Below are 288,358 nucleotides of genomic sequence, written 5' to 3' on the forward strand. Positions count from 1 at the left end.
CGATAAATGCTGAAGGTATATGCTGTCGGCATTTATCATTGCACCAGCAGTTCTTGTTAACTGCTGGTGCAACACCGCCCCCCGCAGATTTGCGGCCAATCGGCCGCTAGCAGGGGGTGTCAATCAACCCGATCGTATTCGATTGGGCTGATTGTTGCCCGCCACCTCTGAGGTGGTGGACGCATTAAGGAGCAGCGGTCTTGGGACCGCAGCTTCTTAACTTCCACTTTAGGTGGAACTGAAGAGGAGTGGTACTCCATAAATTGACCCCTATATATGTATATATATACAGCTATATATATATATATATATATACACACACACACAAAACGCACTCACTAGCAAGCACACAGTAATATTTAAAAATAAAAATGGGTAAATCAGTTGCATTTGGCGCCAAATGGTTTAAGTCTTGGACCACGTCAAGGTTTCCCCCCACCTGGGTCCCTAACCAAACAGCTACACAATGCATGCTTTCAAACATACTGAAAACCAACACCAAAGGTGTCACAGGCCTTTGTAATTACCCTTAAGTAAAAACAAAACACAGAAACTGACAGCACCTTGCAGTCTGCTGGGCTGCTCACAAAACTGGCCTTAGAAGGAGCACTGCAACATGGAAAAGGTGCTTTTAATATCCCCAAATTCCTTCTGAGAAGGGGCTTTTGTACAGGTTTATCAAGTAAACAAAAATGATGAAGTACATTAAAACAAAAAACTAATTACATGAACTGTATTATATTTCCATAGAACAGAGACATTTCTTATAGCACAGCTAATAACCAGAACTGATTACGTTGTTAGTGAGCTACATTAGCTGGTCTTGGAGCTGTTCGGGTCATCAGGTAATCTGCCAGGAAAGTGGGGACATAGGAAATAGGAATAAAAAAAAGTTTGGCATCCCATCCCGCTGAGTAACGCGTGTAAGGATTAACTGCAGTCAGAGCGTGCACCATGCAGTTTGTCACAGGAGTGAGGTCCGTGTTGCTTAGAGACAAAAATGTTTTCTCCATATCAGCCACATCTGCAATACAAAATGTACAAAGTATTAATCAGGAATGCCATTCTGCTAGATTAAATGTTTTACTCTTAGCAATGTTATACAAAGTGTTCTTTCACTGTAAAGGAAGATCATATGCACAATCAGATGGTTCCAATGCATTATAAAAATACTAGCAAGCAGTATATAAACCAGAAAACAATAAAACTAGATTACAACATTAGCGCGGGTGTGATATTGCAATATTGCAATTGCACTAACTTGCACGCAAAATACAATTTGAAAGGAAATGCGTACCATCAAACGCAATCTAAATTTGCACTCTTCAGGCTATCGAGACTGAAGACCTCACGTAAAGGGTAAGGGCTAAAATAAAAGTTGCACTAAACACAACATAAATACATGAAAATAAAGTGTTAAACTCAAAAGTACACTATCTAATAAAATATTAATAAAATATATTATAAGGGTTAAAAGGTGTATGGTATATCACAAGGTGTTTTAAAGGAAAATGCCTATATTATTTATTAGACATGTGCGATTTGATTCGGTCCGAATCGAAATTCGGACAAATTTGTCGAATTCGGAGATTCGGTTCGATTCGAATTTCCGAATTGCGGTAGTGCCGAATCTACCGAATAAATCCGAATCAATTCGAATTTATTTGGTAGATTCGGATGGATTCGGATGGCCGTGTATTACACTAGTATTGTACAGTATACTAGTGTAATACACAGCACATCCCACTTAACACTTACCGAAATTCCGAATCGATTTGAACCGAATCAAACCGAATCTAACCAAATTTTTCACGAATCCGAAAGAATCCGAATGAATCCGAAATGAATTCATTTGATTTCTTCCGAATTCGAATCGGTCCGAACCGAAATTTGAATCGATCCGAACCGAATTTTTCGAAGCTGCACATGTCTATTATTTATATGTATACATAAGTATTTATGCATTTATATATGTATATACATTTTCATACATTTAGACACACACACATATACAGTATATATATATATATATATATATATATATATATATATATATATATATATATATATATATATATATATATATATGGCTCAAAATTTCAGGTTGTAAGCTACTAGCCAGGCCAAAATGTTACTTGCCACTTCTGATCCTACCCACTACCTGCCAACACCACACCCCACTACTCTGCCCCCTTTGCATATGTTTAACCATTGTGATGCACATTATTGTGCAGTCATTTTTAATATTTTTTATTTTATACCATAACAAGTTAAATAATGCTACATTCAGCAATAGCTTAACAAAAATAAGTGCATAGCAGTTAGCAACATCAACTTGGTGGTTCTGGGTAAGACAACAGCTGGATAGAAATAGGAAGTTGTGTAAGTGAGAGAGTGGAGAAAGAGAGCTGACAGTCATGGAAGGCCATAGAAGACCTGGAGATTTTCTTTTAATAATTATTATCTCTCCCTTCTGTCTCTTAACTATCACCTAGATTTAGAGTTTTGCGTTAGCCGTCAAAAGCAGCGTTAAGAGGTCCTAACGCTGCTTTTGGCCGCCCGCTGGAATTGATTTATTTGTAATTTATGTAATTGATTTAATTGTAGTGTAAGGTTAGGTGTTAATGTAACACAGGTTTGGTTTTATTTTACAGGTAAGTTTGTATTTATTTTAGCTAGGTAGTTAGTAAATAGTTAATAACCAGTAACTATTCTACCTAGTTAAAATAAATACAAACTTGCCTGTGAAATAAAAATAAAACCTAGGCTAGCTACAATGTAACTATTAGTTATATTGTAGCTAGCCTAGGGTTTATTTTACAGGTAAGTATTTAGTTTTAAATAGGTATTATTTAGTTATTAATAGTAGGTTTTATTTAGATTTATTTTAATTACATTAAAGTTAGTCGGTGTTAGAGTTAGGGTTAGACTTAGGGTTAGGTTTAGGGGTTAATAAATTTAGTATAGTGGCGGCGACGTTGGGGGCGGCAGACTAGGGGTTAAGAAGTGTAGGTAGGTTTCAGCGACATTGGGGGCGGGAGATTAGGGGTTAATAACATTATTTAGGTGTCGGCGATGTTGGGGGCAGCAGAATAGGGGTTAATAAGTATAATGTAGGTGTCAGCGATGTCAGGGGCGGCAGATTAGGGGTTAATAATTATAATGTAGGTGTTGCCGATGTCTGGGGTGGCAGATTAGGGGTTAATACGTATAATGTAGGTGTCGGCGATGTCGGGGGCAGCAGATTAGTGGTTAATAAGTGTAAGATTAGGGGTTTTTAGACTCGGGGTTCATGTTAGAGTGTTAGGTGTAAACATAAATTTTGTTTCCCCATAGGAATCAATGGGGCTGCGTTACGGAGCTTCACGCTGCTTTTTTGCAGGTGTTAGGCTTTTTTTCAGCCGAAGTAGTGTACAATAGAACTAGCGCCTAGAATTGTTTACTTGCTACACTATAAAGGACCCCCTAATCAGGTCCTAAAGATTAGATAAATATGAAAATTTATAGGAGTGCCTAAAAGGCTAAGGTAAACTCCAGGTTCCTTCTACAATGTCACCTAAATTCTAAGGTGTATGAATAAGTGAGCAATAGTCAAATACATACAATACCATTAAAAAACGTATAGAGACTTCTCTTTATTACCAAACATCAGAATCTTACAAAAATACACTTAAAAATCAACAAACTTAAAATCAATCTAAAACTGAGGTTTACTGAAATCTAGCAATATTCCAACAATATTCCAGATCTAAATCTAATTCTCATTAGAATAAACCAGATATTACCAATAATGGAGATTAATCCAAAATTATAAAATTCTGTAACTGAAATGTTGTTGGGTGTGTCCAAAAAAAAGAGAAAAGGATAACAAGGAGATTGGTGTAAGCTCCAATGGTGATATGTGTGCTTGTATTAATATTAAACTGACCAAGTTATTAGTCTCATTGAAAATACACACATGTGATCTAAAAAATATATATGTAAAAAACCACAGTAAGTGGGAAACACAAATTAGTGAATAAAATCACAATCACAAAACTTGTAGAAAAAACAAACAAACAAAAAATATATATATATATATATATCAGAAAATACTCAAAAATATATGCTGGCAGTGTACAGTGTCAATATGGTGAGTCAAAAAAACATATATAGGGGGGTAGTTATCAAGTCGTCTACTTTTCTTGCTTCGCCGGCCCAATACGCCCGCCTAAGCTCGCCTACCTTCGCCGCCGCGGACCTGAAAAAATACACCTAAGTTATCAAATAAAGCTGTCAAAAAGCCACGGGGCGATGAGCAGCGGACTGTGACAGTTATCACTCATCCGATCTCGCTGCCCTTCGGCTTTTTCCCAGCTTTATTGCTAGCCTGTCACTAAGCACTCACACTAAACTGCACTGTTCTACCCCCTATACCGGCGCCCCCGGAGCCTCCCGCAACTAAATAAAGTTACTAACCCCTAAACCGCCGCTCCTAGACCCTGCCGCAAGTCTTATAAATGTATTAACCCCTAAACCGCCGCTCCCGGACACCGCTACCACCTACAGTATACCTAGTAACCCCTATCCTGCCCCCCCTATACCGTCGCCCTCTATAATAAAATTATTAACCCCTATCATGCTGATCCCGCACCTCTCCGCAACTAAATAAATAGTTTAACCCCTAAACCGCCGCTCCATGAACCCGCCGCAACCTATATTAAACCTATTAACCCCTATCCTGTCCCCCCTACACCGTTGCCACCTATAATAAATTTATTAACCCCTAATCTGCCCCCCCTACACCGTCGCCACCTATAGTAAATTTATTAACCCCTATCCTGCCCCCCACTACGCCGCCGCCACTGTAATAAAATTATTAACCCCTAAACCTAAGTCTAACCCTAACCCTAACGCCCCCCTAACTTAAATATTAATTAAATAAATCTAAATAAATTAACTCTTATTAAGTAAATGAATCCTATTTAAAACTAAATACTTACCTTTAAAATAAACCCTAATATAGCTAAAATATAAATAATAATTATATTCTAGCTATCTTAGGATTTATATTTATTTTACAGGTACCTTTCAATTTATTTTAACCATGTACAATAACTATTAAATAGTTATTAACTATTTAATAGCTTACCTAGCTAAAATAAAGAGAAATGTACCTGTGAAATAAATCCTAACCTAAGTTACAATTACACCTAACACTACACTATACTTTAATAAATTATTCCTATTTAAAAATAAATACTTACCTGTAAAATAAACCCTAAGATAGCTACAATGTAATTAATAATTATATTATAGCTATCTTAGGATTTATATTTATTTTACAGGTAACTTTGTATTTATTTTAGCTAGTTAGAATAGTTATTAAATAGTTATTAACTATTTAATAACTACATAGCTAAAAGAAATACAAAATTACCTGTAAAATAAATCCTAACTTAAGTTACAATTAAACCTAATACTACACTATCATTAAATAATTAACTACAAATAACTACAATTAAATACAATTACATAAACTAACTAAAGTACAAAAAATAAAAAAAGCTAAGTTACAAAAAATAAAAAAATAAGTTACAAACATGTTACAAATATTACAACAATTTTAAGCTACTTACACCTAATCTAAGCCCCCTAATAAAATAACAAACCCCCCCAAAATAAAAAAATGCTCTACCCTATTCTAAATTAAATAAATTTCAAAGCTCTTTTACCTTACCAGCCCTTAAAAGGGCCATTTGTGGGGGCATGCCCCAAAGAAAACAGCTCTTTTGCTTGTAAAAGAAAAATACAACCCCCCCCAACATTAAAACCCACCACCCACATACCCCTAATCTAACCCAAACCCCCCTTACAAAAACCTAACACTAATCCCCTGAAGATCATCCTACCTTGAGTCGTCTTCACTCAGCCGAGCCACCGATGGAACTGAAGAGGACATCCGGAGCGGAAGAAGTTAATCCTCCAAGCGGCGCTGAAGAAATCTTCCATCCGATGAAGTCATCAGGCGGCGCTGAAGAAAAGTCTTCGATCCGTCCGATGTCATCTTCAAAGAGGCGCTGAAGAGGTCTTCTATCCGGGCGAAGTCATCTTCCAAGCCGGGTCTTGAATCTTCCTTCCGCCGACGCGGAACCACCTTCTTCACCGACGGACTACGACGAATGACGGCTCCTTTAAGGGACGTCATCCAAGATGGCGTCCCCTCAATTCCGATTGGCTGATAGGATTCTATCAGCCAATCGGAATTAAGGTAGGAAAATCTGATTGGCTGATGGAATCAGCCAATCAGATTCAAGTTCAATCCGATTGGCTGATCCAATCAGCCAATCAGATTGAGCTCGCATTCTATTGGCTGATCTTAACAGCCAATAGAATGCAAACTCAATCTGATTGGCTGATTCCATCAGCCAATCAGATTTTTCCTACCTTAATTCCGATTGGCTGATAGAATCCTATCAGCCAATCGGAATTGAGGGGATGCCATCTTGGATGACGTCCCTTAAAGGAGCCGTCATTCGTCGTAGTCCGTCGGTGAAGAAGGTGGTTCCGCGTCGGCGGAAGGAAGATTCAAGACCCGGCTTGGAAGATGACTTCGCCCGGATAGTCCAGTTTAAAAATAAATCCGGGTGTTGGCCAAATGGTAGTAGATTAAACCAGGTCTTTAATCCAATGATCTCCAAAACTCAGCTTTCTGCACTGAACTTTTAGCTTCCTTCTTTTCCAGGAAACAACTTCCTGGAAAAGAAGGAAGCTAAAAGTTCAGTGCAGAAAGCTGAGTTTTGGAGATCATTGGATTAAAGACCTGGTTTAATCTACTACCATTTGGCCAACACCCGGATTTATTTTTAAACTGGACTTTGGACATTGCTTTATATTTATTTCTCATTTTTACTTTGTCTGGTTTAGAATTTATTGTATTTGTTATAATAAGATTTGTGTTTCATTATTGAATATGTTGTAGTACACATACTACTGTTTTTATATGGGAGTAAAATCCTATGGTTATTAAACCTAATCAATAGATATTATAGCCAAAGAAATTTCATTAGCTTTGGTTATTTATCTTATCGTTTTTTGATATTTTTCCACAACCAATTGGTTTACCTTTACAGATCATACCGGTATTTGATCATGGTGATAATGCATTTTTATGGTTTTATGTTTTTCCACCTTGTTTAATTTTATATTTTTTTCTTCATTATATCACACCAATCCTATTGTGCACATTATATATGTTTTTTTGACTCACCATATTGACACTGTACAATGCCAGCATATATTTTTGAGTATTTTCTGATATATGTATATTTTTTTTGTTTGTTTGTTTTTTCTACAAGTTTTGTGATTGTGATTTTATTCACTAATTTGTGTTTCCCACTTACTGTGGTTTTTAACATATATATTTTTTAGATCACATGTGTGTATTTTCAATGAGACTAATAACTTGGTCAGTTTAATATTAATACAAGCACACATATCTCCATTGGAGCTTACACCAATCTCCTTGTTATCCTTTTCTCTTTTTTTGGACACACCCAACAACATTTCAGTTACAAAATTTTATAATTTTGGATTAATCTCCTTTATTGGTAATATCTGGTTTATTCTAGTGAGAATTAGATTTAGATCTGGAATATTGTTGGAATATTGCTAGATTTCAGTAAACCTCAGTTTTAGATTGATTTTAAGTTTGTTGGTTTTAAAGTGTATTTTTGTAAGATTCTGATGTTTGGTAATAAAGAGAAGTCTCTATACGTTTTTTAATGGTATTGTATGTATTTGACTATTGCTCACTTATTCATACACCTTAGAATTTAGGTGACATTGTAGAAGGAACCTGGAGTTTACCTTAGCCTTTTAGGCGCTCCTATAAATTTTCATATTTTTTTCAGCCGGCTCTCCCCATTGAAATGGGGAAAATCGTGCACGAGCACGTAAAACCAGCCTACCGCAGCTTTCAGCAGCGCTGGTATTGGAGTGCGGTATGGAACTCAATTTTGCTCTACGCTCACTTATTGCCTGATAACGCCGGGTTTTTGTAAACCTGTAATACCAGCGCTGTAGGTAAGTGAGCGGTGAGAATAACTTGCAAGTTAGTACCGCACCGCTCATAACGCAGAACTCGTAATCTAGCCGAAAAATATTTTTATTCAATTTTAATATATAATAATGTGTTTTACTGTGTATTTACTGTAAATGTTTTACATTCCACTGTTTTTCAGATAGGGGAAAAATGTTCTTAGTATTTTTACATATAAAAATATATCTGTATTTATCTATACCTATATACATTCATATATATATATATATATATATATAGGTATAGATATATATTTTATTAACTATTATCAGATATATAAATATCTATTTAAAAAAAAGAACATTTTCTTCTTTCTGAAAAACAATGGAATGTTAAGTATTTATAACTCAAGTCGGGTTGAGCACGCTTGGTCAAATGCAGTTAGGTTAGCGCAAGATCGATGGGTTAGGTTTTTATATCAGTGTGCTGCATTAAAGTCTATGGGGATAAAAAGTTAGCATGCATTGGATTTCGCTCACAGGTTTTGCTTGGCAGCTCGATGGGGCAGCTACATATGCTTTTGGACATGAAATAAACCTTTTTGTCCTATATTGAGCCAATCCTGTTTGAAAAAATACTATGAATGCACCATTTATTCACCAATAACTAAAATTATGTATCACAATTAGTGATGTCTCGAATTGTTCGCCGGTCAATAGTTCCCGGCAAACATAGCTTGTTCGCATTCGCAACTGCGATCCGCCCCCTATTCATCATCATTGAGTAAACTTTGACCCTGTATCTCACAGTCTGCAGACACATTCCAGCCAATTAGCAGCAGACCCTCCCAGCTCCTGGACAGAAGCCATTTTAGATTCATTCGGAAGCTACTTTCTTAGTGAGAGGAGGGACAGTGTAGCTGTTGCTGATTTAATAGGGACATTGATAGCTAGGCTAATGTATTCAGTGTCCACTACAGTCCTGAAGGACTCATCTGATCTTTGCTGTAAGGACAGCACCCCAAAAAGCCCTTTTTAGGGCTAAAATATCATTTTTTTCCCCTGTGTAATCTAATTGCAGTTGCCTGCCTGCCAGCTTGTGTGTCAGGCTCACAGTGTATACTGTGCCCACTTGCCCAGTGCCACCACTCATATCTGTTGTAAAAGTAGTGCAAATTTAAAAAAAAAAAACTTTTTTGACTGTGAAACATCAGTCTGCTAGTGTAATCTAATTGCAGTTGCCTGCCTGCCATCGTGTGTGCCAGGCCCACTTGCCCATTGCCCCCACTCATATCTGGTGTAAGAGTAGTGTAAATTTTAAAAAAAAAACACTTTTTTGACTGTGAAACATCAGTCTGCTAGTGTAATCTAATTGCAGTTGCCTGCCTGCCAGCGTGTGTGCCAGGCCCACTTGCCCAGTGCCACCACTCATATCTGTTGTAACAAACAGTAGTGTAAATTTAAAAAAACACACACTTTTTTGACTGTGAAACATCAGTCTGCTAGTGTAATCTAATTGCAGTTGCCTGCCTGCCAGCGTGTGTGCCAGGCCCACTTGCCCAGTGCCACCATTCATATCTGGTGTAACAGTACTGTAAATTTAAAAAAAAAACTTTTTTGACTGTGAAACATCAGTCTGCTAGTGTAATCTAATTGCAGTTGCCTGCCTGCCAGCATGTGTGCCAGGCCCACTTGCCCAGTGCGATCCGCCCCCTATTCGTCATCATTGAGTAAACTTTGACCCTGTATCTCACAGTCTGCAGACACATTCCAGCCAATCAGCAGCAGACCCTCCCAGCTCCTGGACAGAAGCCATTTTAGATTCATTCGGAAGCTACTTTCTTAGTGAGAGGAGGGACAGTGTAGCTGCTGCTGATTTAATAGGGACATTGATAGCTAGGCTAGTGTATTCAGTGTCCACTACAGTCCTGAAGGACTCATCTGATCTTTGCTGTAAGGACAGCACCCCAAAAAGCCCTTTTTAGGGCTAAAATATTTTTTCCCCTGTGTAATCTAATTGCAGTTGCCTGCCTGCCAGCTTGTGTGTCAGGCTCACAGTGTATACTGTGCCCACTTGCCCAGTGCCACCACTCATATCTGTTGTAACAGTAGTGTAAATTTAAAAAAAAAAAAACTTTTTTGACTGTGAAACATCAGTCTGCTAGTGTAATCTGAAGACAAAAGAGTGCAACAGCACTACACTAGTATGTGGGAGATGCTTTTATCAAAATTGGATTTATTTCCTTAGCTTGAGTGCTTATGCATGGATTAACTAGAAGAGCAGGATCAACAAGAGGTTGAAAAAGTATGCATTTCTTTAGCACTCCATTCTCCCCTTGAGAATTTATATACAGGGAGTGCAGAATTATTAGGCAAATGAGTATTTTGACCACATCATCCTCTTTATGCATGTTGTCTTACTCCAAGCTATATAGGCTCGAAAGCCTACTACCAACTAAGCATATTAGGTGATGTGCATCTCTGTAATGAGAAGGGGTGTGGTCTAATGACATCAACACCCTATATCAGGTGTGCATAATTATTAGGCAACTTCCTTTCCTTTGGCAAAATGGGTCAAAAGAAGGACTTGACAGGCTCAGAAAAGTCAAAAATAGTGAGATATCTTGCAGAGGGATGCAGCACTCTTAAAATTGCAAAGCTTCTGAAGTGTGATCATCGAACAATCAAGCGTTTCATTCAAAATAGTCAACAGGGTCGCAAGAAGCGTGTGGAAAAACCAAGGCGCAAAATAACTGCCCATGAACTGAGAAAAGTCAAGCGTGCAGCTGCCAAGATGCCACTTGCCACCAGTTTGGCCATATTTCAGAGCTGCAACATCACTGGAGTGCCAAAAGCACAAGGTGTGCAATACTCAGAGACATGGCCAAGGTAAGAAAGGCTGAAAGACGACCACCACTGAACAAGACACACAAGCTGAAACGTCAAGACTGGGCCAAGAAATATCTCAAGACTGATTTTTCTAAGGTTTTATGGACTGATGAAATGAGAGTGAGTCTTGATGGGCCAGATGGATGGGCCCGTGGCTGGATTGGTAAAGGGCAGAGAGCTCCAGTCCGACTCAGACGCCAACAAGGTGGAGGTGGAGTACTGGTTTGGGCTGGTATCATCAAAGATGAGCTTGTGGGGCCTTTTCGGGTTGAGGATGGAGTCAAGCTCAACTCCCAGTCCTACTGCCAGTTTCTGGAAGACACCTTCTTCAAGCAGTGGTACAGGAAGAAGTCTGCATCCTTAGAGAAAAACATGATTTTCATGCAGGACAATGCTCCATCACACGTGTCCAAGTACTCCACAGCGTGGCTGGCAAGAAAGGGTATAAAAGAAGAAAATCTAATGACATGGCCTCCTTGTTCACCTGATCTGAACCCCATTGAGAACCTGTGGTCCATCATCAAATGTGAGATTTACAAGGAGGAAAAACAGTACACCTCTCTGAACAGTGTCTGGGAGGCTGTGGTTGCTGCTGCACACAATGTTGATGGTGAACAGATCAAAACACTGACAGAATCCATGGATGGCAGGCTTTTGAGTGTCCTTGCAAAGAAAGGTGGCTATATTGGTCACTGATTTGTTTTTGTTTTGTTTTTGAATGTCAGAAATGTATATTTGTGAATGTTGAGATGTTATATTGGTTTCACTGGTAAAAATAAATAATTGAAATGGGTATATATTTGTTTTTTGTTAAGTTGCCTAATAATTATGCACAGTAATAGTCACCTGCACACACAGATATCCCCCTAAAATAGCTATAACTAAAAACAAACTAAAAACTACTTCCAAAACTATTCAGCTTTGATATTAATGAGTTTTTTGGGTTCATTGAGAACATGGTTGTTGTTCAATAATAAAATTAATCCTCAAAAATACAACTTGCCTAATAATTTTGTACTCCCTGTATAGAACACCTTTAGTAGGATGAAGTGGTGATTTGAATTAAAATTTAACCATTATTGGTTTTATTAAAAAAACAACAGAACACACAACATAAAGAGTTAAAAACACAAAAAGTAAGGGCCCATAGAACGAGTATATCAAATTACTCAGTGCAGTTAACTGTATTATAAATTCAAAAGTGTGATCACTTGGCAGTGTGCTTAATAAAGAGATGGAATATATTGAAATCTCCTAAGAGAAGATAAATAGATACAATTTGAGTAAGTTTTGTTGAGTATAAAAACTAACTCAGCAATCGGTTAGGTACTCAGATGTTTATAAGATAGGTTTTTCTTAAGACTATTAAATTTGTTCAACTTAAGAAAAATGTGCTCAGATGGATGAGCAATTATTTATAAAAATAAATGTCAATGAAGTAACCGATTTTTATATTTTTTAGATATCTTTTATCATTGGCTCATGTGCTTAAATTGCCTTGTGCCTACAATCAGTACTTGGTTTATAATTATTGTCTGTTAATACAAAATAATATACCAGTACTGGTTCTCAATCCGTTGGTTGACTTTATTAGCAGTCTGGTATCTCTTATCATTGACTCATGTGCTTAGATTGCCTTGTGTCTGCAATCTGTACTTAAATTATAAGTTGTTGTCTGATCATACAGGATAGTTGGCATGTACTTTATAAATCGATTAATTAGCTTTTTTAGCGGTCAGTCACTCTCAGAGAGTGATGTAACTAAATATCCATATGGTATGTACTAGGTTTATTATGCTTAGTTAAGATTATAACACCTTGTATAGGGGAATACTGACCAAATTGTTACAAATATATAATGTATTGTAACTAATATGGTTGTGTAGTTACAAAGTATCACTATTCAAAGTTCAATGTGATTGTTTTTACTCAGGCTTATTGTGATTGCAGCCTGAATATGCCCTGAGGGTGTTAGCCTAGGTTTTTTATGTTTATGGTAACCGATGCATGTAATGCCCAGTATTTTCTATGTTACTCGAATAGCAGCTAATATCAGTTGATCGCTACATTAGATTATCATCTGCATAATAAGTTGAACCTAGAATACTTGAAGAGTATTAAAATGTATTAAAGATATACTTTCTCTGGAAAGCACTCTTAAGTACTGGTTTTGTGATTAAGTAGATCCTGTGGTTTGTTAATACCTCACTTTGAAATTAAAGCGGAGGTTTTTTAGGCACTAGACACACACTTGCATCATTCAGATTCACATCTCATTTTAAGTTAAATTCTAGAAAAAGTTTTTTTCAAGCATAACACAGATTCACACAAGTTAAAGTTAAATAAAGCGTAGGTTTGACAAATTCAGTCAATCTCACAGAGTATCAATGCCTCGTTCTAATATATAGTGCATTTGAAGTAGCAATATTGCTAGTATTAGGCGACCCAAACTAGATGCGAGATTAAAAGATATTGGGGGTTGAAAGAGGTTCAACACCCTCCCCTGACATGTTTCGCCGACCTAATAGCGGCTTTTTCAAAGCACATGAGTCAATGATAAGATATACCAGACTGCTAATAAAGTCAACCAACGGATTGAGAACCAGTACTGGTATATTATTTTGTATTAACAGACAATAATTATAAACCAAGTACTGATTGTAGGCACAAGGCAATTTAAGCACATGAGCCAATGATAAAAGATATCTAAAAAATATAAAAATCGGTTACTTCACTGACATTTATTTTTATAAATAATTGCTCATCCATCTGAGCACATTTTTCTTAAGTTGAACAAATTTAATAGACTTAAGAAAAACCTATCTTATAAACATCTGAGTACCTAACCGATTGCTGAGTTAGGTTTTATACTCAGCAAAACTTACTCAAATTGTATCTATTTATCTTCTCTTAGGAGATTTCAATATATTCCATCTCTTTATCAAGCACACTGCCAAGTGATCACACTTTTGAATTTATAATACTGTTAACTGCACTGAGTAATTTAATATACTCGTTCTATGGGCCCTTACTTTTTGTGTTTTTAACTCTTTATGTTGTGTGTTCTGTTGTTTTTTTAATAAAACCAATAAAGGTTAAATTTTAATTCAAATCACCACTTCATCCTACTAAAGGTGTTCTATATATAAATTCTCAATGGGAGAATGAAGTGCTAAAGAAATGCATACTTTTTCAACCTCTTGTTGATCCTGCTCTTCTTGCTAGTGTAATCTAATTGCAGTTGCCTGCCTGCCAGCGTGTGTGCCAGGCCCACTTGCCCAGTGCCACCACTCATATCTGGTGTAACAGTAGTGTAAATTTAAAAAAAAAACCACTTTTTTGACTGTGAAACATCAGTCTGCTAGTGTAATCTAATTGCAGTTGCCTGCCTGCCAGCGTGTGTGCCAGGCCCAATTGCCCAGTGCCACCATTCATATCTGGTGTAACAGTAGTGTAAATTAAAAAAAAAAAAACTTTTTTGACTGTGAAACATCAGTCTGCTTGTGTAATCTAATTGCAGTTGCCTGCCTGCCAGTGTGTGTGCCAGGCTCACAGCATATACTGTGCCCACTTGCCCAGTGCCACCACTCATATCTGTTGTAACAGTAGTGTAAATTTAAAAAAATACACTTTTTTGACTGTGAAACATCAGTCTGCTAGTGTAATCTAATTGCAGTTGCCTTCCTGCCAGTATGTATGCCAGGCTCACTTGCCCAGTGCCACCACTAATATCTGTTGTAACAGTAGTGTAAATTTAAAAAAAAAAAAACTTTTTGGACTGTGAAACATCAGTCTGCTAGTGTAATCTAATTGCAGTTGCCAGCCTGCCAGCGTGTGTGCCAGGCTCACAGCGTATACTATGCCCACTTGCCCAGTGCCACCACTCATATCTGGTGTAATAGTAGTGTAAATTACAAAAAATAACTTTTTTGACTGTGAAACATCAGTCTGCTAGTGTAATCTAATTGCAGTTGCCTGCCTGCCAGCGTGTGTGCCCGGCTTACTCATATCTGTTGTAACAGTAGTGTAAATAAAAAAAAAAAACCTTTTTGACTGTGAAACATCAGTCTGCTTGTGTAATCTAATTGCAGTTGCCTGCCTGACAGCGTGTGTGACAGGCCCACTTGCCCAGTGCCACCACTTATATCTGTTGTAACAGTAGTGTAAATTTAAAAAAAAATAACTTTTTTGACTGTGAAACATCAGTCTGCTAGTGTAATCTAATTGCAGTTGCCTGCCTGCCAGCGTGTGTGCCAGGCTGACAGCGTATACTGTGACCACTTGCCCAGTGCCACCACTCATATCTGGTGTAACAGTAGTGTAAATTAACCCCTTAACGACCAACGACGTATGGGGTACGTCCTGCAAAAAAATGCAGTTAATGACCAAGGACGTACCCCGTATGTCGTTGGTCTTTGAAAGCCCTGGAAGCGATCCTGATCGCTTCCAGCCACTTTCATGTTATTGCAGTGATGCCTCGATATTGAGGCATCCTGCAATAACAGTTTTGAGCAGTCCGATGCAGAGAGAGCCACTCTGTGGCCCTCTCTGCATAGGCCATTGATCGCAGTATTCGTTGGTGGGTGGGAGCTTACCAAGGGAGGCGGGTGGGCGGCGATCAATGGAGGAGGGGGGCAGGATCGCGTGTGGGGTGCGTGCCAGAATGCGTGCGCGTGCACGGGAGCATGCGCGCGCACGTGCACGAGGGTGGGTGCGCGCGTGTGCGGGTGGGAACCCTACACTATGGAACAAATATAAGGACTCAGTGGGAGAGACTCAGTGGGATAAATAAATAAAATTAGTAATCTGGGAGAGGGTTGGGGGTTGGGGGTTGTGGGGGGGCAGCTACACTACAGAAAATAGTTTTTTTTTTTTAATAAAAATAAACCAAAACGTTTTTAATTTGAAACTGGGTACTGGCAGACAGCTGCCAGTACCCAATATGGCGCTCAATAAGGCGGGGGGGGGGGGTTAGAGAGCTGTTTGGGGGGGGGGGGATCAGGGAGGTTGGGGGCTAAGGGGGGATCCTACATAGCAGCATATGTAAATATGCTCAAAAAAAATAAAAATAAATAAAAGATAGCTTTTATTTTAGTACTGGCAGACTTTCTGCCAGTACTTAAGATGGCGGGGACAATTGTGGGTTTGGGGATGGAAGAGAGCTGTTTGGGAGGGATCAGGGGGTGTGATGTGTCAGGTGGGAGGCTGATCTCTACACTAAAGCTAAAATTAACCCTGCAAACTCCCTACAAGCTACCTAATTAACCCCTTCACTGCTAGCCATAATACTCGTGTGATGCGCAGATGCATTTAGCGGCCTTCTAATTACCAAAAAGCAACTCCAAAGCCATATATGTCTGCTATTTCTGAACAAAGGGGATCCCAGAGAAGCATTTACAACCATTTGTGCCATAATTGCACAAGCTGTTTGTAAATAATTTCAGTGAGAAACCTAAAATTGTGAAAAATGTAATTTTTTTTTTAATTTGATCGCATTTGGCGGTGAAATGGTGGCATGAAATATACCAAAATTGGCCTAGATCAATACTTGGGGTTGTCTACTACACTACACTAAAGCTAAAATTATCCCTAAAAGTTCCCTACATGCTCCATAATTAACCCCTTCACTGCTGGCCATAATACACGTGTAGTGCGCAGTGGCATTTAGCAGCCTTCTAATTACTAAAAAGCAACACCAAAGCCATATATGTCTGCTATTTCTGAACAAAGGGGATCCCAGAGAAGAATTTACAACCATTTGTGCCATAATTGCAGAAGCTGTTTGTAAATAATTTCAGTGAGAAACCAAAAGTTTGTGAAAAAATTAGTAAAAAAGTGAACAATTTTTTGTATTTAATCGCATTTGGCAGTGAAATGGTGGCATGAAATATACCAAAATGGGCCTAGATGAATACTTTGGGATGTCTACTAAAAAAAAATATATACATGTCAATGGATATTCAGAGATTCCTGAAAGATATTAGTGTTCTAATGTTACTAGCGCTAATTTTGAAAAATAATGGTTTGGAAATAGCAAAGTGCTACTTGTACTTATTACCCTATAACTTACAAAAAAAGCAAAGAACATGTAAACATTGGGTATTTCTAAACTCAGGACAAAATTTAGAAACTATTTAGCACGGGTGTTTTTTGGTGGTTGTAGATGTGTAACAGATTTTGGGGGTCAAAGTTAGAAAAAGTGTGTTTTTTTTCAATTTTTTCCTCATATTTTATAATTTTTTTTATAGTAAATTATAAGATATGATGAAAATAATGATATCTTTAGAAAGTCCATTTAATGGCGAGAAAAACGGTATATAATATGTGTGGGTACAGTAAATGAGTAAGAGGAAAATTACAGCTAAACACAAACACAGCAGAAATGTAAAAATAGCCTTGGTCCCAAACGGACAGAAAATGGAAAAGTGCTGTGGTCATTAAGGGGTTAAAAAAAAAAAAAAAAACTTTTTTGACTGTGAAACATCAGTCTGCTTGTGTAATCTAATTGCAGTTGCCTGCCTGCCAGCGTGTGTGCCAGGCTCACAGCGTATACTGTGCCCACTTGCCCGGTGCCACCACTCATATCTGGTGTAACAGTAGTGTAAATTTAAAAAAATAAAACGTTTTTGACTGTGAAACATCAGTCTGCTTGTGTAATCTAATTGCAGTTGCCAGCCTGACAGCGTGTGTGACAGGCCCACTTGCCCAGTGCCACCACTTATATCTGTTGTAACAGTAGTGTAAATTTAAAAAAAAATAACTTTTTTGACTGTGAAACATCAGTCTGCTAGTGTAATCTAATTGCAGTTGCCTGCCTGCCAGCGTGTGTGCCAGGCTGACAGCGTATACTGTGACCACTTGCCCAGTGCCACCACTCATATCTGGTGTAACAGTAGTGTAAATTAACCCCTTAACGACCAACGACGTATGGGGTACGTCCTGCAAAAAAATGCAGTTAATGACCAAGGACGTACCCCGTACGTCGTTGGTCTTTGAAAGCCCTGGAAGCGATCCTGATCGCTTCCAGCCACTTTCATGTTATTGCAGTGATGCCTCGATATTGAGGCATCCTGCAATAACAGTTTTGAGCAGTCCGATGCAGAGAGAGCCACTCTGTGGCCCTCTCTGCATAGGCCATTGATCGCAGTATTCGTTGGTGGGTGGGAGCTTACCAAGGGAGGCGGGTGGGCGGCGATCAATGGAGGAGGGGGGCAGGATCGCGTGTGGGGTGCGTGCCAGAATGCGCGCGCATGCACGGGAGCGTGCGCGCGCACGTGCACGAGGGTGGGTGCGCGCGTGTGCGGGTGGGAACCCTACACTATGGAACAAATATAAGGACTCAGTGGGAGAGACTCAGTGGGATAAATAAATAAAATTAGTAATCTGGGCGAGGGTTGGGGGTTGGGGGTTGTGGGGGGGCAGCTACACTACAGAAAATAGTTTTTTTTTTTTAATAAAAATAAACCAAAACGTTTTTAATTTGAAACTGGGTACTGGCAGACAGCTGCCAGTACCCAATATGGCGCTCAATAAGGCAGGGGGGGGGTTAGAGAGCTGTTTGGGGGGGGGGATCAGGGAGGTTGGGGGCTAAGGGGGGATCCTACATAGCAGCATATGTAAATATGCTCAAAAAAAATAAAAATAAATAAAAGATAGCTTTTATTTTAGTACTGGCAGACTTTCTGCCAGTACTTAAGATGGCGGGGACAATTGTGGGTTTGGGGATGGAAGAGAGCTGTTTGGGAGGGATCAGGGGGTGTGATGTGTCAGGTGGGAGGCTGATCTCTACACTAAAGCTAAAATTAACCCTGCAAACTCCCTACAAGCTACCTAATTAACCCCTTCACTGCTAGCCATAATACTCGTGTGATGCGCAGCGGCATTTAGCGGCCTTCTAATTACCAAAAAGCAACTCCAAAGCCATATATGTCTGCTATTTCTGAACAAAGGGGATCCCAGAGAAGCATTTACAACCATTTGTGCCATAATTGCACAAGCTGTTTGTAAATAATTTCAGTGAGAAACCTAAAATTGTGAAAAATGTAATTTTTTTTTTAATTTGATCGCATTTGGCGGTGAAATGGTGGCATGAAATATACCAAAATTGGCCTAGATCAATACTTGGGGTTGTCTACTACACTACACTAAAGCTAAAATTATCCCTAAAAGTTCCCTACATGCTCCATAATTAACCCCTTCACTGCTGGCCATAATACACGTGTAGTGCGCAGTGGCATTTAGCAGCCTTTTAATTACTAAAAAGCAACACCAAAGCCATATATGTCTGCTATTTCTGAACAAAGGGGATCCCAGAGAAGAATTTACAACCATTTGTGCCATAATTGCAGAAGCTGTTTGTAAATAATTTCAGTGAGAAACCAAAAGTTTGTGAAAAAATTAGTAAAAAAGTGAACAATTTTTTGTATTTAATCGCATTTGGCAGTGAAATGGTGGCATGAAATATACCAAAATGGGCCTAGATGAATACTTTGGGATGTCTACTAAAAAAAAATATATACATGTCAATGGATATTCAGAGATTCCTGAAAGATATTAGTGTTCTAATGTTACTAGCGCTAATTTTGAAAAATAATGGTTTGGAAATAGCAAAGTGCTACTTGTACTTATTGCCCTATAACTTACAAAAAAAGCAAAGAACATGTAAACATTGGGTATTTCTAAACTCAGGACAAAATTTAGAAACTATTTAGCACGGGTGTTTTTTGGTGGTTGTAGATGTGTAACAGATTTTGGGGGTCAAAGTTAGAAAAAGTGTGTTTTTTTCAATTTTTTCCTCATATTTTATAATTTTTTTTATAGTAAATTATAAGATATGATGAAAATAATGATATCTTTAGAAAGTCCATTTAATGGCGAGAAAAACGGTATATAATATGTGTGGGTACAGTAAATGAGTAAGAGGAAAATTACAGCTAAACACAAACACCGCAGAAATGTAAAAATAGCCTTGGTCCCAAACGGACAGAAAATGGAAAAGTGCTGTGGTCATTAAGGGGTTAAAAAAAAAAAAAAAAACTTTTTTGACTGTGAAACATCAGTCTGCTTGTGTAATCTAATTGCAGTTGCCTGCCTGCCAGCGTGTGTGCCAGGCTCACAGCGTATACTGTGCCCACTTGCCCGGTGCCACCACTCATATCTGGTGTAACAGTAGTGTAAATTTAAAAAAATAAAACGTTTTTGACTGTGAAACATCAGTCTGCTTGTGTAATCTAATTGCAGTTGCCAGCCTGCCAGCGTGTGTGCCCCGCTCACAGCGTATACTGTGCCCACTTGCCCAGTGCCACCACTCATATCTGTTGTAACAGCAGTGTAAATTTAAAAAAAATAAACTTTTTTGACTGTGAAACATCAGTCTGCTAGAGTAATCTAATTGCAGTTGCCTGCCTGCCAGCGTGTGTACCAGGCTCACAGCGTATACTGTGCCCACTTGCCAAGTGCCACCACTCATATCTGGTGTAACAGTAGGGTAAATTTAAAAAAAAACTTTTTTGACTGTGAAACATCAGTCTGCTTGTGTAATCTAATTGCAGTTGCCTGTCTGCCAGCGTGTGTGTCAGGCTCACAGCGTATACTGTGCCCACTTGCCCAGTGCCACCACTCATATCTTGTTTAATAGTAGTGTAAGTGTACATTTAAAACAAAAAAACTTTTTGGACTGTGAAACATCAGTCTGCTTTTTTGTGTCAGGCTTACAGCATATACTGTGCCCACTTGCCCAGTGGCACCACTCAGATCTTGTTTAATAGTATTGTAAGTGTACATTTAAAAAAAAATGACAGGCAGAGGCAGGCCACCCCACAGGTGCCGTCGTAATCGTGGTGCTGTGATTCCCTTTGGCCCTAGAATAATGCCCAATGTTCAGAGGCCACGTACCATGAACTTGAAAAGTTCTGAGGACATAGTTGACTTTTTAACACAGGACACCCAATCTTCTATAGCTTCCGCTCCGAACCTTGACGCACCATCCTCCTCCAGCTTATTTACGGGCACCTCTCAAGTTACCACTCGCCCGCCTGCTGCCACCACCAACACTAGCACCACAGCCACTTTACTTGATCTGATACAAGAAAAAAGGGTGCCTCCTAGTGTAGCCAATGCAGAACTGGATAAATATGAAAAGATCTAAATTTTATACTCACAAATTGTGAAGGCAGAGGTAGTGCAAAGGTAAACGGTCTGGGAACTCAGCAGTGTCCCAGTTGACTGTGCACCAAATGTCAGGGCAGCTCCTCCTGTTAAATTGTTATGGCAATCTGGAAAAAATGGAAGATGTACAGAGGGCGACTCCTAGTGCAGATCAGTTAGTATTGAATTCTCCCACTAACAACTCCCCTTAGAAGGATATTCACACAGTGGGAAGCACACTATAGTGCTAATGCAGCTTTCTGGGTATATTGCAGTGGCCCAGCGCACATATACACTCTGGCAATGAACTGTTCCAAGGTATTTTTTGAGATGTTCCAATGAAACAATAGGAGACTTCAGTGGATAAAAAGAACTTTATAAAAAACAATGTATCATATAAAAAATCAGTCCGTAAAACAGTGGAACAGTTCATTGCCAGAGTGTATATGTGCGCTGAGCCACTGCAATATACCCAGAAAGCTGCATTAGCACTATAGTGTGTTTCCCACTGTGTGAGTATCCTTCTAAGGGGAGTTGTTAGTTGGAGAATTCAATACTAACTGATCTGCACTGGGAGTCGCCCTCTGTACATCTTCCATTTTTCCAGATTGCTTTACTTGGAAGAAATGAGTGATGCGCAACCATCCTTGACAGAGGATGTAGATAACAGTAATATGTCTCAGTCAGGCAGCATTACAGACATGGACGTATGGTGTGATGATGATGATGTTGTACCCGCTGCTGCTTCCTTTGTTGATTTGTAAGATACAAGTGAAGCGGTTGATGATGACGATGCATCTGTGGATGTCCCGTGGGTGCCCGCTAGAAGAGAAGAAGAACAGGGGGAAAGTTCAGATGGAGAGACAGAGAGGAGGAGGAGGAGACGAGTTGGAAGCAGGGGGAGGTCGTCGCAAGGAGCTAGTGGCACAGTCAGACAGCATGCATCGGCACCCAGGGTCAGCCAGACAGCACGCCAATCAACGCATGCCGTTGCCATCACCAGAATGCCGTCATCGCAGAGCTCAGCAGTGTGGCATTTTTTTTTTGTGTGTCTGCCTCTGACAACAGTGATGCCATTTGCAACCTGTGCCAAAAGAAACTGAGTCGTGGGAAGTCCAACACCCACCTAAGTACAACTGCTTTGCAAAGGCACATGATCGCACATCACAAACACCTATGGGATCAACACATGAGTAAAAGCAGCACACAAACTCAAAGCCGCCATCCTCCTCCTGGTCCAGCATCTTCAGCCACGTTAACCACTGCTGTCCTTCTTGCCCCCTCTCAACCATCCGCCACTCTGTCTCTCTTCCGGAGCATTTCCTGCTCATCTGCTCACAGTCAGGTGTCTGTAAAGGACATGTTTGAACGTAAGAAGCTAATGTCACAAAGTCACCGCCTTGCCCGGCGTCTGACAGCTGGCTTGTCTGAACTCTTAGCCCGCCAGCTTTTACCATACAAGCTGGTGGAGTCTGAGGCATTCCAAAAATTTGTAGCTATTGGGACACCGCAATGGAAGGTACCCGGCCAAAATTTCTTTTCACAAAAGGCAATCTCCAACCTGTACTTGATTTTGCAACAGGAAGTAATGGCATGTCTGGCACACAGTGTTGGGGCAAGGGTCCATCTGACCACTGATAGCTGGTCTGTAAAGCATGGTCAGGGCAGGTATATCACCTACACTGCGCATTGGGTAAACCTGCTGATGGCTGACAACCATGGAATGCGTGGCTCTGCAGAGTTGGTGACAACGCCACGACTTGCAGGAAGGCCTGCTGCCACCTCCTCTACTCCTCCTACTCCATCCTCTTTCATAACCTCCTCGGCTGAGTCCTCTTCTGCTGCGTCTTGCTCCACATCAACGGCAAACCCCCAGCTCCCCAGGTACTATTCCACATCCCGGATACGGCAGTGTCACGCCGTCTTGGGGTTGACTTCCCTGAAAGCAGAGAGTCACACCGGACCAGCACTCCTGTCCGCCCTGAATGCACAGGTGGATCAGTGGCTGACTCTGCACCAACTGGAGATCAGCAAAGTGGTTTCTGACAATGGAAGTAATTTGGTGGCGGCATTGAAATTGGGCAAGTTGACACATGTGCCGTGCATGGCACATGTGTGTAATCTGATCGTACAACGCTTTGTGCATAAGTACCCAGGCTTAAAGGACGTCCTGAAGAAGGCCAGGAAGGTGTGTGGCCATTCCAGGTGTTCCTACATGGCCCTGATGCACTTTTCTGATATCCAGCGGCGAAACAACATGCCAGTGAGGCGCTTGATTTGCGACAGCCCGAAACGTTGGAATTCAACACTCCTAATGTTCGACCGCCTGCTCCAACTAGAAAAAGCCGTTAACGAGTATTTGTATGACCGGGGTGCTAGGACAGCCTCTGCAGAGCTAGGAATTTTTTTGCCATGTTACTGGACGCTCATGCGCAATGCCTGTAGGCTCAGGCGTCCTTTTGAGGAGGTGACAAACCTAGTCAGTCACACCGAAGGCACCATCAGCGACATCATACCATTTGTTTTCTTCCTGGAGCGTGCCCTGCGAAGAGTGCTGGATCAGGCCGTAGATGAGTGTGAAGAGGAAGAGGAAGAGTTGTGGTCACCATCACCACCAGAAACAGCCTTATCAGCATCGCTTGCTGGACCTGCGGCAATGCTGGAAGAGGATTGTGAGGACGAGGAGTGAGAGGAGGAATGTGGCTTTGAGGAGGAGGAGTAAGACCAACCACAACAGGCATCCCAGGGTGCTCGTTGTCACCTATCTGGTACCCGTGGTGTTGTACGTGGCTGGGGGGAAGAAGATACCTTCAGTGAGATCACTGAGGATGAGGAACGGTACATGAGTAGCTCGACATCCAACCTTGTGCAAATGGGATCTTTCATGCTGTCGTGCCTGTTGAGGGACCCTCGTATAAAAAAGCTGAAGAAGAACGACCTGTACTGGGTGTCCACGCTACTAGACCCCCAGTATAAGCATAAAGTGCCTGAAATATTACCAAATTACCACACGTCGGAAAGGATGCAGCAGTTCCAAAAGAAATTAAAAAGTATGCTTTACACAGCGTATAAGGGTGATGTCACAGCACAACGGGAATCTAACAGGGGAAGAGGTGAAAGTAATCCTCCGACTCCCATGACCACGCCGGTAAGGACAGGACGCTTTACAGATGTGTTGTTGATGGAGGACATGCGGAGCTTTTTAAGTCCTATGCATCACCACAGCCCTTCGTGGTCCACCCTCAGAGAACGACTCAACCGACAGGTAGCAGACTACCTCGCCTTAACTGCAGATCTCGACACTCTGAGGAGCGATGAACCCCTTGACTACTGGGTGTGCAGGCTTGACCTGTGGCTTGAGCTATTCCAATTTGCGATAGAACTTCTGGCCTGCCCCGCTTCAAGTGTCCTGTCAGAAAGGACCTTCAGTGCAGCAGGAGGTATTGTCACTGAGAAGAGAAGTCGCCTAGGTCAATAAAGTCTAGATTACCTCACCTTTATTAAGATGAATGAGGGATGGATCCTGAAGGGACTGACATTGGGCGATACATTCAACTAAAAAAGGCCTGATGAGATGATCTGCCTTGGGCTAAAAATGGTCCACACGCTGCTGTATTTTATCTTCGAATGCCGGATGACTTGCGTGACTTATCCGCCACCAACTATGGTTCAAGCCGCAATGTTTTAGGGCACTTTCTGCCTGGGAAACAAACATCAAATTTTCTGGCCGCTGCTACAGCAGCGGCTGCAACAGCAGCGGCTGCAACAATACCTAATTTTTCAGGCATGTGTACATGCCAAATTTTTCTGGCCTCTGGTGCTGCACTGTGGCTTCAAAAACCAAACCCAAAAAAAGGCACGTAACAGGGATTAAACTGATAGGAATAGTACTACTTAACACACCACTCCTATCTGGTGGCACATTAGATTGCACGAGCAGTGCCCCAAATTTGAAGTAGGAGGACCAACCAAGCATCTTTTTCCATCTCCCGGTTCCTAAAATCCATGCCATATACACGTCCCCTGGCGCCGCAACTGCATCTGGGAACCTTACCATGGGTCCCAGACTTGTAATTCTCTGTCTGGGAAATTATCTATCTATCAAATCTATCTGTTTATCTATCAAATCTATCTATCGTATCTATCAAATGTATATTGCATCTATTGATCTATCTATCTATCTATCTATCTATCTATCTATCAAATCAATCTATCTCGTGGCCGGACTGTTTTGTGACAGCCACTTGTGTTTCGGCCAAATGTCCGTTGGCTAAAAGTCCGGCCCCGATTGCACGCGCAGTGCCCCAAAATTGAAGTAGGAGGACCGGCCAAGCATCTTTTTCCATCTCCAGGTTCCTAAAATCCATGCCATATACACGTCCCCTGATAGGGGGCGTAACAGTTATTAAACTGATCAGAATAGTACTACTTAACACACCACTCATATCTGGTGGCACAGTAGATTGCACGCGCAGTGCCCCAAATTTGAAGTAGGAGGACCGAACAAGCATCTTTTTCCATCTCCCGGTTCATAAAATCCATGCCATATACACGTCCCCTGGCGCCGCAACTGCCTCTGGGAACCTTACCATGGGTCCCAGAACGCACGTCTTGTAATTCTCTGTCTGTGAAATTATCTATCTATCAAATCTATCTATTTATCTATCAAATCTATCTATCTATCGTATCTATCAAATGTATATTGCATCTATTGATCTATTGATCTATCTAATCTATTTATCTATCTATCATCTATCTATCTATCAAATCTATCTATCTATCTTGTGGTTGTGCAAATGGACTGTTTGCGGTTGTTTGCGGTGCGTTAAACAGGGAGTTTGGTCTGTCACTGGGAAGCGGGCGTAACCCTTACACTACCTGATCGATACAACATCATACCTGATGTTTTAAAGCATGTTATTCCAAACAATTTAGGAATGTTAGGTGATTTATGCCCTTTATGGATTAAAACCAGACTCTACATCAACTATGTAATTTTACGTGGGAGTTTTGCCATGGATCCCCCTCCGGCATGACCCAGTCCTGGTGTTAGTACCCTTGAAACAACTTTTCCATCACTATTGTGGCCAGAAAGAGTCCCTGTGGGTTTTAAAATTCGCCTGCCTATTGAAGTCAATGGCGGTTCTCCCGGTTCGCCCGTTCTCGAACAGTTACGGACGTTCCCGTTTGCGAACGGAAAATTTTCAGTTTGCGACATCACTAATCACAATATGCAACTTCACTAACAACCCTACAGTATGTTATTGTAAGGAACTTATTCACTAATCAATGAAGGAGGTATATGGGTACGTGTCCTGGAGTAAAAGCTTCAATCACTAAAGTAAGATCTAGAAAGATTTATGGCTAGAGTGGTGTGTTAACTGTTGCACTTGAGTGATAAGGGGTGTATAGCGTGTGTAGTACAAGTTTAAAGTAAACACATTCACTTAAACTGAATTTAACTTGTGTCAGGGTAGCGTGACTTTGGAGCTCTGGTTAACTGTTAAACGCAATGAAAAAGTTGCACAAAATACATCAAAAATATATTTAAAATATAGTTACACTCATAATAACATTGCCTAATAAAAAGAATTTAAAAAAAAAATATTAGTCTTAGTGATTTGGGAAAAAAAGGCTTTAACATAGATATATATATATATATATATATATATATATATATATATATATATATATATATATATATATATATATATATATATATATATATATATATATATATATATATATACAATTGTGCTCATAAGTTTACATACCCTGGCAAAATTTATGATTTCTTGTCCATTTTTTAGAGAATATGAATGATAACACAAGAACTTTTCTTTCACTTATGGTTAGTGTTTGGCTGAAGCCCTTTATTATGAATCAACTCTGTTTACTCTTTTTAAATCATGATGACAACAGAAACTACCCAAATGACCCTGATCAAAAGTTTACATACCCTGGTGATTTTGGCCTGATAACATGCACACAAGTTGATACAAAGGGGTTTGAATGGCTATTAAAGGTAACCATCCTCACCTGTGATCTGTTTGCTTGTTATTAGTGTGTGTGTATAAAAGGTCAATGAGTTTCTGGACTCCTGGCAGACCCTTGCATCTTTCATCCAGTGCTGCACTGATGATTCTGGATTCTGAGTCATGGGGAAAGCAAAAGAATTGTCAAAGGATATGCGGGAAAAGGTAGTTGAACTGTATAAAACAGGAAAGGGATATAAAAAGATATCCAAGGAATTGAGAATGCAAATCAGCATTGTTCAAACTCTAATAAAGAAGTGGAAAATGAGGGGTTCTGTTAAAACCAAACCACGGTCAGGTAGACCAACTAAAATTTCAGCCACAACTGCCAGAAAAATTGTTTGGGATGCAAAGACAAACCCAAAAATAACTTCAGGTGAAATACAGGACATGTGGTGTGGCTGTTTCAAGATGCACAATAAGTAGGCACTTGAATAAAAATGCGCTGCATGGTTTAGTCGCCAGAAGAAAGCCATTACTACACAAATGCCACAAAGTGTCCCACTTACAATACGCCAAACAGCACAGAGACAAGCCTCAAACCTTCTGGCACAAAGTCATTTGGAGTGATGAGACCAAAATTGAGCTTTTTGGCCACAACCATAAACGCTACATTTGGAGAGGAGTCAACAAGGCCTATGATAAAAGGTACACCATTCCTACTGTGAAACACGGAGGTGGATCGCTGATGTTTTGGGGATGTGTGAGCTACAAAGGCACAGGAAATTTGGTCAGAATTGATGGCAAGATGAATGCAGTATGTTATCAAACAGAACGCCTCATTTTCCACTTCTTGATTAGAGTTTGAACACTGCTGATTTGTATTCTCAATTCCTTGAATATATTTTTATATCCTTTTCCTGTTGTATACAGTTCAACTACCTTTTCCCACAGATCCTTTGACAATTATTATTCTTTCCCCATGACTCAGAATCCAGAAACGTCAGTGCAGCACTGGATGAAATTTGCAAGGGTCTGTCAGGAGTCCAGAAACTCATTGACCATTAATATACACACACTAATTACAAGCAAACAGATCACAGGTGAGGATGGTTACCTTTAATAGCCTATCAAACCCCTTTGTGTCAACTTGTGTGCATGTTATCAGGTCAAAATCACCAGGGTATGTAAACTTTTGATCAGGGTCATTTGGTTATTTTCTGTTGTCATTATGATTTAACTGTATATGAACTGTATATATATATATATATATATATATATATATATATATATATATATATGTGTGTGTGTGTGTGTGTGTGTGTATATATTTGTGTATACATATATAGACATATATATATATAAGTGCATCGGAGCCCTTTGCAGTCAAGCACCTTAAAACATGAAAAATCATATTTATGCAACATTCATATTTAATAGTGTTTACTATCACCTAGATTATAAGTTTTTTTCATTTGTGTTTTAACACAGAAAAAATGGTCATTTGAGCATTAAAACAGCAACGCAGCCATTAGGAGTCTTGTCGGTATAACTGTACTGCAAGCCTTTTAGACTGTAATGCAACGTTAGTCCCACACTTGAAAAAAATGACGTTTTTGTGTGGGATTTCCATAGCGCTGCCATTACAAGTTTTGCGGTGAGGCTAAAAAGCTTGCGTTACAGACTATACCGACATGATTTCGCAATCTGAGAGCAGTAGTTATGAGTTTTACGCAACAAAACTGTTTCACAAAACTCATAACTAAAGTGTTACAAAGTACACTAACACCAATAAACTACATATTAACCCCTAAACTAAGGTCCTCCCACATTGCAAATACTATATTAAACTTATTAACCCCTAATCTGCCGCTCCCGACATCGCCGCCACTAATAAAAAAATGGAACCCCTATTCCGCCGCTCCCCGACATTGTTGCCACTATACTAAAGTTAATAACCCCTATTCACCCGCACCCCAACATCGCCCACAATATAATAAAGTTATTAACCTCTAAACCTCTGCCCTCCCACATCACTGCCACTAAATAAACCAATTAACCCCTAAACCGAAAGCCCCCACATCGCAAGAAAACTAAATTAAACTATTAACCCCTAAACCTAACAACCCAATAACTTTAAATTAAAATTTAAAGATCCCTATCTTAAAATAAATAAAAACAACTGGGAAAATAAAAAACAAACGGCTAGATTTAGAGTTCTGCGGCCAAAGGGGTGCGTTAGCTACGCGTGCTTTTTCCCCCCCGCACCTTTTAAATACCGCTGGTATTTAGAGTTCACAGAATGGTTGCGTTAGGCTCCAAAAAAGGAGCGTAGAGCATAATTTAACGCCACTGCAACTCTCGATACCAGCGGTGCTTACGGACGCGGCCAGCTTCAAAAACGTGCTTGTGCACGATTCCCCCATAGAAAACAATGGGGCTGTTTGAGCTGAAAAAAAACCTAACACCTGCAAAAAAGCAGCGTTCAGCTCCTAACGCAGCCCCATTGTTTGCTATGCGGAAACACTTCCTAAGTCTGCACCTAACACCCTAACATGAACCCCGAGTCTAAACACCCCTAACCTTACACTTATTAACCCCTAATCTGCCGCCCCCCCGCTTTCGCTAACCCCTGCATATTATTATTAACCCCCAATCTGCCGCTCCGTACACCACGGCAAGCTACATTATAGCTATGTACCCCTAATCTGCTGCCCCTAATACCGCAGACCCCTATATTATATTTATTAACCCCTAATCTGCCCCCCTCAACGTCGCCTCCACCTGCCTACACTTATTAACCCCTAATCTGCCGAGCGGACCGCACCGCTACTATAATAAAGTTATTAACCCCTAATCCGCCTCACTCCCGCCTCAATAACCCTATAATAAATAGTATTAACCCCTAATCTGCCCTCCCTAACATCGCCGACACCTAACTTCAAGTATTAACCCCTAATCTGCCGATCGGAGCTCACCGCTACTCTAATACATTTTTTAACCCCTAAAGCTAATTCTAACCCTAACCCTAACACCCCCCTAAGTTAAATATAATTTTATTCTAACGAAATAAATTAACTCTTATTAAATAAATTATTCCTATTTAAATCTAAATACTTACCTGTAAAATAAACCCTAATATAGCTACAATATAAATTATAATTATATTGTAGCTATTTTAGGATTAATATTTATTTTACAGGCAACTTTGTATTTATTTTAACCAGGTACAATAGCTATTAATTAGTTAAGAACTATTTAATAGTTACCTAGTTAAAATAATTACAAAATTACCTGTAAAATAAATCCTAACCTAAGTTACAATTAAACCTAACACTACACTATCAATAAATAAATTATATAAACTACCTACAATTATCTACAATTAAACCTAACACTACACCATCAATACATTAATTAAATACAATACCTACAAATAAATACAATTAAATAAACTAACTAAAGTACAAAAAATAAAAAAGAACTAAGTTACAAAAAATAAAAAATATTTACAAACATTAGAAAAATATTACAACAATTTTAAACTAATTACACCTACTCTAAGCCCCCTAATAAAATAACAAAGCCCCCCAAAATAAAAAAATGCCCTACCCTATTCTAAAATTAAAATAGAAAAGCTCTTTTACCTTACCAGCCCTGAAAAGGGCCCTTTGCGGGGCATGCCCCAAAGAATTCAGCTCTTTTGCCTGTAAAAAAAAAACATACAATACCCCCCCCCAACATTACAACCCACCACCCACATACCCCTAATCTAACCCAAACCCCCCTTAAATAAACCTAACACTAAGCCCCTGAAGATCTCCCTACCTTGTCTTCACCACACCGGGTCCCGATCTGTCCAGAAGAGCCTCCGATGTTTTCATCCTAGCCCAAGCGGGGGGCTGAAGAGTGACGTCCATCCTCGGGCTGAAGTCTGGATCCAAGCGGCGGCTTAAGAAATCAATCATCGGGCTGAAGTCTTGATCCAAGCGGGCGCTGAAGAAGTCCATAATCGGGATGAAGTCTTCTATGAAGCAGCATCTTCAATCTTCTTTCTTCCGGAGCCATCATCTTCCAGCCGACGTGGAACATCCTCTTCTACCGACGCCTACTCGCCGAATGACGGTTCCTTTAAATGACGTCATCCAAGATGGTGTCCGTCGAATTCCGATATGCTGATAGGATTCTATCAGCCAATCGGAATTAAGGCAGGAAAATTCTGATTGGCTGATGGAATCAGCCAATCAGATTGAGCTCGCATTCTATTGGCTGATCGGAACAGCCAATAGAATGCGAGCTCAATCTGATTGGCTGATCGGATCAGCCAATCGGATTGAACTTGAATCTGATTGGCTGATTCCATCAGCCAATCAGAATATTCCTACCTTAATTCCGATTGGCTGATAGAATCCTATCAGCCAATCGGAATTCGAGGGACGCCATCTTGGATGACGTCATTTAAAAGAACCGTCATTCGGCGAGTAGGCGTCGCTTGAAGAGGTTGGATCTGCGTCGGCTGGGAAGAAGATGGCTCCGCTCCGCTACGGAAGAAAGAAGATTGAAGATGCGGCTTGATAGAAGACTTCATCCCGATGATGGACTTCCGACTTCAGCCCGATGATGGAGTTCTTCATCCGCCGCTTGGATCAAGACTTCTGACCCTCTTCTGGACCGATCGCTGAACCCGGTGAGGTGAAGACAAGGTAGGGAGATCTTCAGGGGCTTAGTGTTAGGTTTATTTAAGGGGGGTTTGGGTTAGATTAGGGGTATGTGGGTGGTGGGTTGTAATGTTGGGGGGGGTATTGTATGGGTTTTTTTTACAGGCAAAAGAGCTGAATTCTTTGGGGCATGCCCCGCAAAGGGCCCTTTTCAGGGCTGGTAAGGTAAAAGAGCTTTGAACTTTTTTAATTTAGAATAGGGTAGGGCATTTTTTTTATTTTGGGGGGCTTTGTTATTTTATTAGGGGGCTTAGAGTAGGTGTAATTAGTTTAAAATTGTTGTAATATTTTTCTGTTTGTAATTTTTTTTTATTTTTTGTAACTTAGTTCTTTTTTATTTTTGTACTTTAGTTAGTTTATTTAATTGTATTTATTTGTAGGTATTGTATTTAATTAATTTATTGATAGTGTAGTGTTAGGTTTAATTGTAGATAATTGTAGGTAGTTTATTTAATTTATTTATTGATAGTGTAGTGTTAGGTTTAATTGTAGATAATTGTAGGTATTTTATTTAATTTATTTATTGCTAGTGTAGTGTTAGGTTTAATTGTAACTTAGGCTAGGATTTATTTTACAGGTAATTTTGTAATTATTTTAACTAGGTAACTATTAAATAGTTATGAACTATTTAATAGCTATTGTACCTGGTTAAAATAAATACAAAATTACCTGTAAAATAAATATTAATCCTAAAATAGCTTCAATATAATTATAATTTATATTGTAGCTATATTAGGGTTTATTTTACAGGTACGTATTTAGTTTTAAATAGGATTAATTTATTTAATAATAGTTAATTTATTTCATTAGATAAAAATTATATTTAACTTAGGGGGGTGTTAGTGTTAGGGTTAGACTTAGCTTTATTGGTTAAAAAATATATTAGAATAGCGGTGAGCTCCGGTCGGCAGATTAGGGGTTAATGTTTGAAGTTAGGTGTCGGCGATGTTAGGGAGGGCAGATTAGGGGTTAATACTATTTATTATAGGGTTATTGAGGCGGGAGTGAGGCGGATTAGGGGTTAATACATTTATTATAGTAGCGGTGCGGTTCGGTCGGCAGATTAGGGGTTAATAAGTGTAGGTAAGGTAGCGGCGACGTTGGGGGGGGCAGATTAGGGGTTAATAAATATTATGTAGGTGTCGGCGATGTTAGGGGCAGCAGATTAGGGGTACATAGGGATAATGTAGCTGGCGGCGGTGTACGGAGCGACAGATTAGGGGTTAAAAAAATTTAATAGAGTGGCGGCGGTGTGGGGGGGCCTCGGTTTAGGGGTACATAGGTAGTTTATGGGTGTTAGTGTACTTTAGAGCACAGTAGTTAAGAGCTTTATGAACCGGCGTTAGCCCAGAAAGCTCTTAACTACTTGTTTTTTTTTATGCGGCTGGAGTTTTGTCGTTAGATTTCTAACGCTCACTTCAGCCACGACTCTAAATACCGGTGTTAGAAAGATCAGATTGAAAAGATAGGATACGCAAATGGCGTAGGGGGATCTGCGGTATGGAAAAGTCGCGGCTGCAAAGTGAGCGTTAGACCCTTTCCTGACTGACTCTAAATACCAGAGGGCAGTAAAAACCAGCGTTAGGAGCTCTCTAAATCTAGCCGAAACAAAATTAAAACTATGAATTAAACTAACATTACTATTATACTAAAATTAAAATAACTACAAATTAACGGCGAGATTATGAGTTTTGCGTTAGCCTTAAAAAGCAGCGTTGAGAGGTCCCAATGCTGCTTTTTAACGCCCGCTGGTATTACAAGTCTGGCAGGTACAGGTGTACCGCTCACTTTTCTTCCACGACTCGATGCTACCGCAAATCCCCTTACATCAATTGCGTATCCTATCTTTTTAATGGGATTTGCCTAACGCTGGTATTAGGCTTGGAGAAAGTGAACGGTAGAGCCTCTACCTCCAAGACCCCTACCGCATTTAAAAGTCAGTAGTTAAGAGTTTTATGGGCTAACGCCGGAACATAAAGCTCTGAACTACAGTGCTACAAAGTACACTAACACCCATAAACTACCTATTAACCCCTAAACCAAGCCCCCCCCCACATCGCAAACACTATAATAAAATTATTTAACCCCTAATCTGCCGACCGGACACTGCCGCCACCTACATTATAGCTATGAACCCCTAATCTGCTGTCGCTAACATCGCCGACACCTATATTAAATTTATTAACCCCTAATCTGTCCCCCCAATGTCGCCGACCTACCTACACTTATTAACCCCTAATCTGCCGACCGGACATCGCCGCCACTATAATAAATGTATTAAACCCTAAACCGCTGCACTCCCGCCTCGCAAACACTATAATAAATTTTATTAACCCCCTAATCTGCTCTCCCTAACATCGCCCCCCTTAAAAAAACCTAACACTACCCCATTGAAGATCACCCTACTTTGAGCCGTGTTCACCCAGCCAGGCACCGATGGGCCAGAAGAGGACATCCGGAGCGGCAGAAGTCTTCATCCGATCGGGGCAGAAGAGGTCCTCCATCCAGCAGAAGTCTTCATACAAGCGGCATCTTCTATCTTCATCCATCCGGCGCGGAGCGGGTCCATCTTCAAGACATCCAATGCAGAGCATCCTCTTCTTCCCGACGACTAACGACGAATGAAGGTTCCTTTAAATGACGTCATCCAAGATGGCATCCCTCGAATTCCGATTGGCTGATAGGATTCTATCAGCCAATCGGAATTAAGGTACGAAAAATCCGATTGGCTGATGTAATCAGCCAATCGGATTGAAGTTCAATCCGATTGGCTGATTGGATCAGCCAATAGAATGCGAGGTCCAGCAACGCTGGTATTGAGGGTTAAAGTGGAGCTAAATTTGGCTCAACGCTCACTTTTCTGAGGCTAACACAGCCATTCAGAAAACTCGTAATACCAGCGTTGGCTTAAGGGAGCGCTGGAAAAAAAAGGCTCGTTAGCCACGCAAGTCTTTACCGACAAAACTCGTAATCTAGGCATAAATTAATTAAACTACACATTAAAAAAAGATAACCCTATTAAAAAAATTACATCTACAATTACAAAAATTTACAAAATATAAAAAAAATAACACACACTAAATTACGAAAAATAACAAACGAAATTATCCAAAATAAAAACAATTACACCTTATCTAATAGCCCTATCAAAATAAAAAAGCTCCCCCAAAATGAAAAAAACCCTTGCCTACAATATACTACCAATAGCCCTTAAAAGGGCCTTTTGTAGGGCATTGCCCTAAAGAAATCAGCTCTTTTCCTTGTAAAAAAAATACAAAGACCCCCCAACAGCAAAACCCACCACCCAACCAACCCCCCAAAATAAAAAAAACCTAACTCTAAAAAAAACCTAAGCTACCCATTGCCCTGAAAAGTGCATTTGTATGGGCATTGCCCGTAAAAGGGCATTCAGCTCTTTTTCATTGCCCATAAAAGGGCATTTAGCTCTTTTAAGAATGCCCAAACCCTAATTTAAAAAAAAACCCCACCTAACACTAACCCCCGACGATCCACTTACAGTTTCTGAAGTCTGGACATCCAGGCTGTGAGAAGTCTTCATCCAGGCTGCGAGGTCTTCATCCATCCAGGCGGCATCTTCTATCTTTATCCAGATAGCATCTTCTATCTTCATCCCGGTGGCACAGAGCGGCTCCATCCTGAAGACATCCGGAGCGGCGTGGAGCATCCTCTTCATACGGTCGCCACCATATACTGATTCTTCAATGCAAGAGAGCCTTTTCAAAAATGTTGTCCCTTGCATTACTATTGGCTGATTTGATTTTGGAAATTCAAATCAGCCAATAGGGTGAGAGCTACTGAAATCCTATTGGCTGTTCAAATCAGCAAATAGGATGAGAGTTACTGAAATTCTATTGGCTATTCAAATCAGCAAATAGGATGAGAGTTACTGAAATTCTATTGGCTATTCAAATCAGCCAATAGAATTTTAGTAGCTCTCAACATATTGGCTGATTTGAACACCAAATTTAACACACCTGCTCCCCATTCACGTAAACAAAAAAGAAGTGGCGCTTACCGAACTTTTGGGCTCGTGCTTTCCGGTAGCGTAAATCTTCAGCGGGCACTGGTTCCTTCTTGCTCAAAGACCGACGTTCCTGGAGCCCAGACAAATGCGCCTCCGTTTTCCGGCGCACAGAGCAAGTACTGGATACACAAAGTATTTCCGGGCTACACAGGGCAGGAGGTCAATCAGGCACCAAAGTTGAAAAGGACGTGAAAAAAGAATCCTTTGAGGCTTCATATAAAAAGTAACAATATTTATTGGGACAACATTAAAAACAAGTATTCAGAGCAAAACGCTCCCTTTAGCATGAGGTCAGGGTCACAACAAAGCAAACCGCAGACATGTTTCGCGTGTAAAGACACGCTTGATCACTGCTGTATGTGTGCTGTGTCTTTGGCCTCTATTTAAAGGGACCTTACATAATTAAGAACAATAAGGTTAACCCTTTCCTGTCTATGCTACTTACTGCAAGGTACACAGAACTCATTTTTGTTAGAGTGGGAATAACAGAGACCTATAATTAAAGTGCTGCTTATGATTTAGAAAAAATATTATTGCAATAGTATTAGGCTTAAATCCTTATATATACTTAATTTAAACAACAATGTTGTGATAGTCTTTTAGGTTTTCAGAATTAAGTAATTATATCTTTATTTTGAAATATGTGTTTTAAACATATTTTAAAGAACGATTGATACTAGAAACCAAAAGGGGTAATATGCAATAATTACATGTATCAGAATGGGGGAGATGTTTAAATAAATAAGTTAACATCACTTTCCTTGTTAATACCCTTAGGATGTCTAGTATTTAATAGGAAGATCCATTTTGCTTCCTTATAGCTCAATTTGTACTCTCTGTCCCCCCCTCGTCTGAGTTTAGGGACGTGGTCAATAGCCTGAATAGACATTAATGTAGCATCACTTTGGTGCATGCTTTTAAAATGCCTTGAGACTGGGGTATTTGCATCTGGATCCTCAATGTCTCTTATGTGTTCTAGTGCTCTATCCTTCAGTAAACGTTTGGTTCTACCAACGTACTGAATCTGGCACCCCCTACAGGTCAAGAGGTAAATAACATGGGTTGATTTGCAATTTAGTTTGTATCTAATATTATATTCAAAACCAGTGACGGTAGATATGAATTTTTGTCCTTCCCTTACATGGTTGCAAGTTTTGCACCTTTGTGCTTTACATTTGTAAAACCCAAGTTTTGTTGGAAGCCAAGTTGGGTTGTGTATGATTGGAAGTTCAGAAGGAGCAATCATGTTTCCTATTGTTTTACCTTTCCTTGCTACAAATCTGCATCCTCCACTGGCCACTTTCTCTAAACCTGAGTCTACTGCCAAAATTGGCAGACTTTCTTTTATGATATTGCAGATTTTGTTAAATTCAAGGCTGTAGGGAGTGCTGAACACTATTTGGTTGTTATGCTTATCATTATTCCTTTGATTTCTTCCTTTATACTTTAAAAGATATTCCCTGGGTATTTGATATACAACTTGTTTTGTGTTTTGTAATATACTTTCTGGGTACCCCCTATCAAGTAATCTCTGTTCCAAAATTTTACATTGGTTTTCATAATTTGTTTTATCAGAACAGATACGCTTAGTTCTTATATATTGCCCTTTAGGTATAGCTTTTTTTACATGGTAGGGATGGCATGACCTAAAGTTAAGTATGGTATTTTCACCTGTGGGTTTTCTGTAAACTGATGTGTCTACCTTGTTAGTATTGAAATCTACCACCAATTCTAGATCCAGAAATTTAATGGTATTTTTATCAAATTCTGCTGTAAATTTCAGATTCATAGGATTTAAATTAATATGCCTAAGAAAACGTTCAATTGAAGTTTCATCTCCATTCCACACCACCAGCAGGTCGTCGATATAGCGGCCATAATAGACAAAATGCTGTTTGAAAGGGTTGTCATCTCCATAGACATGGCAGGCCTCCCACCAACCCATAAAAAGGTTGGCATAGGAGGGGGCAAATTTAGCCCCCATGGCCGTGCCACGCCTCTGGAGATAGCAGCTCCCGTCAAAAAGGAAAAAATTGTGTTCTAGTAAAAATTCTATAGCTGTTAACAAAAAATAAATAACATCCTTGCTATAGTTGGAAAATGTATTTAAAAAATAAGTAATGGCCGCCAGACCTAGGTGGTGTGGAATGGAGGTGTACAAAGAGGTGACATCAATTGTCAGGAAATAAAAAGACTCTTGCCACTTTAATTCACTTACACTGTTAAGTACTTGTGTGGAGTCCTTAATATAACTCATGAGATTAAGTACCAGTGGTTGAAGAAATGAGTCAACCAATTCTGATAGTGGTTCAAGGAGGGAGCCCACCCCAGATATAATGGGTCTACCTGGGGGACATTCACTATCTTTATGCAATTTTGGGACAAAATAGAAAATTGGGGTAAGGGGGGCTTGAGGAAGCAAAGTATCAAAGTATCTTTCCTTAAATGCTCCTGCCTGTTTACCTAGTTCTAGGATGTCTTTTAGTTTAGTTTTAAATTTCATAGTTGGATTGAATGTGAGTTTGGTATACACCTCCTCATCATTTAATTGGCGTAGTGCCTCTGTCACATAGTATTTATGGTCCATAATAACTACGTTACCGCCCTTATCAGATTCTTTAATTACAATGTTATTGTTAGATTTTAATGTATCTAGGGCTCTTCTCTGTTCTACTGTTAGGTTATGTGACAGGTGTTGTTTGTATCCTTTTTTTGTACCTAAGTTATCAGATAAGTTTTTTAGCTTTTGTTCTACTGTGCGTTGAAATATATCAATGCTTTTACTTCTGCTGTTAATTTGGTAAAAGATACTTTTTTGCATACTAGGCCTAAAACTAAGGACTGTATTTTGTGTTTCTATATCTGAATTCTCTTCAAGCATGGAAGTAAGGTCCAATACCAGGCACTGTTCACTAAAAGATAAATGATCTTTGTTAGGATTATGTTTGTGCACCACTGTTACACTCTCCTGGTCAGCACCATCCACCTGCCCTGCAAAATGTTGTTTGAGAGTTAATTTTCTTACAAATTTATTTACGTCGTGGATGGTGCTGAACAGGTCAAAATGTGCAGTTGGCGTGTATCCGAGTCCCAGACTAAGAACCTCTCTTTCTGCTGCTGTTAACTGATGTTTAGACAAATTGACTACATTTTTTATATATATTTCCTGGTCTGTGTTCGTGTCTGGTATCTGGTTCTTCCTCCTCTTGTTTTTGCCTCTCCCCCTACTGCCCCTTCTGGTTTTTTTCTTTTTTGCTTTGCATCCGTGCGCCGCTCTTTTTTTGGCACAGTTACCTCCTCTTGAATCGGTATATCTAAGGCTGACATTCCTGAGATATCCACTATTTCCTCATTTGAGTCATGATCTGAGGTATCCACATCATAATCAGTTTCTGCAAAATGCACTTTTTTCTCATTTTTCTTAGATAATGTATCCATTTTATTTTTATTCTTATTAGACTGATTCTGATGATGTGGATACCTCCCTGAACTCTGCCACCTATACACTTTATTAAATTCGTAATCCCTTTTATCTCTTGATAACTTCTGTTTTTTAAATTCCCATAATTCCTTGGTAAATTTAGCCATATTATCCTCAAATTTCTTATCATAGGATACAAATTCTCTATCAGTTTGAAATTTCTTGAATCCATTAAACACATTGAAAGTTTACAAGTAGATTTACAGAAATTTCAAACTGATAGAGAATTTGTATCCTATGATAAGAAATTTGAGGATAATATGGCTAAATTTACCAAGGAATTATGGGAATTTAAAAAACAGAAGTTATCAAGAGATAAAAGGGATTACGAATTTAATAAAGTGTATAGGTGGCAGAGTTCAGGGAGGTATCCACATCATCAGAATCAGTCTAATAAGAATAAAAATAAAATGGATACATTATCTAAGAAAAATGAGAAAAAAGTGCATTTTGCAGAAACTGATTATGATGTGGATACCTCAGATCATGACTCAAATGAGGAAATAGTGGATATCTCAGGAATGTCAGCCTTAGATATACCGATTCAAGAGGAGGTAACTGTGCCAAAAAACGAGCGGCACACGGATGCAAAGCAAAAAAGAAAAAAACCAGAAGGGGCAGTAGGGGGAGAGGCAAAAACAAGAGGAGGAAGAACCAGATACCAGACACGAACACAGACCAGGAAATATATATATAAAAAATGTAGTCAATTTGTCTAAACATCAGTTAACAGCAGCAGAAAGAGAGGTTCTTAGTCTGGGACTCGGATACACGCCAACTGCACATTTTGACCTGTTCAGCACCATCCACGACGTAAATAAATTTGTAAGAAAATTAACTCTCAAACAACATTTTGCAGGGCAGGTGGATGGTGCTGACCAGGAGAGTGTAACAGTGGTGCACAAACATAATCCTAACAAAGATCATTTATCTTTTAGTGAACAGTGCCTGGTATTGGACCTTACTTCCATGCTTGAAGAGAATTCAGATATAGAAACACAAAATACAGTCCTTAGTTTTAGGCCTAGTATGCAAAAAAGTATCTTTTACCCAATTAACAGCAGAAGTAAAAGCATTGATATATTTCAACGCACAGTAGAACAAAAGCTAAAAAACTTATCTGATAACTTAGGTACAAAAAAAGGATACAAACAACACCTGTCACATAACCTAACAGTAGAACAGAGAAGAGCCCTAGATACATTAAAATCTAACAATAACATTGTAATTAAAGAATCTGATAAGGGCGGTAACGTAGTTATTATGGACCATAAATACTATGTGACAGAGGCACTACGCCAATTAAATGATGAGGAGGTGTATACCAAACTCACATTCAATCCAACTATGAAATTTAAAACTAAACTAAAAGACATCCTAGAACTAGGTAAACAGGCAGGAGCATTTAAGGAAAGATACTTTGATACTTTGCTTCCTCAAGCCCCCCTTACCCCAATTTTCTATTTTGTCCCAAAATTGCATAAAGATAGTGAATGTCCCCCAGGTAGACCCATTATATCTGGGGTGGGCTCCCTCCTTGAACCACTATCAGAATTGGTTGACTCATTTCTTCAACCACTGGTACTTAATCTCATGAGTTATATTAAGGACTCCACACAAGTACTTAACAGTGTAAGTGAATTAAAGTGGCAAGAGTCTTTTTATTTCCTGACAATTGATGTCACCTATTTGTACACCTCCATTCCACACCACCTAGGTCTGGCGGCCATTACTTATTTTTTAAATACATTTTCCAACTATAGCAAGGATGTTATTTATTTTTTGTTAACAGCTATAGAATTTTTACTAGAACACAATTTTTTCCTTTTTGACGGGAGCTGCTATCTCCAGAGGCGTGGCACGGCCATGGGGGCTAAATTTGCCCCCTCCTATGCCAACCTTTTTATGGGTTGGTGGGAAGCCTGCCATGTCTATGGAGATGACAACTCTTTCAAACAGCATTTTGTCTATTATGGCCGCTATATCGACGACCTGCTGGTGGTGTGGAATGGAGATGAAACTTCAATTGAACGTTTTCTTAGGCATATTAATTTAAATCCTATGAATCTGAAATTTACAGCAGAATTTGATAAAAATACCATTAAATTTCTGGATCTAGAATTGGTGGTAGATTTCAATACTAACAAGGTAGACACATCAGTTTACAGAAAACCCACAGGTGGAAATACCATACTTAACTTTAGGTCATGCCATCCCTACCATGTAAAAAAAGCTATACCTAAAGGGCAATATATAAGAACTAAGCGTATCTGTTCTGATAAAACAAATTATGAAAACCAATGTAAAATTTTGGAACAGAGATTACTTGATAGGGGGTACCCAGAAAGTATATTACAAAACACAAAACAAGTTGTAGATCAAATACCCAGGGAAAATCTTTTAAAGTATAAAGGAAGAAATCAAAGGAATAATGATAAGCATAACAACCAAATAGTGTTCAGCACTCCCTACAGCCTTGAATTTAACAAAATCTGCAATATCATAAAAGAAAGTCTGCCAATTTTGGCAGTAGACTCAGGTTTAGAGAAAGTGGCCAGTGGAGGATGCAGATTTGTAGCAAGGAAAGATAAAACAATAGGAAACATGATTGCTCCTTCTGAACTTCCAAGCATACACAACCCAACTTGGCTTCCAACAAAACTTGGGTTTTACAAATGTAAAGCACAAAGGTGCAAAACTTGCAACCATGTAAGGGAAGGACAAAAATTCATATCTACCATCACTGGTTTTGAATATAATATTAGATACAAACTAAATTGCAAATCAACCCATGTTATTTACCTCTTGACCTGTAGGGGGTGCCAGATTCAGTACGTTGGTAGAACCAAACGTTTACTGAAGGATAGAGCACTAGAACACATAAGAGACATTGAGGATCCAGATGCAAATACCCCAGTCTCAAGGCATTTTAAAAGCATGCACCAAAGTGATGCTACATTAATGTCTATTCAGGCTATTGACCACGTCCCTAAACACAGACGAGGGGGGGACAGAGAGTACAAATTGAGCTATAAGGAAGCAAAATGGATCTTCCTATTAAATACTAGACATCCTAAGGGTATTAACAAGGAAAGTGATGTTAACTTATTTATTTAAACATCTCCCCCATTCTGATACATGTAATTATTGCATATTACCCCTTTTGGTTTCTAGTATCAATCGTTCTTTAAAATATGTTTAAAACACATATTTCAAAATAAAGATATAATTACTTAATTCTGAAAACCTAAAAGACTATCACAACATTGTTGTTTAAATTAAGTATATATAAGGATTTAAGCCTAATACTATTGCAATAATATTTTTTCTAAATCATAAGCAGCACTTTAATTATAGGTCTCTGTTATTCCCACTCTAACAAAAATGAGTTCTGTGTACCTTGCAGTAAGTAGCATAGACAGGAAAGGGTTAACCTTATTGTTCTTAATTATGTAAGGTCCCTTTAAATAGAGGCCAAAGACACAGCACACATACAGCAGTGATCAAGCGTGTCTTTACACGCGAAACATGTCTGCGGTTTGCTTTGTTGTGACCCTGACCTCATGCTAAAGGGAGCGTTTTGCTCTGAATACTTGTTTTTAATGTTGTCCCAATAAATATTGTTACTTTTTATATGAAGCCTCAAAGGATTCTTTTTTCACGTCCTTTTCAACTTTGGTGCCTGATTGACCTCCTGCCCTGTGTAGCCCGGAAATACTTTGTGTATCCAGTACTTGCTCCCCATTCACACCTGAAACCTTGTAACACTAACTAGTCACATGACAACAGGGAGGAAAAATGGCAAATTGGGCCCAATTTCAACATTTCCACTTAGGGGTGTACTCACCTTTTTTGCCCAACGGTTTAGACATTAATCTATTTTTAGGGGACAGCAAATTTACACTGTTATACAGGCTGTACACTCACTACTTTACATTGAAGCAAAGTGTCATTTCTTCAGTGTTGTCACATGAAAAGATAAAATAAAATATTTACAAAAATGTGAAGGGTGTACTCACTTTTGTGGGATACTGTATATAGAAATATTTAGTTAAGAATAAATTGAACATATTATGCTGTGTGAAGAACATTGGAATGTGAAATATTTATATTTTTCACTTTTTAACGCTCTATTGAAGTTTTTAAGTTAACACGTTTGTGAAAACGTTTTACTTTTTAACACGTCGGATTAGCACTCATGCGAAAACGTTTTACTTTTTAACTTTTAATACTCACGCAAAAAGCTTAGTTCTAGTGAAGTTAACGCACAAGCTGGAGCGCTAAACAGTGTGCCACTTGTAATCTAGCCCTTACTAGGATGTAAGCAAATCTATTTTAATAACCTAGATTCAATGAAAATAATCTCAAAACAGAAGCAGTGATATGAAAGAAATTTTTTTCCTGTGTATGTCCTTGAATAGAAGACAAGAATACTCCAGTAGTTTAAAAAATAAAAAATATCTTTATTTATTCCATAGGCTAAAATAGTATAACAGACTGTAACACAGAGTAAGCTAAAAGAGGTCAGAACGGTTTCAGCACAACATGGCCGTAGTCATAGACATACTGAATGTATTCCTGTGAACACTATTTATACATTTCAAACCCATCCCCCTGTGGGGGTGGTTTACATAAGGATCCATTAAAAACAAGCTTCACTCTATAAGTACAGTAAGCTTATTCTATTACTATCGGATACATGTTGAACAATAATATAGACAACATTTTATAACATAAACATAAAACAAATATATATATAAAGATACCAACTAAAATTGTGGAAGTATAGGAACTAACCACGAGACAGTATGCACCTACAGCACTCTACGCCCAGACTTGGGAGGGGTACTTAGTGTTAGAAAATAATTAAAATTTGACTTTTATTAGAATTGTTTAAAAACTGTAGACAAATTACACACAACACATGGGAAATTAAAATCCTCAAAGTAAGCTATGTCTAATCAATGTCTAGTGAACACAAATATTAAGGTAAATGCCTATAATGTACTGTACCAGCGTATCACATGGGTCATATCAGCTTCTTACAATAGTTGTCTCCTATGGAAGTTATACCTCTGTCTAAGGTAGATTGTGTAGAGATAGGTATATACTGTGGGTTTAATTAATCAGGATATTGATGCCAGATTTAACTGATCACATGTCAATCATGCTATCCCTTATATCCTTGTAATTGTGTAGTGGATGTGCATTATTAGCACTGGAATGTTACAGTGTATATTACTGGTATGGAGATATACGACATTTGAGGTTAGTGGCTAGGGCTAGTGTCTACTAATGTTATACTGGTTTAACAGCAGTGTACTCTCTCTATAGTTATTGCATCCAGAATATGCTGGATGAGAGCGTAAATATTGTATATAGACTATTCGATGTTGCCTCTTGTTAAATAGGGTCTATATTTGTACCCCAATGTTATCACTTTAGGAGATTATATCTTATAAATGGCGATTACTGAGTGGATGGTAATCCTAACCATCTGTTTGTTCGCCTTCAGAAGTAGTTGGCTGAAATTAGGCTAATATTTACATATGCCCAGGTGTCCCCGTAATGGCGATGATTATCTAGATGGTATTATCACCCATAAGTTATATCATCCTGGGATGTTATTAGCTCAGATTACACCCATATTAGCATCTGCCTGAAAGTTAACATAAGTTATGTATACAGTATAGATGGTATATTAACCGCCGAGATTGATGTGGTAATCTCTAATGTGATAGGAATACAGTGGTATTATTAATCACTGGGATTGCACTGTAACGCTTGAATAACAATATTATTTCCTTAGCTTTTATATGAGAATAAATTGCTCAGTGCTTAGATTATCTTTATTAGCATTCTCCCATATAGCTCGATATCTATCTGCAGATTGTATCGGTTTATGATTACTGATTTATATATCAGAAGATTTGACCGGTTAATGATTACCGATTCGTATACCACTTGTATGTGTTTCGGTATTTGTAAAGATAACTTAGGTCTTCTATATTATGAATACACAGCCTTTCGGTCTAACATTCACATCTAAGTAAATCGCATCCACTATTTGGCCAATCACTGAATAGCGGTGTGTCTTAATCTGAGCTAGGGTTTATTAGTGTTGATGACTTATATTTAATAAGCGCTAATGTGCATTATTAATATACTACAATAAATCTTGTCAAACACTGATATTCATTTACTATTGCGGTTCCTAATGATAAATGCTGTGTTTACTAACTCTAAAATATCTACGATCCAGATGCTAGGTTATGTATCGTTTCTCTCTATCGGTGTATTCCTTTATATGCTGATGATTTGAACACTCTGAGTTTATTGATTCTTAGCAAGCTTGTGTCCATCACAGAAAATTGTATCAACTGATTGTGCGACTGTGACTTCTGAATGCAACTTGTTACAACTTTTTTTTTTTTTTTTAAATCTTTTTTTATTGAGGTTTTAGTACAATACACAAAGAACATATATCGCCTTTGGACATCGAAAATAAATCAGATTATTATTAAACAACATATAACAACATTTGTAAGATTTAGAAAATATAGGCAGATGAAACCTTGGTTTTTTTAGTGTATTAGCATACGTGACTGACCTAGTGAAGACTCATTCTTAAGCCAAGGGGCCCATTCTTATAGCAGCTAACTCATGGTCAGATAAATAGCTCTAATGAGCTACAATTATAAAAGAGGTGAATATACACGTTATGGGGGGGGGCAAATTTCAGCGGGTAAGCACCGCTCTTAAAATGAGGTGGGGGAATCGTGGAATCGGGGATTGGGGGGGCGGAGCCATATAGATAAACTCTTATGTTCAATATAGTAAAGTAGGTTGTAGCAGACTTAACTCTGTAGTATCCTTGGGGACCGCGCAACCGGTCAAAATATACAATATAATTAATTAAACCTTAGCAGGCTGATGCCCGCTCATTATGTGTGCTAGAATGAAAATGTGAACTAGGGCACGCTAATACTTAGTTTGTAATTGCAGCAGTACAGTCTCTGATATAGCTCAGCGGATAAGAGAACAGTATTAAACAACCAATTTGTTTTTAAGAAATTAACACACCATGCCCATAAACTCAAATAGATGTAGCAATAAAAACAAAAAAACATTAACACTATACAGTTTCAGTAAACGTTATGTATGTAGACTAGGCACTTATAATGAAGGTATGTAACACTATACCCATAGTACAGTGAATAAAAGAAATTTAAGTTGATAAGTTGACATATCTGTTATAGCTCCATTGGTAAGAGATCTAACTTAGAGAAGCTTAAGTGTCTGGCTATTACTGGATAATGATAGATTCGGTAAGGTGCTCAAAGCCAATGTTAGCTATGTAGGAATATTGTGTCAGCATTAGGACAGGCATCTTTAATAAAAAAAATAAAAAAAAATAATGGCTTTGCAATATTATGCCTAAGATTACACGGGCCCGCGGCAGAGCATTATGCGCCTATCTCTATACTCAAAGGCATATGTCTATGCAACGTATTCACTACTTCATGACTTAAGACCATGAAAATATACTCAAAAAATAATGCAAAGCTAAACACGCCTATTTAAAGCCAAGTAGTAGAGTCCCATAGCATAATAATACAATAGTATAGTGTGGAGCTGTGCGATACTAATTGGAAATATTAAAACCTGTTCTATTTGGGATGGTCATTCCTAATTTTACTACATTATAAAGGGTACCAGTAAAGGGTAAGCTTCTTCCAGCCACAAGTCATACACTATTGATTACCTTACTAAACCTAGGCATAAGAATATTGCACGGTACCTGCTGCTAAATTGCTATAAGATACTATTATGGAGCTCTAATTCTACAGGTCTTTAGGGATTTAGAAGTAGCTATCAGGCATTTTTACTTGTATTCTGTACCCCATTTTTCAGATCTCAAAATCGCCATTTTGAGTAAAAGAAATATGAGCAAATGTATTTAACCACTCATACATTAAAAATGGTTCAGATGTTGGTGTTAATAGCATAGATGAGTTAGTCTTTAAGGGACTATATATATGAAAGCCTCTCATATTATCAAATACTATATCATCATTACAGGAGACCCCACATAACTCTATAAAAATATCATGGCTTACTGGCACATAGCTAAATGTGTTGTTTTAAACACAGCCTAGACAATTAAACCAAATATTTTGCTATGAGAGATCACACATGGCCAAATACCACCGGGCTTGTGTACAGGGATATGCCCCCATTAAGGATTAAGCTTTGGAGTAAAACGTTAATCACATATTTATAGCAAGAAACAACGACAGTGTATTTTACATATAACAGGGGGGGAAAACATTAGTGCCTGAGTGTCGCAGATAAGGCAAAGCAAGCTTGGGTTTAAGTCTGTAGATCACAAAATCTTCAAAGAAAGTTCCGGTTAGTGAGAAAATGTTGTAGGGAGTCTCATTGTTAAAAAAAAAAAACAACTAGCAAGTAGGATGAGTTCCCAAATACCCAGCCAATTTATTAAGCTCTACCCTATGCCAGAGCGAATAGGCATGTTTCCATCAGAGGGATTTACAAACTTTAGTTCCTGAGGCAGAGCGGTATCTGCAATGGGTAATCGCTGCGGCCTCAATGTGGCAGACTGAAATGATATGGTCGCTGCCTTAGATGGGAGTGATACCATGCAGACCGCAAGCAGGGCATCAATGTGCAGCCCCGTTTCAGCCCAAGCGTTGATAGTGAGTCAGATTCCAGCGGCGATGTTCTCACTGAGTCTGGCTTAAGTTTACAAGAATTTACTTGACCGGGCTGAGGTGGGCAATCCTTTTGCAAATATCGTGCTATGTTTACCCCGCTCATTGCAGCGCACGTCGCTTTAGTCATGTTTCCTTCATGTGTATGGCGTGGCTTAGACATCGCTCTGCAGTCAGTCTCTATATGCTGTGCGTTGCGAGTTGCTCTAGGCAATGGTAGCTGCACCGAAGGAGTCAAAGGAGCTGCAAGTGGTGAACCCTGTCCACGGATACCTGACTCCTCAGCGCGGGCATCACTTTCACGCTGTATCCCGTGGTTCAGTGTTTCGTCAAACTGAAGGTGAGCGCCTTGTGTAGAAGGGGCCTGTAGTAGCACTGCTCTGTTCTCCGCCATCTTGCTTGTAGCGCCGCCCGCTTGAGTGCCTGGGGTTCTAGATGTGATTGATTGCTGGGCAGCAGTCTTAGTCTCCTTTTTATGCGGTTGCGATATATATTCTAGTAGTGATGATATACCGTCAGCAAGGCTACGATAATGATTCTCCAAAAGTTGCTTAGTCTTCAGCTCCCATACTTGCAGCGCTTCCATGTTAGCGCGACAGCTCGCCTCTGTGGCTGTTATTAAGCACTGTTGCCGCTTCAGGATTCTTCTCAGATCAGGGATTCTGTAATTACCAGGTGGACTATAGTTTCTCACCCACACGTATAGTTTAGGATAATGCTTGAAAGAAGCAGTTTATTGATAGTTTTGGCCCAAGCTCAAATAGAGCTCAATAGATATGCTCAAATAGAGCTCAATAGATATGCTTCTGGTTGCCTCGGTTGTTGGCTCCGCCCCCTCAACTTGTTACAACTTTTATCAGTGGAATCTTAGTTGTACAGCTTTTATTATTATTATTATTATTATTATCGGTTATTTGTAGAGCGCCAACAGATTCCGCATCGCTTCAGTTTCGTGAGATATATACAAAGAAACCGTCAATCGTTCATTAATTACCCGGATGTTTATCCGTTTTTATGAGTCTAGCATGCAAGTCAATAGTAATCGTATCTTAGAGATTCTATGATTCCACAATTTCTATATGTCTGATATAATGGGTTATTACGTATTTATAGTTCTATGGGGGATTCCTAATATTTAGCTATATGTATAAGTTCAGCTGATTACATCGGTCTCAGAAATCCCATAGGCCGATTAAAGGTACCCGGAAGTAAGCCTGATGTAAACCAAATGATGACAACCTTAGTAGTCATAAATTATCTTTAAATCAACATCACTGTACTTTAACGTATATTAAATTATACTACCCACATATGTTGTATACTACTACTACACCACATTCAGTTAGACTAGAGGTAGAACCAGAACGGTCCTGAAATAACGAGTAATATTAGAATAACATAGGAGGTTTGTTAAATATTGACACAAAGCTATACTTTGACACGTTAAAAGGCGTCTGACACTACTGATGCGTTTCGCCCATAAAGGGCTTTTTCAAAGGCAGCGAGCCGCCAATTTTCCAAACATTTATGTGTTCCGTTCTCAGGTAGTACCTCCCCTTTCGCTTCCTGATTGGTTGAGGACTCGGTGGGTGTTGTTACCAAATTCGTAAAGGTGGTATATACCTGATGTGTTCGTCTGCATTTACAACTACTATCCTTGACTCAAATTGGGTATTTTTATTATTATTGTTAACCTCTTGATGCTCAGATTATTGATATAGTGTTGGGATGTCACGCATTATTGATTTCTATCCGTCTATTTATGTCGTATAAAACAAACTACTTATCAATATTCATGAAATTTCTCATGTTTCTATGAGATCTTACTGTAACAGTTTTTTAGGAAATCTTATTTTAATGTGACCTAGTCTGTTAATAGTCACTGAGTGGTTGTTGTCTCTTTTTCATTACTGTGATTATCTCTGTTTGGATTTCATGAATTTATTGTAAACCTTGTTACATGTTGATTACTTCTAGTAGGATTTTATTATCCTCACTTATGTATTATATAGTAGCTTAGGATTGGTGGTTACTTGTTTTATACTGGAATGATAATATGGTATTTATCCACATTGCGTGTTACTTTTCTAATTATGTATTCTTTACAATGGGGATATGGTACTAGTCGCGTTATTACAGTGGTCTTGTGTTATGATTTAGATTAAATTAATTCACATTTGATTTATTCTGTGTATTCTTATATTTGTATTGTTCACTTTTAAATTATGGTATCATTTACATGTTTCTCTCTTGCTATTATACTGTGAGTCTCTCATGGAACTATGTATAGTTCTTATATGGGTGTAAAAGTGTTGCTGTGTTTATTTAACCTTATATTACTTAAAATTCTCTTAAAAGTGGTGTTTATGTGAAATACACTGTGTGTTAAGTGGTTACCTCTGTATGGGCATATGTATACTGTGTGCTTCTTAATAGTGTCTCATATTTTATTGCAAGTGTCAGTCTCTTATATAAAATTATCTATTCTCCATGGTGAAATAAGTAAATCTGTGTGGTGGTAATTAAATTGTGTGATAGAGTGACCAGAAAAATTAAAAAAAAAAGAATTTTATTTTATTTTGTGTTATGAAAAAACAAACTAAAAAACTAATAATGTGATTCCTTAAATTGCATTATATAATGGTGAATCGGTCAATTTCTTTGACCAGTGTCCTTGTAATGTTGGAAGGTACATACATGGAGAGACTATCATTGGGTAAACTTAAAGTTTATAAAGGTTTTTTTTAGATTATATAAAAGTGTCAGATGATTGTTCAACTCTTTTTGGAGAGTTATTATGTCTTTATAAGAATATATAGTAGTTGTTCTACTCATTTATTCCCTTAGGAAACACTGTATTTAACCGATAGATCCATTTGGTTTCAGCCTTGAGGAGTGCCGTTTCCAGGTCACCTCCTCTAATTCCCAAACTTATTTTTTCTACACCCCAGCAACAAAGATCTTGTTTGTTAGATCGGTGATGGCTTAAAAAATGGGCTGCTACACTTGTGAGTGTTTTGCCTCTTTCTTTGTCTGTTGCCGCATTTTTTATATTCCTTAGATGTTCCATTAGTCGTGTATGGAGTTTACGTGTAGTCATACCTATGTACAATAGATTACAGCTGCATCGTAGAGCATAAATTACTCCCTATGTATTACAGCTGATATATCTTTTGTTCATATACTTTGTTCCAAATCTGTCTGTTATTTGTGTAGTTGGTATCATATATTTACAAGTGCTACAATTCTCACATTTGTAAGATCCTGGTCTGAATGCCGTTGTAGTCTTTTTTGTTTGAAAATGACTACTACTTACAAGATCTTTTAAGTTCTTCGTTCTTCTATATCCAATCATTAGTTTATCTCCTATTTGTTGTTTTAAATTTGCATCTGACATCAGTATGTTCCAATGTTTGTTAATGATTTTAACCACCTCTGATGTTTGATGGTTGTACGTGAGAATGAGTCTTGGATTTTGTGTGTCTTTTTTAGGTTTTTTTGTACAGTAATTCCTTCCTATTGGTGTGAAGGGCTCTGTATCTTGCTTTTTTAATACTGGTTTTACTATAGCCTCGTTTCATCTCTCTGTTAATTCTTTGGCTTTTATCTTAAAGATCTCATCATTCGAACAATTTCGTCTAATTCTTAGATATTCACCAACCGGAAGGCTCTTGATAGTTCCTGGTGCATGGGAGCTTGTACTGTAGAATAAACTATTTGTGGCAGTTTTCTTTCTATATAAATCTGTTTCAATATTGTCTTGTAGGTCTTTATAGATGGTGACATCCAGAAAGTCAATTTTCTTCTGGTTTGCTTCATGTGTTAGTCTGATGTTTAAGTTATTTGTGTTCAATATTTTTAGAAATTTAAGTAGATCTTCATGGCTACCTTCCCAGATGAAGAAGATGTCATCTATAAAGCGGAGCCATAGGGGGATCATATTAGTGTATTCTGTGTTCGTATCTGTGAATACATATTCTGCCTCCCACCACCCTAGGAAAAGGTTTGCATAATTGGGGGCGCATGCTGTCCCCATGGCGGTTCCCTTGGTTTGAAGGTAGAATTTTCCATCGAATATGAAAAAGTTATAATTTAATATGTAATTCAACAATTTGATTATAAGTATGAAAGAAAAAAATTTCCTGTGCACGTCCTTGAATAGAAGACAAGAATACTCCAGTAGTTTAAAAAATAAAAAATATCTTTATTTATTCCATAGGCTAAAATAGTATAACAGGCTCTAACACAGAGTAAGCTAAAAGAGGTCTGAACGGTTTCAGCACGACATTGCCATAGTCATAGACATACTGAATGTATTCCTGTGAACACTATTTATAAATATCAAACCCATCCCCCTGTGGGGGTGGTTTACATAAGGATCCATTAAAAACAAGCTTCACTCTATAAGTACAGTAAACTTATTCTATTACTATCGGATACATGTTGAACAATATTATAGGCAACATTTTATAACACAAACATAAATCAAATATATATAAAGATACATCTCACTAACAGACATGTGCTCAGCACTTATACATATCATAAATGAAGTATACAAATAATTTGTATAAAATACATTGTATATAAAGCTGTATCATTTAGGATATGAACCTATAGATATTAACATTAAAGGCCTGGTAACTATTATCTAAAGTATGACCAAACATGGTTGTTAGTAAGCTGGAATAATTAAAGTATATTGCTTATGCACTGAAAATCTAACTAGATTTGGTATCAGGAAATAGAAGCGACTCCGACCTAAAGAGGATGATACAATGTCAAATTTAAATAGTTGACTAATGGTAATATAGAGCCACCTTATATACTTCAATCATAATTGTGTGTTATCTCATATATATTACTTATATACAGGGAAAGGCACAAACCAAGGCTGTGGCAGACATTTTCTTAAGTAAAGACCTTAGTGAAGGACACCAAGGTACATTTCAAACTAAAAACATCATTATATAGTGCTTGGTGTTATTATACTGATGCAGATACCACTGATCCTATAACCAGCCCTCCTCTGGCTATACCCATGAGCCAGTGTCACTACTGTGTCATTATATAATGCTGTGTGTTATTATACTGATGCAGATACCACTGCTCCTATAACCAACCCTCCTCTGGCTATACCCATGTGTCAGTGTCACTACTGTGTCATTATATAGCGCTGAGTGTTATTATACTGATGCAGATACTACTGATTCTATAACCAGCCCTCCTCTGGCTATACCCATTTACCAGTGTCACTACTGTGTCATTATATAGTGCTGGGTGTTATTATACTGATGCAGATACCACTGATTCTATAACCAGCCCTCCTCTGGCTATACCCATGAGCCATTGTCACTAATGTGTCATTATATAATGCTGGGTGTTATTATACTGATGAGGATACCACTGCTCCTATAACCAGCCCTCCTCTGGCTATACCCATGTGCCAGTGTCACTACTGTGTCTTATATAGCGCTGGGTGTTATTATACTAATGCAGATACCACTGATTCTATAACCAGCCCTCCTCTGGCTATACCCATTTACCAGTGTCACTACTGTGTCATTATATAGTGCTGGGTGTTATTATACTGATGCAGATACCACTGCTCCTATAACCAGCCCTCCTCTGGCTATACCCATGAGCCAGTGTCACTACTGTGTCATTATATAGCGCTGGGTGTTATTATACTGATGCAGATACCACTGCTCCTATAACCAGCCCTCCTCTGGCTATACCCATGTGTCAGTGTCACTACTGTGTCATTATATAGCGCTGGGTGTTATTATACTGATGCAGATACCACTGATTCTATAACCAGCCCTCCTCTGGCTATACCCATGAGCCAGTGTCACTACTGTGTCATTATATAGTGCTGAATGTTATTATACTGATGCAGTAACCACTGATTTTATAACCAGTCCTCCTCTGGCTATACCCATGTGCCAGTGTCACTACTGTGTCATTATATAGTGCTGGGTGTTAATATACTGATGCAGATACTACTGATTCTATAACCAGCCCTCCTCTGGCTATACCCATGAGCCAGTGTCACTATTGTGTCATTATATAGTGCTGGGTGTTATTATACTGATGCAGATACCACTGATCCTATAACTAGCCCTCCTCTGGCTATACCCATGTACCAGTGTCACTACTGTGTCATTATATAGTGCTGGGTGTTATTATAGTGATGCAGATACCACTGCTCCTATAACCAGCCCTCCTCTGGCTATACCCATGTGTCAGTGTCACTACTGTGTCATTATATAGTGCTGGGTGTTATTATACTGATGTAGATACCACTGATTTTATAACCAGCCCTCCTCTGGCTATACCCATGTGTCAGTGTCACTACTGTGTCATTATATAGTGCTGGGTGTTATTATACTGATGCAGATACCACTGATTTTATAACAAGCCCTCCTCTGGCTATACCCATGAGCCAGTGTCACTACTGTGTCATTATATAGCGCTGGGTGTTATTATACTGATGCAGATACCACTGCTCCTATAACCAGCCCTCCTCTGGCTATACCCATGTGTCAGTGTCACTACTGTGTCATTATATAGCGCTGGGTGTTATTATACTGATGCAGATACCACTGATTCTATAACCAGCCCTCCTCTGGCTATACCCATTTACCAGTGTCACTACTGTGTCATTATATAGTGCTGAATGTTATTATACTGATGCAGATACCACTGATTTTATAACCAGCCCTCCTCTGGCTATACCCATGTGCCAGTGTCACTACTGTGTCATTATATAGTGCTGGGTGTTAATATACTGATGCAGATACGACTGATCCTATAACTAGCCCTCCTCTGGCTATACCCATATACCAGTGTCACTACTGTGTCCTTATATAGTGCTGGGTGTTATTATACTGATGCAGATACCACTGATTTTATAACCAGCCCTCCTCTGGCTATACCCATGAGCCAGTGTCACTACTGTGTCATTATATAGTGCTGGGTGTTATTATACTGATGCAGATACGACTGATCCTATAACTAGCCCTCCTCTGGCTATACCCATATACCAGTGTCACTACTGTGTCCTTATATAGTGCTGGGTGTTATTATACTGATGCAGATACCACTGATTCTATAACCAGCCCTCCTCTGGCTATACCCATGAGCCAGTGTCACTACTGTGTCTTTGTATAGTGCTTGGTGTTATTATACTGATGCAGATACCACTGCTCCTATAACCAGCCCTCCTCTGGCTATACTCATGAGCCAGTGACACTACTGTGTCATTATATAGTGCTGGGTGTTATTATACTGATGCAGATAACAATGATTCTATAAACAGCCCTCCTCTGGCTATACCCATGTGCCAGTGTCACTACTGTGTCATTATATAGTGCTGGGTGTTATTATACTGATGCAGATACCACTGATCCTATAACCAGCCCTCCTCTGGCTATACCCATGAGCCAGTGACACTACTGTGTCATTATATAGTGCTGGGTGTTATTATACTGATGCAGATAACAATGATTCTATAAACAGCCCTCCTCTGGCTATACCCATGTGCCAGCGTCACTACTGTGTCATTATATAGTGCTGGGTGTTATTATACTGATGCAGATAACAATGATTCTATAAACAGCCCTCCTCTGGCTATACCCATGAGCCAGTGTCACTACTATGTCATTATATAGTGCTGGGTGTTATTATACTGATGCAGATAACAATGATTCTATAAACAGCCCTCCTCTGGCTATACCCATGAGCCAGTGTCACTACTGTGTCATTATATAGTGCTGGGTGTTATTATACTGATGCAGATAACAATGATTCTATAAACAGCCCTCCTCTGGCTATACCCATGTGCCAGTGTCACTACTGTGTCTTTGTATAGAGCTGGGTGTTATTATACAGATGCAGATACACATCCAGTATTTCACTCAGGCTTTATTTATTCCATACATTACCCCCCAATATCGCTAGCAGTCTCTTGACAAGCCACTAACTTTATTCACACTACATATTCTTCCTTTCCTATTATTTAATTAGAAAGAAAAGATATACCAAGGCTGTGAATCACAACCTTAGTATATCTTTTCTTTCTAATTAAATAGTACTTATAATAAACCTCAGGTGCTGGTTAAAGTGCTTTACCTTTGCATATAAAGCTCCAGGGATACAGTGGCAGCTTGCTTCTTGAATCTTCCCTCTCTCTTAGTCTCACTCAGAGTCATTTTCCCGGTACTAAGCAGCATCACGTGGACATGGCCCCAACCCTGCGAAACGTGGCACCGCGTGTGTCTAGGAGTCAGTATCAGCATTCATCTGTCCTACTCCTCCCTCCCTGCAGCAAAATGGGTGGCGGACTCTGCAAGGGTTAGTCACGGACACCAGTGTCCGTGTACGGACACCTTGCCTATCCCTGCTTATATGTCAATTATGATCCTTATCTAGGTCAACTAGATCAATCAATATTCCAAAAATTAGGAACTACAACCTAGATTACGAGTTTTGCGTTAGCCTTAAAAAGCAGCGTTTTTAACGCCTGCTGGTATTACAAGTCTGGCAGGTATAGGTGTACTGCTCACTTTTTTTCCGCGACTCGAGCATACCGCAAATCCCCTTACGTCAATTGCGTATCCTATCTTTTCAATGGGATTTTCCTAACTCCGGTATTACGAGTCTTGGAAAAAGTGAGCGGTAGACCCTCTCCTGTCAAGACTGGTACCGCATTTAAAAGTCAGTAGTTAAGAGTTTTTATGGGCTAATGCTGTAACATAAAATTCTTAACTAAAGTGCCAAAAAGTACAGTAACACCCATAAGCTACCTATTAACCCCTAAACCGAGGCCCCCCCGCACATTGCAAACACTTAAATACATTTTTTAACCCCTAATCTGCCAACCGGACATCGCCGCCACTGTAATAAATATATTAATCCCTAAACCGCCGCACTCCCACATTGCAAACACTAGTTACATTTTATTAACCCCTAATCTGCCGTCCCTAACTTTGCCGACACCTACCTACATTTATTAACCCCTAATCTACCGCCCCCAATGTCGCCGCCACTATATTAAATGTATTAACCCCTAAACCTAAGTCTAACCCTAACCCCCCAACTTAAATATAATTTAAAATAATCGGAAAAAAATTGCTACAATTAAATAAATTATTCCTATTTAAAACTAAATACTTACCTATAAAATAAACCCTAAGCTAGCTACAATATAAATAATAATTACATTGTAGCTATCTCAGGGTTTATTTTTATTTTACAGGCAAGTTTTTATTTATTTTAACTAGGTACAATAGTTATTAAATAATTATTAACTATTTAATAACTTCCTAGGTAATATAAGTACAAATGTACCTGTAAAATAAACCCTAACCTAAGTTACAATTACACCTAACACTACACTATAATTAAATAAATTACCTAAATTAACTACAATTAATTACAATTAAATTAAATAAACTAAAGTAAGAAAAAAAACCCCACTAAATTACAGAAAATAATAAAATAATTACAAGAATTTTAAACTAATTACACCTAATCTAATCCCCCTAATAAAATAAAAAAAGCCCCCCAAAATAATAAAAAACCCTACCACTTTTGCGGGGCATTGCCCCAAAGTAATCAGCTCTTTTACCTGTAAAAAAAAAATACAATACCCCCCAACATTTAAACCCACCACCCACACACCCAACCCTACTCTAAAACCCACCCAATCCCCCTTAATAAAACCTAACACTAACCCCTTGAAGATCACCCTACCTTGAGACATCTTCACTTCCATCCGACGACTTCCATCCGACGACTAACACTAAATGACGGTACCTTTAAGTGACGTCATCCAAGATGGCGTCCCTTCAATGTCGATTGATTGCATCAGCCAATAGGATTTTTTCTACCTTAATTCTGATTGGCTGATAGAATTCTATCAGCCAATCGGAATTGAAGGGACGCCATCTTGGATGACGTCACTTAAAGGTACCGTCATTTAGTGTTAGTAGTTGGATGGAAGAGGATGCTCCGCGTCGGATGGCTTGAAGATGGACCCGCTCGGCACCGGGTGGATGAAGATAGAAGATGCTGCCTGGATGAAGACTTCTGCCCGTCTGGAGGTCCTCTTCTGCCCGGATCGGATGAAGACTTCTGGCCGTCTGGAGGACCACTTCTGCCCGGTTGGGTGAAGACATCTCAAGGTAGGGTGATCTTCAAGGGGGATAGTGTTAGGTTTTATTAAGGGGGGATTGGGTGGATTTTAGAGTAGGGTTGGGTGTGTGGGGGGTGGGTTTTAATGTTGGGGGGGTATTGTATTTTTTTTTTACAGGTAAAAGAGCTGATTACTTTGGGGCAATGCCCTGCAAAAGGCCCTTTTAAGGGCTATTTGTAATTTAGTATAGGGTAGGTCTTTTTATTATTTTGGGGGGCTTTTTTATTTTATTACGGGGATTAGATTAGGTGTAATTAGTTTAAAATTCTTGTAATTATTTTATTATTTTCTGTAATTTAGTGTTTGATTTTTTCGTACTTTAGTTTATTTAATTTAATTGAAATTAATTGTAGTTAGTTTAGGTAATTAATTTAACTATAGTGTAGTGTTAGGTGTAATTGTAACTTAGGTTAGGATTTATTTTACAGGTATATTTGTATTTATTTTAACTAGGAAGTTATTAAATAGTTAATAACTATTTAATAACTATTGTACCTAGTTAAAATAAATACAAACTTGCATGTAAAATAAAAATAAACCCTAAGCTAGATACAATATAACTATTAGTTATTTTGTAGCTAGCTTAGGGTTTATTTTATAGGTAAGTATTTCGTTTTAAATAGGAATAATTTAGTTACTGATAGTAATTTTATTTAGATGTATTTAAATTATATTTAAATTAGGGGGTGTTAGGGTTAGACTTAGATTTAGAGGTTAATAACTTTATTATAGTGGGGGCGACGTTGGCGGCGGCAGCGGCAGATTAGGGGTTAATAAGTGTAGTTAGGTGGCGGCGACATTGGGGGCGGCAGAGTAGGGGTTAATAAATAAAAAGTAGGTGTTGGCGATGTTGGGGGCAGCAGATTAGGGGTTCATAGGGATAATGTAGGTGGCGGCGGTGTCTGGAGCGGCAGATTAAAGGGACAGTATACACTCATTTTCATATAACGGCATGTAATAGACACTACTATAAATAATAAGATGCACAGATACTGATATAAAAATCCAGTATAAAACTGTTTAAAAACTTACTTAGAAGCTGTCAGTTTGGCTCTGTTGAAAAGGTAGTTGGAAAGCCCACTACAAGTGGCAAATAAGACACTCCCCCCCTCCCCCTTCTTTTGCATATGAAAAGACCCTTTACACAAACAGGAGCAAGCTGGAGAAGGTAGCTGACGGTATTCACATAAAGCTTTGGGGCTTGGTTAGGAGTCTGAAAATCAGAGCAATGTTATTTAAAAATAAGCAAAACTATACAGTTATTTTTTAAAAAACGTTTATGGGCTATATAAATAGATCATCTACAAAACATTTATGTAAAGAAAAAATGAGTGTATAATGTCCCTTTAAGGGTTGATAATAAAATGCAGATGTTGGCGATGTCAGGGGCGGCAGATTAGGGGTTAATAAGTGTAAGATTAGGGGTGTTTAGACTCGGGGGTTCATGTTAGGTGTAGACATAAAAAGTATTTTCCCATAGAAATCAATGGGGCTGTGTTAGAAGCTGAACGCTGCTTTTTTGCAGGTGTTAGGTTTTTTTCAGCAGATTCTCCCCCATTGATTCCTATGGGGAAATCGTGCACAAGCACGTTTTACCAGCTCACCGCTACCGTAAGCAGCGCTGGTATTGAGGTGAGATGTGGAGCTAAATTTTGCTCTCCGCTCACTTTTTTGCGGCTAATGCCGGGTTTAAAAAAAACCTGTAATACCAGCGTTGTCTTAAGTGAGCGGTGAGAAAAAAATGCTTGTTAACACCGCAAGCCTTACCGACAAAAACTCGCAATCTAGCCGTATGTATCTGCTATGAATTCATGAGATATGAACCATAAACCCAAAGGGTATTGGACTACACAAACATAATAATCAGTTATATGCTGCTGTGCCTCAATGCAAAGATATCTACATAGTTGAATCTGATAGACATCAGAGTCAACTATAACCATACTCTATCTGTGCCAATAGTTAATGATATCAAACTCTGGAAGCAGGCTACCAAGTCTATATATCCAGTATATTTCCTGTCTGGAAAGTATCTGTAATTTATCCCCCCCACCTTGGGGGTCTGGAGATAAATTCAACAGCCTGCCACCTGAAGGTTCCAACGTCACCACAATGTACTTCCAAAAAATGTTTAGAGAGGGCTGAGACCGCTCTTTCTTGTGATACATAAGATAGATGTTTCCTGATACGTTTACCCACTGGCCTTGTTGTTCTACCTACATATTGTTTGTGACACTGTATGCATTCAATCAAATATATAACATATTTGCTACCACACTTGATGCATCCCTTTGTATCAAAAACTTCAGATGTGTGAGCTGAGGTAAAAGTCTTAGAAACATTCATGTGATCACATCATTTACATGTCCTTTTGCCACACTTCTAAGTGCCTTTAACCTGCAGAAAAGAGCACCCACTGTCTTACTTGTGTAGGAGACTTGGAGAAAGTAAATTCCCTAAGGATAAATTAAGTTTGTACACAAAATTACAACCATCACTTATGAGTTCATGTAGGACCTTATCCCCACACAAAATGGGTAAGTTTCTATCTATCACCTGGCACACCTGGTGATATTGGTTTGAAAAGGCTGTTACCAAAGTGGGCTTAGTTTTAGTTAATGGCTGACTTTTTACCAATTTATTCGTCGTTTGATCTAGAAGATGGTTTCTGTCCATCAAATTGACTTCATTAAAAGCTTTATTTACAATATTCTTTGGGTAACCCCTGGCTTTCAGTCTATTCTTTAGATCTTTACTCTCCTCAAGGAAATCCATCTCTCGGGTGCAGTTCCGCTTAACCCGCATAAACTGGCCCTTTGCTATGCCTTTGAACACATGTTCAGGGTGGCTGCTACGGGCATGGGTTTGATATGTATAAATAGTGTTCACAGGAACACATTCAGTATGTCTATGACTACGGCCATGTCATGCCGAAACCGGTCAGACCTCTTTTAGCTTACTCTGTGTTAGAGTCTGTTATACTATTTTAGCCTATGGAATAAATAAACATATTTTTTATTTTTTAAACTACTGGAATAATATTGTCTTCTCTTCAAGTACGTGCACAGGAAAAAAAATAATTTCATGTCTTACTGTGGAATAAGGGGATTCCACTCCCACCAGCACGTCCAAACTTTCACGGGCTCCAGCTGATCCTGATGTCACTACATTCGGAGGAGGTGTGACTTGAGGTGAGAGGCTGAGTGGTGTGAGGAAGAGATGCTAAGGAGGACGCCTTCAGCTACGAAGCAAGACAGAAGACTGCATGGAAATATCCCCCCATACAGCACTGAAGAAACACGGTAACACTATTGTACTGCATTGAATTACTGCATTAGATGGGATGTTTAATTGTCTAACAGAATCATATGGCTATTAGGGAGAAGGGGATTTGAAAGGGAACATTTACCGCTGACTGACTATGTTATATTGATTACAAAGACAGCAGCTGTTTACGGAACTTTGTTTAATTACCTACCCATTTCCTACCCATGAACTGACAGAACATTACCTATATGCTGTTTGTTACCATGTGCTGTTGTGAGGGTAGGATTACTGTATGTGTGGATGCCGGAATTAGGCTATTTAACAGTACCTCTGTATCTTGATTAAACTGCTAACAAGTATCCCCTCACACCGCATGTTGCTAAGGTGACGACCTCCCAGGTTTCACACGTTTTCTGAGCTTTGAGACTTTGTACTCATTTTTTAAAGCAATGAAATGTTTATGAATCTACGATATTGGACATTTCTGTTCTAAGATGAGATCATGGGAATAAAAACCTTTAATTTGGCCTTTGATTGGAGGATGTAAGCTTTTCTTTTCTGGTGTCGGCACTGTAATGATGCAGGTGTGTAACTATAGATTGCGCCAAAATCGGGTTTATAAAATATATTATAAAGCTTTATTTGCAAAGTTAAGATATCACACTTTATGTGTATACATATAAAAACAAACAATTTAAACAGTTTGTCACAATAATAAATCTGCAAATAAATAGAAAAGCAGATAATTGTAGAGAGACGATTAAACTGCTTGCCTGGGCAGGTATGTTCAGTCCTCACTGAGGGTGAGAATTAAAGGGCAGTCTACTCCAGAATTTGTATTGTGTAAAAAGATAGATAATCCCTTTATTACCCATTCCATAGTTTTGCATAACCAACACAGTTATATTAATGTATTTTTTACCTCTGTGATTACCTTTATCTTAGCCTCTGCATATGGCCTTCTTATCTCAGTTCTTTTGACAGACTTGCATTTTAGCCAATCAGTGCTGACTCCAAAATAACTCCATGGGAGAGAGCACATTGTTATCTATTTGACATACATTAACTAACAGTGTCTAATTGTCAAAATGCCATGAGATAAGAGGCAGTTTGATGGCTTAGAAATTAGCATATGAGCCTACCTAGGCTTAGCTTTCAACAAAGAATACCAAGAGAGCAAAGTGAATTTGATGATAAAAGTAAATGGGATAATTGTTTAAAACAGCATGCCCTATCTGAATCATGCAAGTTTAATTTTGACTAGACTGTCCCTTTAAACATATCTGGCCAGGCAAGCAGTTTAACTGTCTTTGTAAAATTGTATGCTTTTGCAGATTAATTATGGTAAAAAATGTTGTAAATTGTTTTTATCTTTGTTTATATATGTATACACATAGGGCCGAATTATCAAGCTCCGAATGGAGCATGATGCCCCTGTTTCCACGCGAGCCTTTAGGCTAAAGACCGCTGCTCCATAACTTGTCCGCCTGCTCTGAGGCTGCGGACATCAATCCGCCCGATGCTATATGATCGGGCAGATTGACATCCCCTGCTAATGGCCTCAAATCTGCAGGGGCGGCATCACACAAGCAGTTCACAAGAAAGACGGTATTTATCGATGTGCGGCAGGCATGATACGCTACATCGTATCATGTCCGCTCGCACTTTAATAAATCGGTCCCGTAAAGTGTGATATCTTATCTTTGCAAAAAAAGCTTTATAATTTATTTTATAACCCTGATTTTAGTGAAATCTATATTTGTGATGCTTTCTAACAAATGTTTCTGTAGATAATATATCTGCCTTAAACAGGGATTACTATATATATTTTATAATATTATTACTTATTATTGTATACAAGGTGCTCTTATTTGTTCAAATTCATTTCAAGTGTGTAACTATGTCTATGTGCTTAAGGAAAATTTACCAATGATGCGAATACGTGCGAAAAAGTAATTTGCCACATATTGTCAGTATGGAAGTGCACAAATTCACAAATATCTATACAAAAACCTATAAAATCCACTGCGCCATAAATATGCAATAAAGGTCGGATTAAAGTAGTCGCTCAATTTTTGGAACAAATATATACACTGTAAGCATGTGTGGTGTGCAGGGACCTAAATTAAATGTTGTACAAGAAAGGAGTAATAAAACACAATATGTACTGCTTCCCTGTTAAAGCATTTTATCCATTTATAATCATAAAAATTCTAGGAACTCTCCTTCTTTCTTCCTGTACTTCTGTGACACGTAACTGATGCCTTCTATGCTCTCCAATGTGAGCAGCATAAACTACAGCCAAAAGGTAAAAAAAGTAACAGCTAGATTACAAATTTTGCGTTATGGTGTGGTACAGCTATTCCGCTGAACAATTGGCCATTGCGCGTGGAATGGCAAGTCTCCCGTATTACAAGTCAAGGCGGTATAGCTATACCGCAAGCATTTTTTTTTTTTTTATAATCTTTTTTTCTTTATTTAAATCCAGCAAAATTTAACAAAACCATATCAATAAATGAAAACATACTTCAAGACTTTTCCCAATCTTATCTTTTTGCACCACGCAGGGTCAAAGCATTTTACATCACATAATCTCGTAAAAAAGGAAAACCAAATTCTATAACAAAATTAGTAATTTTCTCAAAGATCGATTTAACTGCTGGATTTTAAATTCTTCCTTTTCCCCTGTAAGGGGAAGACAACACAGAGACAAACAAATAGATAAACAAAACAACAAAAAGGGGGGAAAGAAGAAAAGAAAGAGGAAAGGCAGAAAAGAAGAAGAAAAAAAAAAAAATTAAAAAATACCAACCCCCCCACCCATCTGCAGCCTACCCACCGTGCATTTTCAAATACCCTCAATCCATGACTGTGGGAAAACATTTAATAGTGTCAATTCAGCAAAACTAATTGATTGCAAAAATGGGTAAAGAATCCGTTTTTGGAGTGGTCTTGGGTAAGTTAGAATAGCTGGAGTCCACTTCCATAGGAAGTTCTTAATCCTCTTTTCTGACGCATTCTTAAGATGGTATGATTCATATACTATTTGTTCCTGGATATATTTGAAGATCAAAGCTAGCCCTGGTACATGCTTAGCCTTCCAATTTTTAAGCAAACAGCCTCTAACCACAAGTATAATATTATTAAGACTATTTCTAGTACTATTACTGATAGCATTTTGTGAAGGAACCAAGAGCAAGACTTCCTCCAAGGACAATCCTATCGACACTTTGTATAGTTTATTAAACCAGAAAATTATCTTTAACCAGAGCTGTCTAACTCTAGGACAAGACCAAAACATATGCCCTGTATCCGCTTTATTATAATAACAGCGTGGGCATCTGCTAACCATTGTTGTATAGAACTTAGATAATCTAAGAGGAGATAGATAGAAATTATTAATCAACTTCATGTGAGATTCCTTCATGCCCATTGGACTCTACATTTATAGAGAGAGTCAAAACTCTGTTTTATTTTTTTATGATCCATTGTAGGCATTAGTGAAGACCAAGAATTACAGATATTATCCAGATATAACAAGCTTTGTTTATTCAACATAATATCATATAACAATGAGATTGATGCATCTCCTGCCAAGAATTTTTTAATAGAAAGTCTAATATCTGACCAAGCAATTGATAAAGGAAACAGCCAATTTTGTGAAAAGAAAAAATTGCGGATTTGGAAATATGCAAACAAATTCGCCTGAGGTAGCTCATATTTATTAAACAAAGATCAACACGTATGTATTTGACAATTTTCATCTAATAACTGATTCACATAAACTAGCCCTTTTTGAGCCCATTCCTTAAATACTTCCTGATACATCCCAGGTAAAAAACTAGGATTACCTATAATAGGTAAAAATTCAGAAAATGTGGAATCTATATCCAGGTATTTACAAAACTTTTGCCAGGCAATAATTATATTTTTAATTGTAAAAAGTCCACATACATTCTGAGGTAACTTGCGTACCGGCAAACGCAAAATGGCCTTTAAAGAAAATGGCGTAATTAAAAAGGTTTCCAGATCTTCTGAAGAAACAATATTAGTTCCTGCAAGCCAGTCTACCGCTACTTTAACCATTGCCACTACATTATATAATTTAAGATTAGGGAGAGCCAGGCCAGCCGATTCAGATTTTTGCATTAATCTAAGAAGCGAGATTTTTTATTATTCCAGATAAATCTTGAAAACTGTGTATAAATCTTCTTTAGATCTTTATTTAAAATAAATAATGGAAGATTCTGAAGAGCATAAAGAAGACGAGGAAATATGATAGATTTTATTAGATTAATCTTGGCCATAATTGACAACGGAAATACCGCCCATATCTGAAGATCTCTTTCAATTTTTTGGAACAGAGATTCAAAGTTTGCCTTATACCATCGAGACGGATTTTTATGCAAAACTAAACCCAAATACTTAATAGTGTCAACCACCTTAAACGGTATATTAGATATAGAAGAGATAGTACCTAAACACATTAACTCACTTTTTTCTAAATTAATCCTATACCCTGAAAAGGAACTGAAATCGTCAAGAGCTTATTTGATCACCGGTATGGATTGCTGACAATTAGCTAAAAAAATCAGAACGTCGTCAGCATAAAGTAACGTTTTGAGTTTCTGAGGGACCATCTGTACTCCTATCAAGATATCCCTGAGGCGGATCGCTAATGGCTCAAGCGCAATGTTAAATAACAATGGCGATAGGGGACAGCCCTGTCTGGTACCTCTCTGTAACACTATCTTAGGAGACAAAAATCCATTAATAAGCAAGAAGGATATTGGTTTTGAATAGAGTTTAGATATAAATTGTACAAAGTTGCCTTTAAACCCGAAATTATCTAATGCCCTGAATAGATACTGCCATACAATTGAGTCAAATGCTTTGACTGCATCTAAAGACAAAATGGCAACATCTTGCAACAGGGTTTTTTTTGCTGTTTTGGTCTATATTCCAAGCATAGTCCAGAAAGTTTATAAGCTTACGGATATTTTTCGTGGAATTTCTGGCAACCATAAATCCTGTCTGATCAGGATGAATAATTTTATGGAGGCCCATTGAAAGCCTAGAAGAAATAATAGTCATTAAAATCTTGTAATCTGAATTGAGCACAGAGATTGGCCTATAAGATGCTGGATCTTCCGCATTTTTACCTTTCTTTAATATCAGAGATATGTTAGCTGCAGAAAAAAAACTCGAGATAGTATCATCAGTCGCAAAATAATAATTAAACAATTTTTCCAAAATTGGCAGAAGGTCTTCACCAATACATTTATAAAGCTCTGCTGGCAGCCCATCCGGCCCTGGCGCTTTGTTTAATTTAAGATTGTTTATAGCATTTCTTATTTCATCTATAGAGATGGGTGCATTAATTGAAGTTAAATCATCCACATGTATTTTAGGCATCTTTATCTTAGTCCAAAATATTTCTTGATTCAACTCATTTGATTCTATACTGGAGTAAAGTTGCTGATAATAGGAAAAAAAACCTCAGAGATTTCTCTAGATTCGGTAAAGCGATCATTACCCATCTGAATAGCGAGAATCGTGTTTTTTTTCTCCCTGATTTTAGTTAACCTAGCAAGATGTTTAGCTGAGCAACCATGGAAGCCTTTAAATTGCAAACTAATTTTAACTTCCTCCTCTAGTGATCTTTTCTTTAAAAATAGGTCTCTTTCTCTCCTATTATCTAGATACTTCCTCCAATTAATTTCTGTGCGATCTGAGCAAAATTTTCTGAAAGAATTCCTCACTTTATTAGTAATCTGAACTTCCCATGCTCTATTTTTTTTCTTAACTAGGCTTATATAAGCCTGGATTTCTCCTCTAATCACAGTTTTAAACGCCTCCCAAAATATTTCAGGTTTTTCGAAATAATTCATATTATGAGAACAATATTCCTGCCACACAAGCTTCAGTTTGTTAATGAATCTAGGGTTAGAACATAAATACCTGGGAAAAAAGAATCTAGGTATATGAGCCCTATTTTCAGTTATTGAGAGAGATAATGAAATGATCGCATGGTCAGATATTATAATTTCTCCAATCTCCGCCTCTAATTTGTGTACAGCAAGAGTTTCAGATGTTAAAAAAAAATCTATTCGAGAAAATGTTCTATGAAGTTTTGACTCACATGAAAAAGCCTGTATATCCGGATTCTTGATTCTCCACACATCAACCAATTTTAACATTTGGCAAAATTGTTTCAAACATTTTGCATTTCTATTATATTGTATTCTATTTTTCTTAGAAAGCCTGTCCAGCGTAGGACATAATGTTGCATTAAAATCTCCTCCTAAAATAATAGCTTCTGAGATAAAAGGAGTTAGCCTTACCCTTATTTCCTCCCAAAATGCTCTAGAAAATGTATTAGGTGCGTAAATATTACATAAGACGAAGTTTACATTTTTTATTTGAATTTGCAACAAAATAAATCTAGCGGCTGGGTCTATTTCTACATTAAGAATCTTATATTCTAGATCTCTATGTATAAGAATCACTACCCCACATTTTCTAGTACTCCCAGATGAGGAGATAACTTTTCCCACCCATTTAATTCTCAATTTAGCCGCTTCTTGTTCATTAATATGTGTCTCTTGAAGAAAGACAATATCAGGTTTATTTCTGGCTAATGTTTTGATAATCAAGCATTTTAGCCTGTAATGCAACAATCCATTCCACTTTTAAAAAATTACGTTTTTTAGTGCAGGATTTTCAATTGCATCGTATTGTGGGGTCCGGCTAAAATGCTTGCATTATAGCCTATACCGACACGATCCATTCCGCAATCTGAGACCAGTAGTTATGGATTTTGCGAAACAAAAATGTTTTACAACATTGATAACTAAAATGTTACAAAATACACTAACACCCATAAACTACCTATTAACCCCTAAACTGCCACCCTCCTGCATCGCAAATACTATAATAAACCTTTTAACCCCTAATCCACCGCCCACCCACCCACATAGCGACTATTAAATAAACCTATTAACCCCTAATCTGCCGCCCTCCTACATCGCAAGCACTATATAAACCTATTAACCCCTATACTGCCGGCCCCCCACATCGCCAACACTATAATAAGGTATTAATCCCTAAACCGCCACCACCCCACAACGCAACTAATAAACTAAACCTATTAACCCCTAAACTGCCAGCCCCCCACATCACAAAATACTAAATTAAACTATTAACCTCTAAACCCCTAAACACCCCCTAACTTTAAATTAAAAGTACAATATAACTATCTTAAAATAAATAAAAACTTACCTGTGAAATTAAAAAAACAAACTAAGATTAAACTATAAATTAACCTCACATAACTATTCTAATAAAATAAAATAAACTACAAATTAAAAATTCTAAATTACATGATTAAATAAACCTAACACTACGAAACACTTTTAAAAAATCTAACATTACAAAAAAAAAATTAACAAAAATTAAAATACACTAAGATTACAAAAATAAAAAACGAAATTATCCAAAATAATAAAAATAACACCTAATCTAATAGCCCTATAAAAAACAAAAAAGCCACCCAAAATAAAAACACAGACTAACAATAACTACCAATAGCCCTTAAAGGGACCTTTTTGTAGGGCATTGCCCTAAGTTAAACAGCTATTTTAACTAAAAAAGTACAAAGTCCCCAGTAAACCCCCCACCCAACCAACCCCCCAAAATAAAAAACCTAACTCTAAAAAAAACCTTAGCTACTCATTGCCCCTAAAGGGGCATTTGTATGGGTTTTGCCCTTAAAAGGCAATCAGCTCTTTTACAATCAGCTCTTTTACTGCCCAAAGCCCTAAATCTAAAAAAAAAACACTCAAAAAAATAAAAAAAAAACCTAACACTAACCCAAGAAAATCTACTCACAGTTCCGGAAGAAAGGAAATCCATCTTCATCCAGGCGACAAGAAGTCTTCATCCAGGCTGCGACATCTTCATCCATCGCGGGGGCATCTTCTGTTTTCATCCCAGTGGCGCAGAGCTGCGGAGCATTGTTGCTGGTGGTGCGGACATCCAGCGTGGAGGATCCTCTTCATGCGATCATTGCTGTACACTGAAGCTTGAATGCAAGGTACCCATTTAAAAATGGGGTACCTTGCATTCCTATTGGTTGACATTTTTAAATCAGCCAATAGGATGAGAGCTACTGAAATCCTATTGGCTAATAGGTTTAGTTTATTAGTTGCGATGTGAGGGGCTAACGGTTTAGGGGTTAATAGGTTTAGTTTATTAGTTTTAATGTGGGCGCTAGTGGTTTATGGGTTAATAGGTTTAGTTTATTAGTTGCGATGTGGGAGGCTGGCGGTTTAGCTGCGGAGCATTGTTGCCGGTGGTGCGGACATCCAACGTGGAGGATCCTCTTCATACGATCATTGCTGTACACTGAAGCTTGAATGCAAGGTACCCATTTAAAAATGGGGTACCTTGCATTCCTATTGGTTGACATTTTCAAATCAGCCAATAGGATGAGAGCTACTGAAATCCTATTGGCTAATAGGTTTAGTTTATTAGTTGCGATTTGAGGGGCTAACGGTTTAGGGGTTAATAGGTTTAGTTTATTAGTTTTGATGTGGGGGCTAGTGGTTTAGGGGTTAAAAGGTTTAGTTTATTAGTTGCGATGTGGGAGGCTGGCGGTTTAGGGGTTAATACTTTATTATAGTGTTGGCGATGTGGGGGGCGGCAGTTTAGGGGTGAATAGGTTTATTTAGTGTTGGCGATGTCGGGGGCAGCGGATTAGGGGATAATCATTTTATTTAGTGTCGGCGATGTTGGTGAGCGGGGGGTTAGGGGTTAATAATTTTATTTAGTGTCAGCGATGTTGGGGAGTGGCGGATTAGGGGTTAATAACTTTATTTAGTGTCGGCGATGTCGGGGAGCAGCGGACTAGGGTAATTTAGACTGGGGGTTTATGTTAGGGTGTTTTAACATAATTTTCTTTTCCCCATAGAAATGAATGGGGTTGCGTTACAGCGATCTCCATTCCGCAATCGCAGGTGTTAGTTTTTTTCTAACACTCTCTCCACATTGATGTCTATGGGGGAAAGCGTGCACTAGCACGTAAAGTCAGGCCTTGGGTTTTGTGCGGTATGAAGCTTAATGCACCATACCGCACAACAAGAGAAGGTTTTTTAGTAACTCGTAATGGCAGTGCTATTGAAAATGCGATAATGCTATTTTTTTTGCGTTATTTACGCGCCCGGTATAGCGCAAAACTTGTAATCTTGCTGTAACTGGGCTAAATCAGTATTGCCATCAAACAAGAGGGCACATGTCTAGTCACACTAATCAGATTTTATATTGAAGTCAGAAGTGGCACTAGTCATTTGCATACTACATATGTGACAATTGGGAAGCCATGCATGTGATCTTACTCACCAACCAATTCACGCTTTTTTTAGCAATCATTTTTTATAAATGTGAGATCTAATTTGTGGCCCTTTTTTGGTTCAGAAAAGGTGCAAGTTGTGGGAATTTTACTTGGATAAATTAATAGGTGTTGAACAAAATACCCCCCATTACAAACCTATTCGTTTTCACTATGAAAAAGCTTTATAATCAAATTGTATGTGTCATTCCACCTATTTAAATCAAACTAGTTTGAATATTTTTGTAATATATATATATATATATATATATATATATATATATATATATATATATATATATATATGAATACAGGGAGTGCAGAATTATTAGGCAAATGAGTAGTTTGACCACATTATCCTCTTTATGCATGTTGTCTTACTCCAAGCTGTATAGGCTCGAAAGCCTACTACCAATTAAGCATATTAGGTGATGTGCATCTCTGTAATGAGAAGGGGTGTGGTCTAATGACATTAACACCCTATATCAGGTGTGCATAATTATTAAGCAACTTCCTTTCCTTTGGCAATATGGGTCAAAAGAAGGACTTGACAGGCTCAGAAAAGTCAAAAATAGTGAGATATCTTGTAGAGGGATGCAGCACTCTTAAAATTGCAAAGCTTCTGAAGCGTGATCATCGAACAATCAAGCGTTTCATTTAAAATAGTCAACAGGGTCGCAAGAAGCGTGTGGAAAAACCAAGGCGCAAAATAACTGCCCATGAACTGAGAAAAGTCAAGCGTGCAGCTGCCAAGATGCCACTTGCCACCAGTTTGGCCATATTTCAGAGCTGCAACATCACTGGAGTGCCCAAAAGCCCAAGGTGTGCAATACTCAGAGACATGGCCAAGGTAAGAAAGGCTCAAGACGACCACCACTGAACAAGATACACAAGCTGAAACGTCAAGACTGGGCAAAGAAATATCTCAAGACTGATTTTTCTAAGGTTTTATGGACTGATGAAATGAGAGTGAGTCTTGATGGGCCAGATGGATGGGCCCGTGGCTGGATTGGTAAAGGGCCGAGAGCTCTAGTCCGACTCAGACGCCAGCAAGGTGGAGGTGGAGTACTGGTTTGGGCTGGTATCATCAAAGATGAGCTTGTGGGGCCTCTTCGGGTTGAGGATGGAGTCAAGCTCAACTCCCAGTCCTACTGCCAGTTTCTGGAAGACACCTTCTTCAAGCAGTGGTACAGGAAGAAGTCTGCATCCTTCAAGAAAAACATGATTTTCATGCAGGAACATGCTCCATCACACGCGTCCAAGTACTCCACAGCGTGGCTGGCAAGAAAGGGTATAAAAGAAGAAAATCTAATGACATGGCCTCCTTGTTCACCTGATCTGAACCCCATTGAGAACCTGTGGTCCATCATCAAATGTGAGATTTACAAGGAGGGAAAACAGTACACCTCTCTGAACAGTGTCTGGGAGGCTGTGGTTGCTGCTGCACGCAATGTTGATGGTGAACAGTTGCCTAATAATTATGCACAGTAATAGTCACCTGCACACATAGATATCCCCCTAAAATAGCTAAAACTAAAACTAAAAACAAACTAAAAACTACTTCCAAAAATATTCAGCTTTGATATTAATGAGTTTTTTGGGTTCATTGAGAACATGGTTGTTGTTCAATAATAAAATTAATCCTCAAAAATACAACTTGCCTAATAATTCTGCACTCCCTGTAGGTATATATATATATATATATATATATATATATATATATATATATATATATATAGATATATTTTTTAGGAATAACTATTCGCAAATACATAAAACATATTCATATATATCATATATATATATTACTTTTATTTATTTTTTTACACATATTTAGACATATATATATATATATATATATATATATATATATATATATATATATATATACTGTATATATGTTACGGATAAAATCAGATATTGGGTAATCCTAGGATTACCCGGGTAAAACGGACATTACCCGAGCAGCTGTGGGTAAAGCATGATGTATGATCATAAATCCCCTCAGAGTGCGGAGTCACTGCATCAAACATATATAGCATGCACTATAATTCCCCCATCTTTACCATATCATTTTGTCTCCGGTCTGGGGGGTTCAAGGGGTGCAAAGGCCCTTAGTAAACCTCACTCCCCAAGGTTCACTTGGGGTGGATGCCAGAGGATCAGATGGGTGCCTTCCTTGAACCCCCCAGCCAGAGGCATAAGAAATAGTGTAGAATTACAGTACATCAGGCTTTACCCACAGCCGCTTGGGTAATGTCCGTTTTACTCGGTTAATCCTAGGATTACCCGGATTTCTTACTTTACCCGTAACATATATATATTTATTAAAGTCCTTTCCATTAAAAAACCTTGTCATATACCATATACTTTTGAACCCTTATAACTTTTTTTTATTAATATTTATAGGTATAATATTTTTTAGATGGTGTATTTATTAGTGTAAAGTTTTTTTTTTTATGTATTTATGTTGTGTTTACTGCATCTTTTAATTTAGCCCTAACCCTTACTCGAGGAAGAGCGTAAATGTAGTATGTGCTTGTGCGGTCATGTTTACTTTTAACTTGTAATACGTGCACAAGTTATTGTGGGAGCGATATTTCAGTGTCTTGTAATATAGCCCTATATGTATGTTTGAGGGATTTTTGTTTAATTTTCCAAGTCATTACAATCTCTCTAATGGCCCAATGATCAATAACTTGCGGGCATGGCGAGAAATCACACAAATTCTTACAAAGTAATTTAATATAGGAGTCTCTCCTTCACATACATAAGCTTGCACAATGAGATAAACATCTGTCAAGAAATAATTTAAGTTTCTAAAATTATCTGAGAGACCTCACTGTACTGATGAGACTTCTAACTTATGCCATCTCTCCTGAGCAAAGAGCTTTAGATCATTAAAGGGACACTGAACCCAAATTTTTTCTTTCGTAATTCAGATAGAGCATGACATTTTAAGCAACTTTCTAATTTACTCCTATTATCAAATTGCTATCTTTATTTGAAATGCAAGAATTTAAGTTTAGATGCCGGCCCATTTTTGGTGAACAACCTGGGTTGTTCTTGCTGAATGGTGGATACATTCATCCACTAAATAAAAAAGTGCTGTCCAGAGCTCTGAACCAAACAAAAAGCTTAGATGCCTTCCTTTTCAAATAAAGATAGAAAGAGAACGATGAAAAATTGATAATAGGAGTAAATTAGAAAGTTGCTTAAAATTGCATGCTCTATCTGAATCCCGAAAGAAAAAATTTGGGTTCAGTGTCCCTTTAAGTCCTTGGTATCTCCTAATTCAATTTCCAAAGCCTTATGAATTACATATACAATATTTTTTCTCTTTTTTTTCATGTTTTTTGTGTAGTCACACACACATATATACACACACACACGTAATTACACACACATACATATATTTTCTTAATATATGTTTTTATTTATATAGTTAAATGTGTTGATATGTCAACCAGGATGTTTCTGTGAATGTTTTAACATTAGCCGAACATGAACAAATACATCATAAAAAAAAAACAGAAAATCATTGAAAAAAGAAAAAATAGTCTGAGTTTAGAAAGTACAACGTAAACCTTGCAAAAACATGTGTGAATAGTTCCATTCATAAGAGGCCAAAATTTATTTTTGAAAGATCAAATTGTTGAAACAAATATTCAAAAACCCTGGAGGGAAAAAAAACATATTCTGATTGATTAGAATAATGTTGTTGGATTTCCCTGTATAAAGTATATAAATAAAATATGTGAGTTTTTTTAAATACATGGTTTTAAGAGCCCACACAGCTACTTATGATGGATATATTTATCTCATATAATATCACTTTAAAACACAATTTATTCTTTCCTGATAAATTAATTTCTCTCATATTAGGCTAGATTACAAGATATTGGGCTAGATTACAAGTGGAGCTCACTAATTTGCCCATTTGTGGGTGTGTGATAAATAATCAGCCATTACAAGATATCTGGTTAATTATATAAATGTGCCCAAAATGCCCCCAAAATACAGTGTTGTGCATTTTTATTTTTTAATAACACAACTGCACTAGGCAGTTTTGGGGGGCTAAAGTTGGCGGGTGTGGGGTGTTAGAAAAAAAACAGCACTGAAAAGTGCCTTTACATTGCGGTCTATGGGAACTGTGTGTTCCCAGTAAATATATATTACATATTAACACATATATATATATATATATTACCGTGTGCGCTGGTATTACTTAGTGGAGCACAAATATTGCTTTCATGAAAGCGATAGTTAGTGCTCCACTTGTAATCTGGGCCATTGTGGGGTTTTGTGGATTTTCCCCACCATGAGAGAAATATGAGTCCATGGGGCCTATTTATCAAAGGTCTTGCAGACCTGATCCGACAGTGCGGATTAGGTCCACAAGACCTCGCTGAATGCGGAGAGCAATACACTCTCCGTATTCAGCATTGCACCAGCAGCTCACAAGAGCTGCTGGTGCAACGCAGCCCCCTGCAGACTCGCGGCCAATGGGCCGCTAGCAGGGAGGTGTCAATCAACCCGATTGTACTTGATCGGGTTGATTTCCGGCGATTCCTGTTGGCCTGCTCAGAGCAGGCGGACAGGGTTATGGAGCAGCGGTCTTTAGACCGCTGCTTCATAACTGCTGTTTCTGGTGAGTCTGAAGACTTGCCAGAAACACGGGCCCACAAGCTCCGTTCGGAGCTTGATAAATGGGCCCCTATGAGTAATAACATAAAGGAGGGATTTAAAAAACATCCTCTTTTTACTGAGAAATTAAATCCACAACCCCAATAAAAATCAAGCTGAGACAACTGCCTGAATTAACGTTTCAATCAGAGAAACTTCTATGTCTAAAGAATAACCATTCAATTTCCATGCCATCAAATTCAGAGACTTGAGATACGGATGGAAAAACAGACCATAAGACAGAAGCTCTGACTTTAGAGGAAGAGGCCAAGGAGGGCAGCTGGACATCGGAACCAGATCCACATGCCAAATCCTGCGAGGCCAAGCTGGAGCAATCAGGATTATTGATGATTTCTCTAGGCTTATCTTGGAGCTCCCTCTGGGTAGAAGTACCAGAGGAGGAAACAGATAAGCAAGATGAAACAGTCAAGGAGCTACTAGAGCATCCACAAACTCTGCTTGATGGTGCCTGGACCTCACAAAGTACCTGGGAAGTTTGTTGTTCAAATGGGAGGCCATCAGATCTACCTCTGGGAGACCCCAAAGATCCACAATCTGATTGAACACATCCTGATGAAGAAACCACTCCCTGGATCTAGAGACTGACGATTGAGAAAGTCTGCTTCCCAGTCAGTCACCCCTGGAATAGGAATCTCAGAGACTAGATAGGAATTGGTTTCTACCCATAAGAGAATTTGAGACAGTTCTTCCTAGCTAGAAAACTGCATGTTCCCCCCTGATGGTTAACATAAGCAGCTACTGTGACATTGTTTATCTGAAAACAGAGATGACTTCTCTTTTTCAACAGAAGCCAAACTTGAATCTTAAAATAGCATGGAGTTCTAGAACATTTATTGGAAACCTTTCCTACTGAGGATCCCAAACTCCCTGTGCTCTCAGAGACCCCCAAACAGCTCCCCAACCTGAGAGTCTTGAATCTGTAGAGATCACGGTCCAGGTAGCACAAGCAAAAGAAGCCCCCTAAATAATAAACTGATGATCCATCCTCCAAGTTAGAGGCTGGCTTGTACTGGGATCCAAAAATATCATTTAAGACAGCTTAGTATAATCTCTGCACCATTGAGGAAGCATACAAAGCTCTAAAAGGATTGACTGATTTAAAATCAGTCAATCGGGATGATGTGGTATCCTTATATAAAGGGGTTCCGTACTTCCGGAACTTTAGTGTGAGGCGGCTACTGCACAAAGAGCAGGACTTGTGGAAGAGAGCAGAAGTAAAGAAGATGCAAAGCGGAGGCAGAGGAAGAGGCCACCGAAGTCTGCTTCACAAAAATGGGCCCCCAGCGACAGAAGCCAGGTCGAAGAGGGCTCAACATTGGATCAAGAGGTACTGGAATGTCGAACAGTGAGTACAACTTTAGGGGTTAGTGAGGGATTTTTTGAGGTGGGGATTTCATTTTTAACAATAGGCTTTTTTATTTGAACTTTTTAGGATAGATTTTTTAAGTAGTTTTTGTTATTTTGGGTTCGGGGGGTTACTACTTATTTTGTATTTTTTTTTATTTGCGACTTAGGGTTAATAGTGTAGGGTACTTGTGGTGGGCTAGTGGCAGTATAGGGGTTAATAGGATAGGTAATTGCAGTGGGTATGTGGCTGTATAGGGGATAAGAGGATAGGTACTTCTGGTGGGGATGTGGTGGTATAGGGGTTAATAGGATAGGTACTTGCGATGGGTATGTGGCAGTATAGGGTTAATAGGATAGGTACTTGCAGTGTGTATGTGGTGGGGGCAGGGGTTAATAGGATTGTACTTGCAGTGGGTATGTGGCAGTATAGGGGTTAATATCTTAGGTTACGATCTTAGGGTACTTCAGTTCGTTTTTAGGCACACTGCAGCTATATTTCCAGGGATCTTTTACTATACATCACCAATATGGGCGGCAATGCTGGGTGTTATCTATAGCTGGCATCGGTGACCAATGGCATGTATAGTAATTGTCAATGCCGCTATGTTGGGAGTTTGGAATATTTCAACAGGCTTCCTCGACATAGAGGCAGATCCCTTGGAATATTTCGTAGCTGTTTCGATCATCTGAGCCTGGGCCAGAGGTGCCTTGCTTCACAGCAGAGGAGTCAACCTTATTCTGACGAACGGAACTAAAACGATTGGAAGCTTTAGATTTCCCTCTAGACTTCTTGTCTTTAAGAAGAAAAGACCCTTTACCTCTAATAACAATAGATAAAATATAATCTAAATGAGAAACACAATCGGCTAGATTACGAGTTTTGCGTTAGAGGCTGTGCGGTGCTAACGAGCAGTTTTGTCTCACCGCTCACTTACCTGCAGCGCTGGTATTACGGGTTTTCAGAAACCCGGCGTTAAAAGACAGGAAGTGAGCATTGAGCAAAATTTTGCTCATTACCGCACTCCAATACCAGCGCTGCTTAAGTCAGCGGTGAGCTGGTGTAACGTGCTCGTGCACGATTTCCCCATAGGAATCAACGGGGAGAGCCTGCTGAAAAAAAGTCTAACACCTGCAAAAAAGCAGCGTAAAACTCAGTAACGCAGCCCCATTGATTCCTATGGGGAAATAAAAGTTATGTCTACACCTAACACCCTAACATGAACCCCGAGTCTAAACACCCCTAATCTTACACTTATTAACCCCTAATCTGCCATCCCGACATCGCCAACACCTACATTATATTATTATATTATTAACCCCTAATCTGCTGCTCCGGACACCGCCGCCACCTACATTATACTTATGAACCCCTAATCTGCTGCCCCCAACATCGCCGCCACCTACATTATATTTATTAACCCCTAATCTGCCGCCCCAATGTCGCCACCACCTACCTACACTTATTAACCCCTAATCTGCCACCCCAATGTCGCAAACACTATAATAAACATATTAACCCCTTAACCGTCGCACTCCCGCCTCGCAAGCATTCGTTAAATAGTATTAACCCCTACTCTGCCATCCCTAACATCACCGCCACTTACCTACATTTATTAACCCCTAATCTGCCACCCCCAACGTCGCCACCACTATATTAAAGTTATTAGCCCCTAAGCCTAAATCTAACCCTAACCCTAACACCCCCTAACTTAAATATAATTTAAATAAATCTAAATAAATATTCCTATCATTAACTAAATTATTCCTATTTAAAACTAAATACTTACCTGTAAAAAAAAACCTAAAATAGCTACAATATAACTAATAGTTACATTGTAGCTATCTTAGGATTTATTTTTATTTTACAGGCAAGTTTGTATTTATTTAACTAGGTAGAATAGTTATTAAATCGTTATTTACTATTTAATAACTACCTAGCTAAAATAAATACAAATTTACCTGTAAAATAAAACCTAACCTAAGTTACACTAACACCTAACACTACACTATAATTAAATAAATTAACTAAATTAAATACAATTACCTACATTAAATTAAATTAGCTAAAGTACAAAAAAAAACATTAAATTACAGAAAATAGTAAACAAATTACAGAAATTTAAACTAATTACAACTAATCTAATAGCCCTATTAAAATAAAAAAGCCCCCCCAAAATAAAAAAAAACCCTAGCCTAAACTTAACTACCAATAGCCCTTAAAAGGGCCTTTTGCGGGGCATTGCCCCAAAGTAATCAGCTCTTTTACCTGTAAAAAAAAATACAAACAACCCCCACAACAGTAAAACCCACCACCCACACAACCAACCCCCCAAATAAAATACTAGCTAAAAAAAACTAAGCTCCCCATTGCCCTGAAAAGGGCATTTGGATGGGCATTGCCCTTTAAAGGGCAGTTAGCTCTTTTGCCGCCCAAACCCTAATCTAAAAAATGAAACCCACCCAATACACCCTTAAAAAACCTAACACTAACCCCCTGAAGATCAACTTACCGGGAGACGTCTTCATCCAAGCCGGGTGAAGTGGTCCTCCAGATGGGCAGAAGTCTTCATCCAAGCCGGGCAGAAGTGGTCCTTCAGACAGTCAGAAGTATTCATTCAGACGGCATCTTCTATCATTATCCTTCCGGCGCGGAGCGGGTCCATCTTCAAGACATCAGACGCGAAGCATCATCTTCATCCGACAACTAAAACAGAATGAAGGTACCTATAAGTGACGTCATCCAAGGGCTATTGGTAGTTTAGTTTAGGCTAGGGTTTTTCTTTATTTTGGGGGGCTTTTTTATTTTAATAGGCTATTAGATTAGGTGTAATTAGTTTAAATTTCTGTAATTTGTTTATTATTTTCTGTTATTTAGTATTTTTTTGTACTTTAGCTAATTTAATTTAATTTAGGTAATTGTATTTAATTTAGTTAATTATTTTATTATAGTGTAGTGTTAGGTGTTAGTGTAACTTAGGTTAGGTTTTATTTTACAGGTAAATTTGTATTTATTTTAGCTAGGTAGTTATTAAATAGTTAATAACTATTTAACAACTATTCAACCTAGTTAAAATAAATACAAACTTGCCTGTAAAATAAAAATAAATCCTAAGCGAGCTACAATGCAACTATTAGTTATATTGTAGCTAGCTTAGGGTTTATTTTATAGGTAAGTATTTATTTAGATGTATTTAAATTATATTTAAGTTAGGGGGTGTTAGGGTTAGGGTTAGACTTAGGTTTAGGGGTTAATAACTTTAATATAGTGGTTGGGGGCGGCAGATTAGGGGTTAATAAACTTAGGTAGGTGGCGGCGATGTTAGGGACGGCAGATTAGGGGTTAATACTATTTAACTAATGTTTGTGAGGCGGGAGTGCGGCGGTTTAGGGGTTAATATGTTTATTATAGTGTCGGCGGTGTTGGGGGCGGCAGATTAGGGGTTAATAAGTGTAGGTAGGTGGCGGTGACATTGGGGGCGGCAGATTAGGGATTAATAAATATAATGTAGGTGGCGGCGATGTTGGGGGCAGCAGATTAGGGGTTCATAAGTATAATGTAGGTGGCGGCGGTGTCCGGAGCGGCAGATTAGGGGTTAAAATTTTTATTTTAGTATTTGCGATGTGGGAGGGACTCGGTTTAGGGGTTAACAGCTAGTTTATGGGTGTTAGTGTACTTTTTAGCACTTTAGTTATGAGTTTTATGCTACAGCGTTGTACCATAAAACTCTTAACTACTGACTTTTAAATGTGTTAGGACTCTTGACGGGGTAGGGTGTACCGTTCATTTTTTAGCCTCCCAGGACAGACTCATAATACCGGCGCTATGGAAGTCCCATAGAAAAAAGACTTTACGAAGTTTACGTAAGTTGTTTTGCGGTAATGCCAAAGAAGTGTGCGGTACACCTAAATCTTCAAGACTCGTAATACCAGCCGGCGTAAAAAAGCAGCGTTAGGACCTCTTAACGCTGCTTTTTTACCCTAACGCACAACTCGTAATCTAGCCGAGTGTCTTTCACTTAAAGGAAATAAACTATAGTCTGGATTTTGACACCATGTCAGCAGACCAGGATTTAAGCCATAAGGCTCTCCTGGCAAGGATTGCCAAAGACATGGTTTTAATATTAATCTTCATAATATCAAACACAACATCACAAATAAAATAATTAGCATATTTAAGTAGATCCAAAAGAATTTCAATGACCGAGTCACCAGAACACTGTTCTGAAAGACAGGATAACCAGTGAGTAGAAGCAGCAGCCACGTCAGCTATATAAATAGCTGGCCCAAGCAAATATCCTGCATGTAAAAAATAAAAAGATGCACTATCTTCCAAATGGATAATAGTACGTTTAGAGTGGAAATGGCCCCATCAACCTTAGGAAGTTTCCCACAATTCAACATTAGCAGCAAGGATATAACTTTTTAAACCTTGCAGAAGGATTAAATAAATTACCTGGCTTTGATCATTCCCTAGAAAACATGTCAGAGACAGCATCAGGAATGGGAAAATCTCCAGGGAGATTAAAGACTGAATTTAAATAATTACAAGGCTAGGATATTTAAAGGGACTCTGAACCCATTTTTTTTTCATGATTCAGATAGAGCATGACATTTTAAGCAGCTTTCTAATTTACTCCTATTATCATTTTTTCTTCGTTCTCTTGCTATCTTTATTTTAAAAGCAGGAATGTAAATCTTAGCAGCCAGACCATTTTAGGTTCAGCACCATGGATAGTACTTGCTTATTGGAGGCTTATATTTACCCATCAATAAGCAAGCATAACCCAGGTTCTCAACCAAAAATGGTCCGGCTCCTTTGCATCACATTCCTGCTTTTTAAATAAAGTTAGCAAGAGAACGAAGAAAAATTGATAATAGGAGTAAATTAGAAAGTTGCTTAAAATTGCATGCTCTATCTGAATCATGAAAGAAAAAAATTGTGTTTAGTGTCCCTTTAACCCCTAAAGTAATTAAGATCTCCTTCAAAAGAGAACAAATGTTCAATTTTAAACAAAAAAGAGGATATATCAGGTTCAACATCAGAGGAAGACTCCTCATCACCAGAGGAAAATTCACCATCTGATGACAAACAGTAGTGGAAAAAATTGTGGACAATTTTTGAAATTTGAATGTTTTGCAACTTTGCAGGCTTATAGTAAATGTTATTTTGCACCAAATGCAAATGTTTATATGTCAATTTAAAGATATTTTCATGCTGAATTCAATAAAAAAAAACAGAACGCAAATGTATGCAGTAACGAAAAAAAAAGTTATGCTTACTTAAGTCTAAAAAAGACACACAAGTGTGATTCAGTTAAGAAGCAGATGTTAAGTGTAAACTATATTGGCCAATCACAGTCTGGGGACCAATCAAATGGCAGAAACTGTAATACATCTTGTGATAAGTTGAGGAAAGTCAGTTTAGCTGTTTGTTCTGTAGAAGAAAGACTGTTAGCGGTGTAAATGAATCATACTGGTAGATTGTGTAGATATTGTTAGTATTTTTTTAGATTTAAGCCCTGTACAACGCTGCGGCCCTGGACCTTTCTCTGCCACAATCTCTCTAAAAGTAGCAAGATCGCTCTATTTCTGCATGCCCCATGAATGTGACAATCCAGAAATAGAGGGCAAAGCTACCGATGCCGAGAGGGCGGGGGGGAGCGGGTGGGACCGCTACGCTACGGAAAAGTGAGGGGAAGGAGGGAGAGGGGGGAAGGAGGGAGAGGGGGCTCCTTTAGTGGAAAGGGGATAAGATGGTGAGATTGCGATCTGGGAGGGGGAGGGGGTAGGGTAATGAGGGAGGGCCACCAGTATAACAGAAAAAATGTTGTTGTTTTTTAAATAAATAAAAAAATAGAAAACTTGGTACTGGCAGACAGCTGACAGTACCTAAGATGGCAGCTAATAGGTAGAGGGGGGAGGTTTAAAAAGCTGTTTCGGAGGATCGGGGAAGTTGGGGGAAGGGGGATCCTACACTGCAGAAAATAAAAAAATATATAAATATATTTTATTAAAAAAAAAGGCTACTATTTTCATACTGGCAGACTTTCTGCCAGTACTTAAAGGGACAGTATACACCAATTTCCATATAACTGGATGTAATAGACACTACTTTAAAATAATATGCACAGATATTTATATAAAAAATCAGTATAAAACCATTTAAAACTTACTTAGAAGCTCCCAATTTAGCTCTGTTAAAAAGGTAGCTAGAACACCCACTGCAAGTGGGAAAAGCAGACACTCCCCCCTTCCCCTTCCACCGCATATGAAAAGACCCTTTACACAAACAGGAGCAAGCTGGAATATGTATATGTCGGTATTCTCCTAAAACTTTGTGGCTTAGTTAGGAGTCTGAAAATCAGAGCAATGTTATTTAAAAATAAGCAAAACTATACATTTAAAAAAACTAAAAAATGTATGGGCTTTATAAATAGATCATCTACAAAACATTTATGCAAAGAAAAATTGAGTGTATAATGTCTCTTTAAGATGAAGGTGACCATTGTGGGTGGGGGAGGGAAGATAGCTGTTTGAGAGGGGTCAGGTAGGGATGAGGGTGTGGGAAGTTTCAGGTGGGAGGGTAATGTCTACACTAAAGCTAAACTGCTGTGAATAATAAACGTGTGGTGCGCAGCTGCAATTAGTAGCCTTCTTATTACCAAAAAGCAATGGCATATGTCTGCTGTTTCTGAACAAAGGGGATCCCAGCAAAGCTTTTACAACCATTTGTGCCATGATTGCACAAGCTCTTTGTAAATTATTTCACAGAGAAACCTAAAGTTTGTTAAAAAGTTGATTTTTTTTTATTTGATCGCATTTGGCGGTGAAATGGTGGCATGAAATATACCAAAATATCAATAAGTTGATTTGTCTACTAAAAAAAAATATAAAGTTGTGATAGGTAAATATAAAAAAGGCTCTATTTCTGGTTAAATGTAGTGATGGCAAAAATGCTAAAAATGCTTTGGTCTTTTGGGGAAGTTTTTGTCTGAAATGCCCGGTCCTTAAGGGGTTAATGTGAAGATAATAAGTACAGCAATGACACCAAAGATAAGAGTTGAATGGTCAACCAGGAAAAGGACAAGGATTGTTTAATTACGTGAATCGGGTCTTTCTTATGCTGAAATCGCAAGGCAAGTAGGTGGGTCAGTGACAACATCTAGTGTACTAAAGTGCTGTTTACGTTATCTGGAAACAAAGTTATTGAAAAACAAACCAGGAAAAGGACAAAAAGGTTCACAAAAGCAACTGATGACAGAAAAGTGTGTGTCTGAAGGACAGAAAAATGTCTTCTGAGGCTATCAGAGCTGAACTGTGTTCAACTTGTGTTTGTGTCAGTTCAAGAACGGTAAGGACTAAGAGGTAGGATTCGAGAAAAAACCCATACATGAATCTACAGCAGCGCAAGAAAGACTACAGTGGGCAAAAGAACACATTGGATGGACAGACGGCCAGTGGAAGTAAGTTATTTGGAGTGACGAAAGTAAGATATCCTTATTTGGTAGTGATGGCCGAAAATATGTCAGACGTAGAGTAGGAGAAAAGCTACATCCTGACTGTATGGAGACCAATGTAAAGCAACCAACAAGTGTTATGTTCTGGGCATGTATGGCAGCAAATGGTGTGGCCGCCTTTATGTAATCGATGGCACACTGAACGCAAGAAAATACATTAACATCCTTGAAACAAAACTGCTACCTTCAATCAGGGATCTCTTTCCCAACAATGCACCATTTCTATTTCAGCAGGATTCAGCTCCTGCCACAAAGCAAAAATATGCAATCAGTGGTTTACAACAAAGTCCATTCCATTGTTGACCTGGCCAGGAAACAGCCCTGACTTGAACCCAATAGAAAATGTGTGGATCCGTTTGAAAAGCCTTGTACGAATGAGGCGCCTATCAAATAAAAGGCAATTAGTTGAAGCTATAATTGCTTCCTGGCACCACATAATAACGAAGGCAAAGCTTCAAACACTTGCTGGCTCAATGAGACGTTGCTGTGATGTGGTTTTAAAGAATAAAGACTACCCTACTAAATACTGATAGTTAATTGAAACCATAAGTGCATTACAGTATATTCAGCATGATTGCAGTATTCCCTGCATAACTTATTTTGTACTATATATTATTAGCATTTTTTTATTGAATTCATCATTACATTGTCTTTAAATTGACATATAAACACTTGCAAAACATTAACATTTCAAAAAGTGTCCACCATTTTTGCCACCACTGTAACAGTATTCCTGGCTACAGAGCACATAGTACTAGTAGAAGGTAAATTCTGAACTGACATTGTAAGCTTGATTAAAGGTTGGAGAGAGCAGCCAACGCCTCAGATACTTTAGCCTTGATTAAAAAAAAAGTTCACACTGGGCGAAACATCATTAACATTCTCCTGTAAAAAAAAAATACAAGCAGAGGTTTATGAAATAAGAGTATATTGTAGATCCATAGAGGGAGGCAAAAGACAAGCCCCTGAGACAAGTTATGGAAGGTATATGATAAACTTCCCATGAGGTGAAAAAAGAATCACAAACCATACCCCAAATAAATCCCTCTGACAAGCACTGTATCTGAGGGGAACCAACTTCAATATAGACTGAAAATCCTTCTCTCTAAAAAATCAAATGCACATCTTCATTCTTCGACCACCTCCAGTGGAGGCAAAGTAAAGACTGAGGTATGTGTGAAGTTGGAGGTTTTTTTTAGGGCTCTTGGGGTTTGGGAATCTTTACTTCCTCCTAGTGGTAGGTAAGAGTAATTCCCAGGAGTAATGAATCTTGGACTCTTACCACCTTTATGAAAGAAATTTAGTATAATATGAATAGCTTTATTCTCATTGGTTTTTGGAACCAATCTGCAAATAATGTAATGATGCTAGTATGCATATTAAAATTAAATGGCATTACATATTCTTCCAACATAACATATTTAGAATGTCTTAAATGTTATTTTAGAAAACTGAAGCAAAGCATGCAAAGTGTTTACTCACAGTCCTCAAAGTATTGTCGTCCATAGCTCTGATGCACTTCTTCAGACACATTAGTCCAGATGTTCTTCAGGTCATTCTTCATACGCTGCAAGTCATTAAGCTGGGTTTGGAAATACCCAGGCTCAATAATAGAGACTTTAACCCCAAATGGTTTCAGTTCACGTCTGTTGTAAGACAATTTAATGTTGTGAGTGACTTTTGATTGATGCTTTCATCCTTAAGCAATTGTTATACTTAAATGTGTGTGTGTATATATATATATATATATATATATATATATATATATATATATATATACAGAAATAAATATATCTCAAAACTGAAAATTACTGGTTACCACTATGCCCCTAAAAGGCTTAAAGGGACAATAAACCTAAAATATTTCTTTCATTGTTATTATTATTATTATTATTATTATTATTATATAAAAATACAATTTTAAAAACGTTTCTAATTTACTTCTATTAAATTTGCTTCCTTCTCATGATATTCTTTGTTGAAGAGATGCCATATAGTGCTGCAGACACATGCACACTTCTGAGCTTACATCCTTGCTTTTCAACAAAATTTGATAACAGAAGTAAATTGGAAAGTTGTTTAAAATTGTATGCTCTGTCTAAATCCTGAAAGAAAAAAAATCGGGTTTTATGTCCCTTTAAGGGGATAAACCAAAGAAATTTATATACATATACATATACATATACATATACTGTATATATAAGTAGAGTAAAACATTTATTCTATACATGTAGGGGCCGATTTATGAATGAGCGGGCGGACATGGAGGCCTACTTATCAAGCCGTCAACTGTGCTGCATTCAACAGCACCAATACGCTCGCCTGACATCACCTAACATTGCGGCCGTGGACCTGAATACGCTCTCCTTATTTATTAAAAAATCTGTCAAGAAGCAGCGCACCAAGTAAGGGGCGATGAGCAGCGAACTGTTGTTAACGAACAGTCATCGATCTCGCTGCTATTCGGCTTTTTCCCAGCTTTATTTGTATACTGTCACTAAACACCGCCACTATACCAAAATGTTTAACCCCAATCTCACTGCTCTCGGACCCCACTGCAACTAAATAAAGTTATTAACCCCTATCCCCGACACTGCCATAACTGTAATAAACTTATTAACCCCTATCATTCCGCTCCCGGACCCCGCCGCCACCTACATTATGTTATTAACCCCTAATCTGCCGCCCCCTACACCGCCGCCTCCTACATTATGTTATTAACCCCTATCCCGCCGCTCCCTGAGCCCACCACAACTAAATAAAGTTATTAACCCCTAAACCGCCAGCCCCCCACATCGCCATAAACTAAATTAACCTATTAACCCCTAAACCTAACAACTCGCTAACTGTACATTAAATATTAACTCATCCCTATCTTATAATAAATTTAAACTTACCTTTAAAATTAAATTAAACTATATTAAAATACTAATTAACCTACCCTAACTATTATACTAAAAGTACAATAAACTGTATAAAACTAAAAATTAATCTACCCTAACTGTTATACTAAAATTACATTAAACTACAAATTAAATTAACTATATTATATATTTAAACACCTAACCCTACTTAAATAATTTAAATCTACACTAAAAAATTACTAAGTTACAAAAAAACAACTAAGTTACATAAACTAACAAACACTAAGTTACAAAAAAAATAAACACTAAGTTACACAAAATAAAAAATTAATTATCAAAGATTTAAACTAATTACACCTAATCTAAGAACCCTATGAAAATAAAAAAGCCCCCCCAAAATAAAAAAAACACTAGCCTACAATAAACTACATTGCCCCAAAGAAATCAGCTCTTTTACCTGTAAATAAAAAATACAAATACCCCCCAACAGTAAAACCCACCACCCACACGACCAACCCCCCCCCCAAATAAAAACCTAACTAAAAAAACCTAAGCTCCCCATTGCCCTGAAAAGGTCATTTGGATGGGCATTGCCCTTAAAAGGGCATTTAGCTCTATTGCAGCCCAAACCCCTAATCTAAAAATAAAACCCACTCAACCCTTAAAAAATCTAACACTAACCCCTGAAGATCCACTTACAGTTTTGAAGATCCGACATCCATCCTCCAAGAAGCCGGCAGAAGTCTTTATCCAAGTGACCGAAGTCTTCATCCAAGCCCGCAGAAGTCTTCACCCAGACGGCATCTTCTATCTTCATCCATCCGGCGCGGAGCAGCTCCATCTTCAAGACATCCGACGCGGAGCATCCTCTTTGTTCGATGTCTTCTTCCCAAATTAATGTTCCTTTAAATGATGTCATCCAAGATGGCGTCCCTTAGATTCCGATTGGCCAATAGAATTCTATCAGCCAATCGGAATTAAGGTTGAAAAAAATCCTATTGGCTGTTGCAATCAGCCAGTAGAATTGAGCTTTCATCCTATTGGCTGATCCAATCAGCCAATAGGATTGAGCTTGCATTCTATTGGCTATTCCAATCCGGAAGGCTCATGCAGAAACTGCAGCATACACTGCATAGTAAATTGGCCCGTAGTATCTATATAGAATACACACAGATTACACACAAATAAAATCTAAAATGTATCGTTAAAATACATTGTATAGGTTAAAAAATACAACCAGCAGAGATACACAATAGAGATACACAATAGCAATAAGTCTAAAATAAGACAGTGATGACGTCCTTTCAAATTGAAGACATATCCCTGCTGATCTGTGGAAGGCAAAAATGAACTTCTCTGGTAAAGAGAACTAAACTAATAGAAATTATACTTAAAGGGATAGTAAACTCCAAAATGTTATTGTTTAAAAAGATAGATTATCCCTTTATTTACCATTCCCCCGTTTTGCATAACCAACACTGTTATAGAAATATACTTCTTATTTCTGTAATTATCTTGTATCTAAGCTTCTGCTGACTTATCTCAGATCTTTTCACAGACTTGCATTTTAGGCAATTAGTGCTGACTCTTAAATAACTCCATGCGCATGAGCTCAATGTTATTTATATGAAACACATGAACTAACGTCCTCTAGCTGTGAAAAACTGTCAAAGCATTCAGATAAGAGGCGGTCTTTAAGGGCTTCAAAATCAGAATATGAGCCTACCTAGGTTTAGCTTTCAACTAAAAATACCAAGAGAACAAAGCAAATTTGATGATAAAAGTAAATTAGAAAGTTTTTTAAAGTGACATGCCCTATCTGAATCATGAAAGTTTAAAGGGACACTATATTCAATTTTTTTCTTTAACCCCATAATGACCGAGGACGTGCCAGGCACGTCCTACAAATACTGGTCGTTAACTACCAAGGACGTGACTCAAGGGGTTTAAGCGCTGGATGCGATCGTGAATGCTTCCAGCCACTTGAGGCATCGTGCAATACCCTTTGCTAAGCATCTGATGCAGAGAGAGACACTCTGTGGCCCTCTTTGCATCGGCCAGCGATGGTGCTGATCATTGGTGGGTGGGAGCTATAGCAGGGAGGTGGGTGGAAGGCCCATCTCTGGTAGAGTTCCTGTTAGGCCGGATGATGGGGCAGGGAGCACGCGCGGGGCAGCGGAAGCGTGCAAGCGGGTGGGGGTGGGACTGTGACTGGGGCCACTACACTAGTGTAAGGGATGGAGGGAGAGGGGGGAATAAATGTTGGGAAAGAGATTTGGGAGGGGGAGGGAGGTAGGGTATTTAGGGGGCAGCTACACTACAGAAAATTTGGGTTTTTATTTAGCTGTTTGTGGGGGATCAGGGAGGTTGGGGGCTAAGAGAGGATCCAACACTGTAGAATAAATATAAATATAAAAAAAAAATGCATTTTATTTTTTAGTACTGGCAGACTTTCTGCCAGTACTTAAAGGGACACTGTAGTCAGAAATGATATGCAAATAAAATCGTAGTATAGTTTTAAAACTCTTATTTTCTAATGTACTTCATTTATTAAATATGTACCCATTTGGCCAATAATTTACTTTGAAATATTAATTGTTTCCCAACCTACTTGTATGTCAGCCGTTACGGTTACCAATCCGTGCTGACAACTGCAGTTGTAAGATGGCGTTTTTTCTGAACTAATGCGCATGCGCGAGTTACCGCAGTGTCACAGGAAACGTCACCATCTGCAGTAGAATAAGGCAAGTAGAATCTATCAGCAGCAGTCGAGTGAGCTGCACACATCACGTAAATACATAGCTTACGATCGCTTCCAGAATCGCCCTAGAGTAAACGAGCAAACTATACTTAAAATGAAAACTAGCAGGTACGCTCAGCACTTTTCCGGCCCAGCGTACCTGGTTTTCAATCCGCCGCCCTGGAGGCAGCGGATCCCATAGGAATCAATGGGAGTCTGACCATAGCGAAAGTTCAGGTTCCCTGCTGCCAGACATCCCATTGATTCCTATGGGAAATGTCTACACCTAACACCCTAACATGTACCCCGAATCTAAACACCCCTAATCTGCCCTCCCTACACCGCTGCAACTAAATAAATGTATTACCCCATAAACCGCCGCTCCCGGAGCCCACCGCCACTATAATAAATATGTTAACTTATCTCAGATCTTTTCACAGACTTGCATTTTAGGCAATTAGTGCTGACTCTTAAATAACTCCATGCGCATGAGCTCAATGTTATTTATATGAAACACATGAACTAACGTCCTCTAGCTGTGAAAAACTGTCAAAGCATTCAGATAAGAGGCGGTCTTTAAGGGCTTCAAAATCAGAATATGAGCCTACCTAGGTTTAGCTTTCAACTAAAAATACCAAGAGAACAAAGCAAATTTGATGATAAAAGTAAATTAGAAAGTTTTTTAAAGTGACATGCCCTATCTGAATCATGAAAGTTTAAAGGGACACTATATTCAATTTTTTTCTTTAACCCCATAATGACCGAGGACGTGCCAGGCACGTCCTACAAATACTGGTCGTTAACTACCAAGGACGTGACTCAAGGGGTTTAAGCGCTGGATGCGATCGTGAATGCTTCCAGCCACTTGAGGCATCGTGCAATACCCTTTGCTAAGCATCTGATGCAGAGAGAGACACTCTGTGGCCCTCTTTGCATCGGCCAGCGATGGTGCTGATCATTGGTGGGTGGGAGCTATAGCAGGGAGGTGGGTGGAAGGCCCATCTCTGGTAGAGTTCCTGTTAGGCCGGATGATGGGGCAGGGAGCACGCGCGGGGCAGCGGAAGCGTGCAAGCGGGTGGGGGTGGGACTGTGACTGGGGCCACTACACTAGTGTAAGGGATGGAGGGAGAGGGGGGAATAAATGTTGGGAAAGAGATTTGGGAGGGGGAGGGAGGTAGGGTATTTAGGGGGCAGCTACACTACAGAAAATTTGGGTTTTTATTTAGCTGTTTGTGGGGGATCAGGGAGGTTGGGGGCTAAGAGAGGATCCAACACTGTAGAATAAATATAAATATAAAAAAAAAATGCATTTTATTTTTTAGTACTGGCAGACTTTCTGCCAGTACTTAAAGGGACACTGTAGTCAGAAATGATATGCAAATAAAATCGTAGTATAGTTTTAAAACTCTTATTTTCTAATGTACTTCATTTATTAAATATGTACCCATTTGGCCAATAATTTACTTTGAAATATTAATTGTTTCCCAACCTACTTGTATGTCAGCCGTTACGGTTACCAATCCGTGCTGACAACTGCAGTTGTAAGATGGCGTTTTTTCTGAACTAATGCGCATGCGCGAGTTACCGCAGTGTCACAGGAAACGTCACCATCTGCAGTAGAATAAGGCAAGTAGAATCTATCAGCAGCAGTCGAGTGAGCTGCGCACATCACGTAAATACATAGCTTACGATCGCTTCCAGAATCGCCCTAGAGTAAACGAGCAAACTATACTTAAAATGAAAACTAGCAGGTACGCTCAGCACTTTTCCGGCCCAGCGTACCTGGTTTTCAATCCGCCGCCCTGGAGGCAGCGGATCCCATAGGAATCAATGGGAGTCTGACCATAGCGAAAGTTCAGGTTCCCTGCTGCCAGACATCCCATTGATTCCTATGGGAAATGTCTACACCTAACACCCTAACATGTACCCCGAATCTAAACACCCCTAATCTGCCCTCCCTACACCGCTGCAACTAAATAAATGTATTACCCCATAAACCGCCGCTCCCGGAGCCCACCGCCACTATAATAAATATGTTAACTTATCTCAGATCTTTTCACAGACTTGCATTTTAGGCAATTAGTGCTGACTCTTAAATAACTCCATGCGCATGAGCTCAATGTTATTTATATGAAACACATGAACTAACGTCCTCTAGCTGTGAAAAACTGTCAAAGCATTCAGATAAGAGGCGGTCTTTAAGGGCTTCAAAATCAGAATATGAGCCTACCTAGGTTTAGCTTTCAACTAAAAATACCAAGAGAACAAAGCAAATTTGATGATAAAAGTAAATTAGAAAGTTTTTTAAAGTGACATGCCCTATCTGAATCATGAAAGTTTAAAGGGACACTATATTCAATTTTTTTCTTTAACCCCATAATGACCGAGGACGTGCCAGGCACGTCCTACAAATACTGGTCGTTAACTACCAAGGACGTGACTCAAGGGGTTTAAGCGCTGGATGCGATCGTGAATGCTTCCAGCCACTTGAGGCATCGTGCAATACCCTTTGCTAAGCATCTGATGCAGAGAGAGACACTCTGTGGCCCTCTTTGCATCGGCCAGCGATGGTGCTGATCATTGGTGGGTGGGAGCTATAGCAGGGAGGTGGGTGGAAGGCCCATCTCTGGTAGAGTTCCTGTTAGGCCGGATGATGGGGCAGGGAGCACGCGCGGGGCAGCGGAAGCGTGCAAGCGGGTGGGGGTGGGACTGTGACTGGGGCCACTACACTAGTGTAAGGGATGGAGGGAGAGGGGGGAATAAATGTTGGGAAAGAGATTTGGGAGGGGGAGGGAGGTAGGGTATTTAGGGGGCAGCTACACTACAGAAAATTTGGGTTTTTATTTAGCTGTTTGTGGGGGATCAGGGAGGTTGGGGGCTAAGAGAGGATCCAACACTGTAGAATAAATATAAATATAAAAAAAAAATGCATTTTATTTTTTAGTACTGGCAGACTTTCTGCCAGTACTTAAAGGGACACTGTAGTCAGAAATGATATGCAAATAAAATCGTAGTATAGTTTTAAAACTCTTATTTTCTAATGTACTTCATTTATTAAATATGTACCCATTTGGCCAATAATTTACTTTGAAATATTAATTGTTTCCCAACCTACTTGTATGTCAGCCGTTACGGTTACCAATCCGTGCTGACAACTGCAGTTGTAAGATGGCGTTTTTTCTGAACTAATGCGCATGCGCGAGTTACCGCAGTGTCACAGGAAACGTCACCATCTGCAGTAGAATAAGGCAAGTAGAATCTATCAGCAGCAGTCGAGTGAGCTGCGCACATCACGTAAATACATAGCTTACGATCGCTTCCAGAATCGCCCTAGAGTAAACGAGCAAACTATACTTAAAATGAAAACTAGCAGGTACGCTCAGCACTTTTCCGGCCCAGCGTACCTGGTTTTCAATCCGCCGCCCTGGAGGCAGCGGATCCCATAGGAATCAATGGGAGTCTGACCATAGCGAAAGTTCAGGTTCCCTGCTGCCAGACATCCCATTGATTCCTATGGGAAATGTCTACACCTAACACCCTAACATGTACCCCGAATCTAAACACCCCTAATCTGCCCTCCCTACACCGCTGCAACTAAATAAATGTATTACCCCATAAACCGCCGCTCCCGGAGCCCACCGCCACTATAATAAATATGTTAACCCCTATACCGCCGCTCCCGGAGCCCACCGCAAGCTACATTATACATATTAACCCCTAATCTGTCCCCCCCTACACCGTCGCCACCTATAATAAATGTATTAACCCCTATCCTGCCCCCCCTACACCGCCGCCACTGTAATAAAATGATTAACCCCTAAACCTAAGTCTAACACTAACCCTAACACCCCCCTAACTTAAATATTAATTAAATACATCTAAATAAATGTAACTCTTATTAGCTAAATGAATCCTACTTAAAACTAAATACCTTTAAAATAAACCCTAATATAGCTACAATATAAATAATAATTATATTGTAGCTATCTTAGGATTTATTTTTATTTTACAGGCAACTTTCAATTTATTTTAACTAGGTACAATAGCTATTAAATAGTTATTAACTATTTAATAGCTACCTGGTTAAAATAAAGAGAAATTTACCTGTAAAATAAAAACTAACCTAAGTTAAAATTACACCTAACACTACACTATACTTTAATAAATGAATCCTATTTAAAACTAAATACTTACCTGTAAAATAAACCCTAAGATAGCTACAATATAATTAATAATTACATTGTAGCTATTTTAGGATTTATTTTTATTTTACAGGTAACTTGGTATTTATGCTAGCTAGTTAGAATAGTTATTAAATAGTTATTAACTATTTAATAACTACCTAGCTAAAAGAAATACAAAATTACCTGTAAAATAAATCCTAACCTAAGTTACAATTAAACCTAACACTACACTATCATTAAATTAATTAAATTAATTACCTACAAATAACTACAATTAAATTCAATTAAATAAACTAACTAAAGTACAAAAAATAAAAAAAGCTAAGTTACAAAAAATAAAAAAATAAGTTACAAACATTTAACAAATATTAAAACAATTTTAAGCTATTTACACCTAATCTAAGCCCCCTAATAAAATAGCAAAGCCCCCCAAAATAAAAAAATGCCCTACCCTATTCTACATTAAAAAAGTTCAAAGCTCTTTTACCTTACCAGCCCTTAAAAGGGCCTTTTGCGGGGCATGCCCCAAAGAAAACTGCTCTTTTGCCTGTAAAAGAAAAATACAGCCCCCCCCCAACATTAAAACCCACCACCCACATACCCCTAATCTAACCCAAACCCCCCTTAAATAAACCTAACACTACCCCCCTGAAGATCATCCTACCTTGAGTCGTGTTCAGCCAGCCGACCACCGATGGAACCGAAGAGGAGATCCGGAGCTGCAGAAGTCATCATCCAAGGGGCGCTGAAGAAATCTTCCATCCGATAGAAGTCTAAATCCAGGCGGCGTCTTCAATCTTCATCCATCCTGAGCGGAGCGGAGCCATCTTCAGAGGAGCCTACGCGGATCCATCCTCTTCTTCCCGACGACTAACGATGAATGACGGTACCTTTAAGTGACGTCATCCAAGATGGCGTCACTTGAATTCCGATTGGCTGATAGGATTCTATCAGCCAATCGGAATTAAGGTAGAAAAATCTGATTGGCTGACTGAATCAGCCAATCAGATTCAAGTTCAATCCGATTGGCTGAATGGTTCAGCCAATCGGATTGAACGATTGAACTTGAATCTGATTGGCTGATTCAGTCAGCCAATCAAATTTTTTTACCTTAATTCCGATTGGCTGATAGAATCCTATCAGCCAATCGGAATTCGAGTGACGCCATCTTGGATGACGTCACTTAAAGGTACCGTCATTCGTCGTTAGTCGTCGGGAAGAAGAGGATGGATCCGCGTAGGCTCCTCTGAAGATGGCTCCGCTCCGCTCAGGATGGATGAAGATTGAAGACGCCGCCTGGATTTAGACTTCTATCGGATGGAAGATTTCTTCAGCGCCGCCTGGATGATGACTTCATCGGATGGAAGATTTCTTCAGCGCCCCTTGGATGATGACTTCTGCCGCTCCGGATCTCCTCTTCGGTTCCATCGGTGGTCGGCTGGCTGAACACGACTAAAGGTAGGATGATCTTCAGGGGGGTAGTGTTAGTTTTTTTTAAGGGGGGTTTGGGTTAGATTAGGGGTATGTGGGTGGTGGGTTTTAATGTTGGGGGGGTTGTATTTTTCTTTTACAGGCAAAAGAGCTGAATTCTTTGGGGCATGCCCCGCAAAAGGCCCTTTTAAGGGCTGGTAAGGTAAAAGAGCTTTGAACTTTTTTTTTTTTTTTAAATATTATTTTTATTGGATGAAAAGAAGAACGATACATATTAACGTGTTTCAGATCACAAAGGGTACATATCAATAAAAGCTATACCAGTTTTTATACAATGCGAAAGCATAGCATCCAGCATTTTAGTTTACATTTAGTAAGTTATAAAACAATTTATACAACTTAGTAAGAAAACTGAACATTAGTTGGTCACTTTGTTTACTCAAAACTGAGGTCTCTTTGCCCACCTTCATAGAAACAGTTTGATTTAATTCATCTTCTACACAATTTATGTGGGGATCTCTCTCCTATTTAATACTATTGCACTGCATGTTATTGTATAGTAGTCAATGTGTATGCATTCGTGTTTCCCAGTAGAATTTTATATTATAGAACATTTCCATATCTTTCCTTACAAAGTATCCATACTCCTCTAGATGAATTGTTTGTTCCATTAGTGACTCCCATGCTTGGTATGTAGGGATTATTTGGGACTTCCAGTTAATAGCTATCAAGTATTTTGCAGTGTTTAGAGCTAGCTGTACTAATTTCCTACATATTTTACACTTGCATTGTGGGAGTAAGTTTAATAGTGCTGTGGTGGGTTGGAGTTGGTACTCATGGTTTTGGTTGCTAATGGATTTAATGTATTCCCCTATTTTTGACCAGAAAGGTTGTAGATTATTGCAAGACCACCATATGTGGATCATATTGCCTCTACTGCCGCAGCCTCTCCAACACATGTCAGAGGCATTTGGGTATATCATCTTAATCCTTACCAGTGTGAGATACCACCTTGCTAGGATCTTGAAATTTAATTCTAATGCTCTAGCAGATACTGAAGATGTTCTGGTATTATGTACAATGCGTTTCCACTCTTTTTCAGTTAACTCTAACCCCAGTTCCCTATGCCATCTATCTACATAGTTAGGACTTTCTTTTAGCTCTCTAAGTGATAATGCTTTTTTTGCCCATGCTAAAGTGTGGCATAATGGTTGATCACTAAGGCACTGTTGTTCGAACAGAGAAGGTTGTCTAGTTATCCCTTCTTTATCCGGTGAAGTGGCAAGAAAGTGTTTAAGTTGGTAATATTTCAACCATTTCGAAAAGGCTCCACCCAGTATATTATTTAACTCAGTTCTCGGCTTGAGCTTACCGCTATTCAAAAATTTGTATATGGGTGTCGTATATCCCATCTCCCAGTTATGCTGTGTGGTCAGTTTTTGTTCTAACCCCCCATGGAGTTCTGTGTTAGGAGATACCGGGGACATAGGGGATCTCAGAGAGGATATCTTCTCATTATTGACTAAAATATTATCCCAAATCTCAAACACGTGCTGGTATAGTGGGTATGTTTTGATCCATGGTGGGTGGCTCTTTTTATCTACCCAACACAATGCACCAGGGGACGGGGATTTCAAGATATGGGAATCCAATGCTACCCAGGCCTTACTTTCTGCATTGCGGTGCCAATCTAATAATTTTGTAAACATTTTGCCTTATAGTACACTTCTAAGTTGGGAAGTCCCAATCCTCCTTCTCGGGTAGACCGATACATTGTTGTTTTAATGATTCTAGGCTTAATTTTACCCCAAATGTATTTATTTATCAGTGTTTGTAGCGCATTGCGGAATGAGTTAGTCAATGCGATTGGCACCGTTTGGAATATATAAATAATTCTGGGCAATACAGTCATTTTTACCGCCTGAATGCGTCCCCACCATGAAATTGATTTATCACTCCATCTATTTAGCTCTTTATTTAGCTCTTTGTAAAGGGTCTGATAATTCCATTCAAACAGAGTAGTGGGCTTAGGAGATAGGTATATCCCCAGATATTTAATAGCTTTTTTTGGGGGACTAAATGGGCACTTCTTTAATATTTCTGAATATTCCGCAGCTGGCATAGTTATGTTTAAAATCTCCGACTTTTGATCATTTATTAAAAAATTAGAGAAAGATCCAAACTCTCTAAACTCCCTCAATACTTCCGATATTGATTCTGTAGGGTTAGTCAACGTAAGTAACACGTCGTCCGCGTAAAGTGATAATTTATCATTATCTTGCCCTATCTTAATGCCCGAAATCTGTTTATTTCGTCTGATTTTGTGGGCCAGTATTTCCATGCTCAACACAAATAGCAGGGGGGACAGGGGACATCCTTGCCGGGTACCATTTTGTATAGAAAACGTATCCGATAATATATTATTTGCTTTCACTTTAGCCGATGGATTTTGGTATAAGCTGAAAATTCTCTTTAAAATAGTTTCTCCGAATCCCATCTTGCACAAGACCGCCTGTAGGAATCTCCAATCCAGGCGGTCAAACGCTTTTTCAGCGTCAGCAGAGACAATCACCATACCTATTTTAGGAATTTTAGCATAATCAATTAATTGTAGTGTTCTGATGGTATTGTCTCTTGCTTCTCTGCCTGGAACAAATCCAGCTTGATCTAAATGCACTATTTGGGGTAAGATTTTGTTAATGCGTCCTGCCAAAATTTTCGCATATATTTTGAGATCTGTGTTGAGCAGTGAAATGGGTCTATAGCTGCCCGGTAGATTAACTGGTTTATTTGGTTTAGGTAGCACGGATATGTGGGCTTCTAAGCACTCTGTCGGGAAACGACCTAATTTATCTATGTGTTGGAATGCCTTTAGTAATTGTGGGGCTATTAGTGTTTTATACATCTTATAATATTCATTTGAGTATCCGTCTGGGCCGGGGCTTTTATTATTAGGTAATGTTTCAATAGCTGCTATGATCTCCTTCAGTGTAAAGGGAGAATCCAGAATATCTGCCTCTTGTGCTGAGATTTTAGGGGTATCCACAGTATCTAAGTATTGCTGAAGCGCCTTTGAATTTTTTGCGTCATATTGTTTTGCAATGTTGTATAACTTAGCGTAATAGTCTCCGAACACATTTGCTATTTTTTTTGGATCTGTTTCCGCCTGTCCTTTATCATTATCGATTTTAAAAACATGGGACTGGAATGTTTTTTTTTGCTAGGGCTTTTGCTAACCATGTACCTGCTTTATTACTATTGTGGAAGTACATTTTTTTAAGATAAAATGCTTTTTTAATTGTATTTTGTTGCAAAAGCTTTCTGAAGGCTTCCCTAGCACTAGTTACTGACTGAGTGAGATCAACACTCGCAGGGTTAAGTTTATGTTGTTGTTCCAATAATTTTAACTTAGTGAATAGATTTTCGTATTCAATATTATAATGCTTGCGTAGAGTTGCTTTTTGCTTAATGAGTTCTCCTCTAATGGTCGCCTTATGGGCCAACCAATTATTAACCCCACTCGTATCTGCTGAGGTGTTAAGTTGGAAGAATTCTTGTATAGTCTCACTAATATGGTTTTAATATTTGGGTTGTGTAGTATAGTAGAGTCTAGGCGCCACATAGGTTGGCGTTTTGGCATCGAAGGCCACATAAGTTCCAGTGTGATGGAGGCATGGTCTGACCATGAGATCGGCAGGATTTCAGCTTCCGTGGCTAAAGCTATGTTATTATGATCCACCAGCCAATAATCTATCCTAGAATAGGAGTGTCCTGGGTGTGAATAAAAGGTAAAGCTCCGTGTTCTAGGGTGTTTCAGCCTCCAAACATCTATTAATAACAGGGTATCAAATTGTTGAGTGATATGTGTTCTATTTTTATGGGTTATTTGGCTTTTACCTGAAGAACTGTCTATGTACTATGTACCTACTAGTACCATACCTTTCTGTACTTCCCCTAGTTTGGCTAGCGCTTTATTATAGAAGAGTTGTTGACCCATATTGGGCGCATAAATGTTCATTAACGTTAGCTGACTATTATATAGTGTCCCTATTAATATCAAGAACCTACTACCTTCCTCATCAGCATATTGTTCTGAAACCAGAAATGGTATTTCTCTACTAATTAGTATACCTACCCCTTTCTTTTTTTTTTTCATTTGAGTTAAAGAATTGTTGGGTGTATATTTTTGAATATAGGGTTGGCTCCTTATGTTTGGGAAAGTGGGTTTCTTGTAAAAATATTATCGAACCCTGTGATTTTTTAAACCAAGCCAAGGCCATGGACCTCTTATTTGTAGAGTTTAGACCCTTACAATTCTGTGATAACAATTTTATATTATGAAACATTGCATAGGTATGTGTTTGGCTTTCTCATTAGCTTAATCTTTACTATAATCAGGTGGGCAACACGGCATTCTATCTTATAAGTTAGTGACCAACAATAAAAATGAAACGTTAAGAACATTAAAACAAGAAAAAACAAAAACAACATTGTAATTGTAAAAACAATTAACATTTTCTCACTCTCAAATGAGAAACGCAAATGAAAGGATAGGGGAATCCAAAGACCTAATTAGGTCTAGACACACTTGGGGTTAAGTAGCTTACAAAATGCATTAGTTTATTAGAACTAATAATTTTTTTTATTTTATTTTTTATAATACTTATATTAGATAGCAAGTCTGTAATGTTCCAGTATCTCTAATGCTTAGGTATTAAAGTTGAGTCTTTCCAGATTGAATGGGCTTCAAAAAAGAACACAAGTCCTTATTTATGTCCCATGTCATTAGTCTTATTTATCCTCTCCTACAAGCGAAAAGACCTGTAATATTCAAACAAAAGCAATAGTAAATCTTATTACCTGTATGTAGAGAGTTCTCTTAGAGTCAGGAAAAGTTCTTGAACTAATTTCAAAGTTCCAGAGTATCTCTATGACATATGTTGATCTGAAGGGCTCCGTATCAGTCATCACCTGGTTCTTGAACCGGTGTTGAGTCACTTGTGGCAGGATCTCTTGTTCTCTTTCTCTGAACCGTTTGCCATCGTGGTCTCTGATGTAGTGGAATAAGTTCCTTTGAAGCTTTTGTCTCGTGAAGAGGCGGCAAGGAAGGTTGTGGTATTCCAATTTGGGTGCAGAAGGTTTCCAAATCTTCAAGGGATTTATATATAGACATTCGGTTGTTTTTCATCACTTTAATGCTGAAAGGAAAACCCCATCTATAAGGGATCCCATTGTCTTGGAGGTGCTGTGTCAGAAATCTTGTCTCCTTTCTATTTTGCAGCGTGAGTGGGCTTAGGTCGGAGTAGAGCTGCAATTGATGTCCTTTATAGGTCAATGAGTGTAGCTGTCTCGCTGCTTTCATTATCTTTTCTTTATCTAGCTTTTGTGGAACTTTATGATTACATCCCTCAGAGGGTCTGTGTCTTTGGGTTGTGGGCGCAGTGCCCTATGGGCTCTATCCAAGGGGATTTCTGTATATTCTGGTTCCTTTAGTATGGTCTTGAACAAATCCTGGAGGGAGGAGTGCAGATTTTCAGGAACAACTTTTTCTGATAGACCTCTAATCCTTATATTCTGCCTCCTTCCTCTATTGTCCAAGTCCTCCAATTTTTCTTGAAGGAAAGATATTTGTGATTCTTGGGCCAGAAGTTTTCTATTCATTAGATCCATATCTGTGGTTTGAGTCTCAGATTGTTCCTCTAGATATTCCACTCTATTCCCTAACTCATTGACCTCTTTCCTTACCTCCGCCAGCCCATCTTTGATCATACGGCCTACTTGCTGTATAAAAGATGTAAAGTCTCCCTTTGTAGGTAGGTCCTTCAGATCGGCCCTTGTGAGTGGCGTATCAACTGTCACCTCCTGTTGGTTTTCAGCCTCATCTGGAGTCTGGGACGAATCCTCTCCCTTCATTGTTAATGCATGCGATGTTTTAAAGAACATATTCATCTTGTTAGGAGTACTTTTCTGAATCTTATCATTTTTATGTGATCTTTTTGATGCCATATTTGATATTTCAGAAGGTGTCTAGTAAGCTATATTCCTCCCTGAAACCAGTGTTCTTTTAATTCTTGTGTACAGAATTTGTGTTTAATGGCAAACGGCAGAGACCTTTTATCTCTTTACTATATTGAAGACTTGGAGCTCTGTAAGCTGCAAACTACTTAGGAGTGTTTCTTGTTTCCCTAGCGAGCGTGTCAGACAACTTTGAAGAAATAATAGAATGGGCACAACACAGCACATCAACAACCTATCCACTCTAAATACAGTCTTAAACAGCAGGCTTTCCTTTTTATTCCTATTTGGGTTTGAATTTGGATTTAAGGAGAATTTTACTCTCTTAATAAATGTGTATTAAAGACAGTTCTCAATGTCTTATATCCTACTGTCGGAGCCTTAGCTTTATAATGGTTATAAGCATGTAGGCCTAGTAATAAGCCTTCAGCTGCGTCACAGATGCCGTCTCTATTCAACTATATAGAGCCTTTTAGTACTGTATGGTGGGGCTCGATGAAATTGCAGCAAAATTATATTTTATCTAAAAGTCCCAGTTGGAGCCGTGTGTTTAGTGTTCCGGTATGTTGTTATATAAGTCTGCTCAGTCCCTCGGTTTTATGCTGTGCTGTGCTGAGACGCTCACCTTTCAGTTTATGCTAGTTCTGCAATGGCCGCTTCTTACAGTTCCGTCTTCATGATCACTCCGCCTTAGAGCCTGCAAATTCTCCCGGTCAGGGCTGTCACTTCTAAGAGAGCGGTGTCGGAGCAGGGTGTCGGAGCTGAGTCCCCGCGTAAGGTCTTGGCTCTTTAAAAAGTTTTACTTCTGGGCAGCCATGGTCCCACGCTGTGTTTGGTGGTATTATGGCTTCTTTGTGTGCGGTGTGACAGTGACACTCACACTCTCTTTAGCTGCTTATTTTAATCACTGTAGTTCAGCTTGCTTTTCGGATATTCCTATGCAGATAAAACTTGAATATATAAGATTTTAGTCCCCATTTGTGTCTTTAGGATTACAGAGCTTCACATATCTGCGGCCATTTCAGTCCATGGTCAGCTCCGCCCCCCAGCTTTGAACTTTTTTAATGTAGAATTGGGTAGGGCAATTTTTTATTTTGGGGGGCTTTGTTATTTTATTAGGGGGCTTAGATTAGGAGTAAGTAGCTTAAAATTGTTGTAATATTTGTTAAATGTTTGTAACTTATTTTTTTATTTTTTGTAACTTAGATTTTTTTATTTTTTGTACTTTAGTTAGTTTAATTGAATTTAATTGTAGTTATTTGTAGGTAATTAATTTAATTAATGTAATGATAGTGTAGTGTTAGGTTTAATTGTAACTTAGGTTAGGATTTATTTTACAGGTAATTTTGTATTTCTTTTAGCTAGGTAGTTATTAAATAGTTAATAACTATTTAATAACTATTCTAACTAGCTAAAATAAATATAAAGTTACATGTAAAATAAATATAAATCCTAAGATAGCTACAATGTAATTATTAATTACATTGTAGCTATCTTAGGGTTTATTTTACAGGTAAGTATTTAGTTTTAAATAGGATTCATTTATTAAAGTATAGTGTAGTGTTAGGTGTAATTGTAACTTAGGTTAGGATTTATTTTACAGGTAAATTTCTCTTTATTTTAACTAGGTAGCTATTAAATAGTTAATAACTATTTAATAGCTATTTTACCTAGTTAAAATAAATTGAAAGTTGCCTGTAAAATAAATATAAATCCTAAGATAGCTACAATATAATTATTATTTATATTGTAGCTATATTAGAGTTTATTTTAAAGGTAAGTATTTAGTTTTAAATAGGATTCATTTAGTTAATAAGAGTTAAATTTATTTAGATGTATTTAATTAATATTTAAGTTAGGAGGGTGTTAGTGTTAGACTTAGGTTTAGGGGTTAATCATTTTATTACAGTGGCGGCGGTGTAGGGGGGGCAGGATAGGGGTTAATAAATTTATTATAGGTGGCGACAGGTGTAGGGGGGGCAGATTAGGGGGTTAATAAGTTTAATATAGGTTGCGGCAGGGTCCGGGAGCGGTGGTTTAGGGGTTAAACTATTTATTTAGTTGCGACGGGGTCCGGGATCGGCAGGATAGGGGTTAATAACTTTATTATAGGTGACGGCGGTATAGGGGGGGCAGGATAGGGGTTACTAGGTATAATGTAGGTGGCGGTGGGCTCCGGGAGCGGTGGTTTAGGGGTTAATACATTTATAAGAGTTGCGGCGGGGTCTAGGAGCAGCGGTTTAGGGGTTAGTAACTTTATTTAGTTGCGGGGGGCTCCGGGGGCGCCGGTATAGGGGGTAGAACAGTGTAGTATAGTGTGGGTGCTTAGTGACAGCTTGTTTACATATAAACTGAACAAAAAAGTTACTGCTTTAGTTCTTTTTAATTGTAAACAGCCATACAATATTTAGCTAGATATAAGACGTGTCAATGTTATCTAATACGTAGAAAGTCTGGATAACCGATTCAATAGATTTTCCCTCAAATGCGCAAGCGTAAAACTAACAGAGATGTGGGTAACTTCGGCTTCTACAATTACAAATGCGCATGCACGATTTAGCTGAATTGACGCGCAGGCTTATTAGGAAGGGTTATGCTGGTAATGATATGCATAGGAGCGAAATGTTATTGGTCAATCATTTCATATACACACTATGCCGAAAACGATGGGCTGGGAAAGGTGACGTCATGGCCGGGTAATATTTAGTTAAAATATAAGGTTTGTAAGCTTTGTTTTATACAAAATATAGGTTAGTAGCTTTTAATAGATGATAATTATACAAAATATGGGACTATTGAGTAACGAAAAAAGTAAAAAACAGTAATCCTTTAAGATCGCGGTGACCATTGTGAGGTGGGGGAAGGAAGAGAGCTGTTTGAGGGGGGTCAGGAAGGGATCAGGGGGTGGGATGTGTCAGGTGGGAGGCTGATCTCTACACTAAAGCTAAAATTAACCCTACAAGCTACCTAATTAACCCCTTAACTGCTGGGCATAATACAAGTGTGGTGCGCAGTGGCATTTAGCGGCCTTCTAATTACCAAAAAGTAATGCCAAAGCCATATATGTCTGCTATTTCTGAAGAAAGAGGATCCCAGAGAAGCATTTACAACCATTTGTGCCATAATTGCACAAGCTGTTTGTAAAGAATTTCAGTGAGAAACCTAAAGTTTGTGAAAAAGTTAACGATTTATTTGACGGTGATATGGTGTCAAGAAATATACCAAAATGGGCCTAGATCAATACTTTAAGTTGTCTACTAAAAAAAATATATAAATGTGAAGGGTTATTCAGGGATTCCTGACCAATATCAGTGTTACAATGTAAGTATCGCTAATTTTTTTTGGGGGGGGGAATGGTTTGGAAATAGCAAAGTACTACTTGTACTTATTGCCCTATAACTTGCAAAAAAAGCAAAGAACATGTAAACATTGGGTATTTCTAAACTCAGGACAAAATTTAGAAACTATTTAGCATGGGTGTTTTTTGGTGGTTGTAGATGTGTAACAGATTTTGGGGGTCAAAATTAGAAAAAGTGTGTTTTTTTCAATTTTTTTCATCATATTTTATAAAAAAAATTATAGTAAATTTTAAGATACTAGTCCTAAAGCCCGTTTACACAGGCCATATTTTGCAATACAGTGGTTCCACCCCTTGTTCTCTCTCCCCTCTCTTTTGCTCTCTCTCTCCTCTCTTTTGCTCTCTCTCCCCTCTCTTTTGCTCTCTCTCCCCTCTCTTTTGCTCTCTCTCCCCCTCTCTTTTGCTCTCTCTCTCCCCCTCTCTTTTGCTCTCTCTCTCCCCCCCTCTGTTGCTCTCTCTCTCCCCCTCTCTGTTGCTCTCTCTCCCCCCTCTCTTTCGCTCTCTCTCTCCCCCCTCTGTTGCTCTCTCTCTCTCCCCCTCCTGCTTTCTCTCCCCCTCTCTTTTGCCCTCTCTCTCTCTACACCCCTCTCTTTTGCGCTTTCTCTTCCCCATTTCTTTTGCTCTCCCTCTCCCCCCTCTCTTTTGCACTCTCCCCCCCTCTTTTGCTCTCTCTTTCTCCCCCTCTCTTTTGCTTTCTCTCCCCCTTTCTTTTTCTCTCTCTCTCTCTCTCCCCCCCTCCCTTGCTCTCTCTACCCCCTCTCTTTTGCAATCTCTCTCTCCCCCCTCTCTTTTGCGCTCCCTCCCCTCTCTTTTACGCTCTCTCTCTCCCCCCTCTCTTTTTTGCTCTCTCTCTCCTCCACTCTTTTGCTCTCTCTCTCCCCCTTTCTTTTACTCTCTCTATCCCACCTCTCTTTTGCTGTCTTTCTCCCCTCTCTTTTGCTCTCTCTCTCCCCCTCTCTTTTGCTCTCTCTCCCCCCTCTCTTTTGCTCTCTCTCCCCTCTCTTTTGCTCTCTCTCACCCCCGTCTCTTTTGCTCTTACTCCCCACTCTTTTGCTCTCTCTCTTCCATCTCTTTTTCTCTCTTCCCCCTCTCTTTTGCTCACTCTTCAATCTCTTTTGCTCTCTCTCCCTCTCTTTTGCGCTCTCTCATCTTTTGCTCTCTGTCTCCCCCCTCTTTTGTTCTCACCCCCTTTCTTTTGCGCTCACTCCCCTCTCTTTTGCTCTCTCTCCCCATACTTTTGCTCTCTCTCCCCTCTCTTTTGCTCTCTTGCTCCTCTCTTTTGCTCTGTCTCCCCCCTCTTTTGCTCTTTCTCCCCCTCTCTTTTGCTCTCTCTCCCCTCTCTTTTTTTCTTTCTCCCCACTCTTTTGCTCTTTCTCCCCCTCTCTTTTGCTCTCTCTCTCCTCTCTTTTGCTCTCTCTCCCCCCTCTCTTTTGCTCTCTCTCTCCCCCTCTCTTTGTCTCTCTCTCTCCCCCCTCTGTTGATCTCTCTCCCTCCTCTCTTTTGTTCTCTCTCTCCCCCTCTCTTTCACTCTCTCTCTCTCCCCCCTCTGTTGCTCTCTCCCCCTCTTGCTTTCTCTCCCCCTCTGTTTTGCACCCTCTCTCTTCCACTCTCTTTTGCACTTTCTCTTCCCCCTTTATTTTGCTCTCTCTCTCCCCCCTCTATTTTGCACTATCCCCTCCTCTTTTGCTCTCTCTTTCTCCCCCTCTCTTTTGCTCTCTCTCTCTCACTTTCTCTCTCTCCCCTCTTTTGCTCTCTCTCCCCCTCTCTTTTGCTTTCTCTCCCCCTCTCTGCTCTCTCTCTCCCCCTCCCTTGCTCTCTCTCCCCTTCTCTTTTGCTTTCTCTCTCTCCCCCCTCTCTTTTGCGCTCTCCCCCCTCTCTTTTGCACTCTCTCTCTCCCCCTCTCTTTTTTGCTCTCTCTCTAACCCTCTCTTTTGCGTGCTCTCTCTCTCCCCCCTTTCTTTTACTCTCTCTATCCCACCTCTCTACCCTTCTCTTTTTTGCTCTCTCTCCCCCTCTCTTTTGCGCTCTCTCTCCCCCCTTTCTTTTACTCTCTCTATCCCACCTCTCTTTTGCTGTCTTTCTCCCATCTCTCCCCCCTTTCTTTTTCTCTCTCTCTCTCTACCCCCTCTCTTTTGCTCTCTCTCCTTTCTCTTTTGCTCCCTCTCTCTCCCCTCTCTTTTGCTCTCTCTCCCCTCTCTTTTGTTCTCTCTCCCCCGTCTCTTTTGCTCTTACTCCCCACTCATTTGCTCTCTCTTCCCTCTCTTTTGCTCTCTTCCCCCTCTCTTTTGCTCTCTCTCCCCTCTCTTTTGCTCTCTCTCCCCTCTATTTTGTGCTCTCTCCTCTTTTGCTCTCTCTCTCCCCCTCTTTTGCTCTCACCACCCTCTTTTGCTCTTTCTCCCCCTCTCTTTTGCTCTCTCTCCTCCTCTCTTTTGCTCTCTCTCCCCTCTCTTTTGCTCTCTCTCCCCTCTCTTTTGCTCTCTCTTTTGCTCTCTTTCTCCCCCCTCTCTTTTGCTCTCTTTCTCTGCCTCTCTTTTGCTCTCTCTCCCCCCTCTCTTTTGCTCTCTCTCTCCACCCTCTCTTTTGCTCGCTCTCCCCACTCTTTTTTTCTTTCTCCCCCCTCTTTTGCTCTATCTCCCCTTCTTTTGCTCTCTCTCCCCCTCTTTTGCTTTCTGTGTCTCTTTTGCTCTCACTCCCCTCTCTTTTGCTCTCTCTTCCCTTTCTTTTGTTCTCTCCCCCCTCTCTTTTGCTCTCTCTCCCCTCTCTTTTGTTCTCGCCCCTCTCTTTTGCTCTCTCTCCCCCTCTTTTTCTCTCTCCCCCTCTATTTTGCTCTCACTCCCCTCTCTTTTGCTCTCTCTTCCTTTTCTTTTGCTCTCTCCCCCTTTCTTTTGATCTCTCTCCTCTCTTTTGCTCTCTCCCCCCCCTGTTTTGGTCTCTCTCCCCTCTCTTTTGCTCTCTCTCTCCTCTCTTTTGCTCTTTCTCTCTCCTCTCTTTTGCTCTCTCTCCCCCTCTTTTGCTCTCTCTCCCCCTCTTTTGTTCTCTCTCCCCCCTATTTTGCTCTTTCTCCCCTCTCTTTTGCTCTCTTTCCCCCTGTTTTGCTCTCTTTTCCCTCTCTTTTGCTCTCTCTCCCCTCTCCTTTATTCTCGCCCCTCTCTTTTGCTCTCTCTTCCCTCTCTTTTGCTCTCTCCCCCCTCTCTTTTGCTCTCTCTCCCCTCTCTTTTGTTCTCACCCCTCTCTTTTGCTCTATCTCCCCCCTCTTTTTCTCTCTCCCCCTCTATTTTGTTCTCACTCCCCCCCTCTTTTGCTCTCTCTTCCTTTTCTTTTGCTTTCTCCCCCTTTCTTTTGATCTCTCTCCCCTCTCTTTTGCTCTCTCTCTCCCCTGTTTTGCTCCCTCTCCCCTCTCTTTTGCTCTCTCTCCTTTCTTTTGCTCTTTCTCTCTCCTCTCTTTTGCTCTCTCCCCCCTTCTTTTGCTCTCTCTCCCCTCTTTTGCTATCTCTCCCCCTCTTTTACTCTCTCTCCCCCTCTTTTGCCCTCTCTCCCCCCTCTTTTGCTCTTTCTCCCCCTCTCTTTTGCTCTCTTTCCCCCTGTTTTGCTCTCTTTCCCCTCTCTTTTGCTCTCTCTCTCCTCTCTTTTGCTCTCTCTCTCCTCTCTTTTGTTCTCTCTTGCCCCTCTTTTGCTCTTTCTCCGAATCTCTTTTGCACTCTCTCACCTCTCTTTTGCTCTCTCTCCCTTGTCTTTTGCTCTCTCTCTCTCTCTCTCTCTCTCTCTCTCTCTCTCTCTCACAATAAAAGTGTTGGGTTTTTTTTGTAATTTAGTTCATTGTAGTGTAAGGTTAGGTGTTAGTGTAACTCAGGTTAGGTTTTATTTTACAGGTAAATTTGTATTAATAACTATTTACTAACTAGTCTACCTAGTTAAAATAAATACAAACTTGCCTGTGAAATAAAAATAAAACCTAAGCTAGCTACAATGTAATTATTAGTTATATTGTAGCTAGCTTAGGGTTTATTTTACAGGTAAGTATCTAGTTTTAAATAGGAATTATTTTGTTATTAATAGTATGTTTTATTTAGATTTATTTAAATTATATTAAAGTTAGGGGGTGTTAGGGTTAGATTTAGGGTTAGGTTTAGGGGTTAATATGTTTATTATAGTGGCGGCGATGTCCGGAGTGGCATATTAGGGGTTAATAAATGTAGGTAGGTGGTGGCAATGTTAGGGGCAGCAGATTAGGGGTTAATAATATTTAACTAGTGTTTGTGATGCGGGAGTGAGGCGGTTTAGGGGTTAATATGTTTATTATAGTGGCGGCGATGTCAGGAGTGGCAGATTAGGGGTTAATAATTTTTATTTTATTGTTTGTGATGCGGGAGGGCCTTGGTTTAGGGGTTAATAGGTAGTTTATGGGTGTTAGTGTACATTTTAGCACTTTAGTTATGAGTTTTATGCTACAGCTTTGTGGTATAGGCTGTACCGCTCACTTTTTGGCTTCCCAGAAAAAGATTGTAATATCGGCGCTATGGAAGTACCATTGAAAAAAGACTTTGCACAAATTGCGTAAGTTAATTTGCGTTGCGGCCAAAAAAGTGTGTGGTACAACTTTTTTGACAAGACTCGTAATAGCAGCGGTAGTAAAAAAGCAGCGTTATAACCCATAATGCTGCTTTTTCACTCATAACGAAAAACTCGTAATCTAGCCATTTATTTGAAAAAGAAGGCATCTAAGTTAAGTAGCCAGCCAAATTTGGTTCAGACCCTGGACAGCATTTATGCACCAATCAGCAAGGACAACACAGATGGTGCTTTTCAAATAAAGATAGCAAGAGAATGAAGAAAAAAATGATAATAGGAGTAAATTAGAAAGTTGCTTAAAATTGCATTCCCTATCTGAATCATGAAAGATAAAATTTGGGTGCAGTGTTCCTTTAATGGCGAGAAAAACTGTATATAATATGTGTGGGTACAGTAAATGAGTAATAGGAAAATTGCAGCTAAACACAACACTGCAGAATTGTAAAAATAGCCCTGGTCCTTAACGGTAAGAACATTGAAAAATGGTCTGGTCACTAAGGGGTTAATGATTCAGATAGAACATGTCATTTTAAGCCACTTTTTAATTTACTCCAATTATCAATTTTTCTTTGTTCTCTTGCTATCTTTATTTAAAAAGAAGGTATGTAAAGCTTAAAAGGCGTACCATTTTTGGCTGAGAACCTAGGTTGTGTGTGCTTATTGGTTTGCTAAATGCAGCCACCAATAAGCAAGCACTATCCAGGGTGCTGAACCTAAAATGGGCTGGCTCCTAAGCTTTAAACTCCTGCTTTTGAAATAAAGATAGCAAGAGAACAAAGAAACATTCGGCTAGATTTAGAGTTTTGTCGATAAAGACCCGCGTAGCTAACACTGCTTTTTTCCCAGTGCACCATTAAGACAACGCTGGTATTTAGAGTTGTCTGAGGGGCTGCGTTACGCTCAGAAAAGGTAGCGTTGAGCAGAATTTACCTTCCCTTCAACTCTCAATACCAGCGTTGCTTACGGTAGCGGTAAGCTGGAAAAACTTGCTTGTGCACGATATCCCCATAGGAAACAATGGGGCAGTTTGAGCTGAATAAAACCCTAACATCTGCAAAAAAGCAGCGTTCAGCTCCTAATGCAGCCCCATTGTTTCCTATGGGGAAACACTCTCTAAGTCTGCACCTAACACCCAAACATGAACCCCAAGTCTAAACACCCCTAACCTTACACTTATTAACCCCTAATCTGCCGCCTTCGCTATCGCTGACACCTGCTGTATATTATTAACCCCTAATCTGCCGCTCCGTACACCGCCGCAACCTACATTATCCCTATGAATCCCTAATCTGCTGTCCCTAAAATCGCCAACCCCTATATTATATTTATTAACCCCTAATCTGCCCCCCCAACGTCACCGCCACCTTACCTACACATATTAACCCCTAATCTGCCGACCGGACCTCGCCGCCACTATAATAAATGTATTAACCCCTAAACCGCCGCACTCCCGCCTCGAAAACACTAGAATAAATAGTATTAACCCCGAATCTGCCCTCCCTAACATCGCCGCCATCTACCTACAATTATTAACACTATCAATAAATTAATTAAATAAATTACCTACAATTACCTAAAATAAAATACAATAAAATAAACTATTCTATAATACAAAAAAAACACTAAATTACAAAAAATAAAAAAGAATTACAAGAAGTTTAAACTAATTACACCTAATCTAAGCCCCCTAATAAAATAAAAAAGCCCCCCAAAATAAAAAATTCCCTACCCTATTCTAAACTAACAAAGTAATCAGCTCTTTTACCAGCCCTTAAAAGGGCTTTTTGCGAGCCATTGCCCCAAAGTAATCAGCTCTTTTACCTGGAAATAAAAATACAATACCCCCCCCAACATTACAACCCACCACCCACATACCCCTACTCTAACCCACCCAAACCCCCCTTTAAAAAACTTATCGCTAACCCCCTGAAGATCTCCCTACCTTGAGTCGTCTTCACCCAGCCGAGATGAATTCTTCATCCAAGGTGCGCAGAGGAGGTCTTTGATCCGGTAGAAGTCTTCATCCAAGCGGCAAAGAAGAGGTCCTCCATCCGGTAGAAGTGTTCATCCAGGCAGGGTCTTCAATCTTCATCCATCCGGAGCGGAGAGGAGCCATCTTCAACGGAGCCAACGCGGAGCCATCCTCTTCAACCGACAACTTCCCGACGAATGAAGGTTCCTTTAAGGGACGTCATCCAAGATGGCGTCCCTTCAATTCCGATTGGCTGATAGAATTCTATTAGCCAATCGGAATTAAGGTAGAAAAAAATCTGATTGGCTGATGCAATCAGCCAATCAGATTGAAGTTCAATCTGATTGGCTGATCCAATCAGCCAATCGTATTGAACTCGCATTCTATTTGCTGTTCCGATCAGCCAATAGAATGCAATTTATTTTACAGGTAATTCAGAGCAATTCTTGCTATGCTTAGGCCAGATACTCCACTGTTCACACCTACCCCAGTATGCTCTGTTGGAGTAGCAGGTTCATTAGTCACTGCAGCTACATCTCCCTCCCCCTCTTCTTCACATCTGCCATTCCTGTAGGGGAGGTCCACAGCCACACCCAGGGTCCCATCCTGTTTTACCCTCTGTAACAGGACAGGATGTACTCTGACCCCTACACCAGCCATGCCATTCACTCCTCCTTGCATATGCAATGCTGGTTCTAGCACAGAAGGGTATACACACTTAGTCTGCCCTTCTGCCCAGCCCTGCTGCTCTCTCACATTCCCACACACTGCATCAGGCATCCCATTGTCCCAATCAATGGCAGTATAACCCTTTTCACTGGCACAATACAGTACTGGTACAGGTTCAGATAAATCATCATTAACCCTAGGCTCTCCCTCCCAGCACCCAAGTTCAATAGCAGCAACATTGTTACAAACATTTTCAATACATCCCTCCCTAGGCTCTCCCTCCCAGCTCCCAGGTTCAATAGAAGTTACATTGTCACAAACATTTTCAATACATCCCTCTTCATCAGAACAAGACATTACTGGTGTACACAAAGGCAGAGCTGCATTAACCCTCAGCCCCCCTCCCAGCAATCATGTTCAAGGGAATCATCCTTTATCCTTTGGTTGGAAACCTCCAGCTCTGATGCAGCTAGCGATGTGTCCATCCCCAGCCTCTCCTCTGGGTCTCTCAAAGTTTCACACAGTACCTTAGTTGGTGCAGGGCCCTCTACTGGCTCTTCCAGGTTGCAGGTGTTGTCTTCTAGGGCGTACTGACAAAGCATCCGGCCCACATCATCCCCCAGCAAAACAACAGGGATATCCGCAGAAATCCCCCCCTCCTGCAAACCTTTTCCCACACCCCAATCCATGGGTACACATGCCGCAGAGCACTCCCCGCAAATTTCTTCATTCTCCACAGTCTCTCCTGGGATAATATCCTCTGCCACTTCAGGATGCACCAAGCAATATCCAGCCCCAGTGTCCTGAAGTCTCATGGTCACACAGTCTCCCTCTGTGATGCTCTGCAGATTACCTGCTGACCCACCCACAAACAAAGCTGCTGCAGGTTTCCCTGCTGTATTCTCACTCCAGACTGCAGGTGGAGGTTTCTCCTTGGTGGGGCAGGCAAAACTCAGGTGCCCAAACTCATGGCACCAAATGCATGGGCGGGTATCCCCCTTGCCCAATGCAACTTCTGCCCCCTTAATGGGAGATGTTCCAGGGGAAAGTACTTCTGTAGAATCGGTTGTCAGTTGCAGGCACATTCCCTCCCTCCAGGGAGGTGATCTAGCTTGCACAGTGGAACACTTGGCTACTGGGGCTTCGTTGTTAGTGCTGTCTGTAGCCCCTGCTGCTGAATCAGGTTCCATTCCCAGGAGCACTCTTATGGCCAACGGGCTCACTGTCTGGCAAATATATTGCAAAAATTCTGGGTACAGGAGAGGTGCCTTGGTTATGGTAAAGTCAAAAACCTCTAGCGCATGTCTCCGCTGGGTATCCCTTATAGCTTTTTCGTGCTCTTTTTTTCTCTCAGCAGCTTCTCTCTCTCTTTTTCTCTCAGCTGCCTCTCTCTCTTTTTCTCTCAGCAGCCTCTCTCTCTCTCTTTTTCTCTCAGCAACCTATCTCTCTCTTTTTCTCTCTTGATACTGGAGGATCAGTTCCATTCTTAGTTTGGGTTCAACATCCCCCAAGTATTTGAGTGCTGTCTGTAGCTCAGACTCCATGACACTTACAGGGTTAACAGCACCAGGTAACAGTCCTTGGGCTACAGGAGGATCAACAGTGTTGGGTACCAGGTCTTGAGTTACAGCTTCCACAGTAACCCTTTCTGTGAATGTTTCAAACTCTGTTGTGAGGCCCTCTGCCTCCAGCAATCTCAGTATCAGCTGTTCTTTCCCTTTGCCAAGAATAGTAATTCCTCTCTTCTTGCAAAGAAACTCCAGAGACCATTCAGGCATTCTCCTATATTCTTCCATACTGAGCACAGCAACAAACAACAAGAGGGAGGAAAAATGAACTGCTTCTTTGCATGTATATCTCTCTAACTAGGCACTGAGTTCTGTCTTTGGGAAATTACACAAAAACATGTAATTTATTTTAGTACTATACAAATAGCACTAAAAAACTCTAAATATCCCGACCGCTGCCAGCCAGTTTGTGATGAATCAACCATTCTCAGCGTCACAATAGAGGGGTGTGGGCATGAAGGGGTTAATGGCACACAGCTCTGGTTCCCTTATCCTTGCAACTCTGCAAAAGGACCTCAAAAGAGACACCACATTAACCCCAAGATCTTGTCCACACTGCTCTAATTAACAATCCCACCGCTGCCGCCAGTTTGTGATGAATCAAACCTTCTCAACTTCACAATAGAGGGGTGTGGGCATGAAGGGGTTAATGGCACACAGGCCTGGTTCCCTTTCCCTTGCAACTCTGCAAAAGGACCTTAAAAGAGACACCACATTAGCCCCCAGATCTTGTCCACACTGCTCTAATTAACAATTTCCCTGCTGCCACCACCAAAACTTTTAAATTAAAGGGGAATTTTGGGGAACCCCTAAAACTCACACTATTTAACAATTAGGTACGTGCCTTTAACTTTGTCTCAACAGGAGTGTGAATTTGGATATTAGAGCCCAAAGACAGAATGAGATTTTCTATGCGTTTAATAACAAAAATATCAATACAGGTTACACAGTTCAAAATTATAAAGCCATTCAAAATAACATACAAATGCAAAGCTACAGTTCTTTAGAAACAAAATGGGACATGAAAAGAATTACTCACAATATCTAACTTATTGCCAAGTTCCTTTAGATATGTGGAGAGCTGCCATTCTAGATGTTAGTCGCTTGAGTCCTCAGGGCAGTTCTGCTTAAAAAGTCTGTCTCTTGCCTACTTGAATCAAATTCTCTTTGTCTTGTCAAAGACAATGCCCTGGTTATGATTTACACCAAGTTCAACCAATTACAAACAAGTCTTAGCCCCCACTCAGTCATCAAGGGGAGGAGTGTACTGCATTCCTACACATCAGTTACACAAACAGCATTAGGCTAAGGAGGGGAAAGGGGTCTCAGCCCACAGCTTCTCTGAATACAGATTCCACACAAAGAAATAACAGTTCACCTTAACCCCTTCCAGGCTGAGACAATACCACCTTTGCTGAGCAGCCAATCCAGGCCTCAACTACTCCACATGATTGTTTCATGACAGTAACTTTTTATTTTTGTGTGCAGAAAGAAACTAAAATAGTACACAATTACTGCAGAACCTATCTACTCCTCAGCTAAACATTGCTGAGGTGCCCATCTGCCCTTCTTATACCCAAACTTTATTTCAAGCCAACTCCTTGTTTTTGTGTGCAGAAGGAAAATTTAACATAAAAAATAGACATGTGCATGGCAAAAAAATTTGTTTCAGTTTGGTTCTGATCGATTCGGATTTTTTCAAATTTCGGTTTGGATCGATTCGAATTCAGAAAAATTTGAATCAATTCGGTTCGGATTCGTTTCGGATTTATTCGGATACGAGATAATTCGGTTCGATTCGGAAATTCGGAATTTCGGTAAGTGTTAGGTGGGATGTGCTGTGTATTAGACTAGTATATGTACTGTATATTAGGTGTAACCCATAGTAGAGTAATATAACCTAATATACTGTACAAAACTAGTGTAATTCATGGCTATCCGAATCTACCGAATAAATCCGAATAAATCCGAACTAATTCGGATTTATTCGGTAGATTCAGCACTATTTTAATTCGGAAATTCGAATCGATCCAAATGCCGAATTTTACGAATTCGGCCGAATTTCCGAATCGATCCGAAACGAATCGCAGATTTCTAATAAAAAACGGTACTGCATTTAAACTGATCAAAAAAGATCCGGAACGTAGCAATAGCGTTGTCCGGTCCCACTTATATGGAAACATAAAAAATTGTGTTCAGCAGAGACTCTTTCATACGCTCTCATAACTGTGTGCAATATGATTACAAATAAGGTCCGGAACGCAGCTGTATCGCTGTCCGGACCCACTTCTCTGTAAACACTAATTACTGTGCTAAGCAGTCCTTCCGTTTCCAAAATTGGAATTAGAGAGAAGAGTGCACAGTCCAAATTGGCGCCACCCGTAGCTCCGCCCATCGTGGGCGTTACAACATCAAGCTCCCGGTCGCCATTATTATTGTTTAAAAAACTACGCCACCGGGAGCTAACTGAACCTTAAGCAAACCTGGGGGCAAATGTGTCTACCGCATTGTAGATTGCAGCTGAGTCCAAATATATGTGACCAAAGAATCTTCCACTGAGTCCATTACCCTCAGCCCAATAAAAAGCCCCCAGAGATAAAGCCACCGATCTCCTCAGCCCCAGTGCCTGCTAATAACATGCTGTCAATTAATTCCCTCCTTTTATATATAGGAGTTATATCCCAATTAAATAAAGTGCTCCACTTCCTCTGAGATCTTATTTCCCCGACCCAGAATAAAAAGTCAGCACTTACCTTTAAAATCTGCCCTACAACAGGGCAGCTCAGCAGGTTTGAGAGGTCCTCTCCCTCACATAGCCCTGTGGAGAAAGATAAAGCCTGAATAATCTTACTTAGGCTATCAGGATTAGGGTAGCATCAATGTATGGGAGGCGCAGTGAGAATTATGTCCCACAAGTTCCCATTGCTTTAAAGCTACCACTGCTCTATTGAAGAGACTGATATGGACTACGGCTACACCCTAGGACAAAGCAGCACAATCTTGTACTACTTTAAAAATAATAAACTCTTGAATGAAGAATCTTTTTCTAACACCTAATTTACCACCTCCTTGCACTTAACATAGGCAAAGAGAATGACTGGAGTGGGAGGGAAGGGAAAAGCTATTTAACAGATGATCCGTGGACTCATTGTGTCATTAAAAAGAAAATTATTCCCTAGGCAGTGTGTTTGTAGAAACCCTGTGATCTACCCAGGCGAAAGAGTAAAGTACATTGGAAAAAGTAAAAATAAAAGTTAGGAAATTATGATTCCACTAGCAACACCCTCATGTTCTTGATATATAGCTCTGTGTCAACCTTCATTCACACCTGCAATTTATAAGGCCAATTCCCTCCCATGTTCCCTTCCTGTACTTGTGTACCTTAGAATAATTTCCATCTGTTACCTTAGACTGTCTGAAAACGCCTCAACTCCGTACTTAGAGATGCAGTATCCTCCCCCGCAGATTGTCACCCTTCCTACAATGCTGGATACGTTGACAATACGTCCTTGAGCTTTTCTGATTAGGGGCAGAATATTAAGGGTCACATCCACTGGTCCCAGCAGGTTAACATTCAACACTCTGGTAAAATCGTCTTTTTTCCACCACTCATTAGGTGCACCTGGCATCCCAGTTCCTGCATTGTTCAACAGACCCCAGAGCCCTTAAAAAGAGTAAACACACAATTTAATTAAAAGTTTCACATATATTTCATTAGAAATTCTTTACATACATATATATGTGGGTGAGTGAGTGTTTTGTGGGTATGCATGTTTGTATGTGTGCATTCATTTCTGTGTTTGTGTGTTTGCATGTTTTTGTGCGTGCATGGATGTGTGTGTTTGTGTGTGTGCATGCATTTGTTTGTGTGTGTGAATGTTTGTGTGCATGCAGGCATGTGTGTGTGTGCATGTTTGTGTGTGTTTCTGTATGCATGCATTTGTTTGTGTGTGAATGTTTGTGTGCATGCATGCATGTGTGTGTTTATTTGGGGGGTTGGTTGGTTGGGTGGTGGGTTTTACTGTTGGGGGTGTTTGTATTTTTTTTACAGGTAAAAGAGCTGATTTCTTTGGGGCAATGCCCCGCAAAAGGCCCTTTTAAGGGCCATTGGTAGTTTATTGTAGGCTAGTTTTTTTTTTATTTTGGTGGGGATTTTTTATTTTGATAGGGCTATTAGATTAGGTGTAATTCTTTTTTATTGTTGATAATTTGTTTCTTATTTTTTGTGATTTAGTGTTTTTTTTTAAAGTAATTTAGTTATTTTTATTTTTTAGTAATTTTAGTGTTTAGTTTTTTTTGTAATGTTAGGTGTTAGTGTAAGGCAGGTTAGGTTTTATTTCACAGGTAATTTTGTATTTATTTTAACTAGGTAGTTATTAAATAGTTAATAACTATTTACTTACTAGTCTACCTAGTTAAAATAAATACTAACTTACCTGTGAAATAAAAATAAAACCTAAGCTAGCTACAATATAACTATTAGTTATATTGTAGCTAGCTTAGGTTTTATTTTACAGGTAAGTAAGTATTTAGTTTTAAATAGGTATTATTTAATTAATAACTGTAACTTTAATTTAGCTTTATTTTAATTATGTTAAAGTTAGGTTGTTAGGGTTAGGGTTATGTTAGGGTTAGTGTTAGGTTTAGGGGTTAATGGATTTATTTAGTGGTAGTGATGTGGGAGGCCAGAGGTTTAGGGGTTAATAACTTTAGTATAGTGACAGCGACATCGGGAGTGGCAGATTAGGGGTTAATAACTGTATGTAGGTGGTGGCAATGTTGGGGGCGGCAGATTAGGGGTGTTTAGACATGGGGTTTATGTTAGGGTGTTAGGTTTAAACGTAACTTTTTATTTCCCTATAGACATCAATGGGGCTTTGTTACGGAGATTTTCATTCCGCGATCGCAGGTGTTAGGCTTTTTTTTGCCGGCTCTCCCCATTGATGTCTATGGGGAAATCATGCACAAGCACATCAAAGCAGCACTTGATTTCGGTGCGGTATGGAGCTCAACGCCACCATATCGCCCGCAAAAGCCTGCTTTTTTTAAACTTGTAATAGCAGCGCTATAGGGAGGTGAAATAATACTGCTTTTGTGGCGGTCGTTAAAATCCCTATAGCGCTCAAAACTTGTAATCTAGCTGAATGTTTGTTGAGTCAACTGAGCATGTGTAAAATTAGATGCCAAAAAAAAGATTAAAAAGCTAGAGTACCATGTAATGATCCCCATGAAAATGGATTTTCCACAGAGTAAAGATCATGAAAAATGTTATCGAAATCTTGTGCAAAAACTGATTGGAAAACGGTTTTGAGGGCTCACAATAATAATACAAAGTATCTGATTATTTAATACAGCAATTACACCACATTAATCCATAAGAAGGTATTTTTCAAACAAACACCTACTATGTTATATATTTTCTGATTTGAATAATTTTAGGATTTGTTTGTACCTTTATCTCCAACAATTTCAGCTACCCACTTAGCAACAGACTTTACTCTCTGACTGTCAGTAACATCCAGGATCACTGTCTGCAGTCTGCTGGACGTCTCCTTCTTCAGCTCCTCAGCACCTTTCTCAGTCAGACAAGCAGCCAGCACCTTTAGACCACGGCGATCCAGCTGTTTCGCTGCTAAGTTCCCAAAGCCAGAGTCACATCCTGTGATCAGCACATATTTATCTGAGAGATTCTCTAGTATCTGACTTTGTCTGTACCATCTGTACAGGAGCAGTGTCAAAACCACCAGCAAAAGAAGCCACATGGTGGTGCTGTCAGCGTCTAGTATCTGTAATGTAGAGAAGAAAGACATTTTTTAAACAGATGTTTACCATATCGCTGCATGCATAGCTTAATGGTATAAAATAATTTTATTGCTGCAGAAAACTTTGAAACCCTACTCTATAAAGTTGATTAGGCAGAAAACACTAATTAATAATCACATTTTATATATGTTTCATGTTAAAATGGATATAATGGAACTTACTTCATGACTACTCATGGGGGTAGATTTATCACAGTGCGAGCGGACATGATACGATGTAGAGTATCATGTCCCCCGCACATCGATAAATGCCGACAGCATGCGCTGTAGGCATTTATCATTGCACCAGCAGTTCTTCTGCCGCCTTCTGCAGATTGGCTGCTAGCAGGAGGTGTCAATCAACCCGATCGTATTCGATCTGGTTGATTTTTGTCTGCAGCCTCAGAGCAGGTGGACAAATTATGGAGCAGCGGTCTTTAGATGTAGCAGAATATGTTCTATTTATTCTTAAATACAAATATATATATATATATATATATATATATATATATATATATATATATATATATATATATATATATATTGACAGTAAATACACAGTATTACTCTTTATTAAGTTTGAATATTGCATAACTATGATTTTTCGTTTTTTCAGCTACTTAACTGCAAGGGCTCTAATGCACTTCTATATATGTCTATATATGTGTACATATGTATGTATGTATCTGTTTATATATGTATATATGTCTGTAAATACATATATACATAAACATACATAAATACATCTGTATACATACACACATACATACATGCATAGATATATATATATATATACAGTTGTATGCAAAAGTTTAAGCACCCCTGACAATTTCCATGATTTTCATTTATAAATAATTGGGTGTTTGGACCAGCAATTTAATTTTGATCTATCAAATAACTGAAGGACACAGTAATATTTCAGTAGTGAAATGAGGTTTATTGGATTAACAGAAAATGTGCAATATGCATCAAAACAAAATTAGACAGGTGCATACATTTGGGCAAACCAACAGAAATATTGCATCAATATTTAGTAGAGCCTCCTTTAGCAGAAATAACAGCATCTAGATGCTTCCTATAGCCTGTAATGAGTGTCTGGATTCTGGATGAAGGTATTTTGGACCATTCCTCCCTGAAAAACATTTCCAGTTCAGTTTGGTTTAATGGTTGCAGAGCATGGACAGCCCGGTTCAAATCACAGATTTTCAATGATATTCAGGTCTGGGGACTGGGATGGCCATTCCAGAACATTGTACTTGTTCCTCTGCATAAATGCCAGAGTAGATTTTGAGCAGTGTTTTGGGTTGTTGTCTTGTTGAAATATCCAGCCCCGGCGTAACTTCAACTTTGTGACTGATTCCTCAACATTATTCTCAAGTATCTGCTGATATTGATTGGAATCCATACAACCCTCAACTTTAACAAGATTCCCAGTGCTGGCACTGGCCACACAGCCCCACAGCATGATAGAACATCCACCAAATTTTACTGTGGGTAGCAAGTGTTTGTCTTGGAACGCTGTCTTCTTTTGCTGCCATGCATAACGCCCCTTGTTATGACCAAATAACTCAATCTTTGTTTCATCAGTCCACAGCACCTTCTTCCAAAATGAAGCTGGCTTGTCCAAATGTGCATTTGCATACCTCAAGAGACTCTGTTTGTGGTGTGTGTGCAGAAAAGGCTTCTTCCACATCACTTTTCCATACAGCTACTCATTGTGCAAAGTGTGCTAAATTGTTGAACGATGCACAGTGACACCATCTGCAGCAAGATGATGTTGTAGGTCTTTGGAGGTGGTCTGTGGGCTGTTTTTGACCGTTCTCACCATCCTTTGCCTTTGCCTCTCTAATATGTTACTTGGCCTGCCACTTCTGGCCTTAACAAGAACTGTGCCTGTGGTCTTCCATTTCCTCACTATGGCCTAGATTTGGAGTTTGGCAGTAGCCGTGAAAACCAGCGTTAGAGGCTCCTAACGCTGGTTTTAGGCTACCGCCAGTATTTGGAGTCAGTCAGGAAAGGGTCTAACGCTCACTTTTCAGCCGTGACTTTTCCATACTGCAGATCCCCTTACGTCAATTGCGTATCCTATCTTTTCAATGGGATCTTTCTAACTCCGGTATTTAGAGTCGTGTCTGAAGTGAGCGTTAGAAATCTAACGACAAAACTCCAACCGCAGAAAAAAGTCAGTAGTTAAGAGCTTTCTGGGCTAACGCCGGTTTATAAAGCTCTTAACTACTGTGCTCTAAAGTACACTAACACCCATAAACTACCTATGTACCCCTAAACTGAGATCCCCCCACCTCGCCGCCACTCGATTACATTTTTTTAACCCCTAATCTGTCGACCGTCACCTACGTTATACTTATGTACCCCTAATCTGCTGCCCCTAACACCGCCGACCCCTATATTATATTTATTAACCCCTAACCTGCCCCCCACAACGTCGCCGCCAGCTACCTACAATAATTAACACCTAATCTGCCGACCGCCACCTACGTTATACTTATGTACCCCTAATCTGCTGCCCCTAACACCGCCGACCCCTATATTATATTTATTAACCCCTAATCTGCCCCCCTCAACGTCGCCTTCACCTGCCTACACTTATTAACCCCTAATCTGCCGAGCGGACCGCACCGCTACTATAATAAAGTTATTAACCCCTAATCCGCCTCACTCCCGCCTCAATAACCCTATAATAAATAGTATTAACCCCTAATCTGCCCTCCCTAACATCGCCGACACCTAACTTCAAACATTAACCCCTAATCTGCCGACTGGAGCTCACCGCTATTCTAATAAATGTATTAACCCCTAAAGCTAAGTCTAACCCTAACACTAACACCCCCCTAAGTTAAATATAATTTAAATCTAACGAAATTAATTAACTCTTATTAAATAAATTATTCCTATTTAAAGCTAAATACTTACCTGTAAAATAAATCCTAATATAGCTACAATATAAATTATAATTATATTATAGCTATTTTAGGATTTATATTTATTTTACAGGTAACTTTGTATTTATTTTAACCAGGTACAATAGCTATTAAATAGTTAAGAACTATTTAATAGCTAAAATAGTTAAAATAATTACAAAATTACCTGTAAAATAAATCCTAACCTAAGTTACAATTAAACCAAACACTACACTATCAATAAATTAATTAAATAAAATACCTACAATTACCTACAATTAAACCTAACACTACACTATCAATACATTAATTAAATACAATATCTACAAATAAATACAATGAAATAAACTAACTAAAGTACAAAAAATAAAAAAGAACTAAGTTACAAAAAATAAAAAAATATTTACAAACATCAGAAAAATATTACAACAATTTTAAACTAATTACACCTACTCTAAGCCCCCTAATAAAATAACAAAGACCCCCAAAATAATAAAATGCCCTACCCTATTCTAAATTACTAAAGCTCAAAGCTCTTTTACCTTACCAGCCCTGAACAGGGCCCTTTGCGGGGCATGCCCCAAAGAATTCAGCTCTTTTGCCTGTAAAAAAAACACATACAATACCCCCCCCCAACATTACAACCCACCACCCACATACCCCTAATCTAACCCAAACCCCCCTTAAATAAACCTAACACTAAGCCCCTGAAGATCTTCCTACCTTATCTTCACCATACCAGGTTCACCGATCGATCCAGAAGAGCTCCTCCAATGTCCTGATCCAAGCCCAAGCAGGGGGCTGAAGATGTCCATGATCCGGCTGAAGTCATCATCCAAGCGGGAGCTGAAGAGGTCCATGATCCGGCTGAAGTCATCATCCAAGCGGGAGCTGAAGAGGTCCATGATCCGGCTGAAGTCATCATCCAAGCGGGAGCTGAAGAGGTCCATGATCCGGCTGAAGTCTTCTATCAATGGCATCTTCAATCTTCTTTCTTCTGGATCCATCTTGCAGACCTCCGACGCGGAACATCCTGCTGGCCCGACGGACTACTGATGAATGAAGGCTCCTTTAAGGGACGTCATCCAAGATGGCGTCCCTCGAATTCCGATTGGCTGATAGGATTCTATCAGCCAATCGGAATTAAGGTAGGAAAATTCTGATTGGCTGATGTAATCAGCCAATCAGAATCAAGTTCAATCCGATTGGCCGATACGATCAGCCAATCAGATTGAGCTCGCATTCTATTGGCTGATCGGAACAGCCAATAGAATGCGAGCTCAATCTGATTGGCTGATCGGATGAGCCAATCGGATTGAACTTGATTCTGATTGGCTGATTCCATCAGCCAATCAGAATTTTCCTACCTTAATTCCGATTGGCTGATAGAATCCTATCAGCGAATCGGAATTCGAGGGACACCATCTTGGATGACGTCCCTTAAAGGAGCCTTCATTCGTCGGTAGTCCGTCGGGCCAGCAGGATATTCCGTGTCGGAGGTCTGCAAGATGGATCCGGAAGAAAGAAGATTGAAGATGCCGTTGATAGAAGACTTCAGCCGGATCATGGACCTCTTCAGCTCCCACTTGGATGATGACTTCAGCTGGATCATGGACCTCTTCAGCTCCCGCTTGGATGATGACTTCAGCCGGATCATGGACATCTTCAGCCCCCTGCTTGGGCTTGGATCAGGACATCGGAGGAGCTTTTCTGGATCGATCGGTGAACCTGGTATGGTGAAGATAAGGTAGGAAGATCTTCAGGGGCTTAGTGTTAGGTTTATTTAAGGGGGGTTTGGGTTAGATTAGGGGTATGTGGGTGGTGGGTTGTAATGTTGGGGGGGGGGTATTGTATGTGTTTTTTTTACAGGCAAAAGAGCTGAATTCTTTGGGGCATGCCCCGCAAAGGGCCCTGTTCAGGGCTGGTAAGGTAAAAGAGCTTTGAACTTTAGTAATTTAGAATAGGGTAGGGCATTTTATTATTTTGGGGGTCTTTGTTATTTTATTAGGGGGCTTAGAGTAGGTGTAATTAGTTTAAAATTGTTGTAATATTTTTCTGATGTTTGTAAATATTTTTTTATTTTTTGTAACTTAGTTCTTTTTTATTTTTTGTACTTTAGTTAGTTTATTTCATTGTATTTATTTGTAGATATTGTATTTAATTAATGTATTGATAGTGTAGTGTTAGGTTAAATTGTAGGTAATTGTAGGTATTTTATTTAATTAATTTATTGATAGTGTAGTGTTAGGTTTAATTGTAACTTAGGTTAGGATTTATTTTACAGGTAATTTTGTAATTATTTTAACTATTTTAGCTATTAAATAGTTCTTAACTATTTAATAGCTATTGTACCTGGTTAAAATAAATACAAAGTTACCTGTAAAATAAATATAAATCCTAAAATAGCTATAATATAATTATAATTTATATTGTAGCTATATTAGGATTTATTTTACAGGTAAGTATTTAGTTTTAAATAGGATTAATTTATTTAATAAGAGTTAATTTATTTCGTTAGATTTAAATTATATTTAAGTTAGGGGGGTGTTAGTGTTAGGGTTAGACTTAGCTTTAGGGGTTAATACATTTATTAGAATAGCGGTGAGCTCCAGTCGGCAGATTAGGGGTTAATGTTTGAAGTTAGGTGTCGGCGATGTTAGGGAGGGCAGATTAGGGGTTAATACTATTTATTATAGGGTTAGTGAGGCGGATTAGGGGTTAATAACTTTATTATAATAGTGGTGCGGTCCGGTCGGCAGATTAGGGGTTAATAAGTGTAGGCAGGTGGAGGCGACGTTATGGGGGGCAGATTAGGGGTTAATAAATATAATATAGGGGTCGGCGGTGTTAGGGACAGTAGATTAGGGGTACATAGGGATAATGTAAGTAGCGGCGGTTTACGGAGCGGCAGATTAGGGGTTAATAATAATATGCAGGGGTCAGCGATAGCGGGGGCGGCACAATAGGGGTTAATAAGTGTAAGGTTAGGGGTCTTTAGACTCGGGGTACATGTTAGAGTGTTAGGTGCAGACGTAGGAAGTGTTTCCCCATAGCAAACAATGGGGCTGCGTTAGGAGCTGAACGCGGCTTTTTTGCAGGTGTTAGGTTTTTTTTCAGCTCAAACAGCCCCATTGTTTCCTATGGGGGAATCGTGCACAAGCACGTTTTTGAGGCTGGCCGCGTCCGTAAGCAACTCTGGTATCGAGAGTTGAAGTTGCGTTAAATATGCTCTACGCTCCTTTTTTGGAGCCTAACGCAGCCATTCTGTGGACTCTCAATACCAGAGTTATTTAAAAGGTGCGGCCAGAAAAAAGCCAGCGTTAGCTACGCGGGTCGTTACCGACAAAACTCTAAATCTAGCCGTTAGTTCCTCACAGTGGACACTGACAGCTTCAATATCTGTGATACCTTTTTGTAGCCTTCCCCTAAACCATAATGTTGAACTATCTTTGTTTTCAGGTCATTTGGGAGTTGTTTTGAGGCCCCCATGTTGCCATTCTTCAGAGGAGAGTCAAGGAGAACAACAACTTGCAATTGGCCACCTTAAATACCTTTTCTCATGAATGGATGCACCTGTCTATGAAGTTCAAGGCTTAATGGGCTCACCAAACCAAGTGTGTGTTCCAATTAATCAGTGCTAGGTAGTTACAGGTACTCAAATCAACAAAATGACAAGCGTGCCCAAATGTATGCACCTGTCTATTTTCGTTTTGATGCATATTGCACATTTTCTGTTAATCCAATAAACCTAATTTCACTACTGAATTATTACTGTGCCCTTCAGTTATTTGATAGATCAAAATGAAATTGCTGATCCAAACACCCAATTATTTATAAATGAAAATCATGGAAGTTGTTGGGGGTGCCTAAACTTTTGCATATGACTGTATATACACACACACATATATATATATATATATATATATATATATATATATATATATAGGATACAAAGAAAAGTCCGGATCCTCAAATGCAGATAAAACATAAATCCTTTATTTGATAATGCAGGTAAAAGCATAGAGTATCGGCAGATACAGTTATTTAAACCAAGACTGACATTTTAACATAGACAGCTGGGCAATCTGCAGCAGACATGTTTCGTGCCTACAGGCACTTGTTCACTGCTCACAGGTGTCCCAGCTCATTATCCTTAAATAGGTATTTCTTAAAGGTATAGAGACTCAAATGAGTAAATGGTAATCTAATTATTGTCTATGTTAATAACTATTATAATATATACAAATCACAGATACATATATACATATGAAAGTCACTAAGCTCAGATAAACACTTCAGTTCATACACTTAAAAATACTAATATGAACTATTGAAGATTAAATATGAATAAATACACATAAACTCTGTTCATAATCTTATAACCTAATGCATATAGTGAACAATCATAATATAGAGGGGCAATATACAAAGACATGTGTATTACATAGAGTATGGAAGTCTAAGGATTAGATTTATACTTTCCCCTGTTTGATGTATAAATATACAAAATTCCTCTCTTATTTATGTTAAATATACAAATCTATGTCCCTTCTAAAATTTAATCCTTGCGGAATGATAGTATTGAGGGAAAAAATCCAGAATACTTCCCTAGTATTTAGCTTTGTTTCTCTGTCACCTCCCCTCTTCCATAGGGGTACATGGTCTATTGCTTGGACCATTAATAGGCTGGCATCAGAGTTGTGATGCTCTCGAAAATGCCTAGCTATTGGGGTGTCAGACTCAATATCATCTATTGACCTGAGGTGTGCCAAGAATCTGTCCTTTAAGGATCTCTTAGTTTTTCCTACATACTGTTTATAGCACCCCCTACAGGTCAATAGATATATTACATGTGTGGTGTTACAGTTTAAATAAAAATTAATTTTGTACGTTTTTTGAAGATGGGTTGAAACAAATGTTTCCCCCTCTGATACATGATCACAGGTCTTACAAACATTCCTTCTGCATTTGAAAAAGCCTTTCCGCTTTTTCAACCAACACGTTGCAGAACCACTGCCAGAGCTGTCAGAAGGAGAAACATAGTTTCCTATAGTTTTCCCCTTCTTAGAGATAAAGTCACATCCTTTTTGAATTATTTTCTTTAATGCCAAATCTGTATATAAGATTGGAATACATTCTTTTATGATGTTACACACTTCCCCATATTCCAGACTGTAAGTTGTTATAAATTTGGGTCTCTTATCTTCCTGCTTATCCTTATTGTATCCCTGTCTTTTACGATATCTTAACAGTTCATTCCTTGGTATGACGTTTACATCATTCCTAGCTTTTTCTAACACTCTAGGGGAATAACCCCTATCCAATAATCTTTCAGTAATCAAATTAGCTTGAATTTCATAACTTTCATTAGTAGTACAATTTCTCTTGGCCCTTATGTATTGACCCTTGGGAATACCATTTAGGGTATGCCTTGGATGACATGAGTTATATTCTAGAATAGTATTACCTGCTGAGGCCTTTCTAAATAGATCTGTTTCTATCATCTCCTGTGTAGCACTACCCTTTAATGTTATATCCAGGAAGCAGATTGAGCTCTTATCCTGTTCCCCTATCAGCTTAATGCCACAGTTATTATGATTCAAATAATCACAAAATCCTTCTATTTCACTTTCCTCACCATCAATTATAAAAATCAGATCATCTATGAATCTTGCATAGAAAATGATCTTATTACGGAGGGGGTTGCCATCTCCAAAGACGTGGAACCGCTCCCACCATCCCATAAAGAGATTGGCGTAACAGGGGGCAAACTTGGCCCCCATAGCGGTTCCACGCCTCTGGAGATAGAAACCTCCCTCGAACATAAAATAATTGTGGGTCAATAGGTATTCAATTGATGTCAGAATAAATTGTTTGGTGGTCACATCATAATTGCTATGTGTATCTAAAAAATATCCAATAGCATCTAGCCCTTTATCATGTTTGATGGCTGTATATAGTGAGGTTACATCTACCACCAAAAACCTATAAGATGACTTCCATTTAATATTCTGCAATTTTACCAGTAAGGAGGTGGTGTCTTGTATAAAGCTTGGAAGTTCTTTCACCAATGGCTGCAAGTAACTATCTATGAGCTCCGAAAGAGATTCATTTAATGAATTTATACCAGCAATTATGGGACGCCCCGGGGGATTAAACATGTCTTTGTGCGTCTTAGGGAGGTATTATGATTGTTCACTATATGCATTAGGTTATAAGATTATGAACAGAGTTTATGTGTATTTATTCATATTTAATCTTCAATAGTTCATATTAGTATTTTTAAGTGTATGAACTGAAGTGTTTATCTGAGCTTAGTGACTTTCATATGTATATATGTATCTGTGATTTGTATATATTATAATAGTTATTAACATAGACAATAATTAGATTACCATTTACTCATTTGAGTCTCTATACCTTTAAGAAATACCTATTTAAGGATAATGAGCTGGGACACCTGTGAGCAGTGAACAAGTGCCTGTAGGCACGAAACATGTCTGCTGCAGATTGCCCAGCTGTCTATGTTAAAATGTCAGTCTTGGTTTAAATAACTGTATCTGCCGATACTCTATGCTTTTACCTGCATTATCAAATAAAGGATTTATGTTTTATCTGCATTTGAGGATCCGGACTTTTCTTTGTATCCTATACACTTTTTCAGCGCTCTTTGGATGAAGTGAGCGCTGCAGCTTGGATCCCCTGCGCAGAACGTCTATGAGTGACGTCTCCCACGCTCCAGTGTGCCGTAGCCAGGAAGGAGGAAGCATTAGACGGATAGTGTGAGCGCAAGGCGAGTGTTTGTTACACACACATGGTTTACTTCGTCTACTAGCCATTGCAGCCTACCGTATACCCGCTTGCCAATTATAAGCAACAAACGGCTGAAGAGGAGGTGGTGAGTACTCTGATATTTGACTGCTATCCCTGGTTGATTTGCAGTTTTGGGACTTATTAACTTACAGTGTATACACACGCGGCAGGTACAGACCGGTCTGACACTATCACAGACACATTACCTTGGGGCAGTATACTTATCATTATGGATACTGAGACATCTAGCTATGTTTTAATGGACTTTGGGGAAGACTCCACAGAACATGCAACTGAAGAAGATGTGGTTTTTACTATTGACAGTCTCTTCTTTGAAATAGATAACTTGAGAAAGAGAGACATTAAGCTAGAACTTGATGTAAAATCCTTCCTCTTATATAAACACAATAAGCGTATACCAAGAGGCTTGAGGATTAAAAAATTTCCCTCTTTTAGGGTACTAGATGCTGATTTTATATCAAAGTGGAATAACATATTAGATAACTGTTCCTTTGCCCTTATTGAACTTTTGATTGAATATAAACAACAACAAAGATCTGATTTACTAGAGGAGATGAAAAATGTCCAAGAACAGCTGAGGTCATTTCAGAGGGACCCACAATTTAAGACCTATGATAAACAATTTGAAAAAAATATGATATCTTTCCGACAGGAACTCTGGGAGTTTAAATCACATAAGATGACTAGAGACAAACATGACTATGACCATCAAACAGTTTATAGATGGGATAATAATGACAACTTTAACCGTGAACCCAGAAATTATAGGAGAAGGTTTAGGAATCAACAGAAAAAAGTTAAACAAGTTACTTTCTCTGACACGGAATATGAGGTGGAGTCCTCAGAGGGAGAAATGACCAATGACTGCACAGAATCTCTAGTTTTAAAACCACTTGAAACCTCTGCAAGCCATGTTTCAAAAAACGAACAGGCAGAGACTTTACCATCAGGAAGAAAAAAGCACACAGGGGGAAAAGGGGCAAAGGAACAAAAACAAACACACAGGGAAGGCCAGGAGGGTATATTACACCCCAAACAAAAAATTCAGCTGAAGACCTACCCTACCAGATTAGCAAAACAGATAAAGAAATATGCTTAAATACTAATGTAATCAATCTATCTGATACAATTTTAAATGATGATGAAATAAAGGTATTATCTAAGGGTCTGAATTATGTTCCTTCACAGCACTTCAACTTGTTTAACACTGTGTTAGATGTAAATAAATTCGTGAGGAAATTGTTATTGCGTAAACATTTTGCAGATGCTGAGAAAGAACATAGCAATGTTATTTCTACAAAAGTGGAATCTGATAAAGAATTTTTGTCCTTTTCTGAGCAATGTTCTGTATTTGACCTACAAGGCTTATTAAATGAGAATACACAGGAACTATCTAATACGTTAATTACGGAAAGAGATATAGATTTGTCTAAATTTAAGAAGAAAAGCAATTTCTATCCGGTGCACTCTAGAACTCACCCGGTGGAGACCTTCCAAAAAGTAGTTGAGGAAAAACTAAGGGAACTTGATAAGAAAGAGAAGAAACAAAGACATAATTTATCCTTTAAAGAAAAACAGGCACTTAAAAAGATTTCAGACAATACCAAAATTGTGGTGAGAGCCTCAGACAAGGGGGGAAATGTGGTAGTACTTAATAGGGATTCATATTTAAAAGAAGCCAGTAGACAATTAAGTGATAAGGAAGTATATGTAAAATTAAAAGAAAATCCAACTTTACAGTACAAAGAAATTTTGAAAGATATAGTAAAACACGCCAGATACAATAATGTCATTAATCAGGCTATTGAGGATATGTTAATCCCAGAGTATCCAGTGACACCTATATTTCACTACCTCCCTAAGACGCACAAAGACATGTTTAATCCCCCGGGGCGTCCCATAATTGCTGGTATAAATTCATTAAATGAATCTCTTTCGGAGCTCATAGATAGTTACTTGCAGCCATTGGTGAAAGAACTTCCAAGCTTTATACAAGACACCACCTCCTTACTGGTAAAATTGCAGAATATTAAATGGAAGTCATCTTATAGGTTTTTGGTGGTAGATGTAACCTCACTATATACAGCCATCAAACATGATAAAGGGCTAGATGCTATTGGATATTTTTTAGATACACATAGCAATTATGATGTGACCACCAAACAATTTATTCTGACATCAATTGAATACCTATTGACCCACAATTATTTTATGTTCGAGGGAGGTTTCTATCTCCAGAGGCGTGGAACCGCTATGGGGGCCAAGTTTGCCCCCTGTTACGCCAATCTCTTTATGGGATGGTGGGAGCGGTTCCACGTCTTTGGAGATGGCAACCCCCTCCGTAATAAGATCATTTTCTATGCAAGATTCATAGATGATCTGATTTTTATAATTGATGGTGAGGAAAGTGAAATAGAAGGATTTTGTGATTATTTGAATCATAATAACTGTGGCATTAAGCTGATAGGGGAACAGGATAAGAGCTCAATCTGCTTCCTGGATATAACATTAAAGGGTAGTGCTACACAGGAGATGATAGAAACAGATCTATTTAGAAAGGCCTCAGCAGGTAATACTATTCTAGAATATAACTCATGTCATCCAAGGCATACCCTAAATGGTATTCCCAAGGGTCAATACATAAGGGCCAAGAGAAATTGTACTACTAATGAAAGTTATGAAATTCAAGCTAATTTGATTACTGAAAGATTATTGGATAGGGGTTATTCCCCTAGAGTGTTAGAAAAAGCTAGGAATGATGTAAACGTCATACCAAGGAATGAACTGTTAAGATATCGTAAAAGACAGGGATACAATAAGGATAAGCAGGAAGATAAGAGACCCAAATTTATAACAACTTACAGTCTGGAATATGGGGAAGTGTGTAACATCATAAAAGAATGTATTCCAATCTTATATACAGATTTGGCATTAAAGAAAATAATTCAAAAAGGATGTGACTTTATCTCTAAGAAGGGGAAAACTATAGGAAACTATGTTTCTCCTTCTGACAGCTCTGGCAGTGGTTCTGCAACGTGTTGGTTGAAAAAGCGGAAAGGCTTTTTCAAATGCAGAAGGAATGTTTGTAAGACCTGTGATCATGTATCAGAGGGGGAAACATTTGTTTCAACCCATCTTCAAAAAACGTACAAAATTAATTTTTATTTAAACTGTAACACCACACATGTAATATATCTATTGACCTGTAGGGGGTGCTATAAACAGTATGTAGGAAAAACTAAGAGATCCTTAAAGGACAGATTCTTGGCACACCTCAGGTCAATAGATGATATTGAGTCTGACACCCCAATAGCTAGGCATTTTCGAGAGCATCACAACTCTGATGCCAGCCTATTAATGGTCCAAGCAATAGACCATGTACCCCTATGGAAGAGGGGAGGTGACAGAGAAACAAAGCTAAATACTAGGGAAGTATTCTGGATTTTTTCCCTCAATACTATCATTCCGCAAGGATTAAATTTTAGAAGGGACATAGATTTGTATATTTAACATAAATAAGAGAGGAATTTTGTATATTTATACATCAAACAGGGGAAAGTATAAATCTAATCCTTAGACTTCCATACTCTATGTAATACACATGTCTTTGTATATTGCCCCTCTATATTATGATTGTTCACTATATGCATTAGGTTATAAGATTATGAACAGAGTTTATGTGTATTTATTCATATTTAATCTTCAATAGTTCATATTAGTATTTTTAAGTGTATGAACTGAAGTGTTTATCTGAGCTTAGTGACTTTCATATGTATATATGTATCTGTGATTTGTATATATTATAATAGTTATTAACATAGACAATAATTAGATTACCATTTACTCATTTGAGTCTCTATACCTTTAAGAAATACCTATTTAAGGATAATGAGCTGGGACACCTGTGAGCAGTGAACAAGTGCCTGTAGGCACGAAACATGTCTGCTGCAGATTGCCCAGCTGTCTATGTTAAAATGTCAGTCTTGGTTTAAATAACTGTATCTGCCGATACTCTATGCTTTTACCTGCATTATCAAATAAAGGATTTATGTTTTATCTGCATTTGAGGATCCGGACTTTTCTTTGTATCCTATACACTTTTTCAGCGCTCTTTGGATGAAGTGAGCGCTGCAGCTTGGATCCCCTGCGCAGAACGTCTATGAGTGACGTCTCCCACGCTCCAGTGTGCCGTAGCCAGGAAGGAGGAAGCATTAGACGGATAGTGTGAGCGCAAGGCGAGTGTTTGTTACACATATATATATATATATATATACACACACACACAGAGAAATGCACTCACAGAAACGAACAACCATTTCTCTCTGTGTGTATTTAGTCTCCCTATGGGAAAAAGGGGAAACCAGACGTGGACTCCTTGCTCAGTGTGCTTAGAGGAATACTGCTACACCTCACTGACGAGGCCCAATGAAGGCTGAAACGATCGTCTGGGGTTGCTGTGTTCCTTGTTCAGAGAGGAATTGCCTGGTATTTCGGTGCTGGACTGACCGTGATAGGCGGGATCAGACTGATTAACTACAGGAAAGTTCTACTCTGTGAAAAGCATTGCTGGGCTAAAAGAAGTTGCACCCAGGTGGTAAATCGCCATAGAACAGGCTAACAATGGTATTGAGCTGGTTGTTCGTTCCTGTGAGTGCATTTCTCTCTGTGTGTATTTAGTCTCCCTATGGGAAAAAGGGGAAACCAGACGTGGACTCCTTGCTCAGTGTGCTTAGAGGAATACTGCTACACCTCACTGACGAGGCCCAATGAAGGCTGAAACGATCATCTGGGGTTGCTGTGTTCCTTGTTCAGAGAGGAATTGCCTGGTATTTCGGTGCTGGACTGACCGTGATAGGCGGGATCAGACTGATATACTACAGGAAAGTTCTACTCTGTGAAAAGCATTGCTTGACTAAAAGAAGTTGCACCCAGGTGGTAAATCGCCATAGAACAGGCTAACAATGGTATTGAGCTGGTTGTTCGTTCCTGTGAGTGCATTTCTCTCTGTGTTTATTTAGTCTCCTTATGGGAAAAAGGGGAAACCAGACGTGGACTCCTTGCTCAGTGTGCTTAGAGGAATACTGCTACACCTCACTGACGAGGCCCAATGAAGGCTGAAACGATCGTCTGGGGTTGCTGTGTTCCTTGTTCAGAGAGGAATTGCCTGGTATTTCGGTGCTGGACTGACCGTGATAGGCGGGATCAGACTGATATACTACAGGAAAGTTCTACTCTGTGAAAAGCATTGCTGGGCTAAAAGAAGTTGCACCCAGGTGGTAAATCGCCATAGAACAGGCTAACAATGGTATTGAGCTGGTTGTTCATTCCTGTGAGTGCATTTCTCTCTGTGTGTATTTAGTCTCCCTATGGGAAAAAGGGGAAACCAGATGTGGACTCCTTGCTCAGTGTGCTTAGAGGAATACTGCTACACCTCACTGACGAGGACCAATGAAGGCTGAAACGATCGTCTGGGGTTGCTGTGTTCCTTGTTCAGAGAGGAATTGCCTGGTATTTCGGTGCTGGACTGACCGTGATAGGCGGGATCAGACTGATATACTACAGGAAAGTTCTACTCTGTGAAAAGCATTGCTGGGCTAAAAGAAGTTGCACCCAGGTGGTAAATCGCCATAGAACAGGCTAACAATGGTATTGAGCTGGTTGTTCGTTCCTGTGAGTGCATTTCTCTCTGTGTGTATTTAGTCTCCCTATGGGAAAAAGGGGAAACCAGACGTGGACTCCTTGCTCAGTGTGCTTAGAGGAATACTGCTACACCTCACTGACGAGGCCCAATGAAGGCTGAAACGATCGTCTGGGGTTGCTGTGTTCCTTGTTCAGAGAGGAATTGCCTGGTATTTCGGTGCTGGACTGACCGTGATAGGCGGGATCAGACTGATATACTACAGGAAAGTTCTATTCTGTGAAAAGCATTGCTGGGCTAAAAGAAGTTGCACCCAGGTGTTAAATCGCCATAGAACAGGCTAACAATGGTATTGAGCTGGTTGTTCGTTCCTGTGAGTGCATTTCTCTCTGTGTGTATTTAGTCTCCCTACGGGAAAAAGGGGAAACCAGACGTGAACTCCTTGCTCAGTGTGCTTAGAGGAATACTGCTACACCTCACTGACGAGGCCCAATGAAGGCTGAAACGATCGTCTGGGGTTGCTGTGTTCCTTGTTCAGAGAGGAATTGCCTGGTATTTTGGTGCTGGACTGACCGTGATAGGCGGGATCAGACTGATATACTACAGGAAAGTTCTACTCTGTGAAAAGCATTGCTGGGCTAAAAGAAGTTGCACCCAGGTGGTAAATCGCCATAGAACAGGCTAACAATGGTATTGAGCTGGTTGTTCGTTCCTGTGAGTGCATTTCTCTCTGTGTGTATATATATATATATATATATATATATATAGTGAACATTGGAGTAGCTGTGTTAGTCCAGTAGATAAGATGCTCAAAAAACAAAGTATTGCAGTATGCAGTGATACCTTTTTTATTGGACTAACATAATATTTCAAAGACAAGCTATTTTCTCCTTCAGACACATTCTCTGCTTTTTGTGACACCCCTCTCACCCCCTCCCTCCCTTCCATTTGTTGTATGTGATGTGTATCTATATCAGAATGATCAGTATTGCTTTAGACCTGAGGAAGAGAGGAAAACTCTCAAAAGCTTGTCTTTGAAATGTTATGTTAGCCCAATAAAAAAGGTATCACTGCATACTGCAATACTTTGTTTTTTGAGCATCTTATATATATGTATATATATATATATATATATATATATATATATATATATATATATATATATATATATATATATATAGACTCCAAGTAAGTGCACTCTCACTATATATATATATATATATATATATATATATATATATATATATATATATATATATATATATATGTTTCCCTTATGATTAAGACAGAACATACAATTTAAAAAAGATTATATTTTTTGTTGAAGAGCATACCTAGGTAGGTAGGGTACACATGTCTCGAGTATTACATGGCAGCAACCACTGCTGCCATCTAGTGGTCTTGTAAAGGTGTAAGATTGTTAAAAGTATTCTTGCAAAATTTCTGCTATATAGTGTTTCACACATGTGCATGCTCCAGAGCCTGCTTACCTGCTTTTCAACCAAGAGAACTAAGTAAATTTGGTATTAGAAGTAAACTGGAAACTTATGTAACATAACCAAGTACATCATTGTGAATACATGAATAGGTTAACGTATTTAGTACAGGTATACCTCACTTTACAGCGCTTCACTTTACAGCGCTTCGCTAATACAGCGCTTTGTGGAGCTGACGTTCAGCCTCCAAGGGTTTTTAAACAGTGCTGTAATCATTGTGAGATTGCGAGAAAAGTGACTGGCACCATTTTGTTATGCACAGTTCACTCTGTATACAGCATTACAGTGCAATCTGTGTCTCAGTGCTATAGTATGGCAAATTGTACTACAATAATTGTCACTATTTTACACATACAGTTTTTATTGAATACTGTGCTGTGTGAGTGTTAAACTAAACGTCGCACTATTGCACTCCTAAAATATGTTAGCTCAAACATGTTTTCAAAAATTTAAACACACTGGCAAGTGAAAAGAAAGCTAAAACTGCCTTGTTTCCCTTTAAGGCGGTTTTCACTTTACAGCTGGGCTCCGGTCCCTAACCCGCTGTATGAGCGGGGTATACCTGTATGTGTATATTCCCATATACAATCTACCAGCATATAATATGTCATACTTTTTATTATTGTGATTTATATACTTAGAGAATAACATATCTATTGATCCAGGTTGTGTTCATGTGTTTAGAATATCAATTCAAATTTCAGAGGAGACAACAGAAAGTTTCCTTCCATAAACTAAACTTTCTTCTCTTTCTAGTACTGTATAAAAATTCCTCTGTATAGTAACCTGTTCTTACCTTTCTGCGTATTGTCCACCAATGCCGTCCTTTTTAATGTTCTAAATAAAGAGTAAAAGTTACTTTTAAATCTGCAAATCATTAACCACCAGAGGTCACATTGTGTCCTCAAATAAAAGAAACGTTTATAGTCAATTTTATGATAGATTGTGAAACTAGCCTTGTGAAACCTATGTGCTATGATTACTGTATTAGGCCCAACTTATGTGTTATTTGGAAAAAAATATCCTAAATGCAAAACTGGCTTCATTTAAACTTGCATACAGTATTCTTTTTTATTCATACATTATATATAACACTAATTAAAGGGACAAAAAACCCAAATATTTTTTTATCTTGATTCAGATAGAGACTACAATTTAAAAACATCATTCTAATTTATATATATGATTAACATTTGCTTTGTTCTCTTGTTAGTATTTGTTGAAGATATATCTAGATAGGTAGCTTGCACATGTCTGCCATCTAGTGCTCTTGCTAATGAATAACATTGTTGCAAAACTTCTGCTATCTAGTACTACAGAAAGTAGACTCCTGAATTTGCCTTCCTGCTTTTCAACAAAAGATCACATAAAAATTAAGAAAATGTGATAATAGCAGTAAATTAAAAAGTTGTTTAAAATTGTATGTTCGATCTGAATAATGTAATTTTTTTTTTGGGGGGGGGGGTTATGTCCCTTTAAGTCTTACATTGTAAAATGTAACTCTGTGATTTTGTTGATTTTGAAAATTAAAAGTAGTCCATTTCAGTTACCCCTTGAAAGCCTGATGTAATTTACAGTTCTAATTTTTGAGAGGGTGGAAGAAGCACAATTTTCAGAGGCAGTTTACAGAAAAAGCAGGCAAAATAAGTAATGAATGCATATTTTAAGGTTTTCTTGCTTGTAAAAGCGTGGGTCCCGCAGCAAGCAGCAAGACCCCTCATTTTGGTCACAGGAAATAGTGCTGTCTCACCACTGGCAGCAAGACCACGCTATTAATAACTCAAACCCCATTGAAAGAAGAGCGACATGCAGGGTGCATCGCTGGTCCTTAAGTGGTTAATTTTCTTAATTACACATAAAGGGGTTATCACAATCTTGGACTTTTCACATGTGATCTCACCTCCATCTGTAGCATAGCTATTTGTTTTGTTTTTTGGTGAACTTCCTGCCCTATTCCCTGCCTCTACTCTCTTTGTCCTTTCCCTTTGACCACCACTGCCACTTCCTGCACTACTTCCCTTTGGACTCTTCTGCCTTCCTTCACTGTCAATCATTTTTTTGTTTTTAAATTCATTCCAACTCTTGAGGTCTGCTCTGCCAGCCTGTTTCCTGTCTGCATTGGTACACTTCTAAAATTGATGCTTTGAATGGTGTTGTATTTTGGCAACTTAGATGAGGATTGTGATTGGCTGTGAAATTGATAGGGATATGATGTTATGTGAAAGGGCATGAATACACCAAGATGGGTTTAATCGTTTATTGCACCATTAAAATTATTTTTTGTGTATCAGTTCCAGTGTCTGTGCATCGTCGGCCATTAACGGCCATTCTGGAAGCTGTTCCGAAATGAAGATCAAACGTTATGTGAGTTATCAATGTTCTGGAAAAATAGAGAAAACTCGTGAGAGTTATTGATTTCAACTGTGTTGGACTTGTTAAGACTGTGATCACCTTGTTAAAGGGACATAATACTCCTATGCTAAATCACTCAAAAATAATGCAGGATAACTGTAAAAAGCTGACACGAAAATATCACCTGAGCATCTTTATGCAAAAAAAAGAAGATATTTTACCTCAAAATTTCTTCAGTTCATCAGAGTAAGTGCTGTGTAAAACGTTATACTTCAGATACTGTCCATCTGCAAGATGAAAAAAAAAACAATAGCCAATCAGCATCCGCAGTTCTGAGATAATGCTTTAACTTTGCTGTGATTTCACAGAACTTACTTAAACTGAATTGGAAAATAACATGACTGTGCCTGCAAATGCCAGGTGCACACTTATTTGCAAGTCCTGGGACAATCATCCTGACTGGCTGCTTAAAGTTTCTTTACAGTGGGGTGTTAAAAATACTTAGGACGGGGGGGGGGGGGGGCAGAGCCAACCGCCAAAGCTATAGGACGCACATTGCTGGAGCTCCTGAATTATAAATCTACAAAGTGACATTATTTTGAAAAGGAGACCTCCTTTTTTATGCTATTTTGGACTTTAACTTTTTTTTACGAAGGGGAAAGCTGGTCACGTATATTATTAATCAACAGTCCTTGGTGTAGGCATTAAGTGTTTCTCTAGAGGGATGCATGTCGCCATTTTCGATTAAGATGGAATACCTTAACAGTTGGGAGATCGCAACGACGCAGCTAATTCAAGATTATTATTGCGAGCTCAAGAAAGATCTGAGCGTTATAATGGAGAAATTGGCAGCTGTCACAGTTTACCAACCACAGGCTATGGAGACGTATGAACCTGCAACTCCCCCCGTTTTACAAAGCGCCGCCGAGGATAAACCAGAGTTCAAAGGAGGACCTACTTCTGGGCCTGTTTTCAGCTATCAGGAGGTTATATTGGCCGACCTGCAGATTGTTCCGTGCGACTTAAGGGACACAGGAAAAAGCAAAGAAGCCCCACTTTGGCCTGTAGGTGCTGTGCGCTATTACACAGAGACATTGGGGAGTCTCAGTCACACCATGAAACTACGGTGGATTCCACCTTATACCGGACGCTTTTATGGCCCTTATTGCTATACCGAAGAAGACAACATTTGTCTTAGTCACAGCTGGCTGACTAACTTCTGGGACCTTAAATATACAATCCTTGCATTCCCCCATGATTTACAGCTACAAAGCTTTCCCCTCACTGCCTACCGCTTCTTAAACAGCCCGGACAAGATATGGAGATCACTGTGGGACCCAGGAAAAGATACAATCTGGGTCGGTTCAGCCGACTCACTAGTAAGCAGAGGCATCGCAACCAAAGTTCTGTATGAAGGGGTGCGAATCTCGAAGGATGCAAGGAAATACCTGACCTCATATGGGAAACTAGGAGAAGCTTGCGATCAATTTGCAGAAGTGGGCTCATAATATGACTCTGACTTCCCGGGACATTCAGATGCGAGACGGCTGACTATGGGTATGGCTGAGGTGGTCTCATACCTCTTGTCACACTTGACTGCTCTTTCTACTGTACATTCTAGCTGAAGTAGAGCCCGTGTTGCACTACCTTTGTCAATAGCTATCTAAGCCCTTGCATTTCTAGACTTTGTCTTTCCATGATTTAATGTTTAATTTCTACTCACCCCTTCCATGTTATATGGGTTTAGAAAATGCTGTATACACATGTTCATATATGTAACATAGTAATGTCCTAAGCTTGGCATGATTAGCCCTAAAAACTTTAAGCATATTGTAATCTCCTAATACTGTTAAGTTTATACCCCTCTGTTTAGTTTGGATAGAGTGTTGTCTGTAGCCAGGATAATGCATCACTGTTTTGCTATTGAAAACATTGCTTCCCCTACTGAACATTTGGTAAACTTCTCATATGTGGGGTTTTATTACCAATACTGTCTTATGCTATGAGATATACAACTCCACCCCCACATACTCCTCCTGACCTACGTCACATAGGCTGTTGCTTTGTGGCATATGTCAGGCTTCTTTTGCTTTCTTATTTATAAGGTATATAGATTATGATATCTGTAGCTATTGTTCATTGCCAATAGGTTTATCCCTGTTCGTCACATGGATATCACAAGCAGCCTTTTATGTGCCCTGGCTTTCCACTAGGTCTACTTCAATATACCCTCCTAGGAGAAACTCCCAGCTTTTACTAATATGCATAGAGGATGTGAGATATATACAAATCTATGTTAAGTTCCACTTTGTTACTAACTCGTGCACTTCTCTCATCTTTTTTGTGCTATATACCTCTGTATCATATCCCAGTATGCTATTAGTTTCTAACAGTGGTACGGATACATACACCTATTTTTTCTTACTACATGTTGTGCACAAGTCTGTATACTTACATGTGTATATATAGACAGTAGTTTCATGTTAAAATTAGATGTGTATGTAAGCATTCTTACCTACTATATTATACGCTTGTGACAACTCAGATATAGGCTTAGTGTCACATTCTAACATACTTATAGTAATAGCCTATATAAGGATGCAGATGTCTTGAACAGTTAAATTGTTATTGTTGTTATATTCTATAGTACCTTAGTGCCGCATATAATATGTCCTTGTGGCTCTTATCACAAGAAAGGTCCTAAGTGTAGCACTTTAAATCCACTCTATTATTGTAATTCATGTTATTCATGTACGACTTCATATATGCTCTCTCCTCTGTGCATGCCACTAACTCCCTTCTCCATTTCTTTAGATATCTCACTGCTTTGTTATAAATGGCTCCGTCCCTCCCTCCCTCCCTTTTTCATTACCCTATATTTTAAAGCGGCTCTCTGCCCGCTGACTATCCCCCCTCCCCTATATACATTCATCATAAAGTCCTGAAGGGACCTCCCTAGAGACTACCTTGTTTGCATCATCTTCATGACCATATGACCCGTACAGGGTTCGCTCAGTAGTCCCGAAATAAGCTCTTATCATCATAAAAAGGAGGATTCAGAAGCTCATGTCACTTCTTATTTCAATCACTAATTTCAATATATCTTGTACATGTATTTTGTATGTTTTTGAGTTTACAATTGCATCGGCTGTGACCATTGCCAACTGTTGTATTGTTTGAAAATCCTCAATAAAAAAACTATTTAAAAAAAAAAAAATACTTAGGCCATTTAAGGTCAAATATCTTCCTTTTTTACATAGAGATGTTCAGGTGATATTTTCTAGTCAGCTTTTTACAGCTATGAGGCATCACTTTCATATGCTTCAACATTTGGGTAATATGTCCCTATAACAAAAAAAATGCTTGTTCCCATTTTTACAATATCAATATATAAAATCAGAAAGATTTGAATAGACCTCTGGATTAGATATGGGAAAAGTCACCAATTTTAAGCATTTACAACATCAACTTCAGTGATAACAATCCATCCAACCAGAAGTTATCATCTAAATATTAACAACAAAAGGCACTTGATGTTCAGCACCCACAGATCAACTGATACTATACATTCAGTTAACCTCAGGCTAAAGGAAATGTCAGATATTTCCAAAACAAAAAATAAATAAAATAAATAAATAACAAATTGTATTACACAAAGAAGCTCTTGGCATATTGCCCAACATAAACATACAAATAACATGATTATGTTTCAACAAATACAGATATATATGTGTATTTATTACAATGTGATACACTGCATATACATCATTATATACATTACACATTGACAAGCTTGAAAATTTAAAGTAATTATGATTATTCCCAAACACCGTCTTCCTGTGGATCTTCTTCAACCTATTGCTAATGATGAGCGTCCTTAGACACATCTTTCCATGGACTTCATTGTCAAGCTCCCTGTTTCCAATGGCAATACTGTTATCCTTATGGTAGTTGACCGTTTTTCTAAAATGTCACATTGCATTCCCTTGAAGAAGTTGCCTACCGCTCAGGAGCTTACTTCAATTTTTGCCCGGGAGATCTTCCATTTTCATGGGTTACCCAAGGAGATAGTGTCGGACCGGGGTAGCCAGATTGTCTCTAGATTTTGGCGTTCCTTTTGTGCTCAAATGGGGATCCAGCTTTCCTTCTCCTCGGCATATCACCCTCAATCCAATGGGGCTGTGGAACGGTCTAATCAAGCTCTGGAACAGTTCCTCCATTGCTATGTCTCAGATCACCACAATAATTGGTCTGAACTGTTACCTTGGGCAGAGTTTGCTCGTAATAGTGCTATTAATGCTTCCTCCAAATTATCCCTGTTGATGGCAAATTATGGGTTTCAACCATCCTTGTTACCCGATTTATTGATGTCTCAGGGTATTCTGGCTTTTGAGGAGCATCTTCGGCAACTCCGTTCCACGTGGGTGCAGATTCAGGATTCATCGTTCTATGCAGCGCCAAAAATTCCAGGCTGATCGTAGGCGTCAGCCCGCACCTTCCTACCAGGTTGGTGAGAGAGTTTGGCTGTCCTCCGCAACTTGAACCTTCGCGTGCCTTCCAAAAAACTGGCTACCCGTTATGTTGGTCCTTTTCGAAGACTCCGATGGGTCAATCCTGTGGCCTACACTCTTGACCTTCCTCCTGCAATGCGCATCTCCAATGTTTTTCATGTCTCCCTCTTGAAACTTTTGGTTTGTAATCGGTTTACCACTGTGTTGCCTCGTCCCCATCCTATCTTTGTTGACAATCATGAGGAGTATGAGGTCAGCAGCATTATTGACTCTTGTCTCTCGTATGTCCAGGGGCCGCATACAGTATTTGGTTCACTGGAGGGGCTACGGTCCGGAGGAGCGTTCATGGGTTTCCTCCTCTGATGTTCATGCTCCCGCCATCCTCCGTGCCTTCCATGCCCGTTTCCCAAATAAGCCTTTTGTCCTCCCGCGGGGGAGGGGTCATTGAGGGAAGGGTACTGTCAGGGTTTTTTTCCCTGCTTTGTTTGCCATGTGCTGCTGGCAGCCATTTTACTCACCTCTCTTACTGACTCTGGTGCATACTGTGTGATTCTGCTCATTTCCTGCACTTCCTTTTATGGCCAGACTGGTGTACATCATCCGTGTGAGACAGGATGCAGTCTCAGAATTGTGATGTCATCACTTATTATTTAAAGGGCCTCTGTTCAGTATGCTTTGCCCTTGCAATGTCTCAGACCTGTTTTTGAGAGCTCCTGTGTATTACCTGGCTGTCTGATGTCCCTCCTGGTTCCTGATCCCTGGTTTGTTCCTGACTCTGCTGTTCTCCTTGATCCTGATTCCGGATTGTCTGACTATTCGCTTTCGCTCCTGACTCGGCTCGTCTGACTACCAGCTCTGGTTTTGATTCCTGGCCTGTTTTTTGACTTGTGGACTTTTTATTATTTTTTGCTATTAATAAAGGTGTGATTATTTTTGCACTTCTCATCTCAGTCTGATTCCTGGCACCCTGACAGTCCCTCAATGCAAATTCTTAGCTGTGTGACGTTGGCACCCCGTATAATTAAATTGTGATTACAAATATACCATTATTTAGTGCTACATTTGTGCTAATTTGTGTCGTAAAAATCAACATTTATGTCAGTTTCATTTAAGAGATGTTGCACTTTATATTTTAGCCCATGTAACCTCATCTGTGCCCACTTTGCACCCCATGTAATAAAATCTTGAAAAAATATACCATTCGTTAGTGCTACGTTTGTGCTGATATGTGGTGCGAAAACGTATGTTTGTAGCAATTTTATTTCAGAGATATTGCACTTTATATTTTAGCCCATGTGACCTCAATCTCCACCCATTTTCCACTCCATGTAATTTAATTGTGAAAAACAATACATCACTTGTTTGTGCTGCGTTTGTGTTGATTTTTGCTTCTAAAATGAATATTTGTGCTGGTTTATTTTCAGTAATATTGCACTTTATATTTTAGCCCATGCGACCTTAATCTCCGCCCACTTTCCACCCCATGTAATTAAATAATGAAAAAGTATACTATTTGTTAGTGCTATGTTTGTGCTGATTTGTGCTGCAAAAATTTACTTTTATGCCAGTTTCATTTCTGAGATATTGCAACTTATAGTTTAACCTATATGACCTCATGTAATTAAACCATGAAATAATGTATACCATTTTTTTGGTCTACATTTCTGCTGATTTGTGCCGCAAAAATCAACATTTGTGCCAGTTTCATTTCAGAGATATTGCACATTATATTTTAGCCCATGTGACCTCAGTCTCCGCCCACTTTCCCCCCATGTAATTAAATTGTAAAAAAACTAATAAAAACACACCATTTGTTTGTGCTGTGTTTGTGCTGATTTGTACCGCACATTATATTTTAGCCACCTATGTAATTAAATTATGAAAAAATATACCATTAATTTATGCTACGTTTGTGCAGATTTGTGCCTGAAAAATGTTGGTTTTGTTTTAGAAATATTGCACATTAACTTTTAGCGCATGTGACATCAATTTCTGCCCACTTTCCACCCCATGTAATTAAATAAAAAAAAATAAAAAAAATACACCATTTGTTTGTGCTGTCCTTGTGCTATGTGCAACAAAAATTAACATTTGTGCAGGTTTCATTTCAGAGCTATTGCACTTTATATTTTGGACCATGGGACATCCTCTCCACCCACTTTCCACCCCATGTAATAAAATTATGGGGAAAAAATATATATACCATTAATTTGTGCTATGTTTGTACTGATTTGTGTTGCAAAAATGAACATTTGTGCCAGTTTTGTTTCTGAGATATTACACTTTATATTGTAGCCCATGTGGCCTCATCTTAACCTACTTTCCACCCCATGTAATTAAATCTTAAAAATATACAATTCATTTGTGCTACGTTTGTGCTGATTTGTGTTCCAGATACGAAAATCTGTGCTGATTTGGTTTTGTAGATATTGCACATTATATTCCATTTGACTTCAATCTCGAATTACTTTCCACCCCATGTAATTAAATTGCAAAAAGATATATTCCATTAGTTTGTGTTATATTTGTGCTAATTATATGTGTGTGTGTTTGATGTACAAAGATTCAGAAGTTTGGACAGTGTTTATTAATCTGACAACCATGTTTTAATGATTATGTGTTTGGATGAATTATTTCTGATTTCCTAATCTTCAATATTGTTAAAACGTAATTTATATACATGGCTAATAAAAATACTTGGCAAACACAAAAGATCATATAGTAAGTTAATGATGTGTACATGTACTCAACTCAGTAATTTAAAGTACCATTAACTCTAAAATGAGCATAAGTGATGTCAATAAGTCCTCATATACAACCCCAGCAAACAGCATTATTTAAGGACATACTCTAATTGGTCAGAACATGTCAATTTATCTTTATCAAAAGCTGTAACTCTCTGTATAGATCAATGACAGTTTCTTTCTCTGGACCAACAGTACTCCACAGGTCCTAAATGGTACTTTCACTATGAGTTTAAACCACATGCCTGGGATTAACCACATAGAGTTGCAGTATTACTAATGTTAAAAGGATAAGCTGTAAAAAATTAGAGCATGTAATATTATCACTTGAATGGCTCTTTAACTATACAGGGAGTGCAGAATTATTAGGCAAATGAGTATTTTGACCACATCATCCTCTTTATGCATGTTGTCTTACTCCAAGCTGTATAGGCTCGAAAGCCTACTACCAATTAAGCATATTAGGTGATGTGCATCTCTGTAATGAGAAGGGGTGTGGTCTAATGACATCAACACCCTATATCAAGTGTGCATAATTATTAGGCAACTTCCTTTCCTTTGGCAAAATGGGTCAAAAGAAGGACTTGACAGGCTCAGAAAAGTCAAAAATAGTGAGATATCTTGCAGAGGGATGCAGCACTCTCAAAATTGCAAAGCTTCTGAAGCGTGATCATCGAACAATCAAGCGTTTCATTCAAAATAGTCAACAGGGTCGCAAAAGCGTGTGGAAAAACCAAGGCGCAAAATAACTGCCCATGAACTGAGAAAAGTCAAGCGTGCAGCTGCCAAGATGCCACTTGCCACCAGTTTGGCCATATTTCAGAGCTGCAACATCACTGGAGTGCCCAAAAGCACAAGGTGTGCAATACTCAGAGACATGGCCAAGGTAAGAAAGGCTGAAAGACGACCACCACTGAACAAGACACACAAGCTGAAACGTCAAGACTGGGCCAAGAAATATCTCAAGACTGATTTTTCTAAGGTTTTATGGACTGATGAAATGAGAGTGAGTCTTGATGGGCCAGATGGATGGGCCCATGGCTGGATTGGTAAAGGGCAGAGAGCTCCAGTCCGACTCAGACGCCAGCAAGGTGGAGGTGGAGTACTGGTTTGGGTTGGTATCATCAAAGATGAGCTTGTGGGGCCTTTTCGGGTTGAGGATGGAGTCAAGCTCAACTCCCAGTCCTACTGCCAGTTTCTGGAAGACACCTTCTTCAAGCAGTTGTACAGGAAGAAGTCTGCATCCTTCAAGAAAAACATGATTTTCATGCAGGACAATGCTCCATCACACGCGTCCAAGTACTCCACAGCGTGGCTGGCAAGAAAGGGTATAAAAGAAGAAAATCTAATAACATGGCCTCCTTGTTCACCTGATCTGAACCCCATTGAGAACCTGTGGTCCATCATCAAATGTGAGATTTACAAGGAGGGAAAACAGTACACCTCTCTGAACAGTGTCTGGGAGGCTGTGGTTGCTGCTGCACGCAATGTTGATGGTGAACAGATCAAAACACTGACAGAATCCATGGATGGCAGGCTTTTGAGTGTCCTTGCAAAGAAAGGTGGCTAAATTGGTCACTGATTTGTTTTTGTTTTGTTTTTGAATGTCAGAAATGTATATTTGTGAATGTTGAGATGTTATATTGGTTTCACTGGTAAAAATAAATAATTGAAATGGGTATATATTTGTTTTTTGTTAAGTTGCCTAATAAATTATGCACAGTAATAGTCACCTGCACACACAGATATCCCCCTAAAATAGCTATAATTAAAAACAAACTAAAAACTACTTCCAAAACTATTCAGCTTTGATATTAATGAGTTTTTTGGGTTCATTGAGAACATGGTTGTTGTTCAATAATCAAATTAATCCTCAAAAATACAACTTGCCTAATAATTCTGCACTCCCTGTATATAAAATTACTGAAAATGTATGTTAAATATATGGCAATAATTATACTAAGCAATAATTGCTTCATGGATAATTCATGTCTTTATTAGTTGCATTCGCCTAGATTTAGAGTTTTGCGGCCAAAGGGGTGCGTTAGCTATGCATGTTTTTTTTCCCCCACACTTTTTAAATAACACTGGTATTGAGAGTTCTCTAAAGGACTGCGTTAGGCTCCAAAAAGGGAGCGTAGAGGCATATTTTCCGCCACTTCAACTCTCAATACCAGCGGCTAGCTGGAAAAACGTGCTTGTGCACGATTCCCCCATAGGAAACAATGGGGCAGTTTGGCCTGAATAAAAAACTAACACCTGCAAAAAAGCAGCGCTAAGCTCCTAACGCAGCCCCATTGTTTCCTATGGGGAAACACTCTCTAAGTCTGCACCTAACACCCTAACATGAACCCCGAGTCTAAACACCCCTAACCTTGCACTTATTAACCCCTAATCTGCCGCCCCCGCTATCGCTGACCCTTGCATTTTATTATTAACCCCTAATCTGCCGCTCAGGACCCTGCCGCAACCTACATTATACCTATGTACCCCTAATCTGCTGCCCCTAACATCGCCGACCCCTATATTATATTTATTAACCCCTAATCTGCCCCCCCCCCCCAACGTCGCCGCTACTTTACCTACACTTATTAACCCCTAATCTGCCGACCGGACCTCGTCGCCACTATAATAAATGTATTAACCCCTAAACCGCCGCACTCCTGCCACTCTAACCCTATAATAAATAGTTTTAACCCCAATCTGCCCTCCCTAACATCTGCGACACCTAACTTCAAGTATTAACCCCTAATCTGCCGACCGGACCTCGCCGCTACTCTAATAAATGTATTAACCCCTAAAGCTAAGTCTAACCCTAATCCTAACACCCCCTAAGTTAAATATAATTTTTATCTAACAAAATAAATTATTTCTTTTTAAAAAAAAATAATCCTATTTAAAGCTAAATACTTACCTGTAAAATAAACCCTAATATAGCTACAATATAAATAATAATTACATTGTAGCTATTTTAGGATTTATATTTATTTTACAGGCAACTTTGTATTTATTTTAACTAAGTACAATAGCTATGAAATAGTTATTTACTATTTAATAGCTACCTAGTTAAAAAAAATTACAAAATTACCTGTAAAATAAATCCTAACCTAAGTTACAATTAAACCTAACACTACACTATCAATAAATTAATTAACTAAACTATCTACAATTACCTACAATTAAATCAACTAAACTAAATTACAAAAAAAAACAAACACTAAATTACCACAAAAAAAAGATTACAAGAATTTTAAACTAATTACACCTACTCTAAGCCCCCTAAAAAAATAACAAAGCCCCCCAAAATAAAAAAAATGCCCTACCCTATTCTAAAATAAAAAGTTAACAGCTCTATTACCTTACCAGCCCTTAAAAGGGCCTTTTGGGGGGCATGCCCCAGAGAAATCAGCTCTTTTGCCTGTAAAAAAAAACATACAATGCCCCCCCAACATTACAACCCACCACCCACATACCCCTAATCTAACCCACCCAAACCCCCCTTTTAAAAACCTAACACTAAGCCCCTGAAGATCTTCCTTCCTTGTCTTCACCCAGCCGGGTACCATCCGATCCGTCCAGAAGAGGGTCCGAAGTCTTCATCCTATCCGGCCAGAAGAGGTCCTCCAGAGGGTCGGAAGTAATCATCCAGGTGGCATCTTCTATCTTCTTCCAAACGGAGCGGAGCAGGTCCATCTTGAAGCAGCCGGCACGGATCCATCCTCTTCTTCCGACGTCCTAACACCGAATGAAGGTTCCTTTAAATGACGTCATCCAAGATGGCGTCCCTCGAATTCCGATTGGCTGATAGGATTCTATCAGTCAATCGGAATTAAGGTAGGAAAAATCTGATTGGCTGATTGAATCAGCCAATTCAATCAGCCTATCAGATTTTTCCTACCTTAATTACGATTGGCTGATAGAATCCAATCAGCCAATCAGATTGAGCTTGCATTCTATTGGCTGTTCCGATCAGCCAATAGAATGCGAGCTCAATCTGATTGGCTGATTGGATCAGCCAATCTGATTGAACTTGAATCTGATTGGCTGATTTAATCAGCCAATCAGATTTTTCCTACCTTAATTCCGATTGGCTGATAGAATCCTATCAGCCAATTGGAATTCGAGGGACGCCATCTTGGATGACATCATTTAAAGGAACCTTCATTCGGTGTTAGGACATCGGAAGAAGAGGATGGATCCGCGCCGGCTGCTTCAAGATGGACCCGCTCCGCTCCGGATGGAAGAAGATAGAAGATGCCGCCTGGATGAAGACTTCGGACCCTCTGGAGGACCTCTTCTGACCGGATAGGATGAAGACTTCGGACCCTCTGGAGGACCTCTTCCGGCCCGATAGGATGAAGACTTCGGACCCTCTTCTGGACGGATCGGATGGTACCCGGCTGGGTGAAGACAAGGTAGGAAGATCTTCAGGGGCTTAGTGTTAGGTTTTTTAAGGGGGGTTTGGGTGGGTTAGATTAGGGGTATGTGGGTGGTGGGTTGTAATGTTGGGGGGGTATTGAATGTTTTTTTTTACAGGCAAAAGAGCTGATTTCTTTGGGGCATGCCCCGCAAAAGGCCCTTTTAAGGGCTGGTAAGGTAATAGAGCTGTTAACTTTTTATTTTAGAATAGGGTAGGGCATTTTTTTATTTTGGGGGGCTTTGTTATTTTTTTAGGGGGCTTAGAGTAGGTGTAATTAGTTTAAAATTCTTGTAATCTTTTTTTTTTTTTTGGTAATTTAGTGTTTGGTTTTTTTTGTAATTTAGTTTAGTTGATTTAATTGTAGGTAATTGTAGGTAGTTTAGTTATTACTGGGTCATATTGGCAGCACTCCCAGATGTGGATTTAAACTTTTTGAAAGGTGTGCTAAAAAAACAAATTTTGTATTTGTATTTAAAATTACCAGGGAGACTGACAATCTCCCATTGGTTTAAGCACCCCACCCAAGTTCAGGTGTGCTCATAACAGGGTTATAGAGTTGTGAATAAAAAGCCAGGGAGTCTCATTCTATTATGAAGAGTAAAAGCAGGAATGTTTCAGCCCTTTGTGGCAAAAGGACTGTAGAGTAGGACCAGTCGAATTGGGGCACCTTGAAAGTGGTGACTGGCTAAGCAGAATATGGCCATATTGTGTGACTAAGTTCCCAATATTATTTAAAAAAGAATAGTTGTCTCTTGATGTATTTGCAGGCAATTTTTTGCAGCAGTAAAAAATGTTGTCCGTTGGAAAATGGATGTGCGCTGATACCTCTTTGTTTGTGTAATTACTGGGTCATATTGGCAGCACTCCCAGATGTGGATTTAAACTTTTTGTAAGGTGTGCTAAAAAAACAAATTTTGTATTTGTATTTGTATTTAAAATTACCAGGGAGACTGACCATCTCCCATTGGTTTAAGCACCCCACCCAAGTTCAGGTGTGCTCATAACAGGGTTATAGAGTTGTGAATAAAAAGCCAGGGAGTCTCATTCTATTATGAAGAGTAAAAGCAGGAATGTTTCAGCCTTCCATGGCAAAAGGACTGTAGAGTAGGACCAGTCGAATTGGGGCACCTTGAAAGTGGTGAATGGCTAAGCAGAATATGGCCATATTGTGTGACTAAGTTCCCAATATTATTTAAAAAAGAATAGTTGTCTCTTGATGTATTTGCAGGCAATTTTTTGCAGCAGTAAAAAATGTTGTGCTTTGGAAAATGGATGTGCGCTGATACCTCTTTGTTTAGGTAGTTTAGTTAATTAATTTATTGATAGTGTAGTGTTAGGTTTAATTGTAACTTAGGTTAGGATTTATTTTACAGGTAATTTTGTAATTATTTTAACTAGGTAGCTATTAAATAGTAAATAACTATTTCATAGCTATTGTACTTAGTTAAAATAAATACAAAGTTGCCTGTAAAATAAATATAAATCCTAAAATAGCTACAATGTAATTATTATTTATATTGTAGCTATATTAGGGTTTATTTTACAGGGAAGTATTTAGTTTTAAATAGGATTAATTTTTTTAATAAGAAATAATTTATTTCGTTAGATAAAAATTATATTTAATTTAGGGGGGTGTTAGGGTTAGACTTAGCTTTAGGGGTTCATACATTTATTAGAGTAGCGGCGAGGTCCGGTCAGCAGATTAGGGGTTAATACTTGAAGTTAGGTGTCGACGATGTTAGGGAGGGCAGATTAGGGGTTAATACTATTTATTATAGGGTTTTTGAGGCAGGAGTGAGGCGGTTTAGGGGTTAATACATTTATTATAGTGGCGGCGAGGTCCGGTCAGCAGATTAGGGGTTAATAAGTGTAGGTAAGGTAGTGGCGACGTTGGGGGGGGCAGATTAGGGATTAATAAATATTATGTAGGTGTCGGCGATGTTAGGGGCAGCAGATTAGGGGTACATAGGGATAATGTAGGTGGCGGCGGTGTGCGGTCGGCAGATTAGGGGTTAAAAAAATGTATTAGAGTGGCGGCGATGTGGGGGGACCTCGGTTTAGGGGTACATAGGTAGTTTATGGGTGTTAGTGTACTTTAGAGCACAGTAGTTAAGAGCTTTATAAACCGGCGTTAGCCCATAAAGCTCTTAACTCCTGACTTTTTTCTACGGCTGGAGTCTTGTTGGTAGAGGGTCTACCACTCACTTCAGCCAAGACTCTAAATACCGGCGTTAGGAAGATCCCCTTGAAAAGATAGGATACGCAATTGGCGTAAGGCGGTCTGCGGTATGGAAAAGTCGCGGCTGGAAAGTGAGCGTTAGACCCTTTCCTGACTGACTCTAAATACCAGCGGGCGGTAAAAAGCAGCGTTAGGACCCCTTAACGCTGCTTTTGATGGCTAATGCAGAACTCTAAATCTAGGCGATTGTGTTTTTATTTTGTACAGTGTGGCAAAAATAGTTTGCTTCTGTTGCATTTACACTGGAAAAAATCTTAAAGACATATAGTAGATGTGTATAGAAAAAGTTGCAACGCAGCTAACAAAGATCTGACTCATCTGAGAAAACTTGCTGGAGTGCTGGCTTGCTTAGCTAACTCCTGGTTTGTCTTGTTAAACACCAATTAACTCTGAGCAAGTGGGGGTTAATAATGTGTAAAGTGTGGTTAACTTTGCATACTGGGGGCAATATAGGACTTAACATGCCAGAGAGGGGATTGACATTGCTACAAACAGGTTAATATTGCCAATATGTGTTTTAAGAGATAAACCCCCTATTACGTCATACATACTCTAATACTATAACTGTAATAAATAAAACACAACAACTTGGTTGGGAGAAAATACCCATCACGGTCACGTTTATTCAATAAACAGATTTAAACTATGGCTAATATTATCCAATATTAGGCACTCGTTAATCAAAACATAACTAAAACTTGTATCAAGTTCATTCATAACTGACAACTTCGTTCATATCCAAATCCCTACTGACAGACGGACAAGGCCCCTCTGGTGTTTGCAGATGGACACCCAGCTGTTCATGCTCAATGGCATAGAGAGAGAGCTGTGTTGTGTAGAGATCTTCGGTCTGCAATTCGTAAGGGAGAGGACCCCTAAGACCGGCGCCTAGTGGGCGTCTCCCCTACCTGTTTCTAGACCGTCACTCTTCTCTCTTAATGCCCGCTCCCAGGGCCTTGCCCAACCGCCACAAGAGGAAAGTTACTAAATTTACTCTTGCCGCCACCTTTAACCAACAGGTACCTCTTAACATAACTTACAAACTAACCATACCAACTTTGTTTTAAAAAACATTATAATCCAAATATTTTATTATTATTTTTAATTTATTTTTTTGAACAGTGACTATATAACAGTCATTTAACAACTGCTAACCAGCTTATAATGCATGTATTTTGCCCTTTCTTTCTTTTTTAGATTATCAGTAATAGTACCTTCCTGATGTCATTCATGAATAAATCCAACCCAGCATCCGTTAAGTGCGATTCATCAGGGCGATAAAGGTCCTTTTTGTCATCCGTGATTAGTTTGTGCCTGATAACAAAGCCACCCAAGGCCATAACAGCTCTTCCTACCTCCCTGTTGAGCTTCTTACAGATGTTATACACTGCCCTCTGGGTTGCTATGTACTGCCAGTGCAGTCGAGCAACTACATTGGACCAACATATCCTCACATCACAGAGCAAGGCATGTACCCACTTTATATCGGCCACCATCCTCCTAATGAGATCCAATGCTGGTACGTTATGTGAGTTATCAATGTTCCTGAAAAATAGAGATAACTCATGAGTTATTGATTTCAATTGTGTTGGACTCGTTAAGACTGTGATCACCTTGTTAAAGGGACATAATACTCCTATGCTAAATCACTCAAAAGTAATGCAGTAAAAAGCTGACAAGAAAATATCACCTGAGCATCTCTATGTAAAAAAAGAAGATATTTTACCTCAAAATATCTTCAGCTCATCAGAGTAAGTGCTGTGTAAAAAGTTATACTGTCCATCTGCAAATTGGGGAGAAAAAATAGGCAATCAGCATCCGCAATTCTGAGATAATGCTTTGACTTTGCTGTGATTTCACAGAACTTACTTAAACTGAATAGGAAAATAACATGACTGTGCCTACACATGCCAGATGCACACTTCTTTGCAAGCCCTGGGACAAGCATCCTGACTGGCTGCTTAAAGTTTCTTTACAGTGGGGTGTTAAAAATACTTAGGACATTTGAGGTAAAATATCTTCGTTTTTTACATAGAGATGTTCAGGTGATATTTTATAGTCTGCTTTTTACAGCTATGCTGCATCACTTTCATGTGCTTCAACTTTTGGGTATCATGTCCCTATAACAAAACAAAAAAAAATGCTTGTTCCCATTTTTACAATATCAATAAATAATAATAATAAATAAATATAAATAATAAAATCAGAAAGATTTGAATAGACCTCTTGATTGGATATGTGAAAAGTCACCCATTTTAAGCATGAACAACATCAACTTCAGTGATAACAATCCATCCAACCAGGCGTAATCAACTAAATATTAACAACAAAAGGCATTTGATGCTCAGCACCCACAGATCAACCGATAACATACATTCAATTAACCTCCGGCTCCAGGAAATGTCAGATATTTCCAAAACAAAAAATAAATATAATAAATAAATAGCAAAATGTGTGTTATGTTACACAAAGAAGCTCTTGGCATATTGCCCAAACATATAGAAAACGTCTCCATAACTTAAACATACAAATAAGATGATTATGTTTCAACAAATACAGATACATATGTGTATTTATTACAATGGGATACACTGCATATACATCATTATATACATTACACATTGACAAGCTTGAAATTTTAAAGTAATTATGATTATTCCCAAACACCTCATGCATCCTGCACCCCTTATGTGCTCTATGTTCCATGCGCAAGCATTTTAAACAGAGTCATCACCAGATCTCAGAGCAGACATTTTTTTAAATGCTGGTGCATAAACCATATTACACAGAGTAAAAGCTCTTACTGAAAACGGTAATAACTTGCACTAGAAACATTTTTGCTAAGCAAGTGTATAGCAGAAATGCTTCTATTCAAAATTAAAAATGTTATGCACTAATGTCTATTTCAATTTTAACTGCAATGTCCCTTTACCTTTCAGTGAGCATCAAAAGAAAGATGATTTGTTTGGGGACTTTGAGTTGTATGAGTGCTATGACTTGAGTGATAGGTCACTTGCTATGTTTTTCTTCACTCTTTGAGTATTTCTGATTTATTTCTGTTATTTTTTATTATATCCTTATTAGATCAAGGTCCACCCCAGGAGGGCAGTCAAAGGGGGGGGGGACAGAAGAAGTCATAAAGGCAGTCCAAGTGGATTAATTGTGATGAGGTAGGTGGTGGTTACAGTTGATGGGCTATAATAAAAGCACCTTTTTTTTTTTTTTATTAGATTAGGGTGGTACAGTCTAGACAAAATTAAACTTTAATTATTCAGATAGGACTTGTAATTGTAATCAACTTTCCAATTCACTTTTATCATCAAATTTGCTTTGGTATTCTTAATTGAAACTAAACCTAGGTAGGCTCATATGCTAATTTCTAAGCCCTTGAGGTCTGCCTCTTATCACATGCTTTTAAATTGCTTTTCACAACAAGAGACTGTGAGCCATATAGACAACACTGTGTTCAGGCACAAGACAATACTAAATGCAACTCAATAGATAATAAATACATTGTCATGTGATCAGGGGGCTGTCAGAAAATGCTTAGATACAAGTTAATCACAGAGGTAAAAAGTATATTAATATAACTGTGTTGGTTGTGCATAACTGGGGAATGGGTAATAAAAGGATTATCTACTGTATCTTTTAAAACAATACATATCCTATTGTAGACTGTCCCTTTAAGCTTCTCTATTTTATAGTCTGAATTTCCTCTCTGAAGTACAAGGTATTGCTTTCTGTTTTTTGTTTTTTTCTGTTGCACCTGCAGATCATTAACCACCATCAATCACATATTACTTGTCCTGAAATGACAAATTTGTAGTTAATTTTATGATAAATAATTATATCAGCAGTAGAAATGTACATAACTACTCTGTGGGAATAGGTTCCCCAATGCAAATTCTTAGCTGTGTGAAGTTGGCACCCCATGTAATTAAATTGTGATTACAAATATACCATTATTTAGTGCTACATTTGTGCCAGTTTCATTTAAGAGATTTTGCAATTTATATTTTAGCCCATGTAACCTCATCTGCACACACTTTGCACCCCATGTAATTAAATCATGAAAAAAATATACCATTCGTTAGTGCTACGTTTGTGCTGATTTGTGGTGCAAAAACGTTTGTACCGATTTTATTTCAGAGATATGGCACTTTATATTTTAGCCTGTGTGACCTCAATCTCCGCCCACTTTCCACCCCATGTAATTTAATTGTGAAAAACAATACACCATTTGTTTGTGCTGTGTTTGTGTTGATTTGTGCTTCAAAAATGAATATTTGTGTTTATTTTCAGAGATATTGCACTTTATATTTTAGCCCAAAACTGTATACCTGGGACAGTGTGCATTTCCATGTTAAACACTACAACGGTAAATACCTGGGGCAATGTGCATTCCCTTGTTAAACACTATAAAGGTGTGTACCTGGGACAGTGTGCATACCCTTGTTAACACTATGACGTTGTGTACCTTGGGTACTGTGCATTCTTTTGTTAAACACTATAATGGTGTGCACCTGGGGGAGTGTGCATTCCCTAGTTAAACACTATAAAGGTGTGTACATGGGGCAGTGTGCATTCCTTTGTTAAACACTATGAAGGTGTGTACATGGGGCAGTGTGCATTCCCTAGTTAAACACTATAAAGGTGTGTACATGGGGCAGTGTGCATTCCTTTGTTAAACACTATGAAGGTGTGTACATGGGGCAGTGTGCATTCCCTTGTTAAACACTATAAAGGTCTGTACCTGAGGCAGTTTGCATTCCCTTGTTAAGCACTATAACGGTGTGTACCTGGGGCAATGTGCATTCCTTTGTTAAACACTATAAAGGTGTGTACCTGGGGCAGTATGCATTCCCTTGTTAAACACTATAACGGTGTGTACCTGGGGCAGTGTGCATTCCTTTGTTAAACACTATAAAGGTGTGTACCTGGGGCAGTGTGCATTCCCTTGTTAAACACTATAAAGGTGTGTACCTGGGGCAGTGTGCATTCCCTTGTTAAACACTATAAAGGTGTGTACCTGGGGCAGTGTGCATTCCTTTGTTAAACACTATATTGGTGTGTACCTCGGGCAGTGTGCATTCCCTTGTTAAACACTATAAAGGTGTGTACCTGGGGCACTGTGCATTCCCTTGTTAAACACTATAACGGTGTGTACCTGGGGCATTGTGCATTTTCTTGTTAAACACTATAAAGGTGTGTACCTGGGGCAGTGTGCATTCCCTTGTTAAACACTATAACGGTGTGTACCTGTACAGTGTGCATTCCCTTGTTAAACATTATAACGGTGTGTATCCGGGGCACTGTGCATTCCCTTGTTAAACACTATAATGGTGTGTACCTGGGGCAGTGTACATTTTCTTATTAAACACAATAACGGTGTGTACCTAGGGCAGTGTACATTCCCTTGTTAAACACTATAAAGATGTGTACCTGGGGCACTGTGCACTCCCTTGTTAAACAATATTAAGGTCTGTACCTGAGGCAGTGTGCATTCCCTTGTTAAGCACTATAACAGTATGTACCTGGGGCAATGTGCATTCCTTTGTTAAACACTATAACGGTGTGTACCTGGGGCAGTGTGCATTCCATTGTTAAACACTATAAAGGTGTGTACCTGGGGCAGTGTGCATTCCTTTGTTAAACACTATAACGGTGTGTACCTCGGGCAGTGTGCATTCCCTTGTTAAACACTATAAAGGTGTGTACCTGGGGCAGTGTGCATTCCCTTGTTAAACACTATAAAGGTGTGTACCTGGGGCAATGTGCATTCCTTTGTTAAACACTCTAAAGGTGTGTACCTGGGGCAGTATGCATTCCCTTGTTAAACACTATAATGGTGTGTACCTGGGGCATTGTGCATTTTCTTGTTAAACACTATAAAGGTGTGTACCTGGGGCAGTGTGCATTCCTTTGTTAAACACTATGGAGGTGTGTACCTGGGGCAGTGTGCATTCCCTTGTTAAACACTATAACGGTGTGTACCTGTACAGTGTGCATTCCCTTGTTAAACATTATAACGGTGTGTACCCGGGGCACTGTGCATTCCCTTTTTAAACACTATAACGGTGTGTACCTGGGGCAGTGTGCATTCCCTTGTTAAACACTATAATGGTGTGTACCTGGGGCAGTGTGCATTCCCTTGTAAAACACTATAAAGGTGTGTACCTGTGGCAGTGTGCATTCCTTTGTTAAACACTATAACGGTGTGTACCTGGGGCAGTGTACATTTTCTTATTAAACACTATAACGGTGTGTACCTAGGGCAGTGTACATTCCCTTGTTAAACACTATAAAGATGTGTACCTGGGGCAGTGTGCATTCCCTTGTTAAACACTATTAAGGTCTGTACCTGAGGCAGTGTGCATTCCCTTGTTAAGAACTATAACAGTATGTACCTGGGGCAATGTGCATTCCTTTGTTAAACACTATAAAGGTGTGTACCTGGGGCAGTGTGCATTCCATTGTTAAACACTATAAAGGTGTGTACCTGGGGCAGTGTGCATTCCTTTGTTAAACACTATAACGGTGTGTACCTCGGGCACTGTGCATTCCCTTGTTAAACACTATAAAGGTGTGTACCTGGGGCAGTGTGCATTCCCTTGTTAAACACTATAACGGTATGTACCTGGGGCAATGTGCATTCCTTTGTTAAACACTATAAAGGTGTGTACCTGGGGCAGTGTGCATTCCCTTGTTAAACACTATAACGTTGTGTACCTGGGGCATTGTGCATTCCTTTGTTAAATACTATGGAGGTGTTTACCTGGGGCAGTGTGCATTCCCTTGTTAAACACTATAACGGTGTGTACCTGTGCAATGTGCATTCCCTTGTTAAACACTATAACGGTGTGTACCTGTGCAATGTGCATTCCATTGTTAAACACTATAACGGTGTGTAAATGTGCAGTGTGCATTCCCTTGTTAAACACTATAACGGTGTGTACCCGGGGCACTGTGCATTCACTTGTTAAACACTATAACGGTGTGTACTTGGGGCAGTGTGCATTCCCTTGTTAAACACTATAACGGTGTGTACTTGGGGCAGTGTGCATTCCTTTGTTAAACACTATAACGATGTGTACCTGGGGCAGTGCGAATTCCCTTGTTAAACACTATAAAAGTGTGAACCTGGGGCAGTGTGCATTCCCTTGTTAAACATTATAAAGGTGTGAACCTGGGGCAGTGTGCATTCCCTTGTTAAACATTATAAAGGTGTGAACCCGGGCCAGTGTGCATTCCCTTGTTAAACACTATAAAGGTGTGTACCTGGGGCAGTGCGAATTCCCTTGTTAAACACTATAACGATGTGTACCTGGGGCAGTGCGAATTCCCTTGTTAAACACTATAAAGGTCTGTACCTGGGGCAGTGTTCATTCCCTTGTTAAAGTTACTATTTAAATATGTAACAATCTTTCAGATATGTTTTAGATCTCTCAGCACTTATAAGTTGTTATATATTTTTTTTTATATAAAGATTTTCCAGAAATGTTTAAGTTCTCACAGCACTTAGAATTGTTGTGTAGAAAAAAGAATTCACCTTTTGTGTTAGTTACATAGTTTCAGTGAAAAGATATATATATATATATATATATAAACAATGTTGTAAAAAACTTTTAAGTTTGTATTCATTCAATATATAAATATTTAAGTGTATATTCCTTCAACACATATATTGTCTGAAGTTATAATTTGAGCTGTAGTTTGATCACTATAACAGCAAACTTGTATCGTTACAATGCTATGTTAATAGGTTTGTCCGGTTAAATTACGGTACATTTCATGCATTATATAGATGTTTGCTGTTAATGAAAATAATTAGTGAAACTGCAGTTCTAACACTGTTAAATGTGATACAGGCTGTAGTTCTAACACGGCTAATGATATCCAAACTGCTGAGGTTAATTATTGTTGACTATTACAAAATATTGATTTGCTATTGGTTCAATAGTTGCTAAAATTGCGGTTATATACCCTGCCTTTACAGCACTTTAAATACAATTCCAGCAGCACTCCATATTGTAATATATGTTGATTATAGAATATCAGTAATATTGTGGTTTTATAGTAATTTTGATCAAAGCCTCATTTGTCTTTTAGATTCATTGCATAAATCATGTGGCTACGTAAATACTGGCTAATCTACTCCCCTATTAATTAATGTCTTATGGTTCAAAACGCTACTCTTGTTAGTTATATTATGCGTTCAAATGCTGCTCTTTACATCCAGTGTTCTAAGTTATTGTTAATAATATTGAGCTGAATCTGCTCGTGGTTCATACGCTGCTCTGGTCAATTATATTAGGCGTTATAAGCAGCTGTTAGCAATATTAAGCTGAATCAATTCTCGGTATCCGGTTCTTTTTAAATATAGATGTGACTAGGTTTTAAATAAATTAACAGTCTCAATTGTGGCTCATTTAAAAAAGAGTTCCCCTGAACTCTTGGTCCCTAACATGTTTCGCCGGTACACCCGGCTTTTTCAAAGGGTATCGCGAGTATGCCCTCGGATGAATTTATTTATAGTCTTTTGCAATGTAACTCCACCTCTCTAGAGTACGTCTCATAATGGGTGTGTAACAGATAGAATTCTGGGTCTTGTAGTCCGGTTACGTTGAGTTGCGGTATTAAGCTAGAAATAAACAGGGTCAATATTAAATCTCTATTTGATGAATTTTATTCCATTGATTTGTTAAATTCTACACTTTATTAAAAAAATTTAGTTTGTGCCAAGCGTTATATTAGTTCATCCTAAATTGATGTTTAGTAAATACCCTAAATCGATATATTATATGTCTATTAATATAAACTTTAATGAATTAAACTACATTAATATTTTATTGTGATATTCTTAACTGTATAAATTATTCTGTTACAATGTTTCATTTGATGTTATGATTGGATGCATGAATTATTTTTAGTGATGTATACTTATGAATAAAAAGTTATAATAAAAATTTAATTTGATTTATGTGTAAGACTGTTATTTTTACGGTGACTGTTATAAGAGTGAAGTGATATGTGAGAGGTGACAAATCGTGTGTGAGGAAAAGTGATTACTATGTTTGAGTTCATGTGCTAATCTAATTAGTTGTGAATGAGTGTATTGGTGAAAATAGTGCCTAAAACATGATTTGAAAGAAAAAGAAAAAAAGGAGAAAAAATGGGAGGGGGGGGGGGGAAAGAAAAGGGGGGGGCAAACGGGAATTGGGAAGGGGGGGAGAGAGAGAGAAGGTGGAATAATTGTGTAAGGGTGGTGTTAGTCATAATTAAATGTTAAGAAGTGCTGTGTATAATAATTTTATTATGTGCCTATTAATTGGTCTAATAACTTCAAATATGTGATAATGAGGTGTAGATATAAATTATTAAATTGTAATTAAACTATGGGGTTGAATGTGTAGTGAATATAAACTAATGAATTATAATTAATCTGTGAAGTTAGTGATCTTAAATATTATACTATAAATATATGGTTCTCATGAAACCAAATATCATGTATTAAATAATCTTACATTGTTGTTATGATAATTATGAAATATGTATCATACATGTATCTAAATATTATGATAAATTATGGAACATGTATCATAAATGTGTCTAAATATTATATTGTGAATGTATAATTATCATGATATCAATTTTGATAACATGTATTAAAAAAGTTTCTTACATTGTTGCTTATAATAAATTATAGACCATGTCTCATACATGTACCTCTCTGGTGTTATATAATGTAATAATAATAAAAAAGTTAATCTGCCCATAATCTGCAGACTTACAGTACATTCAATTGTAGTACACTGTACATATAATTTGTATATAGCCTGTACATTATCTGAAGATTACCATATGTTTATGTGATATGTAAATTTAATGTAGACTCATAATACATTTGATGCAAACTTATCTTTAAGCTTAGTTATTATATGGTCTTTATGATTTCATTATTTTATTATTTATTGAATTGTGTGGTATTTGTGGTTTATTTGTATTATTATTTGTTTGTATTCCTATATATACTTTAGATTAGTTTCTGTTTATGTTGATTTATATAAAGTATATATATGAGTGTATTCTGAGAAAAATAATTAGAATATTTAATGTTTATATTGTTTAATGCTGATCATAATACTCATATTGCTTATGTTTAAATGAGTTTAATGATATTGTACACTTATTATGATTTTATTGTTGATGTTAAGAGTAAACACTGAATTTATTATAAATTAATTGATGTTATCTGTTTATTATAGTTGCATATATTTGACATTAAAGCCTATAATAAGACAATGTATTCATATATGACGTTTGCCTGTAGTTTTTTGTAGATCTATCTTTTGAGGGTAAATATAATGTATGTATTATTTGCTAAGTTTGAAACTGATGATCCTAAATGTTTTTCTTGTGTTAAGTTAATGTTAAGCTTATTACAAAAATGAACTGTAGTTATTTTGTTCATTGAGTCCATATGGTTGGACCAAGTTTAACAAAAAAATCCATCTGGTTTCAGCACGTAATAGAGGTTTTTCAAAATCTCCTCCTCGAATTCTTTTTTCTACACAACAATTCTAAGTGCTGTGAGAACTTAAACATTTCTGGAAAATCTTTATATAAAAAAAAATAAATATAACAACTTATAAGTGCTGAGAGATCTAAAACATTTCTAAAAGATTGTTACATATTTAACCCCTTAATGACCACAACACTTTTCCATTTTCTGTCCGTTTGGGACCAAGGCTATTTTTAAATTTTTGCGGTGTTTGTGTTTAGCTGTAATTTTCCTCTTACTCATTTACTGTACCCACACATATTATATATCGTTTTTTTCGCCATTAAATGGACTTTCTAAAAATACCATTATTTTTATCATATTTTATAATTTACTATAAAAAAATTATAAAATGAGGAAAAATTGAAAAAAAACACACTTTTTCTAACTTTGACCCCCAAAATCTGTTACATATCTACAACCACCAAAAAACACCCATGCTAAATAGTTTCTAAATTTTGTCCTGAGTTTAGAAATACCCAATATTTACATGTTCTTTGCTTTTTTTGCAAGTTATAGAGCCATAAATACAAGTAGCACTTTGCTATTTCCAAACCATTTTTTTTTTTCAAAATTAGCGCTAGTTACATTAGAAAACTAATATCTTTCAGGTATCCCTGAATATCCCTTGACATGTATATATTTTTTTTAGTAGACATCCCAAAGTATTCATCTAGGCCAATTTTGGTATATTTCATACCACCATTTCATCGCCAAATGCGATCAAATTAAAAAAATTGTTCACTTTTTCACAAATTTTTTCACAAACTTTCGGTTTCTCACTGAAATTATTTACAAACAGCTTGTGCAATTATGGCATAAATGGTTGTAAATTCTTCTCTGGGATCCCCTTTGTTCAGAAATAGCAGACATATATGGCTTTGGCTTTGCTTTTTGGTAATTAGAAGGCCACTAAATGCCACTGCGCACCACAAGTGTATTATGCCCAGCAGTTAAGGGGTTAATTAGGGAGCTTTTAGGGAGCTTGTAGGGTTAATTTTAGCTTTAGTGTAGTGTAGTAGACAACCCCAAGTATTGATCTAGGCCTATTTTGGTATATTTCATTTCATGCTACCATTTCACCGCCAAATGCGATCAAATTAAAAAAAACGTTAAATTTTTCACAATTTTAGGTTTCTCACTGAAATTATTTACAAACAGTTTGTGCAATTATGGCACAAATGGTTGTAAATGCTTCTCTGGGATCCCCTTTGTTCAGAAATAGCAGACATATATGACTTTGGCATTGCTTTCTGGTAACTAGAAGGCCGCTAAATGCTGCTCCGCCTCACACGTGTATTATGGCTAGCAGTGAAGGGGTTAATTAGGGAGTTTGTAAGGAGCGTGCAGGGTTAATTTTAGCTTTAGTGTAGAGATCAGCCTCCCACCTGACACATCCCACCCCCTGATCCCTCCCAAACAGCTCCCTTCCCTCCCCCACCCCACAATTGTCCCCGCCATCTTAAGTACTGGCAGAAAGTCTGCCAGTACTAAAATAAAAGGGTTTTTAAAAAAAAAAAAAAAAAAAAAAAAAAAATTTTTAGCATATTTACATATGCTACTGTGTAGGATCCCCCCCTTAGCCCCCAACCTCCCTGATCCCCCCCAAAACCGCTCTCTAACCCTCCCCCTCTGCCTTATTGGGGGCCATCTTGGGTACTGGCAGCTATCTGCCAGTACCCAGTTTGCAAAAAACTATGTTTTTTTTTAATTTTTTGGCCTTTTTTTCTGTAGTGTAGCTTCCCCCCCCCCCACAGACCAACCCCTACCACCTAACTGATGTGTTTGTTTTAAAAATTATTTGTTTATTTTTCAAGCCTTTTTTCATTTTTCAACACTTTTTTTCTGTAGTGTAGCGGTTCCCACCCGCTCCCTCCCGTGCACGCGCCTGCCCCCCGTGCACGTGCGCGCGTCCGTGCGCACCCCCGGACATCCCCGCCCATGATCCCGCCCCCCTCCAGATCAGAAGGGCTATCGATGGCTGCCACCCGCCTCCCATGCCGGCTCCCACCTAGCAACGAACAGAGCCACCGATCTCCAGTGCAGAGAGGGCCACAGAGTGGCTCTCTCTGCACCGGATGGCTGAAAAATGTTATTACAGGATGCCTTGATATCGAGGCATCCTGCAATAACCGGAAAGCAGCTGGAAGTGATCAAAAACGTATAAAGTGCTGTGATATCAAAAATATTTCTGTAATATCTTTACATAGTAACTCACAAAATGCTGTGAGGTAAACACAAAAACAAAATATATTACAACTTCCAATGTGTGGCTAATATACACGTAAAAGTATATAATAACCATTAAAAACATAGTTGGAATACTGCTGACAAGGAGCACGAACAGCAACACTTATAGTGGAATACTTATAAGTGTATAACAATAGGAAACACATACAGATACTAGTGAAGCTTGTAATACAAGTCCAACATATTCCAGCATTATTCCAACCATACAGTGTACTATAGTAGAGGTGGAACTATATTTAATAACGTATTACAAACATTGTTACTCACATAATAAAATACAAACTTATTATGTAAATACAAGTAATATCACCTCACTATCAATATTACCAACCTACATATAAACTGTACTGGTTATGAGTAGACAAACTCAACCAATATAGGTCAGATCTGAATTAGGTTGGACCAGATTAATACTGATTGTACACTTATTCAACTAGATATCAACCATACTTATAAGTGGTTTATGACATTAAATCTAGATCAACTTTGATCATTCAAGGCTCACTAATTATGCACGTAGATTCATAAATTTGTATCCAATTAACTAATACAACGGATATCTACCTTTCCCCAGACCACTCTCTGTTTCGATTCTTATAACGGTTCCAATTTTATCTCCGTTCACCAAGGACAATTATAAAATACAGATGTACTAGGAAACTCAACGCATGAGTCTAGATTGTGTGTGTTTTTAATTGTGTGTTTTTCCCCCCCTTTTAATTCAATAATGTAAAGAAAAGTTATATTTTATCATCCCAATCCACACACCTCTGAAAACTACTTATCCAATACTTGTTGTTAATAACAGATATTCATTTCATCACTAAGGTGATGTTATATATATATGTATACATTGACAGCTTTTGAGTGCTATAAGTGTATTCTTTTTTTGGGCGGACTTTCTCAATCCACCATAAAATTGTTTCAAGTTTAGACAATACACAGCACCATTAACTCATTCACTCTGTATTGACAGAGTCCATAATAACATTATGAAATATTGAAGTTACTAAGAGATTTTTTCACAAATTTACATAAGAAGTAGTGCCATTGGTTTTTTGTAAATTTACAACTATAAAGGTGTGTACCTGGGGCAGTGTGCATTCCCTTGTTAAACACTATAAAGGTGTGTACCTGGGGCAGTGTGCATTCCCTTGTTAAACACTATAACGGTATATACCTGGGGCAATGTGCATTCCTTTGTTAAACACTATAAAGGTGTGTACCTGGGGCAGTGTGCATTCCCTTGTTAAACACTATAGCGGTGTGTACCTAGGGCAGTGTGCATTCCCTTGTTAAACACTATAACGGTGTGTACCTGGGGCATTGTGCATTCTCTTGTTAAACACTATAACAGTGTGTACCTAGGGCAGTGTGCATTCCCTTGTTAAACACTATAACGGTGTGTACCTAGGGCAGTGTGCATTCCCTTCTTAAACACTATAACGGTATATACCTGGGGCAATGTGCATTCCTTTGTTAAACACTATAAAGGTGTGTACCTGGGGCAGTGTGCATTCCCTTGTTAAACACTATAACGGTGTGTACCTGGGGCATTGTGCATTCTCTTGTTAAACACTATAAAGATGTGTACCTGGGGCAGTGTGCATTCCTTTGTTAAACACTATAGCGGTGTGTACCTGGGCCAGTGTGCATTCCCTTGTTAAACACTATAAAGGTGTGTACCTGGGGCAGTGTGCATTCCCTTGTTAAACACTATAACGGTGTGAACCTGGGCCAGTGTGCACTCCCTTGTTAAACACTATAACGGTGTGTACCTGGGGCAGTGTGCATTCCCTTGTTAAACACTATAACAGTGTGTACCTGGGGCAGTGTGCATTCCTTTGTTAAACACTATAGCAGTGTGAACCTGGGCCAGTGTGCATTCCCTTGTTAAACACTATAACTGTGTGTACCTGGGGCAGTGTGCATTCCCTTATTAAACACTATAACGGTGTATACCTGGGACAGTGTGCATTCCCTTGTTAAACACTATAAAGGTGTGTACCTGGGGCAGTGTGCATTCCCTTGTTAAACACTATAACGGTGTGTACCTGGAGCAGAGTGCATTCCCTTGTTAAACACTATAAAGGTCTGTACCTGGGGCAGTGTGCATTCCCTTGTTAAACACTATAACGGTGTGTACCTGGGGCAGTGTTCATTCCCTTATTAAACACTATAACGGTGTATACCTGGGGCAGTGTGCATTCCCTTGTTAAACACTCTAAAGGTGTGTACCTGGGGCAGAGTGCATTCCCTTGTTAAACACTCTAACGGTGTATACCTGGAGCAGTGTGCATTCCCTTGTTAAACAGTATAAAGGTGTGTACCTGGGGCAGTGTGCATTCCCTTGTTAAACAGTATAAAGGTGTGTACCTGGGGCAGTGTGCATTCCCTTGTTATACACTATAAAGGTGTGTACCTGAGGCAGTGTGCATTCCCTTGTTAAATACTATAACGGTGTGAACCTGGGCCAGTGTGCATTCCCTTGTTAAACACTATAACGGTGTGTACCTGGGGTAGTGTGCATTCCCTTGTTAAACACAATAACGGTATGTACCTGGGGCAGTGTGCATTCCTTTGTTAAACACTATAGCGGTGTGTACCTGGGGCAGTGAGCATTCCCTTGTTAAACACTATGAAGGTGTCTACCTGGGGCACTGTGCATTCTCTTGTTAAACACTATAAGGGTGTGTACCTGGGGCAGTGTGCATTCCCTTGTTAAACATTATAAAGGTCTATACCTGGGGCAGTGTGCATTCCCTTGTTAACACTATAACGTTGTGTACCTGGGGCACTGTACATTTCCTTGATAAACACTGTAAAGGTGTGTACCTGGGGTAATGTGCATTCCCTTGTTAAACATTATAAATGTGTGTACCGGGGCAGTGTGCATTTCCTTGTTAAACACTATAAAGTTTTGTACCTGGGGCAGTGTGCATTCCGTTGTTAAACACTATAAAGGTGTGTACCTGGGGCAGTGTGTATTTCCATGTTAAACACTATAACGGTGTGTACTTGGGGCAGTGTGCATTCCTTTGTTAAACACTATAACGGTATGTACCTGGGGCAGTGCGCATTCCCTTGTTAAACACTATAAAGGTGTGAACCTGGGGCAGTGTGCATTCCCTTGTTAAACACTATAAAGGTCTGTACCTGGGGCAGTGTGCATTCCCTTGTTAAACACTATAGCGGTGTGTACCTGGGCCAGTGTGCATTCCCTTGTTAAACACTATAACGGTGTGTACCTGGGGCAGTGTGCATTCCCTTGTTAAATACAATAACAGTGTGAACTTGGGCCAGTGTACACTCCCTTGTTAAACACTATAACAGTGTGTACCTGGGGCAGTGTGCATTCCCTTGTTAAACACTATAACGGTGTGTACCTGGGGCAGTGTGCATTCCTTTGTTAAACACTATAGCAGTGTGAACCTGGGCCAGTGTGCATTCCCTTGTTAAACACTATAACTGTGTGTACCTGGGGCAGTGTGCATTCCCTAATTAAACACTATAATGGTGTATACCTGGGGCAGTGTGCATTCCGTTGTTAAACACTATAAAGGTGTGTACCTGGGGCAGTGTGCATTCCCTTGTTAAACACTATAACGGTGTGTACCTGGAGCAGTGTGCATTCCCTTGTTAAACACTATAAAGGTCTGTACCTGGGGCAGTGTGCATTCCTTTGTTAAACACTATAATGGTGTGTACCTGGGGCAGTGTACATTTTCTTATTAAACACTATAATGGTGTGTACCTGGGGCAGTGTGCATTCCCTTGTTAAACACTATAACGGTGTGTACCTGGGGCAGTGTGCATTCCTTTGTTAAACACTATAGCGGTGTGTACCTGGGCCAGTGTGCATTCCCTTGTTAAACACTATAACGCTGTGTACCTGGGGCAGTGTGCATTCCATTGTTAAACACTATAACGGTGTGAATCTGGGCCAGTGTGCATTCCCTTGTTAAACACTATAACGGTGTGTACCTGGGGCAGTGTGCATTCCCTTGTTAAACACTATAACGGTGTGTACCTGGGGCAGTGTGCATTCCTTTGTTAAACACTATAGCGGTGTGAACCTGGGCCAGTGTGCATTCCCTTGTTAAACACTATAACGGTGTGTACCTGGGGCAGTGTGCATTCCCTTATTAAACACTATAACGGTGTATACCTGGGGCAGTGTGCATTCCCTTGTTAAACACTCTAAAGGTGTGTACCTGGGGCATTGTGCATTCCCTTGTTAAACAGTCTAACGGCGTGTACCTGGGGCAGTGTGCATTCCCTTGTTAAACACTATAAAGGTGTGTACCTGGGGCAGTGTGCATTCCCTTGTTAAACACTATAAAGGTGTGTACCTGAGGCAGTGTGCATTCCCTTGTTAAATACTATAACGGTGTGAACCTGGGCCAGAGTGCATTCCCTTGTTAAACACTATAACGGTGTGTACCTGGGGCAGTGTGCATTCCTTTGTTAAACACTATAGCGGTGTGTACCTGGGGCAGTGAGCATTCCCTTGTTAAACACTATGAAGGTGTGTACCTGGGGCACTGCGCATTCTCTTGTTAAACACTATAAGGGTGTGTACCTGGGGCAGTGTGCATTCCCTTGTTAAACATTATAAAGGTCTGTACCTGGGGCAGTGTGCATTCCCTTGTTAACACTATAACGTTGTGTACCTGGGGCAGTGTACATTTCCTTGATAAACACTATAAAGGTGTGTACCTGGGGCAGTGTGCATTTCCTTGTTAAACACTATAACGGTGTGTACTTGGGGCAGTGTGCATTCCTTTGTTAAACACTATAACGGTGTGTACCTGGGGCAGTGCGCATTCCCTTGTTAAACACTATAAAAGGTCTGTACCTGGGGCAGTGTGCATTCCCTTGTTAAACACTATAGCGGTGTGTACCTGGGCCAGTGTGCATTCCTTTGTTAAACACTATAACGATGTGTACCTGGGGCAGTGTGCATTCCCTTGTTAAACACTATAACGGTGTGTACCTGGGGCAGTGTGCATTCCCTTGTTAAACACTATAACAGTGTGAACTTGGGCCAGTGTGCACTTCCTTGTTAAACACTATAACAGTGTGTACCTGGGGCAGTGTGCATTCCCTTGTTAAACACTATAACGGTGTGTACCTGGGGCAGTGTGCATTCCTTTGTTAAACACTATAGCAGTGTGAACCTGGGCCAGTGTGCATTCCCTTGTTAAACACTATAACTGTGAGCTCATAAACTACGTCTCATCACTATTAATGCTTAGGGCCTAAATAGCCCGGCAAAGAGATCAATCGCCTTTAATGACCTACGAAAACAAAAAGGCGACATATTATTTATACAGGAGATCCATTTCAAGAGGGGTAGGGAACCGAGGCTACTAAGCCTCAGATATCAAACAACATTCCTAGCCTCAGGCCCTACAAAGACAGGGGGGGTGGGAATCCTTATCAACAACAGTGTACAATTCCAGGCAACTCACGTAGAGAAGGACAAGGGAGGACGATATATCATAGTCGTGGGGCTTCTATATAATAGGTATGTGACGCTAGCGAACATATACCTGCCCAATCAACAGCAACATATAACTATGAAGGCAGTGACACAAAAACTCCTGGAGATAGGTAAAGGGGAAATGATAGTGGGAGGGGACTTCAACACACCCTTAGACCCAAAAATAGACACTTCCAGCGGTTCCTCTAATATTCCGAAAAAAGTCCTAAAATCAATAGCAGCACAGATACAGCAGTTACAGCTGCGAGATACATGGAGGGTGATGCACCAAAAGGCAAGGAATTACACATTCTACTCGCACCCGCACAACCTATATTCCAGAATTGATGTCATACTTGCTGACCCAGCCATGCTCTCACAAATCACCTACACAGACATAATGCCCATCACTTGGTCGGATCACGCACCCGTGATCTGCAAATTTGAATGGCAAGAGAGACCGTTTCTCCCCCATATATGGCGGTTAGATGAATCTCTACTGAACAACCCGATAATTATAATGGAAATAACGAAAGAATTAGAGGAATATTTTAAAATTAATAAAACAGAACAGAGCAAACCTTCCATGATATGGGAGGCACACAAAGCAGTGATACGAGGAGTAATGATTAAAATTAAAGCACAACAGAACAAACAGTCCAGACAATACTATAACTCATTGAAAGCACAACTCGCATATTGGGAGAGGGAACATAAACAAGACACAACCGCTACAAATGTATATACTTCCCTAAAAAAGGTCAGGTCTGAGCTACAAAATTTACAAATTAAAGAAGCCCAAACGAAAGCTTTATATTTAAAACAACACTATTTTGAATACAGTAACAAACCTGGGACCTCACTAGCGAAAGCACTCAAGAGAAAACAGTATAGGGCATATGTCACGAGAATCGTAGATAAGCAGGGGAAAAAACACGATGACAGCAAGGGTATCGCGGAGACTAGACATGTGCACGGCTAAAAAATTCGGTTCGTTTTCGGTTCGGATCGATTCGGACTTTTCGAATTTCGTTTCGGATCGAATCGGATTCGGCAAAATTTGAATAAATTAGTTTCGGATTTATTCGGATCCGAATAAATTCGTTTCGGATTTATTCGGATTCGGCTGAATTCGGTTCTATTCCGTTCCGAAATTCGGTATGTTTTTAGTACACTAACACCCATTTAGTACACTAAGTCACTAACACCCATAAACTACCTATGAACCACTAAACCGAGGCCCCCCCACATCGCAAACCCTATAATAACATTATTTAACCCCTAATCTGCCGATCGGATATCGCCGCAACCTACATTATAGCTATTAACCCCTAATCTGCTGTCCCTAACACCGCCGACCCCTACATTATAGTTATTAACCCCTAATCTGCCTCCCCCAACGTCGCCGCAATCTAACTACAAGTATTAACCCCTAATCTGCCGACCCGATATCGCCGCCGCCTATATTATAGCTATTAACCCCTAATCTGCTGCCTCCGCTATCGCTGACACCTGCATTATTTTATTAACCCCTAATCTGCCGACCGAATATCGCCGCCACCTACATTATAACTATTAACCCCTAATCTGCTGTCCCTAACACCGCCGACCCCTACATTATAGTTATTAACCCCTAATCTGCCTCCCCCAACGTCGCCGCAATCTAACTACAAGTATAAACCCCTAATCTGCCGACCCGATATCGCCGCCGCCTACATTATAGCTATTAACCCCTAATCTGCTGTCCCTAACACCGCAGACCCCTACATTATAGTTATTAACCCCTAATCTGCCTCCCCCAACGTCGCCGCAATCTAACTACAAGTATTAACCCCTAATCTGCCGACCGAATATCGCCGCCGCCTACATTATAGCTATTAACCCTTAATCTGCTGTCCCTAACACCGTCGACCCCTACATTATAGTTATTAACCCCTAATCTGCCCCCCCCAACGTCGCCGCAATCTAACTACAAGTATTAACCCCTAATCTGCCGACCACAAATCGCCGCCACTATAATAAATGTATTAACCCCTAAACCGCTGCACTCCCGCCTCGCAAACACTATAATAAATTTTATTAACCCCTAATCTGCCCTCCCTAACATCGCCGCCACCTACCTACAATTATTAACCCCTAATCTCCCGCCCCCAACGTCGCCGCTACTATAATAAGGTTATTAACCCCTAAACCTAAGTCTAACCCTAACACTAACACCCCCTAACTTAAATATAATTTAAATAAAACGAAATAAGTTTACTATAGTTAAATAAATGAATCCTATTTAAAACTAAAGACTTACCTGTAAAATAAACCCTAAGATAGCTGCAATATAACTAATAGTTACATTGTAGCTATTTTAGGATTTATTTTTATTTTACAGGCAACTTTGTATTTATTTTAACTAGGTACAATAGCTATTAAATAGTTAATAACTATTTAATAACTACCTAGCTAAAATAAATACAAATTTACCTGTAAAATAAATCCTAACCTAAGTTACAATTACACCTAACACTACACTATCATTTAATTAATTAAATAAATGAATCATATTTAAAACAAAATACTTACCTGTAAAATAAACCCTAAGATAGCTGCAATATAACTAATAGTTACATTGTAGCTATTTTAGCATTTATATTTATTTTACAGGCAACTTTGTATTTATTTTAACTAGGTACAAAAGCTATTAAATAGTTATTGACTAATTAATAGCTACCTAGTTAAAATAATTACAAAATTACCTGTAAAATAAATCCTAACCTAAGTTACAATTAAACCTAACACTACACTGTCATTAAATAAATTAACTACAAGTACCTACAATTATCTACAATTAAATAAACTAAAGTACAAAAAAACCCCACTAAATTACAAAAACAAACAAACACTAAATTACAAAAAATAAAAAAATATTACAAGAATTTTAAACTAATTACACCTAATCTAAGCCCCCTAATAAAATAACAAAGCCCCCCAAAATAAAAAAAATGCCCTACCCTATACTAAATTACAAAAGTTAACAGCTCTATTACCTTACCAGCCCTGAACAGGGCCCTTTGCGGGGCATGCCCCAAAGAAAACAGCTCTTTCGCCTGTAAAAAAAAAACACAATCCCCCCCCCACATTACAACCCACCACCCACATACCCCTACTCTAACCCAAACCCCCCTTAAATAAACCTAACACTACCCCCCTGAAGATCTCCCTACCTTGAGTCGTGTTCACCCAGCCGGGCCGAAGTCTTCATCCGATGGGGCAGAAGAGGACATCCAGACCGGCAGAAGTCTTCATCCAAGCGGGGCAAGAAGAGGTCTTCCATCCATCATACAAGTACCAAAATACAAACAAACACTAAATTACCAAAAATAATAAAATATTACAATAATTTTAAACTAATTACACCTAATCTAAGCCCCCGACTAGCTATTAATATAGCTTCAATATAACTAATAGTTACATTGTAGCTATTTTAGGATTTATATTTATTTTACAGGCAACTTTGTATTTATTTTAACTAGGTACAATAGCTATTAAATAGTTAATAACTATTTAATACCTACCTAGCTAAAATAAATACAAATTTACTTGTAAAATAAATCATAACCTAAGTTACAATTACACCTAACACTACACTATCATTAAATTAACTAAATAAATGAATCCTATATAAAACTAAAGACTTACCTGTAAAATAAACCCTAATATAGCTGCAATATAACTAATAGTTACATTGTAGCTATTTTAGCATTTATATTTATTGTACAGGCAACTTTGTATTTATTTTAACTAGGTTCAATAGCTATTAAATAGATATTGACTATTTAATAGCTACCTAGTTAAAATAATTACAAAATTACCTGTAAAATAAATCCTAACCTAAGTTACAATTAAACCTAACACTACACTATCATTAAATAAATTAACTACAAGTACCTACAATTAAATACAATTAAAAAAACTAAACTAAAGTACAAAAACCCCCCCACTAAATTACAAAAAATAAAAAAATATTACAAGAATTTTAAACTAATTACACCTAATCTAAGCCCCCTAATAAAATAACAAAGCCCCCCAAAATAAAAAAAATGCCCTACCCTATACTAAATTACAAAAGTTAACAGCTCTATTACCTTACCAGCCCTGAACAGGGCCCTTTGCGGGGCATGCCCCAAAGAAAACAGCTCTTTTGCCTGTAAAAAAAAAACACAATCCCCCCCCCACATTACAACCCACCACCCACATACCCCTACTCTAACCCAAACCCCCCTTAAATAAACCTAACACTACCCCCCTGAAGATCTCCCTACCTTGAGTCGTGTTCACCCAGCCGGGCCGAAGTCTTCATCCGATGGGGCAGAAGAGGACATCCAGACCGGCAGAAGTCTTCATCCAAGCGGGGCAAGAAGAGGTCTTCCATCCATCAGAAAAGTACAAAAAAACAAACAAACACTAAATTAGCAAGAATAATAAAATATTACAATAATTTTAAACTAATTACACCTAATCTAAGCCCCCTACTAGCTATTAATATACCTACAATATAACTAATAGTTACATTGTAGCTATTTTAGGATTTATATTTATTTTACAGGCAACTTTGTATTTATTTTAACTAGGTACAATAGCTATTAAATAGTTAATAAATACCTAGCTAAAATAAATACAAATTTACCTGTAAAATAAACCCTAACCTAAGTTACAATTACACCTAACACTACACTGTCATTAAATTAACTAAATAAATTAATCCTATATAAAACTAAATACTTACCTGTAAAATAAACCCTAATATAGCTACAATATAACTAATAGTTACATTGTAGCTATTTTAGCATTTATATTTATTTTACAGGCAACTTTGTATTTATTTTAACTAGGTACAATAGCTATTAAATAGATATTTACTGTTTAATAGCTACCTAGTTAAAATAATTACAAAATTACCTGTAAAATAAATCCTAACCTAAGTTACTATTAAACCTAACACTACACTATCATTAAATAAATTAACTACAAGTACCTACAATTAAATACAATGAAATAAACTAAACTAAAGTACAAAAAAAACAAACACTAAATTACAAAAAATAAAAAAAATTACCAGAATTTTAAACTAATTACACCTAATCTAAGCCCCCTAATAAAATAACAAAGCCCCCCAAAATAAAAAAATGCCCTACCCTATACTAAATTACAAAAGTAATCAGCTCTATTACCTAACCAGCCCTTAACAGGGCCTTTTGCGGGGCATGCCCCAAAGAAAACAGCTCTTTTGCCTGTAAAAAAAAACACAATACCCCCCCCCCCACATTACAACCCACCACCCACATACCCCTACTCTAACCCAAACCCCCCTTAAATAAACCTAACACTACCCCCCTGAAGATCTCTCTACCGTGTCTTCACCCAGCGGGCCGAAGTCTTCATCCGATCGGGCAGAAGAGGACATCCAGACCGGCAGAAGTCTTCATCCAAGCGGGGCAAGAAGAGGTCTTCCATCCATCAGAAGTCTTGATCCAGGCGGCATCTTCTCTGTTCATCCATCCGGAGCGGAGCGGCAGCATCCTGAAGACATCCCACGCAGAGCATCCTCTTCTTTCTTTATCCGACGACTAGGTGACTGTACCTTTAAGTGACGTCATCCAAGATGGCGTCCCTTGAATTCCGATTGGCTGATAGGATTCTATCAGCCAATCGGAATTAAGGTAGGAAAAATCTGATTGGCTGATTCAATCAGCCAATCAGATTCAAGTTCAATCCGATTGGCTGATCCAATCAGCCAATCAGATTGAGCTCGCATTCTATTGGCTGATCGGAACAGCCAATAGAATGCAAGGTCAATCTGATTGGCTGATTCCATCAGCGAATCGGATTGAACTTGAATCTGATTGGCTGATTGAATCAGCCAATCAGATTTTTCCTACCTTAATTCCGATTGGCTGATAGAATCCTATCAGCCAATCGGAATTCAAGGGACGCCATCTTGGATGACGTCACTTAAAGGTACAGTCACCTAGTCGTCGGATCAAGAAAGAAGAGGATGCTCTGCGTGGGATGTCTTCAGGATGCTGCCGCTCCGCTCCGGATGGATGAACAGAGAAGATGCCGCCTGGATCAAGACTTCTGATGGATGGAAGACCTCTTCTTGCCCCGCTTGGATGAAGACTTCTGCCGGTCTGGATGTCCTCTTCTGCCCGATCGGATGAAGACTTCGGCCCGCTGGGTGAAGACACGGTAGAGAGATCTTCAGGGGGGTAGTGTTAGGTTTATTTAAGGGGGGTTTGGGTTAGAGTAGGGGTATGTGGGTGGTGGGTTGTAATGTGGGGGGGGGGTATTGTGTTTTTTTTTACAGGCAAAAGAGCTGTTTTCTTTGGGGCATGCCCCCGCAAAAGGCCCTTTTAAGGGCTGGTAAGGTAATAGAGCTGATTACTTTTGTAATTTAGTATAGGGTAGGGCATTTTTTTTATTTTGGGGGGCTTTGTTATTTTATTAGGGGGCTTAGATTAGGTGTAATTAGTTTAAAATTCTTGTAATTTTTTTTATTTTTTGTAATTTAGTGTTTGTTTTTTTTGTACTTTAGTTTAGTTTATTTCATTGTATTTAATTGTAGGTACTGGTAGTTAATTTATTTAATGATAGTGTAGTGTTAGGTTTAATAGTAACTTAGGTTAGGATTTATTTTACAGGTAATTTTGTAATTATTTTAACTAGGTAGCTATTAAACAGTAAATATCTATTTAATAGCTATTGTACCTAGTTAAAATAAATACAAAGTTGCCTGTAAAATAAATATAAATGCTAAAATAGCTACAATGTAACTATTAGTTATATTGTAGCTATATTAGGGTTTATTTTACAGGTAAGTATTTAGTTTTATATAGGATTAATTTATTTAGTTAATTTAATGACAGTGTAGTGTTAGGTGTAATTGTAACTTAGGTTAGGGTTTATTTTACAGGTAAATTTGTATTTATTTTAGCTAGGTAGTTATTAAATAGTTATTAACTATTTAATAGCTATTGTACCTAGTTAAAATAAATACAAAGTTGCCTGTAAAATAAATATAAATCCTAAAATAGCTACAATGTAACTATTAGTTATATTGTAGCTATATTAATAGCTAGTAGGGGGCTTAGATTAGGTGTAATTAGTTTAAAATTATTGTAATATTTTATTATTTTTGCTAATTTAGTGTTTGTTTGTTTTTTTGTACTTTTCTGATGGATGGAAGACCTCTTCTTGCCCCGCTTGGATGAAGACTTCTGCCGGTGCAAGATTTATTCTGTACCCAGCAAATTTACTGAACTCCGCCAATATATCTACCAGATTTGGAATATTTTTATTTGAGTCCCTTATATAAAATAAGATATCGTCAGCATACAGTGACAGAATAGCTTTATGCTGTTTAATTTTTATACCTTCCAATACTTCCCGACATTTAATCGCTAGTGGTTCGATTGCTAACTATTAATAACTATTGTACCTAGTTAAAATAAATACAAAGTTGCCTGTAAAATACATATAAATCCTAAAATAGCTACAATGTAACTATTAGTATATTAATAGCTAGTAGGGGGCTTAGATTAGGTGTAATTAGTTTAAAATTATTGTAATATTTTATTATTTTTGGTAATTTAGTGTTTGTTTGTATTTTGGTACTTGTATGATGGATGGAAGACCTCTTCTTGCCCCGCTTGGATGAAGACTTCTGCCGGTCTGGATGTCCTCTTCTGCCCCATCGGATGAAGACTTCGGCCCGGCTGGGTGAACACGACTCAAGGTAGGGAGATCTTCAGGGGGGTAGTGTTAGGTTTATTTAAGGGGGGTTTGGGTTAGAGTAGGGGTATGTGGGTGGTGGGTTGTAATGTGGGGGGGGTTGTGTTTTTTTTTTACAGGCAAAAGAGCTGTTTTCTTTGGGGCATGCCCCGCAAAGGGCCCTGTTCAGGGCTGGTAAGGTAATAGAGCTGTTAACTTTTGTAATTTAGTATAGGTTAGGGCATTTTTTTTATTTTGGGGGGCTTTGTTATTTTATTAGGGGGCTTAGATTAGGTGTAATTAGTTTAAAATTCTTGTAATATTTTTTTATTTTTTGTAATTTAGTGGGGGGGGGGTTTGTACTTTAGTTTAGTTTTTTTAATTGTATTTAATTGTAGGTACTTGTAGTTAATTTATTTAATGATAGTGTAGTGTTAGGTTTAATTGTAACTTAGGTTAGGATTTATTTTACAGGTAATTTTGTAATTATTTTAACTAGGTAGCTATTAAATAGTCAATATCTATTTAATAGCTATTGAACCTCGTTAAAATGAATACAAAGTTGCCTGTACAATAAATATAAATGCTAAAATAGCTACAATGTAACTATTAGTTATATTGCAGCTATATTAGGGTTTATTTTACAGGTAAGTCTTTAGTTTTATATAGGATTCATTTATTTAGTTAATTTAATGATAGTGTAGTGTTAGGTGTAATTGTAACTTAGGTTATGATTTATTTTACAGGTAAATTTGTATTTATTTTAGCTAGGTAGTTATTAAATAGTTTTGTTTTTTTTTTTTAAATATAATTTTTATTACAGTAATTTTCTTGGTGACAGACAAAACATTGTTAGACAAAGAGAAAAAAAAAGAACAAAATATAGCTTTACCTTTACATCATACAACAGTATATCGTAAATAGTCTGTCAGTTTATCAAAAATATAACTCCTTACTGTTTTTATATTTATAAAGAGAGGGAAAAAACTTATTTAGATCTAGACACGACATTCCCTATGTGCAAAGCATTGTTTATTTGCTAGATCAGAAAAAGAAAGAGAAAAGAGAAAAAAAAAAAAAAAAAAAGAAGAAAAGAGGGAGAAAAAAAAAAAAAAAAAGGGAAAATCTCTCCCACTCTCCTCCATCTCCCCCCCAATACCCTCCCCCGCCCCATCCTAAAGGAATTGTTGTCTCCACAATTCTGGATACTCATCTGTTAGTAGTAATTGTAGAAATTCTGGTGAACTTCGAAAATGGCCTAATAGCTGCAGCTGTGCCTCTCTGGGCTGATCTAAGATCACTTTATCCCATTTCGCCATGTACTTTTTTATTTTATTCTCTGTAAAAATTAGTTGGTCATTCTGATCTAAGGCCATTTGATAAGTTACATCTTGAATTACTACAGCTATACTAGGAGCGTTTTTATCCTTCCAGGCCCTTAAAATCCTCTGTCTAACTAACAGGATTGTAGTATTAATCAGGGACTTATTCTGCACTTGACCATGTACCAGAAAGAAGATATGTAAGGGTTTAAGCCGGATTTTAACTGGCAGAAATCTATTAAGCCAGAATTCTATTTGTTTCCATAGTTGAGAAATTTTTGGGCATGCATAAAAGACATGAAACAAATCGGCTGCAGGGAATTTACATCTGAAGCAGGCCATATCTCCTTTCCATTTACCCATTCTGCTAGGTGTCAGGTATGCTCTATTAAGAAGTTTTAAGTGTGACTCTCTTATTGCCATATTATTTGAGAACTTTCTTACTCTATCAAAGCTCTGTTGAAAAAAATTCAAATCAATTTCCGGGATATCTAATTTCCAAAAGTGAAACAGCTTATTTACCTTGACTTTGGCCTCTTTAAGTATTAATATTCTGTAGATATATGAGATAGAGTGATTACCTACAGAAAATCTAGCAATAATATCATCTAGTGGGCCCAGCGACCAGGCATCTGCCTCCAGAGGTTCCTGTTTATAGTAAAAATGCCTCAATTGTAAGTATGCAAAAAATGACCTCTTATCCAGGTTGAACTCTCTACTTAATACTTCGAACGTTTTCATATGCTTATTAAGGGGGTCCACAGCCTGTTCCAAGAATTTCAGATTATTTGTTGACCATTTCCTGAAAGCGGGTGATGTACATCCGCTCTCAAAATCTGGGTTTCCTATAATAGGTAGAAATTTAGAGAGCGAGTGATTCACTTCTAGGAGATTACAAATTTTGTACCATGCTATGATTACATTATAAGTTGTAAATTTTGGGACATATCCTTTTACCTCTTTAAATTTGACACTGTGGAGTAGTGCTTTTAAAGCATATGGAAAAGCTATGGCCTCTTCTATATCTATATTTGTGACATAGTTGGATTCAGTTAGCCAATCCATAGCAATTCTGGCCATAGATGCAAGATTGTAATTTGTTAGGTTAGGAAATGCAAATCCACCCAAATCTTTTGGATGTGTTAGCCTTGCCAAGGAAATTCGTGATTTTTTTGGTAACCAAAGAAAGCGAGAACAGCAAGCATTAAATTTTTGTATATCTGCCTTACGTAAGAAGGCAGGTATATGCTGAATAAGGAATAAAATTTTAGGCAATGTACGCATTTTTATTAATGCTATCCTTGCCGACAAAGATAGTGGTAATTTACTCCATTTCTGTATTTCAGAGGAACATTTTTTCCATATCGAAGTATAATTTATGTCATACCATTCCTCTGGATTCCTAGAAATAATTATTCCAAGATATTTAATATTTTTTTCAACTAGTTTAAATGGATTCTCTATTAAACTGTTTTTATTTTTAATAATCCATAGGATCTCTGATTTGGCAAGATTTATTCTGTACCCAGCAAATTTACTGAACTCCGCCAATATATCTACCAGATTTGGAATATTTTTATTTGAGTCCCTTATATAAAATAAGATATCGTCAGCATACAGTGACAGAATAGCTTTATGCTGTTTAATTTTTATACCTTCCAATACTTCCCGACATTTAATCGCTAGTGGTTCGATTGCTAACTATTAATAACTATTGTACCTAGTTAAAATAAATACAAAGTTGCCTGTAAAATACATATAAATCCTAAAATAGCTACAATGTAACTATTAGTATATTAATAGCTAGTAGGGGGCTTAGATTAGGTGTAATTAGTTTAAAATTATTGTAATATTTTATTATTTTTGGTAATTTAGTGTTTGTTTGTATTTTGGTACTTGTATGATGGATGGAAGACCTCTTCTTGCCCCGCTTGGATGAAGACTTCTGCCGGTCTGGATGTCCTCTTCTGCCCCATCGGATGAAGACTTCGGCCCGGCTGGGTGAACACGACTCAAGGTAGGGAGATCTTCAGGGGGGTAGTGTTAGGTTTATTTAAGGGGGGTTTGGGTTAGAGTAGGGGTATGTGGGTGGTGGGTTGTAATGTGGGGGGGGGATTGTGTTTTTTTTTTACAGGCAAAAGAGCTGTTTTCTTTGGGGCATGCCCCGCAAAGGGCCCTGTTCAGGGCTGGTAAGGTAATAGAGCTGATTACTTTTGTAATTTAGTATAGGGTAGGGCATTTTTTTTATTTTGGGGGGCTTTGTTATTTTATTAGGGGGCTTAGATTAGGTGTAATTAGTTTAAAATTCTTGTAATATTTTTTTATTTTTTGTAATTTAGTGTTTTTTTATTTTTTGTAATTTAGTGGGGGGGTTTTGTACTTTAGTTTATTTAATTGTAGATAATTGTAGGTACTTGTAGTTAATTTATTTAATGATAGTGTAGTGTTAGGTTTTATTGTAACTTAGGTTAGGATTTATTTTACAGGTAATTTTGTAATTATTTTAACTAGGTAGCTATTAATTAGTCAATAACTATTTAATAGCTATTGTACCTAGTTAAAATAAATACAAAGTTGCCTGTAAAATAAATATAAATGCTAAAATAGCTACAATGTAACTATTAGTTATATTGCAGCTATATTAGGGTTTATTTTACAGGTAAGTCTTTAGTTTTATATAGGATTCATTTATTTAGTTAATTTAATGATAGTGTAGTGTTAGGTGTAATTGTAACTTAGGTTATGATTTATTTTACAGGTAAATTTGTATTTATTTTAGCTAGGTAGTTATTAAATAGTTTTGTTTTTTTTTTTAAATATAATTTTTATTACAGTAATTTTCTTGGTGACAGACAAAACATTGTTAGACAAAGAGAAAAAAAAAGAACAAAATATAGCTTTACCTTTACATCATACAACAGTATATCGTAAATAGTCTGTCAGTTTATCAAAAATATAACTCCTTACTGTTTTTATATTTATAAAGAGAGGGAAAAAACTTATTTAGATCTAGACACGACATTCCCTATGTGCAAAGCATTGTTTATTTGCTAGATCAGAAAAAGAAAGAGAAAAGAGAAAAAAAAAAAAAAAAAGAAGAAATAAGGGAAAAAAAAAAAAAAAAAAAAAAGGGAAAATCTCTCCCACTCTCCTCCATCTCCCCCCCAATACCCTCCCCCGCCCCATCCTAAAGGAATTGTTGTCTCCACAATTCTGGATACTCATCTGTTAGTAGTAATTGTAGAAATTCTGGTGAACTTCGAAAATGGCCTAATAGCTGCAGCTGTGCCTCTCTGGGCTGATCTAAGATCACTTTATCCCATTTCGCCATGTACTTTTTTATTTTATTCTCTGTAAAAATTAGTTGGTCATTCTGATCTAAGGCCATTTGATAAGTTACATCTTGAATTACTACAGCTATACTAGGAGCGTTTTTATCCTTCCAGGCCCTTAAAATCCTCTGTCTAACTAACAGGATTGTAGTATTAATCAGGGACTTATTCTGCACTTGACCATGTACCAGAAAGAAGATATGTAAGGGTTTAAGCCGGATTTTAACTGGCAGAAATCTATTAAGCCAGAATTCTATTTGTTTCCATAGTTGAGAAATTTTTGGGCATGCATAAAAGACATGAAACAAATCGGCTGCAGGGAATTTACATCTGAAGCAGGCCATATCTCCTTTCCATTTACCCATTCTGCTAGGTGTCAGGTATGCTCTATTAAGAAGTTTTAAGTGTGACTCTCTTATTGCCATATTATTTGAGAACTTTCTTACTCTATCAAAGCTCTGTTGAAAAAAATTCAAATCAATTTCCGGGATATCTAATTTCCAAAAGTGAAACAGCTTATTTACCTTGACTTTGGCCTCTTTAAGTATTAATATTCTGTAGATATATGAGATAGAGTGATTACCTACAGAAAATCTAGCAATAATATCATCTAGTGGGCCCAGCGACCAGGCATCTGCCTCCAGAGGTTCCTGTTTATAGTAAAAATGCCTCAATTGTAAGTATGCAAAAAATGACCTCTTATCCAGGTTGAACTCTCTACTTAATACTTCGAACGTTTTCATATGCTTATTAAGGGGGTCCACAGCCTGTTCCAAGAATTTCAGATTATTTGTTGACCATTTCCTGAAAGCGGGTGATGTACATCCGCTCTCAAAATCTGGGTTTCCTATAATAGGTAGAAATTTAGAGAGCGAGTGATTCACTTCTAGGAGATTACAAATTTTGTACCATGCTATGATTACATTATAAGTTGTAAATTTTGGGACATATCCTTTTACCTCTTTAAATTTGACACTGTGGAGTAGTGCTTTTAAAGCATATGGAAAAGCTATGGCCTCTTCTATATCTATATTTGTGACATAGTTGGATTCAGTTAGCCAATCCATAGCAATTCTGGCCATAGATGCAAGATTGTAATTTGTTAGGTTAGGAAATGCAAATCCACCCAAATCTTTTGGATGTGTTAGCCTTGCCAAGGAAATTCGTGATTTTTTTGGTAACCAAAGAAAGCGAGAACAGCAAGCATTAAATTTTTGTATATCTGCCTTACGTAAGAAGGCAGGTATATGCTGAATAAGGAATAAAATTTTAGGCAATGTACGCATTTTTATTAATGCTATCCTTGCCGACAAAGATAGTGGTAATTTACTCCATTTCTGTATTTCAGAGGAACATTTTTTCCATATCGAAGTATAATTTATGTCATACCATTCCTCTGGATTCCTAGAAATAATTATTCCAAGATATTTAATATTTTTTTCAACTAGTTTAAATGGATTCTCTATTAAACTGTTTTTATTTTTAATAATCCATAGGATCTCTGATTTGGCAAGATTTATTCTGTACCCAGCAAATTTACTGAACTCCGCCAATATATCTACCAGATTTGGAATATTTTTATTTGAGTCCCTTATATAAAATAAGATATCGTCAGCATACAGTGACAGAATAGCTTTATGCTGTTTAATTTTTATACCTTCCAATACTTCCCGACATTTAATCGCTAGTGGTTCGATTGCTAACTATTAATAACTATTGTACCTAGTTAAAATAAATACAAAGTTGCCTGTAAAATACATATAAATCCTAAAATAGCTACAATGTAACTATTAGTATATTAATAGCTAGTAGGGGGCTTAGATTAGGTGTAATTAGTTTAAAATTATTGTAATATTTTATTATTTTTGGTAATTTAGTGTTTGTTTGTATTTTGGTACTTGTATGATGGATGGAAGACCTCTTCTTGCCCCGCTTGGATGAAGACTTCTGCCGGTCTGGATGTCCTCTTCTGCCCCATCGGATGAAGACTTCGGCCCGGCTGGGTGAACACGACTCAAGGTAGGGAGATCTTCAGGGGGGTAGTGTTAGGTTTATTTAAGGGGGGTTTGGGTTAGAGTAGGGGTATGTGGGTGGTGGGTTGTAATGTGGGGGGGGGGATTGTGTTTTTTTTTTACAGGCAAAAGAGCTGTTTTCTTTGGGGCATGCCCCGCAAAGGGCCCTGTTCAGGGCTGGTAAGGTAATAGAGCTGATTACTTTTGTAATTTAGTATAGGGTAGGGCATTTTTTTTATTTTGGGGGGCTTTGTTATTTTATTAGGGGGCTTAGATTAGGTGTAATTAGTTTAAAATTCTTGTAATATTTTTTTATTTTTTGTAATTTAGTGTTTTTTTATTTTTTGTAATTTAGTGGGGGGGTTTTGTACTTTAGTTTATTTAATTGTAGATAATTGTAGGTACTTGTAGTTAATTTATTTAATGATAGTGTAGTGTTAGGTTTTATTGTAACTTAGGTTAGGATTTATTTTACAGGTAATTTTGTAATTATTTTAACTAGGTAGCTATTAATTAGTCAATAACTATTTAATAGCTATTGTACCTAGTTAAAATAAATACAAAGTTGCCTGTAAAATAAATATAAATGCTAAAATAGCTACAATGTAACTATTAGTTATATTGCAGCTATATTAGGGTTTATTTTACAGGTAAGTCTTTAGTTTTAAATAGGAATAATTTATTAAAGTATAGTGTAGTGTTAGGTGTAATTGTAACTTAGGTTAGGATTTATTTTACAGGTAAATTTGTATTTATTTTAGCTAGGTAGTTATTAAATAGTTATTAACTATTTAATAACTATTGTACCTAGTTAAAATAAATACAAATTTGCCTGTAAAATAAAAATAAATCCTAAAATAGCTACAATGTAACTATTAGTTATATTGCAGCTATCTTAGGGTTTATTTTACAGGTAAGTCTTTAGTTTTAAATAGGATTCATTTATTTAACTATAGTAAACTTATTTCGTTTTATTTAAATTATATTTAAGTTAGGGGGTGTTAGTGTTAGGGTTAGACTTAGGTTTAGGGGTTAATAACCTTATTATAGTAGCGGCGACGTTGGGGGCGGGAGATTAGGGGTTAATAATTGTAGGTAGGTGGCGGCGATGTTAGGGAGGGCAGATTAGGGGTTAATAAAATGTATTATAGTGTTTGCGAGGCGGGAGTGCGGCGGTTTAGGGGTTAATACATTTATTATAGTTGCGGCGATTTGCGGTCGGCAGATTAGGGGTTAATACTTGTAGTTAGATTGTGGCGACGTTGGGGGGGGCAGATTAGGGGTTAATAACTATAATGTAGGGGGCGGCGGTGTTAGGGACAGCAGATTAGGGGTTAATAGCTATAATGTAGGCGGCGATATTCGGTCGGCAGATTAGGGGTTAATACTTGTAGTTAGATTGCGGCGACGTTGGGGGAGGCAGATTAGGGGTTAATAACTATAATGTAGGGGTCGGCGGTGTTAGGGACAGCAGATTAGGGGTTAATAGCTATAATGTAGGTGGCGGCGATATCGGGTCGGCAGATTAGGGGTTAATACTTGTAGTTAGATTGCGGCGACGTTGGGGGGGGCAGATTAGGGGTTAATAACTATAATGTAGGGGTCGGCGGTGTTAGGGACACCAGATTAGGGGTTAATAGCTATAATGTAGGCGGCGGCGATATCGGGTCGGCAGATTAGGGGTTAATACTTGTAGTTAGATTGCGGCGACATTGGGGGGGGCAGATTAGGGGTTAATAACTATAATGTAGGGGTCGGCGGTGTTAGGGACAGCAGATTAGGGGTTAATAGCTATAATGTAGGCGGCGGCGATATCGGGTCGGCAGATTAGGGGTTAATACTTGTAGTTAGATTGCGGCGACGTTGGGGGGGCAGATTAGGGGTTAATAACTATAATGTAGGGGTCGGCGGTGTTAGGGACAGCAGATTAGGGGTTAATAGTTATAATGTAGGTGGCGGCGATATTCGGTCGGCAGATTAGGGGTTAATAAAATAATGCAGGTGTCAGCGATAGCGGAGGCAGCAGATTAGGGGTTAATAAGTGTTAGATTAGGGGTGTTTAGAGACTCGGGGTACATGTTAGAGTGTTAGGTGCAGACTTAGTGTTTCCCCATAGGAAACAATGGGGCTGCGGTGTTAGTTTTTTTTCAGCCGAAACTCCCATTGTTTCCTATGGGGAAATGCCGAATTTTAACGAGCTAATTCGGATTTATTCGGAGATACGGCAGCTATTTCGGATTCATTCGGTAGATTCGGAAGTATTTTAATTCGGAAATCCGAATCGATCCGAATCTCCAAATTTACCGAATTTACCGAATTTCCGAATTAATCAGAAACGAACCGCACATGTCTAGCGGAGACGTTAAGACAGTATTATTCGACATTATATAACCTAAAAGGAAACAAACGACCGCCAGACATGAATCTAGAATCTGGGGACATAGACCGCGAGATGGAATCTTATATAGATGATATAGAAATCCCCCAAATTAGTGCAGAAGAGGCAGAAAGGTTAGAAGCATGCATAACACCTGCAGAAATTTTAAAAGCAATAAAAGACTCACCCACGGGGAAAAGCCCGGGTCCAGATGGACTAGGCATGGCATACTATAAAAAATTTGGACAAATACTGGCCCCTCATCTTGCAGACACTTATAATACCCTACAAAAAGATGGAGGGTTTGCAAGGAATCTGCTGGAGGCACATATCACAGTTCTTCCCAAACCGGGAAAGAACCCAGACAGACCTGAAAATTTTTGCCCCATCTCCCTACTCAACTCAGACGTAAAAATGTATGCGAAAATACTAGCCACAAGAATAAACAGGGTTCTCCCAGGGTTAATTAATTCGGATCAGGTGGGATTTGTCCCGGGTAGGGAGGCAAGGGATAACACCTTGAAAGTGCTGCAGTTAATACAATACGCTAAGCTAGAACACATCCCAATGACACTGACATCTATGGACGCCGAGAAAGCCTTTGACAGGGTGAGCTGGAAGTTCTTGCGGTTCGCTCTGTCAAAGATGGGCTTCAGTAAACACTTCATTGAGATGATATTTTCACTTTATACCGCCCCATCAGCCAAGATTAAAGTTAACGGACTACTGTCCACGAGCTTTGACATCACAAACGGGACACGACAGGGCTGTCCCCTATCCCCAATCCTGTTTGCAATATCTATAGAAATTCTAGCCTTGAAGATCCGCGCAGACCCCCGAGTGTCGGGAATTAAGTTAGATAGCACAGAACACAAGATAGCCATGTATGCTGATGACATTCTGTTAACCCTTACAAAATCAGAGGAATCACTACCACAAGCTTTAAAGATAATTCAGGAATATGGTAAATATTCCAATTTCCTATTAAATGTAAACAAATCAGAGGTATTAAATATAAACTTAACGGAGGACAAAATGTCCACATTGATGTCCCTCTGCCCACTACGTAGGCAACCAATCACAATTAAATATTTAGGAATACAGTTATCAGCAGACCCAGAGGCCATTTTTGAAGCTAACTATAAACACCTAGAAAAGATGATAATAGGAGATTTATCCAATTGGAAAAATAAGAACCTGTCATGGTTAGGTAGAATTAGTGTTATTAAAATGAATGTCCTCCCCAGAATCCTTTATATTATGCAGGCTTTACCAATTCCCCTCCCGAAAGATTTTATGAGTAAACTCCAGAGCTCTCTAGAAACTTACATTTGGGGTGATGTGCGACCTAGAATAAATAAGCAAACAATGTACCTGGCAAAAGAAGAAGGTGGCCTAGGTGTACCAAACATACTGACATATAGGCAGGCCCTGATGCTACAAAGAATAGTTGAATGGTGCTCCAATGACTGCTCGAAACAATGGATACAGATAGATAGGGCAATCCTACACACTAACAACCCGGGGTATTTAGCGTGGACATTAGGGAAGGACCGACCACGGACCGTAGATGAATATCCTCTCTATAAGGAATTGTTCAAGGTTTGGGATAAAATCATCCATACATCCACACGGATATCCTCACCGACGTCCCCCATGACCCCATATATAGACAACCCAGCCCTCGCGTTGGGTATAACAAGGAAATACTTAGCCCAGGGGAAAAAGGTAGGGCAAAACACAATCTCAAGGCTGACTCAACAACACAAAATCAAAAAATGGGAAGACATTAGGGACACGGAAACACACTTAAGTTGGCTATCCTATGCCCAGATCTCCCATTTCATATCGACACACAAAGACAAAAGCTCACTGCTTCGAGAGTTGACAGAATTTGAACAACTTTGCTATGCCGGACAGACACGCTCACACCTGATATCCACCATATATAAGAAACTACGACAAAATTACTCAGGAAGCCTACCAACATACACCATAACATGGGAGAAGGAACTAGGAGAGGAAATAAATGTAAAAACATGGAAAAACACATTCCTTAACAATAAGACCGCCTCCATATCAGCACAGATACAAGAAACTAACTTCAAGTTTCTCACCAGGTGGTATCTCACCCCAAGTAGGTTAAAAAGATTGTATCCGAATACCTCGGGTAAATGCTGGAGAGGCTGCGAGATGGAGGGTACCGTTCTGCATGTGTGGTGGGAGTGTCCTAAACTCCAGCAATTCTGGACGGACATCCTCGCACACATTTGTGGAACTCTAGAGATCATTATTCCCAGAGACCCAAAAATAATACTTCTATACGCAGCGCTGCCCAAGATTAAATGCAGAGCGAGGAAAAAACTGTTAATGATTCTGCTGAATAGTGCAAAAACTCTAATACCCCGACGCTGGAAAACTGCTGCACCCCCCACCCAACAAGAATGGGTAAGACAAGTAGACCTGCTGTTACAACTAGAGAGGTACCACCATATCAGGAATGGCACTGCAGAGACGCATGAAATAATGCTGCAAATATGGAGCAAACATTAGTGATCTAAAAATCACACCAATAAAGAGAAGGGGCCCCCTGTCTCCCACCCCCCCCCCTCCCCCTCCGTTCACAAATGCAAACCTCCGCATGTATGGACCTAGTAGCACCCGCTTACCCCCCAGTTCCGCGTGAAGGTTAGAGACACATATGATAGCCACCTGAGATTTCACCAGGATGACAAGACAGAAAGCGCAGAAGGAATAATACAACTAATTCAGGGGACATGGACATAGACAGGGGCACAGGGAACAGAATAAACCTATGTGGACAATATACCAAGGCTGAAACGATGGGCAACATTACAAAGTGCAAGGCCCGGTTGTTGGGAGACACAGAGAAGTAATCAGGTCCTGGAATAGGGAGGGAGATAAAGGGGTAGTTAAAGGCAGGCTAAGAAATGCTGCATCGCTGCCCAAGATTAAATGCAGAGCGAGGAAAAAACTGTTAATGATTCTGCTGAATAGTGCAAAAACTCTAATACCCCGACGCTGGAAAACTGCTGCACCCCCCACCCAACAAGAATGGGTAAGACAAGTAGACCTGCTTGTAACGGTACCAACCGGATACCAAGGGTTAACACCAGGGAACAATGTCCTGCATAGGGAATCAGCAGTTCACAACCCAGCCAGTTTTCAGGTTTTAAACAGAATGAATTTTATTAAGGCTCATATGCCCAGTATTTATGCAGGTCTGACCCCCCCCAGAAGGGGGGTTGAAAGAATGTTGTACATTGAATGGAGGGAACACGCCCTTTTACATGATACAATAGAATACCTTGCTCAAGCTGATAACAATTTAAACACAGACACACACTTGGCTTTCCTTATCATCTAGGGTCTGCTCTCTGAGGTTGATTAAACAATGGACTGTGTATCAACAACATTAATGACAGTGCATAATAGCTGAGGCTAAAGCTGAACACAGTTAACTCTTTCAGTGCTGACAGAAGGGTCTGTCACATCTACATAGCACAATATACAGCCTATAGACAACCTTTCTTACGTTATAGTCCAGAAGTGGCTAGGTTTGCCACAATGCTCCCCCAGAACCAAGCCGGCATACACAGTCTGATCCCAACGGATCGGCTTGGGGATGTCCGGGGCAACAACTTTCGGCTCAAGTAAGCTACGGGGTGTTCTCCGCCATCTGCTCCAACTTGGCTCAGTACTGCCCCCACCCCAAACATGGAAGCGTCTCTTCCCGGAGGGACTGGGCTTGGGTAGTCACAGGGTTAACATCAGCGGGATCCATGGGAGCATAGGCAGAAACAAGGGGGGCCAAGTCATTTCCAAGGAGAACATCAGCAGGTAAGTCCTTCTTGACCCCCACATTCACGAGTCTAGCGCCCACTCCCCAATCCAAATGTACCCTGGCAACAGGTAGGCGGAACACAGTGCCCCCTGCTACCCTCACAGCCACAGTGTCTCCAGTGTGCTGTTTCTCAGGCACCAAGTTCTCTTGAAGCAAGGTCATGGTAGCACCAGTATCCCGTAGACAACTGACCTCCTTCCCATTCACTTTAACCCGTTGCCGGTTATTCCGGTGGGCAGCTTGCACGGGGTCTGCTTCATGTAGGCTGCCCCAGCATTCTGGCGCCTCTACGTAGCGGGCCACAGGCTGAGGATTATGTGGGATTCCGCCGGCGGGTCTTCTCCAGGACTGTGCTTGATTCGCTGCGTTTAGGGGACACTCTGGTCTTTTGTGCCCTAGTTGCTTACATCCAAAGCACCGAATAGGTTGTGAGTAGCCCCGCGAATTGAACCGGGCTCTCTGAGGGTAGTTCGTGGCCGGAGGCCGTGTGGTATAGCGGTGCGCCGGGGGTTGGTAACTGGCAGCTGCTGGGGTGACTGGGGGTCTGTACTCCACTCTAGCAGTGGGCAATCGGTATACTGCTCCCCCTGCCCCTCGTACTGCCACGGATCCGCCAGTGGGTGCTGTATCCGGCACCAAATGGGGAGCTATCAGGGTTAAAGTAGCTCCCGAATCCCGAAGTCCCCGGACCGACATCACCTCATGCAGAATTCCCAGGGGTTCCTCGGCTTGGGTGCTCAACACCTCATGAGCGGCTGGCTCCGTTTGGTAATGGTGAGCAGCCGCCCTTGGGGCCAGGTTCTGTCTGACCTGGTTCCAAGCTTGTCTGCTCCGATTTTGGGTGCACTCACGTGCCATATGTCCCCACTGCTTGCAGGTGTGGCATTGTATATTAGCCCGTCCGTTGTTAGGCTGTAGTCCATGGTGCCTCCTGGCATCAAAATGCTGGTCTGCTAATCTGGCTGCTTCGGTTAAGGTGAGGGGTTTTCGATCTCTCACCCATTCTTGGGCTTCTGGGGACAAGCCGTTAAAGAATTGCTCCAACAGCATCAGTTGTCGCAATTCTTCCATGGTGGTAGCTTGGCTGGCCTGTATCCACCCCTGAGATGCTTGATCCAGCTTGTGGGCCCACTCTGCATGGGAATCTCTTTCTGGCTTGCGCAGGCCTCTAAACTTGCGCCGGTATGCCTCTGAGGTAATGGCATATCTTTCCAAGATCGCTCTCTTCACTTTAGCGTAATCCTTGCTGTCCTCCCTGGGTACAGCGCGATACGCTTCCGCTGCCCTACCGGCTAGCTTGCCTGCTAGCACCGGCACCCATACGGACTGCTCCAAATCATGTAACTCGCACAGTCTCTCAAAATCCTGTAAATACCCATCAATCTCATCCTTCTCCTCACAAAACATTTTAAATGCATGGTATGGGATTTTGGGTCTTACTGGGTTGCTGAGTGCGTCCAAAATGGATTCTGCTCGGGAGGATGCATTCCGCGGACTGTGTGCCATCACGTACTCCTGCACATCTGCCATTACCACGGATAGCATATCCCGTGGTACAGGTTGGGGTAAAAATTCCAGCCTGGTCCTCATTTCCCTCTGGTATAGGGTCTCCTCCATGGCTGCTGGAGGCGTAGCGCTGCAAGCTCTGTCTCCCTCCATCAGCTCAGCAATTAATATAGCCTTGGGTTTGCTGCTGCCTATCTTTCCCCTGGCTTCTAGCAGTTCCTTTTACGTTTGTCTCTTTAGCTTAGAATAATCCATCTCCATTCACTTCGGTCCCTGGTACTCCTTCCATCTTAGTCAGTATTGTAGTAATCCCCCTCTTCCTGAGGTTACTGGCTTGTGTAGTTGCTCTTCTGGGCGATAAGGTTCATTCCGTCGCTTGCCACCAATTGTAACGGTACCAACCGGATACCAAGGGTTAACACCAGGGAACAATGTCCTGCATAGGGAATCAGCAGTTCACAACCCAGCCAGTTTTCAGGTTTTAAACAGAATGAATTTTATTAAGGCTCATATGCCCAGTATTTATGCAGGTCTGACCCCCCCCAGAAGGGGGGTTGAAAGAATGTTGTACATTGAATGGAGGGAACACGCCCTTTTACATGATACAATAGAATACCTTGCTCAAGCTGATAACAATTTAAACACAGACACACACTTGGCTTTCCTTATCATCTAGGGTCTGCTCTCTGAGGTTGATTAAACAATGGACTGTGTATCAACAACATTAATGACAGTGCATAATAGCTGAGGCTAAAGCTGAACACAGTTAACTCTTTCAGTGCTGACAGAAGGGTCTGTCACATCTACATAGCACAATATACAGCCTATAGACAACCTTTCTTACGTTATAGTCCAGAAGTGGCTAGGTTTGCCACACTGCTGTTACAATTAGAGAGGTACCACCATATCAGGAATGGCACTGCAGAGATGCATGAAATAATGCTGCAAATATGGAGCAAACATTAGTGATCTAAAAATCACACCAATAAAGAGAAGGGGCCCCCTGTCTCCCACCCCCCCTCCCCCTCCGTTCACAAATGCAAACCTCCGCATGTATGGACCTAGTAGCACCCGCTTACCCCCCAGTTCCGCGTGAAGGTTAGAGACACATATGATAGCCACCTGAGATTTCACCAGGATGACAAGACAGAAAGCGCAGAAGGAATAATACAACTAATTCAGGGGACATGGACATAGACAGGGGCACAGGGAACAGAATAAACCTATGTGGACAATATACCAAGGCTGAAACGATGGGCAACATTACAAAGTGCAAGGCCCGGTTGTTGGGAGACACAGAGAAGTAATCAGGTCCTGGAATAGGGAGGGAGATGAAGGGGTAGTTAAAGGCAGGCTAAGAAATGCTGTGAGTGCAGGACAGAAAGGTTTAAAACAGCTCTGTGAAAAAATATGTATGAGACTATTGTATTATATTGAACATCGATGTTATACTTTGCTACTATGATTTTGCTGTAAGAAATTGTGTTTGTATTTTTGAATTATACAATAAAGCTTTTTAAAAAAAAAAACACTATAACTGTGTGTACCTGGGGCAGTGTGCATTCCCTTATTAAACACTATAATGGTGTATACCTGGGGCAGTGTGCATTCCGTTGTTAAACACTATAAAGGTGTGTACCTGGGGCAGTGTGCATTCCCTTGTTAAACACTATAACGGTGTGTACCTGGGGCAGTGTGCATTCCCTTGTTAAAAACTATAAAGGTCTGTACCTGGGGCAGTATGCATTCCTTTGTTAAACACTATAATGGTGTGTACCTGGGGCAGTGTACATTTTCTTATTAAACACTATAATGGTGTGTACCTGGGGCAGTGTGCATTCCCTTGTTAAACATTATAACAGTGTGTACCTGGGGCAGTGTGCATTCCTTTGTTAAACACTATAGCGGTGTGTACCTGGGGCAGTGTGCATTCCCTTGTTAAACACTATAAGGCTGTGTACCTGGGGCAGTGTGCATTCCCTTGTTAAACACTATAACGGTGTGAATCTGGGCCAGTGTGCATTCCCTTGTTAAACACTATAACGGTGTGTACCTGGGGCAGTGTGCATTCCCTTGTTAAACACTATAACGGTGTGTACCTGGGGCAGTGTGCATTTCTTTGTTAAACACTATAGCGGGGTGAACCTGGGCCAGTGTGCATTCCCTTGTTAAACACTATAACGGTGTGTACCTGGGGCAGTGTGCATTCCCTTATTAAACACTATAACGGTGTATACCTGGGGCAGTGTGCATTCCCTTGTTAAACACTCTAAAGGTGTGTACCTGGGGCAGTGTGCATTCCCTTGTTAAACAGTCTAACGGCGTGTACCTGGGGCAGTGTGCATTCCCTTGTTAAACACTATAAAGGTGTGTACCTGGGGCAGTGTGCATTCCCTTGTTAAACACTATAAAGGTGTGTACCTGAGGCAGTGTGCATTCCCTTGTTAAATACTATAACGGTCTGAACCTGGGCCAGTGTGCATTCCCTTGTTTAACACTATAATGGTGTGTACCTGGGGCAGCGTGCATTCCCTTGTTAAACACTATAACGGTGTGTACCTGGGGCAGTGTGCATTCCTTTGTTAAACACTATAGCGGTGTGTACCTGGGGCAGTGTGCATTCCCTTGTTAAACACTATGAAGGTGTGTACCTGGGGCATTGTGCATTCTCTTGTTAAACTATATAAGGGTGTGTACCTGGGGCAGTGTGCATTCCCTTGTTAAACATTATAAAGGTCTGTACCTGGGGCAGTGTGCATTCCCTTGTTAACACTATAACGTTGTGTACCTGGGGCAGTGTACATTTCCTTGATAAACACTATAAAGGTGTGTACCTGGGGTAATGTGCATTCCCTTGTTAAACATTATAAATGTGTGTACCTGGGGCAGTGTGCATTTCCTTGTTAAACACTATAAAGTTTTGTACCTGGGGCAGTGTGCATTCCGTTGTTAAACACTATAAAGGTGTGTACCTGGGGCAGTGTGCATTTCCTTGTTAAACACTATAACGGTGTGTACTTGGGGCAGTGTGCATTCCTTTGTTAAACACTATAAAGGTGTGTACCTGGGGCAGTGCGCATTCCCTTATTAAACACTATAAAGGTGTGAACCTGGGGCAGTGTGCATTCCCTTGTTAAACACTATAAAGGTCTGTACCAAGGGCAGTGTGCATTCCCTTGTTAAACACTATAAAGGTGTGTACCTGAAGCAGTGTGCATTTCCTTGTTAAACGCTATAAATGTGTGTATCTGGGGCAGTGTGCATTCCCTTGTTAAACACTATAAAGGTGTATACCTGGGGCAGTGTCCCTTCTCTTGTTAAACACTGTAAAGGTGTGTACCTGGGGCAGTGTGCATTCCCTTGTTAAACACTGTAAAGGTGTGTACCCGGGTCAGTGTGCATTCTCTTGTTAAACACTATGAAGGTGTGTATCAAGGGCAGTGTGCATTCCCTTGTTAAACACTATAAAGGTGTGCACGTGGGGCATTGTGCATTCCCTTGTTAAACACTATAACAATGTGTACCTGGGGCAGTGTGCATTCCCTTTTAAAACACTATAAAGGTGTGTACCTGGGGCAGTGTGCATTCCCTTGTTAAACACTATAAAGGTGTGCACGAGGGGCAGTGTGCATTCCCTTCTTAAACACTATAAAAGTGTGTATCAAGTGCATTGTGCATTCCCTTGTTAAACACTATAACGATGTGTACCGGGGCAGTGTGCATTCCCTTGTTAAACACTATAAAGGTGTGTACCTGGGGCAGTGTGCATTCCCTTGTTAAACAGTATAAAGGTGTGTACCTGAGGCAGTGTGCATTCCCTTATTAAACACTATAAAGGTGTGTACCTGGGGCAGTGTGCATTCCCTTGTTAAACACTATAAAGGTGTGTACCTGAGGCAGTGTGCATTCCCTTGTTAAATACTATAACGGTGTGAACCTGGGCCAGTGTGCATTGCCTTGTTAAACACTATAACGGTGTGTACCTGGGGCAGTGTGCATTCCTTTGTTAAACACTATAGCGGTGTGTACCTGGGGCAGTGTACATTCCCTTGTTAAACACTATGAAGGTGTGTACCTGGGGCACTGTGCATTCTCTTGTTAAACTATATAAGGGTGTGTACCTGGGGCAGTGTGCATTCCCTTGTTAAACATTATAAAAGTCTGTACCTGGGGCAGTGTGCATTCACTTGTTAACAATATAACGTTGTGTAACTGGGGCAGTGTACATTTCCTTGATAAACACTATAAAGGTGTGTACCTGGGGTAATGTGCATTCCCTTGTTAAACATTATAAATGTGTGTACCTGGGGCAGTGTGCATTTCCTTGTTAAACACTATAAAGTTTTGTACCTGGGGCAGTGTGCATTCCGTTGTTAAACACTATAAAGGTGTGTACCTGGGGCAGTGTGCATTTCCTTGTTAAACACTATAATGGTGTGTACTTGGGGCAGTGTGCATTCCTTTGTTAAACACTATAAAGGTGTGTACCTGGGGCAGTGCACATTCCCTTGTTAAACATTATAAAGGTGTGAACCTGGGGCAGTGTGCATTCCCTTGTTAAACACTATAAAGGTCTGTACCTGGGGCAGTGTGCATTCCCTTGTTAAACACTATAAAGGTGTGTACCTGGGGCAGTGTGCATTTCCTTGTTAAACACTACATTATAAAGGTGTGTACCTGGGGCAGTGTCCCTTCTCTTGTTAAACTCTGTAAAGGTGTGTACCTGGAGCAATGTGCATTCCCTTGTTAAACACTGTAAATGTGTGTACCCGGGTCAGTGTGCATTCTCTTGTTAAACACTATGAAGGTGTGTGTCAAGGGCAGTGTGCATTCCCTTGTTAAACACTATAAAGGTGTGCACGTGGGGCAGTGTGCATTCCCTTTTAAAACAATATAATGGTGTGTACCTGGGGCAGTGTGCATTCCCTTGTTAAACATTATAAAGGTGTGTATCAAGGGCAGTGTGCATTCCCTTGTTAAACACTATAAAGGTGTGCACGTGGGGCAGTGTGCATTCCCTTGTTAAACACTATAAAAGTGTGTATCAAGTGCAGTGTGCATTCCCTTGTTAAACACTAGAAAGGTGTGCACGTGGGGCATTGTGCATTCCCCTGTTAAACACTATAACGATGTGTACCGGGGCAGTGTGCATTCCCTTGTTAAACACTATAAAGGTGTGTACCTGGGGCAGTGTGCATTCCCTTATTAAACACTATAAAGGTGTGTACCTGGGGCAGTGTGCATTCCCTTATTAAACACTATAACTGTGTGTACCTGAGGCAGTGTGCATTCCCTTGTTAAACACTATAACGGTGTGTACCTGGGGCAGGTGATCACAATTGCCAAAATACTCACCTGAAAATGAGGGGTTTCATACCATTTTAATTAAATTAGACTAAGAGATAGGGGATCTTTAGAAGCTCTGTTCCTCATAACTAGAAATGATCTCTATTCTATTGGGGCAGGTGATCTCTTAAGTGGTGATGCTAAATACTAAAACTAAATAAATGCTGCTTATAATAATGTATTAAAAACAAAAATTAACATTTTAATTATAAGTAGATATATTTTTAATTGTATTACATTGTGAAGAAATAAGTGTAAAGTTTTAGTATCTATAAAGCAACTGAATGCTGCCATATTGTAATTTAAGATTCCCTAGGTTAATAAACCAGTTATCTTACCTCCCCTCTGGAAAATAATAAACACATTTATAAAGTAACAATCTCACAGGGTTTAAAGTCCATGTAAATTTAATATTGTTACTTTAGTTACTCATGTATAACTGTCACTACTTAGCTCTAGCAGAGATTATAATATAACAGGCTTTTAAATCCATGGAAACCTAGGTTAAAAATACAACACAGTAGCTTTCATTACTTTATCAAGGCCAATATATAAATGTGTATATATACAGTCAAAGCGAAGCACTCACTGGGGCTTTAATATCATTGTTTATTGAACAAATATTGTGACATTTTGTGGTGTTAGCCCCTTCTTCAGACATATATATATATATATATATATATATATATATATATATATATATATATTCCCCTTTTTAAATAAAGTTACTTATTCCTAGAGTTCTGCCCAATCATCAATGTCACTTGTTAAAAAGATTACTGAGCAAAGTCGCATGATTGTTTACTTTTCTCAACTCTGTGTGTCTCAAAAAAAGTGACTGGAAAGGGTTACATTTGTTTCATTCAAGCTTAAGAAGTTTAGAAACTCCCAAACTTACCCTGCCAAGAAACACTAGATAAACAAAAAGTTAAGCAACAAGAGGAAGCTTATTTATAGTGTGCACAGTACAGCTTGGGATACAGAGAAATTGCCAGAAGAAAAGCATTTTTATTGAGTTTTCACATAAGGGATTAAATACCATATCCTCCTCTGTGGGAAGAATTATCATAACTTAACTATTTACATTCTTAAGTTTAATGTAAACCTTTAACTTCATTTCTAACATAGAAATAAACACACAGACAACTTCTTGGTTATAAAACCCGCAGGTCACGTTTATTGTGGCAACACAGGAACTAAATGGCCAGTGCGAATAAACATGGACCAGGGGGGCGGCAATCAGGTACTAGCTAATGCGTAGTAACCCATGCTAACAAGATGGGCAGTACCAGGGCGCAGGAGAGGAAGCAGAGAGTAGCTCAATACTAGAAAGGCTTAGGGAGTTCTCGGCTTAGAATCACATGGGCAGGGAACACCCCAGACACGCGTCTGAGGACTTCACCCCTGGCCGGAAGTAGCCGTCACTCTACCTCGATCTCGATCACATCCTGCCCCCAGACACTGTCCACCCACTAGCCCAGGGTGCAAACCCACCACTCTGTACCAGTAGGACCAGGGTCAATAAGGTGCAAACCACATTGAACACCTGGGGAGCTGAAACTTAATGTCCTCAGGCTTACAGAAATAGGATGGCTAGCCCTCATCATGCCTTGGACACCCCTACTCCTAAGGACCACCATAGAGATGGATCCCCCTAACGATTGCCACCTAAAATAATAAAAAGGGAGGGACAGGGTGGGGAAAACTTTGAAGAAACCAGCAGAAAGAGGACTTGTGCTTCCTGTACAGGGCTTAAAAAGGTAAGCTGGAACCCCTTCTCTCTATCTGCAACATTGTTTCACACACACAACAGAGCACTCCCACTCCTCCGTCTTGGCCTTAACCCTAATGTGCATTCCAAGCAATTTGCCTTACATTTCCTTAAGGGATTAAATGCCATATCCTCCTCTGTGGGAAGAATTATCATAACTTAACTATTTACATTCTTAAGTTTAATGTAACCCTTTATCTTCATTTCTAACATAGCAATAAACACACAGACAACTTCTTGGTTATAAAACCCGTAGGTCATGTTTATTGTGGCAACACAGGAACCAAATGACCAACACGAATAAACATGGACCAGGGGGGCGGCAATCAGGTACTAGCTAATGCGTAGTAACCCATGCTAACAAGATGGGCAGTACCAGGGCACAGGAGAGGAAGCAGAGTGTAGCTCAATACTGGAAAGGCTTAGGGAGTTCTCGGCTTCGAATCACACGGGCAGAGAACACCCCAGACATGCGTCTGAGGACTTCACCCCTGGCCGGAAGTAGCCGTCACTCTACCTCAATCACATCCTCCCCCGGACACTGTCCACCCGCCACAAGATCGCCCACATATCCAGGGTCACTCTCGCAGCCACCCAAACTCACACAAATAGGAGTAGGGACTGTCTTAGGTCTTCAATAAACAGGTCCATGCCATGGTCTGAAAGATGTACCCTGTTGCCTCGGTAGAGGCTCCGGTCAGCGGCCGTAATGGTTTTGTGCTCCACAACAAAGCACCTAAGCTCAAATATCAATTTCCTTACGTCCCTATTGAGCTTTTTCCTGACCTGAAATGCTGCCCTATGGTTGGCCATATGACGCCACGTCAACCTAGGAATAATGTTTGACCATCCCATTCTCACACCAGGAATCCAAGCTTTGAAGGTGCGCAAGTCCGACTGGATTACCACGCTCAAATTCCGGCTGGGAATTGAGCCAAGATCATTTCCACCTAAGTGGATGATCAAAACGTGGTTTCTGCCAACGCTTCATGGCGTCTTGCAGTAATCCAGGCAGATCTGCCCAGCAAAGACCTCTCCTTCCTAGCCACCTAACAACCACCCTAGATGACGAGAACCCCAGTTGCTGTCCTCCAGGTCGAGTAGATGCTCGTATGGCTGCCCAGTGCACAAACGAGTGACCGACAATCCAGACACGAAGCGGACCGCTGCTAGGCCCTGTAACAGAAACAAGTGTTAGGGTCATATCACAACAGTGAAAACATAACAACATCAAAACACTGTAATTCTTAGCAGTGGGATAAAAGGGGTCTCACGTATAATTGATATCTCTTGGATTTCCACCTCACCAACGCCATTATACGGCGAGCAGACCAACCTAAAGCCGCCGCTGTCGTATCAGCCCCAACCCTAAATGAGTGAGGAACTATGGAATTGGGATTTAAACCCGCCTTTTCTGCCGCCCATCCCAAGACCCTCCGGAACTGGAATCTCGTAAGAGGCGTACTGTCCTGATGAATTAAAAACCTCTTTGAACCCACTGGACGTACGTCTGAGAAGGCCTTCAACAGGACACAAGGGCAACTGGTGGAACCCTGATGCCCAGGGAGCGACAGCCAAGCCCCCCTACCTTCCTGATCCACCTTGAATCTAGGAATGAATAGCAACACCCCATTATCAGCAAATCTAACGTGTTCGGTCAGCACGCCTTCCACTTTTGCCAGCTTAGACTGTGGGACCAATTCCCCCACTCGCAGGGCACCATGAAATGCCATGGCGAACGTCGCGGAAAATAGCTGAACCTCGTATTCAGAGGAACAGATGTCAGGTAGAACCTGAAGCAAGAGGAGTAACTGATCAGCAGTTATGGATTCCCGAATGTCAGGTCACCTCACTTCCGACCTCCCCCAGCCCCGAAGAATTTGGCGAACCAAAAACATCTTGGAAGAGTCCATCAGCGTGAACAATTTACAGAAAAAGGATACCACTGCCAACCGTGCAGTCACCGCTCCCTTTTTTACTTGCTTAGCCAGCGCAACAGCCAATCTTGCTCACCTGTGCAGGAAGGAAATCCCTGAACATCGCAGAAGAATACACATTCTTCCCAATACCTCACATAAGACTTCCAAGTGGAAGGTGCCAGGGAAGCCTTCAGTAATGGAATCAAAGACTGCCATCAAGTGCCACCTGCCAAAGGAAAGGAGGACAGGGAACACCATGAGTCACAGCGTTAGGAGCAAACATTCTAAAATTTTCCCATTGGAAATGAGAAAGCGCATCAGCTATAATATTAGCAACCCCAGGGACATGCCTAGCCTGAAACTCAATGTTCCGCATAAGGCATCCCAAGACCAGAATCCTCAGATATCTAACCACTGCTGGGGATGAAGATGAGAGTCCATTGATGGCAAAGACCACACTCAAATTGTCCGTCCAAAAAACGACGGAACTCTTTTCAAGTTCGTCCCCCCGTATCTCCAACGCCACCAGAATGGGGAAAACCTCCAGGAGACTCATGTTCCTGGTAAGCCCCCTAATGGTGCACTCAACCAGCCACGGCTCAGCGCTCCACTTACCATCTAGATAAGCACCGTAACCAAAAGCCCCCGCAGCGTCCGTAAAAAGGTGAATGGACTACATGGACGTCTGAGGTTTTCTCCAAATGCAAACCCCATTGAAATCCCTAAGGAACTGATCCCAAACCTGGAGATCGTCCTTCATGTCTTTGTTAATCTTTATTCTTGCCTTGGGGGAGGTAACCCCCGGCAACAGGCGCTCCATTCTTTTTAGAAAAATTCTCCCCATAGGGTTGACTCGCCCTGCAAAGTTGAGCAGACCCAACAGGGATTGCAGTTCTTTTAGCTCGCAAAAATTTGCCGCAGCAAGTCTTCTCACTTCCTCCAGCATCTTCCGGACTTTATCTGCTGGAAGTCTGCATTCCTCGGCTATGGAGTCAATTTCTATCCCTAAGAATGTAAGACATGTACAAGGGCCCTCAGTTTTGTCCTCTGCCAAGGGAACACCAAATTTCGTCATTAATAGCCTCATGGTGTGCAGAAGTAACTCACATTCCCTGGAGCCCTGTCTGCCCACCAATAAGAAATCATCTAGATAGTGAGCAATTCTATCTTCCCAAGTCACCTCGGCAACAGCCCAGTGTAAGAAGGAGCTGAAAGCCTCAAAATAGGCACAGGAAATTGAACACCCCATGGGTAAACCACGGTCGACATAGTATGATCCGTTGAAAAAACATCCCATTAGATAAAAGGATGATGGGTGAATCGGCAGGAGTCTGAAGGCAGACTCTATATCAAGTTTTGCCAGCAAGGCACCTTGACCTGATCTATGAACCACCCTTAAGGCATTATCAAAGGACTGATAATAAAGCGTACTCAATTCCTGTGGGATGGCGTCATTGACTGACCTGCCTTTCAGGTAGGAAAGATGTTGAATCATCCTAAACTTCCCTGGGTCCTTCTTTGGCACGACCCCTAAAGGAGAGATAACCAATCCCGGCAAAGGATTTACCCTAAATGGTCCAGCCATTCTACCCAGGGAAACTTCCTTACCCAATTTCTCCCTTAATGCCTCCGAAAACTGGTAAGCAGATTTCAGGTTCCTGAGGCCCACAGCACCCTTAACCTTACCTTGTACCGGAATAATGAAACCTTCCTGAAGACCAAACTCCAGCAAGGCAGCCGCCTCAAATTCAGGGTACAGCGCGAGCCAAGGTCTAATTGCGGCCACCCTCAGCAGGGTGCCCACTCTTACCGACAACAGGGCTCCTTGATCCAGTCCTGTCTTGTTTTTTGCCTTTCTTGACGTAATCTGCGGCTGGGTGAGGTCCCCCACAGTTGCGGCACACGTGCCAAAAGGAACACGCTATTCCCAGCATGCAGTGCTTATCTTGAAATTTCCAACAGACCCTGGCGGGGCGTCTGCGAAACCTACTTGCAGAGCGGATCTGTTGTGATCCCGCTGGAGGAGCAGAAGTCCATGGGACTTTCTCAGGACCCAACCAAGCCCAAAGCTGCATCTCCACACACCCAAAGTCCAGCAGCGGGTTACCTACCATCCTCCTGCGAAATTCCTCATCATAATCCCACCAGACTCCATCGCGATAATTCTCCGCAATGATTTCCATATTCTCCATATATTTTAATATGGCTAAACACTGATTTTTCTAAAAAGCAAGAAGCTTACATCCTGAAACAACGTCGCCATTTGTGGAACATGTCAGGGTGCTGGTATTTCTTTGGCCCGGTCCCATCCTCGGCTCTCTCCTTCTGCCTCAAGGCTTCCACAGAGAGCTCAAAGATATTATCATACTTCCCCTCCTGAATGCGCCGAACCGTCTTAGTCTTAAGATATTCGTGCAAATCGTAAGAGGACCAAGATCGTGTATCTTCATGGAGTGCCACCTTGCGGTTAGCAGGTCCACGTACCTCACTTACTCTAGAAAAAATCCTCAATATTCTCTCTGAAGTGAACTGTCTTGGGGGCCTGGGAAGGTGCCTTCCTGCGACTCCTAGACTGCGCTAATGCCAAATCTAAGCTTTGAAATTGATCCAGGGAACCCTGCCTGGTAGCGGATCTAGTGACCACCCTCCTTGGAGCGGCTGGAACCGCGACCGCACTACGAGGCCTACTACCACTAACATCACCATCCATTCCAAACACACTACCAGCCGCTACACCAATCGTCCTACTCGTGGCATTAGCAACACCGCCAGTGCCACTCATCCTACTCTCATTGGGCCTAATAGGTGACGCATCACCTTTATGGTTGCCCGATGAACCCTTTGCCCCCGACCGTGCACTAGTGGCATTAATGGCCCCATTATCATGCTCACCTAAGCCACTACCAATGGCCCCCTTTGATACCTGCCCTGCAGATTGCTCCCTATTTTCAAAATGCCCCATTTCTGCCACAATGTCCCCCGCATTAAACACCACATGCCCCGCAGTATTAATGACAGTTTTTGCCCCCATTGCCCTCGCCGGCCTGGCCCCTGGAGCAAAAGTTCCCCCCACGGCACTCCTCTCTTACCTAAGCTGCCACGTGGGGAACTCGATCTGCTCCTCTTCGGGGCCAGACGCAAAATTAAGGAACTGGACGTGACGTCACCGGAACTGACGTCACCGGAAGTATCGCCGCCAGAGGACCCAAGACCGGAAGTCGACATGGAGAAGGCCTGAGACGTCGGGGGAGCCTGCGCAACTGACGACGATGGACCATGGACCACGTGGGACCTGCCCGGAGCCCCAGACAATGCCGACGCCCACAATTGAAAAATGGACACCGCCGCAATGGATTCCTAGGACAAGGCCACAGCAGGTACCGGTAAGGCCGATGCGCTCCCACTATATACACCAACTATTTGAGGAACATTAAAGGTCCACAAGGGACCAGGGTTATTCACGGGAGGGCCTGAAATGAGCACCGGAGTTCCTGGAGGGACACTGGGGGGACCAGCAGCTGCCGATGCGCTCCCACTATACCTACCAACTATTTGGGGAACATTAAGGGGCCACGAGGGACTAGGGATAGTCATAGGAGGGCCCGAAACGAGTACCAGAGTTTCGAGAGGAACACTGGGGGGACCAGGAGCCAGATTAGAGGGGCCGGCCACCGCATCACTACCACCACATTGGGAAGGCCCTACATTGGCCATATGGCCCGTGGGCTCAGACGCCACATCCAAGGGCCCAGCAGTAACTCCCCAACCACCCTCCTGTGAAATGGCCTCTAACAGGGCCTGATCAGAAATTTCTGGTATAATTGCAGTACCATCACCCACACTAGGCTGACTCAGGGAAGGGACAAGGGAAGAAGAAAGCAAAGGGGTTCGACCAACCATTTCAGGAGATGGCGCAATCCATTCCACAGCTTCATCACTTTCCTCTATCACTTCTCTCTCTGTAGGTTCCTCCCTAGCCTCCATGATTCACTTTGGAGGCACTTTAGATCTCCTTGAACGCTTCATTTAAAAATTTTGAAGAAACCAGCAGAAAGAGGACTTGTGCTTCCTGTACAGGGCTTAAAAAGTTAAGCTGGAACCCCTCCTCTCTATCTGCAACATTGTTTCACAAACACAACAGAGCACTTCCACTCCTCCGTCTTGGCCTTAACCCTTATGTGCATTCCAGGCAATTTGCCTTACGATTTCCTTTATAAACCAATAATAAAATGATATTTGAAATACAAATTTCTTATGAGAGAATTAACAAGTGTTATAGAATCTTCACATAGAACTGTAGTCCAACTAGATCACAGAGGTGTTGTACAAACAAACCTAGAAGTCCACATGATGTTCTGTCGTTCACCAATTAAAAAAAGACAAAGAGCCCAGGACCAACCAAATAGTGCTGAGTCAATTCACCTCTGTTACGAGTGACTCGCTAACTGTTGCGCACAAGCGAAAAGGTGTTTTTTTTTGCACTCCTTAGAAGCAGCGCGCATATTAGAGGTTAAAAATAAATGTATTCGCTTGAGCATAATAGTGAACTTGTACACTCGACTAAAAAGTTGCACAAAAAACATCAAAAATAAATATTGCATAAAAGTTATAAGGGCTTAAAGATATGAGGTCTCAGGTGTAAGGGAAAAAACAACCATGCAAAGGGCTTTAACATAAAGATATATACACATATACATGTCTAATATGTACATGTACTTGTATGTTTGGCCCTGAGCAAACTAACAGCTAGATTACGAGTTGTGCGTTAAGGTAAAAAAGAAGCGTTAACATTTCCTAACGATGCTTTTTTACGCCTGCTGGTATTACGAGTCTTGCAGGTACCGTACACTTTTTTGGCCTTACCGCAAATCAACTTACGTAAATTTCGTAAAGGCTTTTTTCTATGGGACTTCCATAGAGCTGGTATTGTGAGGTTTTCCTAGGAGGCCAAAAAGTGAGCGGTACATCCTATACCGACAGAAGCATTTTAAAGTCAGTAGTTATGAGTTTTACGCTACAAAGCTGTAGCATAAAACTCATAACTAAAGTGCTAAAAAGTACACTAACACCCATAAACTACCTATTAACCCCTAAACTGAGGCCCTCTCACATCTCAAACACTAAAATAAAATTATTAACCCCTAATCTGCCGATCCAGACATCGCCACCACTATAATAAACATATTAACCCCTAAACCACCGCACTCCCATCTCGCAAACACTAGTTAAATATTAACCAATCGGCTGCCCCCAACATCGCCGCCATCTACATTATACTTATTAACCCTTAATCTGCCCTCCCCAACGTCGCCGCCACTATTCTAAATGTAATAACCCTTTAAACCTAACTCTAACCCTAACCCTAACACTCCCTAACTTAAATATAATTTAAATAAATCTAAATACAAATTCCTATCATTACCTAAATTATTCCAATTTAAAACTAAATACTTACCTATAAAATAAAACCTAAGATAGCTACAATATAACTAATAGTTACATTGTAGCTAGCTTAGGGTTTATTTTTATTTTACAGGCAAGTTTGTATTTATTTTAACTAGGTAGAATAGTTACTAAATAGTTATTAACTATTTACTAACTACCTAGCTAAAATAAATACAAATTTACCTGTAAAATAAAACCTAACCTAACTTTACAATAAAACCTAACACTACACTACAATTAAATAAATTCCCTACATTAAATAAAATTAAATAAATTAATTAAAATTAGCTAAATTACCACAATTTGTTTTTACAGAAAATAAAAAACAAATTACAAGATCTTTAAACTAATTACACCTAATCTGATAGCCCTATCAAAATAAAAAAAAAATAGCCTAAACCAAACTACCAATAGCCCTTAAAAGGGCCTTTTGCGGGGCATTGCCCCAAAGAAATCAGCTTTTTTACCTGTAAAAAAAAATACAAACAACCCCCCCAACAGTAAAACCCACCACCCACACAACCAACCCCCCAAATAAAAGCCTAATTAAAAAAACCTAAGCTCCCCATTGCCCTGAAAAGGGTGTTTTGCTCTATTGCAGCCCAAAGCCCTAACCTAAAATAAAAACCCCACCCAATACACCCTTAAAAAATCCTAACACTAACCCCCGAAGATTCACTTACCGGGAGAAGTCTTCATCCAAGCGGCAAGATGTCCTCAACGAAGCCAGCAGAAGTGGTCCTCCAGACGGGCAGAAGTGGTCCTCCAGACGGGCAGAAGTCTTCATTCAGATGGCATCTTCTATCTTCATCCTTCTGACATGAAGCGGCTCCATCTTCAAGACATCTGGCGCGGAGCATCCTCTTCCAATGATGTCATTTTGATGAATGAAGGTACCTTTAAATGACGTCATCCATGATGGCGTCCCTTAGATTCCTCTTGGCTAATAGAATTCTATCAGCCAATCAGAATTAAGGTTGAAAAATCCTATTGGCTGATGCAATCAGCCAATCAGATTGAGCTTGCATTCTATTGGCTGTTCCAATTAGCCAATAGAATGCGAGCTAAATCATACTGGCTGATTGGATCAGCCAATAGGATTGAAGTTGGAAGAGGATACTCCGCGCTGGATGTCTTGAAGATGGAGCTGCTCCGCGTCGGAAGGATGAAGGATTTTTTAAGGGTGTATTAGGTGGGGTTTTTTTTTAGGTTAGGGCTTTGGGCTGCAATAGAGCTAAATGCCCTTTTAAGGGCAATGCTCATCCAAAAGCCCTTTTCAGGGCAATGGGGAGCTTAGATTTTTTTAGTTAGGCTTTTATTTGGGGGGTTGGTTGTGTGAGTGGTGGGTTTTACTGTTGGGGGGTTGTTTGTATTTTTTTTAACAGGTAAAAGAGCTGATTTCTTTGGGGCAATGCCCTGCAAAAGGCCCTTTTAAGGGCTATTTGTAGTTTAGGCTAGGTTTTTTTTATTTTGGGTGGGCTTTTTTTATTTTGATAGGGCTATTAGATTAGGTGTAATTAGTTTAAAGATCTTGTAATTTGTTTTTTATTTTCTGTAAATTAGTGTTTGTTTGTTTTTTGGTAATTTAGCAAATTTTATTTAATTTATTTAATTGTATTTAATGTAGGGAATCTATTTAATTGTAGTGTAGTGTTAGGTGTTATTGTAATTTAGGTTTTAGGTTTAATTTTACAGGTAAATTTGTATTTATTTTAGCTAGGTAGTTAGTAAATAGTTAATAACTATTTAGTAACTATTCTACCTAGTTAAAATAAATACAAACTTGCCTGTAAAATAAAAATAAACCCTAAGCTAGCTACAATGTAAGTGATAGTTATATTGTAGCTAGCTTAGGGTTTATTTTATAGGTAAATATTTAGTTTTAAATAGGAATTATTTAGTTAATGATAGGAATTTGTATTTAGATTTATTTAAATTATATTTAAGTTAGGGGGTGTTAGGGTTAGACTTAAATTTAGGGGTTAATAAATATAATATAGTGGTGGTGACGTTGGGGGCTGCAGATTAGGGGTTAATAAATGTAGGTAGGTGGTGGCGATGTTAGGGGCGGCAGATTAGGGGTTAATAATATTTAAATAGTGTTTGCGATGCGGGAGTATGGCAGTTTAGGGGTTAATATGTTTATTATAGTGGCAGTGACGTTGGGGGTGGCAGATTAGGGGTTAATCAGTATAATGTAGGTGTCGGCGATGTCGGGGGCGGGAGATTAGAGGTTAATCAGTATAATGTAGGTGGCGGCGATGTCCGGAGCGGCTTATTAGGTGTTAATCAGTATAATGTAGGTGTTGGCGATGTTGGGGGCGGCAGATTAGGGGTTAATAAGTGTAAGATTAGTGGTGTTTAGACTCGGGGTTCATGTTAGGGTGTTAGGTGTAAACATAAATGTAGGTTCCCCATAGGAATCAATGGGGCTGCGTTACTGAGTTTTACGCTGCTTTTTTGCAGGTGTTAAGACTTTTTCTCAGCCGGCTTTCCCCATTGATGTCTATTGGGAAATCGTGCACAAGCACGTATAACCAGCTCACCACTCACTTAAGCAACGCTGGTATTGGAGTGCAGTGTGGAGCGCAATTTTGCTCTACGCTCACTTCTTGCTTGTTAACACCGGGTTAATAAAAACACGTAATACCAGCGCTGCAGGAAAGTGAGCAATGAGAATAAACTGCAAGTTAGCAACGCACCCCTGTTAACACACAACTCGTAATCTAGGCGTAAGGACTTATAAACAGGCAGAAAATTGGCTTCGAACTCAATGTAAGGGATTTTTAAGTGCAATAGGGCTTCTTTGAAGCATGTTCCCATCTTTATAATAAAAATAAGGTGTAGATCAAATTTACAGCAAATAAACAAGAATTAATATTATTGTTTAACAATTAATATTGATTCCCTATGTAACTGTAAATCTGAATATGTTATTTACCTACTACAATGCGAATGTAATTTATAATACATAGGACGTACTAATCGACCCTATAAGAAACGCTTATTGGAATTAAATTTGGTGAGAAATCACACAATTTGCATATTTCAAAAGATTTCATAATCAAGACTCAAAAGGTTTAAAAGGTACCATTCTAGAATGTATTAAGTCCAGAAAGGATGGAGAAAGTAAGGAACTTACCCCCAAGAAATGCAAAACATACTGGATATACTCTATGGATACATTTATACCGAGGGGTCCTAATAAAGATATTGATTTAGCAGCTTTTTACTTTGAGCATTATGAAATAGGATACAGGTATTTATATACATATATAAATATAAAAAAATAATAATAATTTTTTATTTTACTCTAGATCTTATAGGAAAATGTACATTAGACTATAGATCTGGGTTTGTCAATATGTTCACCTAATAGGTCTTTTTTTGTGTGCTTATATATTGTACCTGGGGTTGTGTGCATTCCCTTGTTAAACACTATAAAGGTGTGTACCTGGGGCAGTGTGCACAAAAGGAATAACAACCCTTTCTCCCCAGACCAAACAGCCATCCCGAAGTGATAACTCCAGAGTCCTGTTTTGAAATGACTTGAGATGTATTGGAGTCTTAACTGGCCAACCTTTGCATACATAAGCATGTACCTCCCTCAGCACAGAGTCTTTGGCTGTCTCCTGTGCAATTTTGATTGCTGTTATCACCTCAGAAAAATAAATATTTGATCTTTTTGTGGTAGTAAATTCTGAATTCATTGTCAATGGAAGCCTAGAGAAGGCATCTGCATTAGCATGTAGGCTATTTGGTCGATATTGTATATGATACTGGTAGGCCCCCAGAGTCAAGGCATATCTCTGAAGCCTTGCTGCTGTTGTGGTTGAGATACCTTTCTGTGGGTTAAAAATTGTCAATAAGGGTTTATGATCCGTAAGCAGCATGAAAGATCGACCATTTATATAAAGATTATTTTTTTTTACTGCCCGTATGATTGCCAGAGCCTCTTTATCTATCTGAGAGTAGTTTTTCTCTGCAGCTGTGAGTGATCTGCAGGCAAAAGCCACTGGCCTGTCTGTTCCATCAGCCATGAAATGAGAAGGCCCCCAATTCATAAGGCGAAGTGTCACAAGCAATTGAAAGTGGTTTTTCCAAGTTGTAATGTACTAGAAGACGTGAACCACGGACTAGTTCTTTTGACTTACTGAAAGCTGTCGCACATTCTACTGTCCAGTGTCAAGGATGTTTCCTCCCTTAGAAGACGATGTAAAGGGTAAAGCATGTGAGATAAATTGGGCAAAAAACTATTGTAATAATTTAACAAACCAAGATAGGATCTCAGTTTTGTCACATTTTGTGGAGTTAGAGCATCCTGCAAGGCCTTGAGCTTCTTATCTGTGGTATGCAGTCCATGTTTGTCAATTATATGAGCACAAAATTCAAGGCGATCCTGCATGAATTGGCATTTATCCAAATTCACCTTCAATCCATGTTCCATAAGTCTTTGCAAGACTGCCTCTACATTTTGCTTGTGTTCTTCCTCTGATCTGCCTGTCACCAGCATGTCATCTAACAGACACTTTGTCCCAGGAATTCCAGCCAAGAGCTCATCCATCGTACATTGCCAGACAGTTGGTGCAGATGTAATGCCAACAACCATACAATTATACCTGAATAGCTCCCGGTGAGTATTAATGGTGAGTAGTGGTTGAGAATCCGGGTGTATAGGTAGTTGCAGATATGCATTTTTCAAATCTATTTTGGAGAATTGCTTGCCACCTGCTAGTGATGCAAAAAGATCATCTATCCTGGGAAGTTGATATTTATCTTATTGCAAGCTGTGTGTTCAGAGCCATGCAGAAGTATCTCACCATTTCTTTTCCTGACAGGAACAATGGGTGAAGCCCACTCACTCCTGGGAACTCTTGAGATGATATTCTGCTCCCCAAGTCACTTTAATTCAGCCTCTTCTCTTGCTCTTAGAGCAAACGGCACACTTCTTGCTTTAAAAAACTTTGGTGTTTGCTCCTGCTTTTAATTTTAAAGAAACCTGTCATCTCTTTACAGTCCCCAACTGGCCATCAAACACCAGTGCATATTTCTCTTTTAACTTCCTAATCCAGTCGACTTGAGTCTAGTTTGATTATCATTTAGCACATGACATGGGTATTTATGAATATCAGGCATACTAAGAGCCTTTATCCACTCCCTTTCAAAAATTGGTGGACCCACATGCTTTAAGATATTTAGAGGTAGTTCTTTCTTACACTTGTTCAACATAACTGTGACTGTCACACACCCCCCTGGTACTAACAGCTCTTTAGAGTATGGGGGATATTTATCAAGCCGTCAAATACGCTGGAATTCCGCAGCGTAATTGTGGCGAGCTTGATTCGACCTAGTTATCAAAGCCTACATACCGGCAAAAGTTGAAATCTGTGACGAAACATACAATCTGCAGGTCTCAATCTGACAGAGATCAATACTTACGTCATTACAGATGTTCCGAATACACATTTGGCACTATTTGACACTTTTTCAAAGTTATCAAATAGTTAACCGGTACGCTCGCGGCTATTCCGGCCCAGCGTACCTGGTTTTCAATCCGCCACCCTGGAGGCCGCAGATGCCATAGGAATCAATGGGAGTCTGAAAGCAGCGAAGTTTATGTTCAATGCTGCCAGATATCCTATTGATTTCTATGGTTGAAAACCAGTAACGTTTACACCTAACACCCTAACATATTCCCTGAGTCTAAACACCCCTAATCTGCTGCCCCAACATCACAGCTACCTAAATAAAGTTATTAACCCCTATCCCGCCGCTCCTGGACCCCACTGCAAGTAAATAAAGTTATTAACCCCTATCCTGCCACTCCTGGACCCCACTGCAACTAAATAAAGTTATTAACCCCTATCCTGCCGCTCCCAGACCCAGCCACCACCTAAATAAACGCATTAACCCCTAATCATCTGGCCTCCCACATCACTACCACTTACTAAACCTATTAACCCCGAAACCGCCAGCCCCCCACATCGCCATAAACTAAATTAAGCTATTAACCCCTAAACCTAACAACCCACTAACTTTACATTAAAATTACAACATCCCTATCTTATATAAAATTAAAACTTACCTGTAGAATTAAAAGAAACTAATTCTAAACTATTAATTAACCTACCCTAACTATTATACTAAAATTACATTAAACTACCAATTAAATTAACTATATTACATATTTAAAAATACCCTAACTCTACTCAAATTATTTAAATCTACTATAAAAAATGACTAAATTACAAAAAAAATAAACACTAAGTTACAAAAATAAAAAACACTAAATTACGGGGGAAAAACACAGTATGAAAAATAAAAATGAATTACACCTAATCTAATAGCCCTATCAAAATAAAAAAGCCCCCCCCAAAATAAAAAAAAACCCTAGCCTACAATAAACTACCAATGGCTCTTAAAAGGGCCTTTTGCGGGGCATTGCCCTAAAGAAATCAGCTCTTTTACCTGAAAAGAAAAATACAAACACCCCCAACAGTAAAACCCACCACCCAACCAACCAACCCCCCAAATAAAAAGCCTATCTAAAAAACCTAAGCTCCCATTGCCCTGAAAATGGCATTTGCATGGGCCTTGCCCTTTAAAGGGCATTTAGTTCTTTTACATGCCCAGACCCTACTCTAAAAATAAAACCCACCCAAAAAACCCTTAAATAAACCTAACACTAACCCCCGAAGATCCACTTACAGTTATTGAAGTCCGGGCATCCATCTTCATCCAGCCGGCAAAGTCATCATCCAGGCGGCCTCTTCTATCTTCATCCAGCCGGGAGAGTCTTCATCCAGACGGCCGCTTCTATCTTCATCCATCCGGCGCGGAGCTCCTCTTCAATACAGTCGCCGCCGTAAACTGGAACTTAAAGGGACATTATACACTCATTTTTCCTTTGCATAAATGTTTTGTAGATAATCTATTTATATAGCCCATAAAGTTTTTTTTTTTAATTAATGTATAGTTTTGCTTATTTTTAAATAACATTGCTCTGATTTTCAGACTCCTAACCAAGCCCCAAAGTTTTATGTGAATACGCTCGACTACCTACTCCAGCTTGCTCCTGTTTGTGTAAAGGGTCTTTTCATATGCAAAAGAAGGGGGAGGGGGGGGGAGTGTCTTATTTGCCACTTGCAGTGGGCTTTCCAGCTACCTTTTCAACAGAGCCAAAGGGACAGCTTCTAAGTAAGTTTTTAAACAGTTTTATACTGGATTTTTATATCAGTATCTGTGCATATTATTCTTTATAGTAGTGTCTATTACATGCAGTTATATGAAAATGAGTGTATACTGTCCCTTTAAATGCAACTGACGTCATCCAAGATGGCATCCCTTGCATTCCTATTGGCTGAAAGGTTCCAATCAGTCAATAGGTTTAGAGCAGCTCTCACCCTTTTGTCTGTTCCAATCAGCCAATAGGATGTGAGCTCAATCCTATTGGCTGATTGGAACAGCCAATAGGATGAGAGCTGCTCAAATACTATTGGCTGACTGGAACAGCCAATAGGATTTTAGCGGCTCTAATCCTGAATTGGCTGATTGGAACCTTTCAGCCAATAAGAATGCAAGGGACGCCATCTTGGATGACGTCACTTGCATTCAAGTTCCAGTTTACGGCCATGACCGTATTGAAGAGGAGCTCTGCTGCGGATGTCTTCAGGATGGACCCGCTCCACACCGGATGGATGAAGATAGAAGAGGCCGTCTGGATGAAGACTTCGACGGCTGGATGAAGATGGAAGAGGCCGCCCGGATGAAGCCTTCTTGCCGCCCGAATGAAGATAGAAGAGGCCGCCTGAATGATGACTTTGATAACTGTAAGAGGATCGTCGGGGGCTAGTGTTAGGTTTAGTTAAGGGATTTTTGGGTGGGTTTTATTTTTAGAGTAGGGTCTGGGCATGTAAAAGAGCTAAATGCCCTTTTAAGGGAAATGCCAATACAAATGCCTTTTTCAGGGCAATGGGGAGCTTAGGTTTTTTAGATAGGATTTTTATTTGGGGGGGTTGGTTGGTTGGGTGGTGGAATTTACTGTTGGGGGTGTTTGTGTTTTTCTTTTCAGGTAAAAAAGCTGATTTCTTTGGGGCAATGCCTTGCAAAAGCCCCTTTTACGGGTCATTGCCATTGGTAGTTTATTGTAGGCTAGGGGGGGGGTTTATTTTGGGGGGGCTTTTTATTTTGATAGGGCTATTAGATTAGGTGTAATTCGTTTTTATTTTTGATACTGTGGTTTGTTTGTTTTTCGTAATTTTGTGTTTTTTATTTTTTGTAACTAAGTGTTTATTTTTTTTGGTAATTTAGTAATTTTTAATAGTAGATTTAAATAATTTGAGTAGGGTTAAATTTTAGGTTTTTTCAATATGTAATATAGTTAATTTAATTGGTAGTTTAATGTAATTTTACTATAATAGTTAGGGTAGGTTAATTAATAGTTTAATATAGTTTATTTTAATTCTAAAGGTAAGTTTTAATTATTATAAGATAGGGATGTTGTAATTTTAATGTAAAGTTAGCGGGTTGCTAGGTTTAGGGGTTAATAGCTTAATTTAGTTTATGGCGATGTGGGGGGCTGGCGGTTTAGGGGTTAATACATTTATTTAGTTGCAGCAGAGTCCGGGAGCAGCAGAATAGGGGTTAATAACTTTATTTATTTGCGGTGGGGTCCAGGAGCGGGGGAATAGGGGTTAATAACTTTATTTTGTTGCAGCGGGGTCCGGGAGCGGCAGAATAGGGGTTAATAACTTTATTTAGTTGTGGTGGGGTCCGGGAGTGGCGGGATAGGGGTTAAACATTTTAGTATAGTGGCAGCGTTTAGTGACAGGGTATAAATAAAGTTGGTAAAAAGCCGAATAGATGCGAGATCAATGACTGTTAGTTAATAACAGTCCGATGCTCATCGCCCCGTACTTGGTGCGTGGCTTTTGCCGGCTTTTTTTATAAATATGGAGAGCGTATTCAGGTCCACGGCCGCGATGTTAGGCGAATTGGTGCCGTTGAATGCAATAAAGTTGACGGCATAATAGATATCCCCCTATGTTTGAAGTCTCACTGTTGTTTGTTTTATTGGTCCATGTATGTTAAGGTGTTTCCAGTCTGCTAAAGTAATCACAGATACAGCAACACCTGTGTCTAAATTCATATACAGTTCTTTGCCATTCATAAGAACCTGAACTGTTAATGCAGCAAGATTAGAGTCTTATATATTTTTAAATTCGGTATAGGAAATTGTTCATCTGACTCCTCAGAAGACTCCTGTAGTTGTACTCTATAAGTATTCTTTGCTCTGTCCCTCAGATGATTACTGCCTCTCTCTGCTGTGGATCTACATACTCTTTGTAGGTGGCCCATTTTACCACAAGCACTTGGCATCGTTGATTCTGCAAGCAGTTGCATCATGTGTAGCAGCTCCACAGCGATAGCACTTGTAATGTGATTGTTCCTGTTTTGAATGTCTCTTTCCCTGTATTTTACTATGTGCTTCTCTATAACGTGATCTAGAGTCTAATTCAAAAACTTCCAGTTCTGCTTCCCCCTTGTTGTTTATTCTGCTGTGCAACGCATCAGCATCTTTAGAGGCTTGTTCTATAATGCTTGCAATGTCCATAGCCCTTTTAAATTTTAAATCTTCTTCAGTAAATAGCTTCTTTAACACTGTTTCAATTGCAATGCCCATAACAAACTGATCTCGCAATACAGTGGGCAGGTAATCCCCAAAAGAACAGGTGCTTGCAAGTTTACGTAATGCAATGGCATATGCAGAAACTGATTAACCAGCCTCTTGTGTGCGCTTATAGAATTTAAATCTCTCTGCTATCTCTAGGGGTTCGGGCTGGAAATGGTCACTTAACAGAGCTATTAAGCTTGCAAATGGCTTACTAGCAGGTTTCTCTGGGTGTAATAGGTTTCTTAGTGTTTCATATGTTCTGGCTCCAATAGCAGTTAAAAATACAGCAACCTCCTTGTTGTCAGGTATATCATTAGCTGTGAGATATTGTTCAAGTCTTTCAACCCAGGATGTCCAAGAATCAGAGTCTGGATCAAAGTTCCTTACAGTGCCAATACATGCCATGCCTGCTGGGTTCTACAGCCTTGTCGCCACTGTGATGTTTAGTGTATTTGCCTCTGTTCCTGATGTTACAGCTCTGACATGTATATAACAGCCACATAAATTCTGTGTGAACAAGTACTCACTTTATTTATCAAGATGCAACAGGTCTCTCATATTGCTGCCTCATTACATACTGTTTGCTTCAGCAGCCTTTTTTACCTCAGGAACATTTCAACAACAGGAAACAGGAAGTACGGAACTAAGTAGCAGGAAGTGGGGAACCAAACAAGGAAGTGTATCAGCTATAACTAGCAACAGCTTATACATCACAAAGGTGTGTACCTGTCCTGGGGCAGTGTGCATTCCCTTGTTAAACACTATGAAGGTGTGTACCTGGGGCAGCATGCATTTCCTTGTTAAACACTATAAAAATGTGTGTACCTGGGGCAGTGTGCATTCCCTTGTTAAACACTATAAAGGTGTGTACCTGGGTCAGTGTGCATTCCCTTGTTAAACACTATAACGGTGTGTACCTGGGGCAGTGTGCATTCCCTTGTTAAACACTATAGCGGTGTGTACCTGGGCCAGTGTGCATTCCCTTGTTAAACACTATAACGGTGTGTACCTGGGGCAGTGTGCATTCCCTTGTTAAACACTATAACGGTGTGTACCTGGGGCAGTGTGCATTCCCTTGTTAAACGCTATAATGGTGTGTACCTGGGGCAGTGTGCATTCCCTTGTTAAACACTATAACGGTGTGTACCTGGGGCAGTGTGCATTCCCTTGTTAAACACTATAAAGGTGTGTACCTTGGGCAGTGTGCATTCCCTTGTTAAACACTATAACGGTGTGTACCTGGGGCAGTGTGCATTCCCTTGTTAAACACTATAAAGGTGTGTACCTGGGGCAGTGTGCATTCCCTTGTTAAACACTATAAAGGTGTGTACCTGGTGCAGTGTGCATTCCCTTGTTAAACACTATAACGGTGTGTACCTGGGGCAGTGTGCATTCCCTTGTTAAACACTATAAAGGTGTGTACCTGGGGCAGTGTGCATTCCCTTGTTAAACACTATAAAGGTGTGTACCTGGGGCAGTGTGCATTCCCTTGTTAAACACTATAAAGGTGTGTACCTGGGGCAGTGTGCATTCCCTTGTTAAACACTATAAAGGTGTGTATCTGGGGCAGTGTGCATTCCCTTGTTAAACACTATAAAGGTGTGTACCTGGGGCAGTATTCATTCCCTTGTTAAACACTATAACGGTTTGTACCTGAGGCAGTGTGCATTCCCTTTTTAAACACTATAACGCAGAGCTTTCCAAACTTTTCATGTTGGTGACACACTTTTTAGACCTACATAATTTCGCAACACAGTAATTCAGTTGTACTAGCAAACAGGAGGTTAAACTAACTTGTTTTAAGAGATATGGACACATACATAAATTATATAATAACTAAATGTATTTACAAGTAACAGTATGTATGTGCAAGAATTAAAAAAAATTAATATCACCAATAGCTACTTACTAATTTAATGGGATGTATGAGGTTGATGGGATGAACACAGTTTCTGAATATTTGGTGGAATATTAGATAAAGACACTCGCATTTCATCATCAAGCATTTTTAAGCTTCCACTTCCTATCCATATATCAAGAGCAGGAGCAGCAATGCAGTACTGGGAGCTAGCTGCAAAAAAAAAACACACTTTGATTTCTGACTTCAGCTCAGCGTTAAAGCTGCCACCCTCAGAGGTCTGCGAGTTGCACTGACTACTGCCTGTACTGCAAACACACTGTTATCCCACTCACTGACTACACATGCAGTCAGGAGCCAATGTGCCGCCAAGATGCTCACCTGAAAATGAGGGGTTTCATACCATTTTAATTAAATTAGAGGGGGAGATAGGGGATCTTTAAAAGCTCTGCTCCTCATAACTAGAAATGATCTATATTCTAATGGTGCAGGTGATCACTTAAGTGGTGATGCTAAACACTAACACTAAATAAATGCTGCTTATAATGATATATTAAAAACAAAAAATAACATTTGAATTTTAAGTAGATGTATTTTTAATTGTATTACATTGTGAAGAAATAAGTGTAAAGTTTTAGCAACTATAAAACAACTGGATGCTGCCATATTGTAATTTAAGATTCCCTAGGTTAATAAACCAGTTATCTTACCTCCCCTCTGGCAAAAAAATAAACACATTTATAAAGTCACAATCTCACAGGGTTTAAAAAGTCCATGTAAATTTAATATTGTTACTTTAGTTACTCATGTATAACTGTCACTACTCAGCTCTAGCAGAGATTATAATATAACAGGATTTTAAATCCATGGAAACCTAGGTTAAAAATACAACACTGGGGGGGGCGGAGCTAGCCGGCGTCCAAGATGGTCGCTTGCATTTAGAGCTCTGAAGTGCGGTCGGCTAATATACCTTATCTGGTCCATGGTAGTGTGAGTTAGGAGCCACAGCACACCGTTCTCACTTCCTATCAGCCAGAGGAGTTCCCGGTGGAACAAAACAGAAGAGCTCCGGTGTCGCGACCGGCTGGATACGGCACATCACAGATTCCTGCGGCTCTCCTGCGGCCTACCACGAGGTGCGCATTACACTGGCCCGGCAGCTATTCGAGATGTGCGACACTCAAAGTGACCTCCTCGGCTCGAAATAGAGTGGCGGATGCACCGAGCTGGTAGATCGTCATCGCTTTATGGAAATGTCACTGGGCGGTGAGTGAGCAGCGTTGTTAATTAGGGACACAAAGAGGCTGCATTCTTAGCATATCAATCCCTAGCTGACCCGCCGATACAAATACACAGTGAGCAGAAGCCCTGCATTGGGGGAAAACACCCCAAAAAAACAATAAAAATAAATATAAAAACAAACTTTTAGAATGGTTGTGGCTCGGCTCCCTCAAGTCATAAACGGATATTTAAATTCACCACCCCACGTGGGGAAATAAAGATGGCGCTGCCTGTTTATTAATATAGGACTGTTGGCCTTAACACACTAAACGCACAGAATAACAGGCATTCCGCTTTGTGGGCCTTGTATGTGGACCTGAGGCTGCGTCCCCTACTCTCTTTATAAACACTCTCATATGCCTTCCTCCATCTGTTAAGGCACAATCAAAGGTGGTGTGAGTAGATCCATTATGTGGCAATCTGACGGTTCCCACAGTACACAACTTCTTCAAAGCAATTGAAGCAGCAGTACCAGAACAAGCAGACAGCGCAGCTAAAATACCTCCACTCATTTCTGAAACAGATACTGAGAGCACAATGGAGACAATGCTTACAAAAGCAGACCTGCAATCCTTGCCGTCTAAAGAAGACTTCAATCATTTTATTACCCAAGTCAGCTCCATGATAAAATCTAGCTTATCTGAAGTAAGGAAAGAGATAAGTGAAATAGGAAACCCAATTGCGCAGTTGGAAAAAAATGCAGAAAACACAGATAAACTCTTAGATCTTCAATCTCAACAATCCTCACAGCACTCCACCTTAATCACTCAATTACAGGACCAGGTGGAGGACCTGGACAACAGGGGGAGGCGTCAGAACATCAGAATCCGGGGGTCAGTGAAAGCATTAAATCGTCAGAGCTCCTCCCCTATCTACAGACCCTATTTAACAAACTCATGGATAATTCTGAGGTTGTCAAGTACCCACTTGACCGCTACCATAGGGCACTGAGACCACCTCTGAAGGATACAGCCCCCCCAAGGGACATAATTATCAAGTTCACAAGCTTTAGAGATAAAGAAAATATTCTCACAGTGGCACGGATGAAATCACCCATAACACATAACAGCTGTGTCCTCAAAATCTATGTGGATCTCAGCCAACTGACACTAACTAAAAGAAGGGAAACCAGGTATCTTACTCTACACCTCAGAGATCTTGGAATTCCCTACAGATGGGGTTTCCCCTTTTGCCTTAAGGTGATCAGGGATAATACAAGAGCTGTGTATAGATCAGCAGAAAACTTAGAAGACTTCTGTAATCTGTTAAAGATCCCGCAGCCCAGCCTTCCCTAAAGGAAACTCCTAAAGTCCCAAGGCAGCAAAGACAAGTGTGGATCCCAGTCCATCATGGAAAGAAGAACAAACCCTCCATGAAAACCCCTGTGAATCAGGGAGTAGTCACCTGAATTTAAGGACTTTCTTACGTTAAGTAATCTACATTTATTCCTTTTGTATTGCGCCACCAGGCAAGGTGGCTTCCATGTAAGTAAGCGGGCCTTGTCAGTAATTTCTTGTGGCCATGCGCCCTCCCCTGTATACTATTCAAGGCAGAAAGTTCAACTTTTTATATATGTTACCTGTCCAGGGGAGGTTATTCATAAATATTGTTAAAGTGTTATTAAGTTTGTTCTACCTTGTGCTGTGGTTCCAGGACCACACATTTTAAAGTTTTGCGTCCTATTGCCGACCTGCTACCATAACTTGTAGCAACCACTTACACCCCCTCCCCTTATTCTAGAAGCATATTATCTTTCAAGTTCTTGTTTTTAGGTTATGTTTTATGTATAGTTTTATGTATATTTTTATGCTAATATCTGCTTTTTACCATTTCAGAAATAATGTCCTTCAACAGCCTCCATCGTACTCCACCCTTTCCCTTTCCCACCCCCGGTCTGGTCGGACTTCTATGAGTTACATAAAGTCCCATCCTCAGGTAAAGTATGCACCTATCCCTAGACATAGCTACCTCAATACCCATCCCCCATGTGGACACGGTAGACCATACACACTACACTATTTCCACTCCACTAGTACCCTAAAATGGCTGCTATAGGGACACGGGACTCTACCCATAAGGGGACTCGCACTATTAAAATTGTTTCCCAGAATGCTAGAGGTTTGAACTCTCCTACAAAAAGATCAGTCGCCCTCTCCTGTTTTAGGAAAGCTAAAGCGGATGTGGTCTTTGTACAGGAGACTCATTTCACGAGGGAAAATTCACCTAAATTTTCAAATTATTATTATTATACTTTATTTATTAAGTGCCAACATATTCCGCAGCGCTGACATAGCTACCTCAAATAGGGACTTCCCCACAGCATATTTTGCGTCACACACTAGTAAACTTGGGGGGGTGGGAATTATGTTTCATAGATCACTACCGTTTCAATTATCTAATATGGAAGCAGATTTAGGGGGGAGATGGATTATCCTTAAAGGCCTCCTTTATAACCAACCTATTACCCTGGTCAATATTTATGCCCCAAACTCCAAACAAGCACAATTTTTCCGGGAAGGTCACACACAAGATACTCCAAGTTCAAAAAGGCTCCTTAGTGGTAGTAGGAGATCTGAATGTAGTGCTTGAACCAGATATTGACTGCTCTATAGGCCGAGGCAGTGTACCCCTTAAAACCTTACAGGACATTAGAGGGTCTACCCATAAGCTTGCTTTGATAGATGTGTGGCGCGCAAAACACCCGGGGCAGCGAAACTATACCTTTTTCTCTAACCCCCATAAATGCTACTCGCGCATTGACTATATTTTTGTGGACCAGATCACCTATAGCCTAGTGAGGGATGCTGACATAGAGCCCATTAGCTGGTCGGACCATGGAATGGTGTCTTCCACCCTAAATTGGTCAGATAAACCCCTATCCCCTTACATATGGAGGCTTGATGAATCCTTATTAAAAAACCCTGTTTTTTCTGCGCGAATGGCGAAAATATTAAAAGAATACTTCGAATTCAACAACACACCGGGCATTTCGTCACATACCCTGTGGGAGGCCCACAAGTGTGTAGCCAGGGGTGAAATGATTAAGCATAAAGCGCGCTTAACAAAACAGTATCGTGAGTCCTATAAGTCCATAATGCAGAGCATCCGCAATGTAGAAACGCAACACAAATCCTCCCCACAAGATAAATCCTTAACAGACAAATTGAGACAAGCGAGAAACAAATTAAATAGGTTAATATATAAAGAAGCACAAACAAAAGCACTATATCTTAAAAAAATGTACTTAGTCAATTTGAATAAAGTGGGACCTTTCTTAGCAAGAACCCTTAAAGAACAAAAACTTAACTCATATATACACAGCGTAATTGATTCCGCAGGGAACCAAGTTATAAGCAGCCACCAAATTGTGGACCAATTTAGATCATTCTATAGAAACCTATATAATTTACCGAATCCTCCGATGGAAACAACCCCTGGGGCACGGGATCAATACATTGCAGAGGCTGGCTTGCCAGCTCTCTCTACAGAGTTATCTAAATCACTAGAAGCCCCAATTACAACCCAAGAAGTACTCTTGGCAATAAAATCGCTCCCCCCACGCAAAAGTCCTGGGCCCGATGGGTTTACCAATATTTAATATAAACAATATAGACATCTATTAGCCCCACATTTAACTTCAATGTTTGCAACAATAGACAACATGGACACATGGTCAAAGAATGCCTTAGAAGCCCATATCATAGTATTACCAAAGGCGGATAGGGACCCCCAAAAAGTTGAGAATTATAGACCCATTTCGTTGCTCAACTCCGATATTAAAATATATGCTAAAATTTTAGCAATGCGCCTCAACACCATCCTCCCCCAAATCATTCATGTAGATCAGATGGGGTTCATTCCTGCGAGGGAAGCACGCGATAACACCATTAGGGTTACTCAATTAGTAGAACAGGTCAGCCGGTTGAAATTACTATCGATTTTAATATCAAAAGACGCTGAAAAAGCTTTCAACCGGCTGGACTGGCAATTCCTTCACTCCTGCTTGTCCGTCTTTGGTATAGGGGAAATCATGACCCGCAGAATCCTCAGCCTATACACCCAACCCTTGGCAAGAGTTAAAGCCAATGGCACAATCTCAGATAGTTTTAAGATAGGAAACAGTACAAGGCAGGGTTGTCCGCTATCTCCGCTCCTCTTCGCGATATCAATGGAAGTCTTGGCCTCACATATTAGAAACAACCCCAAAATTACAGGACTCAAACTTGGCCCCAATTCATATAAGATAACACTCTACGCGGACGACGTTCTAATCCTTCTAACCTTCCCAAACACGTCACTTACCCATTTACTTGAGGAACTTGATAGATTTAGTGCCCACTCTAACTTTCTCATCAATGCACAAAAATCTAAGATCCTGAACATCAATATGAACAAGCAACAATTTGAAACCTTAAGGAACCACTGTCAATATAGGTTAAATTACGATAAACTTAAATACCTTGGAGTCTACCTTACCCCGTCTAGTAGTAAATTATTCAAACATAATTTTATACCCATTATGCATAAACTTAAAAGAGAGCTCGACACCTGGCAAGATAAACCGCTCTCCTGGTGGGGCCACATACAAGCGGTTAAGATGACCGCCCTTCCGCGGTTACTCTATATTATGCAAACGATCTCGATACCCCTTCCAAATACATACATACACCAAGTACAATCGATGCTAAATTCATTTATCTGGGGTGGCATCAAACCGCGTATTAGTAAAAAAGTAATGACGACCCCATTAGGTTCAGGGGGATTGGGGGTGCCTTCGGTAATGATGTATTATAGAGCAGTAGTAATCCAGAGGGTCATCGAGTGGCATGACCGGACAAATGGTAAAGCATGGGCGTCCATCGACTCTTTCCTCTTAAATTCACCAACTATAGGCCCTCTTAGCTGGATTAAAAACTCGGCCAGACCATCTCTAGCAAAGACATCTTTACTATACGCCCACATCTTTAAAACCTGGGATGTAATATGAACTAAAATAAAGGGGATATCCTCTCCTGTCTCCCCAATGACACCAATCTCATACAATGCTGAGTTCTTGGGAGGTCTATTAGCAGAGAAACTGTATCCTAGGGGCATAGAAAATACAATACCGTTCGCTAACCTGGTCTCTAATCGCACTCTAAAAACACATACACAATTGGCGGAGGTCGCGGGGGGCGGTTTATCTTCATGGCTTAAGTACGCCCAACTATCACATTTGATAAAAATCTCTCCCTATAAAGACAGCCTACTCAGGGAATTGACCCGCTTCGAGAAACTATGTTTATTGGGCACATCGCCACGTGGCTCCCTATCAATAGCAAAAAAAATGTTGGATACTGCCCTCACACCACCGTCCCCCTCCTATAGGTTACATTGGCAGACGGAGTTGGGGATGGAGATTCCTGAGGAGCGGTGGCAAACCATCCTCCTTCGGACCTCCAAATCCTTGTCCATACCAAGGATCTTAGAATTAAACCACAAGGTCCTGTTCCGTTGGTACCTTACACCCGAAAGAATTAAACAAATTTACCCGGGAGCGGGAGCCACTTGTTGGATGGGTTGTGAGGCCATAGGAACGATGCTACACATATGGTGGCATTGTCACCTGCTGCTCCCTTTCTGGAGAAGTGTGGAAACAGTTCTTAGGAAATTAATGGGTACAACATTTAGTTTATCACCTCTTACAGCACTCCTAAACTATAAACAGGATAAAGTTTGTAAAATTAGATGGACATTATTCCAAATTAGTCTAAACAGTGCGAAGACACTTATAGCCCGGAGATGGAAATCTGCAAGCGTCCCAACGATGCAGGATTGGACATTCTATACAGCAGAACTCCTGGCAATGGAGGAATATTCTTTTTATAGAAACAGTAATTTGGCCCTCTTTCACAAAGTTCAGTTTTATTGGGAGTCCCTGTCCAACACCTTGAAGGAAATGGGTAGCTCAGAACTATCCAAATAATTTCCTCCGACCAGACTACCCCTCAAACCCCCCCTCCCCCCCCCCCCCCCATATGGAGAATCAAGTAGGATAAGTTAAAGAAATGTATGGTGTTAGCTGGTTACAATGCATTATATGTATGTTGGAGTTGGAAATGTATCAATTTACTCATCTTTGGGCATACAATTGGAGACAATAGGTATGAACTTTTAAAGCAGAAGAGCGATGGGCCTTAGGCCACTTCTTTTGTTAAGCTTCACTCCATGGACCTATTGAATAATGCCTTCATCTCTGATTAAATTCAGTAATGCTATAATAGTTTGATATTATGGACCTTTCATGTATGGTGTTAGCTGGTTACAATGCATTATATGTATGTTGGAGTTGGAAATGTATCAATTTACTCATCTTTGGGCATACAATTGGAGACAATAGGTATGAACTTTTAAAGCAGAAGAGCGATGGGCCTTAGGCCACTTCTTTTGTTAAGCTTCACTCCATGGACCTATTGAACAATGCCTTCATCTCTGATTAAATTCAGTAATGCTATAATAGTTTGATATTATGGACCTTTCATGGACAATCTCATCTGGCAGAGCTGTGAGTAATTATATAACACTGTTTTCATGTGGTATGCTTCTTTGTACTGTTTCCAACTTCTAATAAAGGTTTATAAAAAAATAAAAAAAATACAACACAGTAGCTCTCATTACTTTATCAAGGCCAATATATAAATGTGTATATTTACAGTCAAAGCGAAGCACTCACTGGGGCTTTAATATAATTGTTTATTGAACAATTATTGTGACATTTTGGGGTGTCATTCCCTTCTTCAGACTTATATATATAAGCAAAAACAAAAGGTTCAGCCAGCACAGATGTGGTTAAAACGAAGTTCCTTTGTTTGATTAACCGTTTAAAAACGGCATATGAACAGCTTGTCAGGATATGTTGTCTGACATGTTTCGGCCGTATATATATGTATATATATATATATATATATATATATATATAATATATATACTGTATATATATATATATATATATATATATATATATATATATATATATATATGTATATATATATATATATATATATACTCCCCTTTTTAAATAAAGTTACTTATTCCAAGAGTTCTGCCCAATCATCAATGTCACTTGTTAAAAAGATTACTGAACAAAGTTACATGATTGTGTGTCTCAAATAGTGTGACTGTACAGCTTGGGATACAGAGAAATCGCCTAAAGAAAAGCATTTTTATTGAGTTTTCACATTATAAACCAATAATAAAATCATATTTGAAATACAAATTTCGTATGAGAGGATTAACAAGTGTTATAGAATCTTCACATAGAACTGTAGTCCAACTAGATCCCAGAGGTGTTGTACAAACAAACCTAGAATTCCATATGATGTTCTGTCGTTCACCAATTAAAAAAAGACAAAGAAAGAGCCCAGCACCAACCAAATAGTGCTGAGTCAATTCACCTCTGTTATGAGTGACTTGCTAACTGTTGCACACAAGCGAAAAATTTGTTTTTTTTGGACGCCTTAGAAGCAGCGCACATATTAGAAGTTGAAAATAAATGTGTTCGCATAATAGCGAACTGACTAAAAAGTTGAACAAAAAATTTCAAAAATATATTTAAAAGTACACTTACACTCATAATACTGTATAATAAAATAAATCTTGCATAAAAGTTATAAGGGCTTAAAGGGACACTGAACCCAGATTTTTTCTTTTGTGATTCATATAGAAGAAGCAATTTTAAGCAACTTTCTAATTTACTCCTATTATCAATTTTTCTTCGTTCTCTTGCTATCTTTATTTGAAAAAGAAGACATATAAGCAAAAGAGCCAGCCAATTTGTGGTTCAGAACCACAGACAGCACTTGTTTATTGGTGCTGTCCAATCAGCAAGGACAACCCAGGTTGTTCATTAAAAATGGGCCGGCATCTAAACTTAAATTATTGCTTTTCAAATAAAGATACCAAGAGAATAAAGAAAATTTGACAATAGGAGTAAATTAGAAAGATGCTTAAAATTGCATGCTCTATCTGAATCATGATTGAAAAATTTTGGGTACAGTGTCCCTTTAAAGATATGAGGTCTCAGGTATAAGGAAAAAAAACCATGCAAAGGGCTTAAACATAAAGATACATACACATGTATGTTTGGCCCTGAGCAAACTAAGGACCGATAAACAGGCAGAAAATTGGCTTCAAACTCAATCTAAGGGCTTCTGTTAAGCATGTTCCCATCATTATAATAAAAATAAGGTGTAGATCAAATTTACAGCAAATAAAAACATTTTAATATTGATTCCCTATGTAACTGTAAATCTGAATATGTTATTTACCTACTACAATGCGAATGTAATTTATAATACATAGGGCGTACTAATCAACCCTATAAGAAACGTTTATTGGAACATTTGAATAAAAATAAAATTGGTGAGCAATTACACAATTTGTCTGCATATTTCAAAAGATTTCAAAATCAATACTCAAAAGGTTTAAAAGGTACCATTCTAGAATGTATTAAGTCCAGAAAGGATGGAGAAAGTAGGGAACTTACCCCCAGGGAATGCAAAACATACTGGATATACACTATGGATACTTTAATACCGAGGGGTCCTAATAAAGATTGATTTAGCAGCTTTTTTACTTTGAGCATTATGAAATAGGATACAGGTATTTTTATATATATATATATATATATATATATATATATATATATATATAACATTTTTGATTTTACTCTAGATCTTATAGGGAAAGGAACATTAGGCTATAGATCTGGGTTTGTCAATATGTTCACCTAATAAGTATTTTTTGTGTGCTTATATATATAGTGTATTCAAACTATGTGAATATGACACATATTGATTGATTGGAAATATTATTTGCAATAAATATTGTTTTTTAGTGAAGACATGGCCACAAACCTGTTAATCGTCGCGGACCGGGTTTTTAGAACTACATGTCAGTCATATGATCACTACTAATTCAATAGGTTTTTGTTATTATTACATTAAATTATGTGATCTGTTACAAATGCAATATATTATTATTTATGTCTAATGCTGTCCACTGAAAGAAGTATTAGTTTTACCTTGAGATCCTTATATATTTTTTGTGTGAGTTCACCGTGACGACATGGTTACAAACCGGTTAATAGTTATATACCGGGTACTTAGGCTGAAATATTATTCATGTAATCACTGTTAACCTAATAGGTATTTCTGTTATCATATGGTTTATATTTTAAATGTCGCTATTTGTCAAGTATGTAATATTTTACTTTTCATATTCCAATGTAATACATTGAAGAATATATGGTTCAGACCCCGTGGTCTATAGCGATCATATGATTGAGTATTAGCCAATAGGAATCCATTGAAATTGGCCTAAACTTTGTGGTGACATCACTTTGGTCACATGACCTTTGTAAACCAATGGGGATTCGACTCATGTGTTGGAGTGTGTCTAGAGACGTCTAGAAACAAACTAACTTTTGATGAAGAAGGATTAATATAAACCTTTGAAAAATGCAAGGACTTTCTTATATGTATATTTTTTCTTTTAAATTTCGGACTAGGTTTTTTAATACAGACCCAAGCTTGCAGGAGTTTCAACTCGGACTGATGTTTTAATTGTGTTGTTTTATGTTGTTTTACACAAAATATTAAAAAAACAATTCAGAATAAAATGGCTTTTTTCAGGCAAAAGTGAGTATTTAGTGTGACCCCCCCCCCCCTTTTCACTATGCACATCTTTAACTATTTTGGGAAGACTGTCCTGAAGTTTTCTGAAGTAATCTTCTGTTATATTATACCAGGCTTCTTGCAGCACTCCCCAGAGTTTTTCTTTAGATTTAGGTTATCTTTTATGTCTTTCTCTGTCCAGGTGATCCCATACTGCCTCTATAATATTCAGGTCTGGACTCTGTGGAGGCCAGTCCATGACTGTCAGTGTTTTATCAGCTAGTTTCTTTCCAAATATGATTTCACTGCATTAGTAGTGTGCTTGGGATCATTATCATGCTGATGGGTATTTTCTGGTTATACTCTAGTAAAGAGACTGTGAAATAATTATATTCTATTCTATTGGGTACTTGTAAAGCACAAACTAATCACCCATGAGGGTCTCAAGGCACTATGGGAGGGGGGGAGAGGGGGGCTAAGGGAAGACGATTCAGTTGAAGAGCCAGGTTTTGAGGTCCTTCCTGAAGTTTGTAAGGGAGGTGGATTGTCTGAGGTGCAGCGGGAGGGAGTTCCATGACCTTGCTGCCATATAGGAGAATGATTTTCCTCCAGCTGTTTTTTTCTTGATGCGGGGGATGACTGCGAGTGCTTGGTCGGCATAGCGGAGTTGTCTGGAGGGGGTGTAGAAATTGACACGGTGGTTGATGTATTCAGGACCGATGTTGTGGAGAGCCTTGAATGCATGGGTTAGAAGCTTGAAGGTGTTTCTCTTGTTGATGGGGAGCCGGTGTAGGTTCCTTAGGTGTTCAGTGATGTGGTTTTGGCGAGGGATGTCGAGGATACGTCTGGTCGAGGTGTTCTGGATGCGTTGGAGTCGTTTCTGGAGCTTGATGGTGGACCCGGCGTAGAGTGCATTGCCGTAGTCCAGTCGACTACTGATGCGGGTGTGGGTGACAGATTTTCTAGTTTCGGTGGGGATCCACTTGAAGATTTTTCGCAGTAGGTGGAGTATGTGAAAACAAGTCGAAGAGACGTCGTTGACGTGGCGGTCCATGGAAAGTGATGAGTCGAGGATGACGCCTAGATTTCATGCGTGGTGTGTTGGAGTTGGAGGGTGTCCGAGGGCTGTGGGCCACCAGAAGTCATCCCATGCAGATTTGGTGGGTCAGAGGAGGATGATTTTGTTCTTGTCAGTGTTGAGTTTGAGACGGTTGTTGTTCATCCAGGTGGCGATTGCTATAAGTCCTTCGTGGACATTTTTCTTGGTGGTGGCGGGGTCTCAGGTGAGTGAGATGATTAACTGGGTGTCATCTGCGTAGGAGACGATGTTGAGGTTGTGTTGTCGGACGATGGTGGCGAGGGGGACCATGTAGATGTTGAAGAGGTTGGGGCTAAGAGAAGAGCCTTGGGGTACGCCACAGCTGATTGCTGTGGGATTGGAGGAGAAGGGTGGGAGTCTGACTTTCTGGGTTCTGCCGCTGAGGAAGGAGGTGATCCATTCCAGGGCCTTATTGCGGATGACAGCATCGTGTAGGCGTGTGAGGAGGGTGCTGTGGGCTACAGTGTCGAATGCGGCTGAGAGGTCTAGAAGGATGAGGGCGACAGTCTCTCCTTGGTCAAGCAGGGCATGGATGTTGTCTGTGGCGGCGAGGAGGGCGGTCTCAGTACTGTGATTGCTCCTGAAACCAGATTGGGAGGGGTCCAAGATGTGGTTGGTCTCGATGTGGTCAACAAGTTATACCATTTCTAAAATAGCAAATCTAATGGTGGTCTAAAACTTTTGCACAGTACTACAGGGAGTGCAGAATTATTAGGCAAATGAGTATTTTGACCACATCATCCTCTTTATGCATGTTGTCTTACTCCAAGCTGTATAGGCTCGAAAGCCTACTACCAATTAAGCATATTAGGTGATGTGCATCTCTGTAATGAGAAGGGGTGTGGTCTAATGACATCAACACCCTATATCAGGTGTGCATAATTATTAGGCAACTTCCTTTCCTTTGGCAAAATGGGTCAAAAGAAGGACTTGACAGGCTCAGAAAAGTCAAAAATAGTGAGATATCTTGCAGAGGGATGCAGCACTCTTAAAATTGCAAAGCTTCTGAAGCGTGATCATCGAACAATCAAGCGTTTCATTCAAAATAGTCAACAGGGTCGCAAGAAGCGTGTGGAAAAACCAAGGCGCAAAATAACTGCCCATGAACTGAGAAAAGTCAAGCGTGCAGCTGCCAAGATGCCACTTGCCACCAGTTTGGCCATATTTCAGAGCTGCAACATCACTGGAGTGCCCAAAAGCACAAGGTGTGCAATACTCAGAGACATGGCCAAGGTAAGAAAGGCTGAAAGATGACCACCACTGAACAAGACACACAAGCTGAAACGTCAAGACTGGGCCAAGAAATATCTCAAGACTGATTTTTCTAAGGTTTTATGGACTGATGAAATGAGAGTGAGTCTTGATGGGCCAGATGGATGGGCCCGTGGCTGGATTGGTAAAGGGCAGAGAGCTCCAGTCCGACTCAGACGCCAGCAAGGTGGAGGTGGAGTACTGGTTTGGGCTGGTATCATCAAAGATGAGCTTGTGGGGCCTTTTCGGGTTGAGGATGGAGTCAAGCTCAACTCCCAGTCCTACTGCCAGTTTCTGGAAGACACCTTCTTCAAGCAGTGGTACAGGAAGAAGTCTGCATCCTTCAAGAAAAACATGATTTTCATGCAGGACAATGCTCCATCACACGCGTCCAAGTACTCCACAGCGTGGCTGGCAAGAAAGGATATAAAACAAGAAAATCTAATGACATGGCCTCCTTGTTCACCTGATCTGAACCCCATTGAGAACCTGTGGTCCATCATCAAATGTGAGATTTACAAGGAGGGAAAACAGTACACCTCTCTGAACAGTGTCTGGGAGGCTGTCGTTGCTGCTGCACGCAATGTTGATGGTGAACAGATCAAAACACTGACAGAATCCATGGATGGCAGGCTTTTGAGTGTCTTTGCAAAGAAAGGTGGCTATATTGGTCACTGATTTGTTTTTGTTTTGTTTTTGAATGTCAGAAATGTATATTTGTGAATGTTGAGATGTTATATTGGTTTCACTGGTAAAAATAAATAATTGAAATGGGTATATATTTGTTTTTTGTTAAGTTGCCTAATAATTATGCACAGTAATAGTCACCTGCACACACAGATATCCCCCTAAAATAGCTATAACTAAAAACAAACTAAAAACTACTTCTAAAACTATTCAGCTTTGATATTAATTAGTTTTTTGGGTTCATTGAGAACATGGTTGTTGTTCAATAATAAAATTAATCCTCAAAAATACAACTTGCCTAATAATTCTGCACTCCCTGTATATATATACTGCATATATATATATATATATATATATATATATATATATATATATATATACACACACATACACACACACACACTTTTAGGTGTATATGTATGTATATATACAATATAGCCCTTTGCAGTCAAGCACCTTGCCATGTACCCTCAAAACTTTTTTTTAAAATATTTATATATATGTATATATATAGATACAACAAAGGGGTTTTTTGGTTAAGCACACCACAAAAAGGACTGTTTTATTTTAGCACACATATTGTGGGAGTGCTACCGAACAAATTACAAGACAACAAAAAGTATCGGTGCACATCCAACCACTTAAGTCCACTCTTTCATGGCATATTTGTATATGCTTCTGTCTGTCAAATATACTTACATAGCTTCTAATAAGATTGGGATCAACATCTCGCAATAATATTGGCTTATATTTGAGCTGCAAAAAATTGCCTGTTAAAAATGCTTTTAAATTTAAATAAAAACGTCTGTCTGCTAAATATACTTACATAGTTCAAATAAGATTGGGATAAACATCTCACAATAATATTGACTTATATTTATGCTGCAAAAAATTGCCTGTTTAAATTTAAATAAAATAGGGATCTTAGTCACACAATATGATCATATTCTGCTAAGCCAGTCACCACTTACAAGGTGTCCCATATTAGACTGGTCCTAACATATTGTGAGATGTTTATCCCAATCTTATTTGAACTATGTAAGTATATTTAGCAGACAGAAGTTTTTATTTAAATTTAAAAGCATTTTTAACAGGCAACTTTTTGCAGCATAAATATAAGTCAATATTATTGCGAGATGTTAATCCCAATCTTATTTGAACTATGTAAGTATATTTAGCAGATAGAAGTATATTTGTTTTTTCAGCTCAAATATAAGCCAATATTATTGCGAGATGTTGATCCCAATCTTATTGAAGCTATGTAAGTATATTTGACAGACAGAAGCATTTACAAATATGCCATGAAAGAGTGGACTTAAGTGGTTGGATGTGCACCGATACTTTTTGTTGTCATGTATATATATATATATATATATATATATATATATATATAGTCACATTGATTGGAGTAGCCGTGTTAGTCCAGAGATTTAGATATCAAAATAACAAGAGTATTGCATTGAGCAATGATACTTTTTTTTATTGGACTAACTATACATTTATAAGTTGACAAGCTTTCGGAAGAGTTCCTTCCTTTATCAAGTCTGGAGCAATACTGACCAATTCAATGGAATTTACAGATTATATCTTAAAACACAGAATAGCTAAGAAGACAGAAAGTGCAGGGAGAAGAGGAGGTGTCGTAAAAATCATGAAGGGGGCTTAGGTAACAGGCAGACAGTGTCCAGTGTAGGAGAACAGACAGGGGAAATATATAGCTATACATAGAGCATATACTGACATAAAGTTATATATCAACATTGAATCAATATCTATAGAGATGTGAAATTGTATATACAGGGGGAATACAAAAGTTAAAAAAGTCAAACGTGTGGACATAGGCTTACCTGTGTACCTATGTATAAAGAATGTGAAATATACAATGTAATTGACTAAATGAAAGTACATTACAAAAAATTCTGATAATGTGTTAAGAATCCAGAGTCCACATTTAGTCCAGAATTAAGCAAGTTCAAGTGCATTATCATTTTCATTTCAAAGGTTTTTCTTTCCATGGTGTTTTTGAAGTTGCCTCTGAGAATTTTGATTTTGAGGTTTTGGATGGAGTGGTCAGGTTGGGTGAAACATTCAGGTTGACTATTACAATTTAAAGAAATCCAATTTACTTTGTCTCTTGGTAACATTTATAGAAACTTAGCTCCTTTTCATCAAAGAATGCTGAGATTGACTAAAGAGTGTGCATCTGTCTTAAGCACAATATTGCAACACCAATGACCCCAGTTCCAATCTAGTCAATTGTGTTTTTTGGCTACTGGTTTTGGATTGCATATCATAACATTCAAACATACAGTACAATAAACAGCATCAGCTTCGGCATTAACAACCCAACCACAAGTTACTGACTAGATTAAGTGGAGTGTTGCCGTTAACTTGAGTGTAATATTACAATATCATGGTCCTGTTAACTAGCATTGAATGTAAATGCGATTGAGCGAACGCAATTGCATTTTACGCTTAAGCTTTTTTTTTAAGCTTTTTTTTTTTTCAAAAAGATTGCATAAAAGGTTTGGGCTTAAAAAACAGTTGCACTAAATTCAAAATAAAAACAATTAAAATAAAGTATTTCACTAAATAAGGACCTACACTATTTAACCCCTAAACCACCACAATCCCATAGCAAAAAAAACCTACACTACTTAACCCCTAAACTGCCACAATCCCCATCACAAGAAATACCCTACTCTACTAACCCCCTAACAGCTAACCCCTCAAGACCCCTAACCTAAGACCTTCTAAGTTACAAAAAATTAAATAAAAAAAAGTTTTAAAAAAACACAAAAAACAATTACACAAAAAAATCAATACGAGTTAAAAAAAAGATTACACAAAAATAAAAAAGCCCTTTACTAAAACTAAAATACTCTAAAAAAATCCCCTCCTAAAAGAAACCTATCCTAAAACTAAAGTAACCAGAAGAAAAAAAAACTATCCTACAAAAAAAACCTATCCTAAACTCCCTCCTTCCTTAAAAAAAAGTCAAGATTTTACTCACAATCTTCAATCTGACTCCTTATAGAGGAGCAGCTGCGGGGTCCATAATGTTGGTATTCCTCTTCTTCCATTATTTATGGCATCTTCTCTAAGGTGGTCCTCTGGTCCTCTTCATGCTGTCCCCGCAGAACACTGACGTTTGAATGCAGGTTTCCCCCTTTTATAGGGGTATCCTTGCATTTCTATTGGCTGATTTTCCAATTGAAATTCAAATCAGCCAATAGAAAAATCTTTCTTTATATTGGCTGATTTTAATTTAAGGATAGGGTTTTTTTTAGAATAGGGTTTACTTTAGTTACTTTAGTTTACTTTAGTTACTCTAGTTTTAGGATAGTGTTTTTAGGGGAACTTTTTATTTAGAGTACTTTAGTTTTAGTATAGTTTTTTTTTATTTAGAAGCTTAGTAGTGTAGGGGGGGTTCTTGCAATGGGGGTTAGCATGCAAGTATAGGAGCTAGGAGTTTTTTTTTATTTTGCAGCGAGAATGCATTATCGTGGTCACTATATCAGAAGTTTTTGTGCACGCCGCTTTTCGTTTGCACGCAAAGTTTTTACTTTCAACTTGTAATACATGAGCTACACGACGCAAGCAAAAAGCTAACTTCTAATGAAGGAGCGATAATTTCCGATCCACTTGTAATCTAGCCCTAAATATCAACAAGAAAATGGAGGCATTCAATTTAACAGCCAAAGGCACTTAAAGGGACAGTCAACCTAAAAATTATTGTAACTTTTTTAGATTAGTTAAATAAAGATCTTTACAGTAAACTGTAGCCAAATTTTCATCTAAATAAACTTTGGCCGAAAAATACACTTACTGATCTCATCTGGCCTTTTTGAAATGGCCGCCTGACCCCTCCTTCTCTGACGTCTCCCAAAAGCTTGCAGTAACAGGATCCTTTCCTTTCTTCTCGTCCCTGCGGGCTCCTGTAATTTCAGCTCTCTGTGCCCCTGTTTTAAGATTGCTTTGTATGCCTAACTACTGCTTGTCTTTGCGGATTCACAGGATGTTGTTTTACAATTATAATTTTATATGTAGATCTGCTGTTACCTTCCGTTGTTAATATATAACACGCTGAGCAGATTGTTTTGTGCTTCAAATAGGTCAATGTGTGCAAAATAAGCAGCATTATTACGATTTAGCAAAAATAATTCTCATGAATGCTCAGGTTTCTTTGGTTTCCCGTTTACTTGCCTCTTATCCTCTATTCAAGAATTTTTGCTGCACATTTCACTGCACTCAATAAAAGGTTAGGGAGAAACTGGATCACCAGAAATCACAGCTGATTTGCCTGTGTCTCACCTCACCAGCCGTGCTGCGCTTTCTATGTGCCTATGTTGGAGCTGTGATTTCTGGTGATCCACAGGGGCTGCCATTTACAGAGCTGGGAGCTAGAAGCAGGGTGAGAAGATCCTGCATTACCCGCTGCCAGACCCTACACTAACTTGCTGCCACCTGCTGCTAGACCCTGCATCAAGTTGCTGTCAAAACTCGTGCCAACCTGTTGCCATACCCGGCACCAACCTGCTGCCGTACATAATTTGCATACGAAGAGAGAAGCGCTCTACCAGGAACGAATAACAGCTCAGTGGCTTGTTCTATGGCGATTTACCACCCGGAAGCAGCCTCTTTTAGACCAGTGTGCTTCTCATCGTGATCGGTTTCTCCCTAACTGAGCATGAGCGCTATCTTGCTGCCCTGGCTGCTGTCCAAGTGTGATCTCAATGAGCGATTTCACAACCTATGTACGGCAGCAGGTTGGTGCCGGGTATGGCAACAGGTTGGCACGAGTTTTGACAGCAGCTTGATGCAGGGTCTAGCAGCAGGTGGCAGCAAGTTAGTGTAGGGTCTGGCAGCGGGTAATGCAGGATCTTCTCACCCTGCTTCTAGCTCCCAGCTCTGTAAATGGCAGCCCCTGTGGATCACCAGAAATCACAGCTCCAACATAGGCACATAGAAAGCGCAGCACGGCTGGTGAGGTGAGACACAGGCAAATCAGCTGTGATTTCTGGTGATCCAGTTTCTCCCTAACCTTTTATTGAGTGCAGTGAAATGTGCAGCAAAAATGATTGAATAGAGGATAAGAGGCAAGTAAACAGGAAACCAAAGAAACCTGAGCATTCATGAGAATTATTTTTGCTAAATCGTAATAATGCTGCTTATTTTGCACACATTGACCTATTTGAAGCACAAAACAATCTGCTCAGCGTGTTATATATTAACAACGGAAGGTAACAGCAGATCTACATATAAAATTATAATTGTAAAACAACATCCTGTGAATCCGCAAAGACAAACAGTAGTTAGGCATACAAAGCAATCTTAAAACAGGGGCACAGAGAGCTGAAATTGCAGGAGCCCGCAGGGACGAGAAGAAAGGAAAGGATCCTGTTACTGCAAGCTTTTGGGAGACGTCAGAGAAGGAGGGGTCAGGCGGCCATTTCAAAAAGGCCAGATGAGATCAGTAAGTGTATTTTTCAGCCAAAGTTTATTTAGATGAAAATTTGGCTACAGTTTACTATAAAGATCTTTATTTAACTAATCTAAAAAAGTTACAATAATTTTTAGGTTGACTGTCCCTTTAATAAATGCTCTACACCCACAGATTGACTGTTAAAGGGACATGAAACCCAATTTTTTTCTTTCATGATTTAAATAGAGAATACAATTTTAAACAACTTTCCAAATTACTTATATTATTTAATTTTCTTCCTTCTCTTGTTATCCTTTGCTGAAAGCATTTTTTTAGGAAAGCTCAGGAGCAGCAGAGAACCTAGGTTCTAGCTGTTGATTGGTATCTGCATATATATACTGATTGTGATTGGCTCACCCATGAGTTCAGTTAGAAACCATTAGTGCATTCATTGCTGCTACTTCAACAAATGATACCAAGAGGATGAAACAAATTAGATAATACAAGTAAATTAGAAAGTTGTTTAAAATTGTATTCTCTATCTGAATCATGAAAGAAAAACTTTGGGTTTCATGTCCCTTTAACAAAGACCGGATAAACAATAACAATTTAGGCCACTGATCTGTGCATGTTCTGAACTGAATAACAAGATGGCACTGACCATGCAAACAACAGTGACAGCCCTTTTTAATGACAATTAAATTGATCCAAATAACAAACAATACTGAATATGTTATCACTATCAATTAAATGTAAAAACAATTCTATGTAAACCAATTCAAACCTGATAATGGAGGAGCTGCATGTTGGTCCTGTTGTTAATGTTTGAATGACTGTGGAGTCCATAGGGATGTGATGCTTGGGATGTTTGCTGTACAGTTGTTGTTTTTTGGTGCTGTTGTTTAAAAACACTGCTACTAGCTAAATGGATATGAAACCCAACATTTTTTGTGATTCACACAGAGCATACAATTAAAAAAAACAAATTCTAATGTACTTCTATTATCAAATTTGCTAGAGATACCAAGTAGGTTTCTGGAGTATTACATGGCAGGAAATAGTGCTCTTACAGATGGATAACATTCTTGCAAAACTGCTGCTATATAATGCCCCAGAACCATGCAAGCAGAATTTTCAACAAAAGATTCCAAAATAACCAACTTGAGAATATACTGTATGTAAATTAGAAAGTAGCTCAAAATGACATGCTCTATCAGAATCATGAAAGAAAAGATTGAGTTTTAGGTGCCTTTAGCATCTCATTTGTATACCCCTTATGTGGTCCCCTCCCCTATCATAAACAACATCCCAGCAGAAAACCCCCCTAAGGAACAATAAAAAAAAGATTTTTATTAAAATACATAAACAAATAAATAAAAAGGAAATAAATTAATAACCTTTAACTTAACATTCCTGAAAAATCAATTGTGTCTTCATCATATTTCTGCTATCAGCAACAAGGTCATATTTTGTAGCCCAAACTTTAGAAAGATTTCTTCATCAATATTGCAAATGGTTAGGCTAACTTTATGCTAACACATCTACACATAGAGGAGGAACGCCTTCTAAAATACATTCTGTGGATTGGAGGAACAAGAAGAGGACCCTGCTGCTGATTGATGGGCACCAGGATTGGCAAATTAAAGAGCTTACCTGTTTGTTTTTTAACTTCAGGTAATTACTACAGAAGGGGTAATTTCAGTGACAGGATTACCCCTTTAAGGATGATTAGAGCTAAGGGGAATTTGTAATGGGGTAGTAATGCTTAAGGTTAATTGTGATAGGGGGTTCTAGTAATGACTAATGGGTTAGTTTACTTTATAGTAAGGGGGGTTTGGGTTAATAATTATATGTAATGGCTTGGGAGGGGTCTGAGTTATGCCTTTTTTTCATTGGGAGTTCAGGTCAGTCATCATAGGCTGGGGTTAGTAATTGACACAGATTGAGTATGATTAATTCTGGTATTTTGAAATACACTGCTCCAAAAAATAAAAGGAACACTAAAATAACACATCCTAGATCTGAATGAATTAAATATTCTAATGAAATACTTTGTTCTTTACATAGTTGAATGTGCTGACAACAAAATCACACAAAAATTAAAAAATGGAAATCAAATGTTTCAACCCATGGAGTTCTGGATTTGGAGTCACACTCAAAATTAAAGTGGAAAAACACACTACAGGCTGATCCAACTTTGATGTAATGTCCTTAAAACAAGTCAAAATGAGGCTCAGTAGTGTGTGTGGCCTCCACGTGCCTGTATAACCTCCCTACAATGCCTGTGCATGCTCCTGATGAGGTGGCGGATGGTGTCCTGAGGGATCTTCTCGCAGACCTGGACTAAAGCATCTGCCAACTCCTGGATAGTCTATGATGCAACGTGACGTTGGTGGATGGAGCGAGACATGATGTTCCAGATGTGCTCAATTAGATTCAGGTCTGGGGAACGGGCGGGCCAGTCCATAGCATCAATGCCTTCATCTTGCAGGAACTGCTGACACACTCCAGCCACATGAGGTCTAGCATTGTCTTGCATTAGGAGGAACCCAGGGCCAACCGCACCAGCATATGGTCTCACAAGGGTCTGAGGATCTCATCTCAGTACCTAATGGCAGTCAGGCTACCTCTGGCGAGCACATGGAGGGCTGTGCGGCCCCCCAAAGAAATGCCACCCCACACCATTACTGACCCACTGCCAAACCGGTCATGCTGGAGGATGTTGCAGGCAGCAGAACGTTCCCACAGCATCTCCAGACTCTGTCACGTCTGTGACATGTGCTCAGTGTGAAGAGCACAGGGCGCCAGTGGCAAATTTGCCAATCTTGGTGTTCTCTGGCAAATGCCAAACGTCCTGCGTGGCATTAGGCTTTAAGTACAACCCCACCTGTGGATGTCAGGCCCTCATACCACCCTCATGGAGTCTGTTTCTAACCGTTTGAGCAGACACATGCACATTTGTGGCCTGCTGGAGGTCATTTTGCAGGGCTCTGGCAGTACTCCTCCTGTTCCTCCTTGCACAAAGGCGGAGCTATCGGTCCTGCTGCTGGGTTGTTACCCTCCTACGGCCTCCTCCACGTCTCCTGATGTACTGGCCTGTCTCCTGGTAGCGCCTCAATGCTCTGGACACTATGCTGACAGACACAGCAAACCTTCTTGCCACAGCTTGCATTGATGTGCCATCCTGGATGAGCTGTACTACCTGAGCCACTTGTGTGGGTTGTAGACTCCATCTCATGCTACCACTAGAGTGAAAGCACCGCCAGCATTCAAAAGTGACCAAAACATCAGCCAGAAAGCATAGGAACTGCGAAGTGGTCTGTGGTCACCACCTGCAGAACCACTACTTTATTGGGGGTGTCTTGCTAATTGCCTATAATTTCCACCTGTTGTCTATCCCATTTGCACAACAGCATGTGAAATTGATTGTCACTCAGTGTTACTTCCTAAGTGGAAAGTTTGATTTCACAGAAGTGTAATTGATTTGGAGTTACATTGTGTTGTTTAAGTGTTCCCTTTATTTTTTTGAGCAGTGTACATTCAATATATGTGTAACATTTTCAATATAGCTATCTATACATAGTATTTGTGACTTGTATTCCCATCAACTTTATTTCTGTAAATAAGCTACATAACATACCTTATTGTACTGAGTCACTCAATAAAATATGTTTTTTTTCCTACTCATTTTGTTTATAGAATATAATCAGCCAGATTACAAGTGGTGCGCTAATTAGTGCTCCCGCTCATGCGTTAATTGTGTTAGAAATAAGCTTTTTGAAATCTTCTGGTTGCGCTTCTGTTTTGAGTTGAAAATAAACAGATTTTGCTTGCATGCTAACCCGACAAGTGCAAAAAGCAGAAGTTAGAATATTGCATGCGCATTCACGTATTCCCCCATAGAAGTCAAAGGAGACAAAAAAAGTGGAACCCCATTCTCGCCCAAACCCAATTGCATATTCTCATGTGCGCTAACCCGACATGAAAATATTATAAGAGATATTTAAAAATCCATATTATAGGGAAAATTGATTAGTACTGATAGGGCTAAATAGCCCCAACGTACTATTCTAACAAACCCTTCAATACACTGTAAAAAGCAACCTCAAATTGAAGTCTTAGCAGCATTGTTTTACTTGCATGTCAGTAAACTGCGTGTACAGAGCATATCAACCAATGGCTGGGTATTGGCGCATGAAGCATGTTATAAATTAAAAAAATGTGTTTGTCCTTTTAAAAGAGAAAAGAAGCCAAACATAAGTCTTCTACAACTAGTACCTCATAGGAATATAAAGGTATGAAAAAAGTATCTGTGATGAAGTAAGAAAAGTTCAGCAGCGAATAGGGTTAATATACAAAACTAATAAGGATTTTCGCTTTGCTGCATAAAGCCTTTGTTTTCACCTACATCTTGTTGTGTGCATTTTTGAAATGTTTTAAAGTTGTGTCGCTCAGTTTTCTTGGGATTCTCCAGAGCTCTGTGAAAGAAGGTATCAGCAACTCTCAGTCAGGGATTCTCTCCGGCCGGAGGAAAAGACCCATACTAAGACCCCTACAAACTTGGCGGCAGCGGTGGGATGGGATAACGAGATCCCGAGAGGTGAGTTGAATAGTGTTATTATTCTTTTAGTTTTTTTAATCCCTTCACTTATTCCGGGGTCCATAAATATCCCATCCTACTTAAATATAGGGGTAAAATAATTTGGCGTTGTAGTCTAAGGTAGACTTGGTCTTTTTGGTAAAGACCCATTGTTTTTAAGGATTAAATAGTTTCTTAGGGAGAAACATAAGGGGAATATTGGGTCCTGACTGAGAGACTGGTAACCTGATTTCAGGCTTTTTGTGTATATGTGGTGTATCATTCTTTTATGTGTACTAAGTTGCCTGATTGATGTATTGCTTATATGTATATCTCTAATACTGTATATTTAGTATTCGTTGCATTATTTTTCATAAAATTGTTTTTTGTACTAATCTGTTTATATGTAATTTATAGAATAAAGTTAGGAATCTTCCGTGACGTTTCAAAATCCCCCGAGTCAAATCGAAAGCAAGTGGGGACGAAACGGAAGATACATTAACTATTATAAAAATTTACCCTTTTGCACAATTAAGCACTTAGCCCAATATTTGCTTACGGTCTTGTCGGAGACTTTATGGTTCAGTACAGCCGATCTAAATAGAATGTTTTTTTGCAAAAGGATAGATTACTAACCTTGCTGTTGTCATTTTATTGGTGGGCATGAAACTGTTGTTACCTATGTGTTAAGATAGGAGTTGATAAGTTAAGGGTTGAGAATGGGCAGATCCCAGTCTAAAGACTTTCCATCACCTAGTCCCGGGGAGACTTGTAAAGATTATGTGGGGAGAGTATCACCTGAAGGGTACGTGTACGCGTACCCTGGGTGGACCAAATCATGGGCTGGACGGAGGCCATGAGAAGCTCCGATCCATTCCTTAGACATGGGGATAATGATAAATTTCATGTGAATATGATAAAAGGGTTGTGTCTAGGTGATGAAGAGGCTTTTCCTTGGTATAAGGGTGATCCCGGCTGGGATATGGAATATATGAGGAAGGGTGGGGAGAATTGGTTAGCCATTGCCCCACATTGGCAGTACACTAACACTAAAGGGAATAAGAAGGGGAACAAGAAAACTCATAGTCAAATAGTGTATATACGTCCTTCGGCCCCACCCCAGTCACATCCTCCATTACCATCATATAATAAGTTATATCCTAGTTTAGTGACCCCCCAGATGATGAACTGCAAACTATTGCCGTAGCATCCCTCCAGCCAAGGCAAAATAATTTAAATGCCTCAGTGATTTCTGATTCTTCTTCCTCCTCTACTATCCCCGATACTCTCCCCTATGACCCCTCTACCCCACTAACACCACCCACTAACTCCTCTACCCCACTTCTTTACTCACCCCTACCCTCTGATTCAAGTAGTTCTTCTCTCCTTTCACCTAGCTTACCACCTATGTCCCCACCACCGTGCCCTGCTATATCACCAGCTTTGATGCCTTTAACAAGAGCACAGGCTACAGGGTTTAGGAAATATGAAAGACAGGGAAAGGATATTAAAATAGAGGATGAAGATGAAGATTTACTGTGTCAAATGCCTTTTCTTACTGTAGGTGATCAGCTCATAATTAAACCTTTGACACCTAGTGAGTTGCACAAAATTACTAAGGGAGCACCTAACCCCCGACAACACCCATCTGCATGCATTCAATAGTTAAAATGCAGGTTAGAAGGACAGAACATGACACAGACAGACAAACGTATTATTATAGATGCACTATTAGATCATGACACTGAATCAGGGTGGGATTGGGAAAAGGTTAAAACCATTAATGAAATCGATACTGATACCTCTACAAGGTATTCATTAAATAACCCTGTAAGAAGAGCAGCTATGTGGGAAGAATTGTCTGTATAAATGCATAGAGTATGGAAAGATAAGTAAAGTATGTCAATTGCATTAAGTTGCAAACAAGGTCAGAAAGAAACATTGGTTGAATTTGTTAAACGCTTTTATAAATGCTGGAAGGAGGAGGCTGGAATGGAATCCGATAATGCAATGGGCTCGTTAAAAGTCCAGACTTGCATAGGGAATATGCAGCCTCAACTTTCTCTGTTGGTAAAACAGCTTGTCTCTGAATGGTCGGAGTTAAAACCCGGTGAATTTTTAAAAATAATCCATGAAAAAGAGGGGGCAGGTTGTTTTTACATCAAGAAACTAGAGGGAATTTTTTTTGCTTTTTATCAGAAGCAAGGGTTGCAGCACTGTAACCCATTCCAAGCCAGAAAAAGAGATAATACAGGTGGTCATAGAATGTATGGGAGAGGACGAGGTAGAGGAAGGGGACGTGGACGGGGTAATTATCCTTCTAATAGGACACAGTGTTTTAATTGTGGGGAGCAGGGTCACTGGAAAAATGAATGCCCAAACCCCCCCAATAATTCAGGCCCCAACTTACAATCCCCGACAATGGAACAGACAGCCTTACATCCCCCCATCCCCTGCACCCACGGACGCTCCCAAACATAACATACAATGGCCATAGGGGTGCCTAGAAGGTAGCACTCCAATTTTTTCAGTGATGTCCACAACTTATCGCGAGCAACCATATGTGGTCCTAGAGGTGGACCCCCTTCCATTTCTAGTAGACACCGGATCAACATGCTCCGCTTTATGCTCAGATATGTATGGGGGCACTACTGGAGAAACTGAACCTTTTTTTAGGGATTAATGGAGTAAAAGTAAATGTCACCAAAAAGGGTGGGTTGGATGTAAGCATGGGATCCACTAATTTGAGTTTTTACAACGACATATTGAGTGATATCCCACCTTCAGTGTGGGCATCCTCTAAGTTGGATGTCGGTTTGATTAAATGTACCCCATACAAGGCTAGGTTAAAACCCAACACTACTCCAGTATACATAAAACAATACCCATTATCAAGGGAAAAAATAGAGGGTATCAAACCTATGATAGAGGAGTTCCTTGACAAAGGGATTCTTCGTCCAGTGGTTTCCCCCTATAATACCCCGATAAATCCAGTCCCAAAGAAAGATAATAAATATATAGATTGGTCCACTCGGTAGTACTGCATACAAGTCACCAAGTTTTACATCTTGTAAAAAATGTTACCACGCAACACATGACTGCCTATAGACTCTCTGGCTATGAGTGTATATTGTTAAATAACACCAATCTTACTATTAAATATAGCAATAGTAACTCGGGTCCAGCCCAGATTCTGAGTGCCCTACTTTTGGGCTCACCAGACCTGGCAACTGACCATGACTGTTTAGAGGTAATACATCATATCACCACACCACAACCTGACTTAATGGACAAACCCTTTGACCATGCAGATAACGTATTTGTTGACGGCTCCTGTTCCCGACCTAGCGACGGGATTTACAAGACAGGGTATGCCGTCGTACAGTTACCAGACATTGTACTAGATGCAGGACCTATTGTTTATCCTTCTGCACAAGCTGCAGAATTAATAGCGCTCGCAAAATAATGTAAAATGTTTAAGGATAAAGCTGTTAATGTTTACACTGACTCTCGCTATGCTGTTGGGGTTGTGCATGATTTTGGTATTATATGGAAACAACGTGGGTTTGTTTCAGCAGATGGCAAGACCATCTCTCATACCAATCTCATTAATGACCTTTAAGAGGCCATACAACTCCCAGAAGATCTAGCGATTATTCATTGCCGTGCACACACACATAGGACTGATCCTATTTCTATGGGTAATGCACTGGCAGATAGAATTGCTAAAGAAGCCGCTAATGCTTCACATACATCTGGACCACCCATTCCGATGTATGCTCTTTTAGCCCCACCATCATGTCCCACAGACCACATGCTTCATGAACTCCAGGGACATGCCACCGTGGGTGACATGTCTTTCTGGAAAACTAATGGGTTAACTTGAGATGAAAATGGTTTGTTTTCCAAAGAGGGGAAGGTGGGTATACCAGAAAGCAGCGCACCACTTTTTATAGCACAAGCCCATGGTGTAGGACATTTAGGGATAAAACCAACAATTACCTTGCTGAAACAATCCTTTTATATTAACAACATAGGTGAACACTGCAAAGCATATATTAACAGATGTGTATACTGCTTACAGGCAAATACAGTTATTCCTAATAAGGCTCAGCATGGCAATAAACAATTTTATTTACTTGTCATAGTCGATCAATTTTCTAAATGGCCAGAAGCATTTGTTACCCAGAGGGAAGAAGCAAAAACAGTTACTAAAATTTTAGCCACTGAAAAAATACCCAGATTTGGTTGTCCACTCCAGATTAATTCTGATAATGGTCCCGCTTTCATTAGTAAAGTTACCCGAGTATTAGTACAATGGTTACGAATTAACTGGAACTTTCACATCCCATATCATCCTAAAAGTTCAGGAATAGTATAAAGAATGAATCGTACTATTAAGGAAAAACTTTTCAAGGCAACAGCAGGTACATGGGTTAGATGGCAACAGTATTTACCTGCAATTTTAACAGAAATTCGTATGACCCCAAATCAGACAACCAGGTTGTCCACATTTGAGGTCCTAATGGGTAGACCATTTCCAACTCCGTGGGTAAAAGGCCCGCTTATCATTAAAAGTGGTGATTTAGATAGTATTAAGGAACAATATGTAAAGCAATTAATTGATAGGTTGAATGGCATCTATGGTGATGTATCCTCTCGTTTACCTCTCCATGCACAGGAACTAACACATCCTTTCAAGCCTGGAGATCTGGTCTGCATTATACAACTGAATAGATCCAAGAAAGGAGGTTTCCCGTTCAGCAAACCCGTGACCGTAATAGCTGTGACAAGGACTGCAGTACTGACTGTCAAAAATCTGTCCAAAGAGGGGAGAAGTGGGTGACAAGGTATCAGTCCCCCCTCATAAAGACACAGAAGAAGAGTATGCCCAGGACTGGGCACGTCTCATAAAGATACAGACAACGGACACTGTGGACAGTATTCCAGATCCTCACATTCAGCACCCTGTTCCACCCACCCCAATACCAGATCTTTTAACGGTGGTATGTACATTATGGGAAATAGAGGACATTGACAACACCCTGAACACCAAATCAGCTACCATCAACAGTGTGGACCGTGTTTCAACACCCTTTACTCAGCAGTCCTCTAAGCATTTATAGTACCTGTGATTTTTTATGATATTTTATATTGCTACCAATGTTAAGTGATTAGAGGTTGTTAATAAGAAAGAAACGGGGGAAGACACAAAATACACCACACAGACACGATTCTATAGAGATTTTTGCTTACTTAATGAGTCTCATTCCTTGACAAATAACATTATAAAACTGCCTATTTTTTTCAATGAACTCTGACCCCTCCTCGGCTACCTTACCTGACGGATCTCCATCCCCTAGTTTGACAGATTCTACTAACGACCCCCATGTATTTTTAGTCCCTAAAACCCCTCCCCTAGAGGCCCCAGCGCAACCTATAGTAGCCGCTACTTCAGCTGCACTTATCAAGTGTTTAAAAAGTAGGGAAAAAGGAACAAAGAGGTTATCAAGCGCTGCTACAGAAGAGGCAAGACGTAATTTGAATGAAGAGAGTAGAATAAAGGAACTTTTTAAGCAGGCCCAATATAATAGTTTTATTTTAAAGGCACAAAGGGACTGGCTGCTACAGGAATTGGGGCAGGTTCAGACCTTTAATAGAGCACTTATACAAAATTTGTAAGAGCCAGAACTCACTGCTCTTGACCTATCCTCATCCCGGCAGGTTACCCCAGTTGCCCCTACAATACCTACTACTTCCAGTGCTCCCACCTCTCCCGGCCATATTGACAGCAATACCGTCCCACTAGCTACCATATCATCCACTTTATCCAATGACCTCTGAACCCTCTACTACTCACGACAAATCACTGAAACCTGTAGAACCTAGTACTTCAACTGCTCTTGCTTCTTTATTATTAAAAAGGAAAGGTAAGAGGGAATGGATTGTCACAAATCCTGCTGAAGAGGAGCTCAGACGTAAGGTATCCAGGGAACGAAAGGCACAATATAATAAACAATATCGTGAAAAACTACAGGAAAAGACTGAGCAGCTCCACCACACTTGTTTATTTTTAAAAACCCAAAGGGACTCACTAGTAAAGGAGTTGGAGGAACTCACAGAACTTACTAAAACCATTCAGAAAACACTCGAGGAACATTATTGGATTTGTCCTTTAACCCAGATTTCAGCCTTTTAAACACGCCCGGTAGCTCAGGTTGGCCATGAAATATCTGACAATCCACCCACCCCCAAGTCATGGGATTATAGTGATCTCTAGACCCTCCTAAATTACATAAAGGACAGAGACAGGAAGGAAAGGGTTAACGCAGCTACGCTACACATACATTTTGCTGTAGGAATTTCAGGGCGTTTTATAAACCTAATGCGTCACATCCTTCTAAGTACACCTAAATATACTCCTACTCCAATAGAAAAGGAAACCCCCCCTTTAAATACAGGACAATCCCCTGCCAGGCCCATATTTTCTACATACATTCACACCCATTGAGACTGACATTGTTACCCTTTTCTTTCCTTTTCTTCCCTCCGAACAAGTGTTTCCCCCTTCAGGAGTACCACAGTGGGCAGAAGCAGGGTTGGCAGGAAATGGTTTTGGGTTGAGGGGAAACCGGGAACCTCCTTTCACTTCTCGCAGATGTCGTAGATGTCGTGATGAGATTCTTGCTACTACTAAGGAAGAGGAGGAAGTTAGCCAACGTCAGACTAGGGAGCGTAATAGACTAGCAGCTAAGAGACACAGAGATAAAAGGATAGCAGCCTTTACACGGGCATGGGAAATACAGCAGCGCTTAGAGCGGCATAATAAGGAGTTACATATCCAATTAGCATCTCTGAAACACTTACATGCATGTTTACAAAAAGATATAGCATATCACTTAACTCACTGCCCTTTAGCCTCAACATTTTCATTATCTGAAGTTGCAATCTGTTCTGACAGTGCTACTGTCTCTGAGTTACCAGTATCTGTTAAACCTTAAAGTTGGCTCCCATTGTAATGATGGATCACCCATGTAAAACGTTACTGATATTATTGGGCGCTCTTCTGTTTGCTTACATACCAGTCATAATATTTTCTTGTTATGGATACCCTGGCTCTTCGTTTGAACCAGAATGTGTTTTATTGTTTGGTAATCAAAGTTTCAGTACTGTATATTCTAATACCTCTACTCCCCTAGGGAGACACAAAAGATCTGCACCATTGCATAGGACCCCAGGTACACTCGTAGATTGCTATGATTTGTTTGCTTGGAATGGTTATACCACATAATTATAGCATAAACTTAGAAGGTAGAGACTCAAAAGGGTGTAATACAAAGCAAAGATGTGATGTATTTATTTTGGAATCTCCATCAAAAAATCTATGTCACAATGTCACTTCAAATGTATTAACATTGACCCCGAACCAAGACACACAACACTGTAGCATGCAGGTTACTTCCTTTACTAATTATACAAGTTATCTTTTATCACATCATCCTCCCCGGTTCATGAGCATGACAAATGATTTTGTAGTCAAAATAAAGAATCCAAATTCAGACGATACAACAGAACATAAGATGATACGATCTTTTTGTTTTTTCCTTTAACATAATAAACTGTAATCTAACGTAACAACTATACAAGAGGGAGAAAATCAAACTACAGTGATTGCGTGGCCTCAGAATACATATCTTGTATTCGTAAGTACAATGGATATGTGTAGGTACACAACTGATCTTAATGTTTTTATACAATTCTGTAATGTATATACAAAACCGTTATATGCTCATAGGACACCCTATATTCCTGTTGACTGCTGCAATTCACATGATTGGCATACAGGTACCCATTTCAATTATACATATTTCATGTCAGATGAAAGGGAGTCAGATAAAAAGGAGGCTACTTGTACTAATTGGAAATCATGTAGGACTCTAAGTCTTACTTCCACTATTAATAGGCTTACCATAATTTTTAGAGGTGAAACTGGGACCAGCTGGTGCAGTGCCAGTGGGGGTTGTGGTCAGGGGCATGGTCAAGGGGGCGTGGCGATTTCAGGTCCTTTTAAAGTAGTAGCTTTTATGTGTGTAATGTTTTGTGGATACTCTACCCGTCCTCAGTCTGACAACAAGTGCATCATACAGTTTATATAGACCATAACATCACCCCCTAGTAAAAAAGGCACCATTACGTTGTCATGGCAACCTATACACAACATGAGCAAACAAATCATTCAGCTAAAGTTCAGATTCTAAATAATGCCAAACATCAAGCATAATGATCAATTTAATAAAATAGTGAAAAACGTATACATCACACAATTTAATATCTGCAGTGTTTTATGTGTCTAATTAAGGAACAGAGCCAAATACTGATAAGGCATAAACACAACATTGAATGAAATAAGTAAAAAAGAAACACGTACCTGCTAAAGCTGTTTAAGAGGCTACTCTATACCATAATGCAGGAAGATTACAGCCAAAACGCTAGCATGAAGTAAAGCAAGATCCACACCAAAAATCCTGCCGGTCTGCACTTTCTGGTCATACCCACATGAATCCCCTAAACGTGTATCATCAGTGATGTCACCAGGAGTCGGGGGTGTTAAATTCTTAGAAAAATAAACCAAGTAGTACTACAAAATTAACAAACCCTATGCTGCTCACTCAGTCTGTATTACTAAATGTAAACTTTGAAGGACACGAACGTTGAGCTAAGCTGGGCTGTATGTAACAAAGTACCAGCATCTAATTATGCTGGAAAGACACAGTCCAGTCATTTTGAATAAGGTGTCCCAGTTTTAGAAGGTCTAAAACCCGGACACATGATTTGAAACCCGGAGGTGGCAATCCTACTGGGACAGAATGAACACCCGGGTGGGACACTAAGACAGCGCCTCCAAACAGGGACAATCCCAGTAAAAGTGGGACTTCTGGTAAGCCTAACTATTAAGCCCATCTGCTATGACAGACCTTTAGGCCAATTCCTGTTTTTACCTAATAAAGACTCAAAGAAATGTAATACTCAAGTTACTGCCTATCCCCCAGGCCCCAGACCCACTTATCATTGGTCACTCACCCCCTCTAGACTCCCTGTTGCATTAAAAAAATTAGAGGATTTGAGGGACAGTCAGAACACACATGATAACATTAAAAATATACTCCGCTCCAATAATTACTTCCTACCATACACAATTCAGATAAACCAGGCACCCGAATATACTGATATAGAATGGAGTACAGGTACTTATATCATATTTACATACATAAGGCCTAGAAATAGGCTGAGAGAGGATTATTCATATGCATATTTTTGGACTATGGCTTATTGTCTCCCTTTTGTTCCCATCAGTACAAATAACTTTACCACTATTTCTTTAACTCACACTTGTGTAAATACTACCGCTTTTTCAAAAATGGTACACATATCCCTTAATATTTCTACACCAGATGTCTCTTTATGCCGCCTCTTACGCAGACGCCGTGAGTGGTATGATACTTTGTTGGGGGGCACTGGTGTAACATTGGGTGTCCTTAATGGTATAGATAATGAAGTAATCAATAACAAGTTGTCAAGTGTAGGAGAAGATATTGGATTGTCACTTCACTTGGTGGGACAATGGGCACCTACAATATATGAGCCACAAAGGAAAGGCCTACAGCTTGAATAAAGTATGTATAGATATTTAAATAACCTTACTATGGCTGTAGAGAACCTAATATCAGATAGTGGTAGTTGGAGTCTTTGTGGTTTACTGTATGTATATATGAGTCAACAATGTTTAGATTTAGAAAACATACTGATGATTCCTAAAACTGATAAATGACGCAACTTATTAACAATAGGAAACAACAATGAAAATGTATGGATACATATTGATACTACTAGCATTAAGTGCGTAGAATGGGAACATAATGGTAATATTTCCAAACACTCTTGCCTAGTATCAATCACTGCCTACACAGCTGATGTTGTTAAAATAGCTTGCACATTTTTCACATTACCACACCCAGTTTTAAATTTGTTGCATTCTAATTGGACGTGGTGGAAACCCACATATCATGGAAAATATATATTCCCTAATGGCAACACCACATCTTCACTTGAACACTGTGATCAAACTGATCATGGATTGGCATGTCGCATTGCCTCTCCAATTTTTGAACCCTGTTTGTTAGCATCTGAGATTAATTCATGCACATGGCAGGTATATCCTGAAAATTTCTCAATCATGATAGAAATAGCACCTCAAACTGTATGCATGTCTACCAGTTTGACAGTTAACATTCCTATGGTTGACAGTCAGCTACCATTCTCTGGCTGTGTGCTTAATATTAGTTTTTTTACTTGGAAAGTTAATAGCTATTTATTACACCCTGTACTGAATGTTTACAAACATACATTCTTTATACCACATGCCCTACCTATTTCTTCATACCAATTATCCTCCACTACCATTCTACAATTAATGCTGGGGCAGAAAGAATTATTCAATACATTACAACAACATGCAAAAGCTATTTCTCATGGGGAGATACAAACACATTTTGTTAAAGACAAGTTGTTATCTGTTTCTTCAAAAATACAAAATGATCTTACACATCATTGGTATGATTCACTGACTGGTTGGTCTACAACGGGTACACAAATGTTATAAATGTCATTTTACCCACTCATCGTCATTGCATTTATATTAATACTGCTAACACTATGGAATCTTTAACTCACGTGCACTCTTCGCAGAAGAATTAAGGCCACTATTAAGAGGCATACTGAACATGAATATGAAAATTTGTTACGAGGCATACCTTCTCCATATGAAATCCCAAACGCAACATATGAAATCCCCAATGCAACATATGAAAATCCAAACACAAACAACACTCAAGTATAATGCTTAAAGTATCATGCTGTGATCACGTTGTGATCAAAGAGGGGAATATAGGGCTATATTATTTTGGCCCTGTACTGTGCCTGATCTCTATGCTATATTATTTTACACCATTTCTAAAAACCACATATTACCAAATATTACCAATTATATGTCAGTAGTGATGTCTCAAACTGTTCGCCGGAGAACAGTTCCCGGCGATCTTAGCTTGTTCGAGTTTGTCACGGCGGGCGAACATATGCAATGTTCGATCCGCCCCCTATTCGTCATCATTGAGGAAACTTTGACCCTGTATCTCACAGTCTGCAGACACATTTCAGCCAATCAGCAGCAGAGACTCCCTCACAGACCCTCCCAGCTCCTGGGCAGCAGCCATTTTAGATTCATTACGATCCTGCATTCTTAGTGAGAGGAGGTTTAGTGCTGCTGCTGCTGATTTTATAGGGAAATAGATAGCTAATCTAGTGTATTTAGTGTCCACTACAGTCCTGAAGGACTCATCTAATCTCTGCTGTAAGGACAGCACCCCAAAAAGCCCTTTTTAGGGCTAGAACTTCAGTCTTTTTTAATTTTTTTTTAATTTTATTTGCATTTGCCTGCCTGTCAGCCTGTGTGTGAGGCTCACAGCATATACTGTGATTAGTGCCACCACTGATATCTGCTTAACATTAGTGTAAATTTAAAAAAAAAAACCTTTTACATCATTTTGCTAGTGTAATCTAATTTCATTTTCTATCAGGCCTGTGTGTCAGGCCCACATCATATACTGTGATTAATTCTTCTGTGCCACCACTGATATCTGCTTAACATTAGTGTAAATTTAAAAAAAAAAACCTTTTACATCATTTTGCTAGTGTAATCTAATTTCATTTTCTATCAGGCCTGTGTGTCAGGCCCACATCATATACTGTGATTAATTCTTCTGTGCCACCACTGATATCTGCTTAACAATCATTAGTGTAAATTTAAAAAAAAAAAACTTTTACATCATTTTGCTAGTGTAATCTAATTTCATTTTCCATCAGGCCTGTGTGTCAGGCCCACATCATATACTGTGATTAATAGCTCTGTTTTCCACCACTTATATCTGGTGTAACATTAGTGTATATTTTTGTAAAAAAAACTTTTACATCAGTCTTCTAGTGTTATTTAATTTTAATTGCCAGGCCAGCCTACCACTAGTGCCAGCCTGTGTGTCAGGCTGCCAGCATATACTGTGCCTACTTCCATCCTCAGTGCCACCACTCCTATCTGGTGTAACATTAGTTTAAATTTTGTAAAAAAAAACTTTTACATCAGTCTTCTAGTGTTATTTAATTTTAGTTGCCAGGCCAGCCTGCCACTAGTGCCAGCCTGTGTGTCAGGCTGCCAGCATATACTGTGCCTACTTCCATCCTCAGTGCCACCACTCCTATCTGTTGTAACATTAGTGTAACTTTTTTAAAAAAAACTTTTACATCAGTCTGCTAGTGTTATTTAATTGCAGTTGCCTGTCTGCCAGCGTGTGTGCCAGGCCCACTTTCCAACTAGTGCCACAAATCATATTTGTTATAACAGTAGTGTAAATATTTAAAATAAAAACTTTTTTGACTGTGAATCATCAGTCTGCTAGTGCAATTGAATTGCAGTTGCCTTCCTGCCAGCGTGTGTGCCAGGCCCACTTGCCAACTAGTGCCACCAATCATATTTGTTATAACAGTATTGTAAATATTTAAAATAAAAACTTTTTTGACTGTGAATCATCAGTCTGCTAGTGCAATTGAATTGCAGTTGCCTGCCTGCCAGCCAGCGTGTGTGCCAGGCCCACTTGCCAACTAGTGCCACCAATCATATTTGTTATAACAGTATTGTAAATATTTTTAAAAAAACTTTTTTGACTGTGAAACATCAGTCAGCTAGTGTAATCTAATTGCAGTTGCCTGCCTCCCAGCGTGTGTGCCAGGCCCACCTGCGAACTAGTGCCACCAATCATATTTGTTATAACAGTAGTATAAATATTTAAAAAAAAAACTTTTTGGACTGTGAAACATCAGTCTGCTAGTGTAATCTAATTGAAGTTGCCTGCCTGCCAGCGTGTGTGCCAGGCCCACTTGCCAACTAGTGCCACCAATCATATTTGTTATAACAGTATTGTAAATATTTAAAATCAAAACTTTTTTGACTGTGAATCATCAGTCTGCTAGTGCAATTGAATTGCAGTTGCCTGCCAGCGTGTGTGCCAGGCCCACTTGCCAACTAGTGCCACCAATCATATTTGTTATAACAGTATTGTAAATAACAGGTAGTAGTAAACTGCTAAGAATAGTACTACTTAACACACCACGGGTCTCAGACCGCATGTCTTATTCTTATACTCTGTCAGGGAAATTATATATCTATCAAATCTATCTATTTATCTATCGAATCTATCTAAATCGTATCTATCAAATATATATTGCATCTATTGATCTATGTAATTCATATCTATCAAATGTATATTGCATCTTTTGATCTATGTAATTCGTAGCTATCAAATGTATATTGCATCGATTGATCTATGTAATTCGTATCTATCAAATGTATATTGCATCTATTGCTCTATGTAATTTGTATCTATCATATGTATATTGCATCTATTGATCTATTTAATCTATGTATCTATCTATCTATCAAATCTATCTATCTCGTGGTTGTGTAAATGGACTGTTTGCGGTTGTTTGCGGTGCATTACACGGGGAGTTTGGTCTGTCACTGTCAAGCGAGCGTAAACCTTACACTACCTGATCGATACAACATCATACCTGATGTTTTAAAGCACGTTATTCCAAACAATTTAGGAATGTTAGGTGATTTAGGCCCTTTATGGCTTAAAACCAGACTCTGCATCAACTATGTAATTTTCCGTGGGAGTTTTTCCATGGATCCCCCTCCAGCATGCCACAGGCCAGATGTTAGTCCCCTTGAAACAACTTTTCCATCACTATTGTGGCCAGAAAGAGTCCTTGTGGGTTTTAAAGTTCGCCTGCCTATTGAAGTCAATGGCGGTTCGCCCGGTTTGCCGGTTCGCGAACATTTGCGGAAGTTCGAGTCCACCGTTCGCGAACTGAAATTTTTAGGTTCGCAACATAACTATATGTCAGGTGTTGATAAGAAGAATATGATGTTTACTGATGAGAAACAAACCACATATTACTAATCATATGTCAGATGCTGATGAGAAGGATATGTTGTTTATTGATGAGAAGAATATATTCTTTACTGCTGACAATGATATTATGTATTACTGACAAACTCACATGATATACTTACTTCTGCTATTTGTAAAACTATAAAACCTTTGTTGCTATAAATAAATCAGAATTGCCAAGAAGCTATATTTTGTGTCTGTGTCAGTTTTCTTGAGATTCTCCGGAGCTCTGTGAAAGGAGGTATCAGCAACTCTCAGTCAGGGATTCTCTCTGGCCAGAGGAAGAGACCCATACTAAGACCCCTACAGTTTTACTTGCATGTCAGTAAACTGCGTGTACAGAGCATATCAACCAATGGCTGGGTATTGGCGCATGAAGCATGTTATAAATTAAAAAATGTGTTTGCCCATTTAAAAGAGAAAATAAGCCAAACATAAGTCTTCTACAACTAGTACCTCATAGGAATATAAAGGTATGAAAAAAGTCTCAATGCTGAAGTAAGAAAAGTTCAGCAGTGAATAGGGTTAATATACAAAACTAATAAGGATTTTCGCTTTGCTGCATAAAGCCTTTGTTTTCACCTACGTCTTGTTGTGTGCATTTTTGAAATGTTTTAAAGTTGTGTCGCTCAGTGATTTGAGAAGCTTTCGCATACACTGTGCAGTAAGTAAATCAGTAAATCTAATAACTTATAAAACATTTGTAAAACAACAAATTTTGCATGTTTTGTATAATTAAAATACAACTAAAATAAAGGTAGATTTGAATATTGTTTACTGCAAAAGAAAGACATGTTTGTTTATAATTTTGCTGAAAATCTAATATCATAGGAGGTCTTTGTCACACTTGTAACTTAGCATTAACCTCTTCCTTGCTAGGTAGGTAAGTCACTGGCATTTACATTTAAAATATATATATCTATATTTAATCAGCATATACAAATGTATTACACAAGGAGTTTGAGTACATTTGCAAAATTAAAAAAAGAGTCAAAAGTAAATTACTGAAAATATTTGTTAAATCAGTTAAAAAAAATCAGTTGCTGTTTTCTATTTTTATGCAAAGAGAAAGAGTAATAAATAGAGGGGTGCATGTTTTATTTTATTGTATTTTGACTGCTGCTAGAACCCAAAAAGGCACAGGTACACATTATGCATCTATGGTAGATTATATTTTGCATTGCAATACTCTGACTTGGTTTGGTTATCTAAATGTGTTTCCCTTCAGTCTTTGTCTCTCTTTATACCTTCCAACCTTTATTCGGACACTCTCTCTCTCTCTCTCACACACACTCTCTCTCATATTTGCTATCCCTCACTTCCTGGCCTAGATGCAATAAACATACCTAAGAACTTTCAGAAGTGCAAGACCCCAATAAATATAAATAAAAATGGAACCACACTGCTGCCAATACGTCTTCAGTACAACTCAGAGTTGGCAGCAAATGGTGGATTTTGCTCACACTGAATCTTCTCCTTACGTTACTCTCCTAAAATGTATAATTATGCATGATTAAAAAAAGCTTTGTATGCACTTTCATTATTTATTTTGTCTGCTTTTTCTGTAATTTAACTCAAAAATTAGTGTTTTCACTTCCCCCAGAAGGGCAGGAATTGCATTCCGTGGCATGCACTGACTCTTTTGCATTTTGCACATTTTTTGGTTGATATCTGTTTGTAACTGACCACAGAAGGAAGTAGGATAAATTACATTCAAGAAGCTTTTAAAGAGGTGTGTTCCAGGCCTGTAAAACAATGTATAATTGTAACATAATGACAGTTTTAAAGGGACAGTGTACTCTAAAATTTGATTCCCCTTAATGTGTTCCAAATAACTTGTTATACCTGTATGGGAATAGTTTCATTTATGTTTATTTTTGTTTTTGAAACAGCTGGTTGAATTAGCTATTGTAACTATGGTTTGGGGGGTGGGGTAAATAATGAAAAAGAGCAATTTCAGATAAAATGATCTCTCTTTATGTTCCACACCCTCTGGAAGGTTAATTGGTGTTATTATATCCTGTTTACATAGCTCTTCATTAGAAAAACATAATTTATGTAAGAACTTACCTGATAAATTCATTTCTTTCATATTAACAAGAGTCCATGAGCTAGTGACGTATGGGATATACATTCCTACCAGGAGGGGCAAAGTTTCCCAAACCTTAAAATGCCTATAAATACACCCCTCACCACACCCACAAATCAGTTTAACGAATAGCCAAGAAGTGGGGTGATAAGAAAAAAGTGCGAAGCATATAAAATAAGGAATTGGAATAATTGTGCTTTATACAAAAAATCATAACCACCACAAAAAAGGGTGGGCCTCATGGACTCTTGTTAATATGAAAGAAATGAATTTATCAGGTAAGTTCTTACATAAATTATGTTTTCTTTCATGTAATTAACAAGAGTCCATGAGCTAGTGACGTATGGGATAATGAATACCCAAGATGTGGATCTTTCCACACAAGAGTCACTAGAGAGGGAGGGATAAAATAAAGACAGCCAATTCCTGCTGAAAATAATCCACACCCAAAATAAAGTTTAATGAAAAACATAAGCAGAAGATTCAAACCGAAACCACTGCCTGAAGTACCTTTCTACCAAAAACTGCTTCAGAAGAAGAGAATACATCAAAATGGTAGAATTTAGTAAAAGTATGCAAAGAGGACCAAGTCGCTGCTTTGCAAATCTGATCAACTGAAGCTTCATTCCTAAACGCCCAGGAAGTAGAAACTGACCTAGTAGAATGAGCTGTAATCCTCTGAGGCGGAGTCTTACCTGAATTAACATAGGCAAGATGAATTAAAGATTTCAACCAGGATGCCAAAGAAATGGCAGAAGCTTTCTGGCCTTTTCTAGAACCAGAAAAGATGACAAATAGACTAGAAGTCTTTCGGAAAGATTTAGTAGCTTCAACATAATATTTCAAAGCTCTAACAACATCCAAAGAATGTAACGATTTCTCCTTAGAATTCTTAGGATTAGGACATAATGAAGGAACCACGATTTCTCTACTAATGTTGTTGGAATTCACAACCTTAGGTAAAAATTCAAAAGAAGTTCGCAACACCGCCTTATCCTGATGAAAAATCAGAAAAGGAGACTCACAAGAAAGAGCAGATAATTCAGAAACTCTTCTGGCAGAAGAGATGGCCAAAAGGAACAAAACTTTCCAAGAAAGCAATTTAATGTCCAATGAATGCATAGGTTCAAACGGAGGAGCTTGAAGAGCTCCCAGAACCAAATTCAAACTCCATGGAGGAGAAATTGACTTAATGACAGGTTTTATACGAACCAAAGCTTGTACAAAACAATGAATATCAGGAAAAATAGCAATCTTTCTGTGAAAAAGAACAGAAAGAGCAGAGATTTGTCCTTTCAAGGAACTTGCGGACAAACCCTTATCTAAACCATCCTGAAGAAATTGTAATATTCTCGGAATTCTAAAAGAATACCAAGAAAAATGATGAGTAAGACACCAAGAAATATAAGTCTTCCAGACTCTATAATATATCTCTCTAGATACAGATTTACGAGCCTGTAACATAGTATCAATCACAGAGTCAGAGAAATCTCTTTGACTAAGAATCAAGCGTTCAATCTCCATACCTTTAAGTTTAAGGATTTCAGATCCGGATGGAAAAAAGGACCTTGCGACAGAAGGTCTGGTCTTAACGGAAGAGTCCATGGTTGGCAAGATGCCATCCGGACAAGATCCGCATACCAAAACCTGTGAGGCCATGCCGGAGCTATTAGCAGAACAAACGAGCATTCCCTCAGAATCTTGGAGATTACTCTTGGAAGAAGAACTAGAGGCGGAAAGATATAGGCAGGATGATACTTCCAAGGAAGTGATAATGCATCCACTGCCTCCGCCTGAGGATCCCGGGATCTGGACAGATACCTGGGAAGTTTCTTGTTTAGATGAGAGGCCATCAGATCTATCTCTGGAAGCCCCCACATTTGAACAATCTGAAGAAATACCTCTGGGTGAAGAGACCATTCGCCCGGATGCAACGTTTGGCGACTGAGATAATCCGCTTCCCAATTGTCTACACCTGGGATATGAACCGCAGAGATTAGACAGGAGCTGGATTCCGCCCAAACCAAAATTCGAGATACTTCTTTCATAGCCAGAGGACTGTGAGTCCCTCCTTGATGATTGATGTATGCCACAGTTGTGACATTGTCTGTCTGAAAACAAATGAACGATTCTCTCTTCAGAAGAGGCCAAAACTGAAGAGCTCTGAAAATTGCACGGAGTTCCAAAATATTGATCGGTAATCTCACCTCCTGAGATTCCCAAACTCCCTGTGCCGTCAGAGATCCCCACACAGCTCCCCAACCTGTGAGACTTGCATCTGTTGAAATTACAGTCCAGGTCGGAAGAACAAAAGAAGCCCCCTGAATTAAACGATGGTGATCTGTCCACCACGTTAGAGAGTGTCGAACAATCGGTTTTAAAGATATTAATTGAGATATCTTCGTGTAATCCCTGCACCATTGGTTCAGCATACAGAGCTGAAGAGGTCGCATGTGAAAACGAGCAAAGGGGATCGCGTCCGATGCAGCAGTCATAAGACCTAGAATTTCCATGCATAAGGCTACCGAAGGGAATGATTGTGACTGAAGGTTTCGACAAGCTGTAATCAATTTTAGACGTCTCTTGTCTGTTAAAGACAGAGTCATGGACACTGAATCTATCTGGAAACCCAGAAAGGTTACCCTTGTTTGAGGAATCAAAAAACTTTTTGGTAAATTGATCCTCCAACCATGATCTTGAAGAAACAACACAAGTCGATTCGTATGAGACTCTGCTAAATGTAAAGACTGAGCAAGTACCAAGATATCGTCCAAATAAGGAAATACCACAATACCCTGTTCTCTGATTACAGACAGAAGGGCACTGAGAATCTTTGTGAAAATTCTTGGAGCTGTAGCAAGGCCAAACGGTAGAGCCACAAATTGGTAATGCTTGTCTAGAAAAGAGAATCTCAGGAACTGAAAATGATCTGGATGAATTGGAATATGCAGATATGCATCCTGTAAATCTATTGTGGACATATAATTCCCTTGCTGAACAAAAGGCAATATAGTCCTTACAGTTACCATCTTGAACGTTGGTATCCTTACATAACGATTCAATAATTTTAGATCCAGAACTGGTCTGAAGGAATTCTCCTTCTTTGGTACAATGAAGAGATTTGAATAAAACCCCATCCCCTGTTCCGGAACTGGAACTGGCATAATTACTCCAGCCAACTCTAGATCTGAAACACAATTCAGAAATGCTTGAGCTTTCACTGGATTTACTGGGACACAGGAAAGAAAAAATCTCTTTGCAGGAGGTCTCATCTTGAAACCAATTCTGTACCCTTCCGAAACAATGCTCTGAATCCAAAGATTGTGAACAGAATTGATCCAAATTTCTTTGAAAAAACGTAACCTGCCCCCTACCAGCTGAACTGGAATGAGGGCCGTACCTTCATGTGAACTTAGAAGCAGGCTTTGCCTTTCTAGCAGGCTTGGATTTATTCCAGACTGGAGATGGTTTCCAAACTGAAACTGCTCCTGAGGACGAAGGATCAGGCTTTTGTTCTTTGTTGAAACGAAAGGAACGAAAACGATTGTTAGCCCTGTTTTTACCTTTAGATTTTTTATCCTGTGGTAAAAAAGTTCCTTTCCCACCAGTAACAGTTGAAATAATAGAATCCAACTGAGAACCAAATAATTTGTTTCCCTGGAAAGAAATGGAAAGTAGAGTTGATTTAGAAGCCATATCAGCATTCCAAGTCTTAAGCCATAAAGCTCTTCTGGCTAAGATAGCTAGAGACATAAACCTAACATCAACTCTAATAATATCAAAAATGGCATCACAGATAAAATTATTAGCATGCTGAAGAAGAATAATAATATCATGAGAATCACGATTTGCTACTTGTTGCGCTAGGGTTTCCAACCAAAAAGTTGAAGCTGCAGCAACATCAGCCAATGATATAGCAGGTCTAAGAAGATTACCTGAACACAGATAAGCTTTTCTTAGAAAGGATTCAATTTTTCTATCTAAAGGATCCTTAAACGAGGTACCATCTGACGTAGGAATGGTAGTACGTTTAGCAAGGGTAGAAATAGCCCCATCAACTTTAGGGATTTTGTCCCAAAATTCTAACCTGTCAGGCGGAACAGGATATAATTGCTTAAAACGTTTAGAAGGAGTAAATGAATTACCCAATTTATCCCATTCTTTGGAAATCACTGCAGAAATAGCATTAGGAACAGGAAAAACTTCTGGAATAACCGCAGGAGCTTTAAAAACCTTATCCAAACGTATAGAATTAGTATCAAGAGGACTAGAATCCTCTATTTCTAAAGCAATTAGTACTTCTTTAAGTAAAGAGCGAATAAATTCCATCTTAAATAAATATGAAGATTTATCAGCATCAATCTCTGAGATAGAATCCTCTGAACCAGAAGAGTCCAAAGAATCAGAATGATGGTGTTCATTTAAAAATTCATCTGTAGAGAGAGAAGATTTAAAAGACTTTTTACGTTTACTAGAAGGAGAAATAACAGACAAAGCCTTCTTTATGGATTCAGAAACAAAATCTCTTATGTTATCAGGAACATTCTGCACCTTAGATGTTGAGGGAACTGCAACAGGCAATGGTACATTACTAAAGGAAATATTATCTGCTTTAACAAGTTTGTCATGACAATTATTACAAACAACAGCTGGAGGAATAGCTACCAAAAATTTACAGCAGATACACTTAGCTTTGGTAGATCCAGCAGGCAGTGATTTTCCTGTAGTATCTTCTGGCTCAGATGCAACGTGAGACATCTTGCAATATGTAAGAGAAAAAACAACATATAAAGCAAAATAGATCAAATTCCTTATAAGACAGTTTCAGGAATGGGAAAGAATGCCAAATATCAAGCTTCTAGCAACCAGAAGCAAATGAAAAATGAGACTGAAATAATGTGGAGACAAAAGCGACGCCCATATTTTTTAGCGCCAAATAAGACGCCCACATTATTTGGCGCCTAAATGCTTTTGGCGCCAAAAATGACGCCACATCCGGAACGCCGACATTTTTGGCGCAAAATAACGTAAAAAAAATGACGTAACTTCCGGCGACACGTATGACGCCGGAAACGAAAGAATTTTTGCGCCAAAAAAGTCCGCGCCAAGAATGACGCAATAAAATGAAGCATTTTCAGCCCCCGCGAGCCTAACAGCCCACAGGGAAAAAAGTCAAATTTTTGAGGTAAGAAAAATATGATAATTCAATGCATAATCCCAAATATGAAACTGACTGTCTGAAAATAAGGAAAGTTGAACATTCTGAGTCAAGGCAAATAAATGTTTGAATACATATATTTAGAACTTTATAAATAAAGTGCCCAACCATAGCTTAGAGTGTCACAGAAAATAAGACTTACTTACCCCAGGACACTCATCTACATGTTTGTAGAAAGCCAAACCAGTACTGAAACGAGAATCAGTAGAGGTAATGGTAAATATAAGAGTATATCGTCGATCTGAAAAGGGAGGTAAGAGATGAATCTCTACGACCGATAACAGAGAACCTTATGAAATAGACCCCGTAGAAGGAGACCACTGCATTCAATAGGCAATACTCTCTTCACATCCCTCTGACATTCACTGCACGCTGAGAGGAAAACCGGGCTCCAACTTGCTGCGGAGCGCATATCAACGTAGAATCTAGCACAAACTTACTTCACCACCTCCCTTGGAGGCAAAGTTTGTAAAAACTGATTTGTGGGTGTGGTGAGGGGTGTATTTATAGGCATTTTAAGGTTTGGGAAACTTTGCCCCTCCTGGTAGGAATGTATATCCCATACGTCACTAGCTCATGGACTCTTGTTAATTACATGAAAGAAATACATCTATGCCAATATATTCAGTTTAAGACAGACAAATCAGCTATTTTAGATGACAAACATAAAGCTAATGGAGCTGTTTGCAAACAATTTAATACAACCCAGCATGTAAAATGGATCATTGAGAAAACATCAAGGGCTAAATTACAAGTGGAGCGCTTAATTATTGCGTGTCCGCAAACGGGCAAATTTGTCCATTTGAAGGCGTGCTGTAATTAACCAATCATTACAAGTTGCTGGTTATTGCTACCACTAGCTTGCAGTAGCAATTAGTGCTCCAAAAATTAAAGGGACAGACAACACCAGATTTGTTGGTGTTTAAAAAGATAGATAATCCCTTTATTACCCATTCCCCAGTTTTGCATAACCAACACAGTTATAATAATACATGTTTTACCTTTGTAATTACCTTGTATCTATGCCTCTACAAACTGCCCCCTTATTTCAGTTCTTTTGACAGGCTTGCATTTTAGCCAATCAGTGCTGACTCCTAGGTAACTTCACATGCGTGAGCTCAATGTTATCTATATGACACACATGAACTAACGCCCTCTAGTGGTGAAAACTGTCAAAATGCACTTAGATTAGAGGTGGCCTTCAAGGTCTAATACATTAGCATATGAGCCTACCTAGGTTTAGCTTTTCAACTAAGAATACCAAGAGAACAAAGCAAAATTGGTGATAAAAGTAAATCGGAAAGTTGTTTAAAATTACATGCCCTATTTGAATCATGAAAGTTTATTTTGGACTTGACTGTCCCTTAAATCTCTAAAAGTGCCCCAAATGCCCTCAAAATAAAGGGCATTATAGTTTTTATTAAATCAAAGTAGCATTTTTTTTTAAATAAAAAATTACTGCACTAGGCAGTTTTGGGGCTTTAATGTTGGTGGAAGTGGTGTGTTAGAAAAAAAACGGCACTGAAAAGTACCTTTACATAGCGGTCTATGGGGACTGTGTGTTCCCAGTAAATATATATATGTATATTCTTATATAAATATATATTTATGTGTTAATATTTGTATATACACATATATTCTCACATAAATATATATGTATAGTATATATTCATATACATATAAATTTTAAAATGCTTAGCTACTTATCTCTTTCACTGGCACAGAAGTTCTCATGCCGCCTCTGACGACATTAGAACGAGGCTCTGATAGGAGCCTATGGAAGTGCGCTCTCGGAAGCTTGCGTTCGCATTTAGATTTACTTGTAATACCAGCGCACATTATCGTGTGCTGGCATTACAAAGTGGAGAGCTAATATCGCTTGCCCACAAGTGATATTTAGTGCTTCACTTGTAATCTAACCCGAAAGGGGGAAAAAAGTCCCATTGTCCCTTTAAATTATTTTAAAACTTTTATTTTACATGCACATCTTTTGTAATTCAGTAAAACATGTTGTGCACAAATTTAAAAAAAAGTTTATGTTTTTTTCCAGCACACTGAGATCCCTAAGAATATTACATTATCTTTTTTTGCTATTTAGACAGTAAAAGCAAACTTGAGGGTCAAAATATAACAAACTATTGGGTCTTTAAGTACTCAAACCAGTAAATACTACAGCTGTGAGCCATTGTAGACATGCAGCATACAGAAATCCCTGACAGGAAGCTACTCCCAAGGTAAACAGAAGCCAACAAAGAGGCTGACTTTTTCTAACCCTGATTATTTACCTATATACCTGTAGGCCCTGAGGTTACAGCTAAATCCCTGAGTTTGCCAAATGTCCCTCCTCATCTTGTATTTACTGCATGTAGTCTATTTAAGTATCTGTATTTGCTGCATGTAGTCTATTTAAGTATCTGTATTTACTGCATGTAGTCTATTTATGTATTTGTATTTGCTACATGTAGTCTATTTAAGGATCTGTATTTGCTGCATGTAGTGTATTTATGTATCTGTATTTGCTACATGTAGTCTATTTATGTATCTGTATTTGCTACATGTAGTCTATTTATGTATCTGTATTTGCTACATGTAGTCTATTTATGTATCTGTATTTGCTACATGTAGTCTATTTATGTATCTGTATTTGCTACATGTAGTCTATTTATGTATCTGTATTTGCTACATGTAGTCTATTTATGTATCTGTATTTGCTACATGTAGTCTATTTAAGTATCTGTATTTGCTGCATGTAGTCTATTTATGTATTTGTATTTGCTACATGTAGTCTATTTAAGGATCTGTATTTGCTACATGTAGTCTATTTAAGGATCTGTATTTGCTGCATGTAGTGTATTTATGTATCTGTATTTGCTACATGTAGTCTATTTATGTATCTGTATTTGCTACATGTAGTCTATTTATGTATCTGTATTTGCTACATGTAGTCTATTTATGTATCTGTATTTGCTACATGTAGTCTATTTATGTATCTGTATTTGCTGCATGTAGTTTATTTAAGTATCTGTATTTGCTACATGTAGTCTATTTATGTATCTGTATTTGCTACATGTAGTCTATTTATGTATCTGTATTTGCTACATGTAGTCTATTTATGTATCTGTATTTGCTACATGTAGTCTATTTATGTATCTGTATTTGCTACATGTAGTCTATTCATGTATCTGTATTTGCTGCATGTAGTGTATTTATGTATCTGTATTTGCTACATGTAGTCTATTTATGTATCTGTATTTGCTGCATGTAGTCTATTTATGTATTTGTATTTGCTACATGTAGTCTATTTATGTATTTGTATTTGCTACATGTAGTCTATTTATGTATTTGTATTTGCTACATGTAGTCTATTTAAGGATCTGTATTTGCTGCATGTAGTGTATTTATGTATCTGTATTTGCTACATGTAGTCTATTTATGTATCTGTATTTGCTGCATGTAGTCTATTTAAGGATCTGTATTTGCTGCATGTAGTCTATTTATGTATCTGTGTTTGCTACATGTAGTCTATTTAAGGATCTGTATTTGCTGCATGTAGTTTATTTAAGTATCTGTATTTGCTACATGTAGTCTATTTAAGTATCTGTATTTGCTGCATGTAGTCTATTTATGTATCTGTATTTGCTACATGTAGTCTATTTAAGGATCTGTATTTGCTGCATGTAGTGTATTTATGTATCTGTATTTGCTACATGTAGTCTATTTATGTATCTGTATTTGCTGCATGTAGTTTATTTAAGTATCTGTATTTGCTACATGTAGTCTATTTAAGTATCTGTATTTGCTGCATGTAGTCTATTTATGTATCTGTATTTGCTGCATGTAGTCTATTTATGTATCTGTATTTGCTACATGTAGTCTATTTAAGGATCTGTATTTGCTGCATGTAGTCTATGTATGTATCTATATTTGCTACATGTAGTCTATTTATGTATCTGTATTTGCTGCATGTAGTCTATTTATGTATTTGTATTTGCTACATGTAGTCTATTTATGTATCTGTATTTGCTGCATGTAGTTTATTTAAGTATCTGTATTTGCTACATGTAGTCTATTTAAGGATCTGTATTTGCTGCATGTAGTCTATTTATGTATCTGTATTTGCTGCATGTAGTCTATGTATGTATCTGTATTTGCTACATGTAGTCTAAGGATCTGTATTTGCTGCATGTAGTCTATTTATGTATCTGTATTTGCTACATGTAGTCTATTTATGTATCTGTATTTGCTGCATGTAGTTTATTTAAGTATCTGTATTTGCTACATGTAGTCTATTTAAGGATCTGTATTTGCTGCATGTAGTCTATTTATGTATCAGACTGTATTTCCTGCATGTAGTCTATTTAAGGATCAGTATTTGCTGCATGTAGTCTATTTATGTATCTGTATTTGCTGCATGTAGTCTATTTATGTATCTGTATTTGCTGCATGTAGTTTATTTAAGTATCTGTATTTGCTACATGTAGTCTAAGGATCTGTATTTGCTGCATGTAGTCTATTTATGTATCAGACTGTATTTGCTGCATGTAGTCTATTTAAGGATCAGTATTTGCTGCATCTAGTCTATTTATGTATCTGTATTTGCTGCATGTAGTCTATTTATGTATCTGTATTTGCTGCATGTAGTTTATTTAAGTATCTGTATTTGCTACATGTAGTCTATTTAAGGATCTGTATTTGCTGCATGTAGTCTATTTATGTATCAGACTGTATTTGCTGCATGTAGTCTATTTAAGGATCTGTATTTGCTGCATCTAGTCTATTTAAGGATCTGTATTTGCTGCATGTAGTCTATTTATGTATCAGACTGTATTTGCTGCATGTAGTCTATTTAAGGATCTGTATTTGCTGCATCTAGTCTATTTATGTATCTGTATTTGCTGCATGTAGTCTATTTATGTATCTGTATTTGCTACATGTAGTCTATTTATGTATCTGTATTTGCTGCATGTAGTCTATTTATGTATCTGTATTTGCTACATGTAGTCTATTTATGTATCTGTATTTGCTGCATGTAGTCTATTTATGTATCTGTATTTGCTACATGTAGTCTATTTATGTATCTGTATTTGCTGCATGTAGTCTATTTATGTATCTGTATTTGCTGCATGTAGTCTATTTAAGTATCTGTATTTGCTACATGTAGTCTATTTAAGGATCTGTATTTGCTGCATGTAGTCTATTTATGTATCTGTATTTGCTACATGTAGTCTATTTAAGTATCTGTATTTGCTACATGTAGTCTATTTATGTATCTGTATTTGCTACATGTAGTCTATTTATGTATCTGTATTTGCTGCATGTAGTCTATTTAAGTATCTGTATTTGCTACATGTAGTCTATTTAAGGATCTGTATTTGCTGCATGTAGTCTATTTATGTATCAGACTGTATTTGCTGCATGTAGTCTATTTAAGGATCTGTATTTGCTGCATCTAGTCTATTTATGTATCTGTATTTGCTGCATGTAGTCTATTTATGTATCTGTATTTGCTACATGTAGTCTATTTATGTATCTGTATTTGCTGCATGTAGTCTATTTATGTATCTGTATTTGCTGCATGTAGTCTATTTATGTATCTGTATTTGCTACATGTAGTCTATTTATGTATCTGTATTTGCTACATGTAGTCTATTTAAGGATCTGTATTTGCTGCATGTAGTCTATTTATGTATCTGTATTTGCTACATGTAGTCTATTTATGTATCTGTATTTGCTGCATGTAGTCTATTTATGTATCTGTATTTGCTGCATGTAGTCTATTTATGTATCTGTATTTGCTACATGTAGTCTATTTATGTATCTGTATTTGCTACATGTAGTCTATTTAAGGATCTGTATTTGCTACATGTAGTCTATTTAAGGATCTGTATTTGCTACATGTAGTCTATTTAAGGATCTGTATTTGCTGCATGTAGTCTATTTATGTATCTGTATTTGCTACATGTAGTCTATTTATGTATTTGTATTTGCTACATGTAGTCTATTTAAGGATCTGTATTTGCTGCATGTAGTCTATTTAAGGATCTGTATTTGCTACATGTAGTCTATTTAAGGATCTGTATTTGCTGCATGTAGTCTATTTATGTATCTGTATTTGCTGCATGTAGTCTATTTATGTATTTGTATTTGCTACATGTAGTCTATTTATGTATCTGTATTTGCTACATGTAGTCTATTTAAGGATCTGTATTTGCTACATGTAGTCTATTTAAGGATCTGTATTTGCTACATGTAGTCTATTTAAGGATCTGTATTTGCTGCATGTAGTCTATTTATGTATCTGTATTTGCTGCATGTAGTCTATTTATGTATTTGTATTTGCTACATGTAGTCTATTTATGTATCTGTATTTGCTACATGTAGTCTATTTATGTATCTGTATTTGCTACATGTAGTCTATTTAAGGATCTGTATTTGCTGCATGTAGTCTATTTAAGGATCAGTATTTGCTGCATCTAGTCTATTTATGTATCTGTATTTGCTGCATGTAGTCTAAGTGTCTGTATTTGCTGCATGTAGTCTATTTATGTATATGTATTTGCTGCATGTAGTCTATTTATGTATCTGTATTTGCTACATGTAGTCTATTTATGTATCTGTATTTGCTGCATGTAGTTTATTTATGTATCTGTATTTGCTACATGTAGTCTATTTATGTATCTGTATTTGCTACATGTAGTCTATTTAAGGATCTGTATTTGCTGCATGTAGTCTATTTATGTATCTGTATTTACTGCATGTAGTCTATTTATGTATCTGTATTTGCTACATGTAGTCTATTTAAGGATCTGTATTTGCTGCATGTAGTCTATTTATGTATCTGTATTTGCTGAATGTAGTCTATTTATGTATCAGACTGTATTTGCTGCATGTAGTCTATTTAAAGGGACAGTCAACACCAGAATTTTTGTTGTTTAAAAAGATAGATAATCCCTTTATTACCCATTCCCCAGTTTTGTATAGCCAACACTGTTATATTAATACACTTTTTACTGCTGTGACTATCTTGTATATCAGCATCTTCTGACCGCCCCATATCACATGACTTTTAGTTATTATCTATTGACTTGCATTTTAGCCAATTAGTGCAGTGTCTGCCACAACCCACGGGCGTGATCACAATGCTATCTATATGGTTTACCTGAACTACTCTCCCCTGTTGTGAAAAGCAAATACAAAAGCATGTGATTAGAGGCGGCCTTCAAGGGCTTAGAAATTATCATATGAGCCTTCCTAGGTTTGCTCTCAACTAGAATACCAAGAGAACAAAGCAAAATTGTTGATAAAAGTAAATTGGAAAGTTGTTTAAAATGACATGCCCTATTTGAAAAATAAAAGTTTTTTTTGGCCTTGACTGTCCCTTTAAGGATCAGTATTTGCTGCATCTAGTCTATTTATGTATCTGTATTTGCTGCATGTAGTCTAAGTGTCTGTATTTGCTGCATGTAGTCTATTTATGTATCTGTATTTGCAGCATGTTGTCTATTTATGTATCTGTATTCAGTGGCGTTACTAGGGGGGTGCGGGGGGTGCAGGCCGCACCTTGGTGACACCCTCCAGGGGGTGACACCAAAAAAAAAATATATATATATATATATTTTTTTTTTTTATTTTTTTTTTTTTAATTTTAAGGAAATTCAAAGAAATACAATGTTTAGATGCCTAGATTATTTTATTAGAGGGGCTGGCATTTGTGAACATTAGTGGGACTGGGGAAGTTGTAGACACACAATTTTTTTGCCCCTTGAGCCAGTGCTGCAATTTCAACAAATAGTTTTCCCAGCTGCTTTTGCTTGTTTGTACTTTTGCTCCTCCCCTGCCCAATTTCACTATGAATGTTGTGGGCATGCCGTGGCTTGCAAAGTTGCGCTGCTAGCCTAAACCTGCCTGCCTATCTGTGCTCACTGCTCAGTGACATTCGGCCCAGGGCTGTGCACTGACAGACTTGGAACAGGGTCAGAGAGCAGAATTTTCATAGTTTGCGCGCCTAAACCTTTTCTTCAGTGATTTATTTTAGAGTGCTCTGTTAATCTTTCATTTGATGCTCTGCTGAGCCAGGGAGCAGCTCTAGGCATGAGCTTTATAATTAATGCAGTGCAGTTTACATATTTTGTATGTGTGTGTCTAAGTTTTTGTGTGTGTGCGTGTGTCTCAGTGTTTTTGTGTGTGTGTTTTTGTGTGTGTGTCTGAGTGTGTTTCCGAGTGTTTGTGTGTGCATCTGAGTATGTATTTAAGTGTGTCTGAGTGTTTGTATGTGTGTGTGCCTGTGTTTTTGTGTGTGTCTACTTTCTGGGGGGGGGTGACACCATAACTTACCGCACCGGGTGACACCAACCATAGTGACGCCACTGTCTGTATTTGCTGCATGTAGTCTATTTATGTATCTGTATTTGCTGCATGTAGTCTATTTTTCTATCTGTATTTGCTGCATGTAGTCTATTTATGTATCTGTATTTGCTGCATGTTAAGTATCTGTGTTTGCTGCATGTAGTCTATGTATGTATCTGTATTTGCTGCATTTAGTCTATTTATGTATCTGTATTTTCTGCATTTAGTCTATTTAAGTATCTGTATTTGCTGCATGTAGTCTATTTATGTATCTGTATTTGCTGCATGTAGTCTATTTATGTATCTGTATTTGCTGCATGTTAAGTATCTGTGTTTGCTGCATGTAGTCTATTTATGTATCTGTATTTGCTGCATGTAGTCTATTTATGTATCTGTATTTTCTGCATTTAGTCTATTTAAGTATCTGTATTAACTGCGTGTAGTCTATTTATGTATCTGTATTTGCGGCATGTAGTCTATTTATGTATCTGTATTTGCTGCGTTTAGTCTATGGCCCTTGTTTTTTTTTTAAAAAAAGAAGCATGTATTAAACATTGTAATGCTTATCAATTATATTACCATAATACATTGTTATATTTTGTTTATTTTTCATGTATCTGGAGTTGACATTTGTGAGGGTGGGGTATTTTGGATAGTTTACTTGTAAAATCTTCATTTCAAACATTTTATACTCATCTGACAGCTTAAAGTATTAGTTCCACTGGGCTTTAAAGGAATACTGAGGCCAAATTGTTTCTTTAATGATTCAGATACAGCATGCAATTTTAAGCAACTTACTAATTTACTCCTATTATCAATTTTTCTTCGTTCTCTTGCTATCTTTATTTGAAAAAGAAGGCATCTAAGCTAAGGAGCCAGACAATTTTTGGTTAAGAACCCTAGACAGCGCTTGTTTATTGGTGGGTGAATTTATCCACCAACCAGCAAGAACAACCCAGGTTGTTCACCAAAAATGGGCCGGCTTCTAAACTTATATTCTTGCATTTCAAATAAAGATGCCAAAAGAATAAAGAACATTTGATTATAGGAGTAAATTAGAAAGTTGCATAAAATTGCATGCTCTATCTGAATCACGAAAGAAAAAATTGGGGTTCATTGTCCCTTTAAATGAGAAATAGAGTTCACGGCTTTGCAGAAAGTTGTTGAATATATTAATCTGGACTGTGTGAATGAAGTTGATTTGTATAAAAAAATGTTGTACGGAATTGTATCAAATTGTAAAAGAAAGTGTTTTTTCCCCCAGTAGCTACTGTATAATTTGTCGATTTCCTGCATGCAATTTGTTGATTCCTTGATCTCCCTTAAAAAAGTTTGCAACCCTTATAGGTAGGCTGACCATATTGCCGCTTTAAGAAGGAACACATATGAAAAATACATATGTGAGGGTTCTTATACAAAACCATTTCTTTAAACAGCCCTGACATATGTATTTTTCATTTGTGTCCCTTTTTAAAGCGGCAATATGGTCAGCCTACTTATAGGGCCCTAAGATAGTAGTGAAAGGAGCGAAAACCCAATTTGTATATGATAGTAGATTACTTTATTGGACACCACATCTTGTAAAATCACCAGACATTCAAATTACTACACACAAATTTTTGTCTGTGCACAGATCTGCTCACAGCATAAGCAACATACACTTTAAAGTAAAATGTGTTGATTCCTTAGTCTCCCTTATTTTCTTTAATATTTTTCGCAACTCTACTGTCTTCATGCATTTAAATAATAATACTAAAATTTTTATATATATATATATATATATATATATATACAGTATATATACTGTATATATCAAGTTGTTGTTGTTTTTTTGTTTGTTTTTTAACCTTCCTTAGGTTGTAAAGGAACAAAGTAATAAATAAAATGAAAATTCTGAGAAATTTAATATAACATTTTAAAACTTGGCTCAAATTTATATCATACTTCAGTTGCTATTGAGTGACAGTGATGGTAAACTGACCGCTTTATAAAAACAGATCCGGAATGCTGATGTTTTAGATGGAGTTTCATTCACCAGGTGTAACGAGGATGCGTTATAACTTACTTTTTAGTATAGATCTGAAATTCTTATACCCTGCGCTTCACAGCCCACTTCAAAAGTAAGATTTTCTGTGAGCTAACGGTTTGAATTGATCTCTAATCAGCGCTCTCCCCATATGGCACTTTTGTTGTAGCTATAGCACTGAATGGACAACAATTCAGACATTTAGCTAACAGGCAAATTGACTTTTGAAGTGGGTGGCGGAGTGAGGGGTATTTAAATGTATGTATGTATTGGGTACTTGTAAAGCGCAGCTAATCACCTGTAAGGGTCTCAAGGCGCTCATGAAATTTTAAACAACTTTCCAATTTACTTCTTGTATATAATTAGTTTTTTTCTCTTGATATCCTTTGTTGAAAAGGATACCTAGGTAGACTCAGGAACTGCTGATTGTTTTCTGCACAAAAATGCCTCATGTTATTGGCTCACCCTATGCATTAAAGGGACATTGTACACTAGATTTTTATTTGCATAAATGTTTTGTAGATGATCCATTTATATAGCCCATCTGGTAGTGTTTTTGTAACAATGTATAGTTTTGCTTATTTTTTTTAATAATATTGTGCTGATTTTCAGACTCCTAACCATGCCACACAGTGTCAGATGTATACGCGCGTTTACAGACTCCTGCTGGCTCCTGTTTATGTTATCTGTCTTTTTATATGCAGGGGAGTGGGAGTGTTTGCTGTTTCTGTTTTTCCAGCCCCTTTCACTGGGTGTCCCAGCTTAACCTCATCAATAGTGCTAAGCTGGGAATTTCTAAGTAAGCTTTTAAATGGTTTTATACTGGATTTTTAGACCAACACCTGTGTATATTATTTTTATAGTAGTGTCTATTACATGCAGTTATATGAAAATTGGTGTATACTGCTTCTTCAACATAGGATACCAATAGAATAAAGTAAATAAGATGATAGAATTAAATTGGAAATTTGCTTAAAATTATATTCTCTTTCTGAATCGTGAAATAAACATTTTAGGTTTCATTTCCCTTTAAGTGCATTTTTATTTTAAGTGGGATGTTTTTTTAAGGAGTTGCACATTGGTTGATAAAGTCGAATGTATTTGGAGTTGTTGTGTAAAGAAAATAGGGCTGCTACCAGCTAGTGGGTTGAGGTGGTTAGAGAAAGGGGGATGGTATGTTTAGGGTTAAAAGTAATGGCTGGGAATGGTATTTAGTGTTAAGGGGACAGTAAACACCTTTATAATTACAAAAAAATGTCTGCATTCTTCCAATAGATGAACCTGTCAGCTGATAATAGGAATTGTATTAGAGTAGATTAATACATGCTTTTAATGGTCAGACTACACCAACCACTTTCCTTATTTGGATAAGCCACTCCACAATTTACAACATATATTTCAAAGTTGTTTTACTGTTTCTTTAACTGCAGTAGTGAAGGTCCAGAAGGAAAATGAGTATAATTGTAGCTGGTGGCAAGTGTGGTTTGTGTTTATATAGGTTTTGGGCACAGTTATGGTTTAATACTGTAGGTGTCAAGGAAGATCAGAGCTCCCCACTAATGCAAATACATAAATGGTACCTCTATAATAAAGATACCATCTTTAACTCAATAAGTTATAGAATGTTGAGTTTTAACATGTACTGTAGCTGATCTAATGATTGTACACCAGGTAAAGGGTGTCAACAGTTTGCAAGCAGCAGGACACACTATTTGAAATGCATATATTTTCTCCAGATCACAATATGGATAAACATGTTTACACTATAAAATGAAGGTCAATAATCAGATTATCTTCAGAAATCAGCACCAGTTGGTCAATTTCTTAGTAGTTGCTGGATGGATGCCTGAGGTGGTACTGTCACTTTATAAAGTGTCTATTAAATGGCATTATACAACACAATATGTTGGTGAAATTGATCCTTATTGTCATTAAAGGGCCACTAGTACTGCTGGTTGGATCAGCGTCCATTTCTGTTCAGGACCAGCAGTTCTCCGCAGTTCCCAATCAGTACTTTAACTATTTGCTTATTTTCTTTGTGAGGGTTAAAGAATAGCTTTGCAGAGTTGCTAGTGGTAATAAGATGTTGTATCCCTATAATGGCCCTTTAACTAGGTCATACTCTCCTCCATGTAAAGTAAAAGTAAATTCAAGTAGAGGCAATTTTACTATGACCTATTTCTGCTAATTTTGTGTTGTCATACCTGCAAATGTATACTGTAAAATATGTCCTTTTCATAAGTTGTCAGCTATGTTATGATGATGTTCTTTCCATTGTATGGAGCCCCGCAATTTTTTTTTTTTTAATTTCCATGCTAAATCCATAACCCCATAGAATTCTATGTAGCGTGATACAAAAAACTGTTTTCTGGCTCTCACTTGAGCACTAACCTGAAGGTGCAATAAGCCAAAATGAGCTAAGCCAAAGGTGCTTTAAGAAATAGTTTAAATAACTTATGTTCTCCACTCAGTAGAAAATGTTACTTTTATTTTTGTATGTATATATATAAATATACACACACACACACCACTCACCGTCCACTTCATTAGGTAAACCTTGCTAGCACCGGGTTGGACCCCATTTTGCCTTCAGAATTGCCTTAATTCTTCATGGCATAGATTCATCAATGTTTTGGAAACATTCCTCAGACATTTTGGTCCATATTGACATGATAGCATCACGCTTTTGCTGCAGATTTGTCGACTGCACATCCATGATGCAAAACTCCCATTCCACCAAATCCCAAAGGTGCTCTATTGGATTGAGAACTGGTTACTGTGGAGGCCATTGGAGTACAGGGAACTTATTGTCATGTTCAAGAAACCAGTTTCAGATTATTTGAGCTTTGTGACACGGTGCATTATCCAGCTGGAAGTAGCCATCAGAAGATGGGTACACTGTAGTCATAAAGGGATGATCATGGTCAGCAACAATACTCAGGTAGGCCGTGGTGTTTAAATGATGCTCAATTGGTACTAAGGGGCCCAAAGTGTGCCAAGATCATTCACACCATTACACCACCATCACCAGCCTGAATGGCTGATACAAGGCAGGATGGATCCATGCTTTCATGTTGTTTACGCCAATTTCTGACCCTACCATCTGAATGTTGCAGCTGAAATCGAGACTCATCAGATCAGGCAACATTTATCCAATCTTCTATTGTCAAATTTTGGTGAGCCTGTTGAATTGTAGCCTCAGTTTTTTGTTCTTAACTAACAGAAGTGGCACCCAGTGTGGTCTTCTGCTGCTGTAGCCAATCTGCTTCAAGGTTCAATGTGTTGTGCATTCAGAGATGGTATTCTGCATACCTTGGTTGTAACAAGTGGTTATTTGAGTTACTGTTGCCTTTCTATCATCTCGAACCAGTCTGCCCGTTCTCCACAGACCTCTGACATCAACAAGGCATTTTTTGTCCACACAAGTGCCGCTCACTGGATACTTTCTCTTATTCAGACCATTATCTGTAAACCCTAGAAATGGTTGTGCGTGAAAATCCCAGTAGATCAGTAGTTTTTTAAATACTCAGACCAGCCCGCCTGGCACCAACAACCATGCCACATTCAAAGTAACTTAAATCCCCATTCTTCACCATTCTAATGCTCGATTTGAACTTCAGCAAGTCATCTTCACCAAGTCTAGATGCCTAAATGCATTGAATTGCTGCCCTGTGATTGGCTGATTAGCAATTTGTGTTACTAAGCAATTGAACAGGTGTACCTAATAAAGTGGCCGTTATATATATATATATATATACAGTGGGGCCTCGGTTTACGAATTTAATTTGTTCTCCGGGACGTTTCGTATTGCGAAAAATTTGTAAACCGAAACACGGTTTCCCATAGGAATGCATTGAAAACCAATTAATGCGTTCCGGAGGTGAGAGAAAAAGTAAAATAAAGGCTCCAAAACCTGCTGCAAAAGGCTCCAATGGCTCCAAAAGGCTCCAAAACCTGCTGCAAATGGCTCCAATGGCTCCAAAAGGCTCCACAACTTGCTGCAAATGGCTCCAAAAGGCTCAACAACTTGCTGCAAATGGCTCCAAAAGGCTCAACAACTTGCTGCAAATGGCTCCAAAAGGCTCAACAACACCTCCACACTGCTACCCACACTTCAGTATGCAGGGGCAAACCGGGACACTTGTTTCGTATTGCGAAAAAAATTCATAAACCGAGGAGCAAACCAGGACACTTGTTTCGTATTGCGAAAAAAAATCGTAAACCGAGTCAATTTTTTTTAAGAATTTTCATTCGTAAACCGAAATTTCGCATACCGAGTCGTTCGTTAACCGAGGTCCCACTGTATATATAAATATATATGTATATATATTAAAACAAAAATGTTTGAACTATTTATATTTTTAAATTTAAAAAAACCTTGTTAAAGGGACACTAAAGTTAAAATTAAACTATCATGATTCATATAGAACATGCAGTTTTAGGAGACTTTCCAATTTACTTTTATTATCAAATTTTGAACAGTCTTTTTATATGCACACTTTCTGAGGCCCCAGCTACTACTGAGCATGTGCACAAGTTCACAGAGTATGCATATACTAGTGTGTGATTGGCTGATGACAGGGGGCCTGCAAAATGGGGAAAAATACATTTATCAGAAAAATTAACTGCTTATTTGGGATTCAGAGAAAGTGTGATTACATTGTGTTTTTATTATGCCCTTGTTAATTATACAATTCTACCATATCTAATGGTGCTATAACAAGTTTTAAAAGTGATATGGTATATGACAAGGTGTTGGACTTTTATACTTTATTTCATAAAAAACATATACTTAATGTTTTATTATTTATATATATATATATATATAAACCAATAATAAAAGTCACTGTTACTGTCCGCATAAGGTACATGCCTTGGGTGACAACTACTCGCATGGAGGAGAGTGTTCCCTGCTATGGGTTTCCTATAAATCTCAGTAAGCACTTTTCCATCATCTGTACCTTTAATAAGGTACAGATGATGGAAAAGTATTAAAGGTACAGATGATGGAAAAGTGCTTACTGAGATTTATAGGAAACCCATAGCAGGGAACACTCTCCTCCATGCGAGTAGTTGTCACCCAAGGCATGTACCTTATGCGGTTGCCAAAGGACAGTTTACGAGGGTTAAACGCAATTGCACACTACCCTATAAATATGCAGAACAATCAAAGGATTTGACCAACAGACTAAAGAGCAGGGGGTATAGCTCCCATGTAATCAAAAAAGCTAGGAATCAGGTTGATGCGCTTGATAGGGTGCAAACTTTGGATACAACTAGGAATGTTCATAATACATCTGAGGGTCAACACAAAGGAGTGACCTTTGTTACAGAATATAGTCAGGAATAGCAAGAAATTTGCAAAATAGTGAAGAAACATTTTTCTTTTCTTGCTGCGGATGACAAATTAGAGAATTGTGTCTCCCAAGGACTGCGGTGTTCCTATAGGAAAACAAGTACTCTAGGTAACTTGTTGTCACCATCAGTCTTGCCCAAAACCGATACACGACAGAGCTCCTGGCTTACACATAGGGGCATCTTCAAATGTCTTAATAAATGTAGGGTATGTGAATTTGTTCTCCCTTCAGACAACATCAGGTCTGAGGTAACAGGTGAAAGGTTCCCCATACAAACATGTTTAAAGTGCACCTCCACATATGTGGTTTATGTCCTCAGTTGTACCCTCTGTCATTTACAATATGTGGGACTCACCACAACAGAGGTGAAGGTCCGCATACGGAACCATTTGTCGACAATACAGGCGGGAACGGCATCTACACCTTTGGTGCAGCATTTTGCTAAACATCACCGTAGCAGTGTTAATTCACTGAAATGGCAGGCTATTGAAAGGGTTACCTGTCCCCCTAGGGGAGGGGATAGGGATAGGTTGCTGCAGAAGAGGGAAATGTTTTGGATTTTCAGACTTCAGACTCGTGTACCTACTGGCCTGAATTCTGAGTATGATCTAATCAATTATTGGCAATGATTTATCAAGCCATAGATCTCTATTCCCTCTTCTGTGCCTTCAGTTATCCCCTTTTCACCATATAGAGTTTTCCTTAGTCCTCCTTTTTTCTTTGTGGGCTTGGCATCTATTAGCTGCATCACCGAAATTTCCACACAGAGTGAAATATTTCAAGTGCAAATGCACTGGATGTTTGGTGTAGCTTGAACTCCAACTTCATAACTATATCAATATATGTAGTCACAAGAATTTATGCAGGGCCAATATACCACAATATACCACATAACTATTATAGCAAGTTTTGTATAGAATTAGGCTACCTCTCTTTCTAGCTTTGTACATTTTAATGTTTCCCTATTTAATATTTGATAGATTATGATCAGGTGGCAGAACAGGAAATAAATATATATTTATTCCATATTAAAATCTTTGGTGATTTCATTACGCTAGTGGCCACCATTTAAACTTATACACTATAACTGTTATTTACAGTCTACTCTAATGTTATGAAAATTATTTCAGTAATTCTATAGATGTATTGTTCTATTTTACTTTTGTATTGTATTTTATTGGTAATACAATTGGACCAGTTGACAGTTTTGCAACATAGTGTGTACATATGTGAATTTTTTCCATTTTATGTTTATTTCCCCATTTCCATCTAACATCTAAGATTTTTAGCTAGCATTCATTTGATCATTATTCTGTTATTTAAGTATATATATTTTTACTAGGTATAGATTGGTGACAGGAACTTTGTATTTGAAATTTCTAACTGAAATATAGTATTTTTCTATTAAAGTACTCAAAGAGTTAAAACTGCATCACAATGTGTAATTTAGTTTTTACCCAATCGGGGTGACCCTGGTGCTTTTTAAGGTACACAGGTGCATAGTCCAGTAGCTATGATTACGGCCCCTGGCCGAAACATGTTAGCGGACTAAATGTTGTGAATGCATTTGTGGCTTTCCCTGGAGTGTTTTTACTACTGATGTTTCAATAAAGACTGTATGTTTTTAAGACTGCTGCTAGCAACTTTTTTCAATTATATATATATATATATATATATATATATATATATATATATATATATATACGTGTAATACTTTATTTTAGTATGTTGGACATGTGTTTTAATATACTTTTATTGTAGCCCTAACACTTTACTTCAGGGTTCCAGTTGCACTAACGTTTTAGCGTTCAGCACATAACACACCATATGAGCAGTGGCTAGGGTGGCTGAGCTATCCATGCTAAACATGATCAGGCCATTTTGTGAAACCATGGACTTTTAACACCAGATTGTGTGCTAATTATAGCACTGGTCCGCGATACTGATTACGCACTCTTCGCTATCAAAAGCGCTCATCTTTTAATCTGGACCATAAAATGTTTTAAATCGTGGGTGCAGTTTGTTAAATCATGAACACATTTTCCCAGGGCTCTGCAGAAACAGGAAGTGTATGTGTGCCTTTCACTCCCTGTGGTGGCTATTTAGATTTTAGGGGTTTAGCAGTGACCCTACACCCATTAAGACTAATATTGTTTTGGTATCTCCATTATTACATATTGGGGAAAACATCCATGCTACACCAGATTAACCAGAGGTTAGCAGTACAGGAATCTTGTGTATTCTTATGACTGTGTAAATTCCTTATTCTGGCCTTGATGCAATACTGCTTTTGCTTTGAGATATGATTGATGAGCAAAAAATGTCTTGAAACAGAGCCCCAGAGAAATGTGCTCATAATTTTACAAATCGTGCAAATGATTTACATGCCCACAAGAGGACTTCCGGGTGGTGGCCATCTCCATGGTTGCACTGAGCTTAAAGTGAAAGTAAATTTAACGATATAGCAAAAAGCCAATGCTTAAATCTACTATAAACTAATGTAGTCGCTAAGTTTTTTTAAAATAATTTTTAACGATTTTCATGATATAGATATATTTTCAATCTAACCTTTCGCTATGTTCCTCCTCCCCCTTGCTTTCTTCCGGCTTGTGTATTATAATTCTTACTAGTGGTCCCACCCGCCGAATACGTATGGTTACGTGCTCGTTCTCAAGAAGAGATTTTATGCGCATGCACAATACCACACTCTCCGTTACCATAAATACTATCAATTGTATGGGACTCTGTTTTCATTAGACAGCGCATGCAGCTATCATGAATGCGCTTCTAAAGACAGACGTAATTCAGAGATAGCCGCATGCACATTTACAGCCGGGGGCTGTATTAGACTGTTTGGGACACCACTGGGGGACCAATCAGTTCGACATGGCTGTATTCGTCACTGAAAAAGAAAAATATTTTTTGAATGCGGGTGGAGGATCGGCGAGAGGAGTTTTGAATGAAGTATTGTGAAAAAAAGCTAGTTATATTGATATTTGAGTAAAATGATGAATGAAAGTTACCTTTTTGGGGATGTATTTGTCAATTATTAGTAGTGATTAGACAAAGTTTAGTTTCACTTTAAGCCACTGAAGCTATTCCTGCTTTCCTTAAAAACCACAAGAGGTCTTACATAATATTACATATTTTAGTGGGAATCTGTATCTTAAGGTGTCCTGACTGAAAATATAGGGGTGTTGGACTGTGTTGTGGTTTGTCAGCCCTCAGCACCAGATACTTTATTTTGTGGGCTTTCCCTGCTTCAGAAGCACAAGTATTGTCCCTATAAATAAAAAGCGCCATTTGCAGGCAGCTTACCAAATCTGACTAAAGAGTTTGTGATAGAGACATCACTATTATTTATCAGTAAAGGTTTATCTTGAATATGGTCTTAAAGGGACACTCAGGTCAAATAAAATTTTCATTATTCAGATACAGCATGTAATTTTAAACAACTTTCCAATTTACTTCCATTAAAAAAAATGTGCACAGTCTTTTATATTTACACTTTTTGAGTCACCAGCTCCTACTGAGCATGTGCAAGAATTCCCAGACTATACTATATGCATTTGTGATTGGCTGATTAATATCACATGGTAAAGGGGGTGTGGAAATATACATAACTTTGAAATTTGTTAGAAAAAAAATCTACTACTCATTTGAAGTTCAGAGTAAATGCTATTGCATTGTCTTGTTATCTTGCATTTGTTGATTATACAATACAAATCTACTGTGTTTACTGGTCCTTTAAATGTGAAGCAATTGCTTGCAAGTTGCAAAGCTAGAAGACCTATCGCAGAGCTTCATTGAGGACTTCAGCAGCGTTTTGGTTTCTGCCGCTCAGCCCGGCACTCAAGCAGTATTGTCAGCAGTGAAAGAAAATGACCTGGACAAGTTAGTTGAGGAAAAGGAGTCAGAGATACTCACTCTTGAATAGACCTCAGGAGTAGCCCCATTGATGCAACAATTAATACCGGCAGTTACAAGGCAGCAAAATGGGTCTCCGACTTGTTACCCTATGAAGACAGGAATGGTGATTCAAACCTGCACTGAGTCAGCTGATGGATTACTAGCAGTGGTGGTCTCTGAGAACAGAGGATCGTTCTGTGAGACTACATCCCAGATCTACTACACAAGAGTTTCAGGAACTCTGTCAAGGATCCATCATGTGGCTATTGATGTTCAGCCTTGGATAAGATCTCCTTTCCCAGAATGTAGCATCTCCAAAATTGGTGTGGGCTGAGGGATACGAAGAAAGGCTTTTTTCCTGAACACTCAGGGTAACTTCTTTATGAAAGGACTCTGATGTGGAGTAGTGGTGGCCTCTATCCCAAATGTACTTTGTTCTATAGTTAATAACTTATATTCTCCCCACAATACATATATGACCAAGTTATTCTAAGGATTCCAATAGTTTATTGTTTTACTGCCATAGATTTAAATGTAGAGGGGGTAGTTATCAAGCCGTCAACCTCAAATACGCTGGAATTCCACAGCGTATTTGTGGCAAGGCTGATTCGCCTTAGTTATCAAAGGCTAGAGACCGGCAAAAGTAGAATTTAGTGACGTAAGCTTCGATCCGCCGGACTCAGTCCGACACAGATCGATTCTTACGTCACTCCAGATGTTCCGCACACAAGTGCGGCACAATCTGACTACTTTTGCTAGTTATCAAAAAACTAGCAGGTACGCTCGGCATTTTTCCGGCCCAGCGTACCTGGAGGCGGCGGATCCCTTAGGAATCAATGGGAGTCTGACCATAGCAAAAGTTCATGTTCGCTGCTGCCCGACATCCCATTGATTCCTATGGGAACTGTCTACACCTAACACCCTAACATGTACCCCGAGTCTAAACACCCCTAATCTGTCCCACCCCTACACCGCCGCAACTAAATAAAGTTATTACCCCCCTAAACCGCCACTCCCAGAGCCCACTGCAAGCTACATTATACATATTAACCGCCACTCTAATAAATATGTTAACCCCTAAACCGCCGCTCCCTGACCCCGCTGCAACTATAATATATGTATTAACCCCTAAACCGCCGCTCCCAGACCTCGCCGCCACCTACATGATACCTATTAACCCCTATCCTGCCCCCCCTATACCGCCGCCCTCTATAATAAAGTTATTAACCCCTATCCTGCCCCCCCTACACCCCCGCCACTGTAATAAAATTATTAACCTCTAAACCTAAGTCTAACACTATCCCTAGCACCCCCCTAACTTAAATATTAATTAAATAAATCTAAATAATATTTCTATTATTAACTAAATTAATCCTATTTAAAACTAAATACTTACCTTTAAAATAAACCCTAATATAGCTACAATATAAATAATAATTATATTGTAGCTATCTTAGGATTTATATTTATTTTACAGGCAAATTTCAATTTATTTTAACTAGGTACAATAGCTATTAAATAGTTATTATCTATTTAATAGCTTACCTAGCTAAAATAAACAGAAATTTACCTGTAAAATAAATCCTAACCTAAGTTACAATTACACCTAACACTACACTATACTTTAATAAATTATTCATATTTAAAACGGAATACTTACCTGTAAAATAAACCCTAATGAAATTAATCATTAGCTATTAGCTATTAGCTAGTTAGAATAGTTATTAAATAGTTATAAAATATTTAATAACTACCTAGCTAAAAGAAATACAAAATTACCTGTAAAATAAATCCTAACCTAAGTTACAATTAAACCTAACACTACACTATCATTACATTAATTAAATAAATTAAATACAAATAACTACAATTAAATACAATTACATAAACTATCTAAAGTACAAAAAATAAAAAAAGCTAAGTTACCAAAAATAAAAAAAATAAGTTACAAACATTTAAAAAATATTACAACAATTTTAAGCTAATTACACCTAATCTAAGCCCCCTAATAAAATAACAAAGCCCCCCAAAATAAAAAAATGCCCTACCCTATTCTAAATTTAAAAAGTTTAAAGCTCTTTTACCTTACCAGCCCTTAAAAGGGCCTTTTGCGGGGCATGCCCCAAAGAATTCAGCTCTTTTGCCTGTAAAAGAAAAATGCAACCCCCCCCAACATTAAAACCCACCACCCACATACCCCTAATCTAACCCAAACCTCCCTTAAATAAACCTAACACTACCCCCCTGAAGATCATCCTACCTTGAGTTGTCTTCAGCCAGCCGACCCATCGATGGAACCGAAGAGGAGATCCGGAGCGGAAGAAGTGATCCTCCAAGGGGCGCTGAAGAAGTCTTCCATCCGATGAAGTTATCATCCAGGCGGCGCTGAAGAAGTCTTCCATCCGGGCGATGTCATCTTCCAAGCGGCGCTGAAGAAGTCTTCCATCCGGGCGATGTCATCTTCCAAGCAGGGTCTTCAATCTTCTTTCTTCAGGATCCATCTTCATCCCGCCGACACGGAACATCCTTCTTCCCCGACGGACTAACGACAAATGAAGGCTCCTTTAAGGGACGTCATCCAAGATGGCGTCCCTTCAATTCCGATTGGCTGATAGGATTCTATCAGCCAATCGGAATTAAGTTAGGAAAAATCTGATTGGCTGATTGAATCAGCCTAACTAGCTAACTAGTTAAACTAGCTAAAATAAATACAAAGTTACCTGTAAAATAAATATAAATCCTAAAATAGCTACAATGTAATTATTAATTACATTGTAGCTATCTTAGGGTTTATTTTATAGGTAAGTATTTAGTTTTAAATAGGAATAATTTATTTAAGTATAGTGTAGTGTTAGGTGTAATTGTAACTTAGGTTAGTTTTTATTTTACAGGTTAATTTCTCTTTATTTTAACTAGGTAGCTATTAAATAGTTAATAAGTATTTAATAGCTATTGTACCTAGTTAAAATAAATTGAAAGTTGCCTGTAAAATAAATATAAATCCTAAGATAGCTACAATATAATTATTATTTATATTGTAGCTATATTAGGGTTTATTTTAAAGGTAAGTATTTAGTTTTAAATAGGATTAACTTAGTTAATAAGAGAAATATTATTTAGATGTATTTAATTAATATTTAAGTTAGGGGGGTGTTAGGGTTAGTGTTAGACTTAGGTTTAGGGGTTAATAATTTTATTACAGTGGCGGCGGTGTAGGGGGGCCAGGATAGGGGTTAATAAATTTATTATAGGTGGCGACGGTGTAGGGGGGGCAGGATAGGGGTTAATAAATTTATTATAGGTGGCGCCGGTGTGGGGGGGGGCAGATTAGGGGTTAATAAGTTTAATATAGATTGCGGCGGGGTCCGGGAGCGGCGGTTTAGGGGTTAAACTATTTATTTAGTTGCTGTGAGGTCCGGGATCGGCAGGATAGGGGTTAATAACTTTATTATAGAGGGCGGCGGTATAGGGGGGGCAGGATAGGGGTTACTAGGTATAATGTAGGTGGCGGCGGTGTCCTGGAGCGGCGGTTTAGGGGTTAATACATTTCTAAGAGTTGCGGCGGGGTCTAGGAGCGGCGGTTTAGGGGGTAATAACTTTATTGAGTTGCGCGGGGCTCCAGGGGCGCCGGTATAGGGGGTAGAACAGTGTAGTTAGTGTGGGTGCTTAGTGACAGGCTAGCAATAAAGCTGTCAAAAAGCCGAAGAGCAGCGAGATCGGATGTGTGATAACTCTCACAATCCGCTGCTCATCGCCCCATACTTGCTGCACGGCTTTTTGACAGATTTATTGATAACTTAGGCGAAATTTTGCAGGTCCGCGGCGGCGATGGTAGGCGGGCGTATTGGGCCGGCGAAAGCAGGTAAGTAGACGCGTTGATAACTAGGCCTCATAGTGTGAGTGCAAACCTTGTGACAGTTTTTGTTATTTTTTTGGACTTATTTGTTTCTCGTCTATGGCGGCTATTAGCTAGCACGGGTTAACCTAATGCATGGTCACTTTCCCACAATGCCTTTTAATGACGACATTATAGTCTGATGCTTTTTATCATGTCTTTAGACTCCATCTTGTGGTAAAACTTTTATATTGTGTACTCCTTATTAAAGAGACAGTCTACTCCAATTTTTTTATTGTTTAAAA

The 288,358-nt window shown here is 39.0% G+C and overlaps 1 protein-coding gene across 1 annotated transcript; it reads right to left on the reverse strand.

Moving 5' to 3' along the window:
• Positions 1 to 613: 613 nt before the first annotated feature.
• On the reverse strand, positions 614 to 139,078 carry LOC128654307 (retinol dehydrogenase 7). The gene is made up of 6 exons (XM_053708169.1): positions 139,063 to 139,078; positions 137,286 to 137,326; positions 119,255 to 119,588; positions 117,208 to 117,466; positions 85,915 to 86,078; positions 614 to 1,024 (listed from the first exon to the last, which is right to left on the reverse strand). The coding sequence occupies exons 3-6, from the start codon at positions 119,562 to 119,564 to the stop codon at positions 801 to 803; spliced, it is 957 nt and encodes a 318-aa protein (XP_053564144.1). The 5' UTR covers positions 119,565 to 119,588; positions 137,286 to 137,326; positions 139,063 to 139,078; the 3' UTR covers positions 614 to 800.
• Positions 139,079 to 288,358: the final 149,280 nt, after the last annotated feature.

This window comes from Bombina bombina, chromosome 3 (assembly GCF_027579735.1).
Source record: "Bombina bombina isolate aBomBom1 chromosome 3, aBomBom1.pri, whole genome shotgun sequence".
NCBI lineage: Eukaryota > Metazoa > Chordata > Amphibia > Anura > Bombinatoridae > Bombina > Bombina bombina.

Bases quoted from the DNA above. Each gene is read 5' to 3' on its own strand.
- LOC128654307 (XM_053708169.1), bottom strand. From the start codon at position 119,564: ATGTGGCTTCTTTTGCTGGTGGTTTTGACACTGCTCCTGTACAGATGG. The intron at 117,467-119,254 runs GTACAAACAAAT...ACTCTTTTTAAG, and splicing joins TGAAATTGTTGGAGATAAAG to GGCTCTGGGGTCTGTTGAAC. The intron at 86,079-117,207 runs GTAACAGATGGA...GTCTTACAACAG, and splicing joins GCGTTTTCAGACAGTCTAAG to ACGTGAACTGAAACCATTTG.